The following is a 288358-nucleotide window of genomic DNA, read 5'->3' as shown; positions in this document are numbered from 1 at the left end:
GTGGATAGCAGCTTTATTCATGATTGCCATAACTTGGAAATAACTAAGATGTCCTTCAGTAGATGAGTGGATAAACAACCTGTGGTACATCTAGACAAAAGTCATTATCTGGTGACAAAAAAAAAGAAAAAAGTCAAGTCAGAAAAAGACATGGAGAAACCGTGAAGGCATACTGCTAAGTAAAAGAAGCCAGACTGAAAAGGCTACATATTAGGTGATGCCAGCTATCTGATATTCTGGAAAAGACAAAGCTATGGGGACATTGAAAGTATCCGTGGTTGCCAGGGGCTTGGAAGGAGGGGAGAAGAGATGAATAGACGGAACACAGGGCGTTTTAGGGCAGTGAAACTATGAGTATTTTGTATGATACTGGAATGGTGGATACATGACGTCAAAACCCATAGAATCTATAACACAAAGAATGAACCCTTATTAACCTATGGACTTTAGTTATTAATAAGGTATCAATATCCACTCATGAATTGTAACAAATGTACTACACAAATGCAAGATGTTAGTAACAGGGGAACTGTGTGGAGGGGCAAAGGGAAGAGTATATGGGAATTCACTCTACTTTCTGCCCAGTTTTTCAGTAAATCTAAAACTGCTCCAAAAATTAAAGTGTATTAATTAAAAAGCCAGTCAAGGAAGCTTGTAGGCCCGTTGCTTTGGGGAAGCTCCTGGGGCGAAGTGTGGGGCCTCTTGGAATCTCCATTGCGAAGCAGAGGTACCAGGGCCTGCGACAGCTCTTCCCCTGTGGGTGGGCTCTTTCAACCAGTGACCACTGTGTCTAACAGGTCACCAGCTCGGAATGGCACTCTAGGAGACAGGAGTTTCCCGAGACAACTGTGCGCGTGACCCTGCCTCTCGGCGGGTCTGGTGGCACCTCAGGATGCTGTTTGCAGCTGGTGGAAAACCTTGACATTCTCAGCAGATGCTGCTAAGCGGGAACGGGGTGAGAGTGAGGCAGGCAGAGCGCTCGCCTCAGGCACAAAATTTAAGGGGAGGACTCCCCAAAAAACCCCACCTCAGTAACCAAGATAGATAATATTGTCACTCAGTGTTTTTCAAAATAGAAATTCATGCCAAAAACTTATTATCACGCTATCAAAACTTTTAAGTAAAGACGGGCTCCAACCCTTCACTTACATCACTTGGCCTGACTCACCTCCCCCTAATCTTGGCCGAGCCACATCCTGTATTTGTTTAATATTTTGATATAAGAAAATATCATGCCACTTGCATGATATTTTATTTATCACATTTTTTTTGCATCAATTTTTATTTTAAAAATCATTTCAAACAAAATAACTGTTTTAAAAAACCAATCTTGATTACTGAGATTTGGGGCCCCTCCCTTAAATTTCGTGCCCAAGACAAGTGCCTCACTTGCTCCACTGTAGTCCTGGCCAAGCCCCTTCACCTCTCAATTATCAGGTTAATGACTCATTCGATAAATATATATTCTCTACTACGCGCCATTCCCCCGTGGACAAGGTAATTAGCTTCATGAGTGTTGACCTTTCTCCTTCCCTGGCCAGCCCCATTGCTTAAGTGGCCATAGAGACATGCATGCACCCGACACCCAGACTTCTTAGGATGTCCCCCCTGCTCGGTGCCCAGGGTCCCAGCACCAGGCATCTACTACAAACCCTCAGTGAGGGGCCACACCACGTTGAGGGCACCTTGTGCTGGTTGGTGAATTGGCCCTCATTTGCTATGGTGGGGGGAGCAGATTGTGCTCACCGAATGGACACTTACTCTGGATTTGCACGCCCATCATGTCCTGGCAGTACCATCACGCACAATTGTCAAATGTATCTTAGACACAATATTCCCTCTGGCTACAGCTAGAGCAGTGAGGTGCTCATGGGATCTGTTATTTTTACCATGTAGATGCAGAAGTAGGCAGCCTCGTGCAAGGGGAAGTGGCCCGTGGAGGACTCACCTCTGCCTCCTGAAAGGCCGGGCTGCTGGTCTACAGGACGCAGCAGGTACTCTGCAGCAGCAGCTGGGATCTCTGGTTCTGTCTGCCATGGCCAGAGCACGCAGGTCTTCCCCCTTGACTCTGGGTTACCTTTATGCAGACACCCTGAACTGGAGCTGGGACCACTGCTTTCCCAAGTCCTGTTCCTCTACCCAGTAGTCCAGCCCCCAACCTGTGTTGGCATTTACTCTTTTTCATCATCTTCTCTCTCTGGCAGCCAAGTATAGCCCCTAGACTTTTGGGAGCAGCCTGGATTCTAGTTTTAAACGGGAGGACCCCAGAATCAGGACATGCTCTCCAGCTGGACACCTGACATCCAGATTCTCTATGGTCCTGCCGTTTGCCCTGAGACCAGGTTTGCTCTGTACAGGAGTGTAGGTTGTGCCCTGCACGAGCCCAGAGGCCACCACCCAAATGGAACAAGATGTGAGTGGTGTCCTTGGAATTGTGCAAAGCAGCCTCATTGCCTGAGGAGTTCAGCATGAGAGGACCACACCCCTTAGGAACTTGTACCAATGTATTTAAGGGGAGGGACCAGCCAACCAGGCCAACTGACTTTTGTCCTGAGAGTGAAGTGTGATCACAGCAACAATCAAAATAACGTTTATTGAATGTGTTGAAGCAGTATTCTAAGACTTCTACATATATTTTCTTTCTTTTTTTAAAATTTTTATTAGGGAATATTGGGGAACACTGTTTCTCCAGGGCCCATCAGCTCCAAGTCATTGTCCTTCAGTCTAGTTGTGGAGGGCGCAGCTCAGCTCCAAGTCCAGTCGCTGTTTTCAATCTTTAGTTGCAAGGGCGCAGCCCACCATCCCATGCGGGAATTGAACCGGCAACCTTGTCATTCAGAGCTTGCGCTCCAACTAACTGAGCCATCTGGCTGCCCCTCCGGAAGCTCAGCGGCAGCTTTTTGTCTTCAATCCAGTCGTGGAGGGCACAGATCACTGGCCCATGTGGGGATCGAACTAGCAACCTTGTTGTTAAGAGCTCGCAATCTAACCAACTGAGCCATCTGGCCACCCCTACATATATTATTTCTGTCAATACTCATGACAACCCTGTTAGGTGATATAATATCATCCCCATTTTACAGATGGGGAAACTGAGACCCAGTGAGGTTAAGTAAGTTGCCACGGACACACAGGTGAAAAGTGGTCAAGCCAGGATTTGAACCCACGTAGTTTAACTCCCCAGCTTTTAGCTCTTAAACATAATCCAACGCTGGTGTGTCCTGACTTCATTTCAAGACTGGGAACTGGATGAGCCTCAGAGGAACCCAAGACATTGCCAGGTCCTAAACATAGTACAGAGGAAAGACATTTAGCACAAGGCAAATGTGGGTCAGAGCCACGCTCCCCCACTTACCAGTGTGACTTTGGACCCATCCCATAATCTCTCTGAGCCTCCATTATCTGTTCAAACAGGCCTTTGAGAGCTCACAGGTATTACTAGATGCCAAGAACTGCTAGGACTTCACAACATGACCTCATTTAGTCCTCACACAGGTCTTCGTGGGGCCCTCTCTGCATGGGAACTTGGCCTGGAGTGACGTCCAGATAACATGTGTGTGGAAGGGCTTTCAAAGTGTCAACATTCCGTGCACACGTGTTCTTTGTCAAGAGCAATAACCACTAAATCTCGCGAACCCCGCCACTTGCATGAGATGCCTTGCCTCCCCTGCAGTATCTCCTTGAATCCTACAAGGGAGGCTATAGGTCAGGGGTGTCCAAACTGCGGCCCGCGGGCCAACTGCGGCTCGTAATCCATTGTTAATTGGCCAGCAGCAAATTTCAAAAATATGTTTAGTTTACTTAAATAAACCAGGTGAGGCAATACATACTTCACCTCGAGTGAGTGGCCCGGCTGTTTGTGTATTTTACCCCATATGGCCCTTGGTAAAAAACATTTAAAAAGTTTGGACACCCCTGCTCTAGGTGCTTCTTTGGATGAGGACCCTGAGGTTCAGAGACGTGAAATAACTTTCTCTAGGTCACAAAGTGAAGAGGTAGCTGGTTGTCAACGGAGGCAGGCTGACTGCAGTGCCTACGCTCTTGACTTCCAGTGCCCAGTGGCCTCTCCAGGTGGCCCTTCTTCTCAGGGCCCTGCCATCACCTCCCTTCGGCTGGAACATGGAGGTAGGATGGGCCATGGAAGTAGGATGGAGGAGAGGTAGGGAGACTCCGGGGAAAGAAGCAGCCCATTATCATGCAGCTTGGAGCATCTGTGTGATTGGGCCACAGTTTCTCCCAAGGGTGGTTTTGTTGTTCCTCATAATCCAGAAAACTGGGGACACGGTGGGCACCAGAGAGGCCAAATCTGCCTCCTACTGAAACAAGGACTTGAGCACCAGGAGGAGGCCTTGGAAGGCTCAGTCTTCTCCTCTGCTGTTGCCAAGGGCTCCTTTCTAATTTAGGGCCATTCAGCAAGAAGAATGAAATTATAAAAAGACTTGCTTCCAAGGCCTGTCATTAAGGCACCTCTTTGTGGCTGGCTTTTCCTGCTGGGTTTTTAATAGCGGCCTCGGCAGCATTTGGGGACTTGTACCCCAGCTCAAAGAGAAGCCCCTGGCACCCACATGGCCCCACAATGCTCTGGAGGAACCCCTCACACACCTTGCAGGGGGGCAGACTGAGATCCAGGTGTGACAGGATTTTGGATAAAGAGGAGAGCAGACTGGCCATTTGGGGAGTGGGGACAAGCACATCGGGCAAGGTTGTTGGTCACACCCAGGGGGATTTCTCTTAAACTCAGAAGATGTTTGAATGGTGGAGAGTAAAAAATCAATAAAGGTGCACTACCCAGGGATGAAGCCTGACCTTCAGTCCTGACTTGGATTCTAGGAGGTATGAGAATTGCAGAGGTGAGGAGCATTGTGGGTGAGGAGCATTGTGAAGTGAGGAGCATTGTGGGTGAGGAGCATTGTGAGGTGAGGAGCATTGTGGGTGAGGAGCACTGTGAGGTGAGGAGCATTGTGGGTGAGAAGCACTGTGAGGTGAGGAGCATTGTGGGTGAGGAGCACTGTGAGGTGAGGAGCATTGTGAGGTGAGGAGCATTGTGGGTGAGGAGCATTGTGGGTGAGGAGCATTGTGAGGTGAGGAGCATTGTGGGTGAGGAGCACTGTGAGGTGAGGAGCATTGTGGGTGAGAAGCACTGTGAGGTGAGGAGCATTGTGGGTGAGGAGCTTTGTGGGTGAGAAGCACTGTGAGGTGAGGAGCATTGTGGGTGAGAAGCACTGTGAGGTGAGGAGCATTGTGGGTGAGGAGCATTGTGAAGTGAGGAGCATTGTGGGTGAGGAGCATTGTGGGTGAGGAGCAGTGTGAGGTGAGGAGCATTGTGAGGTGAGGAGCATTGTGGGTGAGGAGCAGTGTGAGGTGAGGAGCATTGTGGGTGAGGAGCACTGTGAGGTGAATAGCACTGTGGGTGAGGAGCATTGTGAGGTGAGGAGCATTGTGGGTGAGGAGCACTGTGAGGTGAGGAGCATTGTGGGTGAGGAGCACTGTGAGGTGAGGAGCATTGTGGGTGAGGAGCATTGTGAAGTGAGGAGCATTGTGGGTGAGGAGCATTGTGAGGTGAGGAGCATTGTGGGTGAGGAGCATTGTGAGGTGAGGAGCATTGTGGGTGAGAAGCACTGTGAGGTGAGGAGCATTGTGGGTGAGGAGCTTTGTGGGTGAGAAGCACTGTGAGGTGAGGAGCATTGTGGGTGAGAAGCACTGTGAGGTGAGGAGCATTGTGGGTGAGGAGCACTGTGAGGTGAGGAGCATTGTGGGTGAGAAGCACTGTGAGGTGAGGAGCATTGTGGGTGAGGAGCACTGTGAGGTGAGGAGCATTGTGGGTGAGGAGCACTGTGAGGTGAGGAGCATTGTGGGTGAGGAGCACTGTGAGGTGAGGAGCATTGTGGGTGAGGAGCACTGTGAGGTGAGGAGCATTGTGGGTGAGGAGCACTGTGAGGTGAGGAGCATTGTGGGTGAGGAGCACTGTGAGGTGAGGAGCATTGTGGGTGAGGAGCACTGTGAGGTGAATTCTGGTTTAAACATCGGCTGCCTGGGCTTTGGTTTTTTTTTTTGTTTTGAAAGAGAACGTGATTATTTATTTATTTATTTTTATTGGGGAAGGGGAACAGGACTTTATTGGGGAACAGTGTCTACTTCCAGGACTTTTTTCCAAGTCGGTTGTTGTCCTTTCAGTCTTACTTGTGGAGGGCGCAGCTCAGCTCCAGGTCCAGTTGCCGTTGCTAGTTGCAGGGGGCACAGCCCACCATCCCTTGCGGGAATCGAGGAATTGAACTGGCAACCTTGTGGTTGAGAGCCCACTGGCCCATGTGGGAAATGAACCAGCAGCCTTCGGAGTTAGGAGCACGGAGCTCTAACCGCCTGAGCCACCGGGCCGGCCCTTTGGTTGTGTTTTGTACCACTTACCATGTGACCTCAGGGAGTCTCTCAATCTTTCTATGCTCTGGTTTCCACATCTGTTATGTGGACAGTGAAATCAGTTCTCGGAGCCTGTAGCACCAGCTAGCGTGGTTAGTGTTTTCCTGCTCAGTCTTCCTTCCCATCTCCTTTCTGGCTCATTTTCTTATTCTCTGTGGTGCTCAGGAGCTTCCAATCTCAGCTTTGCTAGTGCCCAGCACGGAGCCTGGCTCAGAGCAGGTGCTGATAATATAAACCAAATTTACAAATTAGTGAAGAAATGAATGCTGATAAACAGACTGCCGGGATGGAAGTAAGATGCTTGAAAGAGAAATGCATGGACTCCGCACAGAAGTACAAAAGCCCCTGAGGAGACCCGTTATTCCGTCTGTCTTTGAGTTGTCATATTCCAATGATTTATTTAGTGTGTGAGTGATCTGTGGCCCTGACAAACTGTAGACCTCAGCAGAAACAGCCATATAATGTTATCCATTTATATGACAAAGTGAAGAATTTCTGTTGTCCAGGCAATTAGAATTTATTCTGAGCATTTATTCTAAATATATGTTCTGACTGACTAGTGCAGCAGCTGTCAGTAAGCGATAACCTCTTATGTTAGGTCACTAAGACTCTAAGAGCTCTATGGGATGCAGGAAGGGCTAGATCAAGGGGACTCCCTGAGAGAGCTGTGTTGTTGACACTGCACATCTCTAGAAATTCACTTTCTAAGCTTCTGTTTGTTCTTTTGTAGAAGTGTCAGAGTAACATCTCAGTGGTTCCAAACTGTCAGGGCAGCAGGAAATCATTTTCTGTATATAGTATCTGCACAGACTCCCTGAGGTAGAATCGAATCCTTCTGGCCTCACTTAGGTTTAGGTGAGAAAAGTAGCCAAATCCCATATGGTCTTAAGAGCCCCTGATGTGGGCTTTGCTTCCCTCTGAGAAGGGAGCCAATGGAGTTTTGAGTGAGGAGTGATTTGATTTGACTCGGACTACAAAGGAATCCTTCTGGCATATTGAAGATAATCTGGAAGGGGCAAGTGAAGGCAGGGTGAAAAAAAGAGGCTATTACAATGGTCCAGGTAGGGAGGATGGCGGCTGGAACCAGGATATGGTGATGGAAGGGATGAAAGGAGATGTACTCTAAAACTATTTTGAAGCTTAATGCCCCAGGACTTACTGTCTGTAAGTGAAAGACGTCAGGGATGACATCAGGTTTTCGGTCTCAGCAATAGGAAGGAGGTAACCATTTCCTGAGATGGAGATGCCCCATCTCATAAATTTGGGGCACAGAGGGGCAGTAGGAATCGGGAGCGTGGTTTTGGACATGGTGTGTTGGAGGCGCTGGTTAGATACCCAAGTGGAGATGTTGAGTGGCAGGCAGTTGGATGTCTAACTGGAATTCAGAGACGAGTTCTGGGCTGCAGGTGGAAACGTGAAACTCTTAGGGGTATGTGAACCTTTTTCAAGGCTTTTGCAAATGATTGTCCAATTCCTTTACAGAAAGTTTCGTAAATTAATGCTCTCTCTAGAAGACACGGAAATTCCCGAATGCTGAGTATTAACTTTAAAAAAAATCCATGCCAATTTGATAGGTGAAAGATGGTGTCTCAATGTTTTAATTCATGTAACATGGGTTTCCAGTGAGATTAACTTCTTCATGTCTTTTGACCATTTCTATTTCATCTCTTATGAATTTCATGGTCATATCCTTTTGTCCGCTTAAAATATGAGAATGACACATTGTCCTCTTTGGACTGATTTAGAAGAAATCTTTGGATTCTTTGTTATGTGACACATATCTTTTCTGAATTTTGTTTGTGGTGCTTCCAGATATAAATCAAGGTTGGCATATTAATGTAGTCAAGTGTATTAATCTTTACCTTTTTAAGGTTTTCCTTTTGCTTGGAAAGCCATTTTTCTCCTAATATCAGAAAAATATGAATCTATATTTTAGTCTAGTTTTTTATAGTTTAATTAAAATAATAACTCTCTGATTCATCTGAAATTTATTTTAATGTCTGGTGCAAAGCCCTGACTTTTTCCCAGCCCCAAATTGTTAATGAATTTTTCCTGCATCATTTATTGAGCATTTTACAACATTTCCCATGAATTTAAATGTCACTGTAATTGATACTAAATTCTTGCATAGACTAGGGCCCGTTTCTAGGCTTTTAATTTTTTTCATAGCTATGTCTGTTCTTCTACAACATTTTAATTATTATAATTTTACAACTCACTTAATATCTGGTAGATAAATCCATTATTTATTTATAGTTTTGAAAATTTCCATTATTATTCAACCTCTTTTATTTTTCTATTTAAACTTTATTGTAACATTTTTAAGTTCCAGAAAGTTTCCAGCCAAGTTTTAATTGCAATTCCATTAAGCTTACATATTACTTTGAGCAGAATCAATAGGTTTATCATATTGTTTTCTCACCCTGGGTATGGTGTGCTCTCTAATCATGCAGGTCTTCTTTTATTTCCTTGACAGTTTTGTCACTTCTTCAAATACGAATGCAAATATCTTAATGATTTTATTCCTAGGTAAAAATATCTATCATCTCTCTCTCTATGTCTATCTATCTATCTATCTATCTATCTATCTATCTATCTATCTATCTATCAATCAATCAATCAATCAATCAATCATCTATCTATCTATCTTTCTAGCTAGCTATAGCAGGTAGAGGCCAGTGCTATTTCTAAACGTCCTGCGACTCATAAGACAGACCCCACAACAAAGAAAGATCTGGCCCAAATGTCAGCCATGCTGAGAAACCTTGATCTATCTGTTATGAATGCAGTCTTCTCCCCATGGGGTTGTCCTTCTGGCATAGCAGTATTTTGATTGGTAACAGAGGTGAACCTGTTAGTGTCGTAAGAGGCACCCTGTCCTCTTGGTGTCTGCTCTGTGCCCTGGGACAAGCAGGCTCCCATCAGAGGCTGCACCCCTGGCTTGCGTGTGGCTAAGAGCACTGAGGAGTTGGGTCCTGAGCTGTGGCTTGGCCTACCGTAAGTCTGTTGCAGAGACTCGGTGTCCTAAAGGAGGCCAGTCTTCCGGAGACAGAGACCAAGGAAGGCGTGAAAGGAATTCCAGGATGCCATTTAAATAAACTTCAAGAACTAGCAAAACTCACCTCAGGTGACAGAAATCAGAGAATTGGTTGCCAGGGGTGGGAGTGGAGGAATGACTGGTAGGGCCCCAAGGGAACTTTCAGGGGATTATTTCTGGCATACTAGGTCTGGTTGTCAGATGGAGAGTGTTTCCTCAGGACTTTTTTATTCCTTAAGTAACAAGGTACAACCATAGCTAAAGCCTCTTTATATCCTTCCCCAATCTCATTCTCCTTCCATTTTCCCCAGAGGCAGCCAATGTCCTGAAGTTGGTACCTTTCATATCTACATATTTTTCAAAAATTTCTAAACAGTATATGTGGTTTAGTGTATTTTTAAACATTGCATTTAAAGTACCATACTGTGTATATCATTCTGCCTTTTCTTTCTCACTGAATATTTTTGAATCTACTAAATTCATTTTAACTGCTATACAAGGTCTGACAAGTTCACGAATTTGTTGCAACGATGGTGCTGACCTTTTTTGATATCAGGAATTATTCATTATGAATTTATACCAACTGGACAACCAATTAACCAAGTTTACTATTTGGAAGTGCTGAAAAGGCTGCGTGAAAAAGTTAGACGACCTGAACTTTTCGCCAACAATTCATGGCTCTTGTATCATGACAATGTACCAGCTCACACAGCACTGTCTGTGAGGAAGTTTTTAGCCAGTAAACAAATAACTGTATTGGAACACCCTACCTACTCACCTGATCTGGCCTCCAATAACTTCTCTCTTTACCCAAAGATGAAGGAAATATTGAAAGGAAGACATTTTAATGGCATTCAGGACATCAACAGTAATACGACGGCAGCTCTGATGGCCATTCCAGAAAAAGAGTTCCAAAATTGTTTTGCAGGGTGGACCAGGCACTGGCGTCGGTGCATAGCTTCCCAAGGGGAGTACTTCGAAGGTGACCATAGTGATATTTAGCAATGAAGTATGGACCACTTCTTTGAGGATGAGTCTGCGAACTTAATTGTCAAATCTCGTATAGTATTCTATTGTATACATACACTTCTTTTTATCCAGTCTCCTATTATTGGACATTTAGGTGGTTTCCAATTGTTCTCTGTGACAATGCTTCAGTGAACATCCCTACTTGTGCCTGCATATTTATTTTGTAACGAGTCAGAATATTGTTTTTCAGTTGGCCCTCTTGAGTTCTCTAGAAAGACGATATTATCATGGAGACAAAAATAATACTTTCGTCTCTTCCTCTCCTATAGTTATGATTCATATCTATTTCAGGTCCTTTTACACTGCTTAGAAATTTCAGGACAATAGTGAATGCAATGGGAATGGAGGCCATCCTCATTTTGTTCTTGACATTAATGAGGTGGCCTTTTGAATTTCATTGTTAAAGATGATTTGGGCTTTCGGTTTGAAAAAAATATTATTTATCATGTGAAAGTATTATCTTTTCATATCTGACTTTATTAGGAAGTAAAATCATGAATAAATAAATTTGATAGACTAATTTAAATATTTTTGTAATGTACTTTAAAAATTTGAATTATTATAGCAATAGACTTCTAATATCGAAACAACCTTGCAGTTTTTTGATGTATTGTTCTTCTAATCTATTGCAAGATTACCCTTGCCTATATTTTGTTTAGTATTTTTGCATATACAACATATTAAGTGTGATTAGCCTGCTATTTTTCTTGGCTATCTTTTAAGATGTGATTTTCTTTTTCCTAATAGTACCTTAGTGAGGTATACTTTGTATACAGTAAAATGCACAAATATTAAGTGTACAACTTGATGAATTTTGACAAATGTACACACCCCAGTGCAGTTTTAGTAGCCATGACCCAGATCAAGATATGGAACATTCTCATGGCCTCGGAAAGTTCCCTGTGGTTCTTTCCAGGCTGTCCTCCCCCCAACCTGAGCAACCACTTCTCTAATTTTTATCACCAGACATTAGATTTGTCTGTCCTTGAATTTCATATAAATGGGATCATATAGTTTATACTCCTCTGTATCTGGCTTCTTTCATTCCACATAATGTTTTTGAGATTCATCCAAAACATTATGTCAACAGCTTTGCTAGCCTTGTAAAATGAACTGATAAGATCTACATCTGTTGTTATGCCATGAAGGGGTTTATGTTACATGGAAATTATCTGTTCTGTGAAAGGTTAAAGTAGTGTATACCAGTGAAATCATCTGAGGCTGGAAGCCATTTTAGGAGGCAATACTTTGACAACTTACTTTCAAATTTTCCTTTATTGGTTTATTCAGGTAGTCTGTTTTTTTTTTTTTTCTTGAGACAATTCTGGTATGCTATATTTTCTCAGAAAATAACCAATTTCACTGAGGTTTTGAGAATATTATAATTATGCATAGAGTCCTCTTACAGTTTTAAAAACTAGTGTCCCTTTTTGCATTTAGCACATTTATTTATGTTTCCTCTAATGGTGGACACAAGGCTATTCCATGAACCAATTCTAAAATTTATGAATTCTACTGTTTTTCTGGCTGATTACTAATCAATCTAGATTGCTTTAACTATATTTTCCAGATTTCTTTTTATAGTTATTTTGATCTTTCATAAAAACCAAATTATTTAAATGAATACTTATTTTACTTATTTTCATTCCTTTCTGATTAACCATAAAGGCATTTAAGGTTATGAACTTGCTTATGAATCAGCTTTGCCTCATCCCATAAGATTTCGTATATAATTTTCCTTTTTTTATTGTTTTTATATAGCCTGTTTGCAGTTTTGCTTTTTCGCCGTTAGCCCCAATGTTATCCAGGAGAACACTTAAAAATATGTAAGTAATTGGGCTTTTTGGTTGTGTGACAGGGAAGAATTATTTATTATTTTTAATCCCCCATTGCCTTCTAGGTAGGTGGTTCCTGACCCTTTATGGTCCTTTACCTGATATACAGATAAGAGAGATATCAAAAGATACACAAATTAGAGAAACAAACTAAGAGGTACAACATCGAAATAATAGAAGTTCCAGAATGAGAAAACACAGACAATGAAAGGGAAGACATGATCTAAGAAACAACTCAAGAAAAATTACTAGAATTGAAGGAGGTGGAATTGTAGTTTGATAGGACCCTTCACATGTTCCATAAAATAGACCCACAGCTTTTAAAAGATAATTTTTTAAAAGGATGGTGTCTCTGAAGTGTCTGGTTGACTTAGAACATAACTGATGCTATAGTTGGAGAATACAAATTAACTTGTGATTTGCGTGTGACCAGATTGTATACAAAAGAACCTCTGGCTGCATCTGTTAATGTAATGGATTGGTATTGTGTCAAGGAAATAGATATTCCTACTAGGAAAGGATGTTATGCAGAAATATAACATTCTCATTTTTCAAGTATTCTATATTTAAGGGGGGAGAAAGACCTGTCACTTACAAAAGAGGGGGAGGAGGCCAACAAACAAACAAATAACCTAGCTTTGTTTTTAGTTGTACAATTTACAAACCGCTGTCACCTACGCATGATAAAATATTTCAATCAATCCTACCAGTATTGAAAGTGAGGCATTATGACTTCTCTTTGGTAGATAAGCATGAGGTTCAAAGAGGTTAAATGAACTGTCCATGTTCGTAGTTGGCAGGTGGCAGAGCTGGTATTTAAATAGAGGTCTGTCCTCTAGGCCTGTCCCTTATGGTCCCTTCAAGGTCACAAGAGGGTTGAAAGTCATGAGATGGTTGAAGATGGGAGAAGAGGCAAGCCTAAAAAGCAACGGACAAAAAAAAAAAAGACACGTGCTCACTGAGTCTGCCCTGCTTTTAATGACATTTCTCTGAAGTCCACCTGGCAATTTCTTGTCACATGTCATTTGCCAGACAATGCTATGTGGTCACCCCTCTTGGCAAAGGAAGCTGGGAAATGTAGCATTTCAGTTGGGTCCATTGCTTGTCTGATGAAACCAGAGTTCCGCTAGGAAGAAAGAGTTTGAATAGGCAACTAGGAGCCTCTGTGGAAGCCAGGAGCAGAAGCAGCCAGCGTATGCCTTCCTTTGGCTACCTAGGAACTGTTTACGTGGATGAATGAGGTTGTTTTCTTCTTCTTCTTCTTCTTGGTTTTGGCTGATGTGAAGTATTTTTATGGAATGGAATCAAGTTTTCAATATAGCACATGTATTTAATATTTAAATACCACAAGTTGGCTGGCTTTTCTCTCTTCATGACAAGATTATTATGATGGCCCCAAATCCTGTTAAGATTTCATCTGAGTTGTTCTGCCAATAAAAATACAGTGATAGCATTTAGTGTTTTAAATACCCTGGAAGTGGATTCCCTTAGTTTTCTAGGCTTTTCTCTCTGTGCTTTCTCCTCAAGACCATTCCTTCTGTCCCCCTTCCCACTTCCTGTTCTCCTTCTCTACCAATTCAACTGCTGTCACCTCTTACCAACACTCCAGCTCGTAGATGCCAGTGAGAACCTCTAGTTCAACCAACTCATGTTGTAGATGGGGAAACTCAGGCTCTGGGACGCCGGGAGCTCTCTGACAAGGATTAAAGCCCCCTGGCTCTGCTCCACCTTCCTGAAGGAAGGTCAGTGATCCTTATTTGCAGCAGGGGACACAGAGAGTGAAGGATCTGAAGTAAGAAAGAGATTGGGGGCATCTGAGAAAACATAAAGGAGGCTGGTGTGGCTGGAGCTCAGGGAGCAAGGAGGGGAGTGGCTAGAGCCAAATCTGGAAGCGTTAGCAAGAACCGTGAGAAGCCAAGCAATGCAGGGCCATGGTGAGCATATGGGATGTATAGGCTAGTGAAGGACTATCAGCAGGGAGTGGTATGGCTTAGCTTAAAATCTCAAAAGATCCTTACGACTGCCTTGAGGAGACAGTTTGAAGAGAACAAGAAACCCAAAATAGGAGAACAGTGAGGAGTTATGTAGTTGTCCAGGTGAGAGCTGATGGAGGCAGTTGGTTGGAAAGGGAAGCAGATGGATGTAAAAGGTAATATTGTCAGGGTTTGGTGACAGATTTATGTATTGGGATATGAGAGAGGGAGGAGGCAAGGATAAATCCTAGGGTTCAGCCAGATGGAAGAGCCCCCACTGTGCTAGAAAGCTCTGGAGGAAGAGCAGAATTGAGCTGAAAATCCAAAAGTCACCTTTGCACTGAGGTTTCTGCAATACATTCTCATTGAGTTGTCAGCAAGGTCGCTGGGTATATGTCATGAACCATAGTTTTTTTATTATATTTCTGGTTGGCTATTGTTAGTATATAATATGTTCTGTATTAGACAATTTTACTGACCTCGTATTAGTTTGAGTAAATTTTCTGTTGTTTTCTGTGATTTTGTCTGTAAATAATGATCAATTTGTTTCTTCCTTCCCAACAGTTTTACTTCTTCTTTCTTTTTCTTGTCCTATCACAGTAGCTATAACAGAGGTTCTTTTGTAGTTACTTTTAATGGTAAAAATGATATTGATATTTGAACAGCCAAGAAGAAGATGATTTTGAGACAAAGAAAACTAGAGGCAGAGTAGACAGCTGAGAAATAATGGCAGTAATTTAGGTGTGGTATGATGTCTTTGAAAAGAGTGATAATTGAAGGCATAGAATGAGCTAGAAATACTAACCGTCTTCCCCCAACACTCACAGACGAAGAATTGTCTGGTCATGAAAAACAGTCACAAAACTTCACATCTAAAGCAAGGTGGTTGGATTGACAGGAAACCAAAAATATCTAAACAGTAAATGTTGAAGTAGGGTACAGTATATTCATTCAAAAAAAGAGAATAGAAAGGAAATTTATCAAAATACCCCAGTTTATAAATAGTTCTAAAAAGGTAGGATCAAAGAAATGAAAAGAAAATCTTTTTCTGAGCTATCTCTATGGTTGAAGCTTAATCCATCTTCTTCCAAAATATAACAACTACAATTTATGTAATGCAAGGGTGCATGTAACATATCACTTGGTTCCCCAATACCTCTGTGATGTGGCAGAGTAATTCATATTTATCCAGGACTTGACATGCTTACATTACCTCATTTGCTGCTTATATTCCCAGGGCTCACTCCCTTGCAATTCAGGTTCCAAGAAAAAAATCAATCTACTTCCAGTTCTTTGTACACAAGGTCCTGTGTTCCCTCTACTAAGTATTGTGGGTCACCTTGTGCATGCCTGTTTCTCTTTCAAAACCCTGTTCAGACCCAAGAAAGACCTTTGTTCCATTGTAGGAAGGAAGACATAAGCGTAGATAACAAGGTCCCTGAAAGAATCCCAGCCAGAGGGCATGGTACAACCTCAAATATGCCACAGACACAATACTACCTGCTGGCCTAGGCTTTGCTGATTTTCCTTGCTTCAGAGAAGAAAAGGGATGGGAAGGAAAGGGAAAGGAAGGGAAGGGAAGGGAAGAAAAAGAGAAAAGAAAAAGTCCTTTTAGTCAAATGCATTTCCTTTTCACATTTTCAGGGCATACCTGGGGGAGGCACTCGTTAGATTGTTCACTGACCCATCTTTACCAGTCATGCCTCTGTTAGGGACAGGTGTCAAATCATATGTCTTGTGGTGCAAGAGACTCCTGGGGGTGATGATGGGGTTGACTATAGGGCCTGAGAGCTGTCCCAATGGGGAATGCCCCAAGATTCCAGAGCCTAGACAGTCAGAGACCCTCTTGCTGGGTGACTAGGGTTTGGGGAAAAGATGGAATATGCTTGGCTAGATCTGAAACTGTGCGGTTTAGGTCTGGTTGGGTGGGAGGGGACTTTGACGGCCTTCAAGCCTTGGAGACCCCAAACCCGAGATCTACAATGACCTGTTTCTGGAACCTCTTCTCTACGTGCCCTGAGTTGTCCCCTTTCTCAGGCTGGGACATTGTTGTGATATGGAACAAGCCTGCTCCATCTCTCTCACCATATTGCCTATTTATAGGAACAGAGGAGGCCATAGCAGATGTTGGAATTGAAACCAGAGTCAGGCCTCCCTCTCTATCCTTCCCTTTGCCTCCTGCCTCTGCTTCTCAGCCGTGGCTCCCTAACCTGCCACGTGGCTGCCTGCAAAAGGAGAAGAAGAATCCCGGCTGACTTCGTGGGTTGAAGACGTTTCAAAGCTCTTGCTTTAGCAGCTCAAGTAAAACTTTTACCCTGTGTTGATGGGATAAAGCATTCTGTCAGCAAGCCTGGGCTTGCCCAGGACTGGGGGCCGGAGAAAAGGGAGTGCAGTGTTGTCACTTTAATTGCATTGGCATAAATATTTGATATTCAATAAATTAGATCTGGAGCAAGGAAAACATTCTTGCAAATGGATTTTTTACCTGGAGCCCAGCCCCATTAGCAGAGGAGTGGAGGGCAGCCTGCCCCAGGGCCGGTAATTAACTCAAGTGGAGCAGAACTAAGCATTTTTGACAGCCTTCCTGGTCTGGAATTAACTGTCATTGCAGAGGGAAAAAGAAACTGCACTGTCACATTATGGTTTACAAGAGGCTCCCTCCCGGTGCTGCCAGCCGACCGAGTTTAGTTATGTCTCTCCCTCATGCCCCACAATGTTTTTTCATCATTAAAGACAAGCTTAAAAGCAACTAATGATGTATTTTATATCCAAGGACCCGAACCACAGATTTCAGCCAAAGAGAAGACATTAGCATGGTAATTCAATTTTTTTCCCCTTTTGGCACGTGTAATGAAACAAGATACAGTAGATGCTGTTATAAGTCACAATACTGTGATATTTGAAGATGGTACAAACTGGATTTTTTTCCTCCTCTCTGTATTAGGACTTGTCTATAATGAGCAATAGCTTAGCCACTGTCTGTCTCTGCTATCTCCCCCTGCCCCCACCCAGTGTTTACGAAAGGAGCAACTGCTTCTCTGAAAAGGCAGAACCATTGGAGCCTGAAGCCTCTTCTTGAAGCCACTGCTTGTCTTGTTGTTCTGTGGAAACTGATACAGTGGAAATTGGCTTTGTGCCGGGCCTCACCTTGCAATGTAGTGTGCCAGCAAATTTTCATAAAGCTGGAGATCTCTTAGCCAGATTTAGGGTGCAGGCGTGTGCATGCAGTCCACTGGGAGGGTAGCTGGTTTCAGAGAGGACAGGCTGAGCATGTGCGTGTGCATTTGTGCGTGTGTATGGGGGGGGGGTGAGGTGTGCAGCGAGCATACACAGATCACACAGATCATACACACCTGCTCCTCTTAGATTCTCTGCCTACTTCAAAGCAGTACCCCAACACTGTTGTACTCCTGTCCCACATTCAATGGGCGCCTAAAACTCTCTTGATTTTTCCACTTTCTGCCATCCAAATCACTCTTTGCCTTCTGTCTGGCCTCACTCCGTGCACAGTGTTAGATCTGAAGACGTCCCTTCCCTGCTTGAAAATTCTCTCCTAGTTCCATCTTCATGCCATAGGAGGGGTCCTCGACCTTGGCTGTCATTAGAATCTGAGGGACCCCGACCGCTGGGCCAGAGTCCACAAAGTTGGGGCCCAGGCAATTCGAATGTTCTGTTGGGTTGACAGTCCCTGGCTTATACAATCAACCCCTCAAATCTTACCCTAATATCTTAGCCTCCGTACCACTTCCTTCTTGGGCCCCAAAATGTGTCAGGCTCAGTCATGCCCCTAGACTGTCCCTAAACAGTGCAATACCCTTCCCCACTCTTCCCCTGGTTGACTTCCACTCATTCTTTAAGATGCAAGGAAATGCCACCTCCTCCGAGAAGCCTTCCCTAATACCCCAGGTCATTCACTCATTCATTCATTCATTCATTCATTGACTCATTCAGCAAACATTTATTGAGTGCTAGCAGGTGCCAGGTTTTGAGCTGGGTCCTGTAGATGACATAGCAGTGAATAAAACAGACGCGAAGAATTCCTGGCTAGTGGGGGAAGGCAGGGGAAATGGTGGGAGGTGTGGAAGGCAAGGGGAGTCAGTGAAGGCTTCCTGGAGGAAGTGACATTTCAGGATGATCTGAAGGGTGTGTAAGAGTCAGTCACAAGAAGGAGTGGAGGTAGGGGGAAGGGGAAGGCCTTTGGTATGTCAGAGTGTGTCAGAGGACAGGAAAGTGTGAAACCTAAGGTATAAACAGAGGCCAGTTTCATTTCAGTGGGTGGTATGTCTCCCCAGTGGAAGAGGGCTCAATACGTAGTATTTGTGACATGAATGGCCTTATCCTGGAGGGTTGGGCCTCTCACTTTAGAGGGTTAGTGGCGGGGAGGTGGGAGGTATGTATTGGGGTGGAGAACCAATGTCAGAGGGAAGACAGGATATAGTCCCAGGATTATAAAGAATTGGAGGGTGGGGAGGTCGGTCCTTACACTTTAAAGGCATAGTATATGTAAAAAATGGGGGCCTTGTGAGGCAGGAATTATTAATCTTATTTCACAGATGTAGAATTGGAGGCACTGAATAATTAACTAATATGCCCACGGTCACTCAGCTGGCAAGTAGCAGAGCTGGGTCTTGAATCCACAGTGTGGCTCTGGAGTCCCATGCTTTCATTATTATACGATGCAGCCTTGGCCAGACCTGCCTTCTCACTAGAGCTGGCGATTCCTCTTTTGCCTTCTGTTCAGGGCCAGCTCCTGGGGGTGGCTGGAGGCTGTGAGGCCTCAGCAGCTGTCTCTCTCACTGATGGCTGAGGTCTGTGTCACACCCCAGGGGTTCGAACTTTCAATGATTATCTTCCAGAGGGAGAAAGGACTTGTGAAAAGGGAGTTCAGACCCCTTGGAGACGATAGTATGTGCCTGTGTGGCTGTAGCTCTGCTGCCCTGAGGTGGGAAAGGCAGGAGGTGTTGGAGGAGAAGTTAGCAGCCCTTTCCTGAGATCCAGTGCTGTGTCTGCATCGTTGTTGGCCGGGCTCCTAGAGGCTACAGCTGGGCGTCGTGCTGGCCAGGTTGGGGAGCATCTTATTTGCTTCTGTGCCCCCTAATAGTTTATTGAGGGCTAATTCACAGACAGTAGAACGTCAAATCTAAATATATAGCTCGATGATTTTTATTTTTATTTTGAAAAACAATCTTTTTATTTTGGAATAATTGTATATATACAAAAATATTGCAAAGCTAGTCCCGAGTTCCCATATACAGCAATCCCAGTTTTCCCTATGTTAATAGCTCACGTTACCCTAATACAGTTGTGAAAACCAAGAACCCAATAGTAATGTTGGGACATTACTATTAACAAATCTCCAGACTTTATATAGATTTCAGCAGCTTTTTCAGGAATGTCCGTCCTCTTTCTGTTCCAAGGTCCCATGCAGGATACCACGTTGCATTGAATTGTCACGTCTCCTGAGTCCTCTCTGGTCTATGACAGTTTCCTTATTTTTCATGACCTTGACAGTTCTGAGGAGGTATTTTCTACAAGGTTCCTCAGTTGGGGTTTCTCTGATATTTTACTCTTAATTGGACTGGAGTTATGAATTTGGGAGCAGTGCCCTTCTCATCACTTCCTATCAAGGGTACATGGTCTCCCCATGACTCATCACTGGTGATCAATGACATTTTTACGAGCGCATACACCCACGTCTAGATCTAGAACATTTCCAGCTTTCCAGAAAGTTTCCTCGGGCCCCTTTCCAGTGAGTGTTTGCCTCCCACCCCAAAGGAGGCAGACTGCGATGTCTGTCACTATAAACTAAACTACTTGTGCCCGTGCTTGAACTTCGTATTAGAGAATCATCGGTATGTTCTCTTATTTTGTCTGGAATTTTTTTACACCACATAATATTTTTGAGAAGCATTCAAGCTGTTGCTGGTAGCAGTAGATATCTTTTTCATTGTTGTTTAGTATTCCATTGTAGGAATATACATCATCTATTTATCTGTCCTACTGTTGATGGATTAAGTGGTTTCCAGTTTGGGGGCTCTTATGGGTAAACTGCCATGAACATGCTTGTGCGGTTCTTTCTGTGGACATGGCCAGACTTCACTTTTGAGAGTCCAGGTTGGGGGTGGGGACTCTAGCCTCATCTCACTCCTGAAGACTTTAGCTCTCACTCCTGAAGACTTTCTAAAAATACCCTCATTTGCTCTTTCTACAAATGGATTAGGGAAGAATAAAAGCCTCTAAAAGGAACAGAAGAAAAAGCTCTTGCTGGGAGATGAACATTCCTTGTGTTAGCAAATCTCTTTGTCTCTAGCTCCAAAATATTTCTTAGACATGTCTGTGTCCCTGTTTTCCTAGCTCCCATGAAGGACAAAGCCACCTCCATCTCTTCCCTCCTCCTTGATCTTGTTTCCTCGATTCTATGGTCCACCTCCCAGTGCATTCTTCACACAGCAGCCAGAGTGGTCTTTTCAAAACACCCATCAGTCTCCGATCCTCCACACACCACTAATTCCTCCCCAAAGCTTCCCTTTGACTTAGGAGTCACTTCTGCACTCTCGATGTTATGGCATGTAGCTCTGCCCTCCTGACCTGCCTCGTCTCCCCCCCACCAATAAGCTGTTTGCACCTTAGTCTTTGCACTGGCTGTTCACTCTTCCTGGAATGCACTTCCCAAGGAAACGTGCGTGACATATTCTGTTTCTTCAGTCAGGACTCTTTTCTGATGCCATCTCTGTAGAGAGGCCTTCCCTGACCCCCCAGTTGACATAGCATCTCCTCCTACCTCCCCACGAATCTTCTTTGTGTCTCTATGGGTGTGCGTATTCTGGACATTTCATATAAAGTAATCATACAATATGTAGTTTTCTGCATGTCTGGCTTCTTTTACTTAGCATAATTTTTTCAAGGTTCATCCACGATGTAGTAAAAATCAGTACTTATTTCATTTTTATGACTGAATAACATTCCGTTGTATGGATATACCATACTTTATCCATTCATCAATTGATGGACATTGGGGTTGTTTCCAGTTTTTTTGACTCTTATGAGTATGTTGCTATGACTATTTGTGGACCTGTTTTTGTTTCAGTATATATTTTCAGTTCTCTTAGCTGTATACCTAGGAGTGGAATTGCTTGATCATACAGTAATTCTATGTTTAACTTTTTGAGAAACTGCCAAACACTTTTCCAAAGCAGCTGCATGATTTTACATTCCCACCAGCAGTGTATGAGGGTTCTCATTTCTCCACACCCTCATCCACATTTGTTAGTCTCTGTCTTCTTGATTATAGCCATCCTAGTAGGTGTGAAGTGGTACTTCACTGGGAGTTTAGTTTACGTTTCCCTAATCACTAATGAGGTCACGCATCTTTTCTTGTGCTTCTTGGTCATTTGTATATCTTTGGAGAAATGTCTATTTAAATCCTTTGCCCATTTTTAAATTGTGTTGTGTTTTTATTGTTGAGTTGTAAGAATATTTGAGATATTCTGAATACTAGTCCCTTATTAGGTATATCACTTGCAAATATTCTCTCTCTCATTCTGTGGATTGTTTTTTAAACTTTCTTGCTGGTGTCCTCTGAAGCACAAAAATTTTAAATTTTAGAGGAGTCCATCCATGTTGTTGCAAATAGCAAGATTTCCTTCTTTTTATAGGTTGGGTGATATTCCTTTGTATGTATATGCCACATTTTCTTTACCCATTTATCCATTGATGGATATTCATGTTGTTTCCATATCTTAGCTATTGTGAATAATGCTGTAATGAACATAGGGGTGCAGATATCTGTTCAAAATCGTGATTTCAATTCGTTTGGATAAATAGCCATAAGTGGGATTGCAGAGTCATAAGATAGTTATATTTTTAATTTTTTTTGACGTACCTTCATACTGTTTTCCATAATAGCTGAATCAATCAATGTTCCCTCCAATAGTGTGCCAGGGTTCCCTTTTTCCCACATCTTTGCCAACACTTGTTATCTTTTGTCTGTTTTGATAATTATCTTAACATGTGTGAGGTGATATCTTGTTGCGGTTTCAATTTGCATTTCATTCATGATTAGTGATGTTGAGCATCTTTTCATATACCTGTTGGCTATTTTATGTCTTCTTTTGAAAAACGTCTATTCAGGTCTTCTGCCCATTAAAAAAATTATCTTATTAGATTTCTCTTTCTTTCTTTATCTCCTTCTTCCTTCCTTCCTTCCTTCTTTCCCTCCCTTTCTTTCTCCCTCCATCCTTTCTCTCTCTCTCTCTCTCTCTCTCTCTCTCTCTCTCTTTCTCTTTCTGATATTGAGTTGTAGGAGTTCCTTCTATATTTAGGATGTTAATCCCTTATCGGATATATGGTTTGCATATATTTTCTTCCATTCCATAAGTTGCCTTTTCACTCTGTTGATTGTTTTCTTTGCTGTACAGAAGTGTTTTGATTTGATGTAGTATCACTTGTTTATTTTTGCTTTCGTTGCTCTGGTTTTGTTGTCAAATCGAAAAAAATGTTGACCAATGTCAAGGATCTTTTCCTTATGTTTTCTTCTAGGAGTTTTATAATTTCAGGTCTGATGTTTAAGTCTTGAATCCATTTTGAGTTGATATTTGTGTACAGAGTAAGATGAGACTTCTTGCTGACATTGCCTCAGGCTTCTGCTCCTTTAACTCTTCAGTCATGCTTTCCTTCGGCTCTTTTAATATATTTAAAAGAGCTGATTTAAAGGCTTTGTCTAGTAAGTCTAACATCTGTGCTTTTCAAGGACAGCTTCTATTGACTTCCCCCCCTCTGTGAATGGGCCATACTGTCTTGTTTCTTTGCATGTCATATTTTTTGTGGGACGTTGACCATTCTAAATAACATACTATGACAACTCTGCAAGTCAGATTCTCCCTTCTTTTTAGGGTTTGTTGTTCCTGTTGTTGTTATCATTGTTATTGTTTATTTGTTTAGTGACTTTCCTAAACAATTCTGTAAAATTGTAATTCTGTAAAAGTCTGCATTTTTTGTTGTTTGTGGCCACTGAAGTCTCTTCTCTGCTTGGTGGGCAGCCCTTGATTGGACAGAGATTTCCTTAAATGCCTGGAACCAATAAGTCTCTTGATCTCTGCCAAGGGGTTCTGTATGCATGTTGGGCAGGCTTTCAGGACTCAGCCCAGCAGTCGACCTACAGTGCTGGTTTAGCCCCCACTTCCGGCTTACAGGGAGCCTCAAGCAGAGCCAGAGGGGATAGGTCACAGCCCTGGGCCTGTGCACAGCCCAAAGCATGTGTGTGGCCTTCTTTTCAGAACCCTCTATGGCATTTCATTCTCCAACTTTTCCTATTAAGTTTTTTGGATCACTTGATGTTTACCCAAATTGTTGTCTCCCCCTCAGGCAGCTATCATGTTCAATAATTGCTCCTTATTGTTTTTTGACAGAAGCCTCCGGGGGTGGGTGGGTGGGGAGAATGCTGTTCACCCGGGGCCAGCTCTGAGCAAGGTCAAATGAAGACAAACCTATGAGTGGAGTTTTCCAGGGGATGGCCAGACAGATCGAATAATGATGATTCTCTGAGAACGGAGCTTGAAAATCTCCAGTCTTGTTTTTGTTTTTTGGTTTGTTTTTCAAATGCAAGTTTATTGGGGTGACAATTATTAGTGAAATTACACAGGTTTCAGGTGTACAATTCTGTAACACATCATCTATATACCACATTGTGTGTTCACCACCCAGAGTCAGTTCTCCTTCCACCACCATGTATTTGATCCCTTTTACCCTTGTCTTCCACCCCCTGTCCCCTTACCCTCTGGTAAGCACTGAATTATTGTCTGTGTCTATGAGTTTTTGTTTCTTCATTTGTTTGTCTTGTTCTTTTGTTGTTTTCAGTTTTATATACCACATTTCAGTGAAATCATATGGTTCTCGACTTTTCCTGTCTGATGTATTTTGCTTAGCATAATAATCTCAAGGTCTATCCACGTTGTCGCAAATGGCACTATTTCATGTTTTCTTATGGCAGAGTAGTGTCCCATTGTGTGTATGTACCACACCTTCTTTATCCAATCCTCTATTGAAGGACACCTTGGTTGTTTCCATGTCTTGACTCCAACGCTGTTCTGACTCCTGCAGTGGCTCCTGGGCTATTAGTTTTCCCTGTGATTATGGGCTGTTCCTTTTCAAGGCTATTTTGTGGGCTGGAGATCAGAGGATGAGAATAGGGCACAGAGCTCACTGTTCTTATCAAAATTCATTGTTTTTCTTGAAAAAAAATGCCCCCCAGAATCCTGCAAACTTTTGGTTAATTTTTAGTGTTCTGAAGTAGTCGGTTCTGACAATTTTGCCAGTGTTCTCAATTGCTTTCATGAAGAAGGTTTTTGGAGAGTCTTACTCTGCCATTTTTTGATGATGTTACTCATCTGTAGAGAAACTAAGGCATTTTCTTCTTTATGATATCTCTTATGGTTTTTAGGCCACTGTTAATTTTTCTCCAGCTTAATACTGCCATGGGTGTACCTGTAGTAGGATTTATTGACTCAATGCAACAAAAGAGACCATGCGTCATGGGGAATGGTGAGGTACCTCAGTAGAGGTGCTAAAAATGACTTACAGGATTTGGGCTTGTGTCAAGTGGTTCTGAGATTTCAAGGAACCATGACTTTTCTCTGAATTGGATGCTTTCTGGAAGTGAAGGCAATTCTATGATAGGCTATTTTAATAAATCTCATTTAGAAGGTGGGAGGAATGAGGTGAGATTGAAGCTATAATTGGTAAAGGAGTAGAAGTCTCCCTCGTTAGGTAGAATGGGGGGTGGGGTGGGGCATGTAACAGGCTGAATGGTGCCTGCCACGGATATCAGATCCTAGTCCTGGAAACTGCACATGTTTCCTCATATGGAAAACTTGCCTTTGTACATGTGATTAAATTAAGGATTTTGAGATGTGGAGATTATCCTGGATTATCTAGATAGGCCCTAAATATAATCACAAATGTCTATATAAGAGAGAGTTAGGGTTTCACAATACCCTCTCTTTGTCTCTCTGTAGATTTCTGTCTCTCTGTCTTTCTCGGGAGAAGGTGATGTGAAGATAGAACTCACATTTGCAGATGGTGGCATTGAAGATGGGAGTGATGTGGCCACAAGCTAAGGACTGCCAACAGCCACCAGAAGGTGGAAGAGGCAAGGAATGGATTGTTTCCTAGAGCCTCCAAAGGGAGCACAGCCCTGTCCACACCTTAATTTTGGCCCAGTGAGACTGATTTCAGACTTCTGGCCTGAACAGTAAGAGAATGCATTTCTGTTTTGTTTTGTTTTTTTTAATTAAAAAATATTTTTTGGCATTCAATATTATTTTATATTAATTTTAGGTGTACAGCATTGTGATTATAGACATTTCTATAATTTAAGAAGTGATCCCCCTGACTAGTCTAGTACCCATCTGACACCATACATAGTTATTACCGTATTATTGACTATATTCTCTATGCTTTAGTTTACATCCCCATGACTATTTTGGAACCACCAATTTGTATTTCTTAATCCCTTCACCCTTTTCACCCATCCCCAACACCCCTCCCATATGGCAACCATCAAAATATTTCTGTATCTATGAGTTTGTTTCTGTTTTGTTTGTTTATTTTGTTCTTCAGATTCCACATATAAGTGAAATCACATTGCATCTGTCTTTTGCTGTCTGACATACTTCAATCAGCACAATACCCTCCAGGTCCATCCATGCTGTCACAGATGGCGAGAACCCATTCCCTTCCATGATGGAGCAATACTCCACTGTATATATGTACCACCTCCTCTTTATCCATTCTTCCATCAACAGACACCCAGGCTGCCTCCACATCTTGGCCATTGTAAACAATGCTGTGGTGAACATATGGATGCACATGTCCCCTCAAAATAGTATTTTGGGTTTCTTCGGATAAATACCCTGAAGTGGGATATCTGGGTTCTTCTTTGCCTCTTGTTACAGCCTTTGTTTTAAAGTCTGTTTTCTCTGGTATAAGTATTGCTACCCCAGGTTTTTTTTTCCCTTTCATTACTATTTTCATGAAATATCTTTTCCCCATCCCTATACTTTCAGTCTGTGTATCTTTTGATCTGAAGTGAGTCTCTTGTAGGCAGCATATGTAGGGGTCTTATATTTTTATCTGTTCAGCTACCCTATCTTTCGATTGGAGCATTTAATACATTTATATTTAAAGTAATTGTTGATAGATATGTAGTTATTTCCATGTTATTATGTGTGTGTGTGTCTGTGTGTGTGTGTGTGTGTGTGTGTGTGTGTGTATATATATATATATATATATATATATAAAAATATGTATATATGTATATATATATATATATATATATATATATATAAATTTTCTTTTTCTTCCCGTCTTGAAGAAGTTGCTCTAAAATTCCTTGTAATTCTGGTTTGGTGTTGAGGAACTCCTTTAGCTTTTTCTTGTCTGGGAAGCTCTTTATCTGTCCTTCAATTCTAAATGATAGCTTTTCTGGGTAGAGTAATCTTGGTTGTAGGCCCTTGCTTTTCATCACTTTGAATATTTTGTGCCTATCCCTTCTGGCCTGCAAAGTTTCTGTTGAGAAATCAGGCGATAGTCTTATAGGAGCTCCATTGTAGGTAACTAACTGCTTTTCTTTTGAGGCTTTTAAGATTCTCTCTTTGTCTCTAACCTTAGGCATTTTAATTATGATACGTCTTGGTGTGGGCCTTTTTAGGCTAAGCTTGCTTGGGACTCTCTGCTCTTCCTAGGCTTGTGTATCTATTTCTATCACCAGGTTAGAGAAGTTTTCAGTCATTATTTCTTCAAATAGGTTTTCAATTCCTTGTTCTCTTTTTCCTTTTTCTGGTACCCCTATAAGGCGAATGTTGGTTTGCTTGATGGTGTCCCAGAAGCCCCTTAAATTCTCCTCATTTTTTAGAATTCTTTTTGCTGTTCTGATTGGGTGTTTTCTGCTACCTTATCTTCTAAATCGCTGATTCGATCCTCTGTTTCATCTAATCTACTGTTGATTCCCTGTAACATATTCTTCATTTCCGTTATTGTATTCTTTATTTCTGACTGTTTTTTTTCTTTATGTTTTCTATCTCCATTTTTATGTTTCCTATCTCTTTGTTGAAGTTCTCCCTGAGATCATTGAGCATCCTTATAACCAGTGTTTGGAACTCTGCATCTCGTAGATTGCTTTTCTCCATTTTATTTAGTCTTTTTTGGGGAGCTTTGTTTTATTCTTTCATTTGGGACATGTTTCTTTGTCTCCCCATTTTGGCTGCCTCCCTGTGTTTGTTTCTACGTATTATGTGGGGCTGCTATGCCTCCCAGTCTTAGTAAAGTGTCCTTATGTAATAGGTGTCCTGTGGGAGCCAGTGGTTCAGTCTCCCTGGTCATCAGAGCCAGGTGCTCCAGGTGTGTCCCTTGTGTGGGTTGTGTGTGCCCTCTTCTTGTAATTGAGCCTTGGTTGCTGTTTGCATGTCAGTGGGAAGGATTGACCTTCAGGCTGATTGGTTGTGAGGACAGCTATGACTACAGTGGAGGAGCTGCTTGTGCAAAGGCTGAATTTACAGAGAAGAGTTTGCTTTAGCGGGGCTCTGGTGCCTGCCCAGTCTGCCCTTTGGGTGTGTCATTCTTGGAGGTGGCCAGGTGATGTTCTGGCCCAGTCCAAAGCTGGCCACTGGGCCTGCCAGCCCTGGGGCCTCCTGGTAAGGGACTCCCTGCAAGCCAAGTTCAGCTGCAGTTTGTACCCTGCCCAGGGCCACCTGGCATGTGCCATAAAGCAATCCAGAGATGGTTGCCACCAGCACTGTCCTTGAAAGTGCCTTGAGAGGCCAAGCCACAAATCAAGGCTGGCTGTCACTAGTGCCGGGCTTAGGGCTGCTCAGCCAGAAGTATGGGACAGGTCAAAGCCAGATGCTGCTTGTTTGGATTTTGTGAACCTTTGAGAGATTTTAGGAAAGTCTGCAGCATGTGTCAAGGCAAGCTGTATATATGGAAAAGCCACTGAAAGTGGCTTGTGTGTGCCCAAAGTTAAGTGGGGCGGATGAAACTTGATAACCAGTTTGATGGAGACTCAGATATGGCATCTGCCTGCATCTGCATACAAGGAGTGGGAGGGCTCAACAAAGAAATAATAGCTTCTGCAAACTCCTCTGTTTGGGAGAAAGCTGCCACTCCAGCACTTGCCCTGAGACCAGACAATTCAGTTCCTTCCCTTATGTCCCTGGTGTTTTTCGAGCTGCTGCCCCAGTGCTGGAGCACAGAGTGAGTGATAACTCCATGTGCACAGGTCCTTTAAGAGGAATGCCTTGTATTCCAACAGCCACAATCTCCACTGGTTTTTATAGCCAGAAATTATGGGGACTTCTCTCCCTGGCACTGGAACTGTGGGCTGGGAAGCCTACTGTAGGGTTGGGACCCCTCACTCCTCCAGGAGGGCAGGGACATCTGCAGCCAAGATATCCCTCCTGATTTTTAATCATCAAACATGTGTGTGGGACCAGCCCATCCTATTTCTCTGCCCTTCCTCCCAGCCTCAGGTGGCTTCTTCTATATGTCTGCAGTTGTAGAGCTTTGGTTCAGCTAGACTTCAGGTGATTCTCAATAGAGGTTGTTTTGTGTTTGGTTTAGTTGTAATTGATGTGGTCATAGGAGAAGATGAGCACATTTACCTACTCTGCCATCTTGACCAGAAACCATTTCTGTTGTTTTAAGCCACCAAACTTGTGGTAATTTGTTACAACAGCCCTAGGAAACAAAGGTTTGGTTATTTTTGTGGTTTGGACAATATCCTCATTTTGTCTAAATTCGTGGATTGTGTATTGAATTGTGTTCCCCCTCCCAAGTTCATATGTTAAAGTCCTAACCCCTAGTATCTCAGAATATGACCTTATTTGGAAATGGCATAATTGCAGATGTAATTACTTAAGATGAGGTCAGGAGAGTGGGTCCTGAATACAATATGACTTATAAAAATGGAAAATTTGGATATAGGGATGCACATACAGGGAGAATACCACATGAAAATTGGACTTAAACTGCCACCAGCCAAGGAGCTACCAGAAACTAAGAGAGAGGCCTGGAAAAGATCCTTCTTTTGTACCTTCAGGGGGATCCTGGCCCTGTAGACATCTGGATCACAGACTTCTAGCCTCCAGAACTGTGAGACAATAACTTTCTCTCATTTAATCCACTTAGTTTGTGGTACTTCGTTACAGCATTTCCAGCAAACTAATACAGTTCAGATATGATTACAGAGAGGTCTTGTTTTGGTCTTGCTCAACCAGGGTCACAGAGTGACATTGTCTGAGGCCAGTGTTCTGTGAAATTGCTACCCAACAGGAAAACACCAGCACCTAGCTGTGTGAGTGCCAGGCTAGCTCTCACTGCTTTTCTCCTTCTTACCACAAAGTCTTTACTCACCTGATAAATGTTCACTTTATGTTGCCATTAAGGCTTTCCACTAATTCTTTTCTTTAAAAAGAAAATATTTAAATCTCCAACCCATTGGCATTTATTCCGGAATGGGGGATGGGGTCAGAGGTGTACAGCCTCAAGTAGAGGCCGTGAGGGTAGAAGTGATTAAAGGGATTCGAGGGCCGAACTTGCTGAGGTCTGTATGCACCTGAGTTGTCCACAAGCCTAACTTAGACCAACCCCCTCCAGTTGGTTTGTACATAGAAATAACTTCAGAACAATCCTTTAGAGCAGAGGTGTCCAAACTGCGGCCCGTGGGCCAACTGCGGTCTGCAATCCATTGTACATTGGCCCGCAGCAAATTCCAAAAATATATTTAGTTTACTTAAATATGCCAGGTGAGGCAATACATACTTCACCTTGAGTGAGTGGCCCGGCTGTTTGTGTATTTTACCGCATATGGCCCTTGGTAAAAAACGTTGAAAAAAGTTTGGACACCCCTGCTTTAGAGCATGTAAGGAGTCATTTCCTTCTCTCTTCCTTGTTATTCTTGATCGAAGGAAAGGTGCCAGCCCCCTTTAGTTAGAGCATGTCATGGCTGTGAGTGCCTTCTCATGACAGCCATTAATTCGGAGCATAGGCTCATCAGCAGAAAACCTTCCCAGAGCCTCACGTGCCCCGGGCATCTTCTCTGTCTATTTGGATAAGTGCAGCTCAGGATCAATTATGGATGAGGTTCTATGGCAGATGAGTAAGTGGGCTGTTGTCTACTTTGAAAAATTAATGGGATCTGATTAATACAGAAGCATACTCCCTGTTCCTCAACCCAGAGAGGCTCAGATCTCTGCAGAAGCTCAGGGTGGGGGCAGCAGCCCCCATGTCTGTGTGGCATCAGATTTGATTCATAGAATCATGCTTTGCTATTATCTCCCCCCTTGACAGATGAGGATACTGAGACCCATCAAGGCTAAGCAATTTACCCAAACAGCAAAGAAGGAAAGACAATAGTCTATTATTGTTATTTTTAAAACAAAAATTTTTTAACATGGAAAATTTAAAACATGTCCAAAGTAGAGTGAATATTACCATGTAGCCATTCTCAAACTTTTTGGAATGTTTTACTCTTAAACACATTTTGAGGACCTCAAAGAGCTTTTGTTTATGTGGGTTGCATGTCTCGATATTTACCATAGTAAGCATGAAGGCTCAGACATTTAAAAAGATTTATTTATTAACTCATTTCAAACTAACAATAATCCCATTACAGGGTCAACACAAGTAACTTTTGTCCTTGGTAGTGTATTTCCACTATAAGCTTTTAGATGACAGTTATACATTATCCATTAGATTTTATTTTTATTGCGGTAAAATATACATAACATAAAATGTACCATTTTAACCACTTTTAAGTATATAGTTCCGTGGCATTAAGTACATTCACATTGTTGGGCAACCTTCACCACTATCCACTTCCAGAACTTTTTCACCATCCCAAACAGAAACTGTATCCATTAAGGAACACCCTATCCTCTATCCCCCAGCTCCTAGGAACCATCATTCTTTCTGTCTCCACGAATCTTTAGGTACTCCATATGAGTGGAATCATACCGTATTTGTCTTCTTTTGTCGGGCTTATTTTGTCGGGCTTATTTAGCGTAATGTCTTCAAGGTGTAGCATAGATCAGGATTTCCTTCCTTTTCAAGGCGGAATGATATTCCATGGTACATACAGACCACATATTGTTTATCCATTTCACCATTTGGCTATTGTGAACAGTGCTGTTATGAATATGGGTGCACAAACATCTTCGAGACCCTGCTTTCAATTCTTTTATGTCCATACTGAGAAGTGGAATTGTTGGATCAAATAGTAATTCCGTGTTTAATTTGATAAGAAACCACCATACTGTTTTCCACGGTGGCTGTATCCTTTTACATTCCCACCAGCAGTGCACGAGAGTTCCAGTTTCTCCATACCCATGCCAACACTTGTTTTCTGTTGTAGTTTTTATTTTTTAAGAAGAGCCATCCTAATGGCTGTTAAATAACTTTTTAATAAAAAATAAAACACATTTTTCCAAACGAAAAAAAAAATTACTGAGGAGAGAGGCATTGTTTTACATTTTGCGAATCTTTTTAATGTCTGGCTGAATAGGCAGCTGGATTCTCAGATCTGCTTCTGCATGTAATGTGTTTTTGCTCTCACATGCCATGTAGCCTCTGGAAAACTCCACCGTACCCTCATGAGAGGAGAGGAGGGAGAAAGGCAACTGGCATCATAGTATTATTGGGAAAGGAGTTTTCCCTTTGCAGACCTCAGTGTTAATGATCAATTCAGGGTCACTCTTGTTTTGTCTCTTCTCCCTCTCGTGCCCCCCCTTCATCATTTTGAAGCCAATCGATCTCCACCAATTATTATTGGCATTGTGTTGGGTGGTTCCCTGCATGGTTTTCTTCATCCTCATTACAAATCTGCTTTATTGGCACATATGAGGATCTGGTTGTTCATTTGAGGGAACCAGGCCTCAGGGAAATTTTTCCAAGTTTGTGCCTCTGGAAGCTGATGTTATCCAGATCTAGATGCTGCCCACGTCAGGTCTTTATTATCCAGTCTCCTAAATTTGACTTCACCGTGAGAGCTGTTGGTGCTCCTGCCTGCCTGCTTCTTTTTCCCATTGGGACTTTGGGGGAGGCACTGGTTTTTCTCCCTGCCCTCAGCTCTCATGTGTGGATACTCTCACTACATCTTTGAGTAACCCTCTGGGCCAGGCCTCAGACAAGCTGCTGGACAGAGAGCCGCGTTGGATGCCATGAGAAGCACTCCTGGGTCATTTCTTTGTGCATGAGCTGAGAAAGCATTTGCACTCCCGATTCAAAGCCCAGCCCTGGGAGGGGAAGAAAAACAGCTGGTGGGGTTTGGTATGTTCTGCTCTGGTTTGAGCTAGTAGGGACACTTCTACTCACTATAGAATCACGGAGTCCAGAGAAGATAGGGCTCCAAGGTCATATAGTCCTGACCACCTCTCTGGATAGGAGTCATCTTTGAAATACCCTGCCCAAAGGCCACCGGCCGGACCTTTTGGCTTGTGTACTTCCAATGACAGGGAACTCACTACCTACCTCAGCAGACAGCCAATCTATGGATGACACTCTCATTGTTCGAAAACTCCACTCACATGGAATAACCTTTCGGGAACAACCCGATTTATGCCATGATGGGAAGAACCCAGAGGGGGGGTTGAGATTCTGGATATGAGATTAGGGTAGCTGTGGGTAAGCTTCGTCCCCTCTGAGGGTTTTCATTTCTTTGTTGTGAAGAGAACTGGTCTCTGCTTCCTTTTACTGCTGCACATTCTGATTTATTTTCTGATTTGGACTCCTTTTCTCTTGGAGCAAGCTTCAAGGACTTGGAAGCTGAGGTCCTCTTGAAGTGTGAGCATTGCCATTCCTTTTAGTGTACAGTCTCGGTTGCCCATGGGGTCACTACCTCTGGAATCACACTTGTCTGTCCCTGGCCATCTCTGTGGAGTGTGACCCCCGCATAGACCTCCAGGGGCTCCCAGACCAGTCCTGGATTCCACAGATCCTGCTGCAGCCCCGAATACCCAGAGCTGCTTCATCCACCTTGTGTGACACACTCTCCACAACTATGCCAACAGCAGCTGTCCTCTGACTTTACAAAGACGTCATAGTTGTGCCATCCATGATACATTCCATGCCTTTGCCACATATCCCAGTTGATTTTCCAATAGTAGGACCTTCTGACCGGAAGAAGGTGGAGAAATAAAGTGAAACAACTTCTCAACCAGTTAAGTGGGGAAGAGCTGGGCTCAGGCTGCCTCTTTGGTTTGTGGATGTGGCTAATCTGGCCCTGGCCTGAGAGTCATTCCAGGCTGGCAGGCTGGACTGCCCATCTCCATGGCAACTGTTGTTATTGGTAACAGAATAAGCATCTCTGACAACAGCCACTGGAGCTGTTGGTTTTCCCTTCTAGTTGAAAGTGAGAGGAGCCAGGATCTTTACTGAATGATCCTAAGTGCTTGTGTCTTGGTCCCCATTTTGGGATCTTCAACTGATATTGGGCACACAGTGAAGCCACCTTTCTTTTCTCCTTCTAACCTCTGTGGCCAAAGGGGTGGAGCAAACTGACAACACGTATTTTCCAGCTTCCTTCTGAGAGGCTGAGAAACCTGTTCAGGGGCATCCAGCTGGCAAAGTCCAGAACTTGACACCACCTGACCTGTCTGATTCTGAAGCCCCTGCTTGTGACCACATGGCTATTGTATCTCTGTCCTTTGCCTCTGAGATCACATGGAAACCTATCAGCCCTTCTTTGTGACACCGTCGGTCTGATTATTTGTGAGGACAGCTAGCATCACATGGTGATGTATGGACCACTGTGAGGGCTCTCCTAGAAGCCATCTCACTTGATTGTCCTTTAATGGGGTTAGTGGGAGGGACCTCAAGATGCTCTAGCCCTGGAATTATTAGGGAAGCAGATCAGCAAGGTGACGGAACTGGCTCACTCAGACCATTGTCTCGAACTGCCTGCTCTCGCAACATACTCTCTCTTCCTCCTGGTGGGTGATGAACAGTGGGGCAGGCCTACCCTCAGGAGTGAAACTCAGACCACTCTTGTGGAGAACCTTCGGGCATTGCATTAAGTTTTACTTCTCTCTCTCTCTCTCTCTCTCTCTCTCTCTCTCTCTCTCTCTCTCTCTCTCTCTCTCTCTCTCTCTCCTTAGTTTACAAACCATTTCAGGCCTAATTCCGTTGGTTGATTTTCCTGGATCAACTTTGGAATCATGTTGATCAGGAGTTAGAACTAATCCTGCTGAGATTTTGAGTGGCGTTGTATAAAGCTCACAATTCGTGAAGGCCTGGTCACATGGAAGTGAGAAAGAACCCAGCGTTTGGTGTCTGGCCATCTCTGTTCAAATTCTAGCATCCCTTCTTAAAAAGAACCCTCTTCTTTCTTGCTCTCTCGGTGGCCTCTGACAGAACTGACTGCTCCCTCCATCGTGAAAGTTCCCTGGTCCTTGGCTTCTGGTAACCCACCTCTCCCTAGCTTCCCTCCTGTCACTCTATATCTTTACGGTTTCCTTTGCTTTTTCTCCTCTACTTGACCTCTACAGGTTGGAGTGGTTCAAGGCTAGGTCCTAGGTGATGCCATCCACCCTGCCCATGGCTCCAATTCCCACCTGTGCAGCTCACACCTCTCTTCTGAGCGCTAGACCTGCATTTCTGGTGGGAGACTGCAGTTCCTCCTGGAAGCCCCTAAGGCGTCTCTAACTCAACACATACAGAACTAAACATGACTCTTCTCTACCAAAACTTGTCTCTCCTAACCACCAACCCCCACCCCCACTTCACGTCATTCTAGTGTTTCCCATCACAGGAAATGGTGCCACTCCCTCCTTACCCCTCAATAGTCTAGGCAGGATGTGGGGGGATCATCCTTCAGCGTCCCTCTCCCTAATCCCCCAACTAATCCATCTCCAAATCCCGTTGATCCTATATCCTAAAAAGTCTCTAGAATCTGCCAGCTTCTCTACTTCCACTGTCGCTGCCATTATCCATCCACCATTATGGCTTGCTTCCTTACCTCCATTCTGCCCCCTGGCTATCTCTTCTATACTTTAGTTAGAAAAATCCTTAAAATACAAATCAAATCATATTTCCCTGCTGAAATCCATTCACAGTCCTCCGCTGCTCTCATGATAAAGATCTGTGGTGGTTTTAAAACATGTCTGCAAACTACATCCTGTCCCTTGAATCTAGGTGGTGACTGTTTCAGCTATTAGAGCATAACAGAAATGATACTGTGTGACTTCTAAGGCTAAGTTATGAAAGGCCATGCAGCTTGTGTCTTGTTGGTGGAACATTTGCCCTTGGAACTTGGGTCACCGTGTAAGACGTTTTGATCTCCATGAGGCCACCATGCTGTGAGGAAGCCCAAGCCATGGGGAGTCCACATGTTTGTGTTTTGATTGACACAGTCACAGCCGAGCCCAGCCTTTGAATCATTCCAGCCTAAGAGCCAGATACGTGAGTGAAGAAGCCTCTAGATGGTTTTAGACCACCCACCCCTGATTCAATCACTGAGACACCGTAGCCACACATGTCTTCCCAGCTGAGGCTCCAGACATTGAGGAACAGAGAAAAGTCATATGTATTGTTCCCTGTTTGAATTTCTGACCCACAGAAAGCATGAGCATAACATGGCAGTTGCTTAGGGTGGCTTATTACGCAGCTATAGATAACTGGACCAAAGTTCAGACCTTACAGATGGCTTTCGAGGCCTCCAGGTCTTTACCTCAAACTGATACTTCATGCATCTTCTCATCTCAGGGCCTGGAATGTTCTTTCCCTCCTACTCCCCACCCCCTCAGCAGGCCATCACCGACTTATCCTTCAATCTCAGCGCCAACATCACTTCCACTAGACACCTTTCCTTACTGCCCAGGGCAGGTCCATCAAGGGCTTCCATCACACACCAAAGTTCTCATAAATATGATCCCAGTGATCTTTGAACCATTTGTGTTATCTCCCCCACTAGACTGTAAGCTCCATGAGGGCTGGGACCATGCCTGTATCCCCAGCTCCTGGCGGACTGCCTGGCACACAGCTGGCACACAGCATATGTTGGATGAGTGAAAGAATGGATAAAGTTACTATTATTACTGATATTGTTTGGTGGGCATATTTGGGAGGCAGGAGATCTTTCCCTATTGGTTCCAAATGACACGGGTTCTCTGATTAAATTTCTCGCTGTGACCAGGGAGCAGACAGGAGAGAAAAGTCCTGGGCTGTGTGGGTTTCAGCAGGGCTGGGGTCCAGGTAGAGGAGAGGCTCAGGGCAGGGCAGGGGTGGGGGTAGTCAGGCAGGGTGGACACTCCATGGGCCTGTGTACTTGACCATCTAAAATCAGCCATGCTGACGGGAGGCAAAGCCCACGTCTGACTTGATGGAGAATTTGGATGGGATTCACTCATGCTCCCCAGGCCCCAATTTTATATAGATTTTGGACAAGAGCCCAACAAAAGAGTTGCTCTAGCTCTGTGAATCTGTGTATAAAGAGCCTGGAGACCAGGCGAAGCAGCTCATAAATGGCTCTATGATCCAGGCAAAGCCAGCAGGGAGGGTTGCAATTCGTAATTTTTAAAAACTATTAACAATTACATTCTCAATGCGTTCAATTCTTAATCCCCTTGAAAAGGATCTTTAGGCATCTAATTGACATATTTTAAGAGACATATTGGCTAGTTAGGCATCAATTGACATCCTTATTAAATATCAATTAACACATTCCCTAACTTGATATTTAATTAGCTTGCGGTAGCTATTCTTTTAAAAGTCAATTAAATGCTTGGAGTATTCTTACAAGTTGACTCCACTGATAGCGATTATGTATGAATTCCTGTCACAAGTGGTGTTTAGCTAATTGCAGGGCAAGCTGATTCTGAATATACATATCAGGTCTTTCGATAAGAATTTTAAAAATCAATCATTAGATATCTAATGAACCCTCTCATTGCTGATTGTGAATCAAAGACACATCTGTCTCTGCAACTGTGGGCTACTATATTTTCAGATGACTGTAAAAACTCTAGGTTGAACAGTCCATGCCCCTGCTTCGAGGTAGAGTCGTGCTTCATTTTTTAAACATTGTGATAAAATACACATAGCATGAAATTTACCATCTTAACCATGTGTAAGTGTAGAGCTCAGTAGTGCTAACCATATCATTCATATAATTCATATCATTGTGCAACCAATCGCCAGAACCTTTTTATTTTGCAAAACTGAAACTCTGTACTTGTTAAACAACTCCTCATATCCCCGTGTCCCCAGACCTTAGCAATCACCCTTCAACCTTCTGTCTTTATGAATTTGACTACTAGGTAACCCTCATGTAATGCAAGTCATGCAGTATTTGTCTTCTGTGTGTCTCTCTGGCTTATTTCACTGAGCATAATGTCCTCAAGGTGCATCCATGTTGTATCATGTGTCAGAATTCCCTTCCTTTTTAAGGCTGAATAATATTCTCTTGTATGTATAGACCACATTTTATTTATCCATTCATCGTTTGATGAACACTTGGGTTGACTCCACCTTTTGGCCGTTTGAATAATGCTGCTGTGAACATGGGAGTACAAATATCTCTTTGAGACCCTATTTTCAATTCTTCTGGGTGTACACCCAGAAGTGGAATTGCTGGATCATATGGTAATTTTATGTTTCATGTTTTGAGGACATGCTGCATTTTTAAGTTTATTCCTTGCATTCATTGAGCAGCTGGGTGAGGTGGACGTTACTAAAATAGGGGAACGCAGTGGGGTTGCTGACTCAGGAGTAATTCTAACACAGTGGGGTTACTGGTGTAGAGGTGAGACTCCTAGCACAGATGGTGTGACTGGGCTATTTCTAATCATGTGGCATGGATGAGGTGTAGGAGAGACATGAGGAGGGGAAGGGGAGAGTCAGCTGTAAGGGGAGGGCACTGAGAAGCAGGCCCAGGCTTCCCTTGCTGTCACTTCTGCAATGGTAGATGCTTCCTTTGTGTTCTCACTGTCCCCTTACCCCACCTAATACCTGTCCTTGACCTCCTCCCATCTCCCAGAAGTTGCTGAGTTCCTATTGTCGGCCTAGAACACGACTATTTTCTCATATGATCTCTCCGAGGAGGAGGAGTTCTTAGTGTTTTCTCTGCTCTGCACGTGAAGACCTTGAGGCTCAGGAAGGCTAACTAACCTGCCTGAGGTCGCACATAGCTGAGGGCCGAGGAGTCCACAGCTGTCTAACCCCATAGCTGCTCAGCTGCCCCTTACCCCTCCTCTCCACATCGTCTGACCTTCGATTTGCCTCATCCTCTCTCCCTCCTCCCTCCCCTCCAGGCCTCTGACAGAGACTGGGAAAGGTGCCCGAAGCCAAACCAAGGCTTTGTGTTCTGGGTGCAGGGGATAGAAAAATGCAATGAGCACAGGAACCTCTGGCTCTTGGAGCCTCGGCTTTTTCACCGGTAAAATGGGGGCAAGAAATGCTTCTCCTATACGTCCGCTATGAGGATAGGTGAAATAATACGTGTAGTGTCATCTACAGGTGCACAGTAAGCATTTGATAATTGCACAAAAATATTCAAGGGACAAGGTACCATCAGATCATGAAAAATACCTTTTCCAGACTCCGCCATAAGGCCATTTTCATCCTATCTGTGCCCAAGGCTGGTGGGATGGTGGTACAGTCAGCTCTAGTCAGCCTTGCAGGCCTGGGGGCCTTTAGCACCTGCTCCCTTATTCACCTCTTAGGGAGGAAGACCCACCACCAGGCCCCAGAGCATGGTAATCAAGAGGTTGAACAGCACTTGGCACTTGAAGATATTAGTGATTACTGGCTGCTGAACTTAATTTCTTTGTGCCTCAGTTTTAGCACCTGTAAAATGGGTCTATAAGCTGTGCTCGTTGGCTGTTGTGAGGATGCAATGAGTAAACCCATGTGCCTGGCGCATGGTGAGCACTTGATAAATGGTAGCTAATGTTCTCCTGGACACCACACCCACTCAGCCCAAGGACCCAGAGATGCCTGCTCAGCACCAACAAGGCGCATTGACACCTGGCAGGGAGTGGCCCACAGAAGGCCAGGCCCAGACTCCAGGAGACAGTCTCTTCCCAGTACCCTCTATGTGCCAGGCTTTGTCACCTCTTCTGCCCACCACACTGCTATTTATGAACAGAACCAGGACACCAATTTCTAGGTGAAGAAACTGAGGCTCTGAGGGGCCAATAAACTTTCGCCCGCTGATAAGAGGTAGTCAGGACCAGAGCCCAGGTTGGCTGGTTGCTCATTCACACATCGGCACCTGATACTCATTGAGGACCTGCTAGGTTCTAGGTAGTGTCCAGTGTCAGGGATACTGTGAGGAGAAACATAGACTTCTGCCATCCTTGGGTGTTTACAAGACCATGCTGCCTTGGGAGTGAGGGAGCAGTCAGGCCTAAAGATTTCTGGCCACGTATTGACAACTTTTCTAGCTGAGCTATAGACAGGTGGGGCAACTGAAGCTTGAAAGGTTAAAAAAAACACACAAAAACAAGGGCCAGATATTCCTCTGGATAATGAGTTCTGCTTTACCAGTGTGATGGAAGAAGAAAAGATTAAGATCTGCATTAATAAAGGTATAACACCCAGAATAAAGGAGATGAGACTCCCACTTGCTTCAATCCCGGTAAGACCTCAGCAGTGCTGTGCTCATAGGATAAGGCAAACATGACTTATTGGAACAGATGTCCTGGTAAGCAGCTAAGATGGCCTGTGGGGCGTGGCTGAAGGAGCTAGGGTGGAACATCAGGCAAAGAGGGCACTTACCTGGGGCCATCACTGTTTTCTGCTGTCCAAAGGTGTCTTGTGGACCAGGCTTGGAGTAACTTGGGTGGCCTTAAGGTACGTAGCCTGGACTGGGTAGTGGACACTACAGGGTTCACATGAGAAAGAACTGTTATCTATCACATCCTCAACAATGGAGTGGGCAGTTCCTAGAGGCAGTGAGTTCCCTGCCACCAAAAGTATGTGAGCTGAAGCTAGAAGATCATTTGACCCCTGGGGAGTGGAGGTGGACTAGGGAGTATCTTAAGTTTCCAAGCAGTTCACGTCCACAGTCTTTGTATTAATATTGAGTGTCCTATCTGTCTGAAAGATTTTTCATATGTGCCTTCTTATGCTTCAGGTTTCAGCTTGAACGTCACCTCCTCAGGGAAGTTTTCCTTGATTACTCACTCAAGGTAAGTTTCTTCCTCTCCCTTCCTGCCATTCCCTTTTTCCTGCCATTTCCCTATTTGATTCTTTCATAGCATTTTCATACTTTATAATTATTTCATTGGTTTACTTGCTTAAAATCTGTATTCCTAGTAGAGACCAACCTGTCTGGTCTATCATCTGTATCTCGAGGGCCCAGCAATTAGCAGGTGCTCAATAAACATTTCTTAGCTGGATGAATGGAGGGATGGATGGATGGATGGAGGACCTCCCAGGGTTTCAGATTCAAGCTTCTCCTCTGTATGTCCAGGACATCCAAGGATGTAAATTCTCTCCAGAGAGCTGAGCTATGTTTCATCTTCAGTTCCCGTGGACAAGAGTTATGACTTCTCCTTGGGGAATCACTGTAGTGAACTGATTAGGAGCTAATTAAAAGAGAAAATTTTTATGTTTTTGACCCCAGAATTCACCACATGAACTTTGCTGACGAGGAAAATCAAGGACTGGGCAAATTTATTTCACTATAGTTTAACACGCCCTTCCACATGTGCACAGCTAATAAAAATGGATCTATTTCATGTCCAAATCTCCTCTAAAGGGCCCTTCCTGGATGTCCCAGAGTCATGGCCAGCTGTCTTTGGAATGTGTGGCCTAAAGGCCTTTGGAGACAAGTTCTCTCTGAGCTTTGTTAAAGTGTAGATTCTGGGACCCACCCCAGACCACTGAATGCGAACCTTGAAAGTGGGCCCGGGATGGGGAATTTCTGAAGTACCCTAAGTGATCCTGGCTCCAGTGCCATTCTTTTCTGATTCCAGAGTGTCAGAGCTTAGGCACCTGGGAAACCATCTAGTACAGACCCTAACAGATAATGAAACTGAAGCCCAGACAGAGGCAGTGACCTACTGAGGTCACACAGCAAGTCCACGACAGAGCTCAGACTAGAACTTTTTTTTTCCTTCCGCTAGTGTTCCAGCCTCTTCTTGATAATGGGTGAGAGAGAATGGGATTTAGGGTTAAAATAACCATAGCGCTCCCAACCTTAAATTTATATTTAACAGTTAGTCCCAATTTTCTACGAATAATGTCCATTAAATAATTAATGTTCCTTGAAATAGCCTGGGCTCCCTCACGCCTTTTTATTCCTGGAACATCAACCCCTTTCATATCATAATTAATTAAGAAGCCTGATGGCCCCGAGAGGTAGACCGACACCCAGAGAAACTTGGTAATTGGTTCTGAATACCGAGAGACACTGTCTGTGTTCCAGAATTTTCTTGATTTGAAGACTGCTGAAAGAACGAGGAGGGGGAGGGATTGGAGAGAGACCAACGTGGGTCCTGAGGGCTGCCCCATACCAGGCAACATTCAGGGTTCTTTTCACGCATTCTGGTGTCTTTGCCTCAAATCCTGTGAGGGGGGTGGAATCCTGTGAGGGGGGTGGAATGCTCTCCATTTTACAAATTGAGGCCACAGAGGCTCAGACCACAGGGCGATGTCTTCAGCTTCGTGGCTTTTGAGGGGACAGTAAATCTATGTCACAGGACTAATCATATTCCCACCAGTTGAGGTCAGTGTGGTGATTTATCCTCTGCTTTTTTTTTTTTTTTTAAGATTTTTATTAAAATATAGCTCACGTGCCATATTATATTAGTTTCAGGGGCACACCAAAGTTATTCAACATTTATATACCTAGAGAAGTGACCACCATGATAAGTCCAACAACCATGTGACACCAATCTATGCCATCACAATATTATTGACTATATTGCCCGTGCTGTACATTACATCCCCATGACTTCGTTGTTTTATACCTGGGAATGTGAACCTCTATTCCTCTTCACTTTACCCCCCGCCCCTCTTTAATTTTTCAATTACACTTAGCACTGAATATAACTTTATATTAATTTCACGTGTACAGCATAGTGGTTAGACATTTATATAATTTACAAAGTGATCCCCCTGACTAGTCTAGTACCCACCTGGCACCACACACAGTTATTACATTATTGACTATATTCTTTATGCTTTACTTTACATCCCCGTGACTAGTTTGTAACTACCAATTTGTGCTTTTTAATGCCATCACCTTTTCCACCCTGGTCCCCAACTCCCTCCCCTCTGGCAGCCATCAGTTTGTTCACTGTATCTAGGAGTCTATTTCTGTCTTGTTAGTTCATTTATTTTGTTCTCTAGATTCCATGTATAAGTGAGATCGTATGGTATCTATCGTTCTGTCTGACTTATTTCACTCAGCATAATCTACCCTCTGGGTTCATCCAGCAAATCCTGTGCTGTTCTTAAAACCCTCTTTGCTTGTGATCTGGCTGGTCCTTCGCCAGGTAGGCTGAGGGGAGTGGAATGTGTTCAAGCTGGGATGCACCATGGGAAAGATTCTGCAGAGTTGGGGTCTGGGGTTGGACAGAGGCCACGCTGCCGAGAACCCTCCACAAGGTGAAGAGTACTTTGTACATCTGTTTTGTGTTATTTATAAAAAACCTTCCCTCATGTCCGTTGAGGCCTTTATGGTTCACCACGCACAATCACCCCTAGCTGTTTGCACATTTACTCATTCAACAAATATTTGTTGAGCACCTACTATGTATCAGGCCTTGTTTCAGACACTGGGGAAACAGCAGCGAGCAGGGCAAATCTCGTGGGTGACAGACAATAAATCAGCAAGCACATTAATTAATTAATTACCCTTGTGACCTGTGCAATGAAACTAATAAATGTTCCTGGGGTTCAGGGCATGGAGGAGCCAGGCTACCCCAGAGAGGGCTGTCAGGCGGCCAAGGCCTCGCTGAGAGATGGGGATTTTAGGGTGCGAGCTCACGACTCCAGGACTGGGCAGAGGAATGGGGAAGGGCAGGGAGGGGCCGGCTGTTTGAAGATGGAGCGTGTCCCAGGCTCGTGCTAAGGCTGAGAGGTAACAAAAAGCTCCATGCGTTTGTGGAACTAAGAAGAGACTCGGTTCCCACGATGTGTGGTAGGAGAGTGCGGGTGTGGAGAGGGCAGGGCGATTTGATTGGGGTCAGGTCAGCAGGAACAGAGCACAAGGACGTCTTAGCCTTGGGTAGGGAAATGGAGGGCGACGGAAGGGTGACATGAACTGACTTACGCTGTACAAGAGCCCTCGGGCTCCAGCGTAGACTGAAGGTGAGAGGTGCTGGTGGCTTGGTCTGGGGATGGAGTGGTGAGGGCACGAGCCAAGGTCAGACACAGATATACTTGGTGGAGGAGAGGACACTACCAGGGTTGAAGTCTGGGTATTTGGAGACCTCTCTGGGCCTGCGTTGGGGCCTTTCTCCCATTTGATAGATGAGAACACTGAGGCCTCCAAGGGTGAAGGGATTTGCCCAAGTTCTCTGCGACATGTATAGCTAAAGAAGGTATCTGCCCACCCATGGAGCCTGGCTGAACCCAGGGACCTTGTCCCTCAGAAAGTAGGCGAGTTCAGCTTAGGAGAGACCCCAGTCCTACAGGAACCGAGGGGTGACACAGCTTCTCTTTACAGGGAACCCCTCCCCTGGGTTGGGCAAAGAGACTCAGAGAGGCATGAGGGCCACCTGCGCTCTGAAGGGGGTCACAGTCCAGTGTGGGGGATGGGAGAGGAGAGGCCCAGCCATGACCTAGTCGAATAACTTCTCAGCAGGAGCTGGGTCCTGGACAAACTCTGATGGTGGGTAGCAGGAAGCCTTCCCAGAGGAGGTGAGGGAACCATGGGACCAAAGTAGCCAGCAGGGATATGAGAGATACCAGTGAGAGTGGAGGGTGGGTAGTGGGTAGGAAAGACCCTCCAGATGAGAGGTTTTGTGGAGGGGAATGTTTTAGGATTGAGGACCGAGCCCCATCCAGGCTGGGAAGCAAGAGACCTGGCTTGTTTGTAGCCTCAGTCCTGTCCTGAGTGACCAGCTGCATGATGTGGCCAGTTACATCCCGTCTGTAAAATCCTTTCCCACACTAAGCCTTGAGGGCATGCCCATCAGTATTCCCCATTCACAGTAAAAATAAGCTCTCTGACCCCCTTAGAAGATGTATAATCTATTTAACTTCTTTCATATGGTATATGTTAAAAAGTAGTTAATTATTTAGATCAGCTTGCTATTATAGATTGTATTACAAAGTTTATGTTTAATACAATTGTTATATATTTTTTATCTTGCTCCTTTAGAAAGAGACGCACACAATTCACTTATTTTGCATTGTGTAACACTGCACAGTTTGCTGACAAACACCTCTTTAAATGACATATCATGTTGGATTTGGGGAACAAACGCGCATTAAAATGTAGATTGACATTTAACCACGTGTTCATCATCGAAAAAGAGAAAAACTGCTCTCATGGCCTGATGTTAGGGATTTTCGCATTTGGTGGCTCAAATAAAAGCCATTGGCTTATTAGTTAATTTTGAGCTTTTGTTTCAAAATGACTAAATAGTGTTGTTAAGACGGAGTCCAGGAACACATTGTGGGTTCCTTTGTTCCCTCCAGTAAACGAAAAGTCAAATCGGTTGTACTCCTCCTTGAATTTCTTCTCTTTATAATTGGTTTTGGAGGTGCGGGGAGCATATGGATGTGGTTTATAAGGACTGTGATCAGATGGCACCAATGAATGTTACCATGAGGCACAGCGAGTGAGTTATCATCGTGTCAGGGATGCTCATTAACTTGTGTTTCAGATCCCCCTGCTCAGGCTTCCTGTCCCTCACCAACACTCTGCTGTGGATATAAATGAAACGAGATGAGTAAGAATGTGCACAAGTTGAACTGTCATCCCACCCAAATTCGGCAAACAAATGTAACATCACAGCAGTGATAATGGTCCTAAGATTCTTATAACAGTGCCTGCAATCTAGTAAGTGCCCAGGGAAGCTGAGCTATGGTGACAATGACGTTTAATGCTACAAAGGACAGGAATGGGGCGCTGAGTGTGTCTAATACGGGATGTGGTTCAGAGGATGAAGGCTCTGGAGCTAAACTGTGTGACCAGGAGCAAATCGATTAGCCTTTCTGTGCTCAGTTTCTTCATCTGTAACGTGGAGACGATTAAGGTGCCTGCCTCATAGGTTTGTTGTGAGGTTTAAATGAATGAAGCCATGCAAAGGGCTTAGGATGTCCTGAGCTTATGCTAAGAGGTAAAAAAGTTACTTTTTAAAAATCATCATCACCATCATTTTATCATCATCATCATCATCATATTTTTATATTAGTCAAGGGAGACTTTCCAGAGGAAATGACTTTGAACTGAGCTACGAAAGATGAGTCAGTGGTAGCTAGGCAACTATAGGAGGGACAAGCATCCCAGGCTGAAGGAATGGCACATACAAAAGGTCTCTGCTGGGAATGATGGTGCATTTGGGGAGCTGAACACAGCTACTGGGGGTGGAGCCGAGTGATGAAGGGGGCTGTGGCGAGAGATGAGGCTGGCGAGATCAGCTGGGAGAAGAGCAGGTAGAGCTTGGTGCCCTCCACTAGGGCTTTTGATCTTTTACCCTAAAACAGAGGGTTTTAAGCAGGGGAGTGTCCGAATCTGATGTGTGACTTGAAAAGCTCCCTCTAGTGGCGTTGGGAAGAATGAATGGGAGGAGCAGATGAGGGTTCTGGTGCGTGGGGCTGGTAGGGATGGAGAGATGACTGCAGAGAAGAGTCTACTAGGTGGGCCCCATAGGAGCTGATGAGGAGTGCGGTAGCTGTGAAGGGTGAGGGAGGGGACAGAGGCCAGGGTGAACCCCCACCCTTTAGTTAGTGTGGCTGTTGGGTGGAGCGTGGCATCTGAGGATGATGGTTGTGGGGGTGGGATGTCTTCACCTCTGTGAGCCTCAGTTTCCTCATTTGTACCCCCCAGCCTGCTGTGGGGAATTATTGAGAGAACACATGAAAGATAATCCAGCCTCCAAAATGTGTCTTCATCCTCCAGACCCATCACTCGAGTCCTGCCTCTTGGCAGAGTAAACATAGAGACTGTATCCCTGGTGGACACGGTCCTGGGGTCAGTACGTTCATCCACGTACCCCCTTTCTGCCTGTAGCTGCTGAGGCCAGAGTTCACATATGGTGGTCAGCTGACCTCGATCCCAGCCCCTCCCATCTGTGACAGCGTCTCTGCCTCTGTATATTCAAGGCTAAATAAGAGGTAATGAGTCCGCTAGAAAAGTGGGTCAGAAGCCCATTAGCTCAGGCTCAGTGCTACTGAAAACCTCCGCCACCAATGTCTGCTTTTACTCTCAGCAATGGCACAGCTGGAATGTGGGTCCCTTTGAGAGAGCGATTGTAAGGCTGTGCCATGCAGGGCCTTGGAGATAAACGGGATTCCCTGGGCGGCTTCCTGGGGCCCTGCTGCCAGCCCTGCCACCTGGCCCTTGGAAAGGAGACAGGAGCATCTGCCACACATGCAAGGCTCTGAGTTTCATCTCATTTATCCTCTCAGTGACCCCATGAGGAGGTAGTACAGTGACCGTCCCCATTTATAGAGGAGGAAACTGAAGCTCAGCAAGATGAGAGCACCTGCCCAAAGCCTCACAGTCAGGAGTGGGAGTGGCTGGGATTTGTGTCTGACCCTGGGGTGGCGGTGTTTTAGTTTGTTGTGTAGGCCAGGCACCTTTGCTCAGCCAGGTCTCTCACCAAGCTCCTGTCCCAGAGAGCCAACTGCCCCCGTGCTGCCCTGTGGGTCCGGAGGTATCGCAAACACAGCACACCCAAACCTGAGCCCCTCTGACCTGTCCCTGCTCTGTCATCTTCCTGGAGATGGAGGGCTCTTGGAGCCTGGAATTAGACTCCTGAAATCCTGCCCCTCTCTTGAGCCCACGCCCAATGATTCACTCCCTCATTCATTCAATAACCGTTTATTGAGCATCTATTATGTGCCAGGCACTGTTCTAGGCTCGAAGGAGAAGCCAGTAAACAAAATAGACAAAATTTTCTACATTCTGTCTCAGGGAGACAGACAAGACAGTAAACAAAAATGAGCAAATAATATATGTTAGAGGATGGTGTGTATTATGGAAAAAACTAGAGCTGGGTAAGAGGACCTGGGAATCTTGGATGGGGATGTGGGTTGCAATTTTTCAGTAGGCGGTCAGAGTATGCCTTTCTAAGAAGCTGTCACTTGAGCAAGCATAGTAAAGGATCAAGGGAACTGGTCATGGGGGTATTGGAGGGAAGAGCTTGTAGGAATGGGAATAGCCAGTGCAGAGGTCCTGAGGAAGAGATGGGCCTTGCATCTTCAAGGAATAGCCAACAGTGTGAGTGGAAAGGAGTAAGAAGAGGAGAGAGAAGTTAGGAGATGAGGTCAGCAAAGAAGCAGAGAAGGGGCGAACATGCAGGGCCTCACGGGACATTGCCAGGCCTGGCTTTCACTCTGAGCGAAATGGGCAGAGGAATGAGGACTCTGGTTGACCTTCTGAAAGGCTCGTTCAAGTGGGGGAGGCAGGGAGGCCAGCGAGGAGCTGCTGCCAAGGCCAGGAGAGAAGATGGCAGCTGGAGCTGGGGGTGGGGGGGAGCAGAACCAGTGAGGAATGGTCTGATTTGGGTTGTGTGTGTGGAAGGTCGAGGCAACAAAGCTTCCTGATGGATTGGAAGAGGGTGGGGTGTGAGAGGAAAGGAGCCTGGGGTGACTCCTGGGTTTTTGGCCTGAGCAACTGAAGTGTGGGGTTGCCCACAACCGAGATGAGTAAGGCTGTGTGGGTGGAACGGGTTTGGAGGTAAGACCAGGAGTCCAGTGTTGGACGCGTGGGTATGGAAATGCCTCCTAGACGTCCAAGTGGAGATGTGGAGAGCGAGTTGGGTTTATGAAGTTTGAGTAGGGGAGTGAGGGCAGGGCTGGAGTCACTGGCAGAAAGGGATATAAAGCCACAGCCGGGATGGTCAGCGAGGACCCGGGGGAGAAGAGGAGGGTCAGTGAGGAGAAGGAGAAGGAGGGGCCAGTGGGGTAGGAGGAGAACCAGGAGAACCGGGAGAACCGTGCTGCATGGGTCAAGTAAGAGGCAGACTGAACATCAGCCATTGGAATCAGCAACGTGGAGGAGACGGCTTCTGCAATTCTCCAGGTCGGGGCAATCTGCCTTGACCCCCATAGTCGCTGAATGACGGCCCCTAAAGCTACCAGGTTCTAATCCCTGGAATCAATTTGTTACCTAATATGGAAAATGGCCTTTGCAGATGTGAAGTTAAGGATTTTGAGACGGGGAGATTACCCTGGATTCTCTGGGTGGGCCCTAAGTACCATCATAGCTGTTCCTATGAAAGAGAGGCAGAGGGAGACTTGACACAGTCAGAAGAGATGACAGCGTGACCACGAAGGTGAGAGTGGAGTGGTATGGGACAAGTCAAGAATGCCAGCTGATGGCCTAGAGGGTGTTATGCTAAGTGAAATAAGTCAGACTGAGAAAGACAAATACCATGTGATCTCACTTATATGTGGAATCTAAGGAACATAATAAATGAGCAAACAAAACCGAAACAGACTCATAGATACAGAGAACAAACCAAAGGTTGCCAGAGGGGAGGGGGGTTGGGGAGATGGGTGAAAAAGGTGATGGTATTAAGAAGTACAAATTAGTAGTTACAAAACAGTCACAAGGATGCAAAGTACAGCATAGAGAATATATAGTCAATAATATTGTAATAACTATGTATAATGTCAGACGGGTGACTTCTTAAATACGTAAATGTCTAACCACTATGCTGTACAGCTGAAACGAATATAAAGATTATTGAATGTCAACTATGGCGAAAAAATTTTTTTTTAAATAAATTAAATAAATAAAATCCTGGGTGGAAAAAACAAAATGCCGGCAAGAAGCTGGGAGAGGCAAGGAACAGATTCTGCCCTAGAGCCCCCCAGGAGTGCAGCCCTGCTGATGTCTTGATTTTAGATTTCTGACCTCAAGAACTGTGAGAGAATAAGCTTCTGTTGCTTTAAGCCACCAAGTTTGTAGCAATTTGTTACAACAACCACTGAAAACCAATATACACTCCCTGTGGGATCACAGAGACCTTCCCCTCATCTTACTCCTTATCACCCAGCAATTGTAACTGCCTTGGCCAGACTCCTGCCTCCTGCCTGCCCCCAGCCCTGCCCTCCTCACACACTGTCAAATTGGGTAACTCCCCCCTCCCCCCAATGAATTTCCTCAGCACAGAGCCCACATTTATTAGCCCAAAGCCCAAAGCTCTTCCTAACATAGTCCCTGACTACTTTTCCACACTCATTCCTCACCACCACCACTTCTGTTCCAGCTACATCAACTTCCTGCAGTTTTTAACGGCTATACGTTCTCAAGCTTCTGAGCATTTGCACTTGCTGTTCCCGCTGCCTGGAACACTTTTCCCCACACCAAATATCCACATGACTTGTTTCCTCACTGACTTCAGGTCTTAACCCAAAGACCTTCCCTGATGACTGATTTCAAAGTGCAACCCTTCTTCACCCTCACATTTCTGGTTCCTCTGCCCTACTTTGTTTCTTCAAGGTACTTATCACTACCTAGGTATGTAACGGATTTGTTCATTATCTGTTGCCACCGCATTTGAATGAAATTCCGCAGAGACAAGGAATTTAGAATGGGTGGTTTGAGCAATATTTCTCACACTTGTGGAGCTGGGGAAGTCTAAAATCAAGGTATCAGCAGATTCGATGTCTGGTGAGAGCTCTGGGCCCTACAACGATGACCTCCAAACTTAGTCACTTTCCAAAGGAACTAATTCTAAAATCATCACATTGGGGATTAGGCTTCATCATATGAATTTGGGGGAGACACATTGCATCCATAGCAGGAGGGTTTGGGGGTGACCCTTCAACTCCTTGCAATTTTCAAGGTCAAAGTTTCTTAACCTTTCTGAGCCAGGAACCTCTTCTCTGAGCAAATCTTTTAAATGCATACAATAAAGTACATTAAATTACAATTATATTGAAATGCAGTTCTCAAAATATTAAAAAACATTTTTGATATAGTAATAAATGTGCTTCTTTATTACTGCACTAAATAACGGGAGCTAGGGACAGGTCTAATTAGTATCATAATTTTGAAGCAGTGCTGAGTGTAAATGATCATTTGAGATAGCGGCGGTGACAGTAATGAAAATAGTGATGGTTTCTCTTGGTGACAAATTCATGAGCACTGCGAATACTGTAGTCTGTCGTCGAACTCCACAAGGGGAGGAAATGCTTATTTTTGGTTAGAGGTGAGTGAAGAGAAAGATGTAAAGTTTTTTTTTCATCTCCAAGTTTACCAGCCCCTTCCATTCCGATCCCCTGTCACTGATGGAGTTGGAAGTGGGCAGGGAAGAGCTTGGGCCCCAGGATTTTCCAGAGTAGAGAGGGGTGCAGCCCCCATGAATAAAATGGGGACCATAAGAAGCAAGCCTCAGCAGCGGACAAACCTGAGAACTGTGCACGACCCCTCCCCGCCCCATTCCTCCCTCCATTGAGTCACAATATATCCTTTCTCAGTAAGACCAAATATAAACAGTTTAGGATTATCTTGAGAACAAGATGTTTGTTTACTTTGAAAACTGCAGACCTGGCAAAGCGCTCAGGCCTACAACTGCAATTAATAATAATTTACGTCAATCTCTCTTGGGGTAAAGCTCCTTCTCGATTTCAGAGACAAAAACCATTCTTTTTCTTGTTTTGTGTTCAGGTAACATTATGTTGTTTATTTCTTCTTAGTCATAGATATTTTTATTGTCCACCCTTCTCCCCCGATTATGCAAGCAATAATATGTATTCATTGTAAAAATTTCAAAACAAGACAGAAAGTGAAATTTCCTCCATTTTACTGGTAACTCATTCCCCAGAGAGAACTACTGATAACGGAGCGGAATACATCACACGTGCTTTTTGTCACTGTGCGTGTACTTAACACATTACCACTCCTATAATTCTTTTTTCCCCAAATAGCAGTCTATGAAATTGTTCTACAATTTGTGCTTTTTCACCTAATATATCAAAAATATTAGTTGTCTATATGAGTACATCTGTCTCCTCAACTAGAATTTGAGGTTTGAAGGGGGACGTACTGTACCTCTTCAATCTTTATAAATCTAATACCTTGCCCAATAATTTGGATATAGTAGGATTCAAAAAATATTTGCTGAATTCATAACCAAATTAATGAATACATGAACTGTTTCTCACAATGATAGCATAAATGCCTTTCTATGTCTATCCGTTGAACAATACTTCATTGTTTCAGGGCTGCTGAGAATTAAGTTGTGTGGATGTGATTAACTTTTTCAGTAACCACTAATAGGTACTTAGACTCAGGTTATTTTAATTTTTTTAAGGCTTTCTCTGTTCTGCACTGAATCCTTTTAATATACGTATCTTTGCATACTCTAGGCATTTTTTAGACTCAGTGAAAGGCTTATTTTGATAGATATTGCCAAATTGCCCTGTCTATAGGTTGTACCAAATTACAATCATAATCCTTGAGAATATGTTTTTCTGTTATCTTACTAACACTGAATATATATATATATGGCATACTTTGAAATTTTAGGCTCATGGAAAAGTTGCTAGAACAATACAAAGAACTCTTATATACCACTCACTCAGATTCCCAGGTTGTCAACATTTTATCATAATTTGTGCCTGCTTTCTCTCTCTCTCTCTCTCTCTTTCCCCCCCCCCCCACACACACACACAATTATCTCTGAATCTATGGAGGGCAAGCTGCAGACATAATATTCCATCATCTCTAAACATTGCAGAGTGTATTTCCCAAACCACATTCATCCTCCCACGTAATCTCCAGGCAACTCTCCAAATCAAGAAACTGACTTCAGTACCAACCCCAGCACCCAACCCACAGACACCTTTTAAAGCAACTGTCGCACCACTGGGCTTTTCCCCTGTGGCCCAGGATCTTCTCCAAGAATATGCATTGCATTTCCTTCTCATATGCCTTCTGTTTCCTGCAGTCTGGAACAGCCCCTCCATTTTCCCCGTGTTTTGAGTCTTCAACAGTTCGAAAGGGTATGGACCTCTATGATGACGATGACACTGAATCCAGGTCCACCTGCCGTTACCTCAATTCTAGACACAGGTCCTGCTTTCTTGGGCAGGAAAACCTTAGATATGATGCTATGCTCTTTCAGTGCACTGTGTCAGGAGACACAAGGCTGTGACCCATCGCATCCTGGAGACGTTAACCTTGGTCCCAAGGTTAGGTTGGGGCCTGCCCCGTCCTGGGTGATGCTTTTTCTCATTCACTAATTTTTGGTTTCAATTCAACCTTTTCTGATATTCATAGCCCAGGTCCTGGTTTCATTCCATTTGCATGTGCCAGGCACATCCTTGAAAATCATTTTAATTTCAACTCCTGTCCAAACCTTGACATTGTCTCTGCTCTCAACTCAACTGAGCAGTTACTGATATAGTTTATCATATGTTTTTACCTTTAAAGAAATAACATATGCAAACCTCTTTTTCTGGATTTGTCAAGAAACAAAACAGGGTAACAAAGATCACACATCTAAGGATTCATATTTCCTCTCCATCCCAGTTTTGTTATGATCTGAGTTTTTTTAGCACAGTTCATCGTATTGTTTTTATTATTTATTTTACACAATATAGATTGTCTTTTAGGAATGAAGTAATTTTCATTTTGGCCTAAAATTAATATTTGCAGTTATTAAGGCTTAGTTTTTTATTTAAAAGAATCCAAGATTTAGTTCTTGCCCTTTCTTTCAATAGTTTCCCTATTCCTGATTTATTTTGAATTATCTTTTGGTTGTCTGGGTTTTATCATCAAAAGACTTTTTTTTTTCTTAAAGAAATGTTGATGGATCCAATGATTCCTGAATAAATATGAATAAAATATTTCTTGGGTATAAAATTCTTAAGTCATAATTTTGTTCCCTCAAAACTTTGTAGATGTTACTTTGGGCTTCTGATATCAAATATTAATGTGGAGAAATTGAGAGGATTCTGATATTCTTCCTTGTTGATGACTTGGTATTCCTGGCTGGATGCTCATATAATTCCTTCTTCAATCTTTTAAGTTGATCAGATCAGAATATATCTAGATTTTCATCTTTCTCTAATGTTTTTGCAATGCCATATACATTTTCAATCTTCACATTCAGTTTTTTCCCGTTATTTTATGATGAATTTTTTTTTTTTTTATTGGGGAAGGGGAACAGGACTTTATTGGGGAACAGTGTGTACTTCCAGGACTTTTTTTTTTTTCCCCTAGTCAAGTTATTGTCCTTTCAATCCCAGCCGTGGAGGGTGCCGTTTAGCTTCAAGTCTTAATTGTGGAGGGTGCAGCTCAGCTCCAAGTCCAGCTGCCGCTAGTTGCAGGGGGCGCTGGCCCCCTCCCTTGCGGGACTCGAGGAATTGAACTGGCAACCTTGTGGTTGAGAGCCCACTGGCCCATGTGGGAATCGAACCGGCAGCCTTCGGAGTTAGGAGCACGGAGCTCCAACCGCCTGAGCCACCGGGCTGGCCCGATTTGTTTTTTCATGATGGATTTGTTTTGTTCTCTTGTGTAAGGCTACTCATCTATGTGTTTTACTTCCATTGTTGTCACCCTTGGCAATCATCTTCTTTAATTGTTCCTAACTGTTTGACCTATAACTCGTCCTGTATTATTCCATCATCCTCAGCTTCATCATCCAATTAGTTATCCGTCTTGGCTCTGCCCCCAAGACAGCTCAATAACTTTTTGTACAACCTCCAACCTCTCTGTACCTCAATTACCTCATGAAGGAAGAAAAAGGAGGGAAGAAAGGGTGGAAGAAAGGAAACAGTTACTGAGCTCTGTCTCTTTGCTGTAGGGATATAATAAAGAATTTGACATCAAAGAGATTGGGTCAAATTCAACTTTGCTACTTCTTAGCTTTGTGTCCTTGGCAAGGTAACATCCCCTTTCTGAGCTTGTTTCCTCATCTCTAAAATAGGAGTGATAATATGTGTTCTGAGGATGAAATGAGGCAGTGGTCCTGGCACAGAGTAAGCTTTTGATATATTTTAGCCAGCCTGCCTGTCCTCCCTTCCTTCCTCTTTCCTTCCTTGCCTTGTTAAGAATCTGCCTATTGAGCTGTATTTTTCTATCTAGGCAAATGCTCTCTCTCTGCAAGTGTACGCATTGTTTGGGTGTGTGGGTTGTGAGATGAGGCTGGGAGTTGCAAACACATCAGCTCTTCCAGTTTCCAACACTGGCTCACAAATGTCATGTTCGTCCAAATGGCAATTTCAGGGCATCCTTCGTTTCTGATTGGTTGGTGCTTCTGCAAAATTAAATGGGGAGAGCATCGAGGTGCCAAGGAACACGATGAACTCTTTGTAGAAGCAGAGCCGGCTCTTCTCCCAGCCCCCAAAGCTCTAAAATTAGACAGCAAACCCTGTGGAGAGGGCTCAGTCCATTCTTATCCCAAAGCACAGGGTGTCTTGTTTGCCCTGAGGTTCTGAAGTTTGGGGGACAGACCCTCCTGGCTGACCCCACATCTATGGCATCTCTCCCCTCCTCCTACTTCCATGTGGAACCAGGTCCCAGAGGAGAGGCTGAGCACCTGCCAGTCAACATCTCATTTCATTGTTACTCTCTTTTAAAAATCAGCTTTATTGGGGTATAATTTACATGTGAGAAAATGCACACATTCTAGGTGTCCTGTTCAAGGAGCCTTGACCGACTCCATCTTCATGTAAACTAGTACCACAATCAAGACATAGAACTTTTCCATCACCCCAGTAATTTTTCTTTTAAATTCAGAAATATGGCAGCCATCCAGAAAAGAACAGAGATTAATATCAGAAAAGAACACAAACTTGCCACCAAGGCTAAGCAAACATTACTGTTTTTCTATGTTTCCATTGGTCTGTTCTCATGTCTCACTCTCTCTCCCTTCACCCACCCTCCCTTAAGAAAAAAAAGGGAATAAAATTCTTTCGAAGAAATGAAACATTATAGATACACTTGGAGTCTTCCCCATTCCAATCTCCAAAGGTTACCACTGTCACTACCCATGTTTTAAAGGTAACGTGTCCTACCCATGTTTTAAAACTCTTATTGCATTGCATAGGATCACAAATAATGTATAGCCCCTGTCAGAGAGGCTTCTGCTATTTACATAAAATAGTGCCGCAGAGTGTGTGTTCCTTTGCAACTTATTTTTACTCATCTTTTAAGATCGAGTCATCTTTTTACAAGTAGATGTAGTTCATTGGCCTCAATGTAGCGTTGAAGTGTAAGAATGTTTTAAAATTCCCTTATCTAGCCCTCTATTGATAAGGCAGGTAGGTTGTTTCCTCTTTTTCTTCCTGACAGCAATGCTGCAGTGACTATCTCTGAGCCCATGTACAAGAGTTACTCTAAGGGATTTACCTGAAAGTTGGGTCATATGGTTTTTGGGCAGGCACATCTCCGCCTTTTCCAGACATTGCCAAATTGCCCTCCAAGAGGAGAGGAACACCCCACTCAGAATGTACCCGAGTTCCTGTTTTTCCTTTCTCCTCTGCAAATTTTGGTATTGTTACATTCCCTCCCCCATATGATATTCATGACATAATGTCAGTTGTTTTAATTTATATTTTCCTGATCACCAGTGAAGCTGAGTATGTTTTCATATATTTGTTGGCCTTTGGGGTTTCTTCTCCGAAGGCCTGTTGATATTTTTGTTTTCCGATTGCTTCTACTTCTACAAAATAAAAAGCAAGGTCAGCAGCTGAGAGTGGAAGGTGGTGGGGGTTGGAGACTTGAGGGGAGGGGAGATGGGAGTGTGGGTTAGCTTACTATGTGTTCCCCAAAAGCAGACCTGAGACAAGGATGCTAGAGCATGTAGTTTATTTGGAAAGTGATCTAGGACACACAGGTAGGGGAGGGGGAAGAGAGGCAGGGAAAGGGAAGGAAGCCAGGAAGGAGTGCACAATCAAATCTATAACCACCCTGGGCAACTGAAAGTCAATCTCATTGCAAAATTCTGGGAACCACCCATGAGGGGAGGGAACTGGGGCAGCTATACACTCGGGTGGGTTTTGCTTGAAAGTTGCTCCTGGTTGAGGATTCTTTAGGCCCCCAGCACTTTGACAGGCTGCATGGTGTGGGAAGAGACTTCTGGCCACCAGAGAAAGCCCTTGGGCAAAGACATGCAGTTGACGGCCATTGGAAGTTGTGTCAGCACTAAAATGGTCAGGGCCCAGGGGTCCTGGGGGGGACCTGGCCAACATCTGCTATTGTGGGAGAGTGAATTAACCAGCTACACATAGTAGGCTTCCTAAGCAGTACCATCAAGGGCCCCTCAGAGCTAATGGTGGTGGTGTAAAAGGAGTCAGAGAGAATGGTAAGTCCTCTAAGGGCCTTGGCAATCACCAGCCCTCTGGCTGCCAGGTGAGAGGCCCCAGAGGAAAAAGACTTTCTCCAAATCACATAGCACTCTTAGCACAGCCACCATGACAAGCTGTGCTCCCTTGGGGTCTTACACAGAAGAAGAAAACAGTTTCAAAATAGTTTTTCTTTTACAAAAGTAAAACACAATTATTAGAGAAGATTCAGAAAATATGGACCAAAAGAAAATTAAAAATCACGCCTGTAACCCAGAGACAACTACTGTCAACAACTAGGTTTTCTAGTCTTTTTTCTAGGCATATTTGGATCATATCCATATAGTTTTTGTTTTCATCAAAATATCAATCACATTATATATGCAGAATATACTGTTCTGTAGCAGGATTTTTTTCATATTACAGTGTATCATGTATGTCTTTCCATATCACTGAATATTCTACATTAACATTAAGTGTCCCACAATATTCCATTGTTAAACATTTAAATCTTTTGCACTTTTCATTATTATGAACACACTACCAAGAAACACCACTAAATTTCCCAGAAACTAACTCTGAGCAGGACCATGATTTTAGCCTAAGAATAAATTCCTAGGAAGATGGAATTGCCAACTCAAAGGGTGAGAACTTCTTATGGCCATTACTACATTTGCTAACTTTGGAAAGTGTGCAACTGTTCACCTAGTTGCTCAGGCCAAAATTCTTGAGTCATTCTGCTTATCGTAATTTCAGACTTCATGCAGGATTTCTGTAAGGTGCCTAGAAATGGGTTTGATGAATAAAAGGGTGTGCTAATTTGCTATTTTAATAAACACTGCCAAATTACCTTCTAAAAGTATTTACCCCGCTCAAATGTTCTTATCCAAAAATGTGCTATTTCTCTCTCTCTCCCTCCCAACTTTTCTTTTTTTTACTATTAAATACTTGAGTAGAGTTAAGTAATTTTTCTTTTTTTCGTATAGACCATGCACATTTTAAAAACTTTATTTTTAGGTATCTTTTGCTTTTTATTGCTGGCATAAATCAATTTTAAAAATCTGCTCTATTTTCTAACTGGTCATTGCTGGAAATCTAAGAAAACTATTGATTTTAGTATATTTATTTTTAAACCATCTGCCTTACTGAAACTATTATTATTTCTAACAGGTTTTTAATTGATTTTTTTTTTCTAGGTAGAAAATTATATAATGTGCTAATATTGATCATTTTGCTTTTATTCCTAGTATCTATACCTTTTATTTCATTCTCTTGCCTGGTGACGTTGGTAGCACTTCAGAAGAGAGTGCAAAAATGGTGGTAATAGCAGTGTCCTTTGTCTTTTCCCATGATTGAAGGTGAATGCTCCTGAATATCTTCCCTTTGAACTTGAGGCCAACAGTCCTTTGATGTGCATTTTTTGTTTTGTCAAGCTACGGAAATATCCTTTTATTCTTATTGTATGAAACACTGCTATCAAGGATAGAGGTTATTTTTTAAAATTGGTTTTTAGGCATTTATCGAGATTATTCTTTTTCTTCTTCCATTAACAGGCTATCAAATTTTAAACAATCCTTGCTTAACCTTACGTTTCTTCTTTTTAACATACTATTTCGTTTATTTGCTAATATTTTACTTAGTATTTTGCAGGTGTATTCATAATTAAGTTTGCCATATTCCATTTCGTGCTTTGTCTCTTTTTTTATATTGAGTCCGCATAATTTGTAAAAATAATTGAAAATTTTCTTTCATTATGCATCAGAGCTATTTAAATGACAACAGACTTCTACGCTCTTGAATGTTTGAGAGAATTCTACTTTGTCTGATGTTAACATTGTGGCTTTGCTTTCTTTTTGTTTGCATTCCATCTTTGTTTTTCCTCTTACTCATAATCTTTCTGAATCATTTTGTTTTACTTAGTGTTTTGCAGGCCTTCTGGAGCTGTGTTTTGTGTTTTAATTAAGTCTTTTTAAATATATGTGTTTATCCCGTTTTCCTTTATTGTACTGTTGTTTAAAAATGTTGTTAGATTATTTTGTGTTTGTTTTGTAGTGACTCACTGCAGTATTATTTGCTTTGTATCTTTTGCTGTATTGTTTATCATTTTTAAAGCAATTTAATGACTACATAGATTCTGTTTTTGGATCTATTTTTTTTCTTTTTAAAATTAGTTTCAGGTGTACAAAACAACATTGTGATTAGACATTTACACCCCTCACAAAGTGATAACCCCCCCAAGTCTACTACCCCTCTGACATTGTACGTAGTTATTACAATACCATTGATTATATTCCCTATTTGTACTTTACATCCCATGACTATATATATATATATATATATATATATATTTAATTATGGTTGACATTCAATATTATTTTATATTAGTTTCAGGTGTACAGCGCAGTGGTTAGGCATTTATATAACCTATGAAGTGATCCCCCCAATAAGTCTAGTACCCATCTGACACCCTACATGGTCTTTACAACATTATTGATTATATTCCCCAAATTGTATTTCATATCCCCATGCTATTTAGATCTGTTAATAATTGAATGATTAATCCTACATTCTCCAGTTCATCAAGAAGCAAGACCTTGTCTTTTGTGTCTCTCTATGAAAGAGGAGAATTGCACATTTTTACCTCCCTTTATTCTCTCGTGTGTCAATCTCAATTCACATCTACCACACCAGGTTTGTGTATCTTGAATTTTTGTCCCAGTGTACTCTAATGCAATTATTACTAATATTTGTGTTATGTTCCTTTCTCTGCCAAGGAATTTAATATTTTCATTTTATTTGATAACTATATTTCTCACCAGTTACTGAGTCTGAATTCCATGTTTAGCATTTGGATGGATTTGGCTCTCACTCCAGCCCTTCCACGACACAATCTTCATGTTTAAAAATATTTATTCAACCAGTGCTTGCAAAAGAGGGTTTAGGTGCTTTCGTCCTCAGCTTCTCCTGTGTTTAACAACACCTCATCTATGTCCTTAACTGGTGACTGGCATTTTGGCTAAGCTTAGAAACGTGAGATCATGTGCTTTTCAGTCCTTTAAACCTTGTCTTGTTTTCTGGCAGTGAATTGCATGGCGGAAGAGGCAAAGCCCGTGTTCTCCATGCATATTTACATAAATTTTTGTGTATATATAAAACGAAACAATTTGTCTTAATATCGTCTTTTATTTTGTCCTTTCCTTGGTGGGCTGCTTGAAGCTTCAGTCTGAGGTCCTCTTTCATATTAGGAAAGATCTCTTCTTTTGTATTTCAAACGTTGTTTCTGTCTAGTTTGTTCTGGTCTCCTCTTTAGGAATATCAATTATCTTATGTTGAATCGCTGTTGTCCTTCCTACATGGGTTTTCTCATTGTTTTGTCATTTGACTTTATATGCTGCATTATTTGTCTCACATCTACCCTTCACCTTGCTGATTTGGATTTTTTCAATGAGAGTCTGTTTTCATTGCTTCTTACACCATTTTTTAAAAGAAAATGTTGCAATAGCATTGTTTATTTCCATAATATTTTTTCTTAGAATTGCCCATTCTTCTGTTAATCTGATCTGTTTTTATAGGATCTCATTTTTCATCCTTTTTTCTTCAGCGTCCTTGACCTTTTTTCTTCATTCCAGTGAGAATAGAAAGTAGATTTGCCCAAAATTTTCATCTGTTCTATGGATTGGATTTTGAGAAATATACTCTTTATATTTCTATGATGCTGTGTTTATTTCATTCCTTTGTTGCAAAGTTTTTGCTTATTCCCCCTTTTTTCATCTTTGAATAGGATTCTACTTAGGATTTTTATTAGCCTCAGACTAACACGGGCAGATTTTCTTGGGCGATTCCCCACACTTCACATTCTACCTCTATGTGTCTGAGTAGTTTTGAATCATCTTACAGGAACCGCATAAGTGTCTATATATTTGAATGCATTTAGAGAAAGATTTAGAAGGGTACAAAACCAACAGAGAATGTTGGTTTTCAAGGTAGAATTGGAGGGAGAAAGAGAAAGACTATTAACTTTTTCTTTTAAAATTTCTTTTTTAAAAATGGCAAACATTATGCATATCAGATAAAATTTGTAAGTGACTAAATTCCCAAGTAAAAGACGCTTGACCATGCTGATATCCAATGAAATGCAAATTAAAATGACACTGAAACATCCTCTCTTGCATATCAGATTGGAAGAACCATTAAAATTTTATGATATATGATATGGCAAGAATGGGGGGTAAGATGCACTATTTAAAAGGCAAATTTTTTTTAAGGGAGTTTGAAGACTGCATCCCATAAGTTAAAATACTCTTTGAGGCATTTTAAACCCAGACTGAGATGGTGCTATGGACAGAGTGGCTTAATTTAGTCTTTGTGTGTTTTGTTTTCACTGAAGAAATATTTTATACTTTAAAGAACACTATGAACAAATTCAAGATCAGACATTATTTTGCATTAGGATTGCCTTCAGTTTTCCTGGACTGTTATGTTTTTCCTACAATGCCCATTTCCCCACTGCTTTATCAAGAGTTGGACTTAACACATCAACATTTTAAAATAGATGTATACAGAGTCTAAGGGCTTCAAATTCCTGTCAAGGTGACCTTGCAGCCCAGGTTGGTGGCACTTGCCCTTAAACTCTACCCTGAAGCAGCTGTAGAAATGGGAGGAAACATGGATTTGTGGAATTAACAAAGAACTATTAGAAATTGCTGGGGAGTCTGAAGGCTGCCTTGAGCTGGAGTGTGTGTGTGTGTGTGTGTGTGTGTGAGTGTGTGTGTGTGTGGTGTGCATGCGTGTGTGTGGTATGTGTGCATTGTGTGTGTATATGGTGTGTGTGATGTGTATTGTGTGTGTGCTCATGAATGTTGAGAGGTAGGGGACAGGGCAAGCAAAGGCCGTGATGACAGGTTAGAGCAGGGATTCTCAATATCCCAATATTTCAATATCACCTGCGGAAGCTCTTAGAAATATTCACACACAATGGATGACCTAAAGAATGGCCTTGTTCTTAGAAGGTACATGCTGAAGTTTTAGGGATGAAAAGTTATGATGTTTGCAACATACTTTCCAAAAATTCAGCAAAAACCCCCAAACACTCTCACCCCCACTCCAGAAAGAGGAGGAGAAGGGGGGAGAGAGAGAGAGAGAGAGAGAGAGAGAGAGAGAGAGAGAGAGAGAGAAGCAGCTGTGGCAACATTTCGTGAATCCAGGTGAAGACAATATAGGTGTTCATTGAACTATTTTTTTCAACTGTTTTGTGGGTTCAAATTTTTTTCTAAAATACAACATTGAGAAAAATCAATACTTATGTCCAGGCTTCAGCCCAGGTGTTCAGATTTTATTAGTCTGCACATGATTCTAAAGCAGAATGTGATTAAAACCCATTGGGTGGAGGAAAGCTTTTTAAAATTTCTGCTCTTGTCACCCCACCTGAAATACCTGATGGTGTCTTTGACACCTCCTTCACCATAGAAGTTGGAAGCACCAGCATAGACCTCCAGTGTCAGTGGTGGAAAGACAACACAGCTGGGTGCTCTGCTGGCCATCATGGAACCATGAACTCTCAGGCCCAAATAACTAGTCACCCGAGAAGTCCATCTCTCATGGAAGAAAGATAAGAATCGGAATGCATTCCTCCTGGAGCAGAACTACTGAGACAGAAGGATCCGGGATTTAAAATTAGCATTGTAAAAAGAACTAAGGAAATAAGGGAAGGTATTAAGAGTTTGAAGAAAGAGTAGGAAGTTGTTTATAAGAACCAAGTTATTAAGCATGATAAAGTGTCGAAGAATACAAGAAATGGAGTTAATAGCAGGACGGAAACAGCTGAAGAAAAATTTTAATGAAATGGCAGATCAGGTTGAGAAACTCTCCCAAGAGGCAGTGGGAAATAACAAAGAGGGAAAAAAATGTTTTGAAGCGCTTTGAAATATGGAGGCTAGAGGCAGAACTGCTAATATCCAGAATATAGGAACTCTGGGAGGAGAGAAAAAAATGGAGATGAAATGTTTGAAGAAACAGGGAAGAGTCAACTTTCTAAAATAGGCGATGAGAGGCTCTGACTTGAAAAGGCTTACAGAACACCGAACAAAAGAGCTAAGGAAAAACGTACACCTGCATTAGAGTGACACACAGAACAGCAAAACATTCTAAGTGTTTTCAGAGATGAAGCAGATTGCCAACAAACAAGAATCAGATTGCTATCAAGAGATACTAGAAGTAACATGAAAAATAAGAGGGAGTAGATATAAATATTGTCAAGTTCAGGATATAAATAAGGGACAATAAACTTGAGTCTGGGATTTAAACTAAGGATAACCAACTACTACAAGACCAAAAGCAAAATATGTAACTTTTGAACCAGCTAAAGGAAATTTTCCCTATCCAACGGAAAGCAGGCAAGAAAACAAGCAAACAAATCCTTATAAGTGTAAAATTTGTGAAATATGTTCTAATATAATAACTGCAATAAATTAAAATGAATTAAACTCACTAATCAAAAGAACCACACTTAAGATTAGGTTTTTCAAAAAAGGGGGAGTCAATGTTATGTTTTTCATTTTAATAAGAAATACAATGAGTACAAAAAGGCAAAGAAAGTTAGACAAAGATTGGATTCTAGGCAAATATCAAAAGAGATCCAGGGTAGCAATGTAAATATGTGACAAAATAACATTTAATGTAAAAATTTCACAGTGAACAAAGCAAGAGGTTGTATTCTAATAACAGAAACAATGTAACAAGAAAATACAACCAACACAAAAATATATGCACTTAAAAGTACCACACTATACATATATCAAACAATTGACAGAACCTCAAGATGTTGTGATTCATTATTTGTTGTTGTACATTTTGTACATTCCTCTCAGAAATGGACAGACGAGCTAGTCTAAAAATAATCAGAAATACTTTAACAATGTTCTCTTTGCTCCCCGTGTTTTGAAATTCCATGATGATACCTGAATCCTTTTTTGTCCATCTCACTGGGTGCTCATGGCCCTTTTCAATCTGGCAATTGATGTTCTCTCTGGAGCAAGTTGTCATTACTATTTGGTGGCATATTTGGAAACACATTCCGCTGTGTTTCTCTGGAATTCCTCTTATTTGGATGTGGCATCTTCTGGGTAGTTTCTTTTCTGTTCTATTTCCTGTATCTTTTTGATGTACGTTTCTAGGACACTTCCTCACCTGTCTTCCAACCCTGCTATTGACTTTTAAAACTTTTCTCCTATCATATTTTTTCACTCCAAGAGCCCTTTATTGCTCTCAGACTGTTGTGTTTAAAAACATGGAATGCCGTGCCTATTGCACGCTTCTAATACTTCACTCGTTTAATACTTTTTAAAAGGAGTTTTCCTTCTTCCTGCATCTGATCTGTTTCTTTAAATCCCTCTTTATTGGTTTTTGTTGCTGCTATAATTCATTAACGTAATACAAATAGATTATCTCATCCATTCTGTAGGATAGAAGTTCAATATGGCTTTCACTGAGCTAAAATCACGGTGTCTGCAGGACTGTGTTTCTTTCTTAGGTGCTAGGGGAGAATCTGTTTTGGTGCTTTTCCAGCTTGTAGAAGGCACCCACATCCCTTGTCTCATATGTCCCTTCCTCATCTTCAAAGTCAGTAATATCACATCTCTCTGGCCCTTTTTTAGTTGTCACATCGCCCTCTGACCATGGCCAGGAAATGTTCTCAGCTTTTAAGGACGCATATGATTGGACTGGTCTCATCCGGACAATTGTGGCTACTCTCCTCATCTCAAAATGAGTTGATTAGCAACTTCAATTGCACTTGTAGCCTTCAACCTGCAAACATGCCATGTAACATAACATCTTCGCAGGTTCTGGGGTTTAGAACATGGACATTTTGGGAAGGGGAGGGCATTATCCTGCCTACTATATCTCCCATTTTTTGGTTCTGTTCCCTGATTTTCACACTTAAGGTTTTCCTCAGATGTCTGGTAGTCCTTAGTTATCTGAATAGATTTAGTAATATATATATAATAGGGGACTAAGAAATTTATTGAAATCTCTAAAAGCACGAATGGAGCTTGTTGGCCATGAATTTCACTTTGGGTGGTTTAACGGGTCACATCCTAGGGCAGCCCCAATGTCAGTATCTCACACGCCCCAGACAGGAGTGGACATGGACACTGTCCACGTGGACATGGTCTCCCGCCTAGAGGAAGAAGGGATGGCCACCAGAGGTCTGCAAGCTGAGTGGGGGGAAGAGGCTCGGGCATTTCAAGATCCAGGATGTGTATGTTTACTTAATTCTTTTGTTTCCTTCAACTATGCTTGGTGTCCATTCCTCAGAGAGTAGACATTCTTGGATGTGAAGAGTCCGGGAGGAAATGGGATGGCCCACTTAAACAGATTTTCAGCCAATCCTCCAACTTTTAGTTGAATACCTCATCAGGCATTTCCAGAGATACCTGATAACAATGGCCATTGATTTGGGGGAATTCTTGAGCGTAAGTTGAGTTGGTTCTTAGATTTGTTTTCTGCTGTTTTAAGACTCAGCTTTCTTAGTTCTTGGCTAAATAAATTTCACTCGTCATCTGCTTTCCAGCTTCTAAAACATTGTTGTTACCTTTTCTCTTACTGGTCCTTGGTAATGTATGCCTTGTTTTTCCGAGATCATCTACTGTTGCTTTAATGGGATTTCTAAAGGGAACAGACCTCAAAGCTTGGATTCAATTCATCGTCTTTAACTGGAAGTTGGTACATTTTTCCATATTTGTTGAACCCTCAGGGCATAGTGGAGTTGGAGAAGAGCCATAGCCATAGTAATACCCAATACCATGTATATTTAGATACAGGGCAATGGAGAATATAAAGCACCTCTATCCATTTTCCAATTTAGAAGAGCCTCCAAAATTTTGGCCAACTTAAGTTAAAAAAACAAAAAACGAAAACAAAAAACCAGTAGGCCATCATTGAAACAGATATTTACTTATAAATTTTACTGGAACTATTTTATTATGTATACACATTTTAAATTATATTATAAAATAATTTAGTATACTGCTTTTTTTCACTCATATTTTAAGACACGATTTTATTCAAACTCTTCACTGGGATCTTGCAAATCAGTCTTTGTCATCAGCAGAGCCATTTATGGGATCATCCAACAGTTTTCCACAGCACATTGTCTTCATTTCCATTGGAGGCGTTCGAGATACACTAATGTTTGAATCTATACTTTTGCTATCACAGAAATTTTTATCCCAAGCCACAATAATCCATTATGTCAGGACAGGTTTGGGGTTGTTTAATTCTCCTGCTGGAATATGTGAATGATTTCCACAGACAACCATTTCCTGTATTGATTTTAAAGTGTGCTTTAAAAGGCTTGTTTACAAAGACATCTGACACTTGCAATTGTGAGGTGATACCTCCAGCAATAATTACTAGGTCTCTGTCAAATTTCTGTGCCTTCCTTCTTTACTGATTCTGTCAGGAGCCACCTCTAATTATCCCAAACCAGCATTGATGGAGGTTGTTTCAGGTTGATGTTTCTCCCCCAAACAGGGTTTTTGTTCAAAATAAAGAGCATCAGAGTGTGTTCTCCTCTGAACCCAGAGTCCTGCCTTGAACTCCAGTCTGGTTGATAGCCCTTGACCCCACCTTCCTTCCTGAGTCCTTTGGGGGCTCTGTTCTTTATGAGGTCTGACAATTAAGTTCGTGAATTTGTTGCAAAGCTGTTGTTAACGTTTTTTGATATCAGAAGGATTATTCATTATGAATTTGTACCAACTGGGCAAACAGTTAACTTAAGAAGTGCTGAAAAGGCTGCGTGAAAAAGTTAGATGACCTGAACTTTTCGCCAACAATTCATGACTCTTGCATCACGACAATGCCCCAGCTCACACGGCCCTGTCTGTGAGGGAGTTTTTAGCCAGGAAACAAATAACTGGATTGGAACACCCTCCCTACTCACCTGATCTGGCCCCCAATGACTTCTTTCTTTACCCCAAGATAAAGGAAATATTGAAAGGAAGACATTTTGATGACATTCAGGACATCAAAGGTAATATGATAACAGCTCTGATGGCCATTCCAGAAAAAGAGTTCCAAAATAGCTTTGAAGGGTGGACTAGGCGCTGGCATCGGTGCATAGCTTCCCAAGGGGAGGACTTGGAACATGACCATAGTGCTATTCAGCAGTAAGGTAGGTAAGCACTTTTTCTAGGGTGAGTTCGCGAACTTAATTGTCAGACCTCATATACTCCTCGCTACTAGCCAGGACCCCATGATAAAGACCATCATGGGTTGTTGTGAAGGTTAAAGAGGGATATCTATATATATTTAATTTTGCAATTACAGTTGACATTCAATATTATTTTATATTAGTTTTAAGTGTGCAGCATAATGATTAGACATTTATATAACTTACGAAGTCTAGTACCCACTTGGCACCATACATAGTTATTACAATATTATCGACTATATTCTCTATGCTGTACTTTACATCCCTGTGACTATTTTTTAACTACCAATTTGTAATTCTTAATTCCTTTACCTTTTTCATTGAGCCCCCCCAACCCCCCTTTCATCTGGCAACTATCAGTTTGTTCTCTGTATCTATGAGTCTGTTTCTGTTTTGTTCGTTCGTTAATTTTGTTCTTAAGATTCCACATATAAATGAAATCATATGATATTTGTCTTTCTCAGTCTGACTTATTTCACTTAGTATAACACCCTCTAGGTCCATCCACATTGTCACAAATGGTAAGATTTCATTCGTTTTATGGCCAAGTAATATATATACTGGGGGTGTCAAAAAAATGTATACAAGTGGACACTTTGGTCAACGTTGCTCATGCAGTAGTTCTCCGTAATCAGAAGTATCTGGACGCTGATGGTCACCACTTTGAGCATTTCTTGTAATTGCAGAAGTCAAACGTGACTTGTATTCATCTTTTGTTATCGGTATATATTGAGTATTACAATTTTAATAGAGTTTTTTCCTCTCTTAAAATGTGTATGGGTATACATTTTTGGGGCACCTTTTGTGTGTGTGTGTGTGTGTGTGTGTGTGTGTGTGTGTGTGTGGCACATCTTCTTTATCCAGTCATCTATTGATAGACACTTATGTTGCTTCCATATCCTGGCTATTGTAAATAACACTGCAATAAACATAGGGGTGCATGTATCTTTTTGAATTAATGTTTTGGATTTCTTTGGATGAATACCCAGAAATGGAATTGCTGGGTCATAAGGTTGTCCTGTTTTCAATTTTTTGAGGAGCCTCTATACTGTTTTCCATAGTGGCTGCACCAATTTGCAATCCCACCAACAATACACAAGGGTTCGGTTCTCTCCACATCCTCACCAACACATGTTTGTTGTTTGCTGATGGTAGCCATCCTGACAGGTGTGAGGTGTATCTTATTGAGGTTTTAATTTGCATTTCTCTGATGATTAGTGACATTGAGCATCTTTTCATATGTCTACTGGCCATCTGTATGTCCTCTTTGGAGAAATGTCTATTCAGGTCCTCTGCCCATTTTTTAATTGGGTTGTTTGTTTTTTGGGTTTTTTTGGTATTAAGTTTTATGAGTTCTTTATAAATCTGGGCTATTAACTCCTTTATCAGTAGGATGTCTTTTCATTTTGTAGATGGTTTCCTTTGCTGTGCAAAAACTTTTTAGTTTGATGTAGTCCCATTTGTTTATTTTTTCTTTTGTTTCCCTTGCCTGAGGAGATACATTAAAAAAAAAAAAATTACTAAGAGCAATATCAGAGAGTTTACTGCCTATGTTTTCTTCTAAGCATTTTATGGTTTCGGGTCTTACATTTAAGTCTTTAATCCTTTTTGAGTATATTCTTGTATATGGAGTAAGAAAGTGGTCTAGTTTCAATTTTTTGCATGTATCTGTCCAGTTTCCGCAACACCATTTATTGAAGAGACTATCTTTACCTCATTGTTTATTTTTGCCTCCTTTGTCATAGATTAATTGACCAAATGGGTGTGGGTTTATTTCTGGGCTCTCTATTCTGTTCATTGATCTATGTGTCTATTTTTATGCCAGTACCATGCTGTTTTGATTACTATGGTCTTGTAGTATAGTTTGATATCAGGTTGTGTGATACCTCCAACTTTGTTCTTCATTCTCAAGACTGCTGTGGCTCTTCGGGGTCTTTTGTGGTTTCACATAAATTTTAGGATTATTTGTTCTAGTTCTTTGAAAAATGCCATTAGTATTTTGATAGGGATTACATTAAATTATATATTGTTTTGGGTAGTATGGACATTTTAACGATGTTGATTCCTTTCTATAAACGCAGTATATGCTTCCATTTATTTGTATCTTCTTCAATTTCTTTCTTCAGTGTCTTATAATTTTCTAAGTGCAGATTTTTTACCTCCTTGGTTAAATTTATTCCTGGGTATTTTTTTGATACAATTGTAAATAAGATTGTTTTCTTAATTTCTCTTTCTGATAGTTTGTTATTGGTGTATAAAAATGCAACTGATTTCTAAATATTAAGTTTGTATCCTGAATTCACTTATCAGTTCTAATAGTTTTTTTGTGTGTGTTTTTTTTTTGGTGAAATCTTTAGGGTTCTCTCTCTATAATATCATGTCATCTGCAAATAATGACATTTTTACTTCTTCCTTTCCAATTTGGATGCCTTTTATTTCTTTTTCTTGTCTGATTGCTATGGCTAGGACTTCCAATACTATGTTGAATAGAAGTGGACATCCTTGTCTTGAGGGCTTCACAGATATTGAGTCCCGAACCTGGCCAGACAGGGACTGAGGATGTCCAGATGAGGGTGACTGACAGACAGCTGTTGAGAGGGAGAAGCTGAGAGTCTATGAATCTGTAAACACTGTGTGTTCCCTGAGAACCTAACCTCTCTGTGCACTGATTAGCAAATTCCTAGCTTTTAAAGATCTGGGTTAACACCCCAAATGCAATATTATGCCCTTGCTCAGAAAACTTCATTGGTTCCCCATTGCCTTCTAAATAAGACACTAAGTTTTAGTCTAGCATTCACATCTCCCTGGAATATGATCCCAGCTCACCTGTCCAGTCTCCTGTGCAGTTTTCTCCCAGCACCTGCCATCCTTCTTTGTCACACCTGGACAAACAGTCCAGTGAACATGGAATTCTCCCCTCATGCATATAACTTGCCATTCAGCACAATACAGCAGAGAGCATGGACTTGGAGTACAGGGAGACCTAGTCAGAAAGTGCATCTCTGCCACAGACTAGCTGTGTGACCTTGAGAAAGTCACTTCAACATTCCAAGTCTTATTTTTTTCATCTATCAAAATGGGGAATAAGTTTACCTATTTCACTCTGTGGTTGTGAGGTTTAAATGAAATCGGGTACATGAAGAGCTATAGGGAACAATTTTTTCCTAGTCCCACATTCCTCTTGTTGGAGAAGAAGCTTTCCATCCTACTTCCATCTTTTGGCTCTGTGGGCTGTCAATCACTGCAGCTTACTTCCCAGGACCACGCTGGGGACATGGATCTTGTTGATCTAATCAAAAGCTTTCCTGGGAATTTTCAAATTGCTGTTCAAGGAAGAGGCATAGCACCTTTCAGATGGGTCACTTGGAAGACATGAAGCAAGGCATTGATTTCTGGGCAGATGGCCCAGAAAGCCAGCGTGTAAGAATGAAGCCTAGAAAGAGTTGTGGAGGCATTTAACTGGGTTCTGGTCACTTCTGAGACCAGCTGAAGCTCTTTCCACGTTAAGAAAACCTACCCGTCAGTTATCCTTTTTATATAGTTATAAGAAGTGGAGCACAGCATTAGGAATAGAGACAGTGGGAATGTAATGGCTGTGTGTGATGTCAGAGGGGTTGTAGATGGGGGGAGAGGGGTTATCACTGTGTGAGGGATATAAATGATAAACGTCTATTACATTGTTTTGTATACCTGAAACTAATTTTAAAAAATTATCCTTTTTGCCCAAGCTGGATTACCGTAGATTTCTGATTCTTACATGAAGTTGCCTGACTAACTCAGGGGTCAGGGAGGGATTGGGGAACCCTCACATGAGGTCCTTTTTCTCCTCTGTTCCCTATCCTCCTCAGAGCCCTTTTCACTCCATCTTTGTATTATTGTCCTCTCTGTGATTCGTAGCTTCCTACCAAATCCAAAGCTCTGTGTGAGCAGATAGTCATCTGACTTGGTCTTCCTGGTGAGCTAACTTGGGGTTCAAGCAGTGTTTGAGTGTGTGTTTATTAGCTCACAAGGCTTAGGCAACATTAGCAGGGCTGAGGTACTTAGAAAGCTACAATCAGGTTGCCAGGCTCCATGGAGGGCTGACTTTGGACGTCTATGAATCTCAATGGCTAAACCACCTTCACATCCACTCAGACCCACCAAGTTCTGGAAGTGGGGCCTGAGGGTGTGCATGTGTATCAAGTATCTGGGTGATTTTAATGTGACCCAAAGTCGAGAACCTCTGGGCTGTCTTTTATGATGCCCTGAGTTAATAGTTATACTTCTTCAGACTCCTGAGCAGAGCAGTTTGGAGAAAGTTATGATGAAGACCAGCCAGTGAGCTTGGTGTCTTCGGCTAATGGTCACAGAGGCCGCATAACTGCGTGACAACACACGCGTCCCATAATTAGTGTCTGTTGTCCTGTTCCCGGGGGTCAATTGTTCTGCAACAGTGGCCGTGCTCAGCCCTGGACAGCCCCCTCCCTCCCCTCCACATTCCATTCTCATGACAGAAGAGCCCCCTGGTTCTCAGTGCCAGGACCCCAAGGACCAGAGCTGAGGTGGGGGAGGGTCATGATTTGGCGCTGGGCATCCAGGGAAGTGGGAGAAAGATTTTGTGGGGTGACTGGGTATGTGGGGCAGCTAGCACTTTGCATTGAGGGCCATTTTTCTCACTCAGACCTAAGGAAGCCTAACCTTTGGGACTGAGGCATAGGAATGCCCCTGGGGTTTCTGATTATACGAGGACTGGAGGCACACTAAATCCTTACCTCTTTCAGGCTGAAAACTTGGCTAAGAGGGCAGGGGGACTTACTCCTGACACTATTTGTCACTTAAACCAACAGGGTAGCTTTCTCCCTCCTCAGTGGGATTATGAGTAACTTGGCAGCAGTGGGGTGTGGGGAACAAGGACACACATTTGGCCCTAAAACCCGTGTCCAATGCTAGCTGCCAGTCAGCACTGTCTATGTGATTCTTGGAACGTTGTTTAATCTCTGAGTTGCAGAGTTCTCATCTGTAAAATGAGGACAAGGACACCCACCTCTGTTATTTGGATATTCAGATGGTTTCTAATTTTGTTCTTCTTTTACACTCTTGTTGGCGCTATGAGTTTCACGTTCAAGGTTCTGACCGATGGATGATACTTGGGGTATCCAGCAGAACCGTCGGGGAGCTTTTACAAAACAAAGACCTAGATCCATTGAGTTGGAATCCACAAGGGCACAGCTGACTCAGGAACGGGTATTTGCAGCAATTTCTGCAGTTTTGTTCAAACCTGTCTCTGAGAGACCTGGAAGGATTTTGACCTGTAAACTATGTATGATTTTGAAGAGGCATTGATTGAAACTGTGCACACTGGGATCTGGGACAAATTAGCAGAGAGGGAACCAGGACAAGTGCCCAGCTTAGACCTACGTCTCTTTTCGAAGATTCACAGTGGCCTGAACACTTTACTTAATCTCTTATTTAATCCTGAATTTGTATTGCTAATCTGGACCACTTCCCTGACCTCCAGACCCATATATCCAGCTACCTGTCTGCTTTCTCCACTTGGAAGTGAACAGACATTTCCAGTGGAATTTGTCCCAACTGCTGATCCCACCCCCGCCATCCGCAAACCCACCCCACCCTCAATCTCAATGGCAACTTAATTACAACTCAGTTCTTATAATTTCTCAGGCTGAATATTTTAAAGATCTCCTTACCATTCTCATGGCTACCACTCCACCCTAAGCCACTGTCACCTCTCTCCTGAATAACTGACAGCATCTAAATGCTCTTTCTGTTTTCACCCACGACTTGCCCCAGTAAAATGTCACCTTCCCTGAATGCTCCAGGTCAAATGCAGCCCCCTTACTCCATTCCATTTTCCTGCTTTATTTTTCTTTTTAGCACTTACTACTAGCTCTTATAATTTTATTTTGTTATTGACTGTCCTCTCCTAAAATGCAGTTCCACGAAGTCATGGATTTTTGTCTGTTTTATCAGTGCTGGGTCCCCAGTGTTGAAAGAGTACAAAATGCACGACAGACGCTCTATATATTTGATGAATGAATGAATGAATGAATGAATGAATGCCCCCAGCATCTAGGTATTATTGTCTTCATTTTAATGACCAGAAAATGGAGGTTCAGAAGATAGATGTTAAGCTATTTTCCCCAAGACCACACTGTGAGTGGAGAGAAAGCTGAGTTTTGAACCCAGGACTGACTACTCCACTGATCATTTTTCCACATGTGGAGGAGGGGCCATTTTTGCCATCTACCACAATTTCCTTCTAAATGTAGCTCCTGCATTCGCTTTTCATATTGAGAGTGCTCTCCTCATAGATCAACCATGGAAGTTTAACTTTAAGACAAGTGCTTTCTTAGCCCAGTCTGCCAAAACTCTCTGCTGCACAAAACTTCCCCTGCAGGAATCCTGGTAACCCTAGTCAGTACTGACGTGATAAGAATTGTACCCTCCATGGCTTTTTTGCTCGGTGTTCCCACTGGTGAGAGATCATAAGGAGAAAAATACTCAAACCATGGGAAGACTCATTTGCACGGAGATGTTTATCACTGAATTACTTACTTATGCAGTAGAATCCTTGAGAATTATGAGCTCCCGGGCCCAGTGTTAAGAGGTCTAGAAGAAGAGAAGAAACCAGCAAAAGGGACAAAGAAGAAGTGACTTGGGAGGTAGGAGGAAAAGCAGGGAAGTGTGGTGTCCTGGAAGCCAAGTAAAAAAGGGCCTCAAGGAGGATTCCTGGAAACAAGACAGGGAAATGGTCTTATATAGAGAAAATGGTGAATCTCCACTGAAGAATATAAAATAGAACTTTAATAAATATAGTAATAAATAAATAATAGGAGTTCCTGTCCTAGATAGGAAGACTTAGTATAGGAAGGATGTTCATTTTTCTTAGATTAGTCTTATATTCAATGTAATCCCAATAAAAAACACCCCCTTGAAACTGATGAGAATTTAAGAAGATAATTATAAATCTGAGGCAATAGGCATAAAAGAATAGAATGGCATTTCCTCAAAGAGAATCGTGATGAGTGGGACTTGTCTTGTTCTTTTACCAAAACATGTTGTAGAATAAAGAAAACTGAGAAAAAGGGATATGGGTGATGAATGGAAGGGCCCATGGAGTGGAGAGGCAGACTCAAGGACCCATAGCTATTCGGCATATAACAAAGTTACTATTTCACATTTGGGGGGGAAAAGATGAATTTTTCATTAAATTGTATCTAAATTAGCTAGGCATTTGGATAAAAAGTTAGGCCAGAAACTATCCTTGGGTGTTACTCCAAAAAAAAACACACAAAAAAAAACTTCAGAGCTAGATCAAAAAGGAAAAGAAAAGTGATCCCTAAACTTGTACAGCATATATATATTTAAAAAAAAAAAAAACCCACGAGGACAGATTTCTACAGAGCAAAAGAAGAGATCAAGTTAAAAGATAAACACCCACGTGGAAGAATAATTTTTAAAATATATATGAGAAAAAGGGTTAACATTAATTTTAATTTTGGGGATAGGCGTAAAGTTGGGGGTTAAATAAATACTTAGGTGGGGGAGGAAGACTCTTAGACTCTGTACCCCGCTATTCCTGCGGGGATCCGCCTTTCTGAATCCCCACTAGGCAAGGTAGCTTCTAGGTGGGCAAGCTGGGCCATTAGGCCTTAGGTGGTTCTAACTCCCAGGGGCTGAAAGACCTCCCTCACCACGCCTCCACTCAGATGGCCCATCCCGGACCCTCCTGTTTCGTCCCCTCCCTTAAGGGGTAGTGATGGAGACCAGGAGGAGTCACGAGAGTCCTCTTCCCCTCAGAGGGTGATCCTGGGGACCTCAAGGCCATGCTGGGCACCGGAGCTGGAGGGTGAGGGGCTAGGACTAATGAAGGGGGACGAGGGTGGCGAGTCCAAGGGTGGGGTGGGGAGGAGATGTGGAGGTTATGAGCAGCAGTGGGGGAGGAGCGTGGAAGAAGGGAAGATTTGGGGTGAGGGAGCAACAGGATTCAGGGGGCAGGGCAGAAGTGGGGCAGCAGAGGGTGGCGGGAGTGTCACAGGCCCCAGAGCTGTCACTTTGCAGCCCCTAATCCTCCAATTTGCAATGAGTTCCCTTTGCTGCAGGGAAGTTACCCTCCTGTCCTGTTTTCAAGAAATAATGCGATTCATGAAAGCCCATCTTGAGACCTTAATTACTTGGTTCATTTCTTCAACACATAATTGGATTATTTACTCTGAGCTGCACCAAGCTGGGCACTGGGCATATTGTCTGTCTGTGTCCGTGTGTTTATACATTTTAAGGCAATGTGAGAATGCTTGAATTTAAAATGGAAAACCACAAATAATGGTTTTCTCTGCCAACTCCGATTTACTGTCCTTCAGAGGGGTCAGAGGTATGGGTTTCTCTCCTCAATATACCGAACCTTCTGTGTGCCGGGTATTAGGCAAAGCACTGGAATTACAGCACCACGAGCCTTGTGTGTATATTGATTTAATATGAGGCCCAAATGCAAGGTCACACAGGGTCTACAGTGAAACAACTTTGGACGAACACAGCCTGTTTCAAAGCAGTTGAGATCAGTTGCCTTTTGGGCATTTGGTTTTTGGTGCTGGGCCAACAAAGCAAACAAACAAAGAAAAGAGGGTGTGGGGGAAAATCTGATCATAAATGCTGCTATTTAATCCACTGTCATTTCATAAGGGTCCCAGTGAATTTTTGATGGAAAAGATGTCTGGGTCCAGCTTCAGGACAAAGGGAAATGTAACTAACACAGGGCAGAGTTGATAGTGTTTTAAAACCTGTACAAAGATCTTTGCTTTGGAACCCAGTTGCTGAGCAATAATGAAAGCATTCCTGACACAGCAGGGCGACCCTGGCCAAGCCCCACCCATGAGGGGCTGGGGAATAAAGTCCCCTCCTCCCAGCCGTCAATGAGAAAAAAAGCCCAGTCCTGATGGCAACAGGCAGCAACCTTCTTGCCAGGGGAAAACGTTGTGATATGACATACCGTGTTTCCCGAAAACAAGACCTAACCGGACCATTAGCTCTAATGGGTCTTTTGGAGCAAAAATTAATATAAAACCCGATATTACATTATATTATATTATATTATATTATATTATATTATATTATATTATATTATATTATATTATATTATATTATATTATATTATATTAATGACCCGGTCTTATATTATATTAAAATAAGACCGGATCTTATATTAATTTTTGCTCCAAAAGACACATTACAGCTGATGGTCCAGCTAGGTCTTATTTTCAGGGAAACACAGTACTATATGCTATTTTTCTGGAATACACAAAAATATACTGTGGTAGCATTCTGGAGAATTAAGTTAGATGTAGTGGACCAGAGGATCGAGCCAGCACGGATGCCCTGATTTCCAGTTCTTCCTTCGTCCTGAGTGACTTTGCATAACGTACTCTCCCCGAACTTGTTTCCTCATCTGTTAAAAAAAAAGGGGGGTCAAATATATGGTAATGGAAGGAAACTAGGCTTCGGCTGGTGAGCACGCAATAGAATACACAGATTTCTAATTATAATGTTATACACCTGAAAATTATATGTTATTTAATTTGTTAACCATATTAACCTATGTTATTGGTTAATTGAATGTTATTAACCAATGTTACCCAATAAATTTAATAATATAAAAAAAGAAATAATGAGCTGATGAGCTCCATTTCCCAAGCTAAGTGAGGATCAAATGTAGCTATCAGTCAGGGAGACAGTCAATCCCCCACACACATCTAATCTCCAGTTAAAATCTTAAGAAAGGCCAAGCACTGAATTCAAGGCTCACTTGGTGGTTGCTCATGTCCTTGGCCACTCCCACAAATCTGTACCCTGAAGCTCCAGCTTCCTCACATACCTGTCACCTCCTATGTAGGTGCACCAAAAACCAGCTGCCCCTTCCATGGGGTAACATTGTTTGGAGGAGGTGTCTTTCCAGTCTGGGACTACATTTCCCATCCTGCCTTGCATCTAGGGTTAGCCATAGACTAGTTCTCATCAAGGGAAGGTAAGCAGATGATGTGTTACTTCCTGATTAGAAGCAGCTGAGGCTTCTCCACTGTCCCTGCCTGTATCTGCCAGCTCGATGCCTAGGACTCCAAGGCCGTAGGAAACAGTGGCACCCAAGATAGAGGAAGCCTGGATCCCTGAATCACCACATGGAGGAAAGCTGTCAGCCAAGGAGAAACAACTAGATTGGACTCTCCAGAGAGGTTAAACCACTGAAATCTGGGGGCTATTTGTTATAGCAGCGAAAGTTATCCTAGAAGATGCACAGTCTCCATGTACTTGCCTACCCTGGCATAGCCTCCCCTGCTTCCAAACCCCTCAGATATTCACACATGACATTCAGGCTATCTGGATCACTGATGTTATTAATTCAGTAATTGATTAAACAAATATTTATAGCTAATCTACTATGTGCAAGGAGCAGGGCTGGGCACCTGGGACACCATGCAGATTCCACCCTTACCATTCCTAGAGGAGATCATGGTTTAGCTGTTTCCTCACTCCCAAGTCCAGCTGCTGGCATGAGGCCTTATTCTTCCACCCTGGGATCCAGCCCATTGCCCAGTCTTCTGGTTCTAGACTTCTCTTTCTCCAAAGACTATCCCATCCTCACTGCCGAGGACACACCCTAGAGATTGTCTCCCCCTTAGTACTGCCACATACCCATTTTAAATTAATATACCCAATTTTCAGGATTGTCTGTACCATCCTCAGGCTTCTCACTGTTCCTCCAGCCCCATCCCATGGAGACCTCCAAAACCAGAACCTCTTCCCTTTCTGTAATCTGTCCCCATCCTTTCTTTCTCTCCTAATCTAGAATTAACTTGAAGGCTGAGAGTTTCCACTGCTCCTTTGCAAATGTCTTTAGAATCTGGGTGCAGATGGCTGGAGAATCTGGGTGGATTGTGGGGGTGCATGTTCAGACATCCCTGGCAGCCCAAGTGGCCTCTAATGGTTCTCTAAGTCCTGCTCATTTATCCTGACTCTTGCCTGGCCCTCTTTAAGTGGAAGGATTCTACCATGGCCACAGGGCTGGGCGAGCCGATTGAAGACTGGATTTCAACTCTACTCACTCCCATTTCACAGTACACAACCTATGCAACTGTGCATGGTCCCCTTGTCTTCAAGCTCCTGAGACTGGCTCATGGGGTCCTCCCTCTGGCTTTGCTTCTCCAACTGCATTCAGGCCCTCTCTGCCATGGCCTGTATTCTCCATCAATAACCAGCAGTAGCCTGCACATAGCAGGCTACTTCCCACCACTCTGCACTTGCTTCTGCTGTTTCTTCTGACTGAAGCATTCTTCTTTTCTCAGCCAGTTCCTGGTCATTCCTTTGTTTGGCAGGGTCCTCATCTTGGTATTCATTCCGTGCTCCTTGCATCCTTTCTTCTTGCCTCCTGAAGGCCCCATCCCCAGCTCCTCAGTAACCCCCATTGAGCACTCCGTGCCCGCCACGTCCCACACATGTCTGAACACAGCCCCTCTCCAGCAGGGACCACATCTGTCATATTGGTAGCCTGTGCCATCCCTGGACCTGGCCAGAGGACAGAAGGAAATAAAAGTAAATGAGGAAAATGGCTTCATCCTCAAGGAGTAGTTGATAGGATTAAATCAGTCTGGACTGATAGATTCATTCATTCGTGACTCACTAGTTCAACAAATAATTTCTGGGTACATACTGTGTGCCAGGCACTGTGCTGACCCCAGGTTATAGTGAATACAACAGACACTGTTTCTGGCTTTGCTGGAGCTCCCAGTCTCAGTTTCTACATACATCACTGGATCACAAAGAGTGATGTGAAAGATGATTTTGGTGGGAGTAGTGATAGAGGAAAGGAAAAAAGGGCTACAAGAACCTCAAATGAGCCTGACCTGCAGGTGGTGGGGGTGGAACCCCATAGCCCTATGAACTGAAGGAGGGCCTGGATGTGGGGCTGTTCTTCACCTGCCTGTGACCTTGAAGAGCCCAGGATTGGAAGCCAGGATGCTTGCTGGGCCCCAACTTTGTTCTTATGGGATCAGTTCAGCCATCTTGGGCAAGGAATTGCCCCCTGGGTTTCAACTTTGAGGGGTGGGGAGAGTCTAGGTCTGAATGATACTTGAGCCCCAGATATAATCCTAGTACATGGGGGGCCTACCCTGAATGCAAGCCCCTTGCTCTTGAGTACAAGGCCTCTCCAGAACCAGGGGGCTGCCAGGGACCCTTTCAGGGCCAGGGCCAGGTTGCTTTCTAAAATTTGAAGAATCCATTTGCTCACCCATTGCTGCTAGAGTTGCCATTTTAATAACCAAGTGCAGGAGATTCAATTAAGATTGGGAGCCTCAGCCCTCTTCCAGGGAGGCCTCACAATCGGTGTTTTTCTTTGCAAGAGCATGAGTGGGGCCCTTTGCAGGGGTTTTTGTACAGCAAGCAGCACAGAGAGAAAAAGGAAAAACAACTGTGGTTCAAAGATGCCAATAATAGGGGATTTCTTTTCCTGGTCTTCCCATGGAAGGTTGTCAACAGTGCAGGCATAATCGGGCTGGCGGCTGCCCTGCTCAGAGAGGGGGACGTGTGCTCCTTTGTTGCATGGGCTGAATAGGATGTCCCTGCACCCAGACCTGGCCTCCCGGCTAACAAAGGGCCCCTTTGTCACCCCGGGCAAAGAGTGCTGCAGAGGTTGCCACAGCAACTCAGGGACACAGACTTAACAGGGAAGTGCCATTTCAGATGGGAAGAGGGCATTCAAAAATTCAAATTTCTTTATGTAAACTGGTTTCCTTCTCTGGATATTTAAAGGAACTGAATGGCAAACAAAAGAGAAAATAAACAAGCCAACAATAAATACACAGCCAAGCCAACAAATGTTGGTGCAAGTCGGCATGCTGATTCCTCCTCCTTCAAGGAAAAACTTGAGTAAAAAGCTTTATTGAGGGCATCGCTGAGGCCCCTGGGTGAGCTGTGGGTTCTTACCCAAAAGGCAATTGGACACCAGTAAGGAAAATTTGGGGGGGGAAATCATCTGGGATTCCACCTGCTGGACATAGGACACTTTTTCCTTATCCCCGTCTGTGTTTCTCCTACAGGATCCAGGAAGACCCACTGCCTGACAGGCCAGGAGCGGGGGTAGGGGATGCGGGTAGAAACCAGGTTCTTGTTCGCCACGGTAGATGGTGTAGTGGGTTCTTGTATACAGCTCGGCACTGCCTTTAGTTGACATCTAGGCAGTTGCCTGTCAGAAGGAGTAAGTGATGCTGATGGGAAAAGGGGCTGAGCAGGGCTTGATGGGGGAGGCGTCAGGGGTGGGATAGTGGAAACGGAGAAGGGATTTGCTGCCAATCCCAGTGTTGATACTTTGTTGTTATTGGCTGGATGAAATGAAAGAGAAAGGGAGAGAAGCGTTATTTCATTAATTTATTTATTGTTAATTAAAATTTATTGGGGTGACAAGGGTTAGTAAAGTCACATAGGTTTCAAGTGTACAATTCTGTAACACATCATCTATATATCACGTTGTGTGTTCACCACCCAGAGTCAGTTCTCTTTCCATCACCATATATTTGATCCCCTTACCCTCTGGTAACCACTAAATTATTGTCTGTGTCTATGACTTTTTGTTCTTTATTTGTTTGTCTTGTTCCTTTGTTGTTTTCAGTTTTATATCCCACATATCAGTGAAATCATATGGTTCTTGACTTTTTCTGTTTGACTTACTTCGCTTAGCATAATAATCTCAAGATCCATCAATGTTGTCGCAAATGGCACTATTTCGTCTTTCCTTATGGCAGAATAGTATTCCAAGAGGAGGATTATTTTAAAGGGGAAAGCATCATAAACAGCAGGTTTCAGGCAAAAGTGTCAGGCACAAATATTTTTACACAATTGCCACTGCAATGTACAAGACATTTTCCTTCAACACTTTATTATGACAGTTGAATAAACAATTTTGGAAGAATATTACAGCGAGTACTTGCATATTCACCATCTGGATTCGGCCATTAACATTTTACTCTCCTGGCTTTATCACATAATTATGCATCTAGCCATTTCTCTATCCACCCACCAGTCCATTTTATATTTTTTTGATATATTTCAAACATTAACATCCTTTAACTCCTCCTAAAATATATCAGCACCCATATCATTAATTAGAGTCCAATATTAGTTTACATTTTTTCTTTTGATTTGAGATTTACATGCAATGAAATGTACAAATCTTAAATGTACACTTGTTAAGTTTTGACAACTCCATCTGCCTATGCAACCCAAACCTTTATCAATATATAGAACATTAGGACCACTCCAGAAAGTTCCCTCATGCTCCTTCCTGACATACACAAACACGCACGCACTCACAAACACACACACACACACCATTTTCTCATGTGCTTTTCATTTACCATTATAGTAATTTTCCTATGTTGCTATATATTTATACCCATTGAGGTTTTATATCTATCCATTGAAATTATATATATTTCTCTGAGATATACATTATATAAATATTTATATATTATGTTGATACATAATATATGTTATATATATTTCTCAATTATATTAAAGTTTTGAATGTTTATCTTGTATCCAGGAAACTTATGAAATCCTTTTATTTGTTTTAACAGTTTTTCTGTAGATTCTCTTAGCTTTTCTGCATAGATGATCATGTTATCTACAGAGAGAGAGAGAGAGAGAGAGAGAGAGAGAGAGAGAGAGAGAGACTCTGCTTTTCCTTTCCAATCCTCTTACTGCTTCTTTCTTTGTCTTTTTTTTTTTTTTTTACTGTGGTGTCCAGCACCTCTAGAATCAATGTTAAGTAGAAGTGTTGAAATCAACCATTCTTGTCTTCCTCTTCTTCTTCTTCTCCTTCTTCTTTTTTAATCATTCAGCTCTTTATTCTGGTAAGAAGAAGCTAAACCATTTCCTGGAGGGCTGGGTTTTGAGTGCTTCTGCTAGATGCTCTTATGACCACACAAGGTTTTAAGTGCAGCATCTGCCCTGGGTGTGTTATTAAATAACTATCATCTCTTGTTCTGGCCAATGCATAGATCTATGTGAAGGTTCAGGTGTCCTCCAGAAGTTTGTGGGTTCTCACCAGACCCTCCTCTACACCCTCTTTGCAGTGTTGGCATCAACAGCTTTCATCTTTCTAGGTAAGGAGTCCTTATATTCAGCACCATGGACTTTGGACTTGGAAACTGCCATTATTTCACAAATTGCTCCAAATGCCTAGTAGTCCACTCTTCTGGTTGCCCCTGACTACTTGAGTTAGAAACTCCCTAGCAGTAAAACAAGACAATACCCAGGATGTATTCAAAATGTGTTTATGGGGATGGTTCCTCATTCATCTTGACTCAGAGTGCTTTTAGTGCTGCTTCCTTCTGAAGGAGCATCCTTCTGTGAGTCTTGCTTTGCCTCCCGTAGGCTGACAGAGGACCGTGGAGCAGCCAACACACAAAACTACTGTTTGTACATGGCTAAAGACAGTGGTGTTTTTATAGCATTCTGGGCATGTCACATCCATGAAGTAGGAACTGGGGCCCTGCACCAGGCACTTCTTCTTGTGTTTCCTCTTCTCCTCTTTTGGAGAGGGATGAAGGAGATCCTTAGTGAGAGGCATGTTCTCGTGGGGAGGTCGTCACCACTGGAAAGGCCTTGTCTTGTTCTTTATTTCAATAAATACACTGCTTACATTTCACCATTAAGCCATTAAGTAGGATACTTATTATAAATTTTTGGTAATACTCTTCATAAATTAATAAAGTTTCTTTTTATTCCTTGTCTGCTAAGAAATTTTTTTTGTATGAATTGGTTAAAGTTTACAACGATTTCTTAGCATCTATTGAAATAATCATCTTGATTTTATCTTCTAATCTATCAATATTGTGCATTATATAAACAGGTATTCTTTATGTTGAACCATCCTTGAATTCTTTAGATAATGGTCAGAACTTCTATTTGGTCCTAATTTATTTTTAATACACTGCTAAATTCCATTTGCGGTTGTTTCATTAAGAATTTTTTGCATGACTGTTAATAATTAAAATTGGTTTTACAGTTTTTGTGCTGCTGTTGCCAAGTTTTGTGTGTCAAGTTTATACTGAGTTTGCCTGAGTTGGGGAATAAGAATTTTGATAACTGATTCAACTTGTTAAGTTATAATTGATCTTTAGGTCTTATGTTTTTCTTCAGCAAATTTTGGTAAATTGTACTTTTCTAGAAAAGTTGTTCATTTCCCCTTACTTTTTAAATATACTGGAGCAAAGATGTTTTTAGTATTATCTTATGGATTTAAAATTCTCCTGTATCTATTACCTAAGCCTTTTCTCTTTTTTTCTTAATTAATCATATTTAGGTTTTGTCTATTTCACTAGACTATATTTTTTTCTATATTCTATATTTTCTATATTTCCTCTGCTCTCTAAATTTTCTATAGTAACTGGCTTTAAAAATTAATAGTTTTTGAAACAAAGATAATATGTATAAACTACCTGGCACTTAGAAAGTGTTTGGCAAATATTGATTAAATTAATATATAAAAAATATTTTTCAGCACATGCCAGAGACTAGAGATTGAACTACAACTGAGACATAATTTGTGTTCTCAAGGAGCTCACAACTGAATTGGGGAGACAGACAAGTAAATAGTCACTTAAACACAATATAATAAACATAATAGAGGTGAGTACAAAGTGGAATGGGGACACAAAGGAGGGCTTCCTGAAGGAGGTGATGCTGAACTGGTCACTGTAGGATGAGTAGGAGTTAGGTAAGTGAAGGAGATGGTTGTCTCTTGGCCCTGTCCTTTGGATAGGCTGGAGTGCTGTTGGGGGGGGGGGTACAATGGACAGGGCCCCAGGAATGCCCACCTACTGCCTCAGACAATAGCCACGCACCTCAACCAAGTTCCTGAGGGAGATGCATGCACATATGTGCGTGCACACACACATGGAGTTAGATTGCCTAAGGAAAGCAGAGTTCTGTTCTGTGATCAGATGGATCTGAGCCCTGTTGCAGAAGCTACTGGTGCTCTATGCACATCCAAATGAATGTCAGCATTTCAGCACATGAAACCCCAACTTGTAATTGTTGGTACCTGCATCTCTTGTCTGATGGCTTTCTTTGGTCGCCAGAGCCTTGCTCTGCCTGCCAGGCTGAACTGCCAGGGAGTTAATGTTTTCTGGGAGCAGCCTTCCACCAAGACCGTGAGGAGTTGGTGGGTAAAGACCCCAACTCCTTGTCCCTCGAGTTGGGTACCTCTGGACACCTGTTCCACGTGATTTTCCAGAATTCCCCAATGGAGTTAAGCTCCAATTGTCCACAGTGGTCATTTGTCCCTTATTATCTTCCTTTCCTTGTCTCACTTTTCTACTCCCCTACCTGTGTGTCCAGGGATCGTGCTCCAAGAAACTACGTGCACTAGGATTCTTGTCTCAGGATCTGCTTTGGCAGCACCCCAACTAAGAGAGGGGAGGTTTCCCTGGGGACCTCCATTTTCCACACTCCAATCCAGTTGAACACATCCCACCACATCCTAACCTGGGTCAGATCTTCCGCACACTGGCTACTGGGAAGGAAGAGACAGAGGGGCAGACATGACTGAGCTTCACCCACATGTGCTAACTTGTGACCCCGCTCACTGGCAAATGTGGCCCATCTGTGCCCTGGAACCTGAACAACTCCGAGACGACTTCCTCCTGAGTGTGGGTGTGTGTATGTAGAGAGGAAGGTCCTTGAAAGCTGTGCCTCCCTGGGAGGAGGTCATGAAGCACCCACGTGTTAGTCCCTGTGCACGTCACTGGAGACACTGAGATGCGTGAGCCATTGCCCTTACGCTGGAGATATCTGTAGGGCAAATGTGTTATTACAGTTGGGTGGAAATGCCCCTAATAGTCCTGTGTGCAGACGGTTATTAGAGCAGCAAATCAGAGCACTGAGTTGGAGGCTTGGAGAAGTCTTCACCTAAGAGGCATTACTTGAATTGGGTCTTCAACAATGAGTTGGAATTTGTTCGGGTTAAAGGAAAAGAAAATGGGGTTAAGTACACTGACGCCTAAAGGTCCCACATGGACATGACACATACCCCCTGCTCACGTTCCCTGGGCTAAAGCAAGCCACACAGCCACACCTAAGTTAACGTGGGAGGAGAAGCTCAATTCTGCCACGAGGTAGAACATGCATGATAAGACCTAAGGACTCCCACAGGGGGTATTTAGCTCCTTTGCCATGGGTGTTCTTTAGGGGTTGGTCATTTTGATTTAAAGCTGAGATCCCCAGGTCAGGGGCCATAATTGGAGTAGGACCCATGGGTAAGTGGATGCGTCTTGTATTAACCATGTCTCTTCTGTATTTGATGTTTTGCCATCTGGGGCCCTGCAGACTCTGGAAGGATTGCTCCTTCTAGGGTGAGCCATTTCCTAGAGAAAGTAACTCTCCTGTGCATGTACTTTTCAAATGTAAACAAACCAATCCAGACCCACATCCCCAACCACCTCCTTTATACAGCTCTCACACTCCAGGTCACTATCCACCTGCCCTAATCACCCAATGGCCAGAGGCCAGACAACTAGGGACAGCCCCTGTGCCCCAGAGCCTGCTGAAATTATTCACACCAGCCAATCCTAAGTCTGCTTATCCTGCCTCACTTGTGATTTTCTGTGGAAACCACAATAAATGTTCTTTCCCACAATGCTACCCTCTCCCTCCTGACCCTGGCGCTTCCCCTATTCCCCACCCCACCCCCACCCACCCCCACTATGGCATGGTGTGCCCCCTCCTCTGGGGAACTGTGAGTACAAACTGTATTTTCAGTAGTAATTGTCTCCTGATCTGTGTGCCTTGCCACACCCAAATAATAATAAAGCATATTAAGACATATTCATATCCTGATAGCTCAGCTATTTATGACATCAGAAGCTAAGGACTATAAGTTTCACGAGCAGATATTCTGGGTCCCCAAACTGAGCTCTGCAGGCAGAGTATGACCAACCTGGCCTGGGCCAGCTGGTCACTGGCTAAGACCTGAGCCTCCCCTCTCACAGATTCCACATGGGGTCAAGAGGAACAGAGGAGGGCTCAAGTCCCGCTCCCATCCTGAGGGCAACCAATGAAGCTGCAGTGTTTCTTTGGGGGAACCAAGTCATCAACTTCCTATCTGACCAACCACCGAGGTAAAAGGGCAAGCCCAAGCTGTGGGGTCTGCATGGATCCCTTCACTGACAGGCTTCCCAGAGACCTCCTTGGGGAAGCCTGACCCTCTCCTCAGGCAAGGGAGCCAACATAGGCAACTGACGGGGTTGGTGTCTGCTGGTGCTGCCAGACCTCGTGGAAGCCAAACGGCTGCCTGCAGCTGACCCACTGCATATGGACCTTCATACCCTGGTAGATGTTGTTCCGCAGCTCTGGCCAGAGTTAATGAGACCAAGACTGTGAAGATACGGGCAGTAGACAGTGCTCCAGGTGGGGTTTTCAGGCTTAGGCACTGCTAATTAGTCCTGCTATTAACTCTGTGATAGTAAGCTTTCCTCCCTGGGCCTCATTCCTCCCATCTGTAAAATGGCCTCGGCAGTCTTATTTCCTGACCCAGAGAATTGCTGTGAAGATAGCTTTCCCCAAACCCACAACAGAGGAGGTACCTATAGAAAACAAAAGGAAAAATGTAAAAACCCACGAAAAAAGCCTCACAACATTACAGTAAACGCTATAATTAATAGTGAAATATCAATAGCTTTTCTTCTAAGATTAGGACTGAGCCAAGGATGCCTGCGATTATTACTTCTTTCCAAAGTTGTACTGGCAAAACTAGCCAGTGCAACAAGGTGTAAAAAAGAAATAAAATGTCTAAGGACTGAAAAGGAAAAATTAAAACTCTCATTTTTACAGATGAGATAGAATATGGTATCTATTTTTTTAAAAAAGCCAAAGAATCAAGATAAACTGTTTGAATAACTGAGTTTCGCAATGTTGCTGGATATAAGGGCATTATACAAAAATCTACATATGCTCCAGGTTTATATTACTGAGTAACAAATCATCCCCACATTTCATGGATTAAAATAACAATAATCATATATTATCTCTCATGGTTTCTGTGCATTTTGGATTTAGGAAGGGCTCAGCTGGATGTTTCAGGGTTTTTCATGTGGTTGTAGTCAGATCGTGGATGGAGCGGGAACAGCAGGGGGCTGGCCCAACTGGGGAGTGGCTGGTCGTCTTTCTCTCTTTATTTAGTCTCAGGGTCTCTGCATAGTGGCTTAAGGTTCCATAGACAAATATTCCAAGAGACGGAGCCAAGCAGAAGATGTATTAACTTTCTTGACCTAGAGTTAGAAGTCATGCAGCATCACTTCTACCATATTCTATTTGTTAAAAAACATTCACTAAGACCAACCTTTTATAAAGGGAAGGTTATTAGACTCCACGCCTTGGGAGGAATGTCAAAGAATGTGTTGACTTGTTTTAAAACCACCACGTAGTACTTACTGACAGAAAATAAAACACCATATAAAGAAATCATGTAATAGTTTCAAAAACATAAGACACCCAGGACTAAATCTAATAAAAGATACACAAGGTCTCTACATAGAAAACACTGCTGAGAGCACTTAAAAAACAAAACAAAACTAAACTAAATAAATGAAGGGACATACCATGTTTATGGAGAAGAAGGCTTAATATTGAAAATGTCAATATTACCCAAATTGATCTAAAAACTCAATGTGATAGCAACTAAAATCCCGGCAGGATTGTGTGTGTGTGTGTGTGTGTGTGTGTGTAAACAGATAAGCTGATTTTAAAATTTCTATGGAAGTACAAATGTCAAGAATAGCTAAGGCAGTCTTGAAGAAAAATGTGGTAGGCTTTTCTATGGGACATTAAGGCTTATTAAGAAGCTACAGTAATCCAGACAGTGTGAAAATGACACATGGAGAGAAAAATAGGCTAATGGAACAGACTAGAGAATTCAGATATAGTCCCATGCACATATGGACTACTTGATCTATGACAAAGTTAACACTGCAGAGAAGTTGGGGGAAAGGTGATCTTTTCAATGAATAGTGCTGGGTCAGTTGGATATCCAGATGGAAAAAAAGGAAAGGAGCCAGTGGGAAATTCTTTCTGATGAGATATGGTGATGTATTTCTAGAAACAATGACTGCTGAAATTTATTTAGAAGTTCTTTCCTTTCTGAGCTGTAATTTCCCTCTGTTGTTTCCAAACCTTTAGTGAAAGTGTTTCCCACACATCTCTTGTATTAGTGGATCTTTATGGTCACTGTTGATGAAAGAATGTCCAAACATTCAACAATCACAGTAAAGAAAGGTGGTATGCAGGCAACAAGGTGACAGTGAGTCTCACCTGGTCTTGTGCTCTGGTGCCCTTGGTTGTGCCTCTGAGGCATCTGGAAACGAAAATTACTGACATTTCAAAGGTATGTTATCCTAGATGCATAAGAACAATGGACAGGCATGGTTTAAGGTAGAGATTGACCTTGCTAAGGAAGATATGGGTCTGGGATGTGACTATCTACCATGACCTGATCAGTTAGGAATCTATGATCAGACCATCCTGTGTGGTTACTTTTGGTCACTGAGCTTATCAGGCTGGCCATATAGCCCCCTGAGCCTGTCAGGTCTGCTCTGTAGCCCCCCTTTAAGTTCATCTCACAAAACCAGTGGTCCTAGCTCTAGGTCAGGAGGAGCAAAGCCCAATCAGCAGCTGGGAGCTAAGTTCCAAGTTGGCTCCTGAGGGGGAAAGAGGCTCACTCCCTCATCTCTAAATAGCATCCCATGTCCCATTCTGACCCACTTCTGTTTCCTGGCATCCTGGTCCTTCCCAGCCAGGCCTCCTGGGTGTGAGAGAGCCAGGAACCAGAGGGCAGTGGTGGAACAGTCATAGGGAGGTGAAGGAGTAGACACTGCTAGTTTAGACCATTCTTGCAAAGGGGAGGAGCTAAAGGCCAGCTGCCAGCAGGTGATGTGAGGAGTCCCGGGGTGTGTGTGTGTGTGTGTGTGTGTGTGTGTGTGTGTGTGTCTGTGTGCGCGAGCAGCGCCTGTTTTAGTCACCTCTCCACCCCACCATAGGAGTGAGTCATCCCATTTTGGTAGAGGAGACCATAAGGCAGGGCAGATTCTGAACCCTTAGAACTTCAGTTTCTAGGCCATTCCTAAGGCCCTCTCTCTCCCTATCATTAAAGGGGGCGGCGTCCTTCTGCCTTCTCCCAGTGATTTCAGTCTTGGATACTCTGGAGGCAGCGGAGCCTACTCACCTGGAGCTCCATAACTGACCCTGTAAGTCCTTGCCTCAGTTTCCTCTTATGTAAAGGAGAGTTTAATCCCCCAGGGCTTCTCTGCATCACTCAGATCAGTGGGACAAAGAGAGAGGGCATCCTAAGATCAGCCTCAGGCGGTGGATCGTGCCACCCCTCCCCCGCTCCCCCTCGTAAGACAGCACCCATCTCCGAAAGTGTTCCTGTCACTACCTTCCGCCCCCCACCCCCCACCCCAGCCAAGCAGGGCTCATTATCGCCCTAAATATTTAGGGCGGGGAGTGTCCCACTTCTGGGAGGGGTGTCATACCGGCTTCTCCCTCCTCTCACCCTTGGTAGCGAAAGGCGGGACGGGAAAGTGTCGTCTGGACAAGCGCGCAACCCTCCCGGACCCCCAGGGGCGGAAGGCCAGGCCCAGGATCCAGCGGCCGCCAAGCCCGTAAAGGGGACCTCGCCCCCCCACCTCCCGGCCCCAGCCGGGGGCCCACAGCGGCGCTGGAGGCCGGAACAATAGCTCGCGGGGGCGGGGCGGGGGCTGGGGCGGGGCGCCAGGCCGGGCGCCGCCCCCAGCCCGCCCCCCGCGCTCGCAAACCCGCTCTCACACTGACTCCCACCCGCCGCCCGCCCAGGCACTGCCCGCGGGAGCCGCCGCCGCCGCCGCGCCCGCCATGGACGTCCGCCTGTACCCCTCGGCGCCCGCGGTAGGCGCGCGGCCCGGGGCCGAGCCCGCCGGCCTGGCGCACCTGGACTATTACCATTGCGGCAAGGTAGGCGGGGGCCGGGGTGGGGGCCCACGCGGGCGGGGCCGGCCCGCGCCTTCGGATCCCGCGCGGTGGCCAGAGTGTCCCGGGCTGGAGAACCGGCAGGAGTCACCTGGCAGCTCGGGACGCCGGCACTTTCCGGGACACACAGGGGGAGATGCCGGCGGTGCCCACGCACTGCGACACGCGCACCTCAGTCCCGCCGACGGGCACATGCCACTCACACGGATACCCTTGCGGTTCCACTCACGCCCCGAGTTGTTCTGATCACAGGCAGAAGTCTCTGACAGTCACTCACACGATGACACAATGACACTCACTCACCTACGTCCCCCTGACAGCCTCACATTCATTCACAAGCTGACACACAGTGACCCACTGCCACACACAGACAGCCATGTACCTTCAACTGTCTTACCGTCCCACACAAGTCACCCTGACAGTCATTCATAACAATGACACGCAGTCACTCGCCCACGTATATTGTCACACCGCCACATACAAGTCACCCATTCACACACTACTATGCCACACACCTTATTACATGCCCCCATCCGCTGTCACATTCAGTCACAACTGGGGACAGTCACACAAAGAAGTCACTCTGGTAGTCACACGCTTGTACTCACAATGACCCACACAAGCGCACATTGTCACACACAGTCGCCCCCTGGACGGTGAACCTCACACATGTTAATCGCCCTGACGGTCACAGTCATACGCGGTCGCCAAGGGGCAGCCACAGCCCCCGCACCGCCCCTCCCCCACCTCGGTCATCCACCTCGCGGGTCCAGGTTTAACTTCTTAGGCGTTGCCGCGCACTAATTGGGCCGTTTACTAATTGGCTATCACTGACCGGCGGGACCTTGGATTCCGTGTTGGTAATGGCCAGTCGAGGCCTGTCCCCTCCGGGTAACGGTGAGCGGGCATCCCTTCAAGCTGGGGCTGTAGTGAGGGACACCGCCCTCCCTTTTCCCAGCTCGCGGCCCCCCACCCACAGCCAGGTCACCGCTGCTGTGCGCGGGGCGCGATGGAAGCTCGCGTGCCTGGATCGCAGGACAGGAGGCGTGCCACCTCCACTCCCCACGCCGAGCCCAGTCTGGGACCGTTAGGAGCACCTGCGCGGTCCGCGTCTTTCCCTTCGCCCAGCAGGGAACTTTCAAACTTAGTTAGGAGCCAGACGGTCCGTGCGTCCGCGGGTCGGTGCGTGGGTCCCGGCCGGCTGGAGCCGAGTGCGGCTTTTCGTCACTCGGAGCCCGGATTGAACGGCGCGCGTGGGTTTCCCCCGGGCCCTGGCGCATACGCGCGGGCTCGGTGGCGCTGCCTGGTGAGTGCGTGTCGGGTGGTTGGATCGGTGATCTTCCCCCAGGGTCTCAATCCCACCCCATCCCACTGGTTTTTCACCGAAACCCTCGAGATGGGGATGCTGCGGGAAGGGGCGTCCCCGCGTGCGCGAGACCTCTCGGGCTGGGCCTCTGAGTGCGTTCTCAGGCCCTGGGGAGCGGCTTCTGGAGTCGCTGGGCTTAGCCCTCTGCAGTTCGCCCCAGATGGGACGTGGGATCCGGGGGCATCAGGGCCTGGGGGCGGTGTGGGGACCGTGGTGGGTGACAAGTGAGGTTTCCGGAGGATGGGGGTGATTGTCTTTTGTCTGGTGACCCGCAAAGTTAGAAGCTGAAGAAGGAGATGGTGTCTTCTAGCCAAGGCTGGTTCTCGGGCTGCTTCCAGTCTCATGGAGGGAAAAATTGATTAAAAGTAGCTAGTGGAGTCTTCAGGGAGGAGAAGGCGTTGGGTGTGGGGGCAGCTGGGCTGTCTTCTGCCCTTGGCTTTGTTATTTTCTAAAATATGAAGTTGGAAAGGCTCCATCTCAAGCCTCTTGTTTGGGGGCATGCCTGGGAATGGGGGATTTGTGCCTCAAAGTCTGGGTGGGTGGGTGCCCCTAGCTGGGGGAGTGCTCCTTTTGGGGGTGGTGTTTCTGTAAACCCTGCCAGAGTGGGGGCATATGGGGGCCTTTGGGAGGTGGCACTCAGCTGAGGCCCCTGCTTTATTCTGATGCTCTGTAAAGCTCTGACTCAGCACCGAGAATCAGTGTGAAACCCCGGGAGGGGAGGGAACGGCACAGGGAATGAGAAGCTGGTGATTCTGGTTGCTGTCTGTGGCTTAGGACCCCTGCCTGGTCCAGAGCTGACGGTGTATCAAGGAGGAGGGTGGCCAGCTGGGCCACGAGTATAGGTGAAAAAAGGTCTGACCTTGCACTTGGATATAAGGCAGGTTTCTCAATCCTTCCGGCTTGTGGCAGGGTGAGGCAGGGGAAGTCCCTCGGCTCAGCTAAGGGTGGGTAAGAGGCCTGTTGGTAGCAGATCCCAAGTGGACAGTGGACTTCAGTGGTGGTGGTGGTGGTGGGGTATATTTTGACCAGGAGCTAATGGTGAGGGACTGGAAAGAGAAATGCCCAGACTCCATCCTTACAGCTGGTCATTATCAGAACTGGAGGGGAAACTGAGGCCGAAGGTACAGCAGTGACCACACTTGGGGCCTTTCGACTGGGCTATAGAACCAGGACACAGCCTGCACATTGGGGGCTGGGTCTTTGGAATCCAGACAAGAGGCTTTTCCCCACAGGGACCCAGGCCTGAGAAACACAAGGGTTAGCATTTGCCCGTGATGTCAGACAACCACTGCACTGTTGACCTGGAAGGGCCCTTGGCGACCGTTCCCTTGGTGACTGTCCCCTTAGTGATCCGCTACACAGAGATTCCAGCCTCTTTAAACCAAAGTCATGAGCAGTGGCTGTTCTTTTGGCATCTTTTGTTTGAGAAAATACACAACAGCAAAAAAGCTGTTATGGTTTCATTTTTGCTTTGAAATAGGTATGTATTTTCCTAATCACAATAATATCAGCATGCATTTGAAAAATAGCTTACCAGGTGTGAGGCAGGCATATTACTTACTTCATGGACGAATAGTGCCTGATGCTTGTGGTCCTGTGGCCGCTACTCCCCCCACCCCCACCCCCGAATCTGTAGCCCCATGCTGGGAACCATTGATCCCCTCCTTCTTCCTTGCATCACAGAAGGGGAAACTGAGTCATGGAGTAGTGTACTCAGAGATTACAAAGCAAACACAGAGCAAGGCCAACCCAAGTTCCTTAATTCTCAGCTTGATACTCATCTTGCCTCCCCACAAATCTGTGTCATGGTTTAGGGGTTGGGGGGCTGTGACATCCTTCCTAAGGTAACTGTGAATACCCTACATTCAGAGTTTGACAGGGCACTTTACCAGGCGGGGTGATTGCCTGGGGCTTCCCGCTCCTCTACAGCAGACTGGTGGAAAGCAGCCATTGGTTGGGGCAAACCTGGGTTCACATCTCCATTTGTGGCTTTGTGACCTAGGGCAAATGATTTCTAAGCTTATTTGTTATTGGAATATGATTTACATACAATACAATGCAAATTTTAAGTGTATAGTTCCATGAGTTTTGATGGTAACCACCATCCCAATCCAAATATAGAACATTTCCCTCACCCTAGAAAGTCCCCTCATACTCCTTTCCAGTCAACACCCCTTCCCCCACCTCTAGAGGAAGCTGTTTATCTGATTTCTATTATCAGTGCTTTGTTTAAGTTCAGTTTAAGTGTACTAAGTATATTTAAGTTACAGAATTTCATATTCAGTATATATATTTTTTGTGCCTGGCTTCTTTTTGCTCAGCAGTGTCTTTTTAAAGATTCATTGTGTTGTGTATATCCATGGTTTGTTCCTTTTTATTGCTAAATAATATTACATTGTATGATATGGCATAATTGGTTTATCCGTTCACCTGCTGATGGACATTTAGTTTGTTTCCAGACGGGGTATTGTAAATAAAGCTGCTATGAACATTCTTGTACAAGACTTTTTGTGGGTGGGGCAAATTATTTAATATCTCTGAGTCTCGACGTCCTCTTGAGGACAACATTGCCTACCTCGGAGGTTCAGGAGGGTTAACAGAGGGGATGTAGGCTAGGACAGCTCTTGGCACATTCCAGCTACTAACTACACAATGATGGTGTCAACCCCCTGGAACCTATTCTGGTAAGAGGCTTAGCATCTCTGTGTTCCAAGCATCCTTCATCTCTGGTCCAAACATCCTTCAAAGCCAACCTGGGTACCGCTTTCTCCATGCAGTGCTCCACGGCCAACCACCTTCTTTCTTCCTCCAGACTACCCCAAAATTGGTACTGCATGGGATGCGGCATATTCTGCCATCCATCATTCAATCAACAAACAGTTATTGAGCACCTCTTTGTACTAGGTGCTGTGCTAGGCAATGAACAAGAGTGACTCAAATTGCGGCCCTCTGGATCTTATATATTGGTAGGGGCAGTCATAAATGTGTGGGTAAAATAAATGGTATGATGACTGAAGACAGTACAACTATGGAGAAAGCGCAGCAGGGAAGAGGGTTAGGAGTGCCAAGGCCAGGCTCTGGTTTGCAATGTTAAGTATGGAGGTTGGGGGAAGGCCTTGTGGTCTAGAACAGTGGTTCTTGAATTTCTGTACACATTCAGAATTATCCGGTAAGATTTTAAAAACAGCTTCCTGGGCTCCACCCCCAGAGATTCGGATTCAGGGGCCCTGAGAACTTGCATGTCTAATGAGCTCCAGAGTCATGCTGCTGGTGGTCCAGCAACCACACTGTGTGTAGCAGTGGTTTGTGTATTGGTTTTTGTGTATAGTTTTTTGTGGGCTCCCAGCAGGCAGGAACCATGCCCACTACCTGGCACAGTGCCTGACCCATAATTACTCAGGAAATATGCGCTGGTGGGTGAATGACTCAACTCTCCACCCACACAGCTCTGGGCACAGCATGTTGTACCTGGATGGGGTCTAGACAAGCTTGGTTATGAATGGTTGGAGTCTCCTTTTGATGAAAATCCATGGTGTGGGAGCTGCTGTTCCCATCTCATTGGGACTTGGGATATGTGAGGTCTGCTCAGCAGCCCTGCTGGGTGAGGTCCCCACAGCTTCTTTCTGCAGGGGCACAGGTGGCTGTGGGTGGCTCCTGTGGAAGGAAGCCTGGGCTGGGTGAGCTCTGAGCTGAGATGGCAGGTCCTGGGGCGCTCTGGAAGGAAGCATCTGGGGCATCTCTGTTAGGAAGCTCTTCTTTACTTTCCGTCTCAAAATGTGCCCCATAGCCCCTTCCCTGACCTTTCCCAAAGGGTCCTCTAGGACCACACTTTGGCACCTTACCGATGTCAGCCTGGCACTGCTGCCTGCAGTCTGCTGAGTAACCTTGAGCATGCCAGTTGTCTTCTTGGGCCTCTGTTTCCCTCTGTGCAAAGGGAAAGCCAATCAGTGACCTTCAGTCTAGTGAGATGGGGAGTTGTGGTGAGGACATGTAACAAAATAAAGGCTGGGCATGTCCTTTATAACTGTACAGTGTGGTGAACCTGGCAAGGATGAAGATGATACTTTTTGAGGAGATGGGCCTTCAGTGCTTCAGAGGGCAGGAACCACTGTGTCTACCTTTACTTTTATATTCCCAGAGCTGGCCTGACACAAAGGCGCTCAATAAATATAGAATGAATGAATGAATGAATGAATGAATGAATGAATGAATGAATGGCCTGTTGTCCCCTGTGGCTTGAGGAACTTAGCATCTGTTTGGCTCTTATAATCTGAAGACTGTGGTGAGTACATCGAATCCACGGCAAGGCAGGGGCCAAGCGTCTTTTGGCTGACATGTCATTCCTAGAGGGCCTTGCCTGACAGAGAAGACCCAGGGGACAGAGCCCAGCATGGGGAGCAGCCAATAAGCCAGGAAGAGTGGCTCTGAGTCTGCATGCAGGACCAGGCCCTCGTCCCAAGGATTCCCCTACATGGTGACTGCCAGCTTTGTGTGATTCCCTACGGCCGTCTGTTTTGTTTCTGTGATTTCCTAGACAGCGCTAGGATCTGGAGGGAGCATAGATTCTGGAACCCGGCAGACCTGGGTTTGAAAGCTGCCTTACCATCGTCAGCACAGGCACCTTATGAATCTCCCTGTGCTCCCGTCTCCTCGTCTGCACAATGGGCAAAACCCCCGTGGGTTGCCTGCCAGGGGGGTTGGAGATCAGGCATACACAGCACTCAGCCCCAGTAGGAAATGCGTTCCATTTCTATTCACTAAGAGCAGCACAATTATAAGTGAAAATGCAAGGGGAACCCAGTTTCAGCTGGGGCTGCTGGAGGATTGGCCATTCCCGCAGGGCGGGGAGGGGCGGTGCCTTCCCACAGTCAGGCATTTCCACGCCTTGCTTGGTCTCTGGGTGGGATTTCCTGGGCCTCTGGTTTGAGGAGGACTCCTGTTGGAGTGTTTAGCATTATGAATGGACAGGTAGCTGCTCATTTCCTCTGCATTTTTCTGTTTCCTTTTTGAATCTGTGTGGGAGGGGTGGCAGGTTTAGCAGGCAGAAAAGCCTGCTTCACGCCGAAGCGGCCCCATTCACTGGCCTAGGCTGGCGACCTTGCGCACCTCATTTAATCTCTCCACGTCTCCATTTTCTCATCCGTACAAGGGGACAGCGATGCCTTCCTCGTATTGTTGCTGGGAAGCTCAGATTAAAGTAACAGCTATGGAAGTTCCTTTTCATCTAGAACAGTGTTTCCTACCCTCGGCATATTGATATTTTTAGACTTGACAATTGCTTGTTGTGGGGGCTGGCTGTCTCAGGCATTATAGGAGGTTTTGCAGCACCCTTGGCCTTTACCTATCAGATGCCAGTAGCACCCCCTCTCTTGGTCATCACAACCAAGCATGTCTCCAGACTTTGCCAAGTGTCCCCTGGGAGCAAAAGTCACCCCTGTTTGAGAACCACCAGTCTAGAAAGTGTAGTGCAGGCATATTAGACGATGGTGGTGATGTGAGTGGCAGGGCATTAGGGCTCCTGCTTTCTGTCCAGTATTTTAGTTCTGTCTCCCCATCAGTAAATCCTGCATCCCCACAGTTGACAGTTGTCTTATTTACACGGACCAAACGCTTACACAGTGAGTTTTCACCATGGTTTGGGAGCAGCAGTAAAAACATATGGTAAGTAATTATTAACTTAATGAGTGGTGGTAAGTTGTAATTTTATGTCTTAGTGAAAACATGTTGTATAACATAGGATAATAAATTCTGATCAATTACCCTGAAGCATAAACTTGCTGCTATACATTTGTGATTTCTGGTGTCTGCTAGAGTAAACGGCAAGGTTGTGGTTTATCAATATGTGATCACCTGTTTACTGTTGGGTTTCTCAGCTGTTCAACAGGTTTTGTGGTGTGCCTACTGTGTGCTAGGGGCTTTAGCCCTGTCCGGAAGGCTCAGCGACTCAACTGGAAACTCACCTTTAGTTGATGAAAGGCTGTGTGGATCTGTAATATATTGGCTAAAAATGCAGAGTCATAATTAAATGTATAATTGTCTGGGGAACTGCCAGGGGTGTTGGAAGGCTTCACACGGTCGAGTCTTATAGGAAAGCCAGGCAGCTACAGAGTGGTGGGAGAGTATTCTAAGTGGAGGGAACAGCCATTCCAAAGTGGCTCGGAGGGGTAGTTCGGGGATACTATCAGCGTATGGCGGGGAGTCCTGCCTGCAGGGGAGCTGGGACACCAGCAGATATCATCAGAAAGAGTGTCAGCCAGTTGGGTTTTAAGTACAGCAGTGCCTTGGAGCCAGAGATGAGGTGCAGAGAATGGAATGCTTCCCCTTGCTGGATTCAAACCATTGTCAGCAACTGTCTCTCAGTCTTCTGCTGATGGGAAAGATTAATGGCTTGTGTTTGATTTCCCCCAGTAGCCAGGGATGCTCTGCTTCTCAAACTTGAATCACCTGGAGGGCAGTGAAAACACAGATTGCTGGGCGCCACTCCCAGAGTTCTGATTCCATTAAGTCTGGGGCTGGGCTGAAAAGGTGCACTGCTGACAGGTTGACGCTGCCAAAGCTGCTGTTCTGGGAAGCACACTTAGAGAACACGGCCCTCGGCTAGAATACGGGAGGGCTTCCCCACCTTAGCCTAGGGCGATGGGGAGGTATTGCTGGCCTGGGGCAGGTAGCTCTGGCTGGGACACGGGACGTGGTCAGGTGTCCTAGAGATTCCTGCCTTCTTCAGGCCCCCTATAGGTCATCGGGGAGTCTCCTTTGATGATGTTGATGATTTAGAGCAACTTGGAATCACTTGCGGAAGGTTCTCCTTTATCTGATGTGACTGAGAGCTGCAGGATAACTGCTTCTTAGGTCTGAGCGGAGTGAAGAAGAATCATAATTAATGGAATTGGGGGGAGGGGCAAGGAGATTCTCTTCCACATTCCGGGGCAGGACTCCAGAGTTCTGGTGCTGAGATGTCACACATTTTCCTGTGTCATGGGGAGGACTCCAGATTGACATCTGAGGAGCTTCTTGGGACATGCCTCAGGGAGTCACATCTGGGAAAGAGACCACAGAGTGCAGGAGGGCTTTCTCTTGTGGCTGGCGTCCTGTCACGTTCTTCAGCAAGAGTTTTTTGCCCTACCCCCACCTGGATGGAGTTAAGTATCCATGGCTTTGCCCGTCACCATCCCCTTCCCCTTCTCGGAGCTCCCAGGAAGCTCAGAAGCAAATGAGTAGGTTTCTTGTAGCCATAACGTAGGCTATCATGTCACATTTTTTGCTTATTCTCTCACTCCCGATTTCATTTCACTCTTCTATCATTTTCCCCCTTTACCTTGAGCGCCACCATTCTTTCTTTTAAAAATTGTTTTTGTTTTCTGTAAAAGACACGGAAATATATTAGACTATGAAGGAAAAAAAATGGGGGTCCAGAAGAGCGCAGAGGTAAAAAGGGTGTGTTCTAGTCGCCATCTTGAACAAAAAGTCCCCTCTCACTGATGTTTATTTTTAACATTTGTGCTATTTGATGGAGAAAAGTAGGGTAGAAAGAAGCACCAATTATTCTCTGAGCATTTACCAACTCTCAGGCTCCTTCATGCATATCATCTCGTGAGGTCTTGATAAGAACTACGCTAGGCACATGTGTCCCCATTTTGTGGGTGAGATCCAAGTAAGTCAAGTTACAAAAGGCGACAGAGTTGCTGGTCAGCAGAGCCGGGGCTGGGCTGCGTTCTCTCCACTCCTGTCCTGCAGCCTCCAGGGTGCCAGGTGCCAGGTGCCAGGAGCCCCACCCTCTGCAGGGATGAAAGTGTGGATCAGCTTGCCCTTGTTTTTAGAGTTGGTGCAGTGGCTCTTCTCAGGGGCTGTGGTGTTTCAACTGGGCCTGCTGCCTTGGTTTTCAACTTCAAATGTCATTCGCTAACAGAATACCTTCACATTGCAGCTAATTAAAATGTGCTTATCTCAAAGTTGGGCCTCATTTGCAGGAATGATTTAGAAACTTGTTGGAAATGAGTGCAGCTCAGTAGCATCACCCAGGGTCAATCTCATGCATAAATTCTGTTGTTCCATTGCGCTGTGCTTCAACTTGACCTGAACTGGAGAACGTGGAAGATGGACCCTGAGCCTTTTGTTGCCTATTTATTCTGCAGATAGTTATTGAATACCTGTTGGGTGCTACCTACATTCTTTAAAAAGCTCCCTCCATCCCGCCCCCTATGCTGTCTCTGCTCTGTAGGTCCACCTGATCGGTAAGTTAATGCAAAACCACATAGTGGATTCACGTGTGACTTCTAAGGTCAGTGGAAGTGCCTGGGTTCAGATCCTGGCACTTACAAGCTGTGTGACTTTGGACCTGTCACTTCACCTCATTATGCCCTTGTTTTCTCACATAACCTCCCTTGCATCACGTTGTGGTGAGGCCTCTGGGAGATCAAGTAAGTCGTCCCCTTCCTCATTCCTGCTGCCATGTGTTATTCAGGTCATCCGGGCCCCCCGTGGGACAGCAAGTATAGGCTCCACCCCAGGTTTTTAAGTCTTTAATAAACGATAGAGTCTCAGGAGCTTTCCTATTCGGAATAGGTACAGTGGTCCTAGTTGGAACGGTCTCTTGTCTCTCTGTATCGGTTCCTCTTTGTCTCATTGTAGCTCCCACAGGGATTCTTACAGATTCAGTCAAACATTCAGACTCACAAGGCTCACACAGGTGACACTTGGTACCTGTCTCCTCGAAGGACCACTGCCTGCCCGCAGGGCACATGGTCTGTTCCGCCTTTGCAGGCGTAGTTCTTGCAGAGGTCTTTGCAGTAGCCCAGGGAGGTGGCCACAAGCGCTTCACTTTGCCAAGCTTCCCCTCCCCTCCCCTCCCCTGTCCTGCCCCAGGTTCTAGTTCAGTGCAAGGGAATGAGACCCACAGTGGGTGAGTTTGGAAGCCACCCTGGCTTAGAAGCCTTATTCCCCAAAGGACCTATGTCTCTTGTCACAGTTTCATAGTCTTCCCTTCAAGGGTTCCTGCCAGGGGCATGTCAGTTTCAAGAGTCACTGCAGTCAGGAAAATCTAAAGCGTGGCTTCTTTATCAGATATTTATAATTCATATATAGTTTCTTCCAGTCCAGATGCAACTTACCAATCAGAGGTCAGTTTTTACCATAAGCAGAGTTGCCTAGTAACATAGTTAACATCCTAACTTCAGCAGGTTTCCAGGGGAGTTATGGTAGAAAATTAACAAAGGTGAAATTCTCTTGCAAAAGAGAAAAGAGTTTGGTTAAGTTTTTACCCATATTCACATCCAATTTCACCTGAGGAGTGGTGCTTTTTGGCATCTCTTTTGAGGGGATGAATGAAGCCCTCAGTATGTTTTGTGTATATATTCCATGTTTGTGTATATTTTCTGATGGATCCATATAAGATACACCCATAAACCATATAAGATGCACCCACCAAGAGAGATGCTTTGGAGTCATATTGGCCTGAGATCAAATCCTGGCTTTGCCATGTATTGAGAATTATGTCATCCATCCATCCATCCATCCATCCATCCATCCATCCATCCATCCATCCATCCATCCATCCATCCACAGAATATTCACTGCCTGTTTGCTCTCTGCAGGGCTTTGTGGGAGATGCCAGGCATGACAGGTGATTAAGACCTGGTCTTTGCTCTTGATGAGCCTTGCTCATTAGAGAGACAGACAAAAATAAACGATTCCACATGGCTGTGGAACCACTGGGCCAGGCTGGGAGTAGTCAGGGAGGTTTTCTCAGAGGAGGGGACACCTGGCCCATGCTTGAAGGTGAATTGGCCCTGTGAAGAAGGCAAGGAAAAGCATTCCAGGTAGAAGGAACAGCACGTGCAAAGGCAGAGGAAGAAACTGACGTTAAAGAGATGAGGCTGGAGTTGGGAGCACAGGCATTTGGAAAGCGACTTAATATCGCTGGACCCCAATTTCCTCACCTACAAAATGGGATTGACAGTGCTTACCTGTATGTGAAATTAAATAAGACAATAATGAATGTTGAAGCACCTGGGATAGTTCATTTTAATTCCCTTTCCAAATCTGTCTATGGATGCCTAAGAGCCAGGCTGTGATTTTAAATGAGACAGGAGACAAAAAATCCTGAGGGGCCTGGCCACTCACCTGTGCGACGCAAGCATTTCCTTCCGTGGCTCTTCTGTTAGTCATCTTACCTCTCCTTTCGATGGAGCACTAAATGTTTGCTCGCTGTCTTGGGTTATGTCTTACAGTATCAGTGAAGCACATAATTGTGTTTTCCTAATGGCCCGACATTAACAACAAGCCACGACCCTGTTGAGGCATTCTCCGGGACGGTTTTCCATCTGCCGACAGCTACATTATCTGTCTGATGCCCTGTCAACACGTCCAGTCGTTTGCTGCTTTGTCTTGCTTTGCTCAAAGGTGGCCACCTCCCACATACCAGCTGGGGACACTTAGTTTTGGGGGGCATTTCCTATCCAGGGACCACAAGTCGCACATCAGGATGAACCGAGGAGCCATCCTGGACACGATCCAGGTTTTTTTGATGTGTAAATTGGATCCTGTCGTTTCTCTGGGCAAAACCTCTCAATGGCTCTCCATTGTAGCTTGGTGAACGTCTTACCAGCCTGTCAGACCTCTGCTTAAAACTTTCCAGGGGCTTCCCCTGGTGTGTAGATAATATCAGATGCCTTTTTTGGGCCCCTCCCATGTTTCCCCGAAAATAAGACCTCGCCGGACCATCAGCTCTAATGTCTCTTTTGGTGTAAAAATTAATATAAGACCTGGCATTATATTATATTATATTATATTGTATTATATTATATTATATTATATTATATTATATTATATTATATTATATTATATTATATCATATTATACCCAGTCTTATATTACATAAGACCCGGTCTTATAGTAAAATAAGACCAGGTCTATATTAATTTTTGCTCCAAAAGACACGTTAGAGCTGATGGTCCGGCTAGGTCTTATTTCGGGGAAACACGGTAGGTTCTTGTGTGATCTAGCCGCTGCCTGCTTTGCCGGCCTGTCTGAAGCAGGAGGCTTCGTGTTGGGGACATAGGGTTGAATAAAACCAGCCTTGCCCTGTTGATTCCAATCTAGCCCCCCAGGCCTTCTTGTTGTTTCCCAGGTACTCTCCCTTCCCCCTCTTTTTTGCCTGAGGGCTCTTCCCTTTGCCTGGAATGTTCTTGCCTGCCTTCTTCACATGGCTGGCTCCTGCTCTTCCTTCAGGTCTCAGCTTTATCCTCACTTTCTCAAAGACTCTGACCCTCTCATCGGTGTGGTTACCCCATTAGTCTCTATCTTTGCCTCTAGTGTATTTTCTCGCCATTGCATGATATATCTGTGAGATTACTCGAGTGTTTGTTCCACTTTCAGGACAGTAAGCTTGCAAACCACTGCAGTCACGTTTGTTTTCTTCACCATGGAGTCCCAGCACCGCAGCATGGGGTCTGCTGGGTAGTAGGTGCTCAAGAAAAAGTTGTAGAAAGAATGAATGAATCAATATGGCAGTTATATTTTCCAGAGATGGCCACCATAACATATCCCCCGCTGTGTTTCCAGGACTAATTCACTTACCCTCTCTGGGCCTCACTTATTTGGACATTGTCACCATTGCTGTTTCTCATCAATGAGGGGGACACAGGGTCTGGGGCTAATAGATGTGAATTCCCATTGGAACAACATGCCACCCTCACCTCCAGCCCAGCCCAAGGAAGAAAGTTGAAATGGGAGCCAAGGGGGATGGCATTCGCCATCCTCATCCTTACAGTCCTTAGCCAATGCTTGGCTCTCTGAGGCGAGCGTGGGCGGACCTCAGCATCGTCTCCCTGCTTCTGACGGGAGGTGTTGACCTTGCCATTTGCAGGAGGTAGGCGTCACTCTCAGTTGCTTGGATGGGGCATCTGGGGGCACAGCCAGCTGGCCTTTGGAGATAATGAATCTCTCTCTAGCTCGTGGGAGTGTTTCTGTTGAGCAAGCAGGACTTTTTGGTGACTTCTCTCTGATTTGATCATCCCTTCCTTTTTATTAACTTGTCAATTATCAAGACTGTGTCACCTGCCCCAAATCACCTGCTACTATCCCCCATGCAGACTCAAGAACAGTGTTTATTTGGGCCCTTTCCTCTGTTAATATTCAATCCTACAAACTGCCCCACGCCAGCCCCAGCCCCCGGAGCCTGTTTCCTGTCTTTCTCTTTCCCCTTCCAACACGTGTAATTAGTTGATGGTTTATGCCCCACCCCCACCACGGGAACATCGGCTTCACAAGGGCAGGGCTCTGCCATTTGCCCCTGGATGTGTCTGTCGGAGGACTCTAACTGCTGTGCCTCTGGTTTCGGAGTTCCCCACCTCTCTGGGAAACGTCTATGTAGATGTCTTTTCCCATCCAAGTACTAACCAGGCCCGACCCTGCTTAGCTTCCAAGATCAGATGAGACCGGGTGCGTTCAGGGTGGTATGGCCGTAGACGTAGATGTCTTCTCAATGTCTGCTCAAGTACCACCCCTCCCAGAGGGCTTCACGGCTCTCCTCTGTGCCGCTGTCCTTGCCCCTCCAGCACCTGGAACACCATAGGCTCCCTGTGCAAGCTGGGGTGCTCTCTGTCCCCAGGAGACAGTGTCTGGAAGGCCATGTCAAGGAGCTTGGACTGTCTCAAGGGTGGTGAGAGTTGAGGTATGTTGTATTGCAGAAGACTCTCTGTGGTTGTCTTATGGGGAGAACCTTGGGTGGGGGCAAGAGTGGGTGCAGGACGACAGTTGGGAGGGGATGGCTGTGGTTTAGAAGATTGATGATGGCTGGGGGCTGTGCTATCCAATATGGTCGCCACATGTGGCGATTTCAATTTAAAATCAAATCACATCAGTTTTGTTCCTCAGTCACACTAGCCATATTTCCAGGGCTCTGTAGCTGTTAGGATAGCCCCTGTCGGGCAGGGGAGATCAAGAACTTTCCCATCATTGCAGAAAGTTCTACTGGCCATTTCAGCTTGGACTGGAGTGGTTGGGTGGGGATGGAGAGAAGTGGAGGACGATGGGAGATACTAGGAGGTAGAATGGGTGAGATTTGGGGATGAGTTGGATGTGGGGTATTACAGAGAGGGGGTGTCAAGGGTAAGACCCAGGCTGTTGGCCGCGGGTGAAAGTAGAACTCCTGGGTCAAAAGAATGAGCATTTTCATGGCTCTAAATTCAGATTGTCACACTTATATTCCAAAAGAGTCATCTGTATTCACCGATAGCACGAGAAAGTGCCCATTTTATCGCCCCCTCCTGACACGGCTTATTATCTTTTGAAAAACCTTCAATTGTGTATATACCTCTTGCCAAACCTGCCTTCACTTAGGATCTAACATGTGGACCATGAGGTCTTTGTGATCAGGGAATTATATGTATATTAATGCAGATTTCAATCAAAAGAGTTATGTTTGCCATGGTGGTCCAGTCGGATGCTGTTTAAATGCCTTTGGTAATATCTTCAATCAGATGGCAAACAGAAAACAGGAAAGTTCGTAATAAAAAATGAATTAGGGCGATTAGCAAAAGGTGAACCGCTTCCCTCCTCAGGCGACCGGCAGAGTTGACCGAGCTTTGCAGGGTGCCTCCTATCCAAACATATGTCTGGATTACTGCAGACTCCGAGGCTGGCCCTGGGGTCTGCTTGGCACGCAGGACTTGGTTATTGCATTTAGTTTTGCAAAGGTCATGGCCATCCCCTCGAAGGGGGCCCTGAGGGGCTCACACCCCGGGGTAAGCTGGAGTGGGGCCTCTTGAAGAGGGGTTTCTGACTCAGGGTAGGCCAGGAGCTTCTTCTTCCAAGGTAGAAACACCAGTGGCCTTGCTCCCTCTCCCTACATCCTCCAGGGTCCTGCACAAGACCCTCTTTCTAGCATCTTCTCCAGGGATGCCCTTGGGGAACCTTTCCTAGCTGTCTGGTGTTGGGGGTGGGGTCCTTCAAGAAGGAGGCAGAGGCCAAGCAAGGCTTTAAATGACTAATGGAAGCACAGGGATTGGTTCCTGTGACATCAAAGAAAAACAGAATTCTGGTGATGGAGCTAAGTGTGTGGGGTTGGAGCTCAAACCAGGACACAGAGCTTCTACCTCAGTAACATTGGAACTCACCGCCACCCAGAGCTGGGCCGTGGAGACCACACCAGCGGTGGTCAGGGTGGTTACATCCGTACTAGCTGGCTGACCTCCATGGTCAATGGTTGGGGTTGGGTGACACCCAAGCTAACTCTATGACTGGCACAACAGATGGTCAGATCTAGTCCATACCATGGTCGTTGGGTGATCCCCACGGTGGGCTGGTATTACCTACCTCCAGCCAATGCTTCTCAACTGTAATGTGGGTGTGAATTACATGGGGTCTTGTTAGAATGTGGATTCTGACTCAGTAGTTCTGGGGTGGGAGGCAGAGACTTTGCATTTCTAACGAGGTCCAGGTGATGCTGAGCCACTTGTCAGTGGAGCACCGTTTGAGAACCAGGGTCTTTGTGGCTTACCTGTGTGCAGCCGAGGACAGTGAGGGGACCTCAGGGACTGCACAGAGTGCAGCAAACACTCCTCGTTACCAGGCTCTGGATGTCCAGGGAGCTGTCCTCCCCAGAATAACAGAAACCAAGGCAACTGGGGTGTATCACATGGGCTGGCAGCCCATCCCCCTGGAGGTGGGTCTATTGCAGATTCCCACCAGCAGACCACCCATGGGGACCCCCTTAGTCCTCTCTCCCTGTCTGAGATAGAACTGAAAAGTTCTTTGGGTGTGTATTCAACCACGAATTTCATTACTTAATTTTGTTTTTCTGTCCTGTCCTGGTGAGCCTGTCTTGAATGAGACGAGTTGGAGCAAACCTCCCTGGCGTCCCTCCCTCTGTCATCTCCTGATTGATACCCTGGAAGGAGTTGCTAGGATGCTGCTTGAGGCAGACACAGAAATGGCAGGAAATCTCTGGGAGGCAGGGCACGGGGCCAGGGAACTCTGCCGTCTCCACAGACATGTAATGAGGAGGTGGCATTAATACCTCACTTAAAGGAGACACTCATTCTTACCCAAGGGTCACACAGCTAGTAAGTGGCAGAGCTGGGATTCAAACCTGTGTCTTCATGCTTCAGAATTCATGTCCACACTGCCTGTGGTGGAATTGGGGGCTCAGCTGCCAGTGTGGCAGGCAAAAGTGCATTTGTCAGCTCTTTGATTAGGCAACTGGCCTGCCATGAATGCCCCCAGCATAGAGGGGTCCAGGCTGGTGGGGGGAGGGACATCTGGGGTGGCCTTGGAGACAGGGAAGGTTTTCTAGTCCTGGCATTTCTGCCTGGCAGCCTCCTTATGCACCTCTGGCAGGAGTGACCTTGTGTCCTTGCTTCTAGAAACATGGCCTTGTCTTGGCTGGAATTTGGGAGGGGGTTCCTGGAGCCCATGACTTCTCCCTCTGTGTCTGCAGCCATACAGACTGGACAGTCAAAGCCCAAGCTTGGGAGAACCCCTTGAGTCTCAGAACCTCATGTCCTTATCTGGAAAATGAGGGACACGATGACTCATTTGACAGCATTGCGGTAATGAGCACAGACAGTAGGACCCAGAGTCTTAGCTCCTCCAATTCTGTCTGTGACACTTGCTAGCTGTGCATGTCTAGGAAGTTACTTAACCTCTCTGTGCCTCAGGTTCTTCTCCTGTAAAATGAGGATAATAATTGCACCCACCTAGTAAGGTTGTCATGAGGCCCAATATATATATGAAAGCACAAGAAACCGTACCTGGGACAGAGTATGTGCTCCTATTAGTCCCCCTCATGGAGTCGTTGGGAAGCGAGTGTGACTGTAGCAGGACCAGTTGTGCTCAGAAGGAAGCAAAGGCTCAGAAACTGTTTGCGTTTTGGTTGAGGAGCAGAGGAAGGTGATGGGTCAGCAGGGAGCGTGCTGGGATAGACAGCCCCCTGGCTGGCTGTGGGAGCTTGGGACACCCACCTAACCTGTCCAAGACTCACTTTTGGTGGTTGCTTGTTTATTTTTGATCATTCATTTACAAGAACACATACAAAGATATAAAAGTATATGTAATACATTACAAAATTACAGCCAAGGCAAATAAACAGTAGAACAAATTCTAGGTGGAAAATGAGAACAGATATGTTAGCCCTGGGCTCTACAGTGTTTGAAATTGACCTGCAAATCTGGCTCTGGGCTTCCGGGCAGAAAAGCAAAAAGGGAAATAGATTTACTCCATGATCTCTTCGTTCAGGGGGAAGAGGCTTGGCAGCTTCTCACAGGAAGCACAGCTTTAACTGGCATTTGGAGCTAAAATAAATTTCTTTCACCAGCTTCATGGAAATTGTCAGACTTCAGTTTCTCCAAATGTAAAAAGGGGGACGAGACCTTGCTTTCGTGGCTCTCTGGCTGATCGCAGGGAATACGCGGGGTATCAAGTACCTGTTGCATGCCTGGTGTGTAGTGGGCACCAGAGGGCATAGTTCTCGCCCCTCCGCCTCATCAGAGCTAGTTCCTGTCAGTTTCAGGGTAAAAGCTGACGTCAGCACAAAGTCAGCCCAAACATACCCGGGTGTGCCCAGAGTACAGTTCTGCTGTCAGAACTCAGGCAGGGAGAGGGTTATGTGTGTGTGGGGGGTGGAAGCTGCTTAATAATAGGACAGATGCAAGGCCAATGGGGCACTTTGACAAAATGAGGGTGGCACATGGCATTGTGCGTAAGACCCACAAACGAGTAGTGGGGTTGGAGGACAAGTTAGGGCCCATGTGTGGGGACCACTTGTGCAGTCAGACATGAGTTGGGATTCTGGGAGAGCTGTGGCGACAGGAGAAGGGTGGGAGGTGATTACAGAGGATGAAGGGACGCAAGGTTCAGTGCACCCACAGGTGTACAGTGTGGCCCTATAGTGCTCAGTGTTTTCGTTTTCGGGGAGAAGGAACCTGGGATTAAGCAACCACGCTGTCCCAGGGGGCGTGAGGATCCCGGCGGGCACCTTAGCCGTGCAAAGCGGCTGCAGTCACTTCCCTTGGGCCAGATCAGTCACTCCCCTTGGGCGAGATTTGTTTAATAGAAGCTTGTAGCTTCTCAGCATTTACAGGTGCTGATGGGGGCATCACAATATTGTGAAATGAAGCAGCGAAACCAATGTCATTACCAGTTTACCTGGCGAGGAAGCAGTCGTCTTAGTTAGCACTGATGGTTGAGTATGACAGAGCTAAAATTGAACTTGGCAATTACCACCCGTGAGCGGGGCTCGGTGCTATGAAAGGAAGGTTCCATGGAAATCAACTCTGGTAATCACAGGGTTTAAAATTAGTCAGTTACTATTAAGGTTCTCTGTCAGCATATGCTTCAGGGTGACGCAGGGAATGGAGGTTGGGACAGGTTTTGACTGTGCTGGGTTCTCTTGTGTTCAGCTGCACCAGCTTTTTATTTTACTTACTTTTTTTTTTTTTCAGTACCGCATATTCATTTTACTTGGTCTTATGTACATAGAGGTAATTAACTCAAAAGATAGGAGAGAGGAAAATGCAGAAGACAATGTTAATTGAAGATGCTTTTGACAGTGTTTTTCAGTTAATGCACTCGAGGATGAATTTTATATTTCAAGATGGGGAAAAAAAGTAATTTGCTAACACCTACATCATTATTAGCACCAGACTTTTTAACCTTTCATTATGAAAAACTTTCCCAGACATAGAGGATATACAGACTCATATAATGAAGCCCCATATTTTTTTAAGTTAGTTCCAAGACAAAGGTTTGAGAGACCCTCGTTAGCGTCATGGTGCAGCGTGGCCATTTGAATGATGGCTCATTTAAAAAATCCTTATCTTTCTCTTTTCATGAGCGCATACCATTTTCTCAGCTTTCGGGTTTTCTCTAGACTTGTGAGAGGTTTTCCAAACAGCTTTGTGCCTCTCCTTGGGATGAAAAACTCAGCCTTTGATGGACACCTCTTTGCCCTAGAGGAAGGAGTGATGTGATATTGTTGAAGGTTTCTGAGCCCTTTGTGGAATTATTTTCAGGAAGCCTTAACTAGAATATTTCAGCAATTTCAGACTATTGTCCCCATTTTTCAGATAAAGACCATGAGGGGTTGGTTGGTGCACTTGGCTGCTGGTGCAGAGAGAGTCAGACAGAAAGGAAAAGCTTATGCAGCTTCAGTTGTAAGGTGGCCTCGGGTGTGTGCGCTGACCCTCGACAATGGGAAGATGGAAACTCAACGCACTAATTGCTTTGAGCCTCAATTTCCTCATCTGTAAAATGGGCATTTGGGTTGGGCAGGTGTGAAGATTGAATGAGATAACCTAGGCACAGCAGAACCTCAGCTCAGGTGGCTGTTGTTATTAACAGTGATATTTTTTGTCTACCTCCTTTGTGCCAGGCACCGAACCAGACCCTTTGCAGAGGCAATGGCTTTGCAGAGACCTTGCAAGGAAGTCTTCCCCCCTCCCCCACTTTTCTTAATCATACTTTATTCTTTAGGCATTTTTCCTGCCTTCTTAGTTTTGATACGTAAGTTATTCACAACATTTATCTGAAGATAGGTAGAATTATACATATGCAAAATCCCAAGAGTTGCAATAGTGAAATCTTAAGTAAATGCAGGCTCAGAGAGGGTGTCGCTTTGTTCAGGTCCTTTCAGCGAGTAAGGAGTCGGCCCCGATTCCAACTCAGGCAGTCTGCCCCCAGAGCCTGGCTGCTGTCCCTGCCCTTCCCTCTGGGCACAGTTAAACATCAAGAAAACCAGGCAGCCTGGATGAGCTGTCTCTATGGCCGAGAAGAGAGAAGCATTAAAACAGAAATATCTTTTCCAAAAGGCTGCACCTCTTCCACAGGAAGCTGAGTCATCTCTCTTTGGTTTGAACCGTAACCATCGAGCTGCCTCAAAATCCGAAAATGAAAACTGAAAAGTGCTGAGTTCCATCAAGGTACAGTGGCCCCTCCCTGGCTTCTCCTCAGAAGGCACTGAGCAGAGGGGCCGTGGAGCTGGGACCCCCTCCACCCCACACTGGGTAACTTGGCCCCAATAGTGCAAAATAAAGAATCCCACACACTGGGGTTTGCCATGCTGCCTCGGTAACCCAGCCTGCCCGGTGGGTGCACCTGCCCAGCGATGCCTGCCCCATGGGATAGCACTCGCAGGGTGAGTGAGTGATGGTCTGGAAGCTGCTCTATCATTGCCTGTGACAACAGGATCACAAGCCCAGAGTGCCTCCTTCCTGCACACGTGGCAGGATCGAGTCCAGAATCTTCTGTTCCCAGGCTCAGCTCCCACAGACTCCCTTCTCTGTATCCCCAAACGCTTCCCCTCCCTCAACTCCCGGCTCAAATGACACCTTTTCCACGAAGGCCTCACTCAGCTGATGGCCCTGGGGACCTCAGCTCTGAGCACTGTCTCCCTTACATCATAATTTCTCACCTACATGCGTGAGCTGAGTTATCCTTGAGGACAGGGACAGTGTCCTGTTCACACATTGCCCTGGCTTCTGGAACTACCCTGCGTGGAGTAGGGAGTAGACAGAAGAGAAAATACTTGTTGAGGGAATGAATGAATGAATGATCACTGAAGGAATTTTACCTTCACACTTTCTCTGTGGCAATCAGTTATACCTTTTACTCATCAGCATTTCCAATTAGCAAGTTTAACATTCAACAAGCAATATGGGCTCCTTTCTATATCAGTAAATGCCGGTCACTTTTCATGGCTGCATAGTATTCCATTGCACAGAGAGCTGTGCTTTATTTAACTCATCCCCACCAATGGGTTTTATCGTCATTTCCATTTTCTTATAAGTAATGTTACTTATAAGAAGAAATAAATGCCCTTGTCCGTACAAATTTGGGCCTGGAAAGTCTTTTCCCATCTTAAACTTATGTAAGTATTCATGGATGGTTTCTTCTAGCACCCTGCCAGCTTTGTGTGTGTGTTTCCAAATCTTCAGTATGTCTGAAATTTTCATCCGTCTTTCTATCACAGTACAAAATCCGCATCTCCCTTTCCTTCAGACAAGCTCCCTGTGCTTGGATCTTGGCCTTGGATCTATGGATTGTATGTACTTCCTAGTCATTGAGCACCTACTGTGTGCTAGGCCCTGTGCTATGAGCTGGGACCCAAAGATGAACAAGGCAGATGGTCTCCACCAGGAGCCATAGCGTAGTAAGGAAGATGGACAATAAACACCTTTATAAAAACCATCAGAACAACCAGACGCCATCAGCGGGAGAAGTGTGCCATGAAGAAACTAATTTAGGTGTGGGTGAGCTCAAAAGTGCTCTCTTTGAGGAGGAAGGAGATCTTTGAGCAGGACACAAAGGATGAGAAGTCAGTTGTGTGAAAGTCTAGGAAAGTGCATTCCAGGCAGAGGGAACAGCATGAGAGAAGTCCAGAGGCATGGAAGAAGACTTCCTCTTTTCTGGAGCCTTTTCTAATCCCCCCACTTCTCCCTCATACAGGCATCAGCCTCCTTTATCACATGGCATTTGCTGTTTCCCAGGCCCTTCTCCCTGACATGTCGTTTACTATTGTTACAAGTGCCCAGTAACGGGACAATTCCCCAGAACTCGTCTCAGTCCTGGATGCGCTCAGCTCTGTGACGCTTCCTCAATAGACTTTGGTGTTTCTGAAATGTCCAAAAGATTCAAACTGGTTTCACAGTGCCCAGAGTACATAGCAGTTCGTAGGTTCTATCATTCCCCATTTTACAGACAAAGAAACAGAAGCTCGGGGAACTTAGCCATCCCAGCAGGCAGAGCTAGGCCCTGAACCCAGTTCTGTCTTGTTCCAAAGTCTGCCTTCTCCACGGAGCCCTACTTTAACTGCCCTTGTGTGAGAGCTAAGGACACTGCGGGGGGTCCACAGTGCCAGCACTGGCCCGAGCCTGACCCAGCCCCCGGCCTTGTGGTGGGTGACCTTGGCCCTTGGCCGACTGACTTCAGAGGAGTGGGAAGGAACCAGGGGAGGCTTTTATGTGTGTGTTTTAAATTACAAATGTAATACATACTTGTGGAAATTTTTTGAAAAAATGAAACAAGGCAAAGAGAAAAACAGCCACTGAAAATACCTCCTTCTCCTACTCCCCGGGGAACCACTGTGAACAGTTTGGCACCTTGCACCGTGCCTATCCAAACACAGTTATTGTTTGTATAAAAAGGGGATCGTGCCCTTGACTTTCTCCCAACCCTTTCCAAGTCAGCCGCTAAAGACCTTCCTCATTCCATCATAGTCTATAGAATAGATGTGTCTCAACCCATTTCACCCAACTTAGCTTGCCTCTAACTCTTCTCTGTAACAAACCGCATCCACAGGCATACACCGTGTACACAGGTCCAGGTATTTCTGCAGGAAGGGTGCTCAAAAGTCTAATTGCTGAATGAAAAGGCACGCAAGTTTCACACGTTGACAAGGGCTGCCAAGTTACCTTCCGGAAACCCTTCCAGTTCAACACCCACTCCCAAGGCAGTGGCACGAGTGGGAAGGCTCTTAAGCCACCAGTGATGCCGAGCAGGGCTGTATGTATAGGCGGCCTCCCCTCCTGGTCCCTAAGACCTGGCATGGAGACCACCATCAGGAGCTCCGAACACATGGGCCCAAATCGGGGTAAAAGATGGATTTTGATAAAAGAGGTTAAATAACAGGTTTTTCCATTTCACCTTACAGGAATGGGATGGGGGTGGGGTGGGGGTGCTGGGCCTCCAGCCAATAGAGGACCAAGAGTTGTCAAGAGGCTTATAAAGCTTGCTATTTCTGGCATTTTTTTTCTCTTTCTCTGCTGATTATGCAGCAGAATCGCATAGAGGCTGTCGCGGGCGGGTTCTCTCACTGCCTGGGCTTCTGTGGAAGGAGACTCGGGCTCCTTCTACTTGCACGACGCTGGTGCATTGCAGGTGTGTTTCAGCCGAAGGTAAGCAGCGAGCGCCTGCTGGTGGAGGTGGTCAGGCCGTCACTGCAGGGTGAAGATAGATGATGCCTGGGTGAGGGCAGGCAGGGGTCTGGACTGGTGCTTGTCACAGTATAGAATGGAGATGCTTTGGAAGGTCCAGGAGGCCTGCAGTTGGCAGCTCCTTCTTGAAAAGGAATTCTGGGAGTGGTTGGCGTTGGACCCTGGAGAGCAGGGTCTTGGTGGCCAGAGCATCATAGGTGCCCAGGAACTTTCAATTACCCATCCATCCATCCATCCATCCATCCATCCATCCATCCATCCGTTATCCATCCATCTATCCATCCATCCATCATCCACCCATCCATGCATCCATGCATCCAGCCAGCATACTCTGCAGTAGGCCTGGCCAAGTGTGGGTGGGGAGTCTGGCCCACCCAGAGGCAGTGATAGGGGTAGCCCATGGCATGGTAGGAGCTCAGAAGATACCTGGGGTGAAGACTGCGAAGGGTCCTTCAAGGCAGGAGGGGAGAGGAGTAGCTGGGGATGTCACCAGGAACATTGGATTTTGGAGTTTGTAGGATCAATAAAAATTCCTCCCCAAATTTAGACAGTGCCATCTTTTTCTTTTGTCCACTAAGGATATTGAAAAATAACCAATGGAGATCTCCAGTTGCTATTTTTGTAGAAGAAAGGGCAACACAAAATGAGGAAGGACATTATCACAGATTTAAGGGCAAACACATCCACACAGACTAGGTGGCAGGTTTTGAATGCAAGAACCCAATGTTAATGACATTTTCCAGGTGTCCCCTGGGTAGATTGTCTTTGTGATGGGAGCTGGCTGAGTTGGGGGTGGGGCTTGTGGACATTGACAGGGCTGCACCCTGCAGGAGCCTGACCTCTTCTGGGGCTCTGAGTCAGCACAGTCCTTGTGGGAAATCTGGCTTCGTGCACATGTGTCCCAGACATAGAAGCCACGCCCTCAGGCCTGCTTTTCCTCACTTGGAATAGCCCAGGGGAACCAAGAGAGACGAAAAAACAGAAGCTCCTTTGCCCTCTGCGGGATCTCCCCTGTCTCCTAACAGCAAGAGGCCCCCGGTCCCCAGTCTGCTGGGGAAGGCTCAGGAGCCAGCCAGCCAGCCAGTGAGGACATAGCTATTGGTGCCTACATTGTACCAGGGTCTGGGTTAGGTGCTGGTTTCAAATCTCAGTTCTGCCCCAAATACAATGTGATGAGGGTAAGCTTCTGGAGCCTTGTATGTCTCCCTCTCCTCGTCTATGAAATGGGGACACTGCTGCCTACTTCCCTGTGTTGTGATATGTGTGTGTGTGTGCATGTATATATGTACACACACACATACACACACAGCCTACCACTTTGCCTAGGTCGTGGTAGGACCTCCATAAATGTTGAGTGAATGTACAAATTACCCAGAACATCCAGCTCTGCTCGAGAGGACACCATGACTCTGTGTGTGTGTGTGTGTGTGTTTCTGTGCATGTGTGTGTAGGTCCTGGGGAGCCTTCCTCCCGTGCTTATATAGCCAGAGGCCCTGTGTTCTGGTTCTTTCCTTTGGGAGCTCGACTGCAGGATCACAATCAGCTTCACAGCCCCGGCTGACGTGAATTTTTCTGTGTCCCCAGTCACTTCCGTGGGCTCTTGGCTGGGAGAGGGATTAACAGGGACTTACTGCTCTTGAAACAGAACTGACTTTTTAACATTTTCTAAACAGCTTACTGAACACTAGTCACCAGCGTTGTGTTGGCAGGGTCTCGGGAGAACAGTGCACCAATAAACCGGTGTTTGCTGAGAGCTCTGGGCTGGCCAGGGAGAAAGGCCTTGCAAGGGAGGTGGTCTTGGAAAGGAGGGCATGGCCGGAGGATCACCACACCCCCTGAACATGGAGAACAGAAGCTGAACCCAGGTTTTAGACTTGGCTTTGAGCCCAGGCTCTGTTCCTTCTTTGCTCTGTGACCTTCGCAGGTCACCTTACCTCTCTGAGCTGGAGTTTCCTTGCCTACAAAATGGCGGATTAAATGAGACAAGACATATAAAGCACTTTGTTGGTGCTTAGTAAATAAAAACGTTCTCCCTTGGGAGCCTTTGATTGGGGCACCCTTTCCGGCACCCGCTGAATACCTATGGAAAGAATGAGGGTGTCCAGGGAGTGGGAAGCAGGGTCATATGTGTGTTTCCTGCTATGGAGCTGCTTTGTGGTCTTCGGCAAGTTCTTCACCTTCTCTTGGTCTCTCATTCATTCCCTCAGAAAAGTAATTCAGGCTGGCCCTGCCAACCCCGACTGTTCTACTCCATGTTGGAAATCAGGGCTGTGGGTGGCACCACCAAAGGAGGGGGAGCTTCATGTTGAAATTAATTTCCTTTCTGCGGTTGGTGGCACCTGTGACAACTCTCTTCCTTCTACTGCCTCATGCATTCACATGCGAGTAATTAATGAAATTGGAAGCAGAGGCAGGGAGACAGGGTTTCCCCAGGAGGGGGCTTGGGCACAGCTCCGATGGCGTCGGAGGGGCTGGAGGGCTGTCCAGGAGTCCCCAAGCCCTGTCCCGCCCGGCAAATGTTCCCGTGTGTGGACAATCGCAAATGAAGCCCTGACGTGCCATAGATGGGGAGTGGATTCCAGCTTCTCCCAGACCCTGGGAGCCATTTCCCAGGGAGGACATGGGGTCTCCTGCTGCCATGTGTCTGTCGAGATGAGCACTGGCGTAGGAACCAGACGGGCCTGGATTGGCACGCGACGCACTCACCTTCTCTGGATCTCACTTGCCGTGCAGAACAATGGAGGCTGTAGGAGCAGCAGCCCCTTATGAAAGGGGGAGTCATCGAGTCATCCTGAAATTGATATAACATTGAATGTCAACTGTAATTGGAAAAAAAAAAAAAAAAGAATAAGGGAGTCGTATAGAAAGGTCGCTTTCATTTGCACATCCTTGCCCCAGAGGGTTCATCTGAAGGAGACATGGCTGTAGATGGTCCTTGTCTTGATTCCCACCCCCTCCCCCCAGAGATACTCTCAGCTGTCATGCCATCTTGGTAACTGTCCTCTCCTTGGCTGAAGTCATCCTGTCTCCCTTCTCTGTCTCACTCCCCACTGGCTCCACCTTCAGGGCACAACCATTGTCTTCCCACTTCGCTGTTTCTTGTCACCTGGGTGACTGACTGCTGGAGCTCCACCCAGGTCTCCTTGCCTGCACCGGTTCCCTTAGAGTCTGCTCTCCTCACAGCAGCCAGTGGGAACCATTCCCCTGCTTAAATCCTTTTACTGGATGGTCCCACGTGGCCAGCTGGATCTGTTCTCATACTCCTAGTGTGCCTACCTGCAGGGCTGGGGCACCTGTCTGATCTCAGTTTCTGCAAGTCAGCAGGCTAGCTTCTGTTTTCTCTCTCCCAGGCAGAAACACTGCCCTGCTCCTCTGCAAGCCCCCTTCCCCACTGACCAAGCTCTCATGCTTCTTGATTTTATGTACACAGACCCTAACTCTCTCTCTAACTCTTGAACTCTTGTTTATTCTTACAGACAGAGTTGTGGCATCACTGCTTCCCAGACACCTTCTCTGATTGCCCCCTTGTCCCAATCCCAGCAGTCTGGGCCAGGGACCCTTCCCTGTGCCCACCCTGTCAAGTCCTCTCCATCAGTGCTGTGATACCCTCAGGGGACTAGACCCATGTATGATGCACCTTTATCTTTCCGCCTTCTGGAAGGCCTGATACCATAGGATGTTTGCTTGGGAAACATTAATTTAGGCAGTAAATGCAAAGAACTCCTTGAAAATTAAGTGCCTTCTGACCTAGACAGACTGCATTAGACTCCTCAGCCTGTGGTTTGATTTGGCTGTGTGACCTTAGAGAAGCCACCTGACCTCTCTGAGCTTGGAGGGCCGTGAGCGTGACAAGATGACACCTATAACCAATTCCCTCTTCTTTCCCACTTGTTGGACAGTATCTATGCCCAAAGACACTTGGGACATTTAAATGGCCCTTCCTCTTTGCCCTGAGCAGAGTAAACCCAAAGAGGGCCGGGCCCAGTTGCCCCCAGCCCCAGTACCGTGCACAGAGGAGCCTTGCATAGAACCCCAAACAGGAACAAAAATAGCCATGGGGCAACCTGAGATGCAGAAGCCACAGGAAGAAGCCGCAGGCCTAGCGGATGTCAGCTGCTCTGAGGCCCCGCTGAGGTTCCTCAGATATGCCGAGCTATGCAGCCCTCACCCCTGCCCTCTATGCAGCCCTCACCCCTGCCCTCGCTGGCTCCTCTAACCACAACATCAGATAAGGCCTCGGAAAAAGTGCTGGCTTCCTCTCACTGGGGAGGGGTAATCTCAATGCCATCTGTGGGGTACACTCCATCCCCTGCTGCCTCTCTGGCTTCTCCTCCCCTCCCCCCATGCTTGTTCTGCCCACCCAACTGATCTCCACCAGCACACTCCCACCACAGGGCCTTTGCACTGGCCGTTTCTCCCCCGCATACCTGCCTGGCGCCCTCCCTCACTTCCTTCTAGTCTCTGCTCAACTGTCACTTTCTTAATGAGATTGGCCTTGGCCACCCTGTTTTATATCCCTTCCAATCCCAGCACTCTTCATCTCACCTGCTTGCCTTTTTCTTCTTTCCACAGTTCTTAAGAACCTTCTAGCATACTGTGTAAGTGACTTACCATGCTTATTGTTTGATTTCTGTCTCCAATGCAAGAAGGAAGCTCCAGGGATCTTTGGTCACTGCAGTATCCCAGGGGCCTGGAATAGCACCAAACAGAGGCTCAATAAATTTTCCTTCAGGACCTGGATGCATGAGTGAGGGGGTAACAGCCAGCCTAGCAAGCAGAAGAGGGTCAGGCTGGATTTGTTTGGATTCTTGTTTCTTGGGCACATACACACATGAGCACATGCACACATACATGCTTCCAGCCACATTTGGAGCCTCTAGGTGTTGGGGACAGGGCTAGTCCTGGGCACATGCTCATCCAGTGTTTGTAGGAAGGAAGTGGCGATGATAGTAATGCCGCTGTACAGGAGACCTGTGTTCCAGGCCAGGGGCCTTGGTACGTGCCAGGAGTGGTTCAGCTGGCAGAAGGATAGCAGTCCAGTGGGAGGTGGGAAGGGATGGGGCTGGAGAAGTCAGCAGAAACCAGATCAAGTACGACCTGGGGACCAAAGGGAAGAGTGGGGCCTTCATGTTGAGGATAGTGGGATCTTTGAAGGGTTTTGAGCAAGGGAGTGACTCTTACTGTGTTTCCCTGAAAATAAGACCTAGCCGGACAATCAGCTCTAATGTGTCTTTTGGAGCAAACATTAATATAAGACCCGGTCTTATATTTTATTTTATATTTATTATATTATATTATATTATATTATATTATATTATATTATATTATATTATATTTATTATATTTATTATATTTATTATATTATATTATATTATATTATATTATATTATATTATATTATATTATATTATACCTGATCTTATATTATAGTAAAATAAGACCGGGTCTTATATCAATTTTTACTCCAAAAGACGCATTAGAGCTGATTGTCCAGCTAGGTCTTATTTTCGGCAAAACAGGGTAGATGATTTAGGACAAGCTTCTCCTGGTTTGTGATTAGGGGCAAAAAAACCCAGTCTGTGTTCTTCCACCTTCTAACAGTCAACTCTATGCCAGAAACCCCATGGCCATGCTTTTCACAAGGTTTCTTGTGAACCTATTATATAGATGAGAAAACTGAGACTCAGAATGAACTCTCACGGAATCCATCCTCCATATGGCAGCCTGAGTCATCTTTTAAAAGATAAATCCGAGCACATGACTTCTCCGCAAAGACTGTCCAAGGGCTTCCCGTTTGGGATAAAGTCCAAGTCCCTACCATGGCCCCAGGACCCCACGTGCTTTGCCCCTGCTGACCTCTGATCTCCGCCTTCTCCTGCCCCTCAGCTTCCTGCGCTCCAGCCACATTATTCCTCCCCCAAGTGAGAGCTTCCGCTCACTGACCCCAGGGACTTTGCACTTACAGATCCCTCTGTCCATAGAGCTCCCACCACGACTTACTGTGTGGCAGGCTCCTTCTCCTCTAGAGAGAGGCCTTGTCAAGTATGTTTCTCTTTACCTTCTATCTCTGCATTCTCTCGGTTTGCTTCACAGCACTTGTCAGAACTGTAGCCACTTTTGTATGCTTGCTTGCTTGTCGCCTGCCTCCCCCAGTGGACTCTGAGGCCTGCGGGGGCTGGGACCGTGTCTGTGGAGGATGCTGGGAGCTCTCAGCCTCCAGGATGGCCAGATGCTCCTGGACCTGTCTGAGGAGACGAGCTCCCGAGGAGATTCCTGTTATACCTGGTCTCGGCCCAATCTCAGTGCCGCCCACATTCCCCGTAATGTGAAACATGCTGCCTGGCATTTCAGCAGTCTGAAGGATCCACAAGTGCATGTGGAAAGACGTCACATCTGGGTTCAAATCCCAGCTCAGCCACCTAATAACTGAGACCTTGGGCCATTTCCTTTACTTTCTGAGCCTCAGTTTCCTCATCTGTAAAATGGACATACAGAGGGACGGTCTTCCAACAAGGGCCTAATCCATGTGTGTCCAGTGCTTGATTCAGCTCTAAATTCCCCTAGCTGAAATCCAATAAATTCTGGATTCTGAAAACCCATGGGTTCTGTCTAAGGGGCTGTGGACCTGTGTGTGCGCTGCTATTGACGACCCTCGTGGGGCACGGGAGCAGAGCCAGAAACCTCTTATTTCCTCTTGGTTTCCTGGCACCCAGTGTCTTCTTAGTCACCTGGGGTTAAGTTGGGTTTTGTTGGCTCAGGGCAGAGGTTAAAGCTTGGGCAGAGTGAGCCCAGGTGCGTGAGCATTTCTGACTTGATTTAAAAGGCAAAATTTTTTTCTTATGAATCATCAGAAAAATAAATCAGGAGGAAGTGTGTGACCAAGGAGAGGAAATTAGGGTTTGTGAACTGTGTGAGTCACCCCTTTTCTGACTCCCAGGGGATCCCTTGCTCTTGGCAGTTTTCATTCATCTCTGAGACTCTCAGTTCTGTATTTTGGAAAACACACTGGGGTCCGCTGTGGTTTTATTCTGGCCCCAACCCTGCTTCCCTTTACACCATCGATATAAATTTCTCTTTTTGATTCACTGCCACACTGTTTTAATTCTTATCGCTTTATTGAATGTTTCTTCCCTGCCCAGGCTCTGGGATCCTCACAGCAGCTTTTGCCTGGCTTCCTAGACAGGCTCAAGTCTTACCTTCCCCAACCCATTCTCCATCCTGAAGCCAGAGGCCAGTTTCTAAAATACAGCTCACTTTCCAGGCTTCAGTCCCAATGCCCCACTGTAGCCCTGGGCCCCATCAGGGTAAGGTCCTGTTTGCCTTTGCATCTCAGTTCTCACCGCCCCCCTCCTCCATGAATGGGCCCTCCTTTCCAGCTCTCGACCTCGGCAAATGCTAGTGCCACTGCTCTCTCCTTTCCATCTGGTACCGTCTTCCCTCACCTGGCTGATTCTGCTCAGCCTGCAGGTAAATGCTCAGAATCCACCTCCTCTGAGAAGTCTAGGCTCCCATGTACTCTGGTTTATCCACATTTTAATTCCTAGTCCTGTTCCCCTCACTATACCATAGCTTCAGGAGGACAAAAACTGTCCTGTCCATTCCATCTCTGGTACCCTCCCCAGCACTCAGAACAGAAGGCTGTTTTAAGTAAGACTCAGTGGACTTGAGACAAACGGGCAGTGTTGTGAAGGGGTGACTCCTCAGGCAGTAGGCAGGGGTCTTGGGTCCTATCCTGCTTCTGGCAGGCTGTCTGCCCAAGCGTGGCCACCATGTTGCTTTCCTTTGGGCTGGAGACTGTTTTCCATAACAGCAGTGGTGGGAAACATCCCAGTTTCATTCCAGTATGTGTGCTTCATATACATTGCTCCCTTTGTCGTCGAATCAAGTGTACGTTTTTTTTCTATGTATTTGTTTCTTGGCAGATTGCCTCCTGTGTGACTTTCCTGTTTGTGTCCTGTGTCTTTTTGTCTTTCAACATCTTGCTGTCTCTTTAATTTGACTGAGCCATTTCTACATCGTATATATTAACTGTCTCATAGTTGGTGCTGATATTTTCCTAGTCTGATGTCCTTTTCATTTTGGTTTTATTATGCTTCCTTCTACAGGAGATATTAATGCATATATATTTGAATCTGTCAATCTCCCTGCCTCCGTGATTGCTTCAAGGGCTGAGGAAGTTATCCTACTGCCGCATATCTGATAAACATTCTGTTCTGTTTTCTGATATTTCCCTGTAACACGACTTTTTGTACTTAACTCTTTCATCTGTTTCGAGTACATTTTGGTGGGTGACTTGCAGTGGGTATCTAGTTCAGTGTTCCTCAATAGGAACAGGATAAGCCTGTTAGTCCCATTCTGTTTATTAAATAATTGGTCTTTGTGTCTTTGTTTCCAAAAGGAGAGGCAAAACAGAGTAGTTGTTGGAGCCTGAGCTTGCAGAGTTAAGATTCTGGCTTTGCCACTTTCTAGCTGTGTGATCCTCGGGCACCTGCTTAAACTGAGCTTTCCTCCACTGTTAAATGCGATCATATAATATCTTCCTCCCAGGCTGGTTGCAAAGACAAAGTGAACTATCGTATGTGAAGCACGTCACGTGGTACTGGGCATATAGTAGGTGCATCTCCTTACCTGTCGTATGTTTCCATACGTAGTTGGGTCTAATTCTGCACTTTCTCTTCTGTTTCATTGATTTAAAGTGCTCCTCCGACATCACTACCACGCTGCTTTAATTATTTAATTGTTGCTTCACAGAATGATTTACTCCCTGGCCAAAGCAGGCACCCCTCCAGGACTCTTCTTTTAGAAATATTGTTTCAAACTCTCACAGGTGTTTTATTGAATGTTTATTCCCCCAGTCCACTCTGCGTTATAGCCTACCTCAATGACTTGGAGACCCTCCCCCGCCACCACCCCCCTCCTCCCCAGTTTTCTCACCGTCCCAGCTTCCTAGCCTTTGCTTACTCTCGTGGTCCCTCTACCTGATAAGTGTTCAACAGCTACTCTCACCTGCCCTATCTCCACCTAGCGCCTTGTCACACCTGGCTGTCATCATTGCTGATGACTATGCTTTCTGCGGATCCCAAGCTGGCCTAGGGATTTGTTCTGTGTTCCTGGTCCCTTCAGAGCCTGGCACATGGCTGGGTGCATCATGGGTAGTTGGATCAGGGCTTGCCGAAGGTGGGGATGCTCCCCACGTCCTTGGTTTTTATGGTAACCAGGCTAACTCTGGCTTCTTCTGGAGTCATAGACTCAGGGGACCTGGTAACGTGGTGGTCATAATCTCCCACGTGCTGTTGCCGGTAACTGTGGGCCATCTGTCAGCTCTGGCCTCAGTTTCCCCAGTGGAATCATGGAAAGGTCTCTGAGGCCTCATGATTTATCTTACACTGGGTTGCTTGATAGTAAAGATGAATTAGAAGAACTTCCTGGCACATGCTGGGCCTTGGAGCGTGGTTTACGCTCTGTGGGGACAGAGTCCCAGAGAGTAGTTTCCAGGCTCTCGGCTTCACGTGGAAAGGTGCTGGCTTGAGTAGTAGATGGCCATCAACTGTGACTAGTTGGCCATCAGCTGTAACCAGTTAGCCATTGGCCACTGATGTAATGGCCGTGACTGAGCTAGCAAGCACAGATTGCAGTTAGCAAGGGCTTGGTTGGTTGGCAGAGAAGTGGACGGCGGGTTGCGGATCATGTGGCTCCTGCTTCCTATGTCTCCAACCCAGCCGCCAGCGACACTATAGTGGTGTGACTCCCCTACCTATGGCTCCGTGGGTGTTCCTTTTTGGCCTCACCATATCCTGCATTCTAGTGCGGGGAGCAGGACCTGAGACCCTGCATGACACGCTCTCTGTGTTTTCTTGGAAGAAAAGATCTATTAGGACAGAGCACACCCAGCCCCTGTCCCCACTGCCCTCCCAGCTCCTATGCTGCAGGGTCCCCTGGGAGAGCCTAGACTTGGGGCAGTGGGGTTCGATAGTCAAGAATAGAGGGGTGGCTTAGAAAGGCGGCTTGGGTGAAAGAGGGACTCAGTCTCTCTAGGGCACCTGCCCGCACACTGCCAGGTGGCACGCACAGCCCTACCAGTTCTATTCCCATCGTACAGAAGAGCATCAGAAACGTGAGACCCCTGCCACAGCCACATAGCAGCTACATGCAGAGCCCGGGCATAAACCCAGGTCTGCGAGCTTCCAGAGCCACGCTGCCCTGTGTTCGCTCAGCTTCCAAGTCCAAAGGCTTAAAAACAGAGCCTCAGTGTTTACAAATATCATTTCCTGTGTTATCTGGTACCAACAGAATGAAGCGAATGTGGTACTTTGTCTGTGTTAGGTTTTGGGGTTAGATGCAAAAGTGCCAAGTTCAGATGACCTAGAAAAAAACCCTTTCTAGGTCAAATTACACTTTCAAAAGAATTTTTTTCTTCTTTTTTTAACCGCCCCACGATGGAACACTGTCGTTGACATATTTCCTTCCCTTCCAACAATACAAGCCCTTTGTGGCATGATTGAGGCTTGTTTTGTAGCGCTGGGGAGAAAATATCTTCCAGCTTGTCGGCTGCTCATTGTCTCAGCCACACTCGCCCCCCCCCCCGCCACGCCACAGTCCCACCCAACCTAGCTCATATGGCTGTTAGTTAATTGTCTTTGGCAAGCATACGTTTTGGGACTTGTTCCCAACTGCTCGAATGATAGATAATTGTCAACGACAAATACTGGCCGCACCGGGCGACCCAAGGCTCTGGACCGCTGACCACAGCCCAGTCTCTGGGGAGGAGGCTGGGAATGGACAGCTCTGAGCCTTTGTTAAGCTGCAGGGTGGGACCTCGGAACTGGCATAGCCTGGTCCTTAGAGCCCGGGCTCTGGAGTTCGACTTCCTGGGTTTGAATCCTGACGCCACTACTTACTAACTGTGTGGCCTTGGGCAAACCGCTTAACCTCACTTGTCCTCAGTTTCCTCATCTGTAAAATGGGAGCCTTGGGAGTATAATTTACCTCATAGGGTTGTTGTGAGGATTACGTGAGTTAAAATGTGTCAATCAATGAAAAGAGTACCTGGCTTCTGGTAAGCACCACGTAAATGTTACCTAAATTAGAATAAGGGATCATAGCTGTAGGGGGCGCTATCATAGGTCACCCAGGTCTCTTCCTGATGGAGGTGCTCATTCTGCCAGCTGTTGAGAATGTTGGCTTCTGCTGTCTCACAGCCGAGTGTCTCTCTGGGTATTGGGTATTGCCTTCGGAGGGGGCCCAGGATTATCAGTCACCCTCCCCTGGGGCAGCCTGCATCCAATCAATGACTGCCTGCGTGGAAAAGCTCGGCTTCCTGCCTCAATTTGGTGCATCTCTGCAGGGCCATCCCAGCTCCAGACTCAGGACAGGCTGAGGCTTCTGAGGTGACCACATCACAGTTCAGCTTGTCTCTCTGCCCAGTCCTGCTTCCTCCCTGTCCGACAGGGCTCCCCAGTGCACTTCCCGCCTCACTCTCAGAGTCTGTTTTCTGGAACCCTGCCCTAAAACCACAGGTAACCATCAGATGCTGAATGGATCTTGATATCCATTTAAAAACATACGTTTATTTTATTTGTTGTCTTTCCAGAAGCTCTTCGAGGGGTGGCTTTGGGGTTCTGCACCCTCCCGGTCCTCCTGTCTCTGGGTGTGTGCCACTGGCTCCCCATAGACATGCCTTGGCGAGCTCCCTCTGCTCTGGAGGGTCCTGGCTGGATGTTTGAAAGCGGGTCATGGCTTCAGGACCACTGCTCAGATGGGAAGAGGAAGGTCTAGCTCCCACGCAAACCACAAAACTTAAAACTGGCCAAGCTGCCGAGGGGCCCAGAGAACCTGGCCCATTCAACCAGTCTATGTACAGATGAGGAAACCGAGGCCCAGAGAGGAAAGGCTTGTTCAAGGCCACACGGTGAGCGCGTGGCCCTCCTCTCAACCCTGGGAGGAGATGGTCCTTTGGGGAAATAGTGGGACAGGCTGGTCTTAGTAGAAATGGACGTGTGACAGCCGGTTGTGGTGTTATGGTCCAATCAATGCTTTTGCAGCTGCTCCCAAGCAGAGGGCAGCCAGTCTGGGCAGGGAATGGGTGTCAGCAATGGCTTCCCAGAGGGGACCAGCATGGGAGTGAATGGGAGTGAACTGCAAGGAAGGAGGGAGGAGGGAGGCTTAGGTGGCGGGTACAGAGGCCTAGACGTGTGGGAGCTCGAGACATCTCAGAAAGGCAGAACCAGGGAGGAGGGTGAGAGGGATGGGAGGCAAGCCTGGATGGTCAGGTTGGCAGGAGGCAGGTTCCCAAGTGCTTCGAATGCTACAGTAAAGAACTTGGACTTCTCCCTCGTGGAGGAGATGGGGCTTGAAGGAGAGTGACCTGGGCAGAACCAGACAGGGGCCTTCTCTCTCGTGACCCCCACTGGCCCCTCACTGCCTGACCAAGTCTGCTCAGTAAATAGTTGTGGAATAAATGAGTGAATGAATGCGGGAATGGAGGATTGGGCTGGAGGGAGACGGCTCCAGCTGCAGTGTAGGGGGTTGGTGGCAGCAAGAACGTTCCCTAAGGCTTTGAAGAAGCCAGCTCCTGGTGGGGGTGCATTGATCATTCAGAGCTAGGAGAATGGCTCCCTATCTTTTCTCCTCCCCACCCCAGAGAGGCCCCAGCTTCGATGAGACTCAGAACAGTGGGGGTGCCCAGGTGGGACCTGCTGAAAACATACGTTGGCATCTCCTGCAGCAGAAGCGGGGGGGGGGGGGGGGAAGGTCATCAACGTCATGTGCCACATGCGATGGGGTCCTGGCCCTGCCCTTGGACGGCTTCATCTGACCACACCCTGACCCACGTCCCAGGTCCCAGCCCCCTCCAGTCACAGGCAGCGTCTGCAGTCCCCTTGGAACCATTCCCCCTCAGAGCGGCCAAATGAAAATGTTTGTTGAAAACAACATGTGCATAATTAAAGCTTAATGAGCGCTTGTCTGTTTGGAATGTGCAATTAGATTTATAATCGGGGATGGGAGCGAGCTCCAAATGGCTTTAAATGGAACTGAGAGAGAGGATAATTTTTGCCATAAATCTGCAGTAATGTGGATGGTCTGTGAGCTACCACCAGTGGTAGAAAACACAGGCCTGCCAGGCGGCCATGCTATGCCCACTGGGATACCCTGCCCATCGGCCCTCTTGGTAGCTTCAGCTGGAGAATGCCCTGTGGTGGGACTCACCAATGGTCTTTGAGGTGTATCTTCTCTGGGTCGGAGCTGGAGCTCCTATCTGCAGTCTGAGCTGTGGGGAGATGAGGGCTTGGTGCCAAGTCCAACTACCCTGGTCCCCAGAGGAACTTGGCCAGGCAAGGAAGCCTGTACCATCACCGTGTCACCCCTGGGCTAGGATATGGCTCCACATTTTATTCTCTGCTGTATCCCACCACCTAGACCTCAATGAACATTTGTCGAATGGGTGAGTGCCTCTGTGCCATCCTCTTGCCTAAAATATGTCACTCTCCCTCTGTGGGCCTCAGTGCCCCATATCTGTCAGGAGAATTGGATTCAGCTCTCGCTGATGTGGGCTCTTCCATCTCCAAGGTTTTGGGTCTGGAGCAGAGGGTGGCTGGGATAGCATCTCGATTAGCACTGTCCGGGAGAAATACGCAAATTACATAAGTAATTGTAAATTCTCTAGTAGCCACATTAAAAAAAGTAAAAAAGAAGCAGGTGAAATTAATTCTGATAATGTATTTTAGTTAACCCTATGTATCCAAAATCTTACATAATCAACAGAAATATGATTACATTTTTGTTGTTGTAGTGAGGGCTTTGAGACCGATGTATATTTTTCACTTAAACGCATCTCGACTTGGACTAGCCACGTTCTCAATGCTCAGAAGCCACGTGTGTCTGGTGGCCACCATACCGGACTGTGCAGGTCTCGAGGGAGCGTGGTGGGAGCCAGGTGGGAGGGTTCTGTGTCCTTATCTGTAAACTAGGACGATGATTCCCACGTCCTGTCCCGCAGGAGCCAGGTGCCTGGTGGCACTCCACCACCTGGGCTGTCGAGATCACTGGCTTTTTACATTTCCTGTCGATGTTTTTATGGACTTAGGCACCATCCAAGCCGACTCGTCTCAGCAATGAAGGAAAGGGTCCTGCAGTGGCCACAACACTGGGCTTACTTACAAGGCACACCCCCAACCCCTCTGGCAGACCAGGGTCAAGGCCTTGTACCCATTACCAGTAGAGAAGTCCCCAGGCCCAGAGTCATGAGGTCACCAGCTTGCAAATGGTGAGGGTAGGAAGCCAATGGGGCTTGGGGGATGGGGCAGCTCAGGCATGTCCTGGCTGTGTGTCCTCGGGCAGATCCCCTAACCTCTCTGGGCCTCAGTCATCACACTGGATTCTATTTCTCAGCGGGCAGAATAAGAATGGGTGTTATGTCTGGCACAGCAATAGCACCAATAAGGAGAAAAACTTTTTTTTTTAGAAAGAAATAGATATTTCAGGAAGAAGGCATGAAAGTCATTATGGGAAAAATCAGCACTCAATTGGACTCTCTTATGAAGACTTTATGAATTTTATTTCAAGCATAGACGGTGGCTAGAGGCATCGGGGTCTTTCCCACACTTAGGACCTCAAAGGTTTTCATGAAGCCCCACTCAGTTTCTTTAGCTACAGAAGAGAGGTAATTATAGCTCCCTCCTAGTGTTTTCTCTGTACCAGGCAATGTCCTAAGCACTTTTTGTAGATTCATTTATCTCATCTAAATGATAGTCATACTTATTTTCCAGAAGAGGAAACTGAGACAGTAACTTAGTTAAAAAGTCACAGAGCTTGAAAAGCAAGCCTAAGGTTTGAACCTAGGAAGCCTGGCACCAGGGCCCATGTTTATAACCACTGTGCTCTCTTCCTTCTCTGCGTGGGGCTGGGCCTGGAGTTAAGCACACAGGCCCTGGTCAGAGTTTGAGCCTGAGGCCCTATCCTTGTCCCATTCCATCCATCTGTGCAACGCCTCTCAGCCCCTCCACCAGCATCTCCTGGCCCTGATGTGTATCTCTCTGTGAGACTGCCACCTAAAACCGCACTCTCGGCAGGGCCCACGGTGCAGCTGCCACGTTCGCTGCCTCTATCTTTTAAGCCGTGGTTTCATCTGTGCAGAACGAGTGTTCTCGTGACCTGACGTGGGGGCAGGCAGGAGCAGTATGTGTGGCTTTGATTGTTTCCTCTTTAGATCTCCATGAGGCTCGTCTCTTGGTGTCTGTGACAGGCTTGGGTGAAGACGGTGCACCCTTGGTCTTTGATCTGGGTCTCTGTGCAAAGGGGAGGGACAGCACCTTCTACCGTACAACTGTTGCTGTGGTACCAGGAGTCAAGGTCAAGTTTAGAACTGTTGAGGCAGCGTTGGGCTCCCCAACCGCCCTGAGCCTCTCCTTGCTCATTTCTACAATGGGGATGATCATACAGCCTTGGAATTTGGGGGAGGGTTCCAACGAGACAACCAGGCATAGCTCTGGGATGAGGTCTGGTATACAATAGGTGCTCACTGGCCTGTGCTCACAGCAGCCTTGGATGTCACGTTCCCTGCTCTTCCCCTGGCCAACTCCTGGGTGTCCTACATCATGGAGCTTCCAACTCACCTTTGGCAGGATGCCTCTCTTGGAAAACCCTCCTGCCTGCTTCCACTCCCCTGAGACAACCCTGTCCTGCCGCGGTCACATTTGTTAAAGAGGAGGCTATCATTTGCTCTCTGAAACAAGACACTGAATTCATTGCTATACTTTGCAAAGCTAATCTCTCCTAACACAAGCTGATCTTTGTAGGGTTTTGGGGAGCCCCGAGCCTTGGGATGGAGGTCCTTTCAATGGCAGGAGGTTCTGGAGCTGGCTGAACCCTGGCTGAGGACATGTGGCTACTGGAGTAAGGTCCTTACTGATCACTTGATTTTTCAGAGGCTGGGTGAACGCAACGCTGTCACTGACCAGATGGGACCAGCTTCAAACAAGTTTTGGGGTTACTTGTTCCTATCTTGGGACTATGGCCGAAACACTGGCCTGTCTTCCTTCCTCAGACTTGGAGAACAGGAATGTTTTATTCTCCCAAGCTTCTCCAAAGGACCGACGACTCCTTGAGGGCAGGGGCTGGTGTCACTACAACGTTGGCACACAGTAAGCGTTACTAGCTCTCAGGCAGCAAGCAGTAAGTGACTGCTGCCCCAAGGGACTGTAACCTCACAATCCCTTTGCTTTTACCTCTTGTCAGTGCCTGTGACAAGCCTTATTTTTTGTAAGTCTCCAGTGGGTGGGAGCCTGTCACTTAGTACATTGCAGGTACTCAGTACACAATACAACAAGGGCATCATATTGCTTCAGATCTTAGACCCAGGACTAGAGTGGGAATGAATGAGGGGAAGACAAGGGAGGGGCGGGGTTAAGGGGAAAGGCTTGACCTTGAACAGGAGGGAGACACTTCAAGACTAAAGGAAAGGAGGTCAGGATGAGTGTGATGTAAATAATATGGAGAAAAGGAGGGAGTCGGGTGGGGGATAGCTGATGGCCTCTGTGATGTAGGAGACATGGTCCTCTGCTAGGGGATGGTGGCTGGTGAGGGGATTAGAGTTCACATATAAGAATAAATACATGACATTTATTAAGCACCTGTCAAAACTCATTGCCATCATTAAGCATTATGTTGCATATATTAACTCATGAGTCAGAAATTCATAGCTTCCAACATTACCATTGTACAGGTGCAGAAACTAAGGCAGAGAGAGGTTAAAGCCAAGGTCATACACTGCTCGTCAGTGGTGGAACCAGTACTCCGATTCAGGAATCAATGCTGTGGCCCAGACTACATGTGGAAGTTTCCCTAAGTCCAAAGCCAACTTGGGTGGAGGTTTTTAAGGTTGGGCCCAAGAATATAGGCTTATAGAAGGAAGCAAGACTGTTCAGGTTGGAGTGCAGAGCTAGAAGAAACAAAAGACCTAAAGGGAATTGGATTTCAGTGGGAAGGAAGGAAGAGAAAGGTGCTCCAGGCTGATGATGGGAGAGTGTGTGCAAAGGCAAGAGCTCTGGGACACTTGGGACGTTGTGGGAGCTGAGGCTCAGGGCCGGTTGTCACGGAGCCTACAGATGACAGGGTTCAAGATGTGGAGCCACTGTTGGATTTCCATCTGAGCAGTGGAGGGATTGCCAAAAGGCCGCTAGTGACAGCCAGGGTGGAAGATGGATTGGGTGGGGGGACGCTGAGCAGAAAGCTTCTGCGGGTGATTGGATCAGAGGGAGGTAGGAGAGAACGGGATTAGAGTCTCCCTGGAAGTACTGACTCTGGGACTGAGTGGAAAGTGACACCCTCTCTCATGATGGCAGAGCACTGGAGAATGAGCAGGTCCATAGATGTGTCGTGATTTCAGAGCTGGGTGTATTGTATTTGAGGTACTCGTAGACCAAGTGGGGGAGATGTCTAGGGGGAAACTGATGTCTAGGGGGAAACTGAACATTGGAATCTGGAGATAACTCAGCTGAAGATGAGCCTTTGTGAGTGAGTGACATGTTGCAGCCCTGAGAAGCTGTGACATTGTCCCGGGCAGGCATGAACAAAGTGAGAAGGAAATACCAGGTCCACTTATCCACCCACCTATCCATTCCACCCACTCGTTCAACCCATTCCATGCCCTCAGGCATCCCACCCATCCAGGGTTCTATCCATGCATCCCACACACCCATCCCAACCGTGTGTTTATCTCACTCACCATCCCCGTCATCTCCCCATCTACCTATTTCTTCATACTCACCCAGCCATCCCACCCTCTGATTCCATCTGTCCAGCCATGTTGTCATTTGTTTATCCATCTACTGGCCCATCTATCCTATTCGTGCCTTAAACCACTCATCTCCCCCCCCAACCCATCTATCCATCCATCCATCCATCCATCCATCCATCCATCCATCCATCCATCCCTCCCTCCCTCCATTCCCCCTATACACATACCCACCATCCATTCACTCATCTTACCTGTTCCAACTCTTTCCTGCTCTATTCACTTTGGTAACCACCAGCCACATGTGACTTTTGAGCACTTGAAATGTGGCTAGTCTAAACTGAGACGTGATGTAAGGTAAAAACACACATGGCTGCTTATCTGCTAAGTTTCCTTAAAGATAAAGATTTCTCAGACAGTCGCCCTCCGAAATAATGCAAACCAACTCATTCATAATTTTCTGTTAATTACATCTTGAAATCATAATATTGTGAATATATCCAGTTAAATAGAACGTGTCATTAAAAATTAATAGTACCTGTTTACATTTAGTTTTTCAAACTATGGCTACTAGAAAATTTAAAATTACATCTATGCCTTGCACTGTATTTCTATTTGACAATGGTGATTTATATCATCCATCATCCAATATCCATCTATCCACCCATTCATCTCATCCTTTACTCCCCTTCTTCCATCTGTGCATTTGCCCACTTATCGTATTTATCCATCCCACAGGTATTTAATTTACACCTGTTGTGAGTACGTGACTCGGTGGGTCATAAGAATGAGGAAACTGAGGCTTTGAGTTAAGGAGCTCGCCCGAGGTGACACAGGTGGAGACAGCTTGATCTGCGTCTCTGAGATCAGGGCTCCTCACCTTTCACCTTGGCTGCCTGTTTGCTAAGTTTCATTAAAGTTAAAAAAGGGATCTTGGGGCAGGGGGCAGGAGCCCCTCTTGCCAAGGGGACCACACAGCATCAGGAGAGACAGCCCCTTTAGAAGCCTCTGTGAACCAAGTCCCTGGTGGCCGTCATGAAAGGGTTATCCCCACACATTTGATTTTTTGCAGAAATGTGGGTTCTTTCAGATTCCAAAACTCATTTCCATGACAAAACTCTTGGGAAGAGAAGATGAAGGCCTGGCTTTTGCAGAACAATCTTCCAGCTGTAATGAGGACTGAAGATGGCGATGGGAAAAGGAATTATAATTAGAATATGAAATGGGGAAAATTAATCTATTCCAGTCGGTGGTAAGAGGATGTTCTGGCAGTTCATGGAAATTCTTAGGCCCTTGTTTCCCCTCTCCATTTTTCTGTTTTTCACATTTTAAAGCATACAGAAGGTGGCATGGTGTGAAAAAAGATTTTTGATGGAGGGACTGATAAATTGTAAGCTATGCACAGAAGTCAAGTTCATGTGTATCTTTGCTGTGTATGTCTCTACATGCTCGTGCCATATATGTTTGTTTGTGTGTGCATTTGTGTGCGTAATATTTACACACTGGCAGATGGTATTTTATACACGTCTGGGCCTCCCCTCCTTCTCGTGTGTGCCTGCCGTGGATGTTGTGCCCCAGTCCCACAAAGGGTCTATGGTATGTGCACACTCATGCTTGTGCTGTGAATACATTTGTTTGTGTTGGTTTGTGTTACCCATGGATGTGGTGCGCGTGTGGCTAAGTGCTGTCTCGAACGCTGTGTCGTGTGTGACGTTGACCCCCCACTGGTTTGTGGTACATGTGTTGTCACCATGCTTGGGCACGCTGCATGCACTGTACGCCTTTGTGGTCACATACACAGTCAGCACTCGCTGTGCGGCGGGTGTAGGGGGGAGTGTTTTCCATCCTGTGTGTGCACACAGAGGAGCTGACCCTGCTGTGTCTGAGCACAGAGGCCGGCTCAGTGACTTCTCCCCTTGGCTGGTAGGTTCTTTCCTCTAGAAAGGGCCCCCCAAGAGGAGGGCTGTGGGGGGAAACCCCAGGCCTTACTGCCCTGGAAGCCAAGCCAGGGGGTGTCTGGAGCCCTCAGGGTCCCCTCCCTCCCTCTGTTCCCCCTGCAAGGTCTCACGTGGTAGAACCCTGGGCAGAGGTGGGTCTCTGTTCACAGTTTCTCAGTAGCCAGGTCCCATGCCCAGTGTGCTCCCAGGGGCCATGCCAGGCCCGCAGGGGTAACCAAATGGAGGTTGACCCAGGCCCTGCCTTCAAAACTGCCACCAACTTCTCAAGTCTTCCTTGGAAGCAGGAAGCAAGCTTTCCTCTGGCTTGTGTCCGGTCTTTCTTGTTTGAATAAACGAGTGAATGAAGAAGCCCACTGGAGGCAGGCTCTGGTGATTTCAAGGGGACTCGTTGCCCGGCTCCCCTCCTACCCCCAGCGCACACACACCACAATCCAGGGTCTCCTTTCTCACGTCCCAGGGCCGCTCCCCACTGCTCGCTGTGGAGAAGTCTTCCCTCCCTGCACCCCTAACACATCCTCATCAAGCACCTGTTATGTGTCAGGGCCACGCTAATTACGGGTTGTACGGAGTGGGGTGCAGCTAAGCCTGATCCCCGCTATCAAGGCGCTGACAGCCAGGTGGGAGATACCAACCCGAAGAAGCAAACAGACTCTTCCTTAACAAACTGTCCCGCTCCTCCTTTATTGTGCCATCTTGGGCACCTGCCATCCTCTCAGCCGGTTGCCTTGGTTTTCAACGGGGAATAACACCTGTTTCTTTGGGTGGTTGTGAGGATTAAATGAGATCTTTTATGGAAAGCGTGTTGTTCGGTGCCAGGTGTAGTCATTCATTTACCACATATTTGTTGAGTGCCACTCTGTGCATTGGGGGAGACAGCAGACAGGTCCCCTCCTTCCGCAGTGGCTCCGTCCTAGCCAGCATTTAATAAACGGGCTATGACACAGGCCTTTTGGGGGATAGCTTGCCCTCTCCTCCTTTGATACATATTCCTATATTTTTAACCTGTGCCATACTGTTTGATTACTATTGCTTTATCAAATAAATGTTTCAAATATTTGGTTAAAACTAGCCCCCTCCCATGTCCAATTGTTCTTTCTTTTAGAACATACTTATAAATTATGTGTGATTTGTTTTAAAAAAGTTCTACTTGTATCAAAGTAATACATGGCTGCGGTGACACATCAACTAGTACCCAGGAACTTTCGTTGAAAGCTCCCCACCCTGCCTGATTCATAGTCCCTTTCCTGGTGACAGGCTGTGCCAGGCGCTGAGAGATTTGGAGATGACTACAACACTGTTCCAGCCTTCATGTTGCTCTCACACAGGGGCAAAAGACAGATATGGAGACAACCTGTGTTGTAAGAGGGACAGCCAGAGGAGGTACCAGCATGGCGTGTGGTGGATGCCGTGTGGTGGTTAGAGCCCTGCATTTGGGGTCAGTGCCCAGATCCTAGGCATAACATGGCAGGTTTTTTGTTTTTTGGTTTGTTTGTTTTGCTAATCCAGCAGTCACTGAAGGATTCTGTCCATCCCTGTGCTGGAAAGGCACTTGGATGTAACCACCAATTCTACTACTTTGTTGGGAAGATGGGTCTGGTAAAAGACAATGTGAATGGTGCAGTGATTGTTCCATCCATCCATCCATCCATCCAGTATCCATCCATCATCCATCCATCATCCATCCATCCAGCATCTATCCATCATCCATCCATCCATCATCCATCCATCATCCATCCATCATCCATCCATCCATCATCCACCATCCATCCATCCATCCATCCATCCATCCATCCATCCATCATCCATCCGTCATCCATCTATCCAGCATCTATCCATCATCCATCCATCCATCCATCCATCCATCCATCCATCCATCAGCCATCCATCATCCATCCATCCATCATCCATCCATCCATCATCCATCCAGCCAGCCAGCCAGCCATCCATCATCCATCCATCCATCATCCATCTGTCATCCATCCATCATCCATCCATCATCCATCTGTCATCCATCCATCATCCATCCAGCCATCCAGCCATCCAGCCATCCATCATCCATCTATCATCCATCCATCTATCATCTATCCATCTATCCACCCATCCATCATCTATCCATCCATCCATCCATCCACAAGCATTTATTGAGTGTCTAATCTGTGCCAGGCCCTATGCTAGGTGTTTGGGAGCCTCCATTTTAGTAGGGGGAATGCAACTATAAGCAACGAACTTGGTAAATTATATAGATTTTAGAAGGTGAAAGGGCCTATGGAACAAAGAATAAAGTGGAGCAGGGCAAGGAAATCGGGAATGGTGACAGGTGCAGTGATGGGTGCTCACAGTGCACAGAGGTGGGAGGCTGGCCTCTGAGCAATTGCTGAGGAAAGCCTCCCTGAGTGAGAGGGTCTGGATGAACTGACATCTTGCGCCTGATTGTGGGAGTGTGGATTTTTACAGCCTCTATGAAAACTGCTTGGCGATGTATATCAAAGTTACAGATGCACACACAGCTGGGCCCAGCCACTGTACAAACTAACACTACAGTAAACTCACACCCCTGAGAAATGATGGGTGTACAAAACTATTCATGCGAGCAATGCTGGACTAGCAAAAGACTAGGAACCCACGTGTTCAACTAGTTAAATATATATGTTACATCCATCCTGCAGAATATTAGACACTGGAAGACAGAATTATGTTCCAGCACAAAAGATTTTCCCAGATGTGTTGCTAGGAGAAAACTAAGGTGCAAAACTGTTTATCGTATGCTGTCATTTATGTGAAAGGAATGACTATACAATGTATATAGGCAGACCGTCTCTGAAAGGATGTAAAGGCAGTTGGTAGACACAGTGGCTACCTCTGGAGAACAGCAATGGGGTGGGAAGAGACTTCCCTGTTGCTCTGTGTACTTTGGGGATTTTGAACCATGTGCATATAACCTAATAAAAAAGTAAAATTTTCCATTAAAATGGCCCACTGTCATTGGTGGTCCACCCAGATTTACTGGCCAGCACACCCATCCCCCACCTGCTGTGGGCACTGGATGCAAATGGCTCACAGTGGGCACAATTCCCTAGAGCACTGTCCTTGGTCAAAGGGGGCCACCTTGCTCCCCGTTTCCTCACAGCCCACAGCCAGGGGCTGACTTACATGGGTGACAAAAGTCTGGCCTCTTGCTTCACACAGGGACAAACTCTGTGGTTCAGTTCCTGCCCAGAGCTCCCGGTGGGATCAGGCTCCAACAGGTCTCCAGCGGAGACCACGTCCTTGCGTAGCTCCTTCCACTATCCTGTCCCACGTCCCTCCTTCCCTCCCCGTAATGTTATCACTATAAAGAGCACTTCTCAGGAACCAGATGCATGTGAATCCTTGTCTCGGGCTCTGCTTCTAGGGAACGTGATCTACGACACCTGTCTCAGAAGATGGACACTAACTGGAATTGAGCCAAGTGCTCTATTTGTTTCAGTGTGACATGCCGTGGACAGGGGACCAGGGCATTATCCCCATTTGACAGATGAGGAACCTCAGAAGTTCAGGCACCAGCTCAGGGTTGCACATCAGGGCAAAGGGCAGCCAGTGGCCCACACTTCTCCCACCAGACCTGCTCCCTCTTGCAGGCAAATCTTTCTGAGTCCAGACTTGGCAGCTTCTTAGGACACACGCCTGGAGTTCTCATACATGGTTTCTACCACAGTCCTCACTCTCTGTGGCCAGGGGTGGCCTCAGGGACAGATGTGAGGGGGCAAAGCCAGGTGGGATGATAAGACCTGGGGGGCACATCAGGGGCAGGCTGTCATGACCCCAAAGCTCTGGAGATCTTGGCCTCCCTCCAGCACATGGAATTCCAGCTCTAGCTGAGAGTCTGATGTCATTTAGGCCAAGAGGGATATTTGCATACTTCCAGGGATGGGGAGCTCAGTATCTGACAAAGCAGCCTGCCACATCTATGAACAAGGTATAAAGGGCAGAAAGGTTTTCCTCTCTTGATCCTAAGTGTGATGCATGGTGCTAACCCTCAGGGGCCACAGAATCGGGGCTCCCCCTCTACCCTAGAGGGAGCCCTGCGGAAATGGGAACTGGGGCATCCGGCCTCCATCCTGGCTTCTTCTCCCTTTTCCTCAGTGCATTTCGTCCCCTGCCCTCCTCTGGCTTTTTCTCCTCCTAGGGCCTTCTTGAGAACGTTTTACTCAGAGCTGCTTCTCTCTCCTTCTCTGTTCCAGTTTGATGGTGAGAGTGCCTACGTGGGGATGAGTGACGGGAACCCAGAGCTCCTCTCAACCAGCCAGGTGGGTGCCCCGTCCTTTCTGAGTGGGCAGTTAGCCTTGGGCTAGCTGGAGCCAAGCTGCTCCTGGGGTGGGGGTGGGAGAGGGGCACCGTGGAGGGCACATCCCACGACTGTTCTCTCTCAGAATGGTCAAAAGCATCAGTTGAGTCCCCTTAAAAGGGACAATAAAACTAACACTACCGTGTTCTCTGTAAATCCCCTACCTGGCTACTATTGGCTTCAAATGGGCATCATTAAAAACGTAATAAAACTCAAAATGGGTTGCCCACCTTCTCCATGCACAGAGGGGGAATTTCCAGCAGTCATGAGTAGAGCTGTCACACGCTCCCTGGTGCTCTCAACCTGTTGTCACCACACAGCAGCCATGGAGACATACACTGGTGTGGAGACACACACACCCAGGCAAGCATTCAGAGTTCTCCCGCCCATCTGGACTGTGTGATGCCACGGGGGAGGGTTGTGGCGCAAGGGACCCCAGCGGAGGCTTCCTGTGCAGTCCTCCCTGGTGGTAAAGGGGGCTGAGTCATCCCTGGGCAAGGCTGTCCCCAACCTCAGCCCGACCTGGCCTTCTGGGAGTCCTGATGCCGGCTGGAGTCTGGTTTTCCACTGAGAGCCTGGGCTCTGAAAATTAAGGGTTCTTTCAGCTGGGAACAGCCTCACTACAGACTCTAATGCCAGAGAGGGTCCTCACTGCAGGCTGGGTCACCGGGGAGGGTCCTCACTGCAGGCTGGGTCACCGGGGAGGGTCCTCACTGCAGGCTGGGTCACCGGGGAGGGTCCTCACTGCAGGCTGGGTCACCGGGGAGGGTCCTCACTGCAGGCTGGGTCACCGGGGAGGGTCCTCACTGCAGGCTGGGTCACTGGGAAGGGTCCTCACTGCAGGCTGGGTCACCGGGGAGGGTCCTCACTGCGGGCTGGGTCACTGGGGAGGGTCTTCACTGCAGACTGTGGCAACCTGGAGGACAGTTCCATAAGGCATTGGTGCCTGCAGGGTGGCAGCAGCTCAGGGTGCTGGATGGAAAACCAAGGAGTCCTAGCTACTGCGAAACTTCGGGAGCTGGGGGATGCCTGTCCCTGGCTCTGATTTCCACCCTCTGTCTATGTACTCATGGTGTTTGCGGCGGTCCAAGTTGGGGGGCCAGGCTCACACTTTTCAGCTGGGGAAACGGAAGCTTGTTTGTGTCCTGCTATGTGACAAGTCCTATGGGGACATAGATGAGTAAGACACGGGCCTATGGGCCTCAGAGAGCACTCCAGTGAGGGAAGATACTGTCGTCTCAGTGCAGTGAAGAAGCCCCACGGCAGGGCCCTGTACCCTCCCCCTCCCCTGCCTCCGCCACTGCAGGGATGCTCGTGCTGGAGCGGCCATGCCACTGCCCTTCTCTGACCTGGGACCATCTGAGCATCACGTGCCACGGCACCCCTGCCTTTCTGTTGCATGGACCTGTGCCGACCTGCACGGCTGGGACCCAGCTCTACACGCTACCTTGCTGTGTATGTGGAGAGCTCTTCATTCCCACCTCAAGGTTGCCACCAGCTTGCTTCAGCCTAAATGCCACTTCCCCAGAGAGCTCTGGGTGACTCCCAAATCCCAATTAGGTCTCCTCACTGTGATTCTCTCTGGCGGCACCATGTCCTTTTATTTCACGACATTTGTCACTGTTTGTGGTGGTCTTCACACATGTGTGATGACTTGGTTAACATCTGATTTCCGTTCTGAACTGTGACCTCCCTGAGGGCAGGATCTAGTCTCTCTTTTTCACGGCTGTGACCCTAGCGCCGCAGGAAATATCTGTGTGATGAGTGAACGTGGCTCTTCTTCTCTGACTTCAGTTTTCCTAACAGTGGAACGAGGTGGTTGGGCTCTCCAGGGGTCCTTCCAAGCCTATTGTGCCACCAATCAGAGGGGCTCCCTAACTTAGAACTTCATAAAGAAGACACCAGGATTCCCTGAGACTGCCTAAGTCACCTGGTGCCATAAGCCAAGCTTGATGTGAGCAGATTTAGCGATTATAATCTAGACTTCTTATAGTGTATCTGTTAGCTTTTGCTGCATAACAAGCACCCCAAAACTTAGTGTCTTCAAACAATAGATAGTTATCTAGTTATAATTCCGTGGGTTGGCATGGTTGGGTTTAGCCGGGTGGCTTTTCTGGTCATTGCTGGTCGTGGCTGCAGGAAGCTGCCACATCAGCTGTGGACTGATTGGTACGGGGGACACTTCTACTCCAGATGGTTTCTTGTCCTCCAGCAGGCAAGCCTGAGGTTCATGTGGAGAGAGAAGGGTTCCCAGAGCAGCAAGAGCACAAGATCTCTTGAGGTCTAGGCTGAGAACCAGCACGTGATGACTTCCCGCACATTCTATTGGTCAAAGCAAGTCACGGGGCCAGTCTAGAGTCAAGAAATGGGGAAACAGACTCCGTCTGTTGATGGGACAGGCTGCTAACTCCTGTGGTCTTTCAACAAATGACCACATATGAGAAACATGTGGGATGTTGTTCATGCTGGTTTTTTTGAAGAATAACTTGGACTTTTCTGGGACTTAGAGTTCCCAGTGGCTTGGTTGGGGCTCCACTGGCCTCTGGTCCTTAATGGCAAAAGTTCTATATGTTTCCTTCCAGTTTTTTCCCTGGAGTGGTTGCTTGAACACCGCCCCCCCCACACACCCCTCCCCCACACATGAATACACCATCATGGTGTCTGCCTCGTCAACTGCAGGAATTGCATTGCTCTGATTCCTGAAGGATTGACATACACATGCGGTAAAATGAAGGTCTCATAGCCAATAGAGGATAATCCCTCTAAATGGCATAGAGTACATTTTATAAATACAGTTAAATACAAGGTTCACCCATTCAGAAAATGTTTATTGGGCATCTATTATGTGCAAAGCTCTGGATGTAAGCCGGGAACCATTTCTGGAAGACGTCTGCTTCCAGAACATCCATTTTCATCATGTTGGGAACCTGCTCTTTAATGTAACCTTCTCCTGAAACATCATCTTCTTTATTTAGAAACTGCAGCTGAGACAGAGGTTCCTACGGGATATATATCAGCCAACTGTGTCCCCTTTTAAAAACTTTCAACCCAGCTCTTTTGGGCTTGAGGTTTCTTTCGCAAATGCATGCTCCATTGTTTGGTTTTTGCAAGTCTCCACAAAATTCCTGCTTAGCTGCCTTAGCTTTCACACATTGTCACTATAGTCCCCTCCCTGGACCTTGCGTTTCTTTTGTACCAGACTTGTCTGGGTGGTCTGAGGTGAGATACAGTTCTCAGGCATGGCTTCTGGCCCATTTGCAGCTGTTGGGGGCAGAGGGCCTGGTAGAGATCAGCTCTTCTCCTGTTGGGAGCAGACCCTGAGCAGGAGTTACAAGGGTTGGTATCTCCTGGTTACGTGACCTGGGAAGTGTCTCTCTTCCTGGGCTGGGGTCTCAACATACCTGGATTCAAATTCCAGCTCTTCCACATCCCAGCCAGATGACCTTATGTGAGTTATGTCAGCTTCCTGTCAAATGGGAAAAGTAACGCCTGCCACCAAGTGTGTTCTGAGAGGTACGTGAGGTGTGTATTGTGGGTTCTGTGGGTGCCTCCCAGTTTCCCTTCACCAGGCCAGGGCGCCCATTGTCCAGCTGTTGCCTCATGCACTGTTGCTGCTAACTAGTCACAGTTGCCCCTTCTCAAGAGAACTGGCCTCTACCAAATGGGAACCAACCAATGGGGGCGGTGGGAGTGGGGGGTAGGGATGGAGGGCGGTCTAGAAGGCCAGGCACATTGTCTCAAGTGGGGACTGAACTCTGTAAGTCCCCCTGGAGCTCCAGCTGACTCAGCTGAGACCACATCCTTGCTCAGCTCCATCCCCTGCCCTATTCTGCTTCCCTCCCCTTCTCCTTTCTGAGTAACTTCTCAGTAAGTCACCGGCGTAGGAATCTACATCTCAGGCTATAGTTCAAGGGAGTCTAACCTAAGCCAGTATATAAGGTACCTGTGTTCCATAAAGCTAGCTGTGGCTTATTTCTGTTGTTTTTATTACCATAAGTAATGCTTTGCTTGCATGAATCTCTCTCACCTCCTGTGCGCATTTACCCCTCTGTGCCTTTGTACTCACGGTTTCCTCTGATAGAAATCCCCTAGCTATTGTCACACAACAAATGCCTACTTGTGCATTCAGGGGCACCACAGATGTCACCTCCACAGGACAGCCTTCCTGGTTGCCAGTAGAGTTTTCCACTCTCGTGGCTCTAAATACCATTTCTGGCTTTGTCCTAGGAATGATTGAAAGAACTGTGTGTGTGTATGTGTGTCACACACACAGAGAGAACTGGCACATGACTCCTTCTACCACATTCGATTAGTCAAAGCGACTCACTGGGCTTTGTTAGTGAGGAAGAGAGAGATTGAGATTGAATGGCACAATCAAATTTGCAGTTTTAGAAGCTCTCAATGGCAAGAGTAGATACAGAGAGACCACACGGGAGGCTGTGATAACAGGCCAGGTAAAAGGTGGTGGTGTCCTAGATTGCGATAGAGGCAGAGGAGACGGAAATAAGTGGGTGGAACTAAGGTCTGTTTGGGAAATGAAGTTAGTAGGTCTTGACAATGAGACATGTAGAAGGAGAGAGAAATGGAGGAGTGAAGGGTGACCCCCAGGCTTCTAGCATGAGCTCATTTCCCAGCATGGTGGTACCATTTCCTGAGTTGGGGACAGCCTGAGGAGGTGCAGGTTTGAGGAGGTCAGACTTGGACATGTGACATTTGAGATGCTCATTCAAGTGGCGATGTCCACGTAGGTAGATGGTTGTAAAAGTCTGGAGCTCCTGAGGCAAGTCAACTTGGAAGTCCCCAACCCCAGGTATGAAAACCTTGAGAGGGTGAAACTTGCAGACAGAAAGAGGAGAGCAGAGGATCAATGACTCTCAAATGTTGAGTTCCAACGTTTGCAAGCAAAGGAGAGGAGGAGAAGAGGATGAAATAGGCTTAGAAGCTGTGGCCAGAGAAGTAGGAGGAGAACGTGGAGTCTTAGGAGCCGATGGCAGACTTTCCAAGGAGGAGGGAGGGACCTGGAGGAAAGTGGTGGTGGAACCACAGCCCCTTCCCTATCAAAGGATAAACTTTAAGTAAATCAAAGATTTACATGAACTCAAGGAAACCATGAAGGCACCATTAAAAAATCCATTCAGGTACACTTTACAACTTCGGAGTAGGAAAGACATTTTTGTGACTCAAAGTCTTAGAAGAAAGGACTTAAAAATGTGACCTTAAATTAAAATGAAAAACAACTTTTTTGGGCATGGCCCAAACAGCATACGTAAAGTCAAAAGGCAAATGAAAAATTGGGCAACAATATTATCAACTCACAGTATAGTCAAAGGACTGGTTTTCCTAATATATAAAGAGCCCCTAGAAATCAATTAAAAAACCAGATAGAAAAGTGGGCAGGAGATATGAACCAAGAGTTTACAGAAAAAGAAATACAAATGGATCTTAACCATATGAAAAAACGCTACAATAGTTCATAATAGAAACAAATTAAAACTACCATTTTCCACCTACCAGAATGGCAAACATCCAGAGTTCTGATAACAAGCTGTTGGAGCCCCTGTGGGGAAACAGGCATTTTATACATCACTTAAGGGAGAGTAAATTGGTGTGACCCCTATGGAGGGCAAATTGGCAACATGTGTCAAAATTACGAATGTATTAACCTTTAACACAGCAATTCCCCTTTGGAAATATATCCCACAGATATATTTGCACACACGAGAAGTGACATATTCAAGATTATTCGTTTTGGTATCAATAATGGCAAAAGATTGGAAACAACCCAACTATGTGATAATACGGGATGAATTAAAGAAATTATGTACATCTATCACGTGGAAGAGATGTACATAAAGGAAGAATGGCTGTAAAGAAAGAATGAGGAAACCCAAGCGATATAGGAGTTCCTTAGATCCATTACTTACTGAGAAAAGCAAGGTAGAGAATAGGTTACCAGTTGTGCAAAAAAGGTGGTAAGAATGTATGTTCCTTTGTGCTTGTATTTGATTAAAGTGACTCTGGGAGGATATATGGAAACTAGTAACAATGGCTTTGTACTGTGAGTGTGTGTATGTGTATGTGTTTGTGTGTGTGTTATGGAAACTGGCCAGGTGGACAGGGATAGAAAAGAGACTTTTCACTATACCTTTTTATATTTCAGGGATTTTAAACCATGGGGATTTATTATAACTTCAACAAGTTAAATACACTTTAAATGAGGAGAGGGTCAAATGCTTTGGAGGGATTGGCTGGGATAACAGTGGGTAAGTGTCCCATGGTTTTAGAAGAAAAGAAGTTATCCTGGACCACAGAGAAAGCAGGTTGGACACATGGGGGATGTTGTGCAGGCCCCAGGGTGGATGGAGGACGGAGCGTGACGTGAGAACATCAGCAGTGAGTACAGACAAGCTGTGTGAAAAGTCTGCCGGCCAGGACATGGGCGAGGGCCTTAGCTCAATGACATGAGGACTTCTTAGAAGCGATGTTCATTTTTAAGGCAAGAGAGTCTTTCGAATGTTTAATTGTTGATGGAAGGCATCCAAAGAAGAAGGTGATGCTCAGTGTTCAAGAGAGCAAAGAGTTATTTGATGGTTTAAGTTTGGGGAGAAGGTAGGAGAGGGTGGGTCCTGCCCAGAGATGGAAGCTCTGGCTTTAGCCAGGAGAGGGGACAGAGGAGTAAAGGAGTATGGCTTTGTAGATGGGATGGCTGACAGCATCTGTCTTCTCAGAGAAGTTGGTGGGCTGGTCACCTGCTGAGAGTCAGGGCACTGGAGGTCTGAGGGATAGAGAAGGTCCAGAGTATTTGATGTGATGTGTGGTGACAGTGCCATGGGGAAAGACAGTTGGGTGAATCCAGGGCTGGGATTTGCCTGGCAAGGGTACCAGAAGGACACTCAAGCTTTGTGTCCCACAGAGAGACTGAAGTGAAGGACCGGGGAATCTAAGCTGGGTAAGGAGAGAAAGAGGGGAATCTGGGGGTCAGAGAGTCCACAAGGGAGGAGCTGGATGGTGAGGACACCTTAGTCACAGAGTGGGACATGGGGTGGTGATTCAAAGGTGAGCAGCCGTGGGCATTGATGGGGTCTTGGGTATGTCTGGGGAGTATGGAGCTGACAACAAGTGGAGAACGACCTCCTGGGTGCTGAGGAGCCAAGAGCCCAGCATCAGCATGGAGGCTGATGGGAGCTGAAGGGACCCAGGATGGTGCTGGGCTGGAATGGATGAGAAGCTAGAAGCCAGAGCGAGAGACTGGGAGCACGATGGGTAAAGGGGACAAACAGGAGACACATGGGCAGCATGAGCGTCTGGATGCTGATGGAGCTGAGAGGGGTGGGGGTGGATTTGTAGGAAAGATGGACAGTAGTCTGGATCCGGCCGTGGAGAGGGAGCAGGATGTGAGTCCCGCCTTTCAACCTGAGATATGTGGGCAGTGGGGGGATAGACAGCTCATCCCCAGAACATGTGGAGGAGACAGGTTCCCACTGAGGCGGGAGACAAAGGGGAAGGCACGTTGTAAGAAGTGGCCGGAGAAACAGGGGACCCTGTTGTTCTCGGAGTGGGAGTCCCAAAGGGCCCAGTGGCTCTTTGCGAGGGGGGAGGTACTGCACAGTGGGGCACGATGGTGCAGGGGGCTTACACTTGAGGTGCTCTTTGGGGCACCTTAGGGCCTATGGGGCGTGGTGAACACCCCCATCATGAGCACTGCCAGACGGGACCCACACTCAGTGTGGGCCATGCCCCCCCCACTGCTCCTTCAGCGCCCCTTCCTAGAATGTGCCACACTAGAGACGTGCAAGGACTTTGAGTTAAGTGGATTCTTGCTCTTGGTTCTGAACACCACTGTGTTTGTGTGGCAACCTTTCTTCATAGATCTCCAGGAATGCCCGGTCTGTTATTCTTACCACGTGGATCAAGCATAGACCAAGAGTAGGTCGATGGTATAACCAGGAGGCCCCACAACAGGAGCTGGTCAGGGTCAGACCTGCAATCCCTGGACACTGGTCTTCTGGCCTTGAAGGCACGGACTCTTTCCAGCAGGGGGCAGTGTCGGATGCCCAGAACACGAAAGAGCCAGGAGTGCTGAGTTCCAGGTTCAGCTCTGCTCTATGCCCTCCTCCTGTGTTGGTATTTCTCAGAGCCTCAGTTTCCTCATATGACTAATTAGGGTAGATGGTCTTTTGACTTTTTTCAGTACTAAATGATGATGGTGATGATAATGACATTTACTCGGCAATGGAGCTAAATATTTCCCATGGCTGGTCTCACTTCATCCTCACGTGAACTCTTATCAGTAAATACTGTTGTTATCCCATTTGACAGATGAGAAAACTGCAGCACAGAGACAGAGGTGGTGGTTGAGTCTTTTTAAAACAGACAAAAATGCTTCCCATTAAATGCATTGGGAAGCAGAAGGCTCTCCTGCCGTTGTTGAAATCTAAGATTCTGGGCTTAGTAACTCTGGCCTCTGACTCTGTGTACATCGTAAAGGGCACAGATGACATGGCTTTTATTGCTTTAATTAAAACCTGGGTGAAGAGCTCGCGATTCATATTAAAATGAAATTGTGTTTCGCCTGCTGTGGTGCAGAGCAGGGAACAGCAGCGATTACTGCTAAGATTACGAACAATCAAAGAGAAAAGGCCTTTTGCAAGCATTTCCTATTAAAGCCACAAACATCACACTTTAAAAATAATTATGGTTGTGTTATCGGAACATGATTCATGAATTCTGAATAAATATGAGGGGCCTTAAAGGAAACTGTTTCAAGACCATAGATTTTGTTCAAATCTGATGAAATTTAATATCATTGCGCAGCTGGAGAATAAAATGCAAGGAGGGGGGAAAACCCCATCCTATGTATATGGAAAGAATTGAGTATATGTCAGACTGAACTAACGAGCTTTCTCCCACATCAGTCCTTACACATGTGCTCAGAAAAATGGACGAGCCTCTCATTTTCATTGAGAGAAACTGCTGAGAAGGAGTTGGTACTTAGACCTCACCAATCTTAATTGTGCATTCCACTGGCTAAAAACATATTTATGTTAAAGCTCTAGATGACCGGCTGTGAGATGTTTAAATATTTGAGGACACAGGCATGGAGGCATTAGGGAGTGGATTTGGGGTGAGGGGACCTTTGTCTGCATTTATTGCACCTCCCCTGTAATAAAGATATTTTTCATACAATGCAGTGAATGTTTACAGCATACAGTTTTGTTTCCTTCCAACTATTATGAGAGAAATTGAATCCCTGGAAACGTTCACTCTCTCTAAATGGGATGGAAACAATGAGGATGGTGCAGGAAGTTTACGGGTTGGAGGAGGGAACCGCAGTGGGTTGGCAATGGGATTTCAAGGATTTTCTTTAAAATGGCACCCCTCTCCCACTCCCAGCCGCCTTGAACTTAGCATCTTCTGTAGGTCCTGGGTCTTTGCTGGGCAGTCCCTGGTTTCACACATCTGTTCATGACTATATGCGTGATCACGAGTTAGAAATGAAGCCAGAGGGGGACCTTACCAGAATGGTGCCGGGTCCTTAGCTTCTAGAGGGTCACGAGCCAGGGTTGGGCCCTCTCCAGCCTCTTTCACCGTGTGCCCTTGAGTGGGTTATGTGCCCTCTCTGAGCCTTGGTTATTGCATCTGTGAATTGGGGCTGAATGGATGCCTTTGAGGGACCGTCTAGATTACATCTTGTGGCCAAGGTATTGGCCTCCTCCACCCCCTTGCCTGAGGCCCTAGAAGGGGCAGTGGTCTGTCCAACAGGCCAAAGACTGATCTGCCCCACCTGGCTGAGTCGTCCCCATGCTGAAGGTGCCCCTGAGGCTCTGAGCAAGTTCCAGACCACCACTGGTGACAATACAGAAGTTCCATTGGTCGGATGGGATATAAGGGTCATGACACGAGAAGACAGAACTGGGCTCAAATTCTGGTCTTGACACTTCATGCCTGGTGACCTTGGGCAAGTCAACCAACTTTCCTGAGCCCCAATTTTGTCTTTGGAAATGCCTCAAAGTGATGTGGGGAGGAGTCCATTAGGTGCACTTATACCCAAAGTTCTTATTATAGTGCTCGGTATATGGCAAATGGTAGTTAGCAGGGAGTGTTATTAAAGTATCCATTTTACAGGTGAAACAACTCATTTGGGGGAAGGAAAATCTACTTGCCAAGGTCACCCATCCAGGACATGGTGGGGGCAGGAATCGAATGCAGCATCAGAATCATCGGCAAAGGGGAGACCACTCAGTTACTTTACCTAATGCAAATCAAATTATGTTAAAGGTTGCAACTGAAAAGATGCTATTGGAACTATCTTGCTTTTAAAATGTTATAAGAAATGCGACCCCCACCTTCCACAACACAATCAAGAAAAGATACCGCCTGATAATTTCCAGCCTGTTGAAGACGCATGACTTTCCCCCACCCCCTCCATTCGACCCCCCCTCCCAGCGCTCAGGGAACAGCTGGGTTTGCCAAGCTTCCTTAATTCACAGCTCATTAATATTGAAAGGCCTTCATGGAGTCCAGACAGGCAATTTCTCATCTCTCATATACTCAAAGCCTATGGCTCTGATGGGGCACAAAGATCCAGTCATGAGGTTGTTGCCCCTGCCACACCTGGCACCCTTCATCCTGCCAGCGTGGAGGACAGGGGACTCAGGTGGCAGGTCTGTGCTCCAGGGGTCTCCTACTTCTGCCTTGTTCTTGCTGTGTGACCTTGACAAAATTACTTAAGCTCTCTTGGCCTCCCTTTCTACCTCTGTAAAAAGGGGGTGTTCATACCTCCCTTGCAGGTTCATTAAGAAAATCAGACATGGGTGTGGTTTAGTTAAGTAGTTTAGTTAAACTAGTTAACTGGGTGTAGGTTAGTTAATAGGACTAGTTAAGTGGGTATAAGGTAACCAGCGCAACCAGTGCTGCTTATGAGAGGAAGTTGATAAAGTTGTTGTTGTTGTTGTTGTTGTTGTTGTTGTTAGAATTTGCAGTTTAGAGAGGCAAAATCATGAAGGAGCTAGGAAAACGCCTGGGAGCGCCGTCTTCGGTGAACATTGTTTATGTAGGACTAGGGTGGAAGGGATAAGATGAGGCTAGTGTTTCAAATAAACAGAAATCCAGCCCAGAAGCCCTCAAGTCAGGCCAGTGCTGTGGGTCTCTGAGATGACCTGTTTGCTGGTGACAGATTCAGAACGAACACCCCAGGGCACCCAGCTGGGTGTGATGAGGGAAGCTCACAGGAGCCTGGGGGCCCCGGAGTGCATGCCCTGAGAGGAGGGGTACAGAGTGAAGAAGGACGGGGAGATGGACCATGGGAGCAACGGTGGCTTTGGAGAGGAAGATGGGGAAGGGACTCGTGGAAGTCTTGCTTTGCATAGTGAGGGATCCTCTCTTCAAAGACCCCTCGAGGGAACCTTACAAAAGTTCTCTGTAATAGCACAGGGTCTCTGGAATGGGTCTGTGCTGCTTCTAGCTGTTTACTGTGCTGGGATGGCCCTCAAGGGCATTGTGTTGTGGCTAGAGGTTGTATCTGTGTGATACGCAAACATGGGGCAGTTGTAGTTTGATTCCTGCCTCTGGCCTCAGTCCGCCATGGCCAGAGGTAGAGCTGGGAGAGGAAGAGCAGGAGAAGGGGTGGGGAGGCATTTTAAAACGTCTTTAATACTCCCCCCAAAATGCAGGAAATGGAAAAGACAGGCAACCCCATGTTGGCAAGGCTGTGGAGGAACGGGTACCCTCACACATTCCTGTGCCAACTGGCACGACCACTGGGGGAAACCGTTTCAGTATCTAAAGCTCTGTGACCCAGTAATTCAGCTCGTAGGTGTTCACGCAACAGAAACACGGTCATCTGTTCACCAAAAGACACGTAAAACAATGTCGATAGCAGCACTTTTCATCAAAGCACCAAACGGGAAACAATCCAAGTGTCCATCAGCAGTAGACTGGAGGAATGATTGCAAAATATCCTAACAGAATGGAATAGCGGACAGCAAGAGAGCGAGTGAATGTTAACCACATGCAATGATATGGATGAATGTCACAAACACAGGCACCAATCAACCCAGAGCATTCTGGGTGATTCTATTTACATAAAGCACCGGAACAGGCAAAACTAATCTATGGTGACAGAAATCTGACTTGTGGTTACCTTGGTGGGGGTGGGGAGTGAGGGGCCTGGAGGAACCTCGGGGGTGTTGGTAAGGTTTTCTCTCTTCATCTGGGCCCTGTTTACACAAGTCTGTTCGCTTTGTGAAGATTCATCATTGAGCTGCCCACGTAAGACTTGTGTACTTTCTGTTGGTATCCTATGCTTCAATGAAGAATAAAAAAGTATTAGCAAGGTATTTGTACAAGTGTCTCCAGTTTGGAGACGTGGCAGGTGGAAAAGGGAACCTAGCCAGATTTGCTCATTTGTATCTTTGTGTCAATCAGCTCACAAGGGTGGCTGTTCCCACTGGGGGTGTGGATGACAAGCCCATCACAGCCTGAGCGATTTATTTAACTTCCTGGGAGGGGAAGAATTATTTTAATAAGGGATGATGAGCTGTGAAATTGCTCGAGCCGTGGCTCGCCCCAGGGAAACAGGTGGTGTGGCGTTCCCCTGATCTGCTCAGCTCTGCAGACTCTGACCTTCACCCCCACTTCTCTGTGGACAGAGTTGTAGGAAATGTTTGAAAACATGAACATAAAAAAAAAAAAAGTGTGCATGCACGTATGTGTGTTTGTGATGCAATGTTGTAGGACCAGAAAATCTTGATTATGTTCGTGGAAAATCTTGAAGATGTCTGAGGAAAAGTGCCTCCAGGCACACACACGTGCTTGTATACAGACATGTTTGTGCACAAGTAGGAGCATATGTGCACATCGCACTCACACAGGATCCTTGCTGATGTACACTTTTTCACATGTTCAGCGTTGCTCTGTGATGCTACAGTTACTTAACTTCTCAGTGCCTCAGTTTCCTCAGTGAGATGGAGGTAATGATAGCAGCTGGCTCTTGGGGCTGTTGTGACACACATACACACACACACACACACACACACACACACGAATGAGATTTTTATTTATGTTTGTTTAATGACTGCCTCCCTTCTAGACTGTTGATTTCACCGGCCCATAGTAGAAGCTGAGTTAGTATCTGGTGAGTGAGGGAATAAGGGAAGGAAGGAAGGAAGGAAAGAAGGAAGGAAGGAAGGAAGGAAGGAAGGAAGGAAGGAAGGAAGGAAGGAAGGAAGGACTCTCACAAATCCCCTGGCACACATGCTGACGTTTAGACACAGGCATGTACACATTTGTACAAGCGTTTGTACGTGTCCAAGCCCAGAACTCAGGAGGGTGGGTTGAGCTGCAGTTTTGAGAATCTGGACTGGCAGTCAGAACACAGAGTTCTGTCCGTGGCTCCAGGTAACTCATGTATCATGTGACCTTGGTAAGTCTTTCCACTTCTCAAAGGTCAAGGACCCACAGCCGGGATGTGACAGAACTGGATATGAACTGCAGTCTGTCTGGGTCAAAGTCTGTGCTTTTCATGCCTACGACCTGGCTGTCCTACTGTGAGGTCCACAGACCAGTAGCATTACCTGGAGCTTGTTAGAAATGCGGCATCTCAGGCCCACCCGGACCTCCGAAGTCAGAACCTGCCTTTTCACAAGGACCCCAGGTGATCTGTGTGCACATTACAGATTGAGACGCGTCACCTGAGGCACACTTCCTCCCCCAAGCATTACGAGGAATTAGGGATTCCTAGTGTGGGTGGGGCGCAGGTACATGCCCACCCTGAGGACCACCATCGGGGAGCAATCAGAGACCAGGAGAGGAGGCAGCCCCGAGCTGCCTGCGAAGACAGAGTCAGTGCAGAAGCTCAGCATTGCACACGAGGAAGCCCAGGCCCTTCGAGTTATGGAGAGGCAGCCTCACGGCCTCATTCAGACTGCTGGTTCATGAGTTGACTTGCACATTTTAAAACAGTATACATCGTAATTATCTTGTAGTTCCTGTGGGTCAGAACTCCAGGCATGGCTTAGCTGGGTGCCTCTGGCCCAAGATCATGTGAGGCTGCAGTCAGCGTGCAGATTTGGGCTGCAGTCTCATCTGCAGGCTGGACCGAAGGACGATTTGCTTCCAGAGCTCACCTGGGGGTTGTTAGCAGGATTCCGGTCCCGAGTTTGACGTTTGAATGGGAACCCTGGCTCTGTCCCTTCCTAACTGTGTGGCTTGCAGCAAGCTTCCCATGTCTGTGCCCCCATTTCTTCCTCCGTGGAATGGTTATCATAATAGCACTTGCCTCATAGAGTCGTTGTGAAGACTAATAAGTTCATGTGTGAAAAGTACGTAGGGCAGGGATGCACCTAGCACATGGTAAGTGCTATATAAATTCTTGACAATGGTATTATTGTTCTTTGAACAAAGCTGCAGAGAAGCAGGACAGCGCAAGCTGGCTCACAGAGGGGGATCAATAAAGCTCAGGGAGTGGATGGTTTCTGGGTTGCAGTCTCCTGATGAGACTTTCAGGGGGTCACGGGGTCCAGGCTGTAGAAGGAGGCCTTGCTCCATTCTACTCAGAGCAGCTTCGATTGCTGGACCCAGGCCTTGGTGCCAGCACCTGGGGAGGCAGAAGGGTGCTGTGGCAGTCGGAGGATGGGTAGGCATCCCCTGGGGAGACAGGGGCCCTGGCAGAGGGTCCAGCACACTCAGGGGCATGGTGATACCAGAGCATGCAGTGTCTGGGGGCTGTAGTGGACTCACTGTGCTGGTGACAGATGACGCTGCAGGATCTGGTCCAGGAGGCCTCAGGTCCCAGACTGATGCTGAGCTGCCGCCCTGAAGGGTCTGAGCAGGGCTGTGTCTCTGGAGCAGCATGGGCTGGGGGGCTTCCCTGCTCAGCCCGGTATCACAGGGCCACAGAGGCCAGTCTGTCAGAACTTCCTTCCGCACCTTCATCCCCAGGCAGCTGGCGTGGCATATTTTTAGGCGATGCTACTTCTGTACTTTTCAAAAGGTAGAAATAGAAAAGAAAGAAAGAAAAAAAAACTGCAAATAGATGTAATTTTTTCCAGAAGCTATTTTAACATGGAAATAACCAGAGAGCCTACTCATCGTTTTAAAATGCTTTCAAATCCGCACAGCCTCATGTCTGGCTGTGTACCTGCAAACCAGTGGCACGTACACGAATTAAATTTGGTTTTAAAAATCCCTTGGTCTGTCTCCCTCTTTTCACAGGTGGTGTAACTGAGGCCCAGAAAGGGGCAGTGACTTTTCCAAAGTCACACAGCCTATCAGGGGCAGAGCTGGGACTCAACCCTTCATGGGAAGAGCATTTCCATGATGAGGACAGGGAACCAGAAGACCCTCAGGGGTCAAGTTCGAATTATTTCGTACTAAGCAGCATCTCTGAGGGGAAGGCCACTTCAGACCTCTGTTGACTTTTTAGAGCAAACAGGGAAGGTAGTGCAGAGCGTACCCAGGCTTAGGCCACAGCAGCCTTCAATACATTCATCTGTGCATTCATTCATTTAAAAAACATTTACTGAGTACCTACTGTGTGCTGGGCAAGGCTCTAGGTGCTAGAGGTATAACAGTGAACACAGCAGTCCAAAACCTGTATTCTCATTCATTTGTGTATTATTTCATTCAGCAAATGTTTGCTGAGGGCCTACTATGTGCAAGGCACCATCCTTGGCCCTTTGGATAGTCAGTGACCGAACAGTGAATTTACATTATTGTGAAAGGAACAGACAATAAGTTTTTTTTTTTTTTTTAAATCAAGTATAGATGGTAAAAGTTCTATGGGGAAGGAAAACCACCTCTAGGGCAGGAGTCAGGAAACTATGGCCCATGGGCCACATTTGGCCCTCTACTTGTTGTTTGAAAACAAAGTTTTATTGGAACACAGCTATACTTGTGAGTTTAAATATTGCCCGTGGCTGCTTTCATGCTACAAGTCAGATGGATAGTTGTGACAGAGACCGTATGACCCACAAAGCCAAAAAGATGTGTTACCTGGACCTTTGTAGACAAAGTTTACTGACTTCTCCGCTAGGACATCCAAGGGAAAGTGTCAAAGAAGTAGCTGGATACTCTGCCACTTATGGAAAAGTGAGCTTCCTGTCTGTAAAATGGGCTATTGCCTGGTGCTCAGGCCACCTCCTCTCGCTCTAAGGCTGTGGCCCTAACTTATCCCCAGCCTTGCCCCTTCAGTTCTGCCGGGTTCCCTTCCTCGGAAAGGACAAAACCCACCACTAATTGTTCACGTTTCCAGAATCCCACGCCCTCCACAGTGTATCCGTGTGGAAAGCTGCCTGAACCTTAGAGTGACCCAGATTGTTTTCTGAGCAAGAACACGTGGGGATGATCCTGTTTGTTCCAGGTAGAGTTTTAGCGAACAACACTCCTGTCTAATGTGACTGGCTGTCATTGTCCCATATGATGCCTCTGTCTGCTCTGATCCAAACATGTCAGGTTCCTCCCAGCAACAGGAGGGTCTTATGCACCCTTCATCCCCACTGACTGCCACGCTCAGAGGTTCCGCCTGTAAATAAAGGCTTAAAAAGATATTCTATTCCCCAACCCCACCTCCTCCAGAATCCACATTTAATTTTAATGGGATGGTGTTTTTCCACTCCCATTTCATTTATATAGGGTATGGGTTTATTTATTTGTTTGTTTAAAGAAGCATTTTTAGTCCAGGAAAATGATAGCCCAACAAGAAGGCATAATTGTACTGATTTTTCAGAAGTGCGGCAGTACTCCAGATCTGATGTGCACTGCGAGACATGAATCAGGAAGATTCTATTAAGCATCTCTGGGATGGGTGACACAGGGGTATTAGCCAAGATGATTAATTTGACTCGGTCATTATGGACACAGGCAAGCCTGACAAAATTGCGTTTCATTCCCCACTGAATTCAGAAAAATCACTGTACACACCATGGGAAGTTACAGCGCTGGGTGCCCTGCTACAGTGACGGGGGTTTCAGCTTTGGATGAGGTACCATTTTCCTTGTATTGAAAACAGTCAGGAAACCCTGAACTGAATGCCAGTCCTTTAGCTGAGAAGTCCTAATAGAGTGTGGGTTTTACATTTCAAACGGTAGGATTGTAGGGTGGCCATTTCATTTATTGTCCAAACCAGGATGATTTTAGAGTGAAAGAGAGCATACTAAAAAAAAAAAAAAAAGTGATAAAAAAAAAATTATCCTGGGACAAGAGGCATCAACCAGGACTCTGTTGGGCTGATCAGGATTAATGTGTATGTCGGGGGGCAGGGGATGTGAATAATGGTAGAGCACGAGTTAGCTTCAGACAGTCAGGGCTTCTTGTTCTTGTTTCCATAAATGCTATTCGTGTGACTTTGGATAAGTCATTTTGCCTTTTTGAACCTCAGTTTCCAAAATGGAAAAGATATTTAACACTTGTTCTGCTTACCACCTGCGGTCTGTTTTTTCCCTCCTCGGGCCGGGAGGTGGGGACGGTGTTGACTTTCTGTTCATGTGTTTTCACATCTGTTTCCCTGTATAATTCTCTCAGCTGTTAGGTGGGGTTTCGTAGATAAGGGCACTCCGGAGTAAGCAGTTGGGATCCATTGCCAAAGGTCCCTCAGCCAGTAAGTGGCGGGACTGGAATTCCTCCAGGTCAGTCTAACTGCAAAGCCAACATTCTTTCTGCAGATCAAAAAAACAGTAAGCACTGATTTTGAACTCCAAAAATCTTCAAGCTTTGGGAGGAAAATATTTGAAATACGTAAAAGCATTTGGAACCCAAAAGTCCTGTGTCAACATAAGGTGTTGCAGCTGTCACTCAGCGTTACTCAGCAGGCAGGACAAGAAAGCAGCGGTCCGTTCCATGTCCTTTCCTCCCTGGCTCACGGCAGTGGTGGGGTCGGGGGGAGCAGGGGGTGGTCTGTTACTGCTCCCTCCACTCCCATTTCCTTTGCTGCTGCTGGAGTCTCCGGAATCAGGACAGGGTGAGGTGGCATTGGAGGAGGAGGGTCAAACATTCTGCTGACTGGTAGTGTTCATGTCCTGCTGTCCATGCCCGCTGTTACAGCAGATTTTCACGTGCTGGCACTTTTCCATGAGGCACACTGAGCTGGGGATTCACTCTGCAGCTCATCTCTTCTGACCTGCTCTGCAGCCAGCACACCTGTTGATATGCCTCCTGCTGCTGAGGTGCCCCTGCTCCGTGAGGCTACTGTCATGGGTGGAACCCTTTAGATGCCTCCAGCTGGCTGCCTTCCTTAGCTTTCACTTGCCCTCGGACACTCATGCATCCTGGTTTGCCAACCCACGTACTTACATGCAGATTGCTCTCAATCCTTGTATCTCTATATCTCTATCTCTATCTCTGTCTCTCTGTCTCTCTCCCTATTGTCTCCCCTGGCCCTGCCATTTCAGGCAGCTCCAGCTATCCTCCCATCTTCCAAAACCTTCCAGTGACGAGTCCTCCTAAGCTTCTCAACTCTGGGGACACAGGTGTGTCCCCCTGAGAGCTCTTTGTCACCAGGCATCACCAGGGAATGAGGTGCCACTTCTCCTTTTGCACTGCACTTAGAGCCCCAAGAAGCTGTGATACTGGGGCCTTTCTCACTTGACCTGAAGGTGGGGGGGAGAAAAGTCACATCACCCTCTGCTCCGATGGCCTCTTCCCATGACTCTTCTGCCTTTCTCTTATACAGTGTGGGGTGGGCGATGGAAATGGGTAGGTCCAAGTGTCATTTGGAGAATCTTGTAGTAACCATTGACTGGAATAAAGTAGGTAGCCTTCGAATAAGGGAAGGTACACCACCCCAAGAAGATATAATAATCATTCATTTGTAAATACGTAGCAACATAGGTCTAAAATATATGTAGCAAAAAATGGGCAGAAATACAAGAAGAAATGGATAAAATCACAATCATGGTGGAAATTTTTAACATACCTCTCAGAAACCAGTGGATCGAGCAGAAAAAGAAAATGAATAGTCATTTAGAAGATTCAAACAACATAATTAAGCTGGAACTGATCAACATTTATGCAAATTAGCTTCATACTGTTTTACAAAGGAATTCTCAATGACTTTCAAAAAATCAATATATTTTTCATTCCTTTTCAGGCATCTGCTTGTTTTTTTTCCTTGTCACTGGTTTATTGTTTTGTTCGCCTTTTCGAGCAACCAGTTCTTCCTTCTATTACCTAAAATTTGTTTTCTCTTTTATTACTCTTTCTTCTAGTGACTCTGGGTTCATTTTGTTATTCTGTTGCTAGTTTCTTGAGATGAGTGCTGAGTTCATTTATTTTGTGTTTCTTATCTTCTGATACATGCATTTAGGTAAAAAGTTACCAATTTTCCATGGTTAACCTCTCACATGTTTTGTCAGGCAGTGTTTTCATTGTCTGTAATTTCAGTTGTGATTTTCTCTTTAACCCAAAAGTTATTTACAAGATTGCTCTTAAAGCATCTAAGTATTTAGGAGTGTCTGCCTCCCTCCATTTTTTTTTTCCTGCTCCCTCTTTCTCTACATTCTTTGGGGGTTTCTGTTGTTGTTAAAAACTAGGTTAGTGCATTTAGATCCTGGAGTGTGGTCTATGTCATTTCTACATTTTGAAAACTTTGAGATTCTCTGTGTAGGTAGCACATGGTCATGTGTTTTAAGAGTTCTATGGACACTTGAAAAGAATGTGTATTCTTTAAATATTGGAACAAATCAAGAGGGTAAATTGTATTATTCAACTCTTCTATCCTTACTCATTTTTATCTGATTCGTCCATTTTTGCAGAGATGTGTTAGTGTCTTATTATGTTTATGGTTTTGTTAAATCCTCTTTGTACTTCTAACTGTGTTTTATGTTTTATATTCCTGTAGTTTATCAGTCCACATAAAAGTTTATGTCTGCCATTTCTTCTTAGTGGATTGTATCATAAATCAACTTAAGTATTCCTCTTGGTCTCTTTAATGCTTTTTGCCTTGAATTAGTCTTAATTTGTTATTAATTTTTCCACTTCTGCTTTTTATTTGCCTGATATATTTGCTTATTTTTAACCTTCCATGTCATTTTATTTTAGGCATGACTATTATAAATGCCATATGCTGTATTCATTTATTTTCATCAAAATATTAATTTTATCTTTTAATAAGGGAATTGAAATCATTAATATTTATTGTAATACTAATGTTTAGTCTTCGTACTGTCATTTTATGAAGGTTCTTTATTATCATGTTTCATAGGTCATTTCTATTTTCTTTTTGTCTTTTCAGATTGATCAGGTTCTATTTTCTTTTTTTCTTTTTTTGTCCCTCCAATGATGTGGAATTTCTGCTTTTCCTTAAAATTATAACAAATAGCTAAGAAATGAATTCAGCAAAGTTTCAGGGTGTAAGATCAATACACAAAAATCACTTGTGTTTATATATATCAGCAATGACCAATCCAAAAGGAAACTAAGAAAACAACCCCATATGGTATAGCATCCAAAAGCATAAAATATGTAGGAACAAATTTAACTGAGGAGGTAAAAGCCTGGAACACTGAAAACCACAAAGTATGACTGAAATCAAAGAAGACCTAAATAAATGGAAAGACATCCGTGTTTGTGGATTGGAAGACTTACTGTTGGTAAGCTGGTAACATGACCCAAGTGATCTACGTATTCAATGCAATTTCTATCAAATTCCCAGCATCCTTTTTGGGCAGAAATGGAATAGCTGATCCTGAGATTCATTTGGAATTGTAAGGAGCCTTGAATAACAAAAATAATTTTGAACAGAAGAGCAAAGTTGGACAACTCACACTACAGAATTTCTACAGAGCTATAGCAGTCAAAATAGTGTGGTACTGGCATAGAGATAGACATTTAGACCAATTCCAAGGAAATACAATTAAGAATCCAGAAGTAAACCTCTATATCTATGGCCAGTTGATTTTTGACAAAGGTGCTAAGACCACCCATGGGGAAAGAACGGTCTCTTTATCCAATAGTTCTTGGACAACTGGATAGCCACATGCAAAACCATGAAGTTAGACAAGACCTCATGCCATATACAAAAGTTAATTCAAAATGGATCCATGACCTAAGTCTCAGGGCTTACCCATAAGTTCTTTGAAGAAAACATAAGGGTAATTCCTCCTGACCTTGGATTTGGCTATGGATCTTAGATATGACATCAAAAGCATGAATAACAAAAGAGAAATAGATGAACTGGACTTCATCAAAATTAAAAACTGTTGTGCATCAAAGGACATTATCAAGAAAGTAAGAATGCAGCCTACAGGATGGGAGAGCAATATCTGCAAATCCTCTATCTTATAAGGATCTAGTATTAGAACATATAAGTTCTTACAAAAAGATAAACAACCCAGTTTAAAAATGGGCAAAACACTTGAATAGAAATTTCTCTAAAGAAGATATGCAAATGGCCAAGAAATATTAAAAGACACTCAGTATCATTAGTCATTAGGGAAATGCAAACTCAATAAGATCCCACCTCATACCCACTGGGATGGCTATAATGAAAACAATGGAACCTGAATGTTGGCTGCGAGGATGTGGAGACATTGGAACACTCATACATTGCTGGCGAGAATGAAATGTGCAGCCACTGTGGAAATGTTTGACGGTTCCCCCAAAAATTCAATGTACAATTACCACATAACTCAGCAATTCCACTCCTAGTTATATACCCAAAAGAATTGAAAACAGGAACGCCAATAAATGTTTGTACAGACTTGTTCAAAGCAGCACTATTCACAATAGCCAAAAGATGGAAACAGCTCAGATGTCCATAAGTACATGAATGAATAAGCAAATTGTGGTATATACATACAATGGAATATTATTTGGCCATAAAAAGGAAGGAAGTACTGATACATGCTACAGCAAGGGTGAACCTTGGAAACATTATGCTAAACGAAGAAGCCAGACACAAAAGGTCACATATTGTATGGTTCCATTTGTATCCCAAATAGGTAAACTATCCAGATTAGGTAAATCCAGAGACAGAATGAAGATTGGTGGTTGGGGGAGGGGGCAAGGGACTAGGGAGAAATTGCTTAATGGGTACGGGGTTTCCTTTCGGAGTGATGAAGATGGTTTGGAATTAGATCAAAGTAGTGGTTGTAAAACACTGTGAATGTACTGAAAGGTTCATTTTAAAATGGTAAAATTTATGTTATGTAAATTTTACCTTAATAAATTTTAGGAAATTATAAAAAATAAATTTAAACTTATATTTTCCTTGCAACATAAATAACTGATCAGTATCTGTAATTTCCTCCTTTAAGAAAGACACAGATTCTAGCTGAAGTCCTCCAGATTTTTAGTTTGTGATCATTATTAGTTTTATAATCCTATCCCTCTTCTACTTTAGGAATCCTTATGAAATTGTCACATTAAATCCTGCAGTCACCTTATGGACAGCTATTTTGATAACTGTCGTGGTTTTTTAGCTTACCACTCCTAGAATCTCTTTCTTGGGTTTACTTTTCATTCTCTAGGTTCAAGATTTGAGTACTTATTTCAGAAAGGATTATTTATAATATATATTTTTATACATACAAATATATATATTATTAAGATTAATTATAAGTCTTGCGTAAATATATTTATATTAATCTTGTAATAAATTAAGATTAATATAAATATATAGTTTATAATATTTATAAATATATATATATCTTACTTCCGATGGTTGACTTTTCAATTTATTTGTCATTTTATTTTATTGTGGTACACGAATGAGTTTATTCTGATAATTCCATGGAACATAAGCTTATCCTTGCAACAGGTCCATTGGGTGTTCTTAGATTCCTTCCTGTCCACTCCCTCCCCTTTGCCCATTTACTCCCCTGCCTAGAGGAGTCATTGCCTTCAGTATCTTAAGACCCTTCCTCCTAGGAATTCCAGGAGAAGGCTTACCCTTCTCTGACCCAAGGGGAAAGTCACAGGTCGTTTGTATCACTCCAGCATTCTTCCCTTCCTGGAATTGGTGCAGGAAAAACCTCACAGCCTCCTCTGGATGCCCCTTTTAGCCCAGCCATACTGCTTTGCTCTGAGTTCCCATCCCTTAGTTGATTTGGGAAGAGAAGCACAAATGGAGGGGTTGAAAACCAAGGTGATTCTGGCAGCCTCATCATCCATCTCTGCATGATACGGGAGCTGTACCTCCTTGAGTGTTGGTACCCCCCTCCCCACTTCCTGGCCCTGCCATTTGCCTCCATGCCCCCTCCTCACAACTCACTCCCTGAGAAGGACAGTCAGTTACGGTTTTTCATGCACCAGTTCCAAGAAGGGGGTAATGCTGGACTGATTCAAACAGCCTGTGTCTTACCTTTGGGTCAGAGCCAAGAGTAAGCCTGCTCTAGAAGGGGGAATCTTCATGGTCTGTCAATCCGTTCATTTTCTTACCACTTTTCTTCTGGCATTTGGTGAGTAGATAGATCATTTGCTCGTTGGTTCGTTCATTCGTTCGTTCATTTATTCATCAAAGACTTTTTGAGCACTTGTTATATGCCAGGCACTGTTGAAGAAACGGGGGTTACAGCAGTGAACAAACCAGGTGGAAACCCTCCTTCATGGAGCTGACATTCTAGTAAGGTGAGACGGGTAATAATTAATAAACACAATGAATCGACAAAAGGTACAGGATGTTAGAAGGTGAGAAGTGACAAGAAGGAAACAAAAGGGTATGGCCAAGGGTTTGCGATGTTCAATCGAGCAGTGGGGTAGATGTCATTGCGAAGGGGTTGTCTGAGTCAAGACGGGGGGCGGGGAGTGGAAGGGGCAAAGGAATGAGCTGTGTGAATATTTGAGAGAAACGTGCTCTAGAGAGAGGGAACAGCCATTTCAAAGCCTCTGAGGCGGAAGCATGCCTAGTGTGGCCCGAGTGGCATGAACAGAGAGAGCAGTAGGAGATGATGTCTGGGAGGTGAGAGGGACGGAGGTGGGAGGAGGGGAACTTGTTCATGTAGCCATTGTAAGGATGATGTTCTTACTCTAAGTGAGAAGGGGACCACTGGAGGGTGGTGAGCAGAGGGGTGCCGTGATCTTACACTTCAGCAGGTAATACTGGCCCCTGAGTGAGAAGAGACCACAGCAAGGGGGGAGGCAGGGAAAACAGGCAGGCGGCTCCTGCAATCATCCAGGGTAAAGAGGTTGATGGCTTGGACCACAGTGGTCACGTCTTGTATTTATTCTGAATGTGGAGCCCGTAGGATTTCCTGACAGATTTGGGGTAGGATGTCCGAGAAAGAGAAGAGTCAAGGCGAGTTCCAAGGCATGTGGCCTAAGCAGCTGGAAGGCTGACTTGTCATTCGTTGAGGAGGAGAAGCCCGTGGATGGACAGGTTCTCTTTTGGACAGGTGAAGTTTGAGATGTCTCTTAAAACAGGGGTTTTAAGGAACAGTGGGTTATAGGAATCTGTAGTTCAGGGGAGAGGTCAGGGCTGGAGACAGGAGCTGGGGAGTCATTCATAGGTTGGGGAAAAGAATGGGAAGCAGCAAAGGACATGGAGGAGACATGGCCTGGGATTTAGGAAGACCAAAATCTGTGGTGTTCCAAAAGTAAGTGAAGAAATTTATTCCCAGGAGGAGGTAGTTGGTCAACTATGTCAAATGCTGCTGAGAAGGTCAAGGTGGTCAGGTGAGAACTGCTCTCTGACCACTGGATTTAGTAACAGAGGTTATTTGGTGGATGGTGGGATGAAAATGTGATTGGAGTAGGTTTGAGAGAGAATAGGTGGAGAGGAAGGGACACCTCTTTCCAGAAGTTTCCCTGTAAGGTTTTGCTAATACTTTTAGCTTCTAGAGCTCTTACAACTTGGCATGTCTTTCTGCATTCTCATGAGGACACTGGTGCCAGAGAGCAAATTTAGGTACCATTGAGAGCCCCATCTCTTACTTAGGGGAAGCCTGTGACCCAGAGTGGGAAATGCTGGATTCAGAGTCACAAGACCTGGGATTGAATCCCACCCAAGACTTAGTAGCTATGTGACGCCTCCACTCTCTAAGCTTCATCTTCTTTGTCTGCAAAAATAGTCACTTCTTTGCAGAACTCATAGGGATTAAATGGAGAATGTGTGTGGAAAAGCTGGGTCCAGTGCCTGGCACACAGTAGGTGCTCAAGTATGAATTAATAGCAGAATGGGCTGGTATTCAGGTGTCATGCACTTAGGATTTGACTGCATGCGAAAGGAGGCATGTACGTGTTTGCATATTTAGTTATTTTTAAGTGTGCTAATTGCCTCTTTAAATGAATTGTCATAATTGTGTTATTCCAATATTTTGATACAACATATGCTTATTTTTGCAAAAGGCTTCTGGTTGTTTGGGCTGGTTCCAGTGTGTTGAGGTTTGGGTTTTTAAGTGAAAGGAATGGACTTGTGTAGTCATTTAGCATTCAGTTGGCGCAAGCTATGTGTCAGCACCTGTTCTGGGTGCTGGGGTGGGGGGAGCAGAGAAGAAGGAGGCTGTTGACTGACATGAACCATAGGTGACTGAGGGGCTTATGGTCTATCAGGAGGGACAGATGTGGAGACAGCTAGGTAAAGTCTAAAGCTAAAGCCTGGCACATTCCCCCATTTCATATGCTCATTCATCACTTTCTAACTGAATACCTACTATGTGCCAGGCATTGGTTACAAGACAGCCTTAACCCGTGCCCTCCTGGAGCCTGGGGTCTGGGGGGAGGGGATACAAGCAGAAGGTAAACAAAGAATCAGAAATAATTTCAGGAGGGAATGATACTACGGGGAGAGCACAGCCAATGGGCTGAGGGGGGCGGGGCAAAGAGAGGAGGCGAGTCTTGCTGTAGGATGCGCAAGGGTCTGAAGGAGGTTTCCTGGGAGTCTGCTTTCTGGGGTGATAGGATGCCCATGACTGAGTCCCATCTAAAGGCAATCAGCCCCCAGCCCGTCTCGGGGGTCAGGCTGAAGACAGACATCACCCCACAGGGCACAGATCTGTGTTGTGAGGAGTTAGGAACATTCACAGTGGGGAAAACGAGTGAGGATACTGAGTGCCTGAGCTGCTGTTGGCTTGCTCTGTGCCCTTGGGGAAGTTCATTAATGTCTCCGAAACTCCCAGCAAAGATAACGACGACAGCAATTACCACCAACACCGAGAGCGCTGGCTGTGTGCCAGGCAGTGTCCTGAGCAATTTGCACGTATTGATTCGTTTACCCTTTATAGCAATTCTGTATATGTATTGTTATTACCCTTTTTTTACATGTGAAGAAACAGGCACAGACAGGTTAAGTAGTGTGCCCAAAGTCACACAGCTCGTACAGGGAAGAGCCAGAATTCAAACCCAAGCTCTCTGACTCTTAACCACTTGCACCACACTGCCTCCTGAACAACGGGAACCCTCACCCCCATCTCCAGGGCAGTCACCAAAGTTGAGTGAGAGGCTGAGATGCTGCTTATGGCGTCTGCCCTAGGGCCCAGCTCATCCATCCATTCAACTATTTATTTTTGAGCTCTTACTTTGTGCCATGTTCTAGAAAACGGGACATACAAGGGCCATCCTAGCAGAATTCACATTAAACATTAAACAAATAATTATACAAGAATTTAGTTAAGTGCAAGGTCAATGAGTACTTCCAAGGAGAAATGCAAGGTAACCGGGGGTGTCTAATGGGATCTAGTCACTCTAGAGAGTACCAGGGGAGACATTTAAACCACACCTATTGCTGAGGGGTGAGTAGGAATGAGCCAGATGAAGGGGGAGCGTGTGGGGGGCAGAGGATTCCCGCAGAGGGAACGCTCACCATTTCTATTCAACATTGTATTGGAGCCTCCTGGTCAGGGCCCTGAGGTGGGAAAAATTAATAAATATGAGAAAGAAAGGTTTCTAGTATGTCTCCTGGCTTATGCCCCTAGGGGAATGTTTGTACCGTTTGCCCAGAGGACAAAGACCAGGAGAGGAAGTGATTGCGCTTGGGTGTTGGGAGTTCATACGAGAAAGCCGTTCAGCTGCCCTGGAAAGCCACCAGGCAGGGAGGCAGGACACTGCATTCTGTTCCCAACTGTTCTGTTAACCTTGGATGACTTGCCTTCCTTCTCGGATCTGAGTAGTTCTTCCATCTGTAAGATGGGTGGGTGTGGGGAGATGGATTCGTGGTGGGCTGTCGTGGCTGTATCTGGTGGGAAAACAGGTGGGCAGGAGCTCGCCCCTCTCCAGGAGGGCAGGTGTTTGTATACAGACCATCTAGTGGGGGGAAGCCCCCATTTGGGGATGGGACAGGAGTCTGACCAGATCAGGGGCCATTTTTGAGACCGTCTGCCATGCAGAGGGATCGTCCCTTCTCTTTTCCTTTGCCACGCGGTTGTTATCCCTTGGTTGTTGCTATGATTGGTGGCCTGGGGCATTTATAGGACACTGACCCCTGACAACATGCCCTTTTGATGTTTTAGACCTACAATAGCCAGAACGAGAGCCACGAAGACTATGAGATCCCCCCGATAACCCCTCCCAACCTCCCGGAACCACCCCTCCTGCACTTGGGGGACCACGAAGCCAGCTACCACTCGCTGTGCCACAGCCTGGCACCCAACGGACTGCTCCCTGCCTACTCCTACCAGGCCATGGACCTCCCGGCTATCATGGTGTCCAACATGCTGGCCCAGGACAGCCACCTGCTGTCGGGACAGCTGCCCACGGTGAGTCCTGGTCGCCCACCGTGGGTCCTGCCAGTTACGGAGGGAAGGGGTGTCAGAGGGGAGTGGAAGGCAAATGTCTTGATGAGGACCCTCTGCTCGTGGGCAGGGTCTGGGATTCGTGGCTTACCTGGGCGTCTGCAGAGCATGGGGATGGAGGGAAGTTGATGTCTTCACACTGCTGACTTCCAGAGCTCTGTTTATAATATCTTGGTGTTGTTTGTTTTAGTATTGACCTAATTCCTATGCCATATAATTCACCCAGGTAACGTTTACAATTCAGTATCTTTTAGGATATTCACAGAGTGGTGTGTGACCATCAGTATGTTCTTATTTCAGAACATGGTCATCACCCCAAAAAGACACTCTGTACCCTTTAGTCATCATTCCCAACCCCCCACACACCGACCCTAGGCAATCACTAATCTACTTTCTGTCTCTGTATATTTGCCTATTCTGGACATTTCATATAAATAGAATCATATTTATTTTTAAAATAGCATGTCTTGTTTAAGCTGCCAGGGACGAGGGGGATTCCTGAGTGAAAGTTTGCAGGTTAGGTAAAGATTTTCCAGGCAGATGAGGGCAGGGAAGGACCTTCTAGGCTGGGGCAACAAATGCAGGAGGCAGGAGGCTCCTGTCAGACTTGGGAACGGGATGTGGTTTATTCTTTTTATCAAACTGGAGAGGAAGGACCTGGAGCCAAGGAGGAAGAAAAGATCCTGGATTTTAAGGGTTCTGAGTCCCATGCTAAGGAGAGGTATGATTTTTTTTAGCGTAAATGGCTGATGTGAACAATCAGACCTATAGGAAACCAGCAGAGCATTTTTTTCTTTCTTTTCCTTTCTTTTTTGTTTTTTTTTGTTTTTTGTTTTTTGTTTTTTGTATAATAGACAAAGCTTCTTAAGGGAGTTCTAGTATTTCTCCCCAATATCTGTGATTTATTTTTGCTTTTTTTTTTTTTTACTCACAGTTAATATATACTAGTCAGAATTCTAAGTTCATTCCTAAGTGATAGGAACCAAACTGAAATTAGCTTAAGCCAAAAAGATTGCAATGCCCACGAGTGGACAAAGGGTTTCAGACACGGCTGGATCCAGGACGTCCCTGTCCCATCCCCATTTTCACACAGCAGGCATGATGGCTAGTGGCAGCCAACACCTTCCCTGCTGTCTCTGGCGGGTGGCAGTTTTGGTCTTCCAGGAAGGACCATGATGGAGCATGGCTGGACCAACCGCGGTGTCCAGGACGAATCAGTTCTCCATTTTGTCAGCTTGGGTCACAGACACGCCCGTGGCAGGGGAGGAGGTGCCGCTGTGTTGATTTCCTATAAGGATTACATGATGTTGAGTGGGTCCTGTTTCTCTCTGCAGACACTGTTCAGAGGCCACAGCCAAATTTGTGGCCCAATTCCAGCAGATGCTGGGACCTACAGGATACAGTCGATAATCTAATAATCTTGACTGCATTTTATTTGTTTATTGTTTTCTCTTATCACCACCAAATTACCTTGCTTAAAAAAAAATCTGGTATATTCTATACATTTTTGTAAGCTACATCACTTTTTTTTTTTTTTTTTAAGCTAGGTGAGACATAAAAGGAGAGGTGGGGCGGGGAGGAAGTCCGCAGTTGAGCCGCATTTTATGATGTTCAGGGTCAGACTAAAGAGCTCAAATGGAAGTTGACGCTCCATTTCTTGAGGGATACTTTTCTCTGAGTCCATCAATAATGCAGACCCTCAGCTTCCTCTTCTCTCTGCAGCAGACACCACAGCATATGGTTTTAATTCCACTTTGTTAGAATGCTTATACCTTAGCTGCTTGCCCGGCTGCTTTCCTAATGAAAGCGTCCCTCCAACAGACCGTCTGTCGCAGTTTGTGATTTTTGCTAACACAAGCCAGGGCATGACTGGCCTTTGGTGCTGGTGATGAGCGGTGGCCGTGTGGTGCAGTGGTCAGGGTGTGGGCGCTGGCGTCCCTTGGACCTGCCTTAGATCACAGCTCCAGCTCTCAAGCTTCAGTTCCCTTGTCTTGGAATCATACCAGCACCCACGTCTGGGTCGTGGTGAAGTGTATCTGAGATAATATATGTAAAGTCTTCACAAATATCTGGCACTGAGTAAACAGTCGGGGAATATTTGTGACTGTTATTATTAGTAATAAAAATGAATTCCCACTGTAACCAAATGGCAGTATTTTTTAGTTAAGTCTCATTTAGCTGAAGGAACAGATAGCGGAGACTCTCAGGTAACTTTTAGGGCCAACTTGTTATAATAGGTCTGATAATTGCAAAGGATGTTATCTGTTTATCAAAGGTGACCCCCCAGCCCCCGCCCAGCTCCTCCTTCTAGGAAATGCTTTTATTGGGCTCAGTCCAAATAGGCACTTTGCAGTCATTTTCCAGATTTCTTTAAAATGAACTCATGTTAAAGATGCTTCACAAATTCAGATAGCTTTAATTCTTTCACTAGTCAGAGTTTTCAAGGGCCCGCTGTGTTTTATATTCCCTCGTTCTATAATGAAAGATAAACCAAATGGTTTTACCCAGGGAAGGGCTACCAGACCAACTGGGAAACCAGATAAGATCATGTCCATCCATCGGGACTATCTTGGTGAAGAGACACAAAGACAAATTTGCCCTTAAAGACAAATTTTTAAAATTTGTCTGAGCTGCCGGACGCAGGTGTGTGTCTGTGTGTGTCTGGATGTGCATGTTATGTGGGGGATGCTGGAAATTGCGTCATCGCCTGTGAGGTATGAAGCACCATGCGGAGGGCTTTCCAAATGTTCTCTCACATAATGCTCCCCAGAAGCGAGTGTGGCAGATACGACTGTCACAAGGAAATGGGTGCTCAGCGCAGGTAGGTGACTGCATTAGTTTCCTGTGGTTGCTGTAAGAAATCGCCCCACACTTGGGGGCTTTAAACAACCAGAAAGTGTCTCTCAGCACCAGACGCTAGACACTGAAGTCAGTATCACTGGGCCCACGTCAGGAGGCGTGAGTTTCTTTCAGAAGCCCTGGGGACAATATGTCCCCTGCTACTTCTAGCTTTTAGGGGTTGTTGGCTGTCCTTGGCTTGTAGACGCATCATATGCTATTCTCTGCCTGTCTTCACGTCACCTTCTCTTCTGTCAGAGAAATCTGCCTCTGCCTTTTTCATAAGGATGCTTGTGATGGCATTTATTGGGCATTTGGGGATAATTCAGGATAATCTCTCCATCTCAAAAGCCATAACTTAATCACGGCTGCAAAGACTGCTCCCAAAATATAGTAACATTTGCAGGTTCCAGGGATAAAAACCTGATATCGTTGGGGGGCCATTTTTTAATCTACCACAGTGACCATCTGTGCAACAGCCTTTACTGAGCACCAACTAAGTACCAGGCTTGTTCTGAACCCTGGATCTGCAAGATGCCTGTGAAGAACTCCTAGTGCAGGTGGAGAGACAGGTGAAGGCTCCTTTCCTGAAAATGTAATAAATGCTCTGATAAGCTCGGTCTATGGTGCTATGTGCGCCCAGAAGAGGCACCTTTAGGAAGCGAAGGCCTGACACGTAGTAGGTTCTACAAGTACTTCATGAATGAATGAATGAATGAATGTCACACAGCTATTAAGTTACAAAACCAGGATTCAAGGCCAGCTCTGTCACCTACCATGCACCCCTCGGTTTTACCAGGTGCTCAAGGGCTGGAGCAGCTGGGCTGCAGGGTTATAGGTGGCATAGAGGATGATGCCCCATGGCCACGGATGCCACAGATGCTGTTGGCACAGACTGGGATGTGTGAAGGATGCTGTCCCTGGAGAGCCCAAAGCGTTTGACAGCCATCTCCTTAATGCCAAGCCCCGTGGCTCTGATCCCAGAGGCCACCAGTTCCTTCTGGTCTGCCCCAGCTCCCCGGGGCGGGGGTGGGGGGTCCTGACATGCACTGGTGTCAGCCCTTCTGCTTTAAACGTATGGCTGCTCGCCGGAACCCTGTACAGTAGTGGAACTGGGCCCCTTTTACAAAATTAAATATGCTTAAGGCTTCTCCCTCGATTTCAGCGTCTTAACTGATTAAACATTCATTTCCAAGACAAAAAGAGTCAATTTAGTATGAAAGATATATTTTGCCGGTTTAATTTAAAGCACTGCACCTCCATCTGACCCCTATTTTCATAACTCAATAATTTTATCCTGTGTTGATTGTCTCATTTTGAGAGAGATATTGTATGTATAAATCAGCTTCTAAAATACCCAAAGAAACTAGAAGAGTGGAATTTATTAAGCAGCCTCTGGTAAGTCTGAAATAATTTATTTTGGAGTCGTCCTTGGTAAATGTTCGCTCTTAGGGTCCTGGTTTACCCAGGAGAGGAATTACCCTGGGAAGGGACAAAGCTTGATGCTCTCAGACCAGTTCCCAGGGAACCTGCACCTTTGGCAAGACCAGAGAAAGTTCTAGGACAGCCCTGGGCAGGTGGACATGGGCTCTGACGGGAAATGAGTTCTGGCAAAGCTCTCCCCACACCAGCCATGGGTTCTGGTGATTCAGGATGTCGGGGCTCCCCTAAGCCAAATGAGGTAAGCCATGAAGCTTTGTGCCGGTCTCTGTTATTAGTGCAGGGGGTGTACACAGCTGTCGTTCAAGCATTCTCTTTCCGCTTTGACTCTTTTTTGCTTTCTCTGGGACCTTGGACAAGTCACGTCTCTCCCAGCCTCAGTTTTCCCATCTGTGGAATGGGAGTTGGGATTCTAGCTCTGGCGAACTCACAAATAGGGAAACAGGAAGAATTGCTTTGTGAGCCATGAAACACTGGACAAGTGTATAGGTTTGAGGTGGATAGACCCACCACTACCACTACCACACATGCCATTGGCGTGGGGCATTCAACTCTTATTAACTTGGATCAAAATCCTAAGTGCTGGCCTGGTAGTTTTACATTCTTTGTGCTTTAGGTCCCTATCCTAAAGCATCTTGCCAGGAATAGTTCTCCCCACATGGAGAGGACTAGGGGCCATGGCCCAGGGACCCTCCCCTCCCCCGACACACACACACACACCATGTGAAGGCTCTTTCCAGGCTAATATCCTGGGATGGGCTGTGGGGGAGGGGAGTAGGCAATACCTTAGTTGCCACTTCAGCCCGTGCTTTAGAGATGGTTCCCATGAGAGAGCTTGCAGCCCTGGGTTAGGGTTTGGAGCCTCGGGACAGGGCTCAGAGCTCAGGGGCAGAGCCTGTTTATTGACTCTGGGCGGTCTTTAATATCTCCCCTAAGACCTATCCCCTTCTTTTGTTCTCTACTTTTCTCCTCCAATCTCCTCTCTCTCTCTCTCCTCTTCCCTTCCCTGCCCCATCCCTCCTCCCCCCTGGAGACTTGGTCTATCTCTGTTTGATTCTGACAAATTGAGATGCAGGGAAGCCCTTCCCAAGTCTGAGGTAAAGGGACCAAAGACCCTCCCAACCTTTGGGGGGCAATGCAGACACCCCCCACCCCCAGTCCAACCTATTCATTGTATTGCTCTTAATGCATAATTTGTTTTTTGTTTTGTTTTTATGAGTGTATCAGTTAGTTTTTGCTGTGTAACAAACCACCCAACACTTCGTGGCTTAAAGCAAACAATTAACTGTTACTATTTCTCATGATTCTGTGGGTCATCAAGGTAGGCAGGTCTTTGACCTTGACTGGCTTGGCTCATTTCTGGGGTCAGCTTGCAGCTTGGCTGGGGCTGTGTGGTGTAAGATGGCCTTGTTTGCATCTCGGCAGTTGGCCCAATGTCGGTTGGTGCCAATGTGGGTGACTTAGCCACAGGTCTGTGATCACATGGTGGTCTGGGCTTCTTCACATGGCTGCGATCACAGGGTTTCCAAGAGCATCAAAAAAGGGGAGGGCCCAACATGCAAGTGCTTTTCAAACCTCTACTTTCATCATATTTGCTAATGTCCCATCAGCCAAGTCACATAGCCAAGCCCAGATACAAGGGGTAGAGAAATAGACGCCACCTCTTGAATAGAGAAACGGCAGAGTCACAGTGGAAGGATGTGGCAGGGAGAGCAGGAATTTTTGGCCGATTTGTAATCTATCGTGATAGATTTTGGGTTTTTTTGTGTGTTTTTTTTGTTTGTTTGTTTTCTTGACATGTAGCATCACATAGTACTTAGGAATGCGGGCTCTGGGGTTAGGCTGACCTAAGTTCAAAACCATTTGTTATCCTATACCCTGTGTCTCAGAGCAATCTCTCCTGAGCCTCAGTTTCTTCATCTGTAAAATGGAGGTGATATTACTTGCCTCATAGGAATTTATGAAGATTCAGTGATCAGATGTAGGAAAAGTACTCAGCCCAGTGCCCTGGCACACAATAAATGTAAGGCATTCAATAAATGTAAGCTACTCTATTAATTTATCCATTTTACTGATGGGGTTTGGGTGGCGTCAGCCTCATATCTACGTTTGTCCTGCCTGACCTGCTGGGGGCTGGCTATTCTGGGGCAGTGGGCAGGCTGGCTCACTGACAGGGCCTGATCCAAGAGGTGAGTGTCAGGGGTGGATCAGACACTGAGGTGGCTGGGGTGGGAGAGGGCCCCATCTGGGGGCTTGGGCAGGGGGAGGGCATGTTAATCACCCCAGGACCTCAGTCAGGACTCAGAGCTTAAGAGCAATATCAAAGTGACAGTTCCATTGCTTGCCAAAAAAGAGAGGGTCCCAAACCGAACTCTTCTTGGCTGCATGACCCAGGGGCAGGATCCGTCTTGGTAAAAGCAGGGGGTCCACAAGGCACTTCCAGCTTGGGCTTTTCCTGGGTGCCATGTCTCATTTCCCTCTGGGGTTAGGAGCGGGGATGCTAATTTCCCAAACGGGCTCCTGAGGGTCCTAAATGGGGGTAACCAGGAGCCCAGAGGTTTCTTTATATTCAGCAGAGTCTGGATGAGACTCCCTCCCCCGCCGTTTTTCAGAGGCAGTAAGCGAAAGAAATATGTCTTTTTACATTTTATAAAACTCAGAAAAATGGCTTTAAACAGCTTTTGCTCCCCTGCTATAATTATTTATTTTCAAACACTCCTGCAGGGGACTGCTCCGTTTTCTTATCCTGCACTCCTTTTTCTCATAAATGAACCATCACTTCAATAAATCATTATGAAAACAGAGACTAACACCAGCTCTGAAAGGTTGAAAGATTTATGTAACACATTTATGTTTCCCATTTTCTCATTCTGGTACTCGGCTGCAAAAGCTAAGCTAATAAAAGCTGCTATTAATATTTCTTGTTGCCTAGCAACCCCAGAGCGGGAGTAATAGCTTCAGCTAGAAAAATAGATGACCGATAAGGAAAAATTCAATTCTTTTATTATCTCAGGGGGAAATGGCCTTTTACTGGAACATTATGATGTACGAGTGTGAAGTTGAACACAAAAGATTTTTTTTGTGTGTTTGTTTTTCTATTTTTAATGAACATTATTTTACCTCCACTAACTCTTTTAGGGCCACTTTTGTTTTCTTTCACACTCCCCTCCTTACCCCACCCCTCATGCTTAATTTAGCAGCTATAGTAGTTAAGAACCTGTCAGCGTTTTTTAGTTTAAAAATGGTTTTTGCAAAGGTTTATAACTCGGTCATAAAAATTCACTCCCTGTTAAAACTCAGGCCAGTGATAAGCCGACACACAGAGCCTAGTGCTCTGTGAACAGGCTCACGTTTGTTGAGAGATAAGACTCATGGTTTTCACTCAGAGAAAGGTCTGAAAAGAACAAAATGTATTCTTTTCCGTGTCCCAGTTTTCTTTGCAACTCAGGGATGCTGTGTCTTTTGAGAACTGTTTGCGCTAAAGTTTGAAGTGTGTTCAAAGTGGCAAAGGAGGGGGACATAGACATTTATTGAGCACCTGCTGTGTATAGACTTGGTGCCCTTACCTCCTTTCAACTGCCTGCTTAAATAGGGACCGTTATTATCCCCATTTTTCAGATTCAGACACTGAGGCTTAGAGAAGCTAAGGAATCATCCCAAGGTAGCCGGATGCTATGAGGTTTCACACGTTTGTGCTTTCATGTAGGGTTTCTTAGCTTAGCACTGCCGACATTCTGGGTGGGATAATTCTCTGGTGTGGGGGGCTGTCCTGTGCGTTGTACAATGTCCAACAGCATCCCCGGCCTCTACCCACTATTCATGGCCTCTAATAGCACTCCCTCAGGCAAAATCAAAATTTAAAATGTCTCCGGTCATTGTCAAATGTCCCCTGGAGGCCAAAATCACCCCCACTTGACCACTGCCTGCTGTTCCCTCTCCTTCAAAGGCTCTTCCCCCGTGTCCACTTGGTGAACTCCTATTCCTGCGTTAGGACCCAGTTCAGAAGTCCTCTTTTCTCTAAGGCTCTCTGGGTACTCTGGGCTGGGAGCAGGGTGAGAGGCAAGTGAGGCACTGGCCTTAACCACAAACTTGAAGAGAATGCGCAAAACCTCAGTGAGCTAAGTAAATAATATTTTCACGTAATATTTTTAAAAATCCAAATTACTGCAAAAAAAAAAAAAGATGAACAGTAAATCAGAAACTTAAATAAAGGTGGGATCAGTCTGAATGCATGACAATAGGTGGCTGTCCCTTCAGAGGCCTGTCTGTGCTCGCAGCCTGGGACAGCCTGGAGGCTGGGTCTGTGCTTTACGCCTTTTTCTGGCATCAGTTTCTGGCAGAGGGCCTGGCTAGCAGATTATCTCAATGTCTGTTTATGGACTGAACGAATGGGAGAAGAGAAATGACTTGTCCAAGGTCACACGGCAAGGAAACGGGTAGAGCTAGAATCTGAACCCAGGCCTCTGACTCCAAGGCCAGTGCTCGTTCCCCAGGTGAATCGAGGTTGCATGCAGAGTACTCCCTAAGCCACGGAGGTCTTAAGATGCCCTGGGGTGCTCATAGCTTGGGGGAGAGGGACAGGTAAGAGCAGCCATGATCTTGGTGTCCTCTTGGCTCTCCCTCAGGCTGTCTCATTTAAGCTCACAAACCCCATGCCAGGCAAGAGCTAGCAGCTCCCTGATGTGAAGTGTCTCCAAGAATACAACCATTATGGCCAGCCCCTTGCAGCACTGCCCATGCTCCCTGTGGTCACAGTTTCCTTCTCTTCACCTTTGGAGACCAAGGACCACATCTTGTTTGACCCCATATCCTCTCAGTGAACTTTTCCTAAACGAATGGATGGATTATCTGCCCCTGTAATCTGCGAATAACATTTATTTAGCATTTGTATGTGTTTGCACCCAAGTAAGCCCTTTATATTTGTATCGTATTTAATCCTTCACCCTGAGAAGCAGATACTATCATTGTTCCCATTTCACAGATGAGAAAACAGAGGCATGGGGAGGTAAACCACTTGGCTACACAACTATCATGGTGGCACTAAGATTCGAACCCAGGAAGGCTGATTCCTCAGCCCGTCTACTCAATATCTAACCTGTACAGTCTTCAAATGAACAAGTAAATAAATGAGCAAGGGAGTGAGCGAGCCAGAGTTGAGACCCACTTTATCTATCTGACTCGGAGTCAAGTCATTCACGTTCATAAGTAACCACAGCATGAAGTGTGAGATGCTAGCTTAGAACAAGGAATAGGTGAGTACTGAGGAGCTCAGAGTAGAGTGGTAGCAGGGACGGCTTCCTGTAGGTGGTGACCTTAGGGCTGTGCCTAGAAGCCTGCAAGGAGGAAACTTCACACTTGCCTGGACTGGCCTGTTCAGGCTCAGTCACCACCACCCCTTCTGCTGGGATTGGCAGAGCAGTTTGTGATGTTTTATGATAGCTTAGGCGCCCCCTGGTGCCTATGCTCTCAACCCCCTGCTCGGCTCCTTGGTGATGGGAGCCCTGACCCTCTGCCCGCCAAGGGTGCGAAGGCCAGACATTTAACTTCCATTCCGGGCAAGAAGCCAAGCTCGGCAGAGTACCTCTCCCTTTGAGACCTGCTCCCGAGTCAGGAGGGAGAATTCAGGAAAAATCACGGCAACATTCGTCAGCTGCGGCTTCGATATTACCCGGTGTAATAGCTCTTTCCTCCGACTGCATATTCAGTACCATGTTTGGGAAAATGAGCTTTTAATGTACCGTCGACATTGCTGAGAAGCCATCTCTGGCTCCGCGGAGTGTCTGGAGCACATAAAACTTGAGATCTATTGGAGTCATTTTCCCTCTGCTCTGGCTGGATAATAAAAAGTCAGTCTCAGATGCTCTTTCTCTCATCTTGAGGCTTTGTCCATTTAGAACTCAGAGTCTTCCTAATAGGAGGCAGCAAGACAAATAAAACTCATCTAAATACGAAAGCTCCAGAAGAGTGTCAGTGCAGCGTTGGGCCCGGAGCATTTCGTGGAGAGATTTCAGCATACCGGCAGGGTTGGGCCGTGGCTCCGGCTGTGGTGTTGGCAGCCTGGGGTCCAAGCCATAGCACTTAAGTGGGATTCTGGAGTCCCGGGATTCCTGTTCTGCCCTGATGGGCTGGTCTTGGGTGTTGCTGTCCCTCTCTGAGCCTCACATAAGGTGGAGCTGATGCTATCTACCCCACAGGGTGGTTCTTAGAAGCAAATGTGCTAATGAAATACTCCTGGTGCTTAGCTTTGTGTGGAGAATGTAGCAGGGGCCTGCTAAGACTTTGTTGACTGAATGAATGAATGAATGAATGAGAAATAAATGCTGCCTATGTAAAGACTTCACAAGCTGTCGAGAGCCATTATATCACTGTTGGCGAGAAAGCCAGTGGGGACCCTGTAGCCTGTTCCGTGTTACAGTGCCGTCCATCTCATCTAACCCTCCCACCGACTTGGGAGGGAAATGGAATAATCCTCAGTTACAGATGTGTACCTGAGACTCAGGGCAAGTGGCTTGTCCAGAGACACACAGCTAGAAAGTTGTGGAGCAGGATGAGGGTCTCGCAGTCTTGCGCGCAAGCGTTTTATGCCCTCAGGATGGTACAGAGCACCCCTCGCCCCAACTGCCTGCCCCAGACCTCTGAACTGGGAGGTGGGACTCTCGCTCTTGTCGCTCCATCCAGTGTGGGGTGGTCAGAGCTCTTAGGGAGACAGTTAGGTGGGAGAAGCAAAAATGTTAGCCTCAGTGGCTGTTTCTCCAAACTCTTGGTTGCAAGGAAAAAGGAAAGGAATTTGGGTGAGTAGTTCGAGCCTATCCCTGGGCTGTGTCTGTTGGATGGAGCTGTGGTGGGGAATCTGGAGCCCTGAGGAATCTCCCCTGAATAAGCCATTGCTAGTTCGTCCTGTCACCCCAGAAACTGATAGAGAGATCTGAGTCAGGAAACCTGGGTTTGTGTCAGGTCTCTGCCACCACTGTGTAGGGCGTCACTTTCCTCCCAGACTCACCTCTTTCATATGTTGATTGGACAAAGCCCAGATTGCCCCAGGGAGTTGTGGAAAAATCAAAAGAGAGCAGCTCTAAAGGGGTTCCCGGATGGGCCCTGCAGGGGGTTGTTGTCACTAGGGTGGTAGATCAGAGCCATAGGTCTGGAGAGCCCAGTGGGTTAGGAGGGTGTGCTCTGGGGCCAGACAGCTAGCTGCATGTGTCACAGTTTCCTCATGGGGCTATGTGAGGAGTAAGTGAGATAGTGCAGATGGTGTTCAGATCCATGCTCGTGGGAGGTCTGTCGGCCTGGTCCCACAGGGAGCTCTCAAGCATGAATTAGACCACTGAGTTGCTGGCATTTGTACCCCGGTGTACGGTGTGAGTCAATCATTGCTGACAGGCAGGCAGGGTGTGGGGGTGTGGCCCGTGCGTAACTTCCTAGGCAAGACTGCTGCCATTGGCTGAGGGCAGTTCTTGGAAAAAGACAGCTGTGAGCCTTTGGCAACCAACATTCCCAGGAATCAATCTGAGGAGGGTGGGGGCCAGCAGTATCTGTGTCTAAAATGAGGTCCTAAAGCCAGCAGCATCCGTGTCCGCTGGGAACTTGTGAGACGCAGATTCTCACACCCCATCGAAACCTCCCCCTATGTTGAACCCGCTTTCCAGGGGATTCTGATCCTGCTCGGATCCGTCACACAGCCATCATCCTCAGCCGAGTCCCAAATTCTGCAATGTTTTTAGGACACGCGGACCTGTCGCTTGTGTTTCTATATGCTTCCGTTGAGGATTTCATCGCACCGGTGATAGTTGCGAGCCTTTTCCCACAGACAAGCTAGAGGATCCACGCCTCTGCCTGTGGTGCCTGAGTCTTCCCAGCGCCTCATGCCTTCTACTGGCTCAGGCTGTGAAGCAGACAGCCTGGCAGGAGGGCCATCCCAGGCTGGGATGCAAAGGGCGCCAGGCCAGCTCTCCCTAGATTGCAGAATGTCTCATCTTTGTGAGACTTCATGGGTAACTGTGCACCCAGGGCCTAAGCAGAATTAGAAATAGAATGCAGTAGAGGAAAAGAAAGAAAACCCAAGACAGAGGAGATCACCGGGATTTGTATGTACCAGCAAAGTGTGGGGCTCCCACCTGAGAATCTGGGCCCAAAGGGTCAGCCTGAGATGGTCATTCCCCACCCCACAGGACTCCTCTTCTCCCTTGGGAACCCAGACCATGGGCTTCCATGCCTTTGCACAGAAGACCCCGTCCTCCCTGCTCCCTTTTGTCTGCCTTGTGAACTTGACATATTCTTACTTGCTAGGAGAAGCAGGTTAATTCCAGCCAGCACATTGGCCACGTCCTTCTGCCTGTTCCCGTCATGGGGACCTTGCTCACACACAGCTGGAACTGTATCTTCCCATAAGCCCTGCAAAATGATTCCCCAATGTGGTAGGTTCATGGTGCCCCAGTACATGGCAGAAGGTTGCCACCCAAACAGGTATCCACCGTACAAGTGACCAGTGGCCAGCCAATAACACGAGGCAGTACTCTTTTGGGCTTAACCTCCGCTGTGGCCTCTTCACATGGACACTGTGCCCACTGCCCCGCTGAAAGTAGGTCAGTACTTTGCCAGAATTCATGTCATTGACCTTGGACTTCAAGAGACCTGGATTTAAATCTCAATTCCTCTAGCTACTTGTCATGGTGAACGTGTGATCCACCCGCTCTGAACTTTAGTTTTCTTGTGTGTAAAATGGATATGTTACGAATCCCTATGGAGTTGTTTTGAAAATTAAATGCTATAAAGCTTATAAAATGCTCAGCATGGTTGCTATACCAATACTATTATTTGTCTCTAAGCACTTCATGTAGGAACTGCCTTTGTTTTTCTTCCCTGCCAACCCGCATGGAAAACTCTGTATCCTGTCTGGTTCCCTCAAGATGCCACCTGCCAAAGTATTGGTGGACGGTGGACAAGGCCCCCGGGAGGGCATAGGGGGTACCCACCACAGACACGTGCTCCGGCTCCCAAGTCCCCTTTTGGCCACGCTGACTGATGACCTCTTTCTGATCCCTGCCCCCATGGCCTGTACAGTGTCAGGCTGCTCTCAATTCTCTCTCATGCTGTAATTCCCTCAGTCTCAACATCTCCCCCTAAACCCCCAGATTCAGACGTACCTCTGAGCTCCGTTGAATGAAGGCTCTTCCATTAACAGCACCTGCCTTCCTCAGCGGTTAGTTTTAGGGCCCCTTTGGTTTGATTTGAGCATCCTGGGGTTCTACCCTCACCCCAAGCAGGGCAGCAGTGTGTTTCTCAGTACAAGTCAAACAAGTCAAGTTTTCTCTCAAAGAGAGATTCTGTTTGCATTAGTTCAAGTCCACAAAGCAGCGGCTCTAGACAGGATTAGACGTGTAAGAGATTTGTTGAAGAGAGAGAAAGAGGAGGCAGGAGATGGGGGAAATTTCAGACCATGACGCAGGCCTGACGCCTGGGGGAAGAGGGAAGGAAGGAAGGAAGGAAAGATGGACGGAAGGAAGGGAAGGAGGGACGGAAGGAGGGAGATTGGGTGGGAAGAGTCTTAGACTGCAGCACAGTTCCAAGAGAGGTTTGGCCAGGCCATAGGGAGTCTTCAAACCAAAGCCACCCACTGGAGGAGCTGCGTGTCTCACCAGATGTCCCTGCCTCAGTACCCCCGGTGTGCTCAGCCACTGGTTGGGGGCGGCCCATGGGAAGTGTGGCCTCGGTGAGAGCATGTTCATGGAGCCAGAAGAGCAGTAGCTGGGCTCCCAAAGCAGGAGCGCTGTGTTTTCATGGCCCTCACAGCCCACCCTTGGTGCCTCACCGCTCTGCTTCTCCACGTGGGTGAGGAAGCAGCATCTCCCCGGTTCCCCAGGCCCCTGTTCATGAAGGAAACTTAATGGAACAAAGTACTGCCCCCATTGCTGTCTTTGGTCTTGGGACTGAAACTGGTACCCATCCTCTCCCCTCTTCCTCAGCTGAATTCCCCTAACCCGAACCTCAGCGATCACCTTGCTACCGAGGTGGCTTTCGTGTCTTAGCTGCTCCCGAGAGGTCTGAGCCCTGGGCGCTCATACACTTCTCAGGTCAGGGTTACTGCACCCTGGACAGGGTCACTGTCCATCCCAGTTGCTGTGGGGAAGGGAGTGGCAGGGAACACCTGGGGGATCACCTGGAGGGATCACCTGGGTTACACTGAATCACAGCAACCCTCCCTCGTCCAGCTAATGGGGATCACGTCCCCCTGCCATGGTGCTGAGGCCTCCTCTCTCCTGCTGGTCCCTAGATATAAGAAGTCCAAGGGGCCCTGGCAGCAGCCATAGCTGTTATATCCTCTGACAAGAGCACATGCCCTTTGGGGACCAGGACCACCAACCCAGGAGAACTCAGAGTTGCAGGGTCAGGAAGCGCAAGATCCCCCAGGGGTTCTGTGGGGGTGAGGATGAGTAGGGCCACTCCTGCTTCCTTCCACCCCCTGGCCCCTGGACCCGTGTGTTCTTCACGGGGCCGTGTACCATCTTCTGAATGACAGCATCCCCCGCTTTCAGAGTGTTGTCTCTGAACTAGCGCTTCCTTCATCCGCACCTTTAGAAGGCTGTTCCAACGTTCTGTGTCCAGCTGTTGGTGTGCTGTTATATGACCAACAGATCCCATGGTGATGGGCCTCTCCCCACAGCGCTGTCACTGTGAAGTGAGCCCCCTGGTTAGATACTGTGCCACATGGGAGTCTATGCCTGTGGACCAGGCTTTCTGTCCGTCCTCAGAGAGGGATGCCGGCTGAGGCTCTGCAGGTAGGAGAGGCAAACCACCCCAGAATAGCTGACCCTGAGAGGATGAACTGCCGGCCCTTCCATAATGGAAGGGACCCCGTGTAGTCAACTTTGCATCCCGGGGCTGAGTGGTCTCAAGGAAGCGTCCCATGCTGGTGGTTCAGCTCGGTCTCTGTGGCTGACAGATTAGACATTCAGAGGTAGTGGCAGCTAGAGTGGCCTTGGTAAGTGGGAGTTCCTGTCACTGGGCCCACGTACGGCCTCCATCTTGGCCTCCTTGGCTGCTCCATTCATGTGCCCGTGCAGGATGTGGATGGCTGATGATAATCACGACGCGCCGAGCCGTTTTGCCCATTTGATTATTCAGTGCCTCTTCCCATGGTGAATGCCTCCTGGTTGACGACATGGGACTCAAAACTCACCCTTGATATCTACTCCTGTAATTCCATCCATATGGACGCCCATGGAGCTCGACGCCCAGGCAACCTGAAAGTTCTTCTCTTCCCAGGCCCCCTGACCAGACAGCTCAGCCATTGGCCACTGCTGTGCATCTGTATACAATCCATTCTTCTTATTGCCGGTTTTCTGTAGTTGCCACTAGCTACAATTTGTTTATAACCCCCAACTCAATATTTATTGTGCTTTCATGATCAGTTGTGGAGAAGAGCAGAGCGGCTAAAAATTCATGTCACCCAATTCACACATTCTGAGCTGAGGTTAAACAAGGTGACACTCTGCCTTCTTGTTTCAACTTTTGCACTATAGACAAGTCTCCTTTTCGCCGTCAGGTAGTGCCACTTTTTCGCATTTTTGTGGGGGGTTTTTTGTGGCTGATTTCACTATTTAAAATCGCCCCCAAGCATAGTGCTGAAGGGCTGTCTCATGTTCCCGTGCTCAAGAAAGCTATGACGTGCCTCACAGAGAAAATAGGTGGATTCAGTCATGAGTTGTAGTGTCTTGAATTCTATGTTGATGAGTCAACCACATATATCAAATAAGGTGTTTTTAAACAAAAGCACATGTAAAATGAGGTTATGCATTGATCAGTTGATGACAATATAGGGACCAGAGGTTCACAGGAAACTAACTCTGTACTCCCTCTAGGAGCAATAGTCTTGGTCATTTATTGTTCACGGAGACTTTCTAGAACTTTCTAGAACTACCATGAATAATGAGAATAGTCTCACCTCAGGCCACCTGGCCTTTCACACAAAATGGATGATTGGATGCAATGCTCACATCTCCACCCCTGGGAACATTTCTCCTGCTCTAATCCCTGTCAAAGCCCCCCATTGAATGGAGCTAAAATAGAGTCACCACCCACTCTTGGCTTGTACCCTCGTAGAGAAGTGACCCATCTGTAAATCGTACTTGGGCCTTTTCTTGTTTCAGCTGGTTGTGCAAGAGGTCTCCCTCCCTAACACGGCCACAGGTGTGAGCTGAGGGAGGTGCAGAGAAGTGACTGGCGTATACAAAATGAGAGTCTGGGCTATCTCCCTGTTCAACTTACCTATGCCCTCTGGTCCTGCTTGGGTTTGGTCATAGATATGCCATTTCCATCTGGGCCCATCTCATGCTAGGTCTCGGTTAGTCCAACAGAACCGATCTCTTAATGGCAGTTCTAGATGGCCATTGGTGCCCCCCTGGTTAAGCATTCTGTCTCTGCACAGTCTGGTAACACTTCAGGAGATGTTTCTCAAAAGGAGTATAATTATATGTTATAACAGCGTGGCTCTACTCAGAATCCCTGGAGCCTGCAATGTGATTTGAAACTTGGAACTGCATTTCCCCACCACTGACACGACCAATACCATAGACCCTGCTGGATCAGGTGGCCTACAGGGGCAGGGCTCCTTGCCCTGATACCTTGACTCCTGTAGAGCCCTTTCCTGTTCTGGCCCCCCACTCAAAGTAGACACCTTTCCGTAACACCCAGTATATGGGCTGGAGCACATTCCTAGGGGTTAAATGTGTAACTTCCAGAACCTAAAGAGGCCTAATATGCCCTATGCTTCCTTTTTTGTGGTAGAGAAAGCAAGATGCAGACATTTGTCTTTTCCTTGGACTGCACTCCTAGGGATGTGCTCTGTGGTCAATGTCCCATCCTCTACCGTATATGCTGGACTCTGGCAAACGAGCCACCTCTGGCTCATCCTGGCTGATCAGCAGGGTGTCATCAATGTAATAAGATCAGTGTGATGTCCTGTGGGGTGCCCAGATCTCCTCAAATTATATTATGACAGAGGGTAGGAGAGGTAGCATAGCCTTGAGGCAAAGTTGTGAATGAATATTGTGTATCCCACACAAATCTGAGCATATCTGATCTGCTTTTCTAACTGAAATAGAAAAGAATACATTTGCCAAATCATTAGTCACATACCATGTACCCAAAGCCTTATTATTCTGCTCTAGCCATGACACCACCTCCAGCATAGGAGCTGGACATTTTCATTTATTCTCTTGTGATTCATCTTTTCTTTCACACTGTCCAGTCTTCCATTGGGGCATTTGTGAATTTTTATTGATTTAGTATAGCTCTTTATTATATTAAGAATATTATCCCTTTTGTCATGTATGTTGCAAATATTTATTCTCAGCTTATTGTTTCCTTCTCATATAGTTTGTTTTTTCATGTTAAATCAGTTTTACATTTTCTATATACCTAAATCTGTGTTCTTTTGTATGGTTTCTGCCTTCAATGGGAAACTTAGCCCCATTCCAACAAAATATCACATTGGTTCTTATTTTTCCAAATGCTCGATGATTATCAATATCATTTAGTTCAAAATCCGTCCTTTCCCCCACTGACTTGAGTTGTTATTATTATTATAAGCTAGAAAAATATACTCCAAGGTGTCTATCTTTTCATTTCTATTCCGTCATTTACTCTGCCTTTTCACATGTCCACACCATACTTTCTAAATTCCTCTGGCTTTATAGTATGTTTTAATATCTGGCAATACAATTTTTTCCAAAGTTCTTACTCTTCTTCTACTTATTATTTTCTGATAGCTCTCACCCATTTCTTCTTCCAAGTGAATTTTTAAGTCACTTTGACAAAACCATGACTTTTTTACGTTGGAATTTCATTATATCCACAAATTAAAATGGGGAGATTTTGTATCGTTACGTTATTGAGTTGTTCCATTCAGAAACACAATGGGAATCTCTATTTATTTAAATAATTTTGCCTCTCTTTATAGTTTTACATATGTGTATATATGTATATGTATATACACACACACATATATATGTTCCAACACATTTCTTTCTTTTTTTTTATTAAAGTTTATTGGGGTGACAATTGTTAGTAAAGTTACATAGATTTCAGGTGTACAATTCTGTATTACATCATCTATAAATCACATTGTGTGTTCACCACCCAGAGTCAGTTCTCCTTCCATCACCATATATTTGATCCCCTTTACCCTCATCTCCCACCCCCCACCCCTCTTACCCTCTGGTAATCACTAATCTATTGTCTGTGTCTGTGAGTTTTTCTCATTTGCTTGTCTTGTTCTTTTGTTGTTTTTGGTTTTTATACCACATATCAGTGAAATCATATGGTTGTCTGCTTTTTCTGTCTAACTTACTTCACTTAGCATTATAATCTCAAGATCCATCCATGTTGTCACAAATGGTCCTGTTTCATCTTTTCTTACCACCGAATAGTATTCCATGGTGTATACATACCACAACTTCTTTATCCATTCATCTATCGAAGGATATTTTGGTTGTTTCCATGTCTTGGCCACCATAAATAAAGCTGCAAAGAACACTGGAGCACACTTGTCTTTGTGGATAAATGTTTTCAGCTTTTTGGGGTAGATACCCAGGAGAGGGAGGGATTGCTGGGTCATATGGTAATTCTATTCATAATTTTTTGAGGAATCTCCACACTGCCTTCCATAGCAGCTGCACCAATCTGCATTCCCACCAACAGTGTATGAGGGTTCCTTTTTCTCCACAGCCTATCCAACACTTGTCACTATTTGTCTTCCAACACATTTCTTATAAATGTTATTCTTTAGAATTTTATATTTTTGCTTTGCTATTACGATTAGAACTTTCCGATTATGTTTTCTAATGTAACTGTTTTGTTTGTGGCTAAGTAAGAAATAAGTTTATTTCTTATATTTATTTTTATCTGGCTGTCTCACATTCTAACTTCTTACAACTTGAGGTTTTTGAGGTTTCTAGAAATGCTATCACCTCTATAAAGAAGATGCTTTCCATTGGTTGTAATTCATTTCTTTTTGATTCATTGCATTGGGTCAGACTTTCACTAACTCCTGATGATCAGTAACCGGTGAGCTTTGCCTTTTCCCCCAGTTTAGTGGGAATAAAATTCACCCTTCAGCTGAAGTCACTTTTCTTCAGCATAATTTTTAAAAAAATTTAAATCTTTCAGTTTACTTATAATTTGTGTTGAGTTTTATCAAATGCCTATTAAGTATGTATTGAGATGATCACATAAGTTTTCTTCCTTGGTATAGTTAAGGTGATGAATTTTATTAGATTTCCCAGTATTAATATATTCCAGCTGGTTATGGTATGCATGTATACATACGTATTGAAATGGGCATACGTAAATGTTTTTAATATGGGACTGGATTCAATGTCCTATTCTTTTACTTGAGATTTTTCTTTTACATTTTTATAGTGAAATGCATCTGTAGTTTTCTTTTTGTAACATAGCTTTCTCATATTTCTGTACCAAAATATAGACTATACTATCTATAATCTATATAATCATTGTACAGATTATACCATCTTCATAAAATGGATAGCTTATGACACTGCTATACAGTTACTACCATTGAATTGTATTTACTATTATCTTATAATTTTTATAGGCTTTGTAATTATTCCCCATTGATATCCCTAAGGTTATATGTTATAATTTCTCTCTCTTTTCATACTCATCTTTACCAGAGCTTTATCCATGTTACTGGTTTATCTACTTTGTTTTATTCATTTCATTCGGAGAACCAACCATCAGAGTTGTGTTTCAATTCTATTACTTCTTTCTTAATTTTTTTCATTTCTCCTTTATGTTTATTAATCCCTCTCTTTCTTTCTGTAGCTGTTTAAATTTTTCATTTTAGATTCTATAATTCATTTACTTTTACTGTTTATTGTTTAATAATAAAAAGTTTATGGCTGTACATTTTTTCTGAGTATGGCTGTGGCTGTATCCTATAAATTTTTGAAATTAAGTGTTCTTACATCTCTTACTTTTTCCTTTCACAAACATAGCTTTATTGATTTTTCTAAAAGTGGCATATGTTCACTGTAAAAAAAAAAATTAAACACTAGCAAATACAAAAGAAGAGAAATGAAAGATCATTAAAACTGCACCATCCACAAATAACTATGATTAACCTAACCATTTGCTAAGTATCTTTTCAGTCATATCTTTGTGCATTATGCACATATAATTTACATAAGTGGGACCATAATATGGTGCCTTTTCTGTACTTTCTAGTCTGTTCTAGACCTGCCAATTTTCTGCAACACTATTTAATGGATATATTTCCGTGTCCCTCATTTTAGGTCATGCCCTAATTTTTTAGTGGCTGAATAACAGTCCTTCGTCACAATGGTGGATGTTCCATTGTACATGTAAACAATTTTCTATTGACAGACAATTAGGCTGCTTTTGACTTTCCTCTATTATAAAACTCTCTTTGGATGGGTTCCGTAGGAGTTGTGAAAATGGTTTTTTGAGGGTGTGGGTGGCAGGAGAGGGAGGAGAGGAGACCTCTACCCTGGGCAAGCTTCTTGGCCCTCAGTCTTCTCATCTGTAAAATGGGAATCATCATAGTGTCTGCCTCATAGGAGGGGTGTGAGAATAAGTGAGGAGCCATTTGTGGAGACTTCAAACTGATTTACAGCTTGTGGGGGCCCGAAAGCTCACAGCGGGGGAAGGGGACACGTATTCCTCTGACCTGGCCATGGAGAGGTAGGAACTGATTTTTAAGGGTGGAGCCAACCTGGATTCTAAAACAGCCTGTTGCCCTGAACAGCTGTACCTGCTTTGGCAACATTTGGCTGTTGCCATTAAGTAGCTGGGCTGTGTGGAATGCCCTCCTCTACGTTCCCAGCATTGTCTCAGAGCCAGATGTCCCCCGATCCCCTTCACCGATTAATTTGTGGCTGATTAGCAGCAAGAACCGTCCCAGAACTCCAAGTCCTGTCTGTGCCTTGGATCCGCTATGTGACCTCAGGGCTAATTCTCGCCCTGAGCCTGCCATCCCTGGACTCTTCCAGCCTGACCACCTGGAACTCTTCTAAGAGAGAAAGAGCTTTCCCTGCAGCCTCCAGCCCTCTCCCGGGCATTTCAATCTCCGCTTAACCAGGGACTTCAATAGGCAACGCTATTCTCGAGAGTTCATAAAAACATGTAAACACGGGTGAGGATACAAAATATTGAACAGCGAGGCAGTAAAACACACCAGTGTTTGTTGTATTAATTGAATATTCATGAGCTGACGGTTTAAATTACAGTTCACAACTGTTGCAGGGCCTGATGAATAATTTAAACGAGGGTGGCCAAAGAGATTTCAACACTGCATTAGCCAACTGCTCAAGATCAACTAGAGAATTTATAATTAGCTTGGAATATCCTATAATAAATTCTTTGGAAAGATGGTTTTAATTAGCACGTGTGCTAATTTAGAATGTAGAATGTTAAGCATTAAGAAGGAGGGAGTGTGTAACCCTTCCCTTTCCTGGTGTTTCCCTCTCATGTAAGGTCCCACCACCTGCCAGGAATCTCTGAGCTACGCTTGGCCTGCCTCCCACACCCGTCCCTCCTCTACTGTACCCGCTCCAGGCCCGCTGCCCTATCCCAGCTCAACAGCTGTCGTGGTCTGGGCTGGTGCAGAAGCCTCTGCCTTGGGCTCCCTGCTTCTGTCTTTCCCACTCTGGTTCATTCATGAGCTCGTTCATTCCCACTGGAGCAGCCAGCGTAGCTTTCTGAAATGCAAATCTGATTCTCCTTCTGCCCCTCGTAGAGCCCCTCAGTTGAGGAAGCCTGGAAGATGAAGTGGCTGATCAAGGTCATCCATGTCCCCAGGGGCACAGGGACACCAGCTGACTTCAGCCCCCCTGTGGATGTGTGGAGATGGGAGAGGCATCACTGGCAGAAGGAACAGCATTAGCAAAGGCCAAGAGGCAGGAGCATGCAGTCTGGAGACTGGCAGTGAGGAGCAGGATGAGGAGGGGCCTGAAGGAAGCAGGGGCCTGGCCGTGCTGTGTCTCGAATGTTTGGAGAAGGAGGAGGGAGGAGACAGGTCCCACTTAAGGCCTTGGTATCCCCTGGGTGACCTGGAGCTTGGGGAGGCTGCCACTCGGGGGTCCAGAGCTCCCAGACGTACCTGGCTCATTCCTTTACATTGATGGAGTGCCTGCTGTGTGCCAGACCTGGGGCTGGACACGGGGGAAACAGCTCCGAGCCAAGCAGGTCCCACCCTCATGAATGGAGCACACAACCAGAATCCTGTACACACGTGGATGAGTGTATAGTTGCAATCATGACAAAGTCAATGAAACAAATAACGAGGTGCCATGTGAGGCAATCACGGGCGCGCCCTGGTTTAGGTTGGAGAGCCAGCAAAGGCTTCCGGGGGGTGGTGACATTTGAATTGAGTCCTGAAAAGTGAGTAGGGGTTCCGGAGGCACACTGGGTTCCCAGCAGAAGGAGTGGGGCCAGCAGGTGTCAAAGCTGTCCCATCTCCAGAGGGAGGTGCTGAGGCCAGGGGGCTGGCTGGGTTGCTGGCAGTCGCCTGCTGTGTGTGTGTGGGGGACCAAGGGGGGTCTGGGATGGTAATAGGGGTGGTGGCCGGACTGGTTATGGGAAAGGGGTGTCTGTGTATGGGGAGCTCATTGCTGGAAGGGGAAATAAACCCCTTTTCTGAACCCAAACCCTGGCTCTGGTGCTTAAATCTGCAAGGCCTTGGGCAAGACATGGCCTTTCTCAGCCTCAGTTCATCAGGACTCACTCATGCACTTTTTTATTCATCTAAGAACTTTTATTGAGCCCTTACTATGTACCAGGCACTCTCCCCCAGCCCTGAGCAGGTGACAGTCCCTCACCCACAGGGCTTACGTTCCAGAGGGATAAACTGATAAATAAGATAAAAGAAATACAGCCCCCCCGCCACCCTTCAGATGGGGAAGCAAAGGGTCCTACCAGAGAAGCAGATGCATCTTTCCAGAGTGTGGCTCAGCTGCAGAGCTGTGGACAAGGGCCTCAGGGCCCCTTTGAAATAGGAACTGGAGATCAAATTCAGGAACATGGAGGATTCACAGCTCGGACGGGTCATTTTGGTTATGGGCCTGCGTGACCGGTAGCACGCTGGCTCTACCTCCTCAGCTCGCCCTGGTCCATCATATCTGCTCACTCAGCAGGAGACCTGCAGGGCTGCCCTCTCTCCTGGCCACCAGGCCCCCCAGTGCCTGCAGGACCAGCCCTCATGCCCTGTGATCTGCCCCATGGGGCTCCACCAGCTTCACCCCTGCCTTGGCCCCAGTGCACCCTGAGTCCTAGCACCCCCTGACGCAGGGGGACAACCATCATGCCAACTCTGGAGCCCAAGCCTCGCCTCCAGTTCTGATTTACTCACAGCAGTGTCCTGGTGGTTTGTCATTGTTTTCTGTCCAGTAGTTCCCTCCTAGCTCTTCACAAAGATATGGAAGGGTTCAGCAGTAGTCAAAACAAGACAGATATGCTATGTGCTGTGGTGATAACAGAACCAGTCCCTTTCGGGCACTCTGTCCCTGAGGGCCAGCGCAGCCCATGCTGTGCCCTTCTGTCCTCAGTGGTGAAAAGAACTCAGACTTTGGGGTCAGCAAGACCCAGGGTGGGATCCTAGCCCTGCTCCAGATGAGCTACATATAGGGAGCAACTGACTTCACCTCTGTGAGACTCCATTTGCTCATCTGTAAAGTGGGAAGAGCCACATCTACCACCTGGGGCTGTTAAAAGGCTCACTTGAGACAAACTGAGAACCTGGCCGTGTCATAACCATGCCATGGCCCATCAGTTCTGCAGTAAGGTCCCCATGGGGGCATTACTATGATGGGGACACCCACCCTGCACAATTGCACTTTCATCTTAGCAAACAAATAGAAAGTCATCCTTGGACACCTGCCTGTATCCCACCTCTCGTCTCATGGTCCCAGCCAAGCATCCAGGAGAAGCCATCGACTCTGGTTTTCTGTATGTCCTCCCCTCCCGTTCACTCTGGCCTCTGTTTCCCCTCTGACTACGAAACTGCTCCACTGAGGGCGCTGGTGGCCTCCTCGTTGCCCAATCCATTGGGCACATGCTGCCTTTATCATACTTGACATTTGGCTGCATTAGACCAGCCGGCCACCCCTTCTTCCTGAAACTCTCTCCCTCCCTCCTGTGCTCCCTCAGTGGGACTGTGTGACGCTCCTGGTGTCCTCAGCTGCTCACACCACCCCTTCTCGGCCTCCTTGCAGGCTCCCCCTGCATCTCTCTTTCTGCCTGATTCTCTACTGCTGTGTTTGGGTACCACTGGGGCCCCCAGGTCAGTTTCCACTGCTCCGTCTCCTCCTCTAAGCACCAGACCATGTAATTGACTGTCCCCACCTAGAGACTCACTTGGATGTTGTGTCCAAGCTCAGGCTGTGGTCACAGCTGACTACTGCCCCCACCTGGGTGGCCGTGTCTCTGCTCCCTGTGACCAGCCTGTGAATATCATCTGTAATCTGGTGTCATGTTTGACCACCTGCCATGACCAGTCCCAAATCCTGCCTCTCTTGCATGGAATCTCTCACGCCCATCTCTTATTTTCCACCTATCTGAATTGCCATTGGTGGCTGCGTCACTTCTCACCTGGTAGATGCCATCTGCCACATAGCAGCCAAGCTGGCCTTTCTAAAATTGAAGTCACTGCTCTGCCTAAAATCCCTCTGGGTTCCCAGTGACCCTCAGGATAAAGTCCAGATGTCTTCACCTGGCATTCAGGGTCCTACCCAGCCCGGCCCTGCCTGGTTCTCCAAGCTCATCACGCTCACCCCTCCCGTCTCTCCTTCTCTCCAGCCAGACTGAGGCCTTTCCAGATCCCCACTCTGCGTCTAACAACCTCATGGTGGCCTATGGCTTTCCTTCCAGCATTCGTCACCTCTGTGACTATGTTTTGATTTGGGTGTGGAATTCATCGATATCTACCCCCCCACACACAAGACTTTGTCAGCTCCGCGGGCAGGGACCGCACCTGCGTTATTCACCGTGAGTCCTGTGCTCGGCACAGCGCCTGGAACATAGCAGGCGCTTAGTGAATACAGATATTTCTGCTATAATGTGACAGAATAGATGCAGTCCTGAAAAACCTGCAAAATCCGAAAAATAACATGAGAAAAATGGAGTGGAGGTCTATGCAACGTTGTAACCAGAGCACTAACACAAAACCGTAATGATCCTAATGCCTAAGCCAGCACAGTAAAAAAAAAAAAAAAAAAAAAAGTGTTAAATTCTTCCTAAACTCTCAATAAGAACTGGAGGGTAGCTTGTTGGGAGTGGGAACAAGGATGCCTTTTTGCCGCCGGGTTATGGAGATGGGGCAAATGCACAAAGACTGGGGAGAGGCGTGCAGTAGGCGCTTTCATGCCAAAACGGGGCCAGACAGGACGGGAGGAAGAAGGGGGGGCAAATGGGCATGAGGGAGGGCACAGAGACCTCCGCCGTTTGCTGAGTTTTGCTGGATGAACGTCCTTCCGCGGCTAGTCGTGTGCTGAAGCATTGCGAGTGCCTGAGCAGGACTTCCACGTGGCATGACCTTCCCCTGCTCACCAGAAGGGATGGGATAGTTTGTGTCCCGGGAATGCAGGCCTCAGTGGAACACACGGCATTTGTGGAGTGGGTGAGTGTCCTAGGGTGTATCAATGCTGAGCGCGTTAATAGCGCATGTCACGCTGTATTAATGTGGTTGGATCACTCGTCTCTCTGTCCCGCTGGACTTGGTAACCCTTCCTGAATGACTGAGCCTGTGCCTGCCTTTTTTGTGTCTCTAAGCCTGTGACTCATGGGTTGTCATCATGTGGGCCCTGTAGCTGTGATCACAGGCCTTCTCAGCTTCTGCCCTCACACAGTCAGGAATGTGCCATGTGGCACATGGGAGTTACCCAAAAACACTTGCTGGAGAGATGGCTGAGCAGCCCATTAACAGACTTTTCGGTCCAGGGAAAAGAAACATGCTCTGCGTAGTCAGGGTTCTCCAAAGAAGCAGAGCCAAGAGGACATACACAGAGATACATACAAGGAGAGATTTAATACAGGAATTGGCTCCTACGGTCATGGAGGCTGAGAAGTCCTAGGACGTGCAATCTGCAAGCTGGAGAACCAGGAACGCTGCTGGTGTAATTCAGTTCAAGCCCAAATGCCTGAGAACTTGGGACTCTAGTGTCTGAGGGCAGGAGAAGATGGATGTCCCAGCTCAAGAAGAGAATTCACTCTTCCTCTACCTGTTTGTTCTATTAGGACCCCCGTGGATTGGCTGGTGTACACATTGGTGATGGTCTCGTCTTTACTGAGTCTACTGCTTTCTTCTGGAAACCCCCTCACAGACACACCCCAAAATGATGTTTTACCAGCCATTGGGCGTCCCTTAGCCTGGTCAAGTTGACACATAAAATTAATCATGACAGGGTGTGAACCTTAACAAGAAGGGATGGGGTGAGAGTTCACAAGCAGGTAGCATGTGCCTGACCTGGAGGCTGAGGGGACGTGGAAGGTGAAGAAAGGAGTCCAGGCTGAAAATTCATTCGACAAACATTCATTGAACCCCTGCTCTGTGTCAGGTGCTGTTCTAGGTGCTGGCAATACATCAGTGAACAAAACAAAGATCTCTGCCCATGTGGAACTTACATCCTGGCAGGGGGAGCAAGATAAGACACAAGAAGCAAATAAATAAGTCATATAGTGTGTTTGCAGGTGACCAGTGCTTTGGAAGGAAAGAAAGGGCAGCAGCAATGAAGGGGGTTGGGAAGGCAGGGGTGGGGGGGGAGGCACAGGTTGCAGGATGGTCAGGGAAGACCTCATACGAAAGCGGAGATTAGAAGAAAGACTGGCAGGAGGTGAGGGGGTACATAGGTCGATAATCCCCAGGTGGGAGAAGAACGTTCCATACAGAGGCCACAGCTAGCTTAGAGGGTTCCCCCGCTTGGGCACTATTGACATGTTGGGCTGGGTAATTCTCCATTGTGGATTGTGGGTGGTCAGCAGCATCCTGGCCTACTACCCACTAGATGCCAGTAGCATCTCCCGGTTGTAACAGCCAACAATGTCTCTAAATATTGCCAAATGTCCCCCTACAGGGCAAAATCGCACCAGGCTGGAGAAGGGTCCTGAGGTGGGAGCCATGTGCGTGTTTAAGAGTTTAAGAGTTTAATAGTAAGGAGGCAAGTGTGCTGGTGGGGAGTGAAAAGGAAGGGGGGAGCCGCAGTGAGAGGGGGCCAGAGAGGTACCAGGTGGTGTGGGGGGTGGGGGTTGTTCTGGGGGCCTGTTGCTTAGTAAGCACTTAGGCTTCTGCTCGAAGTGAAGTGGGGAGCTAGTGCAGGTTCTGAGCAGTGGAGCGAGAGCCTGCATCCCAGAGACAGGAAGCAGAAGGACCACAGCCCCCATCCCAACCTGAGCAAACATCTCACACCCCAAGCCAGGCAATCCCAGACCCAGTGTCTGAGCGCCCAGTGTTTGCAAACCTTTCTTCAAAGACAAAACCAGCCCAAAGAGGACGAATTGCTTTGCGTTTACAGCCTTTCCTGCTGGTACCTTCATATTCATAACAGGATGATCAGTGTAACTGGCAATGGGGCTGTTGCTTTAAAGGATAAATTAGCGTGACTCTTAACTCAATAATTAAAACTGTGATGGCACTCAGCCTGCAGGGATAATGTACTATTATTATAGTCATTTGTTTCAATTAAATGCTTACTGATTTTACAATAGCAGCTGGGCACCTGTGCACTATAGCTATTACTCTAAACAAGACATCTCAAATTTCAGGAGAAATTTGTCAGCATGCAAAGGATCTCTCGCCGAGCATGAAAGTTTATGAGAAATACTTACGACAAGGATTCCAGGCAAAGGGCAGGCATTTGGGGAAGGCTTCCTATTGGCTTTCTTTCCTTATCTGTTGTGCTGGAATTGTTTTTTCCTAAAAGGAAATAACTTTCAAATAGTTGACTCCTTTAAAGCCCTAGGAAACCTCAGGGAGCAGTGTGCCCCTGAGTAGGTTGGCGAGAGGGGCTTAGATTGTGACCTCCACGTCATTGACTCCAGGGTGCAATAGACTCTAATGTCCCCCCGAGATGGCCATGTCCTAATCCCCCAAGCCTATGCGTATGTCACCTTACATAGCAAAAAGGATTTTGTAGGTGTGATGAAGTTAAAAATCTTGAGATGGGGAGATTATTCTGGATTACTTAGGTGGGCCCAATGATGTAATCACAAGTCTTTATAAGAGGGGGGCCAGAGGGTCCAACATCTGGAGTAGCTGATGTGATGATGGAAGCAGAGAGAGGAAAGGCCAGAAGGTGAGGGGCCATGAGACAAGGAATAAGGACAGCATCCATCCAAAAACAAACCAAGGAGACAGATTTTCCCGTGGAGGCCCTGGAGGGAACCACCCCTGCCAACACCTTGCCTTTAGCCCAGGGAGACTGATTTTGAACTTCCGGGCTCTAGAACTGTAAGGTAATGACTTTGTGTTCTTTGAAGCCACCAATGTTTTGGTAATTTGTTACAGCCTTGATAGGAAACTAATACGCAAGGTTTCTGGTGCTTCTCGGGGTCCCAAGATGCTTCTTAGAGTCCTGAGACAACTTTCCCCAGGGGAGTGGTTCTACTGCAGATCCCAGGGCGACCTGGCAGTTGGCAGCCAGGCCTGGGCTCCGATGCTCCTCTGCGTATAGCCTGTGGCCATTCCCTTAGTATCTGTAGGCAGGGTCCCTCCACCTCTGCCAAACACACCAGCCCTCTAAGTCCTAACCTCCAATACCCCTTCATCCTCCTCTCCCACTTTTCCTGACACTCCAGGCATGCCAGGCTCTGGGCAGTTGGCAAAGCTCATCGTGCCACTTGTATTAGTCAGCATTCTCCTGAGAAACAGAACCAATAGTTTAGATAGATAGGAAGGTAGATAGATAGATAGATAGATAGATAGATAGATAGATAGATAGATAGATAGATAGATAGATATTAGAAGGAATTGGCTCACATGATTATGGAGGCTGAGAAGTTCTAAGATCTGTAGTCAGCAAGCTGCAGACCCAGGAGAGCTGATGGTGTACTTCCAGCCAAGGGCAGGAGAAGACCAATGGCCCAGCAGTCAGGCAGAAGTTCCCTCTTACTTAGCCTTTTTGTTCCAATCAGGTCTTCAACTGATTGGACGAGGCCCACCCACGTTGGGGAGGGCAATCTGCTTTACCTAGTCCACAGACTCAAATGTTAATCTTATCCAGAAACACCCTCACAGACACACCCAGAATAACGTTTGAGAGACTATCTGGGCACCCCGTACCCCAGTCAAGTTGACATATAAAATTAACTATCACACCACTCCATGCCTCTGTGCCCTTGCATATGCTGTTTCTGCTCTTGGGAATGCCCTCCATTCACTCCCTTTGTTTTCTGCAAACTTCCCCTTCAAGAGTCAGCTCAGAATCTTCTCCAGTGGAAGGGCTTTCTAGCTCTCCAGGCATTGGAAGTGTCCCTTCTCTGTCTCCCCCATCAGACTGTAAGCTCTAGATGGGGTATCTTTGGTCTGCTCTTTGTCTCCTGCATCTAGCTCAGGGTCTCAGACATAGCTGCCCTCAGGGAATGTTTGTTGAATGAATGAATAATAAGAGCAGGCTTGGGGACTTGAGAGAATTAGAGCAGTAAAATGACCACTGAGGTAGTTCTGATAAGAGCAGCTCAAGGCAGAGTCCCCGTCAGGGCCGTGAGAAGGAGGCGCAAGGTAGTGATGGAAGCCCAGAGGCAGAGGACAGTTGCCAACTACCAGGTCTCTGTCACCATTCCGGGCCTTTCTGATTTTAAAGAGGCTGAGATTTGAGTCATAGCAAGAGCCCAGCTGGTGGCCAGGGCAGGGTTTAACCAAGGGACAGACAGCACACTGAGCAGGTGGGTGGGCTGGTGGTGAAGTGCCTGAGGACATGGGAATCGGACCCAGACAGACCTTGATTTGAATCCCAGCTCTAAATTACCTGGGGCAGGTTACTGCCTTTTCTGAGCCTCAGCTTGCTCATCTGTAAAATGCTAATACCTTCCTCCCATGACTGGGTGAGAATTAAACAGGGTCAAGTCAGTGCCTGGCAGATGGTAACTGCCCAATAAAGCGTAGTGCTTCTACCACTGTTTCTTTTTATGTAACAACATTCAACTAACACAGGGGTTGACAATCTATGGCCATAGGCCAAATCTGGCCCTCTGCTTGTTGTCGTAAATAAAGTTTTATTGGAACAAAGCCACACCTATCATTTACATATTGCCTATGGCTGATTTTGTGCTGCAGCAGCAGAGTTGAGTAGTTAGGACAGAGACCACCTAGCCCCCAAACCCTAAAATATTTAATATCTTGCCCTGTATAGAAGTTTGGCAATTCCTGACCTAATAAATGCAACAAATGTTTGTGGAACACCCCTGTGCCAGGCCTTTTGCTCTAATTTTTATTGTCGTTGGAGCTTTCCAGCTGGTTTCCCTCTTCTTTCATATTCCAGAAACTTCCATTGTTTCTGACCTCTTCTTAGCCCATTTGAGGTTCAGTTCAAGTTCCCACCTTGAGCAAATTCATGAGGGGATGAAGGAAAAATCTTCTCATGTTGACCACCTCCTATGTGGAAGCTCTGTACAAAATTAGGTTTTCATTGGATCCTAACTGTTGCCCCATGAGAGCAGGTTCATTCCCTTGCACCCATTTTAGAGCCATTGAGATCTGTGTGGGTACCGTGAAAAGATCTCAGTCTTGGACACACAGTCCGAATTCTGACTTTTCTATTCCCTAGAAGTGTGACCGTGGGAAAGTCACCTCATGTCTCTGAGTTTCAGTGTCTTTGTTGTGAAATGGCGGTGATGAGAGTGTTTATGTCAAAGATTTGTTCATGAAGTGCCTGGTGCACAGTAAGTGCTCACTAAATATCACAGTATTATTCTCACTATTACTATTGTTACCATCCTCTAGAAAGCAGGGAGATTGGTATCTGTTAGGGAGGGTTACTCTGAGACAGTGGGAGCGATGGTAAAATGCTGGTCAGCGGCTTGTTAATTTTCCCTTGGGATCTGATTGTGCTTGGAAACTAGGGAGAAGTTTCTGGACCCTCAGGGACTGAGGCAGAGGCTTCAGTGAGAGGACACAGTGAGCAGAACTGCTGTCGCCTCCAGCAGAGACATTCTGATTCCCCACGCAGAGGGGGAAGCTTTGTTTAATGACACCTCGTCCCTGCCTCAGAGGAAGCAGGCCGGGTGTTCGTTCTGTACCTCAGAAGAAAGCGGGAAGGAGAAAGGTGCGATTTCTTCTCTCCCCACTGTGTGAGGCACGTGGGGCTCCTCTCCAGAGATGGCACGTGGGGAATTTGTGAAAAACACCTTTGTGTTCCCCGCAGCCCTGAGCATCTATTAGGCCAGGTGAACCTAATTATGTTCACAGCAGTGCCTCATTACTGTTTCCTCTCTTCATTCTTCCTGGAGAGGGTGCAGATGTGGTTCCTGGACATATCCATATGTTTCCATGAGAAAAGCAGGAGGCTTGGTTCAATTGGTTACCAGATATCTCATGAGTGCCAGCTGTATGCTGGGCCACCTGCCCAGGGCTGGGGAGGCACATTATGTGTGTCTGCACATAAGCAGATGTTCGGTACCCCCCGGGGTGAGCCCTGGGAAAGACTCTGGAAGAGGTGTGGCCAGAGGAGGGAGGAGGGAGAGAGGTCAGGGAAGGCTTCTCTGAGAAGATGACATTTCAGGTAAGTCTCAAAGGACAATAACATGGAGGAAAGGATCCGAGAGCCACAGAGGGGAGAGGCTCCATTCTAGAGAGAAGTCCACAGGTACCCCTGTATCAGTCAAGCAATGGTTGAGGTCTGCTGCAGAGTGGAGCATTGGATTGTGGGGCATCATAGCCTCCTGAGGGTGGCAGTTCCCATTTGGCTGATGACAATTCTATGAAGAGGAGACACGTGCCAGCACTCGCAACACGTGGGGAGGGCTGCAGCAGCTCACAGGATAAAGGCATCTGGGTCAGGCACCTCTAGCGCCTACCTCAGTGGCATCCTCAAATAGCAGACCTCAAATTGGGGGCATGTTTTTCACTTTGGGGAGATTAGGACAAAACTTTTTACTGCCCTAAAAAATCTAGGATGCTTAGTGGCTGTACCCAAGTCTTGTTGAGTTGTATCTATTCATACCAGCCATAGATGGATCTTTATGTAGGAGTCTGCCTCCCTAATAAACTGTGAGACCCTGAAGGGCAGTTGTTGCGGGGGCTTTCTCATTCCCAGAGCTTAGTGTTATGTCCATCACAAAACAGACATTCATGAAAGGTCTGACAGTCATTTACTGAATATCTGTAACGACAGCAAGAGTGAAGTGGTCCAGAGTTCCGCCCATCCTCCATGGAGACCCTGGACACAGCTGAGCCGAATTTGGCATCATTCACAGATCACGCCTGACTCTGTTGTTCTAGCTTTAATGTTATTCAGTGGGTCTAAAAGCAGTTGCTTTTGCTGTGTGCAAGGTGCTAATCTAGGTATTAGGAACATGAAGAAAAGTCACTGGACAAACGTACAAAATTTGTAGTTCGAAAGAAGGTCCATTCTGAAGATCCCAATCCAAGAAATGGGGAAAATAATTTATAAACTTCAATTATATAGTGTATCTTGGTGATGAGAAAACTTTGAAATTAGGAAATATTGCTTTTAGGTGAAATATGTGATTATTGGATGTGAAAACCATTTTGCAGAAAATCAAATAAGGAGATCAAATAAGATCAACTCAAGATTTTCTCCCAAAATCCAAGGAAGAAGTTAAAGAGCTCAAAATTATGACTGAAAAAAGAAAAGACCCTGATGATTCAATATGTGTTTTTAATAGGAAAGTCTTTTTTAAAAGGCCAATGGAAAAGAGGCATTAATCCAAAAAACAACAGTAGAAAATATCGCTTATCTGAAGAAAGTGGAAAGTGTGCAGCTCAAAAGTGCTAACCAAGCATCACGCAAAATTAAATAAATACAGTCTACACACAAAAATAGCATCATGCAAATTTTTCTTATTTCAAAGAAGCTCTGGGTTAAAAAACTACTTAGAGAGGCAGTTATATTTGATTGAAAAATGAATTAAAATAGATCAAGTATGGGAAACGTGGTATAAAAAAACAGTGGTGTGAGCAATGAAAATAGCAAAACCTAGAGTTAGTGTCTAAGTGTTATTGTTATCATGGTATGAAACTTAATGCCACTGTCAAAATAATGATTGAAATAAGTTATATAATGAAAAAACAAAATTAATAATAATCTGAAACATAAACCACTGATGGAGGGAAATTTTTTAAAGTTTAATTTTTCTTCTTACATGAGGAGGCAGAGATATAGTGCAATGGCATAAAAATCACTAGATAAATCTTGATCAACAAAGGAAGGATGGGGAAAAAGTCAAGGAAGCAAAAAAATATATAAGCTGAGAACCATGCACTAATAATTCTGTCTTTGTAGTAAATATGAATGGGTTAATTTTCCAGATTTTTAAACATGATTCTTTATACATACTTTGATAACTATTTTACTTACTTATCCTTGCTTATTCTTCTATCACTTTATTCTGTACTTTCTGTTTTTTGTTTGTTTTGATTATTTATAGTATTTATGGAGGGTGAAGGAAAATCAAAAAGATGCAGGGAAGATTGAGTCCTATCTGGCTCATAATCTCTTCTTTTTTTTAAAATTAAAGTTTATTGGGATGATAATTGTTAGCAAAGTTACATAGATTTCAGGTGTACAATTCTGTAATACATCATTTATATATCACATTGTGTGTTCACTACCCAGAGTCAGTTCTTCCATCACCATATATTTGATCCCTTTTACCCTCATTTACCACCCTCCTCCCCCCTTACCCTCTGGTAACCACTAAACTATTGTCTGTGTCTATGAGTTTTCTTTCTTCATTTGTTTTTCTTGTTCTTTTGTTGTTTTCAGTTTTATATCCCACATATCAGTGAAATCATATGGTTCTCGACTTTGTCTGTCTGACTTAATTTTGCTTAGCATTATAATCAGAGATTGTTGATCCCATGGGGAATGACTATGTCCTATCTTAAGTCTGATTCAAAGAAGGAAATAGCCAACCAATGGTACATTTCCTCCTATCCCTACCAATACTGACCCATTCTATTGCCATTACCAATACACATTCAATCACATTCTCAAGAAAAGAGGCAAGTGGGGAGTTTCACCAACCGGGAGTAACTTCCCTCCCTCCCTTCCTTTTTTCATCCTTTAACAAATATTTCTAAACTACCAACATCCTGTGTTCCAGGCACTAGCCAAGTCTCTGGGGTTACAGTCGTGAACAAGATAGCCTTCTACTCATGGAATTTCCAGAGGGGAAGAGAGACAATAAACAGATAAGTGAACAAAATAAGCATAGCTTGAAATTATGAAGGAAACACTATGATGGTAGAAAGTAATGGTAGTCGGTTAGGTTTCTTAGACAAAGTGGTCAGGGAAAGCTTCTTGAGGAAGTGACATTCAAGTTAAGAACTGAAAGATGAGATCAACCTCGGGGAAGAATACTCCCAGCTGAGGGAACTACAGGCACAGATAAGCCTGAAAGCCGGGATAACGTTCCTGTGTCTGAAGATCTGAATGAAGAAAGTCAAGTTGAGTCACAGCACAGTAAGCAAAGGGGGCAGTGCCCAAGAAGATCTGGAAGGTTAGACTAGGATCCAACAACACAGGGCCTAGAAAACCATGGTAAGCGGACTGCATTTTATTCTAGGAGGGTCAGGAAGCAAATGAAGAATTGTAAGGAGGGGAGTGAGTAGCATGGTCTGATTTACATATTTTAGCGATCCCTCTGGAGATTGTATGGGAAATAGATTGGGGTGTGTGGCGGAGGGAGACAGCAATAAAATAAGAAAAAAGATGACAATGGCTTGGGTATGTGAGAGATTTAGGATTCATCATAGAGGTAGAACCAACAGTGGTGTATCTGGGGCTGCAGGGAGGGAGGGACTAGGAAGTTAGTGTTTAATGGGACAGAGAGAGTTTCAGTTTTGTGAGATGAAAGAGCTCCGGAGATGGATGGTGGTGGTGGTAGCGCAGCAATGTAAATATACTCAATGCCACTGAACTGCACACTTCAAAATGGTGAAGATGGTAAAATTTATATTATGTATATTTTACCACAATTTAAAAAACTTTAATGATAAAAAATAAGTTGCACTAATATCATTTTTCTACAGCTTACAAAGTTATCAAATACCCTCATTAAAGACAAAAGCAAACATTTCTCTTGAAACAGATAACCCCAGAATCCTCTACCAATACCCAGCGTTCCATTGAAAGGCTAGTCCTTTGCCCATTTCAAAATCTTTAAAATTTCCCTGCAGTTATATGTCTGCTTGTGCACATGGTTAACTTCTGCATAGTACCGTAAATATCTTGGAGTAGGATTGTTAGGTTTATAAGATGAGCAAATCTTCAACAAACTGGGGATTGTCAGTTGCTTCCTAAGGTGTTTATCTAACTAGATTATACTCCCAACAGCAATATAAACAGAAACCCAAATGGCCAGGAAACCTATGAAAAGGTGTTCTATCTCTCTAAGAGTTAGGACAGTGCAAATTAGAACAACTTTGAAAGCATCACACACCAGAATTGCAAAAATTCAAAAGTCTGCCATTATGACATGTTGGCAATATATTCAATTACTGAGTCAGGAATATCTGGTTGAACAATTCTAAAGCAGGCAGCTGAGAAGGAAAAAAAACCCACAAACAAACAAGTCCTAAACACAGAGCCTCAAGGCCAATTTGCCCTTAAGGAAATAATGTCAGATTCTTGCTGAAAATTCATGGAAGGAAGAGTGTGTACAAGGTCAGACAATTAAGTTCCGTGAACTCACCCTAGAAAAAGTGCTACATACCTCATTGCTGAATATCACCACGGTCACCTTCGAAGTACTCCCCTTGGGAAACTATGCACCGATGCCAGTACCTAGTCCACCCTTCAAAGCAATTTTGGAACTCTTTTTCTGGAATGGCCATCAGAGGTGTCATTGTATTACCCTTGATGTCTGAATGTCATCAACATGTCTTCCTCTCAATATTTCCTTTCTCTTTGGGTAAAGAAAGAAGTCATTGGGGGCCAGATCAGGTGAGTAGGGAGGGTGTTCCAATACAGTTATTTGTTTTACTGGCTCAAAACTCCCTCACAGACAGTGCCGTGTGAGCTGGTGCATTGTCATGATGCAAGAGCCAGGAATTGTTGGCGAAAAGTTCAGGTTTTCTAACTTTTTCACGCAGCCTTTTCAGCACTTCCAAATAGTAAACTTGGTGAACTGTTAGTCCAGTTGGTACAAATTCATAATGAATAATCCCTCTGATATCAAAAAAGGCTAGCAACATCGTTGCAACAAGTTCACGAACTTAATTGTCATAGCTCGTCCGTGTTGGAGAGGAAAGAGGGATATTTAGAGAACAGATTTTAAAACCTACTCTTTTTTCTTTTTTTTTTTGAGTTTAAAAACATTCTTTTCCAGCTTTATTGAGAGATGACGGACACGTAACACATGTAAGTTTAACATGGACAGTGTGATGGTTTGCTCCATGAAATGGGTACCACAGTAGTAGGTTAGTTAACACGTCCTTCACCTCACATAATTGCCTTTGTGTGTGTGTGGTGATTACTTTTAAGAATCACTCTCTTAACAACTTTCAAGTACATAATACAGTATTGTTAATTATAGTCACCATGCTGTTCATTATTAGAATCCTAGAACTTATCCATCATAGGGCTGGAAGTGTGTACCCTTTGACCACTTTTACCCATCTCACCCCTGCCCCGTCCTGCAACCACCACTCCACTCTCTATTTCTTTGACTTCCGTTTTTTAGATCCCACTTACAAGTGAGAATATACAGTATTTGTCTTTCTCTGTCTGATTTATTTCACTAAGCGTAATGTCCTCAGGGTCCCCCCATATTGTCACAAAAGGCAAGATTTTCTTCTTTTTCATGGCTGAATAACATAGTATATACAAACCACCTTTTCTTTATTCATTCGTCTGTTTAGGGCCACTTCGGTTGTTTCCATGCCTTGACTATGATAAATAATGCTGCAATGAACGCCGGGGCGCAGATGTCTCTTTGAGGTCGTGGTTTCATTTCTTTTGGATAAATACCCAGAAGTGGGATTGCTGGGTCATATGGTAGTTCTATTTTCAATTTTTTGAGGAACCTCTGGGGTGTTTTCTATAGCGGCTGTACCAGTATACATTCCCACTTTTCTCACACCCTTGCCAACACGTTAGCTCTTGTCTTTTTGACCATAGGCATTCTAACAGGTGTGACGCTCATATTTCATAATTTTGAGTTGCATTTCCCTGAGGATCAGTGACGTTGGGCTGTTTCTCCTGTACATGCTGGCCATTGGCACGTCTTCAAAATATCTCTTCAAGTCCTCCGCCCATTTTTTAATTGAATTGTTTTTAAAAACCTACTCTTTAAAACAGTTCCCTTTAGGTCTATGTCTCAGGTTTCTTCATGATTTATAGAATAGTAAAATATATAGTTCACAATATATTAAGAATTCAGGACCAAAATCTACCTATATGCTGTTTACCAGATACTCACTTAAAGTGACGCAGGACAAAAAGAAAACAGTGGGAAAATAAAGAGCACCATGATCAGACAAAGCAGGATTTAAGACAGCCACATTAATTGAGGCAAAGATGCTTTTTTTTTATATAAAAAAGGAGAAGCCATAATGAAAATATAGCATTCTGGGACATGTATGGGGATGAATATTGTCACATCAATATTTATCTGAGGAATCTGATGGGAACACAATAGCAGTGGGAGGTTTTAACTCATTTTTCTCGCGATTTCATAGGCAAAGCAGTCAAAACAGTTTATTGAATAGACACATAGAGAAATATGTATGTTACAGAGTAAACAGCATTTCAGATGTACATGAAAGTTTTACAAAAATGAATTATATCCTAAGCCATAATGAAAACCTGACTACCAAAGAGAGAGAATTCTAGGAGTCATGTCCTCTGATCACAATAACAAAAGGATACATTAAATAAAGACCCTTTTCCAAATAACTTTAGAGTGAAAAAGAAAATCAAATCTTCAGTGTGGAATATTTTTTCAATATTTATATCATGCAGCTAAAATTCTCCTCAGGGGAAATAAATCATAGTTATTGAGCAGGGTTTCTCAACCTCAGCACTATTGACATTTTGGGGTACATAATTCTTTTGGGGGGATGTCCTGTGCATTGGAGGGTATTTAGCAGTATGTCTGGCCTCTACCCACTAGAGGCCAGTAGGACGCCCCCTCACACACACACACCAGTGGTGTAAACCAAAAACGTCTTCAGATATTGTCACATGTGTCCTACATGGCAAAATTGTCCTTGTTTGAACCCCTGCCCTAGGTCTTTCTGGGATTAAAAAAGAAACTGTAAAAATAAATCATTTAATTTGAAAAGCTAGATAAAAGAAACACATTGTACCTGAGGTCAAATTTAATAGAGAAGAAAGAAGAATTCAGTTAATTTGTGATTAATTAATTAATGATTAGAAAAGTCATCAAATTGATTTTTTTAAATATAAGAAGTGATTCTTTGGATAGACAGTTAAAAATATATAAACCTTTGAGAAAGGAAAAATGTAAAAACATGCATTCACAATATTACAATTGTGAATAGGGATTTAAGTACAAAAACCATAGAGTAGGTTAGAAATATGATAATATTATCCCAGTTATTATAGTCCCATATTATCCTACAGTTAAAAGCTTTTAGTGTTAAAATCTGAAGTAGACCATTTTCTAACTATATGTATAATTTACCAGAACAAACTCAAGAGAATATGGAAACGAAAATAGACCTATTAACCATGGAAAATATTGTGAAAATCAACCTTTCAAGAAGCACTGGGCCTCAGATAGTTTTATATCTAAACTCTTTCATTTCTCTAAGGAAAATTTAATTTTTATGTTATTTGTACTGTTCCAGGACATAAAGAAAAAAGGAAACATCTCGGTTCTTTTTCTAAAGCTGACCATAACACAAACACCACCACCACCATTTGACAAATATAACCTTAAAAAATGGAAACATAAAAAGAAAGTTTCTTGAAACTGAAAACATGCAAGATGAAGTCAAACAATACACACACATACACACACACACACACACACACACACAGAGGCAAGCATAGCAATGTTAGTATCAGACTCCACTGAATTCAAGGCAAAAATGAGATAAAAATTGAGACACTTTATAATAATATTAAAGTTCACTCCATAATGAAGAAATAATTGCCAATTTTCTTTCTACAATAAAGATCAACATCAAATTCCCAAGACAAAAACTTTAAGCATTAAAGGGAGATTTTGATGAAAGCAACCTATTTTTATAGGTAACCTAGATAGTCTGTGTCAGATTAAAGAGCCAGAAAGTAAGAAAGGAATCAAAACAATATAGTCACCACTGATCAAATAGATAAATGTTGTACACATAGATTAATCTTCAAACACAGCTTACCCTTTGTTTTTAAATGCTATGGAATATATACAAAATATAAACATATTTGGGTTCCAAAGGAAACTGTAATAAATTGTCAAAAGTGCACATACAGACCATATTCTTCTATCACTTTTGTTACTAGAAATTAGTAGCAAAAGGAAAAGAAACAAACAAAACTAACCTCTTAGAAACTTCAGACTCTTCTTAAACAACACTTGGATAAAAGAAGAAATTAAAATTGAAATTTAAAAATATAGACATAAAAAAGAATAACAAAAATCTTACATGGTGAAGTCTATGAGAAATGTTAACGTCATGCTCAAAGGAGAATTCATAGCATTAAACCTACACTAAAAACTGAGAATGAAAATAATGAATTAAAAATGCAACTCAAAACTGCGGGGGACAGCAATAATAAATCTTTAAAATCTGAGGAAGAGGTTAATAAAGATCAAATTAGATATTAAAGAAATAGAAAACAGAGGAGAAGAAGTGATCAAATTTGAGATTTGATTCTTTTGAAGAGAAAAAAAAATCCCACATAATAAAATAGAAAACCCATGAGCTTGCCTAAAGAAGAAAAAGTGAGAGGAAAACAGATACTTGACAAGAGTAACTAGAAAGGGGAAATAACCACAGATGCAGAGGAAATAAAAATAATTATGAGTATGAAGATTGGTATGACTCACTGGACAGATTTGTGTGTTTGTGTGTATATATAATGTCTAGGTGAAAAGTACACACTAGTATGACAAATGCCTGTATGTAAAAATCAGCAGCTTTCTTATGTTCCAAAAATACCCAGTTAGAAAACATCACAGGCAATAGTTAACAAGAAAATTACTGACCTATAGGAAGAAAAATGCAAAACTTTCTTAAGGGATTTATTTATTCTATGTATTTAACAAGCCCTTAGACAATACAGGGCTCACTATGTGCCAAGCACATTTCATCCTTAACAACCCTAGAGGGTAGGTTTAATTATTACCCACATGTTTCAGATGAAGAAACTGAGGCACAGAGAGGTTAACTAACTTGGCCAAAGTCACCCAGCTTATAAGTGGCTGATTCAAAACACAGCTGGCTTCCAGCATCTGTGCTCTTTGCTATGATGCTGCATAGTGAGTAAATGCAGAGAAACACCGTGTTCCAGAAAGAAGACTCCGTATCATAATGCTCACAGCTGGAATGAGCTCTCTAGCAAGGGCTGAAATGCTAACCATCTGTCCAGGGTGAATGGCAAACTGTCAAGGAGCCATGGGCCCCCCACAGGTGCGCCGAACAAATCATGCAGGCTTCAGAATAGCCTGGACGCTCACCTGTCAGGGATCCAGGAGGAAACCACAGCGCAGGGTGGAGCCGGCCGCCCTCCACTTCTCATCTTCCTCCGAGTCTCACATATGAATGTGATGCTGTGGCAAGGCAGGTCCTTTCTAACTCAAAATGCCCTGTCCTCTTTCAGATCCAGGAGATGGTCCACTCGGAGGTTGCTGCTTATGACTCGGGCCGGCCAGGGCCCCTTCTGGGCCGCCCGGCCATGCTGACCAGCCACATGAGCGCCCTCAGCCAGTCCCAGCTCATTTCTCAGATGGGCATCCGGAGTGGCATCACCCACAGCTCCCCATCGCCCCCGGGGAGCAAGTCAGCGACCCCATCACCCTCCAGCTCAACTCAGGAGGAGGAGTCTGAAGCCCATTTCAAGGTATGTAGGGTGGAGGTGCAAAGCCTTAAAATGTCCTCCCCTCAGCAGAAGGATGAGCCCTGCGTGGAAATGAGCATCACCTACCTCTAGAAAAGACTAAAAGAGTATACGTGTTTCCCGAAAATTAGACCTAGCCGGACAATCAGCTCTAAGGCGTCTTTTGGAGCAAAAATTAATATAAGACCTGGTCTTATTTTGCTATAATATAAGACCAGGTCTTATATAACATATCATATCATATCATATATCATATCATATCATATCATATCACATCATATCATATCATAATATCGGGTCTTTTATTAATTTTTGCTCCAAAAGACACCTTAGAGCTGATTGTCTGACTAGGTCTAATTTTCGGGGAAACAGGGTGACTCCAGTTATACTCCCTCTTTGCTGGGGTTAAAAGGGAGAAAGACATTTCTAGGGGGGAAAATGGTGAAATCTTATTTCTGAATGGCCAGTGCTTCATTTCAGTGGCATTGATGGTATTGTCAAGGTCCCCAGGGTCACGTCTTGTGATCAATATGGTCTTTTAGGGGAAAAATACTCTGACAAAAATGTGTGGTCCAGTAGAGGGCGCCTCTGGGCAGCACTGATGGGGTGGCACGAATGACCCCACCCCAACTTTGGAGACATGGCTGGCCTGCCCAGCATCCCTGGAGCCAGGGGTGGTCCTGCCTCTTCAAGCACATGTCAGGATGAGAGCTCCCCAGCTGCCGAGGCTCCATGCCTTTCTTGGTACTGACTCCAAATCTCCCTTCCTGTTGGAGGGCATCTTATTTTACTGGGGCGGCAAACACAGGGCCCAGAGGGGCCAGGGAGGGATGTGCTTGCCGAGAATCTCCCAATGAGCTAGTGGTAGAATCAAGACTTGATCCCAAACCTCCTACCTCCCTTTCTTCTTCACAAGGCCTCCTACCCCTTTCCACATGGTGGCCCCAGAGAGGCCTGGCCGCCATCTAGCAGAGACCCTGACCTCTCGGCTGCGATGGGGGCCTCGGGAGCCTGGTCCAGCCCCATCCTCACAGTAACTTGTCTGTACCATAGGCCAGGCAGGAGGAGGTTTTCCTTTTCTTTTGCATTTGGCAAACACTTCCCATGGGCCTGTGTTCTAAGCACATAGTCAGCATTGATGGCATGTAATCTCATCACGGCCTCCTGAGGTCGGTGCCATTATTATCTCGGATTGGCCGATAGGGAAACTGAGGCACAGAGAGGTTAAGTGACTTTGTTTTGATTCATTCTTCATTATTGATTAGGACAGTTTATACTCTGTAAAGGTTAATGCAGGGGAAAGGTGATAGAGATGTAAGCGATTTTTGTCTGATTACAAGGCAAATTGATTTTTCCCTGTAGAGATGCAAATGACTTGTGTCCAGTAGAAAAGATTAAATTAAGCCCCAAAACTGATCATTTTATTGCTCTCTAGGACATTGACCAGTTTCTCTTTCTCTTGTATTTCTTCGAATCAATTTTATCAGCGTGCCAATTGTCATTAATGAGTTAAACAAAAAACCCAGGGCTCCTGTCTAGGGAGGGTATGTGTGTGTGCGTGTGTGTGTCTGTCTGTCTCTCTGTGTCTGCCTGTCCATTGCTTCCTCCACCTAGGGTGTCGTTAGCCCCACAGTTTGGCCCACGTGCCCATGTTTGAGCCTAGGATGGTGGCCAGCCCCAGTCACTGCTGGTGTGTGAATAGGGCCTGACAAGCATGGGCTAGGCCTGCTGAGGAAAGACCAGCTCTGCCTAAGGCTGGGGTGGGACCCCTTTGGCAGGAGGTCCTGGGCTTCTCAAATTCTCTGACTCCTCTCACCCGGGCAGATGTCAGGAGAAAAGAGACCCTCAACTGACCCAGGAAAAAAGGCCAAGAACCCAAAGAAGAAGAAGAAGAAGGACCCCAATGAGCCGCAGAAGCCAGTGTCAGCCTACGCGCTCTTCTTCAGAGACACTCAGGCCACCATCAAGGGACAGAACCCCAGCGCCACCTTCGGGGATGTGTCCAAAATCGTGGCCTCCATGTGGGACAGCTTGGGAGAGGAACAGAAGCAGGTGAGTCTCCATCCCTTCCTGGGCCGTCATCCCCGAGGCTTTGAGGTCCTGGAGCCAATGACAGACTTGGAAGGTCTGGCCCAGCCTCTGGAACTGGAGGCTCTTGAAGAGGTCTTTACAGGGCTTAGTTTGCCCATCTGTAAGCTGGGGAGTTAGGCCCCTTCCAATTCTGCTGCGTTCACTAGAGACTTAACTGTCCTGGGCCTCTGCTTCCTCATCTGTTAGATGAGGGCATCTCCGTGTATCTGTCCCTCCAAATCTCAGAGTCTGGGGTCCAGACTAGACCTTTTCTCTCCCACTTACCATATGCCTGTGGCCCCTACCAAGGGCCTCCAGGGGGAACAGGGAGCAGAACTAGGTCACAGGCACATGCCAGCTCCCAGATGTGTGACCTTGGGCTGAGCACGTACCCTCTCCCCAATGCTGCCCCTGTCTTGTGTCTTGCAGGCCTACAAGAGGAAGACCGAAGCAGCAAAGAAGGAATATCTGAAGGCTCTGGCAGCCTACAGGGCTAGCCTTGTCTCCAAGGTAATACCTGGAATCCTAGGCACAGCCTGACGAGAGTGGGGCCACTTGAGGGGTGGAGCAGGAACTGAGGCCCACGGGAGTGGTCAACACCGTAGGTCTTGGAAAGGATGGATACGACCACTGTGGTACTTCTCCAGTGCATCTACTGTGTGCCAGACTCATGCTGGCCACTTTGTAGGCATCACATTTCATCCAGTTCTTCCAACAAGAACACCAAGACTCCGGGGTTAAGCAACTTGCCTGTAATTATCCAGCACGCTAGCTGGCTGTACTAGGATCAAACCCAGTTTTGCCACTCCTCAAACTTGTCCACACTATCTGCCTCTTCCATCAACACCAGCAGCACAGGAGGCTCAGCGTGGCGCTGACGTGTGGCCCAAGGAGGGGTAAGGGTGTTGTCCAGAAGTTATGACAGAGGACATGGCATCTGGGTTGGGCCAGGGCCAAGCAAAGACGGTGCTCCCAGTCAAGGGAACAGCATATGCAAAGGCACAGAGGCTGGGGAGGAGCTTCAATGGAAGAAGACCCGTCTGGATGATGCTGGCTCACTGGCCAAGCCGAGGAGCATGGGTTCCCCTATGAGCAGGGCACCCCATGGATTAAAGCAGGGGGTGGTCGGATGGTCAGAGCCAAGAGCAGTTAGCACCCTGAGTTATGTCTGTCTGGTTAGTCCACAGCTCTCCCCCAAGGGGCCAGAGAGCCAGCCTGGGGCCGTATCAGTGGGTTACACGGCCCAAGTTCTGGCTTCTCTTGTCTTCTCCAGTGACTGGTGTCTGTCTCCTTCCAGAGCTCCCCAGACCAGGGTGAGACCAAGAGCACTCAGGCCAACCCGCCAGCCAAAATGCTCCCGCCCAAGCAGCCCATGTATGCCATGCCAGGCCTGGCCTCTTTCCTGACGCCGTCGGACCTGCAGGCCTTCCGCAGTGGTGCCTCCCCCGCCAGCCTGGCCCGGACGCTGGGCTCCAAGTCGCTGCTGCCAGGCCTCAGCGCGTCCCCCCCGCCGCCACCCTCCTTCCCACTCAGCCCCCCGCTGCACCAGCAACTGCCACTGCCCCCCCACGCCCAGGGCGCCCTCCTCAGTCCTCCCGTCAGCATGTCCCCAGCCACCCAGCCTCCTGTCCTGCCCACTCCCATGGCACTCCAGGTGCAGCTGGCTATGAGCCCCTCACCTCCAGGGCCACAGGTAAGCAGGGATGAGTGGGAACGAGCCCTTCTGGGACCCCTTGTGGAGAGGGGCGGCAGCTTGGGATTTCATGTACCTGCCACTCACCAGCTGTGTTGCTGCAGCCGAGGCACCTTCTCTCTCCGAGCCTCAGTTACCACATCAGCACAATGGGTCTGGTACATCTTATCTGAGATGTGCTGGCTGCAGCCACCAGTTCACAAGTTACCAGACAGATTTTTCAGATTCTTAGGCTCTTCCAGGCCCTACTTGTCTCATCCTCTGTCCACTTCTGCTCTCTATCCTGAAGGGCTGAGGCCATTGCCACTTCTACCAGATCATCCCTAGCCCCTGGCTGTCCCCAAAGCCTTGGAGGCCTGACCCCACTAATTGTTCCGCAGACACCATTCCAAGGTCATTCACACAGCAACTCCATTTTGCAGATTGGGAAACTGAGTCCCCAAAAAGGAAAGGCACTGAAAGCAAAGTCCTTTACCCGCTGACGTAACTAGTACAAGGGCTGAATTTTTCAAAACCAAAGGCGCTCTACTGGGGAATAAGGAAGCATTCTAGGCAGAGGCAGGATGGAGACTTTGTGCAAGCCAGAGGAAGTGTCTCTGTGAGCACCTGGGCCCCTGTTGCTGCCTGAGGCGTGCACCCCATTCTCCCTCCTGTGCTCACCCGCCTCCTCCTTCCTCCTTGGCAGGATTTCCCTCACATCTCCGAGTTCCCCAGCGGCTCCGGGTCCCGCTCACCTGGGCCATCCAACCCCACAAACAGCGGAGACTGGGACAGCAGTTACCCCAGTGGGGAGTGTGGCATCACCACTTGCAGGTCGGTCCTCACCGGTGCTGCCTTAGAGTGGGGACGAGGGAGGGGAAAGAGGCGGGAAGGATATGGACCAGGGGAGGGCCCTGAGAGTCGCTGTCAGCCCTGCAGGAGCCCCTCAGGGACACAGGGTGCCTGCGGTCTTCAGAAGAGGACACAGAGCAAAGCAGGGCCCCAGAAGGACTCGGCTGGTCTGGTGCCAAGGCCCGCTTGGGACCCTGAGGCGTGTCTTCGGTCTTGTTCTGTCTTCCATGCTGGTGTTTTCATAAGTGCTTTCACGGTGCTTCACAGATAGGTCCTCTGTCTTTGGTCAGGTTCCCTAGAAGCAGAGCCTGAGGCAGCAGGATGTGAGTGTCCCTGATGATGTGTTGAGGGCGAGCTTGCAGAAAGGAGAGGGGAAGGAGGGCAACAGGACAGCGCAGGGGAAGGAGCTGAGCGAGGTTTGGTCTCAGCTGGAGACCAGCATCAGGCTGTGATCCCACCAGGAGCTCTGGGCAGGGCTGACACCACAGACCTTGAGGTTAGGGCTGTCTGTACCCCGTGTCCACCAGCCATGGCTGTGGCTCTCCACACCCCAGGGAATGTAGCCCCCTGGGCAAGGCAGGTCCCATTCTGCCAAGGGCTGCTCTGGAGCACAGGGCAGCTGGGAGCATGGGAAAGCGTGGGGCGCCAGCGGTGTTCAGGCAGCCGAGGAGAAGGGGGCCAGCTGGTAAACCCAAGGGCTCACACACCTAGTGGCACCCCACCAGCCCTGCAGCCCAACGTTCCCCTTCACAGGCAGACTCCACGGCCACCTGTCTCCTCCCTGGTCCTCCTGTGGGCCTTAACCTCTGCACCTCCTCTCCTGTCCTGCACCCTTAGCCTTTCAGTCTGGCGCTCAATGCCCCTCCTCTAGGAAGTCTTCCTGGATTGGCATGGCACTTCCTCGTTTCAGCCAGCGGAAGAAGAAAGCAGAGGGCACACTTGTTTCTTCACCCACAAGCCTCAGCTCCCATTTCCCTGACAAGAACTAATGCCACGGCCACACCTGTGAAATAATAGTGCTGAGCTGCTGTCCCAGCAACAGCTCCACATCATGGACAGTGGGGCACTAATGTCTGGTGGACAGGTGGCCATCTCTGCCGCCGGGCGCCCCTGGCCCCTATCCCTAGCTGTCGGCCTCTCAGCTCTCATCTTGCCAAGCCCACCAGTGAGCAAGCAAACATGGCATGTGCCCCCACTTCTCACGTGCCTAGGGAGGTTTCCCTGGGTGGGAGACTCAGCTCAGCAGGGATTCCCTCTCCCATACTCAGGGCAGGGACAGACCCTCCCCCCACAGCCCTTCCCCCTCACCACAGTTTCCCTTCCCCAAAGTCAGGGTATTGGGGTGGGGGGCCTTGAACGGACCATCACAGATTGTCAGAGCTTCCCCCCAACAGGGAGGTCCGACTGCAGCAGTGCCCTATTTCGTGTATGTATTTTAATTGAGGTAACATTGACATCCAAGATTATGTTAGTTTCAGGTGTCCAATATAATGATCCAATATTGATATGTATTGTGACATGATCACCACAATAAGTCTGGTTACCATCCATCACCACATGTAGTAATAAGTTTTCTTTTCTTGGGAACTTTCAAGATTTATTCTCTTAGCAATTTTCAAATATACAATAGAGTATTTTATTAACTGTAGTCACCATGCTGTACATTACATCCCCAGGACTTAGTTATTTCATAACTGGACGTTTGTACCATTGGACCCCCTTCACCCATTTTGCCCACTCCCAACCCCCACCTCTGGCAACCACCAATCTGTTCTCTGTAGGTATGAGCTCGGGTTTTTGGGATTTTGCTTTTTGGTTTTGTTGTTTTAGATTCCACATATAAGTGAGATCGTACAACACCTGTCTTTCTCTGACTTATTTCACTTGGCATAATGCCCTCAAGTGTGATCTATGTTGTTACAAATGAGTACCCTATTTTAAAAACAGAAACAGCACCTGTCCTCCTTTAATTCTGTTTGAAATTTACACTATGACTTAAAAAATGATCTGAGACCGATGATGGCATTGGAAGGACAGAGTAGTTCCGCCTTCCCCACCTTACCCCCAAGTCTGAGGACCAGCGGGGGTGGGGGGGATCCTTTGCTGGGATTCCAAGACGGTGTTCGCTTCTGCCTGGTAGGCAGTCAGGAGAGGACCAGCAAAGCCCCTCATTTATCCTCAGAGGGGCAGCTGCATCCAGGGTGGGCCTGAGGGCTAGTGAGCAGGTGTCCTGATACACGCCAGGCCCTGTGTCCAGGCCCCTGAGAGCCCGTGGGACCAGGTGGGGTCCCATCGGCTCTGACAGACCCTCCTCTCTCCCACAGCCTGCTCCCCAGGGATAAATCTCTCTACCTCACCTAATCCCGCCTCCCCTCTCCTCCCTGAGGCTGCTGGAAGGGCCCACAGCAGGAAAGAGGCCTTGGCAGGAAGCAGGGTGACCTTCAAGAGAGAGCAGTGACACGCCAATGTGCCAAGGCTGAGTCTCGTCCTCGACCTCTTACCAGACTGCAGAGGCAGCCCACCGCCCACCGCCAGCCCAAAGAACCTGCAGGAACCTTCTGCCCCCTGACCTGCTTGCTCCAGGGTTACTGTGGACCCCGCTCCTCGTCCTGCACACCACACCCTATGTCTGGACATCTGGCCCCAGCCCAGGTCACGTGGGCTGCCCCTGGAGGGGTCGCTTACCAACGGAAACCCACCCCCGATGCATGGGGCAGGGGCCAGTCCAGCCACAGATGTGCAAATGTGGTTTTACAGTGTGAACAAGAGATTATGAAACCTATATAAACTGCTGACTCCGTGTAAGTAGTTGACTAAGTGTTTTAGAACTGTGCTGAAGACAACTGTAAGATTATTTTGTGTGGGGGGGGCGAAAGTAGTTTCCTTTAAGGTAAAAAGCATTTTATATGACCCTTAGCACATTGTTTTTTAAGTTTTATCTTAAGGGAGACGTGCATAAAAGCGGCTGTCAAACCGTTTCATCATCTGTAGAGCAAGAGCTGGACAATTTATAGCCACAGTTGGAGGCGTTGCGCTTTTTTTTTTTAAACCATATGTCCACCTATTTAAAATTGCCAATGACAACTTTTGTCTCTTTACAAAGAAAACCTGAGAACAGAAAGGCAGTTTATCATAAAGTGTGCGTGGTTTTGGAGTTTGATTTGGGTTCTTCATGTTGTTTGCAGCTGTTTCCTGGCTCTGGCAAATGTCTGGCTCAGTGCCCAGTGCTTCTCTCAAATTTCTTTATAATAAAACTTCTGAAAAGTTGAAAAAAGTCTGTCTCTTTTTGCCCTTCGTAAGCCAAGGCCAGGTCTCCAAAAGTGGCATTTGGTGATGGCTTTGCCAGGACAGAGCCTCTGATGTCAGTCAGATTCAGGTAAGGTCTTACCTGTCATTTACCTGCCCTTGAGGGTCTGTGTGGATGACAGGGCCTCCCCAGCCTCAGTTTTGCCATCTATGAAATAGGCTAGTAATGGCACAAACACATAGGGTTCTCGTGATGAATAAGAGGGGTTATGGGGATGGGTGCTGGCCATGCAGGTAGTAACACTTAAAAAATATAGTAATAATTTTGTGACTCTTTTAAATGTACCTAGAAAAATAACAATTGTCCAGTGTAGGGACGCATTAGGAGGCTGTCACCGTTGGGCCCGTGACACAGCTATTTTGAGGTAACCTAGACCTTGGGGTGGCACACAGTTTCTCTGGGAGCAGTTTCCTCACTGAAGGGCAGTATGTAATCCATGCTGGAAAAAGAAAAGAGAAAACCAAACCAACAAACAAAACAACGTGCTGTCATGTCAGTAGCGTCCCTGCAATGCGAAGCATAAATATTTCACAGGGTTACAATTTCCTTCCTACGCAGAGCTTGTCAGGAACACGGTGATGACTCAGGCCATTTAATATTCGACTCCTGCTTCTACATCGGAAAAAGCAGCGTCATCAGGTGCAATGCAGACAGCCTAAAATAACAAGAATGTGAGGCTATCGGTCACTGTTTCGCAGGTGGAGGCTCCCACCTGTCCTCTGGTTGCTGCACCAGGAGCTCCGGAGTCCTTTGGGAATGTCCACCTGCCAAGGCTGAGCGCTCAGCCGCAAGGGACACTCAGAGACGCCCACACAGAGTCTAAATACCCCGCCTACAGATGTCAGGGCATTGCCAAGTGAGTGTGGCCCCAGAGACTGGGAACAGAGCCAGTGGTCAGTGGAAGGTACGGGAACTCTGATCTCAAGGCCGCAGAATAGACCACGCCCACAACAGTGTTACTGGTCCCTTTGTTGGCCCCTGCCCAACCCCAGCTCCTGAATGTTGGTTGTTCACTGTTCACAGCTGCCCACTTTGTCTGAGTCATTGCCCTTGACTGGGACGGGGTGCCCCAGCCCCCCCAGAACTGCCCTCAGCTAACGGCCAAACAATGCAGCAGCCAGCTCTGTGGTACCATTCCCGCTCCAGCGCCCCCAGCGGGATCGGGCTATAGCAGGTCACCAGCTGCAACAGCACATCCTTGCTCAGCAATTTCCCCACCTGCCCCGACTACCTCCCGCCCCTCCTGAGCACATCCCTGGTAAGTCACTTGAACCAGAATCCCTGCCTTGGGCTCCATCTAGGGAAATGGACCTGTGATAGATATCAACTGAGCACAGTGGGACCACATCGGTAATGGGCTTCTTTCACTCGCTCCGGCCCTACCTGCAATTGCAAGGCTTTCAGCCCCTGAAACCAACCTAAGCCTGGCCCAAGGGGAAATTGAGGCTCCCGTGTGTTCACAAAGAAATCCTCTCCCCTGGGAACAGTGTCTGCGATGGTGATAGCCACACCCATGGAGCCACCAAGAGCCCAGTGCCACACCTGCCATAAAAACACCGAAGCGTCTGCCACAGATGTCCCCACCAGCCCCTGTGCTCCCAAAGCTGCCACCCTGGTTTCCCACAGCCTCCTAGTGGACCGGGTACCCCTGCAGCCGTGCCACCCCCAATCTGCCAAGGCTAGGTTGTATTCTGGGCCCACCACACGTGATTGTCTGGACCCTACAGTAGTGCCCCTGACATTGTGAAGACCCTTAGATCCTGCCCACAACCTGCCCACTGTCCAAGGGGCTGGCCCAGGGACCAAACCCACTTGCCCTTCCTGCTGTCAAGCGTCTGCTTCAGATTCCTCCATCTCATTGCTCCCCACCCCCCACCCCACCCCCCCACACACAGGTGCATTGGAACTCTCCCAGGAGGCATGGCCTGGGCAAAGGCTGAGCCGCCCACCCCAGAAGGAAGGCATGGCTGGTCCTAAAATCACCAGTCATAATCCCTCCCTCAAGGGCCCCATACAAGTGTCCATATTAGACCAGAAAGTTTGGAAGAATCATATGCAAAAAAAGATCTGACATGCTATTATAGATTCGGGATTTTTTTTTAAAAATTGCCCAACGTCTCCGTGATCACTTAGCTCTGCTCTCCCAATTGCCCCAAACAAATAACCCCAAACCCAGCAGATGCTGGAACGCCATCATTCGGTCTGAAGATGCAGTGTGGGTGATGGTGAGGAGGGAGGAAGGTGTGGGACCCAGCCTGCCTGGGAGACTACCCACGCTGCTGCCTACAGGTCCTGGGAACCTGGGCCAAGTTTGTGACCTTCTCTGTCTCTTCACATACAACTTGGGGATAGTAACACAGCCTCCTTTCCAAAGGGATGTTGTGAGTAACGCGCTCACACATCTCAAGTGCTTAGAACAGTAATTTATTATTGTTGGTATTTAATATCCACACCAGAAGTTACACTTGTTTGTATGGGGTACTTACTAGTCAGAATTTACTAGGCTCTGCTGCGGTAACGGCAGCAACTCCTGACGACTTGGTGGCTTAACACAATGAAAGTTGATTTCTGGCTCACTCGGCCCCACCAATTACACGCGCTGAGTGCCCCCACCGTACCGTGAGTTTAATACTCCCTTCGAGGGACAAGAAGGGGTCAGCCAGAGTCCTGGGCAGGAGACTGCCGCTGTGAAGCAGTTAGAGAAACCACTTCGAAGAGGTTCCAGTCAAGAGGAAAAGGACACAGAGGCCAGCTGTGATCTGGCTGTTGCCCTCTGCTATAGACTGAATGACGTCCCCTCAAAATGCCTGCGTTGAAGCCTAACCCCGAATGTGATGGTATTCAGAGCTGGGCCTGTGGGAGCTGATTAGGTTTAGGTAAGGTCATGGTGGTTAGGCCCTCATCTGTGGTATCTTGTTATGGTACCCAAGCTGACTAATATGCCCTCAGAATGAACAGGGGCTCTGGAGGGACAAGGCAAGGCAGGGGGCGGGGGGGGCGGAGGGAGGGCAGGACCCTGTAGTGCACGGAGCATGCAGGAGCCAGCAGGGCTCAGCAGTGTCAAATCGTGCCTGTGGGACCCCGACACAGTAATTTCATGCTGTTTTATAACAGCAATTAGCATCTACATGGGAGGAAGAATGTTAATTTTCAAGGTCCTTGACTTCAATTTTAAGGCTTCAGTACTACGCGTACATAGCTTAAAAAGTCAAACTGTATTACGCAACTTATAACCACACAGGCTGTCCTTTGCTCCCCACTCCTTCCCGTCCCCGATGCCCACCAGCTCCCACCAAACACTCGACCCTTTTAGCAATTTCCTCTGTTGTTTAACAAATACATATGCCTAGGCTGCTATTTCCTGGTTTATCCTTTTTAAAATATTGTTTATGCACTACTTTCATGCCCCATCTAAGGAAGATCTATAACAATTATTGAGGGCCTACTATGTGCCAAGCATTTTACACATCGAATCCATTTTATTTATCACAACAACCCTGTGAAATAGTTGTCATTAGTCCCATTTACAAATGAGAAAACTGAGGCACAGGGAGGTGGAATAATTGATCCCAGAACGAGTCAGTGGCAGAGTCAGGGTCTGAATCCCAAGTCTGCCAACCTCATACACGTACCATAGGTTTCTTAACCTTGACACTATGGGCATTTGGGGCTAAATAATTCTTTGTTGGTGAAGAGAGGGCGGGGAGAGGTGCTATCCTGTGCATTGCAGGATGTTTGGCGGTGTCGCTGGCTTCTACCCACTAGATACTAGTAGCACCCCTCCCCCCCAGGGGTGACAACCAAAAATCTCCCCAGACATTGCCAAATGACCCCTGGAAGGCAGAATTACCCCCAGCTGAGAACCACTGGTGTGTCAGAAGCTTTGGCTGGGCTTCCCGTTGCTTCAGACTGGGGCTGCCTTAGGCGAGGCCACAGAACTCTGCCTGCCGTTGGCTTTTCAAGGGTCCCGCTCTGGCCGCTGCCCTCCCTGCAGGGTGAGGGGTCCGTGGAGTCGAAGAGAGACGTGCCACCTGGAGCACACCACCTTTCTGAACCACGTTCCATTTCCAGGGCCTACGTGGGCTTGTGGCCAGTTCTCCCGGCTGCTGGAGTAGGCCCTGCCACCCCTGAGAGGTGGCCAAGGGTGTCGTCGATGGGGGTGGGGGTTGGATAGAGCTGGGCATTCGAACGAAGTGGTCTGGACACAAATGTGTACACAAGCCACCACACACACACACACACACACACACACACACACACTGTGGACCGTGTTTAGGTGGGAAGAAAAGGGTGGTGGGCTCTGGGCAGGGGCCTCCCTTTGTATCTGACTAAGTCTGCAAATATTAGGACCAGCCTGTTCCAGGCCCCAGCTGCTGGTGTCCTGCTGGGAATGTGGCTGTAGGTCAAACATTGCTGACACATCAGTTTCAAGACTTGATCCAATTCTTTTTTGGAACAAGGAGGATTCAGTGCTCGTACACCTCTGTGTTTTCTTCCCCTTCCCCTGGGGTCCCAGTAAAGCTCCATAATAAGTGTGGTTAAATCAATATTCCATGTTTTACATTATTATGATGTAAACTGGTGTTTACTGATGGGCTAACCTGTGTTCTTTAATTATCTATCCCTTGAATAGTTTTTGTTTTTGGGTTTTGTTCTTTGTGTGCTTTCTTTCCTCTGGTTGCTCATTCCTCACAGAACCTGAACTCACTCTGTGGACAGTCAGACACTCGGCATTCCAATTCACTCTTTCTCTAGGCGGCCTCACAGCTGTCACCTGAAGTTTTCTTATTTTTTCTTTTTTCAAATTTTTACTAAATTTATTGGGGTGATATTTGTTAGTAAAATTATATAGGTTTCAAATGTACAATCTATAATACATCATCTGTAACTTCCATTGTGTGCTCACTACCCAAAATCTAGTCTCCTTCTGTCACTATATATTTGACCCCTTTTATCTCCTTCATCTTCCTCCACCCCCCCTTACCCTCTGGTAACCACTATACTGTTGTCTGTGTCGATGAGTTTCTGTTTGTTTATCTTGTTTGTTTGTTGCTTTCAGTTTTATATCCCACATGAGTGAAATTATATGGTTCTCAACTTTTTCTGTCTGATTTACTTTGCTTAGCATGATAATCTCAAGATTCATCCATGTTGTAGCGAATGGCAGTATTTCATCTTTTCTTATGGCCGAGTAATATTCCATTGTGTATATATACCACATCTTCTCTATCCAATCATCTATTGAAAGACACTTCAGTTGTTTCCATGTCTTGGCCACCATGCTGCAGTGAATGCTGCAGTGAACATAGGGGAACATACATCTTTACGTATAAATGTTTTCAGATTTTGGGGTAGATACCCAGAAGAGGGATTGCTGAGTCATATGGTAATTCTATTCTTAATTTTTTGAGGAACCTCCATACTGTTTCCCATCATGGCGGTACCAGTCTATATTCCCACCAGCAGTGAATGAGGGTTCCTTTTTCTCCACAACCTCTCCAACACGTGTGATTACTTGTCTTGTTGGTAATAGCCATTCTAACAGGGGTGAGTTTGGTATCTCCTCACACCTGAAGCTTCCTTTTAATGTTATTTGGCAAATCCCTTTGCTCTTCTTCACTGAAGGGTCCTCTGTTTTCTGGATTCCATCTAGTCCTCTTTCTTGTTTTGTTTCTTTGTGGGGATGGAGCATATCTGGCAGTAGCTTTCTAAGAAAGGGCAGATGGGAAATAAACTTGCAGTTCTGCAAACGGTTTTATTCTCCCCTCGCACTTGGTTGATAGTTTGACCAGGCAAAGACATCCAGGTTGAAAGTATCTTCCTCTGCAAATTCTGACGGCATGGTTTCATTGCCATCTAGTTTCCAGCATTGCTGTTGAAGACTCTCATGTCACTCTACTTCCCACTTCTCTGTTTGTTTCTTGCATTCTCCCCTCCTTCTCTGTTCACTTTTAGATGTTCTCCTTGCTACCGTGTTTCCCCAAAAATAAGACCTAGCAGGACCATCAGCTCTAATGCATCTTTTGGAGCAAAAATTAATATAAGACCCTGTGGGGACACAGCCAAGGGTGCAGTTTCCAGGCTCTCGCCCTCATGTGGAAAGGCGCTCACTCAGGTAGTAAATGGCCATCAACTGTGATTGGATGGCCAACAGCTGTGGCTAGTTGGCTGTCAGCTGTAACCAGTGAGCCATTGGCCACTAATATAACTGCAGTGGCTATGCTAGCAGAAAATGGGGGCTAGCAAGAAGATGGTGGCTGAGCTAGCAAATGCGGATTGCAGTTAGCAAGTGAGGTTGGTTGATTGACAGAGAAGCAGACAGTAGGTTGCAGATCGTGTGGATCCTGTTTCCTGTGTCTCCAACCCAGCCGCCAGCGAGACTATATTGGTGTGACTCTCCTATCTATGGCTCCGTGGGTGTTCCTTTTTGGCCTCACAATATCCTGCGTTCTTATGAGAGGAGCGGGAGCTGAGACCCCCATGACACCCTGCATGACAGACCCCATTTGTTCCAAAAGAGATATTAGAGCTTGTGGGGACAGAGTCCGAGAGAGCAGTTTCCACGCTCTCGGCCTCACGTGGAAAGGTGCTGGCTCGGGTAGTAGATGGCCATCAGCTGTGACTAGTTGGCCATCAACTGTTACCGGTTAGCCATTAGCCACTAATATAACTGCTGTGGCTACGCTGGCAAGCTCGGATTGCAGTTAGCAAGTGGGGTCGGTTGGCAGAGAAGCGGATGGCAGGTTGCGGATCATGTAGCTCCTGCTTCCTGTGTCTCCAACCCAGCCGCCAGCAAGAATATAGTGGTGTGAATCCCCTATCTATTGTTCCTTGGGTGTTCCTTTTTGTCCTCACCATATCCTGCGTTCTTATGCAGGGAGCAGGACCAGAGACCCCGCATGACACCCCGCACGACAGAGCTGATGGTCTGGCTAGGTCTTATTTTGTGGGAAACATGCACGGTATGTCTTGAAATTGTACAGTGATGTACCTTTAGCTGGGTCATTTTTCAGTATGCTGGCCCTAGGTAGACCCTTCCAATCTGAAAAGTGCTAGATGGCCTCTCCCCTCCAACTTCTTCTGTCTTACTCCTAGACAGAAGTGGTGAGGAGTATGGTTAAGTGGAGAGTGTCTTGCCAAAAAACATTTAAGTTCCGTGTGTTTTAAAACACCACGCTAGCCAAAACAGAACAAGTTTGCCAGCCAAATGCAGCCTCCAAGCATCTAGTTTGTGCCCTCCCTTGAAAATATGGTTAAAAGTATGGGTTTTGAAGATAGCCAGACCTGGTTTTGAATCTTAGCTTCTTATCTGTAAAATGCAGTCATGTTTCAAATAATAGCGCTATTGTGAGGAATCCATGAAAGAATGCAAGTGAAGCGCTTGGTGCAAGGCCTGGCACATAGTAAGTGCTTAATTTACAGTAAATGTTATTATTGTGGTGAATCAGAAAATAGTGATAGTAATTATTTTTAAAAAAAGTAAAAGCCTTTTGAGCCATTATAAGATCACGCATGTGTAGAGCAGTGGTGCCACCTGGTGGTCATAATTAAGAACTGCAGTGCAGGTGCCGGCCCGGTGGCTCAGGTAGTTGGAGCTTCGTGCTCCTAACTCCGAAGACTGCCGTTCAATTCCCACATGGGCCAATGGGCTCTCGATCACAAGGTTGCCTGTTCGATTCCTCAAGGCCCGCAAGGGATTATGGGCTGTGCCCCTGCAACTAGCAACAGTAACTGGACCTGGAGCTGAGCTGCGCCCTCCACAATTAAGATTGAAAGGACAACTTGAAGCTGAACTGCACCCTCCACAACTAAGATTGAAAGGACAACAACGTGACTTGGGGAAAAAAAGTCCTGGAAGTACACACTGTTCCCCAATAAAATCCTGTTCCTCTTCCCCAATAAAATCTTTTAAAAAAAAATTAAAAAAAAGAACTGCAGTGCAGTGTAACAGGCCTAACAGAATTGTTAGGAGCCAAGTTGGGCTTTAGGATCAAACAGACAATGGTATTCATCATCCCAGAAAAGGAAGCCAAGAAGGTTTGAGATATTAAGGGACAGAAACAGGACTAGAACCAGCGGCCTGACTTTAGAGCTATTGCACCGAAGCACATTGCTGGTCTGCCACCATATAGCACAGTGCCTGACCCACAGCCACCTGACTCCAAGTGTGGGGTTTTGCTTGGCGGACTAGCAAGATGGGGCAGAGAGAAGTGGAGGAAGAAGCTCAGCCTTCATAGACACAGACAGAAATTTGCACAAAGAAGAAAACTGACCGTATTTTAATTGCCGCATATGTGCAAATTTTGTGTTGTTCGATTTATTGTTTGCTCCATACAACTTTTTCAGGCTTGAGGCCGCCAATGGTTGTCATCTAGCTGTTTTGTTACATGCATTCAAAAGCATCTTGAGCTGGATCCTCTGTGGGTCCATCAGAGATTATGAAAATTCCCTTCTTGCCATGAATCCCAAATCTGAATTCCATAGCTCCTGGGCCCCCTCCCTTTATCTGCCTTAGAAGAGTCCTGCCGAGACCCCAAGGCAGTGGTCAGTGATCACAGGCCCCAGCAATGTCCCAAAGGTGGTTTTGAGTCGTCGTCCCGCCCCGCCCCCGCCCCCCCATGGCACAAGACACCTTAAATGAATTCTGGACATGGTGAAGGACCAGACAAGCTGCAGGTGGCCAAGACTGGAAGAAGCACCAGCCAGGCTGCACTGCGTCTGAGCCACCAGGGGGCGCCTGTCTCCGACCAACTTTACCTGACTCCCAGGCTCCAAGGGCTCAGGCATGAGCCTCCTTTTCAAACCATCCAAGGTGATTCTAATTTAGCATCCCACTACTCATTACCCCTCACTCCTATTTTACACACACACACACCCTTCCTCAATGAGTTTTATCAAAGCCTCTGCAGATTAGAACAACTCCCTTCTCATTCCCACTCCCACCACCCCTCTTGTGTTCCCCCCAAGCCCATCCTTCTTCCTGGGGATCCCTGGCTCATTCCGGGGTACCACGCATGATACACCTCACCTGATTCTCACAACTGCACTGCCTGTGAAGAAGGCAATGGACAGGGATTATGGTCTCTTTGGCAGAAGAGGAAAGTGAGGCACAGAAGGAATGACTGACACACAGCAAGTCAGTGGCAGCACCGAGGAGACCAAATCGCTCCTGGATCTGCGGGAACTCGAGCCTGTGGATGGGCCGGGGGCCCTCTCCTCCAACCATCCCACCAGGGCCACGGTTTTGGGAGAAACTTAATGGAAAGTGCTTATTTACTAACAACTCAGGACAATTGCTTTCTGCCACTGACTTGCTGTGTGACCTTGGGCAAGTCTCCTCTCCTCTCTGAGCCTCTGTAGAGTGTGACGATGGCCTCTGGGTTCCCTTCTGACTGAGCCATTCTGTTATTCTTTGGGACCTGAATCATTTCCATCCGTTTGGGGCTTCCCGGGTCCTCAATCAAAATGCACGAGGGCTAATGACAGTGCTGCAGGATAATAGCCAACAATGGCACATGTCTCCATTTCGTAAGTGCTTTTGACAGCTGGGCTTCACATAAGCTTCAACATTTCATGTAATCCTCACTACAAACTCAGGGAGTAAGTTCTATTCCCTTCCCCATTTTGTAGATGAGGAAACTGAGGCTCAGAGAAGTGAAGTAAGTGGATGAGCCCACAAAGACCCAACCTCAAAGGACAGGGAAGCTTCTGAAAGTCGGTGTGGGGGCAGAGCCCCAGAAAGTAGTTTCCAGGCTCTCGGCCTCAGGTGGAAAGGTGCTGGCTCAGGTAGTAAATGGCCATCAACTGTGATTGCATGGCCATCAGCTGTGGCTCGTTGGCCGTCAGCTGTAACCAGTGAGCCATTGGCCACTAATATAACTGCTGTGGCTACGCTAGGAGAGAGAGGAGAAAATGGGGGCTAGCAAGAAGATGGCGGCTGGGCTGGCAAGCGCAGATTGCAGTTAGGATGGCTGGTTGCGGACAGTGTGGATCCAGCCTCCAGTGAGAGTATAGTGCTGCCAGCGAGAATATACTAGTATGACTCCCCTACCTATGGCTCCGTGGGTGTTCCTTTTTGGCCTCACCATATCCTGCGTTCTTGTATGGGGAGCGGGAGCAGAGACCCCGCAGGCCGCCCCGCCTGAAAAATGGCGCAGCGAGCAGGGTCTCCCGCACGACAGTCGGCTTTAGAGACTCAAGGTCTGCCCTAGGTCTGTGGGCTTTGAGCTGCCACTTACGAGATATTACGGGAACTGCAAGAGAGAGAGATGGAGCCTGAACCAGCATGACCCAGAGGCCCCAGCCTCTCTTGCCCTCCCTCCCTCAGCCAGTCCCTCCTCCTGGCCCCACAAGTAGACGCCACAGCCCCACCAGAGCCTGTGAGCGGACGCAGGTTTATTATTGCATAGACTGCAGCATCCTGAAGCCTCACCCCAAACACCAGCCCCCAGCTCGGCCCGGGAGCTCCGACAGACCTGAGCAGTGCCCGCAACCTGCCCTCCTCATTCCCTAGGAGTCCAGAAAAGCCCAATCACAGATGTAGAGAATGGGAGAATCCACAGGCTTCTCTCCGTAGAAACGTAGTCCAAGATCTCAGTCACGCCACAAGGCCCCCGCAGGGTTTGAAACAGCGAATATGAAGCTGGACGGAAGGTCTCAAGAATCGAGGTGGGAGGGAAAGCAGAGCCCATCAAAAGCAACTTCAGGGTGCAGAACCCCCTAGGAGAGGTCTGGCCACGATGTCAAAGCCCCCAGGTCCACAGAAATGAAGGCAGGAGAACTGCAGCCCCTCCTGCTGTCTGAAGACATCGCTACATACTTCCCAGGGCTTGGAGGGGCCTGGGAGCCTATTCCCTCCACCCAGCCCTCAGCCTCTGCCCATCCCCAGCCAGCACAAGGGCCCAGAGACCCAGTGTGGTACCAAACATCTGTAATGAGCTACATGCAAACACTCTCTTCTGCCATACAAGCCACGGGCCTTATTATAACAAAGACAGTGCCGGATGGGAGGCCTGGACTTGCTCCTGTCTCCCTGGGAAATGCCTGTTGACAAGCAGCCCATCTTCAGCACCTGCCTGAACATCTGCCCCGGGGAAATCTGCCTGGGCTTCCAAGCTCATGCTCCCCTGAGCCTGCGGTGGGCCCTGGTGGGGGAAGCGGACAGACCAATTCATAGGGCATCACAGCAGCTTAATCTTACCAATCCCAGGACTGAGCACACTGGAAGCCCTAAATGCAATGCCAGCCTCAGGCTCAGGCACACGCAAAAACAGGGACCCTCCTAACTGCCCCTTAGCCCTTCTTCCCACTCCACCCCTTGGCCACCTGGTCGGTGGCTTCCCAGCCAAAGGCTCCAATCCCTCATGTCTCCCCCTCTTCTATTGGTCCAGAAAGAAAGCTAACTGGACCGGTGGGAGCATAGTCAAACTGAGCATGTCCATTTCCTCTATGGTCATCCAGAACATCTGTAAGCAGGGGACAGAGCGTGTGCTGGGTCAAGACTGCCAAAGGGGGGCCTCTGCACCGTCTGAGAGTGTCTCCCTCCCTGGCCCTGTATGGGGATCTGTCACTCCCTCTGCTTGCTCGGGAGGCCCCAGCCCAGCAGCCAGAGGTTAAAATAAAGCAGAAGACGGGCAGGAGGAAGAGGGCTGGGACTTAATATTCTGGCTTGCTGACTTCTCCCAAAACACACAAAAGCCCAGGGAGGGGGTGACCTAGAGGGAGGTGAGGGAGTGAGTAAGGATGAGGGATGGGAATACTTCAGGGCTTTCCCTGCCCCTGGACAGAGAGCTCCAAGAGGGTTTCCAGCACATTCTATTCCTCTGGGCACCTCCACCACCCAGCAGGGCGCCACCGGAGGCCTCCATAAACGTTTGCAGTGCAGATGTGAGCTGGAACGCCGGGGTTCCAGGTCAGAGTCCAGTCCTCCTTGACCACCCTGCTTGGCACTGCAGAAAGACGGGTCTTCTTGTCCTCAGCAGGAACTCCTGGCCTGCAAGAGACAGCAAGAGGGTGGGGGAGGGATGGAGGATGCACGGGGCTGGGCCAAGATCAAGGCGGGGGGTTCAAGCCTCGGGCTTGATCTTCTCTGGGACAAGGTCCACTCCCAACCCCCTAGGGTAGCTTTGCCCCCTCGCTCTGACTCAGTGGGATCAGACACAAGCCTTCCCAAGGTCCCTCAGATGCTGCCTCTGTGTGTTTGCACGTGCTGCTCCCTTTGCCTGGTCTGCTCTTCCCTTCCTTTGTCCCCCCCCCTTTCCACTGTCAGCTGGCTCACCCCTTTCCCTCCTTCAGTCCTCAGTCCCTGCAGCGATCATTCCAGATTTCCTGTGAAACACGGACCTTGCCGAGTGCTGCATTCATCCCCAGGACAGCACCTACCAGGCTAATAATGTCATTGGCTACCTACATGGTGACAGGACAGGGATTCCTTCTCCTCTGGGACTCAGTTGGATCCTCTAGGATCAAGGGAGGGGGCTTTGGTGGGGGGCAGGGCAAGAGGCAGAAACTGTCAGCATCACCAGGCACAGGATGTACGGTGTAAAGGCTGGTCCCAGCAGGAAAAAGATTTTATTTGTCTTGTAGATTTGCAGCCAGTGAGGGCCACTTCTTTTTAATCCAGTCCCCTTTACCTCCGTTTCATGGGACCTTTCCCAGACCCCTCCCCAGCTCCATCATAGGGAGAAAACAATTGATGAAACCAATTGACTGAGAGCAGGGTTTCAGAAAGAGAGGACTCAGGGAGAAGGTGGAGAGGGTGGGGAGGGGGCAAGAGAGGAAGGAAGGACAGAGGGAAGAGGGTCCAGCCATCTCAGGTGAACTCAGTTCCGAGGGCCTGGGAGAAGGGAGGCAAGAACTGTTTCGCTTGACATTTGAGCTGCAAGACCTTTACGTAATGAGCTGTACGTTACGGGTTTACTCCCGTTATGTTCACCCTATTTCTTCGGGCAACGGTGAGTCCCTGCTGTTTCGCTAGATCCCAGCAGAGCAGCTGCCCAGTAAATGTTGGTCAAATGGATGAATGAGTGAGTGAATGAGTGAGGGAAGCCTCCAGTGCTTACCTGACAGAGAGCAGGTGCTCAAGTGTTGAGCTAATAAGGGAGGCGGGAAGGAGGGTCTGACCTATCAAATCCCCACTCTAGGTCTTGCCTCTGCTAGGGGATGGGCCTCAGTCAACCACAGGCCCGAGGCTCAGTAGGCAACAGGTCTTTCCTCCCATCATCCTGGTGCCCAGACGTCTACAGGCTGCCGTCCCCTCCTCCCAGCCGCACCTGGTAGCTGAGGGTCAGGTCAGGAGGTGAACGAAGAGGATGGCCAGGCCGATGTTGAGCAGGATCACCATGCAGATGAGGACGGTGTTAGGGACCTGGGAGCAGTGGAGAGAGGCTGTGTGAGTCCCCAAGGCCTCTGCCCAGATCCCAACAGGCTGGACGGAGGAGCAGGAACTTCCGGAAGAACCCCTCTAAGAGCACCTCCCTACTTTGCTCACTGCAGCCTCCAGCACCTGGATGGCAGACCATCTGGGCTGAAAAGATGCTTGGAAACAATTAACCAAACCACTGAGGGTCCAGAGAGGGGCAAGGACAGGTCCCAAGGCACACAGCGGGCCGTGTTGGGCCTGGAACCCAGGAACGGGCCTTCCCAGTGCTAATTCCTCTGGGGCCGCGTGTGTCAGTCCCTCAGAGTGTAGCCTCACAGTGTGGCTGCAGTTCCCAGCTCCCAGCCTCCCATAATGAGTCCGGAGGTCCAGGACCCAAGCCGGGCTGGGCCTTTCCTCCTCCCCCAGGAAGCCCTCTCTGCTACACCCTGTAGCAGAAAGTGCTGGTACCAACCCAGCCCAGATGCCCCTGACCCAGGAGCTGCTCCCACACCCCAGGTGCTTAGGGCTCCCAGCCTCCCCCTTCTCCAAAGTACTGCCCTGCTCACCAGATAACAGGTACAAAGTCGGGCCTCCTGTCCCACCAGGGGGGTAACTGATGCTCCCAAGTGGCCCCGAGCTCAGGCTCCACTTGACCAAGCCCACATCGCCGCTGGGGTTGCCCCCTGCTCAATCCTGTGCCACCAACCTCCGCCCAGAATCATGTGCCTCCGAGTCCTGCCTGCAGCTCAACTACCCGTAGGGAAGCTGACCTTGGACTCCTCCTGCCCACAGCCTCACCTCCTCCACCTCCACTTCCGCCTCTGCCACCAGCGCGGCTTCCTTGCGAGTCTTCTTCTTGGCCCCGGCCTTGGTCAGCCCTCGGCCCTCAGTCTTGCGGGCCTTGGCCTTGGATTCCGCTTTGGGGACAATGGGCTTGGGCTCCAGCTTGGCGGGGGTCTCGGGCGCGGGCGTGGGCGTGGGCGCGGGCTCGGGACTCCCAGGCATAGGGGGCTGCACTGGGGCGGAGGCCGGGGACGGAGGCGCTGAGTCGGACCTGGAGACCTCAGGCTCAGGCTCAGGCTCGTCCTCCAACGGGGGCGGCGCGGGCGGCCCGGTGCGCACCGCGTAGCTGTGGTAGCCCTGGTACAGCGCCACCTCAGGCTCCCGCGACCGTGCGGGCGGCGCCTGCAGCGCCTCGATGGCCATGTGCTCGGTGGTTGGACGCGCTGGGCTGCGACGGCCCTCGGACGGCGTGGCCGACCGGCTGCCCTCGGTGCCGGGCTCGCCGTTCCAGGCGCCGGGGCTCAGCAGGCCATCCTTGGTCGTCCCCGGACGGGGCCGCTTGGGCTGCGGGGGTGTCCCGGCCGGCGACGGGGGGCCAACCTCGGGTCGAGGGGTCTCACGCTCATGCAGCTGTGGGCTCTCGCGGGGCCGCCCAGGGAGGCCAGCGGCTCCCGGGCCCCGGTCGGGGGGCTCTAGCAGGCTCTCCGAGTTTTCCAGGATCTCCTGAAGCAGCCGGCGCTTCTGATATTCTGGACCTGCCAAGGACAACACAGGGAGGATGGGTTCGAACCGTGGTCCCGCCACCGGCTGATCCTGGGCAAGCCGCTTAACCTCACTGCGCCTCGTTTATTTACTCAGCCAGCATTCACCTACCATCTGCTGTACGCCAAGCACTGCTCTAAGCAATTTCCAAATATTAACTCATTTAATAGTTTTAATCACCCTATGAGGTCGATGCTATTAATCTCCATTTTTACAGATGATGAAGAAAGGGAGGCTCAGAGAGGTGAAATCACTTGCCCAAAGTCACCCAGCTGACAAAGGGCAGAGCCAGGACTAGCACCCGGGAAGTCTGACTCCAAACTACGCTCTTAACGGTGACGCTGCTCTCTTTCCATTCCCTTATCTGAAATATGGGCCTAATAATAAACTAGTTCATAAATACTAATAGAATGATTACGTGGGTGAAAAAAAAATGCATGTAAAAATGCCGAGCTCTGCTTGTCCCAGTTACAACTGTTGCTATGACCACCCAAGGCGGAGGCAGCCAGGCACTGTCGCTCTTCCTGGGACCAGCAGGGGGAGCGCTGGCACCAGAAGCAACTTCTCTCAGACGCCGCTCTGCACTCCAAACTCTTCCCATCCAGTCTACCTTTAGTCTCTTTGCTGCAGCCAGAATAATGTCTAGAAAACAAATCTAATCATGCCACTCGCCTTCAAACTCTCCATGCAGAGAACACCAATCTTCCTACCATTCTATCTCAGGGCAAGGTTTGTATCAGAACTAGGTCCTGCTCACTCTGCAGCCTCATTTCCCAGAGAGAAGAGACAGCTTGGAGTGAGCCCAGTTCACAGCGGGAGGCCTCTGACACCCCCACTACAATCTCTGCATGAGTCCCCTGTGTCACACCATCCCCTGCTTGCACCATCCACACATTTCCTAGAACTTAGAGAACATTGTGAAGACTTGGGCATCTCAGCTTTCCAGAAAGCAAAGAAAAAGAAAAGTGGCCACCCCCAGGGGCCTCCCCCCCGCCCAGTCCTACTTCGGCTGGCCCTACCTGGCTGGTAGAAGTCTGGAGCCAGCTCCCTGGCCAAAGTGCGGGCAATGTTGGACTCTTGGTTGGCAGCCAGGGCGGCCTGTTCTGCAGCCTCAGCTTTGGCCTTGGCATGGCTTGTCCTAAGGAGACAACATGGCAAACACTCAGGATCCCTCCAGAGAACCAGACCTCCGCCCCTTCACCCCAACCCTCAAAGAGACACCCTGAGCAGAGCATTCATTCACTCAGGCTGTCAATGAATATTCATTGAGCCCTGTGGCTCAGATTGCTGTGCATTCCCCAGACCATCTCTTCTTTCTGGGCACACAAATAGACCACATTTCCCAGCCTCCTTTGCAGCTAGGTGTGATCAGGTGACTGAATCCTAGCCCGTGCATTGTGGGAAGAGGTGACGTATGCTATTTCCAGGCCTGGCGGATAAGAAACTCCCCTGTGATCTTTTACTTCATCTCTTTTTCCTCTGTTGCTGGTAAACAGGATACTTAACCTCTTTCGTGGCACAGACCCCTTTGGCATTAGGTGAGGCCTATGGACCCCTTGTCAGAATGTTCTAAAATGCACGAAAGACATAGGATTACAAAAGGATGTAATTATATTGACACACTGTTACCAAAATACTTAAAAGAACAAATATGTAATATAGTATGTCCTCCTTTATTAACACATTAAACAAAATATCTAGCAGGTACATTAGCTACTATAATTTTAAACTACAGATTAGCTTAAAGGATATTTCAAGGATACCTGCAACAATAGTAATATGACATTGAAATATATGTGTTTCTATGGGTGACAAAGTCACAGAGACTGCTAATACTACTGTAGTTTATTGCCAATGTCCATAATTGAAGAAAATGCTAAATTTCAGTTAGAAGTTAGTAAAAATAAAAATGCAGTTTTCCCATCTATTGCCAACACTTTCAGTGCCCTGCCCAGATCCCTTCATTGGGCAGATGTACCCAGCCTCCCTCAGCTGCTGTATTGACTGCTGATGGCTCATTGCTGTCCCAGAGAATTATAACCAACAGAAGCCATCTTGTTCCAGAGGTCAAAACCCCACTCCCACCTCAACCCAGGAAGCCCAACCAATGACTGATGACATCCGCCAATCCCTTCTTGCCCCTAGGGGAACCAAATCTGTGGTATAAGCTGGGCTCCAGAGTCCCTGTGGGAGTCAGGCGGAAGCAGGACTCGAAGTAAGACCTTGAGTAAGACATCCGTGTTCAGCTACTTCCCTATCCAGCCCTGCTTCTTTCACCCCCCTCTCTCCTGAGAGTGTTCCCCCATTAAACCAAGTGTGCAAAAATCCCCATCTCAGACTCAGCTTCTAGGGAATCTAACCTAAGACAGCATCCAAGTTCACGGACTCCCTGAATTACATCCACAGAACCCACTGTGGACTCCAGGTTAAGGAACACAGTGGCAGGAACCTGGGTCCATCCATGATTATTGCACAAAGCAAAGTCCCCTTCCACAGGGGACTATGAAACATTGAAGCACTGAGTTTAAATATTAAGTGTGGAACATTTAAGCAATCCCTTAAACATGTTGTGTTAAGCCCCTGAGGTTCGGGGGCTGTTTGTTTCAGCTGTTAGTCTAGCCTCATAGACACACTACTAAAATAATAGTAGCCCCGTGTATGAATGGACCGGGCACCATTCTAAAGGAATTATGAGGATTATCTCATGTAATCATCACGATGACGTAGGAAGCTGGTACTGGTATGATTTCCCCGATTTTACAGAAAAGGAAATGGAGGCACAGGCAGGGTAAGTAACTTGCCCTTGGTCACAGAGTCACTAAGCGTAGGGTCTGGCAAGTCGACTCCAGAGCCTGGGTGCTAGAACACTGCTCTGGAACATATGCCACGCATGGGCAGGCGCTGAGGACAGAGATCCCTGTGGACAAGACAAGCTGGGCCCTGCCCTCACCGTCAAGTGAGGGAGATGGGTAGCAAACGAGCAACAGAAAGTATTGAATAAAATGTCATTAAATAAAAAGGGCTCCATGGGGGCGGACGGGTGGCTCAGTTGGTTGGAGCACAACCTCTGGGCAGCAGGGCTGCCAGTTCGATTCCCGCATGGGCCGGCAGGCTGCGCCGTCTGCATCTAGAGTGAAGTCAATAAGCTGCTGCTCAGCTCCCCGGTGGCCAGATGGCTCAGTTGGTGGAGCGTGGGCTCTCAACCACAAGGTTGCCGGTTCGACTCCTTGACTCCCATGGGGGATGATGGGCTGCGCCCCCTGCAACTAACAACGGCGACTGGACCTGAAGCTGGGCTGTGCCCTCCACAACTAAAATTGAAGGGATGGGGGCTTGACTTGGAAAAGTCCTGGAAGTACACACTGTTCCCCAATAAAGTCCTGTTAATAAAAAATAAAAAGCTCCACAGCAAGCATGAGAAGTGCCATAAAGGAAGCATGTAGAATGCAGTGGAGGAGGTCAGCGGTGGAGGTGGGATAGTCGGGGAAGGTTTCTTTGTGGCTGTGACATTCAAGTCGAGACCTGAAGACACACGAATTAGGCCTCTAAGAGGTGAGGTGGGGATAGCGAGCCAGGCAGAGGGAAGAGCATATGCCAAGGCCCTGAGTGGGGGTAAGAGCTCGGTGCCTTTGGGGAACTGAAAGGTCAAATCAGTGAGCACCTGTGAAGATGAGGTAATGCCTTGAGGTGTTGATGTACCCGTGTCTCTGTAGTCTCCAGCACAGAAGTGAGCCCCCCAAAAGCGAGGTAAATTTTATTAAGCTCCTACTACGTGCCAGGCCCTTTACCTACGTTATCCCTTTCAACCCTCAAAACTGCCTGGGACAGTATTTACTGCCCTTACTTCACAGCTGGGGAAACTGAGTCTCAGATAGGTATCTTGTCAAGGGTGCAAAACAATAGTTAACACTTACAAAGTATTTACTACATGCCAAGGGCTTTACAGAAATTCACTCACTTGATTCCCCCCAATGACACCACGTGGCAGACGTTATTGCCGTCATCCCTCTTTACAGAGGTGAAATCCAGGGCACAGGAGTCTTTTAACGATCTCACCCAAATTTACACAGCCAGCGAGTGACAGAGTGAGAGTTTGGACCAAGGCATTCTGGGATCTGGACTCTGTCTCCTTAACCACAGGCTATGCTTCCACTCGGTAGTGGAGTTCAAGCCCAGACTTGTCTGATTTGCAAGCCCCTGCCCTCTCCACCCTGCCACAATAGTGTCTACTGAAGAAGAGAACATTTTACCAAATGAAAGAATACATAAACGAACACAAGCAAACACACGTGCACAGATGTGTGGGCAAGAGGGTAGTAGAGGGAGTCGGTAAGAGCATGGCTTTGCAATCTGCAGCCCTGGATTCTAATTTTGACGCTGCCAAGGCTGGGTAAAGCGAGTGAGGCATCCACTTCAGGCTCAAAATTTAGGAGGATGCCAAAAAAAAACACAAAAAACTGTGTAATCGAGATAAATAATATTTTAATACAATATTTTTAAAAGTCAAAATTAATGCCAAGAAAAAGTGCTTGATGAACAAGCTATGAACAAAATTTAAATAAACGCTGGATCAGACCCTGCACTTGCACGAGTTGCCTGGCTCACCTCACTCTCATCTGGACCCCACGGGGGCTCTAGGACCTCGGGTCCCGTGCCTTTGCCTCTCAGTGCCTCAGTTTCTCCACCTGTAGGATAATTCTCCCCTCTTGGAGTTGCTGTGAAAACTGAGAGGTAGCATGTGAAACTCTTTAGCCCAGAATGAGGCTGAGGGATAATATGGCGGTGATGGTGGTGACGGGAGGAGGAGAAGGAGGAGGAGAAAGAAGAAGGAAAAGACATTTGTGACATCAAAACTGAGTGTGTACATACATGTTCCCAGGCACATACTTGCCTGTCCAGGGAATGTGTGATTTAAAGCTCTAAACTTTTCAGAGACATTTCCCTGGAAACCTGAAACCCCAGGTGGGGGGAGGAGGGAATGGGCTGGGCAAACCTTCAAACGGAGAAAATGTCCTTTTTTGGTCATGAGAGCTGGATGGGCTTGCTTCCTGGTGACCTGGGACACTGTGTGGCAGGACTCTTCAGGCCAGAATGGCAGCCTTCACAATGAACCCTGGAAAATTCTGGGGGAAATCATCTGTGGACCCTCCACGGAGCCAGAGCAGGGGTTGAGAGTGGGGCAGCTATACAGTCCAAGGAAGCACCCTCCCCTGCCCACGTCCATCAGTCTGGCCGACTGGATCCCTTATCAGCACCCCACCAATGCTTCTGATTTCAGGGATGGCTCCCTAGTGTCCCAGGAATCCCAGGGTTCTCCAGCAGCTTCTTTCCTCATCTCCTTTCAACATCACAGCCATTAATCACCACCTCGTGTCTCTTCTGCTTTCTCTATTGCTCCTGACCTTGCTCATCTCTCCATCCTTCTGTCACTCCTCCTGCAAAGCCCCCGCCTCAATCCCTGCCTTCAGGCTGGCTCCCTACAACTGATGGCAGGCGGTGGCACCCTGGGGTGAGGAACTTGCCGAACCCATGCATCGAATGGCCTCGCCTCTTGCTTAAACTCTTGGCAAGGCTTCCTACAGTGCTCAAAATAAGGTCCAAACTACTGAGCACGCCCTTCTAGGCTCTCCAGATCCAGGGCCCGAAGCAGTCTTGATGGGGTGTATCTAGGACCTCACAGGTGAAGGGCAGGCCACACTGCTGTTACCCAGAGGCTCTTGCTTCTAGTTCAGTGCCACTCACAGTGTGGTCCATGCCCCCCTTCCTCAGGCCCCTTATCACCTGGGAGCTTACAGGAAATACAGATTCTTGGGCTCCACCAACAGACCTACGAATCAGAATTTCTGGGAGGGAACCCGGGAATCTGTGTTTTACAAGCCCTCCAGATGCTCACTGCCATTTGAGAAGCAAGCACGTGCTAGTCAGACAGAGAGAAAACCCAGTTCTCTTGGGCAGTTTCCAGCCCGCTCAACCCCCCAGGAGCCCTGAGTGTTTCTCTTTAAGCACCAGGATCCTGCCCTGAGGTCAGGCCCTGCCAGGCAAAGGCAGGAACGATGTCTCCTGGGCCCACTCCCAGTGCCACCTGCGCTGATGCCTCTGGGGGCGGGTCCCCTAGGATGTCTCTGACCCTGCTGGAGGGGACGGAAAGGAGCAGGAACTGGGGCAGTGGGAGGGGCAGGGATCAGTCACACTTCTTGATTTCATTTGGATTCTCTTTCATCAGCAGGGTTAAAAATAAGGCTGGTGGTTCACAGATAAGGGCAGGGTGAGAACCCCAAAGAACCACATCTGAGAGCATCCAACCCCTTCCCTGCCTCGTTTCCCCAACCCCAGACTCCTAGCTGCCTGGTTATAGCTGGCCTTGTTGCCCATTTGTCCCCTCGGGCACTGATGGCTTCATTGGGCCAAATGGGATACCCACCAGACTTACCGTGATGCCATGTCTTTGCTCTGGCTGTTTCCACACAGACACCCCCCCCCCCCCCGAAATGCTCACCCCTCCTTCCACCTCCCAGTCCTAACGGGCAGCTCAAGACCCTTCTACATACAGATTCATTCATTTAATACAACTTCATGGAGTGCCTGGTATGTGCTAGGCACCGAGGATACAATAACAAACCAAGCATCAAAAAGTCCCTGCAGAGCTCATTTGCTTTAGCAGGGAGGAGGGGCAGGAACTTATGGTGACAAACCAAAGCCAGCCCACTGCCTGTGAGCTAATAATGGTTTTTATATTTGTCAACGGCTGAGAAAAAAACTAAGAGTAGTATTTTCTGACAACGTGAAAATTTTATGAAATTCAAATTTCAGTGTCCATATAAATAACGTTTCATTGGAACACAGCCACACTCATTTGTTTACATATTGTCTCGAGTTAAATAGTTGCCACAGAGACTGGATGACCTGCCAGGCCAAAAATATGTGCTGTCTGGTCCTTTACAGAAAACGTTTGCTGACCCCTGTTCTAATGCATTCACCCAACAACTGCCTCTCCTCCTACTGCTATTAATAATATTCATCTGTTATCTGTTGAGCACTTTTTTGAGCACCCAGCTCTGTGCTATGGCCACCTTTACACACATGACCTCAGAGAAGTAGAGTCACTTTCTCCAGGTCACACAGGTAGGGAGTGAATCTGCCCAAGCTCTTCCCATTACACCAAGCCACTGCCCTCCTGCTACTAACTCTGGACGAGGTCCTCCATGGGGATGGACAGGACCCAGCAACTTAATGCAGCCCTGCCAACTCAACCATGCAACACCTCTGAAAATCAATGATGAACAGCAGTGCAGAGCAAGGCCTTTAAACCACATGGTGGAGTGGCTGAGAGGGGCAGCTCTGGCCAGGTGGCCTGGGGGCAGGTGCTGGCTCTGCTCCTTATATCCTCGGGCAAAGCTGTATCCCCTAAGTCCCAGTCTCCTCATCTGTAAAGTGGGGATAATAACAGCACTCACCAGGGAGAAATGGTGTGAGGAGGAAATGAATGAACAGTCATAAGGCCTGTAGAACAGTGGTCAGGGCACAGGAAGTGCTCTCAAGGTACTTGTCAATAAAATAAATAAGCAGCATAGTTTTTTGGAGAAGGCTAAAAGAAAAATCCTAAGTATACTTTAATGCCACTGATTTGCTCACTTTAAAATTTGAAGGAAAAGAAAATCCTTCAGAACAAGGAGCCCATGGTAAGTTTGGAGGACAGAGGCAGAGCATCAGAGTCCCCAGAGACAGTTGACAGGGGCAGTGCTGTCAAGTGTCTTCCTGAGGTGGAGGATGCTTCAGATGCCACTGCCCTGCCTTCTCCCAAAATAGCCCCTCGCTCCGGCTCTGGCTGGCCACGGCCATTTCTTCCAGAACAATGAGGGTCGGAGTAAACCCGAGGAGGAACCACAGCTGAGGTGTCCGGCCACCTGCCCAGAGAGCTCCCGTGGAGAAAGCACCCTGCCCCCCAAGGATGTAGGCAAGGGCCTGGTTAGGGAGCCCTGACTGCCAGAACCTCCCTCCGAGCCCCACACTCAGGACTACATTCATTTGGCGAATGTGTGCTCAGCCTCTGCCTGGAAGCCCCCACCCGAGGTGTTAAGAGCACAAGGTCAAGTCCAGATTGTAGCCTCATTACATTCTGCGTCTCTGACCGTTGCTTTCTGTCCTCAGTTTCCTCAACTGTAAAATAGGGATACTAATACTTAACTGACAAAATTATGGGGACTCTGCAATGAGATAACACAAAAGTGCTTAGCATAAACTGAGCACTTACCAAATATTAGCTGTCATCATTACTGCAGTTTTAGTTTTTACTGTAACAATGCTTACTCGCAATTCCCTTCCAAAACTCCATGGACTGCCAACAAGTGAGGATGTAAATACACATTCCTGTAGAAGGATATGTCATCTAAACACTGTTTGAAGGTTCATCCACTTTGTAGATGTGTCACTACTTCATTCCTTTCTATTGTTAACTACTGGTCCATAGTGTGGATAAACCATATTTGGTTCACCTGTTCACCAGTTGATGGCCATTTGGTTTGTTTCCACCTTTTGGTTACTATGACGAATGCTGCTGTGGACATGTGTGTACAAACTTTTGTGTGGATGTATGTTTTCATTTCTCTTGGGTGTATACCTAGGAGTGGAATTGCTGGGTCATATGACATCTCACTTTCTTGATGGTGTCCTTTGAAGCATAAAAATTTTCAAGTTAAATTAAGTCCAATTTATCTATTTTTTTCTTTTGTTGCCTGTGCTTTTGGTGTCATAGCTAAGAAGGCTTATCCTAACCCAAGGTCATAAAGATTTAGTCCTATATTTTCTTCTAAGAGTTTTATCTTTTTGGTTCGTACATTTAGCTCTATGAACATTGCAGCTAATAAGAAAAAATGGGAAATAACCTAAGGGCTCACACTACCCTATGATGTAGGTACCACAACCATTTCACAGATGAGGAAACTGAGGCACAGAGAGGTTAAGTCACTTGCCTATTATTATTATAATGAACATTGAGCCAGACATGGCTCTTCCTCTGGAAGGATGTAGTGCCTGGTAAGACAGATAAGACAAGATGAAAAGTTTTGAGAGCAGAACAAACGGAAGGGCTGCAGAGCAGGAGAAAGCCAATCTGGTAGGTTACATGTTGATAATTTGTTTCTTGTTATTTTTATATTATATATCGTGAACAGAAATATATAAACCACACAGTTTAAAATAATATGGCTTCATCATTTTAAAAGATTTGGAAATTTATCAAGAAAAATTGCTGTCATCATTCTGGTTTATTTTGAGGTGGTTAGGAGCACAGTTTCATGACAGTGGGTGACTTACATAAATTCTGTGTGCTTTGATTTTTTTCCATCTGTAAAGTGGGGGTATGAATAGGCCCTACCTGACAGGGTTCTTGGGATTCCAGAGTGAATTAATGTACATAAAGAATTTAAAATAGGGCCTGGCACATAGTAAGCTCTATGCAAATGTTTGAAAAATTTAGAAAGTGGATTTGTTCCAGGTCGAAATGGGGAGTGTGGGTTCTAAGTCTGGGGGCTGTGCCACCCCTCAGGCCCTACATAGAGCTTCCCCACTTTGGAAGCCCAGCCTGAAATCCCTAGGCCATGGAGGTGACCTCTTCCAGATCATATCTTCTGTTGACCTTTCTCCCTTTCTTAAAGAAGGACATCAGACCAGCTGAGAAGTCTCCTCCACGTGTGACTGAGTGTGTGACCCCCACCCCAGCCTAGAAACGGGGAGGCAAAGTAATAGAGTTGTGTTTACTGAGGGCTAACTATGTGCCACACACTTGACCCATGTGGTCAGCTGAATAGGGTCCTAATCCCTGGGACATGGGAATGTGACCTTATATGGCAAAAGAGGCTTTGCAGATGTGATTAAATTAAGGAGCATGAGATTTGGGGATTATTGCGGGTTATATCAGCCGGCCCCAAATGTAATCACGGTTCCCTTACAAGTGCGAGGTGGAGGGAGGTGTGATGACAGAAGAGTAGAAGATGATGAGACGATAGAAGCAGAGACTAGAGCGATGCACTTTGAAGATGGAGGAAGGGGTCGCAAGCCAAGGAATGGGGGCTGCCACTAAGAAGCCCAAAAGACGAGAAATTGGAGGCTCTGCTGTCAGAGCCTCCAGAAGGAACCAGCACTGCCAACACCTTGAGTTCAGCCCGGTGAAACTAATTTCAGACTTCTGGTCTCCAGCACTGAAAGAGAATAAATCTGTGTTGTTCTAAGCCTCCACGTTTGAGGTCATTTGTTACAGCAGCCACAGGAAACTGAAACAACATGTATGATCTCCTGTCATCCTCCAGACAACCCACTTTACAGGAGAAGAAATGAAGGCTCAGAAAATCACTGCCCAAGACGCAGCACCAAAGCCAGCCTGGAATACGAATCCAGATCTGTCTGGACCCAGAGCTGTGGCTGACCAAGCGTCTGCTGTGCTGCTTCAGTTCAAGCCCACTTACCAGAAGGGCCCTGCAGCTGGCATTGGCCACAACCCAGCATCCTCCCCCAGGGGCATTGTGAGACCCTGAGTTCTACATCTCAGCATCCATCCTGTCTGTCTGAGAGGGCCCCGGGCTCATGGTTACCAGCAGTGATACCCACAATTTCCCAAAGACTGGCTGGTCCATGGGGCCTGGGAATCGCCTGGCTAATGACGTACAGCTGAGGCCCGGCTGCTCTTTGGCAACCAGCGAAACGACTGGGAGGAGACCTCAGGCCTGGCTCCCCACCCCCATCCCCACATAGGACTGGGCCCTGCAGTCCAACCTGAAACCTAGCTGCCAACGCTTTGAGATCTTTTGAATGAGCATATAGCATACCTATTCTGAATTCAGTAAATAAAACAAAAATGTAAAAACCTAGCATCTATCAGTGGTAAGGCTTTTAGAGGTATGGTTTAATGTATTCCTTACAACAACCTTAAGAGGTAGGTATTATTATGTCCACTGAAGAGACGGCAAAACCAGGCTGCCAGAGGCATCAGGACCTAAGGGCAGCCACACAGCAGGAAGTGCAAGGGCTGGGCTTGGACCCCAGGTCCTGGCCTGATCCCCAAGCCTGTGCCAGCCCACGCAGGATGGGCCCTAGGTGACATGCCAGTCTAAGCCCCTGCTAGCCCCACAGGAAGAGGGCAAGTACTGGCTTAAGACTGGGGTTTCCTGAGCTGGTCCTGCTCTACCCAATGCTCTCGAATGCTTTCTTCGAGAAAGCTGGAAGGCTTGACTGAGACGTAGGCGGCGGTGGGGAGGTGGGGGTGATATTAAAAATATCTAGCAAATGCTATGGTGTGGGGGGTGACCAACCAACAAGAATGGGGTGGACGTTGCTCCGCTGTACCAGGCGGTTAACCATTTAGCTGCTGGGTCGTGGGGAAGACAAGGTCCGGTACAAAAGGCCTACTGGACAGGACAGTAACAGAGGACCCAAGCGGGCTCACTAGGGGGCTCAAGGAAGCTGCTGGTTACAAACTGGTACAAACAGGAATATTTCAGACCTTTAACAACTGGCATGGCGTTCCTGGAATGTCCAGCCGGACACTAACCCTGGACACACGTGTTCCTTCTTCTGCCTCATCTGGTCCAGGAAGCCTTCTGCAGGCCACCCCCAGTAAATTGGATCTTGACCCTCTGCTTAAGACCCCACAGTCCCTTCCCAGTGCCTGAAGAGTAACACGGAAACGTGCACACGGTTTCATGGCCTAGCTCCTGCCAGCCTTCTCTGGTCTGACTCCGAACTCAGCCTTCCAGACGGCCAGAAAATTCCCATTCCTCACATGTGCCCTATTGTTTCCACCTCTGGAGCTTTTACACATGCTGTTTCCTCTCCGGGGAACTCTTGTCCCCATCCTCATCCTTTACCTCTTCATGGGGCGAACTCTCCTTCATCCGTCAGGACCCGTCTCAGGAAAGCTTACCCTGGCTGCCAGCTCTCTGCTCTCTTGCAGTCCCCTGCACTGAGCTGCCAGGTCACTTGACCTTCCTCCAATTAGTCTGTGAGCCCCACAATAAGGTAGGTATCACCATCAACTCTCATTTTACAGGTGAGAAAACGAAGGACGAAAAGGTTATGTAACCTATCCACCTCCTGAAGACCATAAAGTGAGGAAAGCCACGAATTCCACTGTGGCTAACACCAAAATAAGAAGATAGAAGCATTGGATAGTGTTGGAGTCAGACAACCCGGTTCCAAACCCCAGCTCCCCCACTTCCAAGTTATGTCACCTTTGCCAAGTCTCAGTTTCACTATCTGTAAAATGGGTTAATAACAGCACTTAGCTCCAACTAGAATTACTGTGAGGATCAGACGAACTGTGGCAGGTGAAATGTATCTTCATTCGATCGGGACAAGTATTTACTAAGCACCTATTGTGTGCCCAATCCTGGGGTAGATCTGGGGGTACAGCAGTGAACAGAAGAAACTCACCTGCTGGACCTTTTCATACTAGCCTAGCACAGTGCCCTGCACATAGTAAGTACTCCATGAATGGTCGCTACTATTATTTTTGTTATTATTACTCAGAGAGTGATTTTTCTCCCCAGGGGTTGGACCTCCCACCCAGGGGGGCCAGGTCTGCTGGGATCCTGCCCCAGAGCCCACTGCGTGGGCTCCGGCTGTGCCCTGCCCCCCAACCTCACCCCACCCCGCCTGGTGAGCCAGCCAGCAATGACATCCCACAGGCCAGAGTCAGCAGACATCTCCTGCCTAAATAAGGACAAGGAGCCCCAGAGAGCTTTCTGTGAGCCTGAGGAATGTGACAGCTGAGCCCTCCCTGCCCAGCACCCTCCCCCGCCTCCGGCCCCTCCCCAGGTGGGGCTCCACTATGGCATTCCAGCTTTTCCCAGCTCAGCCCCCAGTGTCCCTGACCCCTCTCACCCCACTCCGGGCTGCTCTGGAAACTGATAAGGAGCTTTGGAAAAGAATTCCAGGCAGCTACGCCTGCTGTTGGGGACTGGCACCCCAGCTGCCACAAGAACTGGAAGAAGAAACCACAAGGAGGGGCCACACCAGCCCCAGCCTTGGAAAACTGCATCCCTTGGTTGGAAAAGCACTTCCAGAGGTTTTATTTGGCTCCAGGAGCTGTGCCAGGCATAAGGGCTCCACGGGAGAGAGTGCAACTCGCTGCTGTCTTCCTGTCACAAAACCATGTCATAGAGATCATGCCTGGGATAAGTCCATGGCTCCTGGTGGGGGAGGGAGAGGAAGGCACGTGGAGCCCTGAGCATGGGGTCATGGAAGGCCTCTTAGAGAAGTTCTAGCGAGGAAGTGGTTGAGCAACAGAACGCTGGCACCAGATGACCTGGGTTCAAATCCAAGCCCGGCTTCTTCTTGGCTGTGTGACCTTGAGCAAGTTACTTTACTGCTCTGTGCCTCCACTTCCCCATCTGGGGCAATGGGAGAATAAAAGGACTGACCTCATAGACTTGGGAGGATTAAATGAATTGGTATTTGCAAACTGCTTAGAGTTTAGAGCTTAGAGCAGTAAGAGGGATTTTGTCCTCAGGCTTTGTTTAGGGTGACCGGAGAGTTTATCATTCAAACCAGGGCGCCTGCGGGTGAAAAGGAGGCTGTTAATAATCACACCTACCAGGACCTACCTTGTCCCAGGCACACGGCCATGTGGTCGTCACAGCCTTGACCTCACGAAAGTACCAGCTGAGGTTGAAGCTCAGTGACTATGTCTGTCATGTTTGTGAGCCCTGCAGCCATGAGCACCATACCCCACACACAGTAGGTGCACACAAGGGTTCTTGAGGTTTTGTCTCTTTTCACAGATATGACCTTCATTCAGATTTCCCAGGAAAAACTAAATAACCTTAGGATGAAGACATGTACAACCGAGACTTGAGCTAGAGGCCAAGGAAAAATTAAGGATTTCAATGTCTTAAGTAAGAGGTATTTATTGAGCCCTTCATGTGGGTCCACGACCTGGGCCCTGGGGTGGTGGTGTAATGGAGCAAAATCAAGAAGCAAAGGAGTCCATTCTTGGGGGCCAACCATGGTTGGTCAGATAACAAGGGAGGTTTTGGAGATAAGGCCAGAGGATGTACAGACGCCATCAGGGAGCAGTCAGGTCATGGGTGGGCCTAAGGGATGTGTTCATGGGAACAGATCAAATGAGGAGAGGACACTGTGGGGAAGGGCAGGGGGAACAGCCTGAGCCAAGGCAGAGAGCTGGGGAGAAGGGCGCCTAGGTCACGATGGCTAAGAACCAGGTCTTGGGACCAGATGCCGGGGTCCAAGTCCCGTCTCCATCCCTTACGCACCCGCCGACCTCTGGCAGCTCATGTGACTCTACTTCTCCTCACTTCCCACAGCAGTACCATGGAGCTAATGATGGCTTCGCCCTTCATGGTTGCCTGGAGAGCAAATGAGATGGTGCCTGTGAAATTCCGCTCAGCTTGTGGCAGGCTGCAAATGTAGAACGGAAGGTCCACGCGGGAGGGATTTTTGTCTGTTTTGTTCATCATTGAGGAATCCCCAGCACCTAGGACAGGGTCTGGGCCATAGTAGGTGCTTAATAAAAATGTGTTGAAAAAATAAACAGTAGCCATTACTATTATTATTATTATTATCATAATTATTATTCAGTGATAGGCCTGGCTGGCTGGAGCAGAGGAAAACAAAGGAGACTCTTACAGATGAGGAAACAGGCCTGGACAGCTGAAGGGATTTGCCTGAGGTCATATTGCCAACAAGTCACAGAGCAAGAACTGACTCCCTGGTGGGGCTCTCTAACCCCACCTCCTTCTGCGCTTCTTCTTGCCTGCTTTCTATCAGCATTTCCTAGCTGCCTACTAAGTGTAGGATGGCGACAATGCAACAGGGATATAAAGAAGCTTGAAACCAGAATTCTGGCCATAGGAGCTTATTTTCTAGTAGAGAAGATCTACAGGGAAATAATCTAGTTTGGAATGTGCAGGCTTCTAGAATAGGGAGCCCAGAAGAGAAAAAGGAGCTGGCAAGCTTCCCTGCAGATGAGACCTGAGCTACACAGCTTGAAGCAGAGTAAAGATGGGGAAATCAAACTGGGCGCTAAGTGTGTATTGGAGCTGCTCATCCCAGCCCTTTCCTGCTCAAGAGAGGCATGACCACATCTCTTCCCAGCTCTGCATTCAGTAACAGGCCATTGGTAGCTTGAAATCGGCCACAGTGGCAGTATTTACACCATGGAAATTGGCAAACTCGAGGAAGCAGCATTCTCCACCTCCCCACGCATCCCCAGCCAGCCCCTCCAAGAGATACTTAATCAATACATTATTTCTCGAAACAGACATTAACTAGAAAATAGTTTGTTTTTTCAGCAGATTCAGACCCTTATGTTTTACCTCCTCCCTGGACAACTTCTGGGACTCCCTTTGAAAAACAGGTCACCAGCTCTCTTGACAAAAAGTTTGTGAGCTTTGCTATGTAAGACCATAAGATCTCTTCTCCCCTACTTATCACAGAGTGGGTCTCAGGTGGTGTCTGTATGTAAAAGAAAACCTACACTGTGCTCTGTGAAGGACTTGGGGGAGCTGAAGATGCACCCACCCCCAGGCTGTGTACAGGTGTCCTTTCTTCTCCCTGTGAGTAGTACTCGCAAAATGACCAAATCGTACGTTAAATTCTGAGGCTGTGGTCTTATTTTCCACATCTGCATGAGCAGATTAGTCAGAGAAGAGATGAAAGGAGAGAGAAAAGGCTATTCTAAGTAGAGGGAACTGCAAGAGCCAAGGCACAAAATGGTGTGAAAATACACACACAGAAACACACACACACACACACACACACACACACACACACACGTGAATATTTAAAAAAGTGAGAAAAGTTCAGCCTGATAGTCATGAATGAATGAAGAGATAGGATGGAGGCAGATGATAAAAGACCTAGAATGCCACATTCACTAAGCATGGCTGAGAATAGTTAGTAGTTCACCAAATTGGTTTCCTCTTCTTCCTGGGTAAATGCCTAGACTGTTTCCCAGACTCTCTTGTAGGAAGGCGTAGTCATGTGACTGGATTCTGGCCAATAGAAAGTGAGAGAACCTTACATCCTGGCCTGGCCAATAAAAACCTTCTACTTGCGTCTTTCCATGTGTTTTCCCTTTTCACTGGCTTGATGCAGAAGAGCATGATGACCTTGGAAGCCATGTGTTGAAGACAGCAGAACCCCAAGATGGAAGGAGGCTGGGTCTTTGAACTGTTGCTTGACAGAAAGCTGCCCACTGATGAGGGCACCCATTTTGGACTTTACATGAGCGAGAAATAACTTGGGCTTGATCTTTTCTACATCTGTGTGTTTGTTTATTTGTTTCCTACAAACAAATGAAAGGATGGAAGAAGATGAGGGAAAGGTGGCAAGGGTGGTTCTCTGCCCCTTCTATCTACTCTGGGTGGCTCCCATTCCAGTTCTCCACCAGCAAGCCTCCGCTGCTTGCCCCATGAGGACAGTGTGAAAGGAGGACACTTGTTCTCTTTGGACACAATTCAGGAAGCATCTGTTAGTCTGAATGCCTGTCCTTCTTTCATAAGATCCTCTCAGATCCACTAATGAGTCAGTCACTGACGAGCACTTAGTGAGTACCTACTGTGTGCAAGCCCTGTCTACACTTAAGCTCCTCTTACCCAGAACTCCACAGACTCTAGTTCCTGGAGCACAGGTCCTTCCAAAGGTTGGCTTTCCCTTCCTCTGAGGCTCTGGGAGGACAGAGGAGAAGTCTGTCTTTCAGGCCAGTGTCTCTAAAGCATGGAATGCTTACCCCTGATAGGACCAAAAATGATAGGTAGTACTGGGACATTCATCAGGTATCATTGTTCACTTAAAATTTAAATTCAACCATCCTGATTTCATCAATGAGAAAGTCTCATTTGGTGCTTATATGTCTTTAACAAGTCTCTTATATTCCAATTTTTAAAGAGAGCAGAGCAGCAAGCATCTTTGATCTAAGCTTAGAGTGAGCAACGTACTGAGGGATGTGGCTTAATGATGTTTGTTTCATTGTATTTTTCTCGTGTGTGTGTGTGTGTGTGTGTGTGTTCCATTTTTGTTTGTTTTTTTGTGTGTGGCTAACTTCTCTATCTAACACGGATTTCTATATATAGTAGTGAACTGAAGTTCCTTTATAAAAATAAATGCAGGTTTCAAAAAGTTAAAATATTTTTTAAATAGGAGGGATATAGGAACGCAGATGATTCATGGATACGACATAGCTCAGGAAGGTAGGTCAGTGACTGGCATGAGGGAACTCTGCCTTGTCCCACACAGCCACACCTCTGGGCCTTTGCCCATGCTCGTCCCCCTGCCTGCTCTTCCGTGCTGACCTCATTGGGCTGCCCTGGCCTTGGCCGGGGCTGAAGTCATCTCCCAAAGAAGCCATGGCAACAAGAGCAGCACGTGGCTGGGGCGTGGGAAAGGCCAAACGAGGAGGCAAATCGGGGATGGCTATTTTTCCCAAGGACAAGGCAAGGAGAGCGCAGTACCCTAGGAAACCGAGATCCACAGAGGGCAGGGAACTGCCCAAGGTCATGCAACAGTCAGTGGCAGAGGCCTTCTCACCGTTGTACAGTGTGGATGGGAGGACACCACTACAGGGAGCTTCTGATTACAATGGCACCTCGGTTTTCGAACGTCTCTGTTGACAAACATTTCGGTTTATGAACGCCGTAAATTTTATGGATCTATGGTATCAGTAGATAGTAAAATTCATGCTAAATGTGCCGTTTGGGGGTTGATTTTAAAGGTCTGGAACGGATTAATCCATTTTGCATTACTTTCTATGGGGAAACCGTGCTTCGGTTTTCGAATGTTCAGAACTCGAACGGTCTTCTGGAACCGATTATGTTCGGAAACTGAGGTACCACTGTAGTAACTGCACTTCAGGGAATTTATCCTGGAAATACAGTGAGCCATAGGTGAAATGCTGAGCATACAGCTTTATCTAACATAGCTAAGTTCTGAAAAGTACCCAAACTCTTGTTCAACAACAGGGGCTTGATTAAATAAATTATGTATATAATAGAATACTACCTGGGTGTTTAAAAAAAGTCTGATAAAGTTCTTTATTTGGAAAGATATGAAAAGATCTCTAATATATACACAACACAGAGAAAAAAAATCAAGGTTCAGAAGAAGATGTATAGCATGGTACCTTTTGGGTAAGAAAGGAAAACAGGACTCTAAATATGCATTTGCTTATTTTAGGTGGAACTGTACGAAATTGCCGTGTTGTAGGTGAAACATAGTCAAATACTGGCAATTTCATAAGTTCATCCATAATATATGTGTAAAGTAAATCTGGAAGGGAAGACACTGCAGATGATATTTGCCTGTGAGGTGGGGCGATGAGAAACAGAAGAGGGCAGGATGAGGAGACAAACTACATTTTTATAACTGTGGGGTTTGCACCACGTGAACATTTAATCTGTCTTTTAAAATGAAGGAAGAAATCATTCAGCCTTCGGGGTGGCTTTTGAGCCACACGATGCTTATCTCTGTATCCACCCCAGTTGGGGTGGTCAGGGAATGACCGTGCAGGCCTGGAACCCGGGGGGCTGCCCCAGGTTAGCCTCTGACATATTCCCTGCTCAGGATCTGCTCTGTGGCATTTCTGCCCCTCAGCCTGGTGGGTCACAGCTCAGGGGCCCCCGCCCTTGCCAGGCTCCTGGCAAGGCTACAGCAATTCCTGTGGGGTTATAGTTTTGGCAGTGGGCTGCCGTGACCTTGTGGTAATACTCCCTTCCCAGATAGGGTTGCACGAGCCAGACTGATGGGAACAGCACTTCAGAAGTAATGTGATAGCCCCCACTATGGATGTGGCTGGTAAAGATGGCTTTGGAGACGGGTCCCCCCTGCAGCCCCTCCCTCGCTCTGTGGTCCCACTCCACACCCTTTCTCCACGTAAGGACAGACGTAAGGACAGACGGTCTCCCTGGGTGATTGCTGGGATTATGGAAACAACACGGCGACCCCAGCAGACAGCTCACCCGGCCTGGGATCTCTGGTTTTTCATTCAACACCAGAAGGAATCATTGAAGTAAGAATAATAACGGTTATAATTATAATCATTATTATATTTATAATTATAACCATTATATAACCAATTATTATCATTATAACCATTATTAATGGTTATAATAGTAAAAATGACAACTCCACTACTGAGTGATTACCGTGTACCAGGCATTGTGGTTAGTACCTTACGTGGGTATCTCATTTTGTCCTCACAACACCCTCAGCAGTAAGAACTGTACTAGTTTCCAACACATTCCACAGTTGGGGAAATTGAGCCTCAGGAAATCACTGGCCCAAGGAAGCAGTGTTGTCTGGCCCCAAAATCTGTGCTTTGGGTCACTAAATAATGTCTGTGCCTCCGTTTCTCCACCTGTAAAAACAGAGGCTGAGGGAAGGAACTGGAGAAGTTTAGGTCAGAGAAGACTCCTAGGGCTGCTAAGATCACAATTTTCAAATCTCTGCAGGGATGTCTGGGGCAGACATTGCTAGCTGCTCACCAAATATCCATTTGCTCCTTCATCCCCACTAACAGAAGCCTAATCTTCTTTAGGAAAGCTCTGTGTCTGGCTAAAAATGTTCACCTTCCAGACTCCATGCAGCTAGGGAAGGCCACGGGACCCATTCTGGAGAATGAGATATAAACCCCTGGGTGGGCTTTACTTCCCCATAAAGAGAAACTGCTGAGAGCGGCCCGATGGCTCAGTTGGTTAGAGCCCCAGCTCTGAACAACAGGGTTGCTGGTTCGATCCCCACATGGGCCAGTGAGCTGCGCCTTCCACAACTAGATTGGAGAGACAACGAGCTGCCGCTGAGCTTCTGGAGGGGCAGCCAAATGGCTCAGTTGGTTAGAGCCGTGAGCTCTCAGCAACAAGGTTGCCAGTTCAATTCCCACATAGGATGGTGGGCTGCGCCCCCTGCAACTAAAGATTGAAAACGGCGACTGGACTTGGAGCTGAGCTGTGCCCTCCACAACTAGACTGAAGGACAACGACTTGGAGCTGATGGACCCTGGAGAAACACACTGTCCCCCAATATTCCCCAATAAAAATTAAAAAAAAAAAAAAAAAAAAAAAAAACTATTTCACTTCAACCCCTGCCCTGCAATGCAGAGGTGAAACTAGGGGTACGGGGCCATCTTCGGGTAAAAGCACAGAGAGCAGGAGGGAAAGACAGGTGGAGGTGGGTCCCTGAGGGCACCATGGAGCGGCCACGGGCACCTTGCACTGCCAGTCTGATCTTCTTATGAGACGATAAGTGCAGTGGTTAAGATACTGTGGGCAGGTTCTGTTACCTGCAGGTGAACACAGTTCTAACGGATACAGTCCCCAGGGGCAGAACTGGGACCCATGCTTAGAAGCTACAGAGAGGCAGAACATTCTTCTGGTTTTTAACAAACCCCAAAGTCAAAGCTGTCCAAAGTCGGCCCGGACTATCTCAAGCGGTGGTGAGTTTCCCATGCGTGGAGATACAGAAGCAGCCACTGAAGGACCGCTTGGCAGGGATGCTGGGAAAGGCATTCTGACATTGTCTGGGGCTGGACCAAATGGCCTTGCATGCTTTAATCATACCCACTTTGGGAGGTGAAGAAAGGACCCCAGGAGTTGTGCCCAGTTATGTATGGGCAAGGCTGTTGCCCGACAATGAATGACCCGCCGGGCCCTACGAAAGCACATCTACTAGAACTTGAAGCCATGAGGGAAACGGTCTATATCTGTGCCACCCAGGACAGCGGCTGGCAGGCACTGGGCACATGGCTACTGCAACTGAAGAACAGAACTTTTAATTCATGTCAGTTCAATTGATTGACATTTAAATCGCCCCTTGTAGCTAGAGGCTCCCACACTGGGAGAGAGGTCTGTCCCTACTGCACCCCGCACTCTCTCTGGCCTCTTCTCGTGTGGTACTCTCTCACTGCACGTCAGCCATGCTAGTCCCTTACTGTTCCTGCAGCGTGCCAGGCACATGGCCGCCTTGCAGCTGTCTCCTTGCTGCGCCCTCTGCGGGGCTGCTCTTCCCCCAGGTACCTCCTTGGCTAACTCCGTGGCAAGCTCCCTCACGTCACTTTCTCGACGAGGCCTCTCCTGACCACTTACTTTAAAAGGCAACTTGCCCCACCACACACTCTGTAATTTATTTATTATGTCTGCTGTGTTGTCTATGTCTCCAACTATGTCGACGTAGGCCAGGATCTGCTGGTTTTCTTCCCCAAGAGCCCAGAACATGACTTGGCACATAGTAGGTACTCAATCACTATTTGTTGAATGTGGTTTGAGGGCTTCACTGAGTGAACTGGAGAGTGCCTCCCATGATGAGATGTTGGAGACCTAACGTTAGGTAGTCAGTCGTGCTTTCTGAGCCGCACCTACGTGCTAGGTGTTGTGCCAGGGGCTGGTACCTGGCAGGGAACGTGGCAGACTCTATCCTCAAAGAGTATACACCCTCGCAGGGAAGACAGAATGCATAAGGACAATGGCGGGGCAGTTGAGGCAAGGGCACACCGGATACCGGGTGCCAGGGACTCAAAAACAAGGAACCTGGACTAGGAGGGAGCTCAGAGCTTCCCTGAGGAAGAAACGTTTGAGCTGGGTGAGGCCTAATGAATAAGAAGGTGTTAGGAAGATAAAGAGTAAGGGGAAAGCATTTTAGGCAAATGGAACAGCATGTGCAAAGGACCGTGGGTAGGAAAAGAGAAGGGCCCTTTGGAGGAACTGCAGCTGAAGGTGAGTGATGGAGAGAATGGTGTGAGCTGGGGCTGGTGGGGTAAGCTGGAACCAGACACTAAAGATCTTGTGGGTGGGCCAAAGTAAGGAATCTGAAATGTTTCTAAAGGAACACACCCCTGATGCCCACAGCACATCTCAGTCTGCCCCTAATTTCACCCAGAAGCTGTGGAGGACAGTTCCCCTAGCACTGCCAGTCTCCCCGAAAGCTTTCCACTCAGAGCCTGCTCTGAGGCTGCAGGAGGCCCCTGCACCCCCACTCCAGTGCAAGCAGACCCAGAAGTATGGGGGAATTTCTGCTCCCAGGGGAAACCTTCAATGACCAGGAGGCTGGAGTCAGTACATAATGCTTCGCCCACCCATCCCCCATCCTCCAGGTGCGCAATCCGGAGGGGCATTCTGGATGGAGGTCCCAGCCCTGTGGCTTGCAGCGATGCCTTGATAACACACATTTATATTGGCTTTTCCTTCTTCCCTGTCTCACTCTACCCACTCACTTCCTCTCTCCTCCTCCTTCCTGGCATCACCTCTCAAATCAATTCCCTGCACCCAAATCCTTGTCTCAGGCTCCGCTTTCAGGGGAATCCAAACTAAAGGCCCCATGAAAGTTTTGCTTACCGGCATGGCCTGGTCATGCTTACACTTTTGAAAGTTCACTCTAGCTATTGTGTGGAGAAGAGTACAGGGCAGGAAAACAAGGGATGAGCCGAGGACGGCCTTGGTGCAGTGAGAGGGGCTGATGGCCAGCATGGGGCTGCTGGCAGCAGAGACGGAGAGAAGAGGCTGGAGACAAGTAAGGAGCACTTGGTTCCCCCTCAGAACCAGAGGCTCGGCGGCAAAGAGGGGTGACGTGGAGGCTTGGCCCCGGCTGGCCTGGCTGTGCCAACCAGCCGCGCCAAGTTTCATCCCTCAAGCCCGGTCTGGCTCCAGAGACCTGTGGCAAATGCTATTTTTAGGGAGCTGGGTGTTTACTTGAAGGATTTGAAGGCCGGGCTTTATTTTTAACTCTTCTCCCCATGGCAGGGCCTCACTGGTGTGGACTTAGGAAGTCAAGTGGAAGTTGGGCTGGGCTTTGGGAGCCCAGGGGAGACAAACGGCCTGCACTGGGGGAAGGATGAAGCTTAGACGAGGAGCCTGCTGGCCTCTCCAAGTTCCGCACACCTGAGTCTCGGGGTAAGAAGGATGATGATAAAACTGGCCAAGACCCAGCACCCACTGAGCACCAAGACCACTCCAAGTCCTCAACGTGCATCATCTCGTGTAATCCGTACCATCACCTAGGAAGCAAGGCTGCTACTGTCCCCATTCTAGACGAGGAAGGTGAGGCTGAGAGAGGACCAAGAACACATGGCCAGCAAGGAACAGAGCGGGTTTGTACCTCAGTTTCTCCATTTCCGCTGCCTATGCTCTCAATGGCTCTGCCATACAAAAGTATGGCCAGGCATCAAGGTGGAGGCACGGAATATCGGCGTGGCATGACAGCAACCTGAAATGTTAGACCTCAAAGACTTACTCTTCCACCATCGTTTGGGGCAGTGGCGGGGGGGGGGGGGGGGGGGGCACAGGGGAGCCCAGATCGGAGAATTTGAAACCTTGTTGTGTAGTTATTTGGGGACTTTGGGCTAATTTCCTCCTCTGTGCAATGGGTTAATATAATACATGGCACGTCTCTCATGAGGATTAAATGAGATGATGCAATAAAGGGAATTAGCACAGAGCCTGGCACTCGGCAGTGAGAAGAGGGCACGGGCTGTGCCAGGTCCTGTCCTAAGCACTTGATCCTCTCATACGCCCCACGAGGCAGGTTCTCTCATTACCCCCATCTTAATGCTGAAGAAATGGAGGCACAGAAAGTTTAGGGGGAAGTCACGTGCTCCTGCAGCCAGCAAGTATCCAGGGCTAGAACCCCGGTATCCTGCCCCTGTGTCTCAGCCCTCAAGCCCTTACCTACGGCAGCCACCACCATTCTCATTATTACTGTGATTCTGCCACCTCTGTCTGGGCCCTTCTGGTGACCTCCCCACCCCCCACCCCATCCCCAAGTCCCTGGCACTGCTCGGGGCCAAGCACTGGCTTCACATGGTCAGACCTTTCACTGGGACATAGGGAAACCCTTGCACTAGGGGAAAAGGGGCATTTTTTCCCCCAGAGGTGCAGGCTGTTGGCCTGTCTATTCTCTGCCTCTGCTATTTAAGCTAAAATAATCAAGCCAGAAAGGCTCTGGAGCTGGGCTGTAAGCACATTTTATAGGGCTGGGGGTGGGGGAGAGAAAAATGTTCCTTTCTACCTCCCAGAGCCTGTCACCAACCTAGTTGATTTATTGAATGTGACCCAGAAGCCAACTGAGGTTTCACAAGAGCTCCCCAGCCACGCTCCTCTCTCTGCTGTGTCCCTGAGTTGCTATTCCTTTCTAGGCCTCACTTTCTCCATCTGTGAAATGAGCACATTGGGCTGCATCCTCCTAAAGGTGCCTTCCTGCTCTGATTGGCTTTTTCTGGGGACTGAATGGAGCTCACGGGGTCTTTTCTCTGGTTCTCCACTCTCTAAGCTTGGGAGGCTGGGCTCCCTCGAACACATTGTCACTGTATTTGAACATTTCCCTGCTGCCAGGGACCCAGGCAAGCTCTTCTCTCTCCCCAGACCACTCAGCTCAGAGTGGAGTCACAGCTGCCTCGTGTATGTGACAAGAGCCCAGCTCTGACAACTAGGACATTCCGTTCACCCCTGGTCTTCAATCTCTGGGAGCAAAGGGGTTTTGTCCATCTGGCAATTCTTGAAAAAGGGATATGGTGGAGAGCAGGAGTCTGGGGTCGGGGGCCTTTCCAACATTGAGGTTAACTGGGCTTCTGATAATAATTAAAATGTACGTTCTTTCTGACTCAGCAACACTACTTCTAGAAATTTAACCCATGAATGTAGATCTGTACAAGCAGGGACAGATGGGGGCCTCCGAGCAGGCTAATAATTTGTACCCCTTGCAACAATTATTCTTAGATACCTATTGAACATATGTTTGGGGGGAGCATTAGAAAAGGGTGGTTTGGTTTCTGCTTGTGTGTGTTAATCCACTCAAGGGTACGGTGGAGCTTGTCAGGAGACAGACCATCAAATTTACATTTTGACACTGTCAGGAGTCAGTCTCTTGCAAAGACCTGGGTTAATTGACATTATATTTCCAATACGTTCCAATGATGCTTGAAGGTGTCTGATAGGACAAGGCCCCTGGCTAAGCCATCCCTTTAATCAGCTCCATGAGCAAGAATATGAACAAGATGTTCACTGCAGCCTCGTTTGTAATCATGAAAACATGAAATGGTTCTAATCTCCATCAAGAGCGATCTGGTAAAATAAATCACGGCACATCCAAATTACAGAATATTATGCACCTGTTAAAAAGACTAAAACAGATCTATGTGCATAAGAGAAAAGATCTTGAAACACAGAAAATCAAAACAAAGGCAGCTGAAGGTAGTCCCTTAGGTAGGTAGTGCAGTTGTGGGGTGTAGGGGGCAGAACAGGTAAATGGAAGAATGTCCCTAAATGCACTGTTAAAATGGTTACTTCAAAGGTACAGCTCAGATGGCAAGAAGAGAGGGGTTTTGTTACTTTTTATCTTTTATTATTCTGAATTGCCTTAAAGTTTAACAAGTGTGTTGCTCGGAACAGTGTGAAAAGAAAAAGGAAACAATGAGAAAGAGAGAAGCTTACTGAATCCGAGTGGCAGAATAGTGTAGGGGTTAAGAACATAACCTCGGGCCAGAATCTCAGTTCTCGCAATTACTAGGCGTGTGACTTGGGGCATGTTAAAAAAATCTCAGCGTGCCTTGTGCCTCCGTTAGAATTTGGATGAGTGGATTCAGCTAAGCACTGAGAATAGTGCCCGCCCGCCTAGTAAATTTGAAGCTCTTTAAACTGGCATTTAAAGTCCGTCCTAACCTGGCCCTAGGCAGCTTCCCAGCCTCATGTCTAATCTCGTTCCCCTCCCACTCCAGCATTCCCAATGAGGCATAGCTCCCAAAATACACCACGCACGTTCCTACCTCTACCTGGAACAACCTTTCTCTCCCTCTTCTCCAACTGGCAAACTCCCAACCAGCGTCACCCACCACCTGCAGGGAGCTTTGCCAGACCACCCATGGGGCAGTTAGTTACTCTGCTCATGACTCCCTCTAACCTACCACTGATGGTGTCGAACTTGTCTGTCTTCGCTGCTAAACTGAGAGTCCCCGACGATGCTGACCACACTGATCCACTGGGGGCCCAGAGCCCCAGCACAAGCCTGGCACAGAGTGAGTGCTAATCAAAGTTTGTGGAGTTAAAAAAAAAAAAAAAAAAAAAAAAGCCTGGCCAAAGGTCAGAGCGTTCTAGAACCAGGTCCCTGTTCTGGGATGTCTCAACTCCCAGCTCTGCCATTACTCAGCTGAATGACCTTGTTTTAGATACTTAACCTGTCTGTGCCTCAGTTTCCTCCTCTGTAAAATGGGAATAATTGTACTTTCCTCAGCTTTGTTTCAAAGATTAAGTTAATATAGGTAAGGTGCTTAGAATCAATCCTGCCTGGCAGTTTATTAAATAAACTTAAATAAACAGGCTCACCCATGTGCAATTACCAAGACCCTCCCTTAGACCTAGTCTAGGGTCAGGTGCTCTTCCACCTGTGTGGTCTGCATACCCTCATGGTGCTGGAAATGAGTGCTGGTGGTATAAAGTCACAGCTTGAAACAGCACCAGTTCCATTCTTCTTGTTAGTCAAGGACAAACCTTGGTCTGGTGCCAACAGGTCTTTCATACCTGTCAATCTCTTGCCAATGTCTCTTTTTAGCAAAAAGAGATCAGACTTCAGGCTCAACACCTTTGGCATTCATAGTTTGATCTCAGACTTGAATAACACTGTTCTGTTTTCTGACCTTCCCGAGATATTCATTTCCCATTTTCAATAGTGATTCGAAAGCCTTCCTTTTCAATAAATGTACATAAGTGTTTTTAAGTTGAATTAAAGAGAGATTAAAACAGTAAGTAGAGGTGGTACATGGATTAACAAAAATTGGGATTGTAGCATGAAGAAATGCAAGTTTGGGGAACCGTTGCAGGGACTGTGAGAGAAGACTGGGCCTCACCTCAGGGCGATTTCCTTCTCAGGGAGACTCTCAGGTCAGTAAAGAATGATATATGATCCGTAACGACTGCTTACCTCCCTGCACACCTTCCAAGCACAGGCCCTTTGCATGCGCTATTTCTTCTACTCTCTGCAACAATACTTTGAAGGAAGAACTTATATAATTCCCATTTGAGAAAGAAAAAGGAGGCTCAGAGAGGTGACACAACTTGCCGAAGGTCACACAGCTTATAAGAAGCTGAACCCAGGTTCAAACCTGGGTCTGTCCAATGCCACAGCCCAAGCTCTTAGCTACTGTACCACACCGGCCCTGACACATCTGAGAAATTCACTTCCCGGTAACTCACAAAGCCAGCTCTCACCCTGCGATCAATTTGGGGATTTCCAGGGCCAATCTGGGGAGGAGAGGGGGGTGGGCAGGTGGAGGAGCAGAAGACAGACCAGTTCGGGGGGCCCTGTCTTCAGGGCCACACTGAGGCCACCTTGGTACAAAACCTGAGATGTTCTGAACCTCACTCCCTGGGGCAGCCGAGAACTCCTGCAGGCCAGCCCTGCCTCTGTTGCGAGGACACAACAAGAATACTAGACAATGACAAGAGCAGCTCACAGTTATTGAACACTTCCTGCCTCCAGCATATACAGTCTCTGATGTATCTGTCGTGAAAACACTTCGAGGTAGATGTCATTATTCTCTTTTCAGAGACGAGAGAATTGAAGTCTGGAGAGAAGACAAGATGTGGTAAGCGAGAGGCAGAGCCAAAAGCCTGCTCTTAACCACTCACTGTACTCCTTCCAGATGGGAACCATTCATCAGGGCGTTGGCATGACAAACAGAAAAGTTTAGACACCTCCCCAAACATCCCAGCTTCCCTGCACAGCCCAGTATCCATGACCTTAAAAGGTGTTACCAAAAGAGTTCATAGCAACAAAATCAGAAGACGTGAGGCCAGTTCCCCATCAACCACTTGGTGACTATGGAAACTGTGTTTCCCCGAAAATAAGACCTGACCGGAAAATAAGCCCTAGCATGATTTTTCAGGATGACATCCCCTGACAATAAGCCCCAATACGTCTTTTGGAGCAAAAATTAATATAAGACTCGGTCTTATTTTCGGGGAAACATGGTATCTCTATGTCTCTTTCTGGACCTTGGTTTCCTCATCTGGTCAGTTAAGGAGTTGGACTATCTCCTAGGGCCTTGAATGGGTCGAGAATAACACTGTCCAATAAAAATATAATGTGAATCATTTTTACATGTAATTTAAAAATTTTCTAGTAGCCACCTTCAAAAAGTAAAAACAAACGGGTGCAATTAATGATCATAATCTCATCCAATATATCTAAAATATGTAAACATTTCAACATGTAATCAATATAAAATTATTAATAAGTTACTTTACATTCTTTTCTTACTCAGTCTTTGAAAGCCAGTGTGTGTTTCACACTGATAGCACGGCTCGATTCAGATGGGCAACACTTCACGAGCTCAGGAGCTAGTGGCTACTGGACAACACAGGTCTAGAATCTTTTTCAATCCATAGCCCATTTTAAGGGGATGAGACACTGCAGCTTTCTGCCTTCCCTCTGGGAAAGATGTCCTGATCCTAGACTCTGAGCTGACAAGTTCCAGATAAGCGGGGAGGGAGGTGGGGGTGGAGGGAGGCGGCAAGTAGCCTGAGGCCACAATAATGGAGAGAAACCCCGGGTCTGCCTGGGCTCAGGAGACTGGTGGCTGCTGGGAAAACTCCTTGTTCCTCTGCGGCCCGATTACTCACCAAAGCCCCCATGAGGGAGACAACCCGGCTTTTCCTCCTAATCCAAAGATTCCCTTAATTGGAAATTCAGTCTGAGCTTAAAACTGAGCCAGGCAGCCACCCCTCTCGTGGCACCAGCCCTGTGGGCACACAGGAAGCCTTCGCTCCTCAAACACAGGAGGGATCCCCATGTCCCTTGCGCTCGCCTCCCAGCAGCACCGCATGGAAGAAGCTAGACACCACCTTCTCACTCCAGAGACTGAGTTGCCCACTTGCACCTGGCAGCCTTTGTGAGAGAAGCTCAATACCTTCATGTTCAAGGGCGCAGGCCTCAGCAGGAAGGGCAGGGAGGGCAGGGAAAGCAAAGGGGCAGAGAGGGGCAAGATTTTGCCCTCAACAAGGGAGAGTTTGTGGAAATCCCCCCTTGTCCCCAAGCTTTCAATTCCTCACCTTTACAAATCTGACATGTTAGATGATGATAATGACTGCTTTTACTGTTGGCTGCTCTGTGCTAGGCATTAGCTCATCCACTCCTCCAAACCATCCAAAGAAGGGCTCAGAGTGGTGAAACCACTTGGGCAAGGTCACACAGCAATTCCTTAGAAGAACTAAGGGCCCAAGCTCTAAGCAATCACTTACTCTAAGCTCTGCTGTGTGCTAGGGTGGCCCAGGACAGTCCTGGCTTACGCTTGGCATAACTATACACACTTGGCATAATAATTTCCCTTTGGAAGAAGGGACAGATCTTCCTTACAGAAGAATTCCACATGATATATATTGATACTCTTCCCTCTGGAGCTTAATTCCAGAACCTTCTCCCTCTCGGAGGGCTGAACGTAAGCGTAATGTCTGGATTCCAAAGAATAGAGTAGAGGAAGGGGAACCGGTAACTTTATAGCAGAGAAACCTGGCAGACACCACTTTAACAAAATGATCAAGGTTAGCCTCATGGGTGATAAGTCCTGCTGAGATCATGTACCCCTGATGACGTGATAAGAAGGGCACTTCACCTCTGTGGTCTTCTACTCCAAAACCTAGAACCTCAGTCTAATTATGACATAAACATCAGACGGATTCAAATTGAGGGATATTTTGTAATGTATTCCTCAAAACTGTCAAGGTCACGAAGCACAAGGAAAAACTGAGAAATTGTCACAGACCAGGGGACACTAAGAAGACTTGACAACTAAATGCAATATGGGATCCTCAATGGGTTCCTGGAACAGGAAAGGGACAGGAGTGGAAACGCTAGTAAAATTCAAACAAAGTCTGGAATGTGGTTAATCATAACGCACGATTGTTAGTTTTGACAAATGCATTACGGTCACGTAAGAGTTAACATTAGGGGACACTGGGCAGAAAGTATATGGGAACTCTCTCTGCACTGTTCTGCAACTTTTCTGTAAATCTAAAATTATTCCAACATGTAAGTTTTATTTTTAAAAAAGTGCCCCCTTTAACTCATAAAAGTGTCCAGTTTTGGACAATAAATTATATGATCACTTGATCATTAGCCTGGTTCTGGCCGGAACCAAGAAGTCTTAAGAAAATTACCCCTACCTTCATCCGTCTCAATGATACGAACTGCGCACACATTCACAGCAATTTAAAGTTTACAAAGTTTCGAGAGAATAAGATATGCTGGTTAAAAGTTTGGAATCAGAAACCTAGGAGCTGAAGCCCTGGTTCTCCCACTCGCTTGCCAGGTGGCCGTGGGCATATTACATTCCTTCTCTAGGCCTCAGTTTCCACACCTGTAGAATGAATTCATTGAATGACAACAATGACTAGTAACGCTTATGGAGGCCTTGTTAGGTGTCCAGCCCTGTAGAGCAGGCTGTGATGTGCTACCCATTTTCCCCCTCAGGACGGAAGGACTTCTTCCTCCCTTCCCCCTTCCCCACCCCCCAGCTCAGCTGCACAGAGTCCTGTTGGCTGTCAGCCCTGCCTAGGAATTGCCCTTGGCTGAAGAGAGCCATCCAGCCCCAGGTCACGCCCCTTTCCAGAGAGCATCCTGCATCCTGTGTAGAGGACGTAAAGATCCAGCACCCTCATTTCAACTTGGGACAACCCTGAAGGTCATCTCCACTGAAGCGTGCCCCTTGTGGTCGGCTGAGGCCCTTGTGGAGACTGCACTGCAGCCCCCCTGTCTCCCTCTGCTTAATCCTGCTTCCTTCCCTTCCCCACAAGTGTTGATCCTGAGAGCGCTCTCCAGAAACTTCCCACACACTAATCTCCACCTCAAAGCCAGCTTCCCAAGGAACTCACCCATAACAGGACTGTGATCCACTGACCCTGCACTATCTTTCTTAACCTTCAGACCAGCCCCATGTTACCAGATGACACAACTGAGGCTGAAGGAGTCCCTGGTTGGGCCAAGAACCTACAACTAAGAAACAGTGGTGCCACAGACGGGGACACCGAAGGTCAAACAAGCAAACTGATTTGGTAGGTCTCTGAGCTAACAGATGGTCAAGCCAAGATTTGGTTCTAGGTTTGCTAAACTCTGAAGACCACAGTGCCACAGCCTCCAACCCAGGCCATTTAGAGCCACCAGCAGGATCGCAATAGGCACAGGCACAGGCGAGTGCCTTTACCGTTGCCCTGCCACTTACTGCTGTCCTTGCAGCTCGCTCCACACTTGCAAAACGGGAACAATGACAGTACCTACCTCATCAAGAACTTGTATAGATTAAATGAGTTAACATACGTAAAGACCTCAGAACGGTGACTGGCACATAGGGAACCCTCTATAACTGGTAGATTAAAACAAATCACGCAAGCAGCGGACAGCTGCTGTGAGATGTTCTGAAAAGATGTCCATGCAGCTGAGTGAGAGTCGGCCTGTGACGGGGCTGGGCCTTGTCAGCTCTCTAAGGGGTTCAGGCTTGACCTGAGCGCTGAAGGAGAAGTAGGAATTAGGAGGCAGCAAGAGGAAGGAAGGGCACTCCAGGCAGAGGGCCCAGAAGGAACAAAAGCCTCTGGAAGGGGAACGAAAGAAGGATGATAAAAGGCCCGCAGCACTAGCACAGAGAAAAAAATCCAGGTCCAGGGCAAGAGTGGTAGAAAATGCAGCTGGGTAGGAAGGTAGGAACCAGATTCTGAAGGACTGCTTACTACCTGGGTGATTTGGGGAAAAACACTTTATCGTTCAGAACCTCATTTGGCTCATCTGTAAAACGCAACTAAAAATAGTATTGATCTTATAAGGTCCTTAAGGAGATCGAATGAGTCAATATTTGTAAACTACTTAAAATAGTACCATGTACACAGTAGGTGCTACAAATGTTTGAAGACAACGTATAACTTTTTCTGAAGTACCATGAGAAGACATAAAGGGGTTTGAGTATGGACGAAAGGATGGTGCTGAATGGATGGGAGGGTGGATGGATGCAGGGCTGGTGGATGGGTAGATGGGAGTGGCTGAGCAAATGGAAGTGTGGATGGACTGTTGGGTGGAAGTATGGTTTGGGTGATGGAGGTGGTTAGATGGATGGATGATGGATGAGTGGTTGAATGATTGGGTAGGTGAGTGGGAGTGGATATTGTTTCTATGGGTGGAAGCAGGTTGGATATTCGGATGGGTGGCTTGGCAAATGGATGCAGTTGAGTGAATGTGTGTGGTTGGTGGATGATGGGATGGATGGGTGGTTAAAGGGTGTCTGAATGTTTGGATGGGTGTGTGAGTGGTTGGGTGGGTGGATAGATGGGTGACTGGGTGGTTAAGTGGGTAAAGTGATGTAAAGTTGGATGGATGGATGGGGGTGGATGTGGAAATGGCTGGATGGACAGGTGATTGTTCAGATGGATGTTAGACAGTCTGAGTGACTGGAGATGGTTGAATCTCCAGTCAACCTCATAGAGGGGTTGAGTGAACCTCATAGAGGGGTTGAGTGAATGAAGGGGTTGCTCAGGTGTGTAATAGAGAATTTAGGTGAAGGGAGGGTTTGGGTGAATGTCCAGATGACAAGGTGGTTGGATGGATGGTTGCATGCATGCATGGATGGATGGATGGATGGATGGATGGATGGATGGATGGATGGATGGATGGATGAGTGGATGGATGAACAGGTGACACCAGATCGTTAATGCCTCCAATTAACCCTCTAAAAATCATGGAGGAACCCCATGGTAAAAGAAGCCGAAACAGGCTTGGAGATAAGGCCTCCTAGATGGCCCGGTCCCAGGACTCCTTCCCGGTGAGGGCCTATCCCATCTGTGCCCACCCCAGGAGTCCTACCTGGAGGCAGCGATCTCAGCCTTCTGGCGCGCTATTGCCGCTGCGCGCTGGGCGCCCTCCATGCTGTGCTCCACCTTCTGACGGACCTTGCTGCTCTTGAGCGGCAGCACGCGTCGCTTGGTGCCTTTGACCAGCACGTTGTGGCGATACTTGCCCTCCTCGCGGTGGCCGTCGGGCAGCGTGGTGCAGCCGTAGCCGTGGCGCAGGTTGTCCAGCCACTCGCCCTCGTAGCGGAGGCCGCTGGAGCGCTCGCTCACGCCGAAGCCCGAGCGCTTGTCGTTCTTCCATTCGCCCATGTAGGTCTCGGTGGTGGTGGCGTCGATGTCGGCTTCGAAGGGCGCGGCGTCGTCGGCGCCCTCGCCCAGGCTGGTGGTGGAGGCGGCGTCGCTGGCGCCCGAGCTGAGGTCGCTCTTGAGGAAGCTGACGCGGCTGCGCTGGCTGCCCAGGGACGTGCGCGACTCGGCCCGCCGCAGCTTGCCCAGCAGCGCGCCCCGCTGGAAGAAGCCCGCGCCCTTGGGCGCCCGCGCGGCCGCCTCGGCGTTGGCCAGCAGGCTGAGCGCGAAGCCGCCGCGCGGGATGGCGGGCGAGGGCAGCGGCGGGCCGTCGGAGGCCGGCGAGGTGGGCGAGTCCGGGGCCACCGTGCCGTTGCTGTGCTCGCTGCGCAGGGACGAGAGCGACGTGCGCAGCGGCGAGCGCACCACGACGGCCATCCCATAGGGCACACTCTGGCGCACACCGTAGCCGTGGCGCATGCCGTTGGTGAACTGGCCTTGGTAAGTCCCTGCGGGTGAGGAGAGGGCGTGTCAGTGGGGAGGCACGACCAGACCCCTGCGTGTGCACAGGGCAGACGTGGGCAAGGCCATGGGGGGTGAGGGGGGAGTTGGAAGGGAAAGCAGGGTGTAAGGTTAGGTGAGTGTGCAAGAACATAAGTGGACAAGCCAGAAGGAGTTTGTGCAATGGTGTGAATCTTTCTGTTGGTGGGAACATGGCAAGATCACAAGTGTGCAAGAGAGTGAAGTTGTGTGCGTCAGAGCGTCATGTGTGAAGTTGTGTGAACAGGTGAGGCCCGGGGAATGCGTGAGGTTAAACGAGTGTGCAGGGACACGAGTGGACAAGCCAGAAGGAGATTACATGATGGTGTGAGTATTTCTGTTGCTGGGAACATGCCGAGGTCTTTAGTGTGCAAAATAGCGTGAGGTTGAGTGAGTCCATTTTAAGTGTGAAGTTGTATGAGCAGGTGAGGGTCTGTGAGTGTGAGTTTAAGTGATTGTGCACAGATTTTGAATCACCCAAGAGAAAATGAATGTGCAAGAGTGTGAGTGGGCAAGACGGTGAGTTTGTGCAATAATGTGAATGTTTGCATTTGTAGGGGTGTGCGAGGTAGTGGGAACATGCAGAACCACGAGTGTGCAAGGCAGTGTGTGCACAGAGGGCAACCAAAATCATGTGAGCATGTAATACGGGGATGCAACATAGCTTATGAGAGCATCTGAAATTTTGAGTGTGCAAGGGAAAGCAAAGTTGAGTGAGGGTGCAAGGCTGTTAGAGGGTAAGAGAGAAAATTTGTGTAGCAGGCGAGGCTCTGTATGTGAGGTTAGATGTGTGTGCATGGCTAACATACTGTGCAAGGTGATGGAGCTGTCCACTCTCATGAATGAATAAGACAGTGAGTTTGCACAGGAGTGTGAATGTTGAGGAGCATGGGACTGTGTGAAAAGCATGAGTGTATGTGCAAGGCCATGTGTATAGAAAACTTTTACGGGCATGCATGCCCATGTCAGTGTCTTTTGACTCTATGAGATCGTGAATGTGCAACGCAGTGTGTACACAGTGGGGTGAGTGCCCACTGGAGGTAACATTATGGGCATGTGAGAGGTTCTGAGTGAGCAAGATTAAAGCTCTGTGTTAAAGCTTTGTGTTAAAGCACAAAGTAATATGAGGCATTCTAGAATAAGTGAGTGTGTGAGGTTGTGGGCATTAGTGAAACTGAGACCATGTAAGACCATGTGTATGCAGGATAGTGGCGTGTACAGATGTCAGCCATGAAGGGCTTGCATGTGCATGAGGAAGCACATGAGCTCCTGGGAACCAGTCTCTGTAAGGGGGCCATCATGTGAATAAAAGGCAGCACAGAGCGAATGATTAGGCAAATAGACCCCAGAGCAACGCTGCTGGGTGCAACTCCTGTCTCTGCCCTTACTAGCTGTGTAACATTAGGCAAGTGACTTAACCTCTCTGTGCTTCAGCTTCCTCATCTGTCAAACAGAGATAATAATCGCCTCTTACCTTATAGGGTTGTCTGAGGTTTAAATAAGCTAATATCTGAAAAACTCTGGAAGAAAAGATATGTGTGTGATATTGTGATTTTACGAAGTTGTGCTAGTGTGTGAGGCCACCTGAATTGTGTGAACAAACTGATACAAAGCTGACAAAACATCTTCATAGCTCACCCCCAATCTAATGTGCTGTGCTCCCCAGGGCTCCGTCCAAAACCTTCCCCGTAAATATACCCTCAACCTCTTCCCCTGCCCTCCACACATCAGCTCGGAGATGGATATGCCCCCCTCCAGATGTTATACAGCCACCGGCAACTCATGTCCCCTCCCCCCACAGACACCTCTTCCAGCTCCTTGGTCTTTCTCTCCTGGGCAGCCAGTTCTCTGCTCTCACCTTCACTTCTCCAGTATAGAGAACAGTGTCTGACACAATGTTCATTTGAATTGAGGGGAGAAACCGATAGCCTTTGTTTTGAACACACGCTGATGATCCCTTCCCCTGGTTAACCAAACAACAACAACAACAACAACAACAACACCCAAATGGCCTTCTCTCAACAAACCCTACTCAGGATGGCTAGGTCACTGAAACAGCTGGCCAGGTAAGGGACTCCTGAGCTCAATCAGGCCTTTGCACAGGCTGTTCCCTCTGCCTGGAACTCTTTTCCTCCAGGTAACCAACCTGTCTTTGCTCATTGAGCCCTATCCTGACCACCCTATTTAAAACTGCAAGCTGCCTGCATCCCCACAAGCACCCAGACAGCCCTCATTTACTTTTGCTTTTTTCCATAGCGTTTATCACCTTCTCTCTAACATACCATATGATGTATTTATCCTATATATTGCCTTTCTCTCTGCTAGAATGGAAGCTCCATGAGGTCAGGGATCTGTCCTGTTTTGTTCTCCGATGTCTCCCCAGCATCTGGAACAGTGCCTGGCACATAGAGATGCTCCACAAATATTTGCTGAGTGATTCGCTGAACCTGTACAGAAACTCCATCTCATTGTTTGACTCTGAGCAACTCTCTTCCCTCCTTAAGGCCTCCATTGGCCCAATGGCCAATGATATGTTGGATGTGAAGTTCACTAAGATTTGGCCTAACTTTGAGACATAGGACTTGTAGAAACGGGGGCACTGTGACTCTGGAGGCAAAGGACAGTGCGTCCACGTGACTCCACACTGCCTGGTGCCTCCCAGCACAGGCTGTTCCAGCTCAGGCCCCCACTCCAGCCTTTTCACCATGAAGAGCCCTGTCAAGGATGATGTAGAGTGCCAAGGGCTCACTTAAACCTCTCAACAGTCTTCTGAGCGGGGGTCCCCTACGATGCTCATTTACAAGAGAGGAAGTTGATGGTCTGAGAGGTTAGGGGACTTGACCAGGAAAGCAGGATACAAACCCAAGTCTTTCTGATGCCTAAAGCTCACCCCTGAGCCCATGGTTCTCAATCCTGGCTGCCACATTAGAAGATCTAAACATAAAATACAGATCCCTTAGGCCTCACCGCCAGAAAGTCTGCTTTACTTTGTTGAGGGGGGGCCTGGTGCTTCCTTCCCCTCTGTACAGCAGATAGGAGCAGCTGTGGGTAAAGGGGACATCAGGGCTCACCTCCCTCCAGTGACCAGCCACAAAACAACAGTCATGGAATATCAGCTATGAAAAGGCCAGAGAGAAATGGAGAGAGACAAAGAGATGGGAGAGAACTGGGCACGAACTAGTAGAGGAAGATGCAAATATGATCCCCATCTCCCAGGGGGATTGATGTTCAGAGAGGTTATGTCACCTACCCAAAGTCACACAGTGAAAAAGGAGCAGAACTGGGATTTGAACTGAGGCTTGACTTAAACCCAGGAAGTGGGAAAATGAGATTGTGTGGCAGAAAAAATGAGCAATGAGAATGTGGTACAAAGGATGAAACACTAAGGAGATGGACAGATGGAAAACTAATATGTTCCACTTTCCAAGCTCATTCATTTGTGGTCACATTGTGTGGGAGGCGCGAAGACAGAAAGAAATGTGCAGTCAGAGACAAACGAGTTTGTCACCTAAGCTGGGGAACCTTGGACAACCTCACTTCTGATTCTTAATTTCCTCATTTGGAAAATACAAAAATAATACTTGCTTTCTAGGGTTTTCAGGAAGGTTAAAAAAGAGACAACAACAGCAAAAACAAACAAACAAACAAACAAAACAGGAAGCAACCCAAATGTCCACCAGCTGGTAAACAAACTTTGGGCAACCACTCAATGGAATACCTGCCATCAATAAAATGTAGCAAACTGCTCATATACACAACATGGGTGGATCTCAAAAAATGCTCAGTGAATGAGGCCAGAGACAAAAGAGTACACACTGTACATACAAACTGTATGATTCCAATTGCATGAAAGTCTAGAAAGAACTAACCTGTAGTGACAGAAAGCAGATCTGCGGTTCCCAGGGGCTAGGGGTGGGAGGGATCCACTGTGACAGGGCACACGGAACTTTTGGAGTAGATGGAAATGTTCTAATATCTTGATTGTGCTCGTGGTTACACAGGTATACGCTTGTCAGGACTGTACACTTACAATGCATTGTACTGCATGGAAATTATACCTCAATAAAGTTGATTTGATAAATAAATAAATTGTAAATAAACTTTTAACGGGGAAACAATAAACCACCCAGCACAGCTTCCTGCAGGTATCCATCGGGAAATCCCATCAGATCTACTTTCCAGCTGAATCTAGAATCCAGCCACTTCTCACCATCCCCGATGCTACTAGATGGTCGTCTGAGCCACCATGATTTCTCACCAGGATTTTCGTAACGGCTACTACACTGGTCTCCCCCTTCTGCCCTTGACCTCTTCCAACTATTCTTGACACACCCACCAGAGGGATTCTGTACAAATATAGCAAATCAGATCCTGACACTGCTGTGTCTCTTCTCACTCAGAGGAAAAGCTGAGGTCCTTAGTGACTCACAAGGCCCTGACTGATCTCATCCCCATCACTCCTCCATCCTCGCTTCCTCCAATTCTTTCCTTGCCCTCACTCCACTCTGGCCACAAAGGCCCCCTTGCTGTCCCTCCCCCACACTAATCACTGTCCTGCCTCAGGGCCTTCGCATTGGCTGTTCACTCTTCCTGCAGATAGCTGCCTGGCCCACTCCCTCACCATTTCTAAGCCTTTACTCTAAAGTCACCTCAGTGAAGCCTCCCTGACCACCCTATTTAAAATTATAATCCCCACCTGAGGTTTTGTGTCTCCCTTATTTGCTTTTTTTCCTCATAGCATATCTAATGTAATATATATTTTGCTTTTTCTTTTGTTTATTGACCATCTTTCTCACTGGAATGTAAGTTCCATAAAGGCAAGGATTCATTTTTTTTTTGTTCACTGCTATATCGTTGTGTACTCAACAAACATTTGTTGAATGAATGAATGCATTCCATAACTGTTTATTCTCTCCTTTCTGCTCTATCGATCTGAAAACAGCTCTGTGAAAATGACCAGACAGGTATGTAATGGTTCCTATAAGATTCACCTAGGGGGCGGCCGTTGGTTAGAGTGCAGCGCTCATAACACCAAGGTGGCCGGTTCGATTCCCACATGGGCCAGTGAGCTGTGCCCTCCACAACTAGATTGAAAACAACGACTTGACTTGGAGCTGATGGCAAAACACACTGTTCCCCAATATTCCCCAATAAAAATTAAAAAAAAAAAGATTCCCCCAAGATGACAGAGGTAATAAATACACCAGCACCAAAACTCACATTCATGTCTAGCTTTGCTCCTTCCACTTGTCTCAGAGGAAAGAAGAAAAATATAATATGAAAAGGGAAAGTGAACAAAAATAGAGCAGAGAAGATGGAAAACTGGAGGAAAGAAAGAAGATACCTAGTCTCTAGATTGGACAAGTTTGTGAAATTAATCCTTCCTTTAGCTTAAATTGGATATGAGATGGGCTGACATGGTCCCTTTAAGCCCACAAAAAACAGATTGCAACAGGAGAACAGCTCTTGACCACCAGTTGGGAAGGAAATGGCCAGGCTATATTAGGAAACTTATAAGTGAATGGCAGGAGGCAGACACCCAGGGGAGGCTGGGAGTGACAGGGCCCTGGGAAAGGGGAAAAGCCAAGTTTGGGGGCCGTCCCCAGCCTGACCCTCTCTAAGACAGGGTAGTACTCCCTGCGGATAGGAAGAAGGCATTTGAAGGGGAGAGAAGGAGAACCCAGTCCGCAGCCATCTGGCTGAGAGAGGCCCTTTGTGGAAGTGCCTCCTGATACCCTTTGGGCTGGCCCCCTCACTTGGCCTTGTATACACTGCAGGGTTTTCCACTGCCCTGGGGTGAGGAGCAAGATTCTCAGCAGCCTTCAAGGCCTGGCGTGGGCTGCTCATTCCCACCTCTCCTGACTTACTTCGAATAGCTCTCCAGTCACATTTGCCTTCTCACCTCAGGGCCTTTGCACACGCTTCCCTTCCTCTTCTTCACCTGCTCTTCTCCTCCCTTTCTTCCCTGGCCAACTTCTATTGATAGTTCAAGCTTTAGCTTAAATGGGACTTCACCCGGGAAGATTTCTCGAACTCTACGTCCTGAGTACTGTCACATGATGTCATGTCACGTTGTACTTCTTCTTGATACTTTTCCCATTTGCAATTAGATCATTATAACCATTTGATCACCATAAGTCTTTCTTACCAGAGTCTAGCTTCTAAGAGGGAGGAAGCCATGTCTAGTTATTCCTAGATGGTCCCAGCATCTAGCACAGTTGCCGGGCCAGAGGAAGTCCTTGGTAAACATCTGATGGACCTATATCTTCTGACGGATACCCTACGTTCTTCCAGGGGCAGAAACCACCTCTTCTCATTTCCCTCATGACTCAGTACAGGGTACATGCTCAGTAGTGATTGGCACTGGTTGCCAAGCATGTTTAGCAGCTCCAACGCTGGGGGTTACTGGGATACTTGTAAAAGGCTGGTGAGGGTCATAACCGTGCAAATACAGCCCCGTCCCTCTGACCAGGCTCCTAAATGTCATAAAATCTGAATATCGCCTTCTCCCTACAGTTGCCCTTCTGGTTTAGTATAGGATAACCTGGGTTTTAACCTTCACTCTGATACTGCATAGTTCTAAAACAGGCATAAATTAGTTAAGCCCACTAAACCTCAGTTTGTCCTTCTGTAAAATGGAGGTGATGAGAGCTACTTCGTATGGTTGTTCATTCATTCCTTTGTACTCAGCAAGTGTTTGCCGTGGATCCTGCAATCTTGGTGCTAGGTGCTGGGGATACAGTGATAAATAAATAACATGGTCCCTGCCCTCAGGGGCCTGGAGTCTAGCGCCAGGGGTAGACTAGATTTAATCAGCCATCACAAAAATAAATGTCAGGCAGCCACAGCAGTGCTCCAGAGAGATGATGGGCCAGGTCTTGGGTGGCAGTGGAGTGGGGAGGGTTGGTTAATCAATGACTAAGTGAACTTTATGTGAGGCGGCTGGCTCACAGTAAGTGCTCAATAAAGACTAGCTTTTTGACAGATCAGAGTCTTTGTTCAGAAAAGCTGGCCTAGAAAGGATTGGCTGGAAAGATGAAAAGGAGCCAGGAAGGACAGAGAGAACTCAGAGGGAGAGAATGAGACCAGCTTCAGTTTTCTGCCTCGGTCGGCTTGCTTGCTTGTACCTGGAAAGGCCCAGCTTTCACTGGTTTGGTCACCCCCCTGACTCAGGGAGGCCTCATGGCTTCCAGCCTTGGGAGGAAGAAAATTTGGGGATCTATTTATCAGGGAGACCTGCCTCCACACCCCTAAACACACATGACAGAGTAGTTTCTAGAAGCCACATCTATAATACAAAATCCATACTCCAGGCCAGAGATTATGACTTTATTGAAGGGAATACTGGAGATTTTTTAAGCACCTCAGATGATTCTAATATGCGACCTGGAGTGAGAGTTATAAAACCTCTCCACTGACTTCCAATTAACCAACGTGCTCCGGTGTCTTCTGTAAAACCTGTTAACTGATGTCCTTAGCCCCCTGATGGACCTGGCAGGCAGACCATTTTCTAGCAAGTCCCATGCTCTGTACCCACATGTGGAGTTGTATGTTTATTTAAGACTGTCCCTAAATCTGTTTACTTCACTTGTGCTCATTACTGATATTACGTGATGTATGAATAGTTATTAGCTAAACCAGACGACTATGAAAAAGAAGGTTTATTTCTCTAAAAACAAACTGAGTGCTTTTGGATTTCCACAAAGGATTTCCATAGAAATTGCCCTCAAATTTAGCATGAATAACTATAAAAGACTGGGAACAAAATTATAAAAATCTAGACATTTCCTACACTCAGATTTTTCTGCAAGTGTCTTTGACTTCTCACTCCACTTTAAAGAAACCAACAGAAACTGGAAGTTGTAGAGTATACCTTATAAGAATGCAAGACAAACAATGAGAAACTCCATCAGTTAACCTGGGAGGTCAGGGAAGCAGGTATTGTGTGGATACTGTGTGTTACCCAACAGCAGTTCTGTTCTTCTTGGCTGATAGAACCTCAGTTCTATTCCAAGGTCCAGTCCTCCCCCATGCGACTCAGAGAAAATTTCCCAATCCAGGGTTAAATCATGATGCTCCAAACCAGACATTCAGAACTATCCATCTTGCCAATGATTGGATCAGATATGAGCATGTGATGAAATCTGGCATCAAGACCTGAGGGGAAGTCAGCTGGAGAGGTGGGGCCAGGGAGGCAGGGAAGAGTTCTTAGTTCATATATAGACCAACATGCAGAGAAACATACTTTCATCTGTGGCTGGGTGTTCTTGCATGTGAGGATGACCCCGGGAGCTATGGCAGCCCCCTTGGCACCATGAGGTGAACTAGCTGAGAACAAGACTGACATTCCATGGATGGCAGAGCAAAAAGGTGGTGAGAACCTGGGTCCTTGTTGATGTTGTTGAACCTCCAAATTAACCAATTCTGAGACTGCCCTACTTCTGGATTCTTGTTTATGTAAAATCATAAATATCCTTATTGTTCAAGTCTGTGCTGTTCCGTAGGGTAGCCCCTAGACTATGGTTATTAAGCACCAAATTGCAAAGAATTAGTACAAAAAAGAACGTAAAATAGCTCACTAATAATTACATATTGATTACATGTAGAAATTATAATATTTTGGATAAGGTAATAAATAAAATATAAAAATTAATTTCACCTTTTCTAATGTGGCTACTAGAAATTTTAAAATTACATATGTAGCCCACATTATATTTCTATGGAAAGTGCTGGTTTAAATCATTTGGAGTTAGGGTTTTCTGTTACCTGCAGACAAAAAAAAAAAAAAAATCCTGACAGATACAGGTATTATCATTCTAATTTCACAGTTGAAAAAATTGATACTAAGAATTTAAATGACTTGCTCATAATCACACAAGGATAGCAGTTGTTGGCAGTTACTCACACATGTCCCGACACATTCTCCTCTGTACTGCTAAGAATCTGAGGATGTCCTTTACAAGTTAAAGCTTCAGAAGTCCTCACCCAAAGCTCAGCTCTGAAGAAAGCATGACCATTTCAGAAACCCAAGGGAAGTCTGGGAGATCCAGTGTCCACTGTGAGACAGAGAAGAGACCTCTGGGCCAGACCAGGGACTCTGTCTCCAAATAGAGAATGGACACTGAGAACACCCCCCTTCTGGCCAGTAACACCTGCCTATTTCTAGGAAACTGTCCGAGGTCCAAATGTCAGTGTCCCTAGAGGACTGAACAGAGATGGTGAGAAGGCCATCAGGACGAGCCCCTCTCCAGGAGTCCCCACTGCCTGTTAAAGTCCTTACCTGACAGGCCAGTGTCTTCCTGACCTGGACCCAATTTGCCTTCTCAGCTTTGTCTTCCCAAATCTGCCAGAACCCAGTTGCAAAGCCACCTCCTTCAGGAAACCTCCCCAGGCCACCAACCTTCCTCCAAGCTCTCATTGCTTGCGACACTCCTCACTTCCTACCTCCTATGGCTGCTATCTTGGTCTGTATCTTGCCTATTTTGTCTAACAGCCATCCCTGGTCCTTCTCCATGTCCTCTCACATCGTCTCAGATGTTAGCACAAACCATTGGGCAAGACCAAGGAAGCATCATCAACAGATTTCAGACAGGGCTTAACATGGAGCATGGCAGGTAGGGGAGGGGGCACCAGAGAGTCTAGGGAGCAGTGGCTGCTGTCCAGGCACACCAAAACCTGACCAGGTAAACCAGGAATGCCATTGTGGGGGACATGCCTGCCCGCGTCATGGACATTCATACACTCTTGAGTATAGGGGGCCCATCCCAGCTTGGCTCTAACCCATCTTGATAAAGACTGTGGACCCAGTGTCCCAGAGAAAGCAAGTCAAGCCTGAGACCTCTTTAGAGGCAATAAAGAATAATGGGAACAGATAGACCTGATTCTGAGTGTCCCTGAAATTCCCCAGCCTCTTTATCTCCACCCATCCTTCCAGTCCAGGCCACACCAGTCCTCCCTGGTTGACTCCAACAGCACCTCCCCTGGTCTCCCGCCTCCCCCAATGCAATCCACCCTTCACTGCCACCAGAATCACCTCCGTTGTAAGATGCAAATATGATCCAGTTACCCCACTTAAAACTCTGCAATGGCTTCCCAGTGCCATGAGGGAGGATTGTCTTGGTCCCTAGGAAACATATCCTGACACTGAGATCGCAGGTGAGTGATTTGGGGAGCAAAGGAGTGCTCTCGGAGTGAACCCCTGGAAAGAAGGAAGTAGGATTTGATGGTGGAAGAAGTTAAACAGTTGCAACCGAGGCCTCAGCTGATCCCATGGGGATCTCTGGAGGTGGCCCTTCAAAGATGTCAAACATCAAACCAAGAGGCCAGGTCTTTGTACTCCTGTATCATTAGCTACGGGCTGCCCACAGAGTGAGGCACCTCCCTTGGACAGAAGGTAATGCCCAGCTATGAGCCATCAGCAGTCAACTCTCCCAGCAGCTAAGGGGACGAGGATCCTGGTCTGAGAGTGTCCTGCAGCATCTTCCATAGGAGGAAGTTCCAACTCCTCACTGTGGTCACGAAACCCTCATGACCTGGGCCTGCCAGCTCTCCAGCCTCTCCTATCCCACTTCCTCTCTCAGTCTGTGCACCGCAGGCTTTTCTTGCACACAACAGACTCCATTCCCACCTCCAAGGCTTTGCATTTAATGTGCCTTTTGCCTGGAAGAGTGTGGCTCTCCTGTCACTCTGTTAACCCCTATTCACCCTTCAGATCTTACCCTCAACGTCGCTTCCTTAAGGAAGCCTCCTCTGACTACCCGACCAGACTAGGTTCCCCTGTTATCAGCTCATAAACTCTGCTACTTTCCCTTCACATTATTTATCTCCTCTTGTAATGAAATCACTGTCCAGGGCTGGTCTCTGCTATTAGAATTCATGCTCCAGAATTCACTGCAGCATCTCCAGCAATCAGTGTGATGACTGACATTCGGCAAATACTGTCAAATGAATGAACAAGTACATGGTCTTGGACAAGTTCTCTTTGAATCTGTCGCTGCTGAACAATGTAAACTTAGCAAGTTTACTCTGCAGATTTGCTGTGAGTAGCACATAGGTTATGTAGCAGAGATCTCAGACTCTCAACAAATGCTGGCTCCCTTCCCTTCATGGGAAAGGACTGCAGGGTGACCAGTTATCCCAATTTGCCTGAGCTGGAAGGGTTTTCTGTGATGTGGGGCTTTCAATACTAAAACCAGGACCGTTCCCAGGCAAACCAGGATGGTTGGTCATCCTAAGTCTGGGTGAGAAGGAAAAGCGGGCATTTCATATTAGCACAGTGTTCAGTGGTACAGTGGTAAAACAGCTTTTTGGGAAAATAAACAAACAACCCTGATTTGTAAGGTTAGTCAGTTTCTATCATAGAAATATTCCCATCATGGCCAATCAAACTACCAACAGTAGAACAGCCAGCTCACAAAATTTCTGAAAATTTAACAGTGGGCTCTCATGAGCTGGTTAGGAGCTAGTGCCAGCACCCCATGTTTAATACAGACTGGCGTGTTGATAATACCTTCAAATGTGCAACACGTTCATGTACAACCTCAACTAGAGGGACAGTAAGAATATCTCCGCCCTGAGGAGGTCACAGCTGGAGTGGACCCTGGAGACCATCTAGTCCAAGGCAACAAATAATCTGTCACTTGGGCCACCTCTTCCTTACCCTGTGTCCACAGCAGACATTGCTAATTGGTCGCGCTGTTGAGTCTTAATAAGGCCATGCAGTCTCCCCTCACCACGTCTCCAGGCAGCCACGGTCAGTTAGCTGGTGTAACATCTGAGAGAAAATCGACTTACCCTTAGGAGTACGTGTGGTTCAGCGCCCTCATTATACAGAGGAGGAAGCTAGGGCACAGAGAGGTAGAGGGACCTGCCCAAGGCCACACAGCCAGGCTCAGCTAGGACTAAAACACAGATGTCCTGCCTTGCATGAAGAGCTGAATACCCCAGAATGAGGAGGAACAAAGGGAGATTATTTGACATCTGAGCCTAGATTCTGGAGAATTCTGCTTAGAGCCCCCAAACATTTTTTGTACCCTGAAGGTTTCTTCTCATGTCTGGACATAAATGTCATTTATGTGTTGGGGGAGGGCACTGTTTAAAAAAAATTACAAACATATGCTCATTGCATAAAATTTCTAACAGCAGAGGAATATTTAAAAAGAACAAAACTGTGTACTGTCTCCTCAGGGGTAATTGCTGTTAACAATTGAAGTCTTTCTGGGCTTTTTTTCCTACTCATTTACAAGCCTGTACAAATAAACAGACCAAAAGGTTAGCTGTCCCCCACTCTGCCACTGAGAACAGTGCCCTGTCACTGAGAACACTGCCTAGCGCATAGTAAGCACTCAGTAAATATTTGTTGAATGGCTTCTGTTCTCTCCAAGTGTCTTAGATTCCTTTCCATATGAGGGTAGGTGGGTCCGCCTCTGTCTTTTTCACGGATTTGTACTTGATGGCACGATCTCATGAGAGAGTTGAACAGTCTCCTCTGTGTGAGCATTTAGACTGTGCTCTGTTTTTCCCAGAATAATCCCAAGGCCTAGCTCTCTGGCTGGCCTGCAAGGTGGCACCAACTCCCTTCTCGTGGTTCCCAAATGCTGCCGCCCATCAAAGCTCCACTGTCTCGGGTTTCCCAGGATCAACGCTAGGTGACCCTAAGTGGAGGAGCTGGCGGCATTTGTGACCAGCTCCAGGGAGCAGGGTCGGGTTGCAGCCACGTATGACAAGTCCTCGTAGCCTGCAGGGCTCCACCACCCCCACATCCAGAGGCTGCTGCCCCGGATGAAGCCCCACAGCTCGCACAAGAAGCAGGGGATTAACCAGGTGACGTGGCCTGGGTGCTGACAGCCCCGGGGCCTGTGGCCTGGATGAAAGCCCCTTTGCCAGGCATCGGGTCAGCTCAGCAACCCTGCGGCTTTGGAAACCAGAAATAATTGGGTGTGTGGCAGGAGAAGACAAACGGGATCAGGGGAGAGGGTCTGGGGTTCAGGAGGCCCCCCAGTGGTCATTCAGGCCCCTGTCAGTGTGCAGGCGTCCGCACAACCCTCATGCCCATGTGGCATGTTTAACAGGCATCTCTCACTCACGATGTCCAACACTGATCTCCTGACCTTCCCTCTTCAAACCCTCCTCCTATCTCGGGTTAGGACAATGCCATCCTTCTGTGGCTGAAGCCTTGGAACCATCCTTGACTCCTCTTTCTCTTGTTCCCCCATCCAATCTAACCACAGAAATCTCTCGGCTCTACCACCAAAACACGTGTGGATCCAGAGTTCAACCACTTCTCTCCATCTCTACTGCGACGAGACGGTGGTCCAAGGCACTGTCGCTTCTCACCTGTATTACTGCATCAACTCACTAATTGGTCTCCCTGCCTCTACCCTTTTTCGGCTCCACCTCCTCTCCCCCAAACAGTCTCTCAAGACAGAATCCCTTTAAACAAAGTCAGACCACGTTACTTTTATAGTCCCCCTTTTTCTCAAAGTAGAAGCCAAATTCTTACAGCGTCCTAAAAGCCCTGCATGAAATGCCCCCCTCCACACCTTGCTGGTAGGAATGTTATGTAGGTGATGCTGTGTCCTTCCCTGCACATCCCATCAAGGGCCCATATTGTCAGCTTGTGCTGCCATCCGTGATGTGAAATGTGGTCACTCTGTGAAGATGGCATCCATAAAGGATTCCAATTGAATTAACAGTAGAAGAAATAAAAAAAAAACCATTGTGCATGCCAAACAGCATTTCCTGCAGGGCTCAGTGTGTGGCCCCAACTCTACACTGTCCATAGAGTGGTCAGCTGCCATGTGCTTGGGCACTTGCAGACACAGTGTGCTTACTGGAGAGTGGGGGGTCCTGGAGTTCCCACTGCCCCTGGAGCACTCTGTGGATTTTGTCAGCTAGGTCAGGACCCGTCGTCTCTCAGTTACACAGGAGCAAGCAGGGGTCCTGGACGCTTCACTTGTGACCAGACCTAACCGTGCACTTGCTCTGTGGCTCTGGCTTGGGAAGGCTAGGCGAGAACAAGGATGACCCTCCGGTCTATGGCAGGAAGCAACCCCCTCACCCCACACCCCACTCTCACCCAAGGCCCTCAGAAAATGACACTGGACATTCCGCATAAGGGTGTGGCAACAAGGGCTAGTCCAGGGAACAGCTGCTGGGGACACGGAATTAGCAGACCCTGGAAGCAAGCAAGCTGGATGAATCCCAGAGGACTGGACTTGGACAGGGACACGTCTGGGGGACTTGGCCAATTGGACACATGCCTCAAGAAAACAAGGCTGCAGAGAGGAAGGAGTAATTACGTCCCCTTTCCTGTCTTTTTGAGGGTCCGCTCTGCTCCCCTGGGGTCCCAGATAATGCCAAGAAGCTGGTGTGACATCATCTCAGCCGGCTGTCACTCTGACCCCTGGCTGTGAACTGGGACATGAGATTTTTAAGATGAGGTTAAATTATGCTGATTCTACATTTGAAATGGAATCGTGCCTGGCATGGGTTCCATCTACGCTGGCAGGACTCAAGTCAGAACTAAGTGAATCAAAATCTTGGCTTCTTAACTGCTCCAAAATCAAAAGCTAGTTTTTGTGCTAACGTATTCTCCCTAAACCAGCACAGCTATGATTCAGGCCACCCTGAATTAGTGCGCCCTTTAGACTGTGCAAGAAATACAGAAAGAATATGTTCCAGCATGTTCTATGTGGCAGGCCTTATGTTAAGTGTTTTTTATGTATTATCTCATTCTATTGTTTCAACCATATTTTGAGGGAGATTTTCACATCCCTAATGGAAAAAAGGAAATGGAAGCTTGGAAAGGTTACATGGCATGCCCACGTTCACGGAGTTAAGAAGTGACACGATTGGGATTTGAACCCAGATCTGGCTACTCTAAACCCCGAGTGTTTACGTACCACGTGTCTCCCTTCAGCACTGTCAGACTCTCTTAGGACTTTGATTTTTTAATAGCAATCAAGAAATTTTAAGTTAAAAGATGCTCCTCTTAAATCTGAAAAACAAAACAATCCAACTAGAACTAAGAAATTAATTTAGGAAGGTAAAAGGATTCAAAGTCAATACATGAAAATAATTATATTTCTATGACCCAGCAATGAACAATTGGAAAAGTGAAATTTAAAATGTCATTTACAATATTGTAAAAAAAAAAAAAACTTGTTAATTATATTCAACAAATGATGTACCAGACACTGAAACCTGCAAAACATTGCTGAGTGAAATTAAAGAAGACCTAAATAAATAGGGATATGTACCATGTTCATGGATTGGAATACTCAAGGCTGTTAAGATGTCCATTCTCTCCATATTGATGTTTAGATCTAATGTACTTTTAATCAAATTCCCAGCAGGCTTTGCAGTAGAAAGCGACATGCCGCTTTTATAATATATATAGAAATGGAAATGACCTAGAATAACCCAAACAGTCTAGAACAAGAAGAGCAAAATTGGAGGATTTATTCTGGTTTAAAACTTACTATAAAACTCCAGTAACCAAGGCAGTGTGATATGGGCATAAAGATAGACAAACAGATCAACAGGAAAAATATTCCTTTGGGAGGCAATTAAATTAAATATGGAGGTTAAGTTGCTTCAAGGAACACATATCACAGGCTCAGATAATGTGACACCAAGTATTGCTCACTTCTCTACCCTGGCAAATTATTTAGTTCCCATGTTGAGAGTCAATTGGACTAAAATGGGCTGAAGTCATCAGCTTTGGGCAGGAGAAAAAAATGAGCATATTTAGAGCATAGAATCTTGGGCTTTTGACCCAGTTGTCATAGTTAAATATAAAAGTACCATCTTTCCAGCATGTAATAATAAATAAAAGCACTAACCAGAGGCCAAACTTAGTTCTGAGTGCTTTACCTATATCAAGGTATCATTTAATTCTCTCAACAAGACGGAATTATAGTTCCTGCTACAAGATCAAATAAAAGAGAAAATAGCAAGTAATGCATATAGAAGGGAAATATTGGTTCATGGTGATTTGTTTCAGTTTCATATTGTGTGTGTGTGTGCACAGAATTACAATGTGAAATACATATCTTCAGTAGGTTGCAATCATAAACATTTGAAAGGCACTGGTGTAGTGGCTGAGTTGTTAAGAAGCCAAGTAATACAATCCATGTAAGATTCTTAGCGCAGAGCCTGGTACATAGTAAAGACTCAGTAAATGACAGATGCACTTACATGTGACTATTGTCAAGGCCAGCTTCATGGGCATTCAACCTGAGCGGTCACACAGCCCCCTGTGCTTAGGGTATCGCACTTGGTTTCCTGCTCTTCTGTCACCATCTTGAAATTCTTAATGACTTTGAAGAAGGGACCCTACATTTTCATTTTTCACTGGGTCCCACAAATTATGTAGCCAGTCCTAACTATTTTGTATAGTTGTTTGTCATTGATTAAAATACTTATAATATGAAATAGGTAATTATCACTCATTATTATCAAATTCTATCTCTGCCTCTTATTAGCTAGAGGGCTGTGAGTGAGAATACTTAAATGATCTCAACAAGGGTCTCAGTTTCCTCTCTATAAAATATGGGATAATAGCAGTCCTGCCCGATGAGGTTGTTGTGAAAATTTAAATAACACACGTGCCACATGCCAAAAACAGCGCCTGGCACATAGTACACACTCACAAAATGTTAACTATCATTATTACTAGCTTGATGGAAAAAAGTCAACCTTGGGCCTGGTTTTTCCACTGCACATTTTGGGAAGGGGATTATTGAACTAGATCAATGGTTGGGGAACTTGTTTGAGCACCAGTTATGTTGAGACTCTGACGGCTCTCTGAGGAAACACCTCCCAGGAAAACATGGATTGTCCATGCACCTATGCACACATCTTGCCTGCAGCTTCAGGTCAAGAACCTCGGAAAGCAAAGTAACAATCACAAATGGCTCTTCTAGTCCTGGAGTCTGTGGGTCTCTGGGGTGGGAACAGCCAGTCAGCTACACAACACAGTACTACTTAGGGCCCTGAGTACGCCTGCTTTGGAGTTTTAAGCCAGCAGCTATTTTCAGCTTGGCTCTATATGGCCAGGGGAGGAATGAGAGCTATAGGCAGGGGAGGGGTGCCAAGAGGCTTATAGCAGGGCTTGGGAGGCCTGAGTTCCTTGGCCTATGCCATCTTCCCCTTCCCACAAGAGAACTGGAGAGCTTAACCTCCAGCCAAAGTGACAAGCATGGAGGAGAGGGAGGGTCTGTGGAGGTGGGAATGGTAGGGGCTTCGATGAAGATGCCAGGTCAAGTCACTTTAGAACAGTGATTTTCAAACTTCTTTGACCGTGACCTACAGTAAGAAATACACTTGACATCATGACACACACATAAACACAGATGTTTTAATACACACTATATATATATATATATATATCCAACTGAACAAATGTTTCAGGGAACAATATCTAATTCTTTATGAAACACTCTGATAATTTCTATTCTAATTCTATTCTATTCTTTCATTTTTTAAAAATGCAGGTAAATTGATTTCACCACCTATTAATGGGTCAACACCTTCAGTTTGAAAAACTGCTGTTTTCTTTGGTTTAGAGCCAGCAGTCACCTGTAACATTTGACTGCAAGGTAAGTTGGGGAGTGGAAGAAATGAGACACGCTGTCCCTTTGATCACTACTTCTCAAAAATGGGGATAAGATGCAAATTGCAGGGCTGGCCCAGTGGCTCAGGCAGTTGGAGCTCTGTGCTCCTAACTCCGAAGGCTGCTGGTTTGATTCCCACATGGGCCAGTGGGCTCTCAACCACAAGTTGCCGGTTCAACTCCTACAAGGGATGGTGGGCTCTGCCCCCTACAACTAAGATTGAACACAGCACCTTGAGCTGAGCTGCCGCTGAGCTCCCGGATGGCTCATTTGGTTGGAGCGCGTCCTCTCAACCACAAGGTTGCCGGTTCAACTCCTGCAAGGGATGTGGGCTGCGCCCCCTGCAACTAACAACAGCAACTGGACCTGGAGCTGAGCTGTGCCCTCCACAACTAAGATTGAAAGGACAACAACTTGACTTGGAAAATATCCTGGAAGTACACACTGTTCCCCAATAAAGTCCTGTTCCCCTTCCCCAATAAAATCTTTGAAGAAAAAAAAAAAAGATGCAAATTGCGGCTTGATCTCCGGCTGGACAGCAAGTTTGGGACCTCCTGGTTTTGTACACTGTGTTCTCTCAACCTGGAGCACTCGTCCTCCACCCTTGTCACCGGCGCGTTCCTTACTTCAGAGCCCGGCTTGCCACTTATTCCTCCCTGAATGTCTACGTTTGGTTAGCTGCCCCCCTCTCGCTCCCTTACTCCGTAATAGCACTCCCCTGCCTGGCACCCAACACACTATTAGTACCATTTTGTGTTAGAGTCTCTGGAAAGCAGGGACCTTTTCCATTCTGTTCATGTCGATACTCTCCCCCCACCACCGCCACTCAGTGTAGTGTGTGTTGTGCTGGCTTCATAATAATCACCCAGCAAATATCTATTGAATGAATGAATGATAGGTAATAGTAATAAGAGCCACAATAGTACCTCTTTATTCCGTGAGAAATCTTAGGAGAGATTAGGATAAATCCATTTTATAGATAAGGAAACTAAGGCTCTGAGAAGTTAAGTAACATGGTAGGGGCAGGAGGTGTCGTAACCCAGGGCTGCCCAACTCCCAACCGCTCCAATCACAGGATCTTATTTGTCCACATTCCCTTCGGTGCTACCCAGAATGGGGCAAAGGGCAGGTCCTCAACAAACCCTCGGGGAACTGATGACAGGTTGATTAAAGAGATTTTCCAAAGCAGTGGCCATATCTAATTTTGGAGAGTTGCACCTCGTGTGTGGCTTGGGAGAGAGGCTCTGTGAGGTTTCCAAGCCGCCTGGATGTGGGGTTGTCTCATTCAGAAGAGTCTGGGCCTCTAGAAACCAGAGGAGCAGGTCTTCCGGGTACCTGGGCACACCTAGGATCAAACCCAGGGCCCTGCAAAGCCTCCGTGATCTGGCCCATGCCCACGACTCCAGCGCCAACCCCAGCCTTCTCCCTTCAGTCACGCTGGCATTCTTGCTGTTCCTCAGACATGCCAAACCCAGTCCTGCCTCAGGGCCTTTGCAATTGCCATTCCCTCTGATTGAAAGGAAGTCATGTTTTTTTTTTTAATTAAAGTTTATTGGGGTGCCAATGGTTAGTATAGTTATATAGGTTTCAGGTGTACAATTCTGTAATACATCATTTATAGGTCACATTGTGTGTTCACCACCCAGAGTCAGTTCTCTTTCCATCACCATATATTTGATCCCTTTTACGTTCGGAAGGAAGCCTTCACTCCCTCTCACATCCTCTCCATCCTGCTTCTCAAAACACCCTACCCAAAAATATCACCCTCTTTCTTCTCTGCTACTTTTTTCATAACACTCAAAACTTCTGGAAATTACATTGAGTTTGTTTTCCAGTTTATTTCTGTCTTCTTCATGAGACAGGGAATTCCCTGAGGACTGTGCTTGCACACTGCCCTGGCCCCTGGAACTTGCTGTGGGATGGTAACTGACACATAACATTGGTCAAATGAATGAATGAATGAATGAATGAATGAATGAATGAATGAGTGAATGAATGGGTTTCCCCCCTTTTAGACATATTGGGAGATCAGTCCATAGGTTCCCAGAAATGTGTGTCCCTGTGCCTCACCTTCAGGCCCCAACACACACATACCTTGGTTTGGAGAGAGGGAAGAGGGAAACATTTGGCCCACGTGTACTGTGTACCATTTCGCATAGGTCACTGGTGCCTGGCAAGCACTCAAGGATTATCTCCATCTTATAGCCGGAGAAACTGAGGCTCGCTGTCTGCTTGTCCCCAGTGCTTAGCACAGTGTAGGGCATAAACATCTGGTGAATTGAATTGCAGAGGTTCAACAAACAGCTCAAGGTCACCAAATTAGAAAGTGAGGCACCAGACTGTGCCCTCAGTGCTGCCAAATTCCAGCCAGTGCTGTGTTGCTACCACTGCACCCACCAAAACTCCAGAGACACCACCTCATCCACATCCAGACACATTCAAGGGCGAGCCTTCGCCAGACACCCCCCAACTGGCAGCCTAGTCAGGAGCCTATCCTGCACCAGAGGCTACTCTCTAAATGCCCGAACGCCACAACTTGAGCAAACCTGCCATCCTGGGCTGACTGTGCCCCTTCCTGCCCCAGCTAGCCCAGTCCAGACTGCCCACATCCTGCCCTCCGCCATAAAGAGAGCAGACTAGTGACAAATATAATACACTACGAATGCACTCTGATGCCACATATGTAGTTTTTTAATTAGCCATAGGTTTGCGTTATCTGCGTCAGTGCCTCTTCCCAATGGGACACGTTAGGGAGACTTCATAGGATTATCCTGAACTGGACGGAACCTGAGTGAACATTTAAAGCAGGAGCCCGCAAACTTTTCCTGTAGAGTTGAATAGTAAATATTTCAGGCTTTGAGGGGCCAAGAGGCAAAATTAAGGATGTTATGTAGGGACTTTCATACAATTTTCACGTGTTACAAACTAGTGTTCTTCTTTCAAAAATTTTTTTTTTCCTAAACATTTCAAATGTAAAACCGTTCTCAGCTCTCAAGCTGTGCAAACACAGGCAGCAAGCCAGTCTGGTCTGCTAGCTATAGTTTTCAAGCCCCTCATTTAAAGCAATACTTCTTAAACTTTGACATGCGTTAACAATTGCTGGACCAGCTTAAAACAGACGTCAGGGCCGACCCTCAGAGCTTCTGATTTAGAAGGTCGAAGGGGAACTCCTGAATTTACATTTCTAACTGGCAGACAGATGATGCTGCCTGTCCACTAACCACATTTTGAGAAGTACTGATATTCAAAAACACCCCATTTTATGGGTGAGGAAACTGAGGCCCAGAGAAGTGATCTGTCCAAAGTTACACCCAGTGGACGAGGTGATATCTGCTCTGCCACTTCCTGGGGCTATTTCGCCACAGAAAATTCCTCTCTGTTTCCTTAACCCACGGAGTCCTCTCATGCTTCTGCGCTTTTTACTCATTCCTCTCTCCCACTCCCATCCTCACAAATGCGATTTTCCCATCAAGATCCAGCTCAGATGTCACCTCTCCCAAAGCATTCTTCTCTTTTCTGCCACAGGACTCTGTACTTAGTTGTGTATAATTGATTGTCTACAAGCCTATCTTGGATGCCATAGGCTGTGTCTTATTCCTCTGTATATCTAACCCTTTTACAATGCCTGGCAAATAGGACGTATCACAGAAATATGCACTGGATGGATGGATGCCTGGATGGATGGATGGATGGATGGATGGATGGATGGATGGATGGATGGATGGATGGATACTTCATGATCTATTGCTTGAAAATACTTTTCATGGCAAACTTGAGCCTAAACCCCAATTCTTCTAGAGTACAAGCTACAGTATATTCCACAGTTGATCGTATACCTCGCATGCAAACATAGCACTTACGTCTTACTAAATGTGCGTTGAGTGGACATTTATACGGCAGGCCTTGTAATAAGCACTCCTGCCAATCTTCTCAACAGCCCTGTTATTGGCTCCACCTCTACTAACAAGGAAATGGATACTGAGAGATGTAGAGCAGCTTGCCTGAAGCCACACAGCAAATACCATCCCGGCCCCTCTGATTCTGCACCCAATGGCCCCCCTGCTCCTTCCTCCCTCCACCAGTGCTCCTCACCCGGCTGGCCCCTACCCCAGCTCTGCAGACCCCAGGCTGGGCTTACCTCCATCTGCATAGGTCTCAGTGCCATAGCCGTCCTGCAGGCCATTATTCCAAGTGCCCTCATACTTGGCACCACTGCTGCTGCTCTGCCGGGTTCCATAGCGTCCTTTGAAGCCGTGTGTCCACTCGCCCTTGTAGAACCAGCGTCCCTTGGTTTCTATGCCCAGCCCATGCCGTTTGCCCTGGCTCCAGTATCCCTCGAAGGTGTTTCCACTGGGCCAGGTGTAGACGCCTGCCACTTCAAAGCCAAAGTTCCAGGAGCCCGAGTATTCACCCTGGCCCTTGGGGCCCGTGCACAATCCGTGCCCATGGGCCTTTCCGTTCTCCCAGCCCCCACAGTAGGCCCCACCATCATCAAAGTCAAAGCGGCCCCCGCTCATCTCATCATAGCCCCTGACAACCTCACTGTCCTCCAGCTTGGGGGGAGAAGGCAATGGGGGGTGCCAGTGACCCTCTCCAAGCTTGCTCAGGACAGGGCCCCCCACTCACCACGGCCACACCCCAGCAGGGGGAAAGCAAGATGCCACCAGAGGCTGACCAAGCCCAAGAGCCAAGTCACAAGTGGGTCGGCTGGTCAGTGCCATGCCTGGGAAGTCCCCACTCAGTCAGTCAGCCAGAGGAAGGCTACCAGCTGGGAAGGAAGTGGGAAGGAACGATGCAAAGTCTCCACAGAGCGTCCCAAGTCTGCCTTCCATGGAGTCAAAGGAAAAATGCTGTGATCCCTTTAAGAAGCACAGTGAAGGGGTGGGGTGGCAAGGTCCCCAGTCTGTTTCAAAGAGGGGAAATTCTCCTAGACGACAGTCCCAGCCTCCCCCCAGGCTGAATTCCTGCAGCCCGCTGGCCCCCTTCTCCTCCACCCCGTGGGTGTGTAAGGCTGTCGATCTCCCCGCTGCCCCGCCCCTCTCCAATCCTGCCCTCCTCCCCGGACAGAAAGGTCAGTGTTGCCCTAACAAGGCCATTGGATCTCAGAAGCTGCTCCCAAAATAACCCCCTGGCCAGCCCAGCCTCCTTCAAAGTGGGAGGGGTGTTTCAAATTGGGCTAGTGCTTCGGACCCTGGGAGTGGCTGGAAGGATGAAAAGCAGGGAAGCTGAGAATGAAGTGTAGGCAGCGGGGGCATTCTTGTGGCTTTCCTTCCCCTGGGTAAGCGTTCTCTTCCACCTTCAGGGTCCTCTGAGTCTGCAGGAAGGGAGGGGGTAGAGGAATCGGGGAGGGAGGACTAGGGGAACACCCAGTCCTGGCACACTTAAAACCCCCCAGGGCAAATCTCAGCCCCACCACTGCTCACATGCCCTCACAGGTCCTGGGGCTATGGCAACATTGCCAACCCCAAAAAGGAATCTGGTGACCCAAAGAGAAAGGAACAGGCTTGGTTTCACATATGCGTTTGAAAGCACAGGAGGGATCTCAGGAAAAGAGGTGAGGTTCTGGAAACAGAGTCTGGAAGATAGAGCAAATCTGAGTCCAGTGCTCAAGCACAACCCCAAGTTCCCTCCATCCAGGAACCCTGGGAAAATCCTGAGAAGAACCTAGTGCAAAAGGCACCGACCACTCCATTTTTGTCTCCGCTAAAGGGTAAATACCGCCTCTGAAGGGCAAGGACTCTGTCCTCTATCTCTGGGACACAGGGTTTCCTGTTGCGTTATCATGAGTTCGTCGCAGAAATACTCAAAGATCATGATTTTTTTTTCTTTTCTAATTATCCCTCCAAGCTCTCTTTCTCTCTGGTGTCCTAAGAGCCTGGGAGGCAGCGTCAGGAGTGAAGGGGCTGGGTGGATTCCCAGCACTCAGGTTCCCACCAAACTCCAGTGAAAGGGACAAATCAATCTCCATGACATGAAGCTGTGGCCAGGGCTGGTGACTGAAAATTCCAGTTGAACCCAGGGTTAACAGGAGCATAGAGTATTCCAGGAAAGGTTGGAGCCACCAAGAATAGGAAGTGTGTGTGTGTGTGTGTGTGTGTGTGTGTGTGTGTGTGTGTGTGTAATAGGAGAGGGGAGGATAGAAATCACTAAAAAAATAAAAAATAAATAAATAAATAAATAAATAAATAAATAAATAAATAGGAAGGAAAAAGAAAAAGGCAGGAGACCTTTCTGAATATTAGACTATTTTATTATCTGACCCAAATCCCATGGTGACTTAGGCTACTTCAAGTCACTGCACAAGTTTCATTCATTTCAGAAATGGAGAGAAAATGTTCTCTCCCTTCCACCCAGCTGATTCCTAGTCCTTAAACTTGGTTCCTTCCTTATTTACAGCCCTCTGCCTGAAAGAGCCTCTTCTGTGTCCGTGTTTCACCCCCAAGTAGCAACACCCAGTCTCTGAGCTCACTATTGCTGGCTGTTTGCCAAGCTGACAGGCAGCCAATAGCAGTGGATAAAGACGGTATCATTTGGGTTTTGTCTCACCACCCAGCCAGGTTGACCGACAGCCTGCTTTCACAGTTCACTGCTAAGAACACCTCAATGCTGCCCCCCAGAGAGTTCTGCTTTTGCCATTTCTCACCCAGGTCTTTGGCAAATCACAAGTTTCTTTCCAGCTTTGCTCTCAAGGGGAGAGAAAAGAGCATCTCAACTAGACACCAGAGGAGTTTGGGTTGCCCAAGTTCAACTACCCTTTGTAGTTAAATGCCGAGCAAATCACCATAATCCTGTTCTAAGTCTGGGTGGTTGCTGTGTCCTAATGAGCTGTTCCGCCTGCATAAATTTAGCCACCGTTCATCCGTACAGCTTCCTACCAACAGCAGATACACAGAAGAATCACCTGTAGAACTGAAAAACACAAACGGATTCCAGACCCCCGCCCCACCTCCAACCTAATGAATTATACTGTCCTGGGGGAAGGCTGGAGCAGTTGCATTCTTTTTAAAAGCTCGTAAGATGACTCTGACTCTCATTCCTGGTTAAGAACCACTGTATGGTTTCAAATTAAGAAATGGTTTCTTAATAACATTTCCATATTCATGAATCTGCTTACTTACCATAGTCTATAGAGGGTAATAGTAGTGGAGGTAGATATGTGTTCAAATCCCAGGTCTGCCCCCTCACAATCTGTGTGACCTTGGACCAATTGTTAAATTGTCTAAGCCACAAATTCTTCATCTGTAAAAGTACCTCCCTCAAAGGATTATCAGTATTAAGGATAACAGTATTTACCTTATAGGGTTAGGTGAGCATTACATGAGTCGATACTGTAAAAAGGCTTAGAACACACTAAACACCTAATCAATGTTAGCTATTATTCATATTATCCTCACATGATAAGTTGCTTTTTAAACTATCATGCTTAATAAAATAGTCACCAAAGAGGGAAGAGAGAATCAACACCCTAAATATTAAGTATCTTGACACTGACGCACTCCTTACTCTCCCCAATTCGTGTTTACTCAACATTACCTTGTGGTTTTTCATTTTTAAATGGATAAACTATGTTATTGCTAAAAGGACATTTTGATTTCTTAAAATTTTAAGTAAATTCGTTGCCAATTTTGCTGCTGGCCTTACCTGCCCGGTGTTGAGCTTTCTGATCCGCCGTCACCTTTTGGCCCCGCCCTTTAAACTAGTGCGTTTTAGGGAAAGGGAGACCTCTTGTGGCCGTATGTGCATTACAACAGATTTTCCTTAGGAAAACCAATTCCCACAAAATGGAATTTACTAAACTTGGAATGAATTTAAGCTGTGTTTAAAGGTATCTATCCCATTCGCTTCTTTTCCTGGGTCTTCTCTTG

The 288358-nt window shown here is 46.6% G+C and overlaps 2 protein-coding genes and 1 pseudogene across 8 annotated transcripts; 1 reads left to right on the top strand and 2 right to left on the bottom strand.

Moving 5' to 3' along the window:
• Nucleotides 1–81760: 81760 nt before the first annotated feature.
• Nucleotides 81761–83107, bottom strand: LOC109456286 (small ribosomal subunit protein eS27 pseudogene; annotated as a pseudogene).
• A 6662-nt stretch (nt 83108–89769) lies between these two features.
• TOX2 (TOX high mobility group box family member 2) lies at nt 89770–214302 on the top strand. Of its 7 annotated transcripts, none has more exons than XM_088789119.1 (9): nt 89770–89946; nt 137162–137227; nt 164643–164888; nt 206198–206437; nt 208259–208486; nt 208934–209014; nt 209802–210197; nt 210883–211010; nt 213504–214296. In XM_088789119.1, exons 1-9 carry the CDS (start codon nt 89848–89850, stop codon nt 213595–213597), a joined length of 1578 nt encoding a protein of 525 aa, XP_088645245.1. In that variant the 5' UTR covers nt 89770–89847; the 3' UTR covers nt 213598–214296. The 7 variants fall into 7 exon arrangements, with proteins under 7 accessions (XP_088645245.1, XP_074173767.1, XP_019604299.2 ...); XM_019748740.3 differs by having other exon boundaries at nt 89771–89946; nt 213353–214302; XM_019748764.3 differs by lacking the exon at nt 89770–89946 and adding an exon at nt 90967–91267 and having other exon boundaries at nt 213353–214302.
• A 10408-nt stretch (nt 214303–224710) lies between these two features.
• Nucleotides 224711–285587, bottom strand: JPH2 (junctophilin 2). The gene is made up of 6 exons (XM_019748720.3): nt 284632–285587; nt 262064–262844; nt 230260–230378; nt 228494–229233; nt 227607–227701; nt 224711–226327 (listed from the first exon to the last, which is right to left on the bottom strand). Exons 1-5 carry the CDS (start codon nt 285008–285010, stop codon nt 227621–227623), a joined length of 2100 nt encoding a protein of 699 aa, XP_019604279.3. The 5' UTR covers nt 285011–285587; the 3' UTR covers nt 224711–226327; nt 227607–227620.
• Between the last annotated feature and the right edge of the window lie 2771 nt (nt 285588–288358).

This window comes from Rhinolophus sinicus, chromosome 13 (genome assembly GCF_057876585.1).
Source record: "Rhinolophus sinicus isolate RSI-liver-muscle chromosome 13, RSI-T2T, whole genome shotgun sequence".
Lineage (NCBI taxonomy): Eukaryota > Metazoa > Chordata > Mammalia > Chiroptera > Rhinolophidae > Rhinolophus > Rhinolophus sinicus.
Note: the sequence above shows the minus strand (reverse complement) of the source record. Positions and strands in the feature narration are given on the sequence as shown.

What these genes read in the sequence shown, in the direction of transcription:
- TOX2 (XM_019748764.3), top strand. Translation starts at nt 90,971, where the DNA reads ATGGAAGCTCGCGTGCCTGGATCGCAGGACAGGAGGCGTGCCACCTCC. An exon ending in AGTCTGAAGCCCATTTCAAG is followed by an intron (nt 206,438 to 208,258) that starts GTATGTAGGGTG and finishes TCACCCGGGCAG; the next exon opens with ATGTCAGGAGAAAAGAGACC. An exon ending in TGTGGCATCACCACTTGCAG is followed by an intron (nt 211,011 to 213,352) that starts GTCGGTCCTCAC and finishes TCTCTCCCACAG; the next exon opens with CCTGCTCCCCAGGGATAAAT.
- JPH2 (XM_019748720.3), bottom strand. Translation starts at nt 285,010, where the DNA reads ATGAGCGGGGGCCGCTTTGACTTTGATGATGGTGGGGCCTACTGTGGG. An exon ending in TCCAGACTTCTACCAGCCAG is followed by an intron (nt 229,234 to 230,259) that starts GTAGGGCCAGCC and finishes TGTCCTTGGCAG; the next exon opens with GTCCAGAATATCAGAAGCGC. An exon ending in CGGAAGTGGAGGTGGAGGAG is followed by an intron (nt 227,702 to 228,493) that starts GTGAGGCTGTGG and finishes CACTGCTCCCAG; the next exon opens with GTCCCTAACACCGTCCTCAT.